General features: G+C 37.6%; 9 protein-coding genes, 1 long non-coding RNA gene and 1 other non-coding gene across 22 annotated transcripts in view; 5 read left to right on the top strand and 6 right to left on the bottom strand.

The window, feature by feature from the left end:
• Window positions 1–30,388: 30,388 nt before the first annotated feature.
• LOC121729773 (protoporphyrinogen oxidase-like) lies at window positions 30,389–31,849 on the bottom strand. The gene has a single exon (XM_042118395.1). The coding sequence runs from the start codon at window positions 31,813–31,815 to the stop codon at window positions 30,394–30,396; it is 1,422 nt and encodes a 473-aa protein (XP_041974329.1). The 5' UTR covers window positions 31,816–31,849; the 3' UTR covers window positions 30,389–30,393.
• A 747-nt stretch (window positions 31,850–32,596) lies between these two features.
• LOC121729290 lies at window positions 32,597–40,394 on the bottom strand. The gene is made up of 3 exons (XR_006035944.1): window positions 39,938–40,394; window positions 36,505–36,510; window positions 32,597–32,607 (listed from the first exon to the last, which is right to left on the bottom strand). It is a non-coding gene; the product is annotated as an uncharacterized LOC121729290 (long non-coding RNA).
• Window positions 40,395–48,235: 7,841 nt separating this feature from the next.
• On the bottom strand, window positions 48,236–174,754 carry LOC121729288 (division abnormally delayed protein). The gene is made up of 9 exons (XM_042117752.1): window positions 174,518–174,754; window positions 98,221–98,364; window positions 86,087–86,421; window positions 84,162–84,373; window positions 78,782–78,950; window positions 55,102–55,343; window positions 54,626–54,752; window positions 52,996–53,155; window positions 48,236–49,126 (listed from the first exon to the last, which is right to left on the bottom strand). Exons 1-9 carry the CDS (start codon window positions 174,717–174,719, stop codon window positions 49,005–49,007), a joined length of 1,713 nt encoding a protein of 570 aa, XP_041973686.1. The 5' UTR covers window positions 174,720–174,754; the 3' UTR covers window positions 48,236–49,004.
• Window positions 128,596–128,668, top strand: Trnar-ucu. Its single transcript has one exon. It is a non-coding gene; the product is annotated as a tRNA-Arg (tRNA).
• LOC121729289 (protein TsetseEP-like) lies at window positions 147,055–148,730 on the top strand. 5 transcript variants are annotated; one of them, XM_042117756.1, is made up of 4 exons: window positions 147,055–147,172; window positions 147,936–148,440; window positions 148,483–148,575; window positions 148,606–148,730. In XM_042117756.1, the coding sequence occupies exons 1-4, from the start codon at window positions 147,122–147,124 to the stop codon at window positions 148,704–148,706; spliced, it is 750 nt and encodes a 249-aa protein (XP_041973690.1). In that variant the 5' UTR covers window positions 147,055–147,121; the 3' UTR covers window positions 148,707–148,730. The 5 variants fall into 5 exon arrangements, with proteins under 5 accessions (XP_041973690.1, XP_041973692.1, XP_041973689.1 ...); XM_042117758.1 differs by having other exon boundaries at window positions 147,936–148,497; XM_042117755.1 differs by having other exon boundaries at window positions 147,936–148,575.
• A 15,085-nt stretch (window positions 174,755–189,839) lies between the features above and the next one.
• On the bottom strand, window positions 189,840–201,843 carry LOC121729649 (DNA replication licensing factor Mcm7). The gene is made up of 16 exons (XM_042118223.1): window positions 201,691–201,843; window positions 201,501–201,604; window positions 201,232–201,372; window positions 200,942–201,069; window positions 200,694–200,785; window positions 200,056–200,282; window positions 197,196–197,378; window positions 196,320–196,504; window positions 195,250–195,418; window positions 194,686–194,838; window positions 194,183–194,349; window positions 192,603–192,775; window positions 192,126–192,237; window positions 191,731–191,829; window positions 190,596–190,716; window positions 189,840–190,013 (listed from the first exon to the last, which is right to left on the bottom strand). The coding sequence occupies exons 1-16, from the start codon at window positions 201,719–201,721 to the stop codon at window positions 189,933–189,935; spliced, it is 2,166 nt and encodes a 721-aa protein (XP_041974157.1). The 5' UTR covers window positions 201,722–201,843; the 3' UTR covers window positions 189,840–189,932.
• A 375-nt stretch (window positions 201,844–202,218) lies between these two features.
• On the top strand, window positions 202,219–208,578 carry LOC121729993 (DNA polymerase alpha catalytic subunit). Of its 2 annotated transcripts, none has more exons than XM_042118783.1 (10): window positions 202,219–202,339; window positions 202,423–202,620; window positions 203,056–203,237; window positions 203,379–203,609; window positions 203,699–204,265; window positions 204,555–204,683; window positions 205,095–205,352; window positions 205,536–205,665; window positions 205,742–208,177; window positions 208,333–208,578. In XM_042118783.1, exons 1-10 carry the CDS (start codon window positions 202,324–202,326, stop codon window positions 208,551–208,553), a joined length of 4,368 nt encoding a protein of 1,455 aa, XP_041974717.1. In that variant the 5' UTR covers window positions 202,219–202,323; the 3' UTR covers window positions 208,554–208,578. The 2 variants fall into 2 exon arrangements, with proteins under 2 accessions (XP_041974717.1, XP_041974716.1); XM_042118782.1 differs by having other exon boundaries at window positions 204,492–204,683.
• Window positions 208,579–209,468: 890 nt separating this feature from the next.
• Window positions 209,469–230,202, bottom strand: LOC121729992 (serine/arginine repetitive matrix protein 2-like). 4 transcript variants are annotated; one of them, XM_042118779.1, is made up of 24 exons: window positions 230,016–230,202; window positions 229,308–229,315; window positions 229,030–229,211; window positions 224,693–224,854; window positions 224,041–224,164; window positions 223,786–223,918; window positions 223,163–223,316; window positions 222,219–222,385; window positions 221,628–221,728; window positions 221,258–221,279; window positions 220,919–220,982; window positions 219,829–219,920; window positions 219,291–219,366; window positions 218,584–218,758; window positions 217,752–217,959; window positions 216,651–217,052; window positions 215,912–215,983; window positions 215,517–215,615; window positions 215,005–215,266; window positions 214,620–214,823; window positions 212,818–212,961; window positions 212,472–212,614; window positions 211,105–211,390; window positions 209,469–210,927 (listed from the first exon to the last, which is right to left on the bottom strand). In XM_042118779.1, the coding sequence occupies exons 3-24, from the start codon at window positions 229,123–229,125 to the stop codon at window positions 209,572–209,574; spliced, it is 4,542 nt and encodes a 1,513-aa protein (XP_041974713.1). In that variant the 5' UTR covers window positions 229,126–229,211; window positions 229,308–229,315; window positions 230,016–230,202; the 3' UTR covers window positions 209,469–209,571. The 4 variants fall into 4 exon arrangements, with proteins under 4 accessions (XP_041974713.1, XP_041974711.1, XP_041974714.1 ...); XM_042118777.1 differs by lacking the exon at window positions 229,308–229,315; XM_042118780.1 differs by lacking the exon at window positions 229,308–229,315 and having other exon boundaries at window positions 215,517–215,612.
• Window positions 230,203–239,278: 9,076 nt separating this feature from the next.
• LOC121729523 (uncharacterized protein DKFZp434B061-like) lies at window positions 239,279–240,517 on the top strand. Its single transcript, XM_042118063.1, has one exon. It carries the CDS (start codon window positions 239,279–239,281, stop codon window positions 240,515–240,517), a length of 1,239 nt encoding a protein of 412 aa, XP_041973997.1.
• A 12,301-nt stretch (window positions 240,518–252,818) lies between these two features.
• LOC121729970 (E3 ubiquitin-protein ligase RNF13) lies at window positions 252,819–281,041 on the top strand. Of its 4 annotated transcripts, none has more exons than XM_042118737.1 (11): window positions 252,819–252,966; window positions 253,882–254,061; window positions 273,856–274,022; window positions 274,810–274,901; window positions 276,592–276,694; window positions 277,075–277,183; window positions 278,306–278,480; window positions 278,829–278,986; window positions 279,240–279,385; window positions 279,736–279,932; window positions 280,156–281,041. In XM_042118737.1, exons 2-11 carry the CDS (start codon window positions 253,966–253,968, stop codon window positions 280,206–280,208), a joined length of 1,296 nt encoding a protein of 431 aa, XP_041974671.1. In that variant the 5' UTR covers window positions 252,819–252,966; window positions 253,882–253,965; the 3' UTR covers window positions 280,209–281,041. The 4 variants fall into 4 exon arrangements, with proteins under 4 accessions (XP_041974671.1, XP_041974672.1, XP_041974673.1 ...); XM_042118738.1 differs by lacking the exon at window positions 252,819–252,966 and adding an exon at window positions 252,980–253,133; XM_042118739.1 differs by lacking the exon at window positions 252,819–252,966 and adding an exon at window positions 253,179–253,332.
• Window positions 281,042–285,053: 4,012 nt separating this feature from the next.
• The window catches only part of LOC121729971 (60S acidic ribosomal protein P0), a 3,689-nt gene continuing 384 nt past the window's right edge, over window positions 285,054–288,358 (bottom strand). Inside the window, exons 3-7 of the mRNA XM_042118741.1 lie at window positions 287,805–288,041; window positions 287,193–287,349; window positions 286,782–286,906; window positions 285,601–285,837; window positions 285,054–285,335 (exon numbers count right to left, since the gene is read on the bottom strand). Coding sequence (XP_041974675.1) covers window positions 285,198–285,335; window positions 285,601–285,837; window positions 286,782–286,906; window positions 287,193–287,349; window positions 287,805–288,041 — 894 coding nt within the window. The 3' untranslated portion in view covers window positions 285,054–285,197. The remainder of the gene's footprint in view (window positions 285,336–285,600; window positions 285,838–286,781; window positions 286,907–287,192; window positions 287,350–287,804; window positions 288,042–288,358) is intronic.

Genomic DNA, 288,358 nt, shown 5'->3' with positions numbered 1-288,358 from the left:
AAAAATTCAAGTACCTACCTGCAGTTGCCATTATTGATATAGAGCATAAAAGGCCCAAAAATCACGTTTGTTGTATAGGAGCCCCCCCTTTTTTTTTTTAGGGCTTTAAATATTTATTTTATTTTGTTTTTAGTTTTTGTTGTTATAGCGGCAACAGATGTACACAATCTGTGAAAATTTCAACTCTCTAGCTATTACCGTTCTTGAGTTACAGCCTGGAGACAGACGGACAGACGGACAGTCAACGAAGTCTTAGTAACAGGGTCCCGTTTTTACCCTTTGGGTATGGAACCCTAAAAATGGAAGGGAAAGGCGCAGTTTTCGAAATTTGAATCTGGTCTCATTGGTGGGACGGATAGCGATCAATCGGTGACACGTTATTGGATGCTATTTTAATATAATTAGTGGATGATGTTCATATGCGCCTCCCAGGTAGCACAAATGCTATGTAAGATTTGGCTTATATCGTTTTTGGTCATATTGCAGTGATGTAGCGGTGATTTACATTAGAAAGAGCCAAATAGCGCCATATTACATAGCCAACTATATTTTTCATTAAAAGTTGTGTAAAATTACGCTGTAGACGCAGCGTTTTTACACAGCTGTCATATGGAAGCTCCCAATACAGTAATTTCTAGCCAAGTAAGTTCCATCTATACAGCTTTTCGCCAATTAGAAGTTATTAATATAGCCTAGTAGCTATTAATATTTGCTGACTGCCATATAATTCACCTTTCATGGCTGTTTTTCTTATGAATGCTCAGTAATTTGTTTCAAAGCAAATTATTCAGCATTCATGAGAAAAACAGTCATGAAAGGTGTATTATGTAGCATTCATAAGAAATATTTTGCTTTGAAGCAAATTACTCAGCATTCATAAGAAAAACAGTCAAGAAAGGTGAATTATATAACTTCTTTTCATATGAAAATAAGTTATTAATATAGCCTAGAAGCCATTAATATTTGCTGACCGCCATATAATTCACGGAAAGGTGAATTATATGCTAGTGTTGGTTTTGATGGAGTGCAATCTGTCAAAATTTTTGCTAATTTTATGAATTATCGATTTTAACGTTTCATTTCGGTTACGCCTAATAATAAGTTGTTTTTAACAGTGGTTTTTGTTAACCGAATAGGTATTTAGACTTTTAGGAAACTTAATTTCAGCTTTTAGTGACAAATAAAAAATAAAATATTTAAAAAATATGTTTTGATTATTAATACAATTTATGAAACCATCGAAAATTAGAAGCGCATTAAAAATTTACTTATAATTCATAGATAAATTAACAGTAAAACTTAATTTGCATATAAAATTAGGCTCATATTATGGCGAGTAACAATTTTCATAAAATATATGTAATACGTCAATGTTTTAAAAATCATTTAATTCTGTAGTCGCCATATTATATTTATAGTCGTGTGATATTTCAGATTTTTATTATCTATGTTTTTTGGTAACGTGAAAGCGACCTAAATGACAAAAACTTCTTAGCAAAGCTATTTACATCGTTTCTATATAGTAATAATTTGCTATATAAAGTGTACTGTTACTTGGTGGGTCCTGAGAGACTTTTTAAAAAAAATAACTTTTATTAAAACTGGAATATTTTATTTAGAAAACTTAATAATTAATCTTAAAGACCTGCACCCGACGAAGGTCCAATTCGATCTGATGAAAAACACCGCAAAATGAAATAATGAAATAGCAAAAGTTTGCAATTGCAATTCTATGAAATGCAAGTGGAAACTAAGCGTTTTTAATATACATCTAGCCCCATTTGACTTTCGATATAACAGTACCCAATTTGGTCATATAGAGCTTGAGTAGAAGCTTATACTTATATCAATTTTTCATAGCAAATGGGGATGTAAAAAACGTGCCCACAGACGCTACTCAGCAATTTTGTGCTACCTGGGCTATTATTTATTGCTCGAATTCCGCCGAGCGACCATAAAGTTGTACTAAGCCAATAAAACATTTGAAAACTGAAACTACGTAGTCAATGGTAATTGGTAACCAATGTAATGGTAACCAGTTACAACAATTTAAGTTTTAAGCTATAAATTGTATTCATAAATACTAGTATATCTACATTGCGCCTATTATTCTTTCTCCGAACGATATTAAAGTTTTGCGTAGCCTAAGTACAACATTTGAAATTTACTACTAACACAGAATAGCTACTAACATGAGTAAAAGTAAGTTTTAAGCTAGATTAGTCTACGTATCTCTTCAGGTCTTAAATCTCAATTCAGTTAGGTGAGTAACTGCAGAGAATAACTTTGAGCTAACACTTCGCTGTAATCGAGTTAGCAGCTTAGTCAATTAATTACCAGTGCATTCTCAGCATATTAAATATATTAAATTTAGTTTGTAATTACCATACGAAAATCTAATTATTAAAATATATTTATAAGTTTGTACAGTTTCTGTGTACATTATTATAATTTAGTTGTTTACAAATTTGAAATCGGTCCAGTAGATTTTTAGATTATCGCGTTCAAACAAACAAGCGAACTCATTAACTTTATAATTATAGTACTGGTATAGAATATAGATAGTTATAAAATACATGTAAACCTTGTAAGCTGTTAGTGAAAGAAATGGTGTAAAGACATTAGCGATTGATTGTTTCGATGTATGGAAATATGGTTATTAGAAATAAAATACCCATTAAAACCATTCTTATGTCCAATATCTTATTTCCATTCCGCTGGATCTAATTGTTGTAATTTAGTTATAGTACCTACTCCTACAATAACTAGCAAGCGATTACGTAGTACTTAAGTGTTTACTAAAATGAAAAACGCAATTGTAAAGTTAATATCGTAAATAAGCCACCGTATTTATGAGTTGATGGCGTTATAAAGTAATTCCATGAGTAGGTGTGGGTGGATGGGTTAAATCATTAAAAATAATGGGTGCATGGGTGAGACAATGGGTCGTGGTGGGTGCATAATCACAGCTGGTGGGTCCGCGATCGCCAACCTTTTGCAAGATTCATATTGCTCGCAATTAGATATGTTGTGTAAAGGTTGGTGACGCCTGCTGTCAATTATTGTAATATCTTGCTATGGGAATTCCTTTTGACGAGCAAAAGATTATAAAGTGCGTAACAAAAATAAGTGATATACTTTAGGGTGTGTACTTGTTCCTTGTAGAGAGTTCACTGTGAAAGTAGCAGCTCTGAAAGACGAACATTTTAAAAGCTTTTATTTAACTTGCTCTGTATATATGTAAGTATGTATGTTACGGTGGAATTTTAGTACTCAATTTTGAAGTAGATATATTTAACCGATTGAGCTGAAATTTTGCATACGCGTTTAGTTTGGATGACCATGCACGCTATGGCATGTGACATCACTCTAAATCCAATATGGCCGACTATCCAAGATGGTGGAATAATTATTTTCTATGCAGTCCTACAATAATATGGATATTAAATGAAAGGGCTTTTTGAGAGATACTCGAAAACGAATGTAAAAAATAAATTATAAACAAAAAACTTTATGAAAAAAAGCTTTTATTTAAATAGTCTAAAAAGAAGAAAATAAATTTCTCCTTCAAAATTTTAAATATTAAGTTATAATCCTCAATATATTATACAATTTGCATGATAATAAAAGCTTGTCGTGAGACTTAACAATCTATCAGTACTTGATAAATTTATTAAAATAAAAATATAATATTAATTTACTCAGTTAAATTGGTACTATGTAGTTTATTTACAAATCGCGCGACAAGCTTTTATTATCATGCAAATTGTATAAAAAGTATATTGAGGATTATAACGGAGAAATTTATTTTCTTCTTTTTAGACTATTTAAATAAAAGCTTTTTTTCAAAAAGTTTTTTGTTTATAATTTATTTCTTTCACTTTTGTATGGGCAAGGGCTCGAGCGTCACGAGTTTCCCCATACATAAGTGAAAACATTTTGGTCTTTCAGCGCTGCTACTTTCACAGTGAACTCTCTATATTAAGGAACACGTATACACCCTAAAGTATTATCACTTATTTTTGTTTCACCCTGTATAGAGCAGGGGTTCCCAAACTTATTTTACTTCTGCCCACTTTGAGAAAAGATTGTTTTAGCGCCCCCCTTGTTTCAATTTAAAATGCATCCAGATGAAATAAATCACCCTCAAAGCCTCTACACTGCTCTACACAAAGCTCCCATTTTTTTCTGGGTCCCACACCGCCCCGCTGTAGACCTTCAGCGCACACAACGGGGCGTTACCGCCCACTTTTTTTTCATCGAATAGGCAACGAAACTACTGGGCCGAATAAGGGTCAATTGTGACGCGTAGATATGCATTTGTAAATTTCTACCTGAATTGACCCTTAAATTGACATAGCCGAGCATAGGCACACAGTGAATTTATAACAATAGGATACTTTTTTTTTATGAAACAAGGGGGCAAACGAGCAAACGGGTCACCTGATGGAAAGCAACTTCCGTCGCCCATGGACACATTTCACACAGACATTTCTCCGGTCGAGCCGGCCCATTCGTGCCGAAGCATGGCTCCCCCACGTAAATGTTAATAATATTATGCTTATCGTGTTCCTATGGTTCTTTATTATTAAGAATATCAACTACATTTATTAAAGTTTTACGTAAATTAATCCAAAATGGCCGATATTTGCGGCGTTGACCTTCGTAAGCCGTGTCAGGCGGAAAACTAATTAGTAATTAGTAATCTAATCGCTCACTAATTAATTTTAGCGTTAGAAATCGGCTTCAATTTAAATATCAATTTAATATCTAGAAGAAATTTTATCATGATTTCCATTTATTCAATAAATTAGACATTTCATTAAAGTCTAATAATTTTAAAGTTACATCTTATCAGAATCTGTGAATTATTCTTTCGCTCTTTACTTTATTAAAGAAAAGGCAGGATATTTTTACAAACATTAACAGGCGTTGGACTTGGAACTGTACCAGCATTTGCTAGAGATTTTTATAGCTGATTACTGATAATTTTTATGAATATTTTCAAATAACCTTTACACATTTTCCGTAAAATCCTGCATTAAATAGAGAATATTAAAGGTCGGAGCAAAGTGCGCTAGTAACACATACAGAAAATAATCCGACATGTTGCACTCGTCATTAAAAAATATTGACAAAAACGTTGTCAAACGTCGAAAAAACCTTTTTGTTTACTGTCTATGCTAGTGCCGCCTCTAGCATGAAAACATTACAGTTGTTTAAACACACTAGGCGGAAAAAACGCGGCCGAAGTTCGGCATGATTACGCCTGCAATGTATTTTCAATTACCGATGACACACCATGCAGAAATTACGCGGCGTTACGGTCAATTCAGTCCGCAATGCGACGCGTAGATTCATTTCTAAATTTGTAGAAAATTGACAGATTTCAATCACGGACGTAAAAAAAGTAATTTCAATTGCGTGAGGCGACATGAGACTCATACGTGGGAGAACCATGCTTCGGCACGAATGGGCCGACTCGACCGGAGAAATACCACGTTCTCACAGAAAACCGGCGTGAAACAGCGCTTGCGCTGTGTTTCGCCGAGTGAGTGAGTTCACCGGAGGCCCAATCCCCTACCCTATTCCCTTCCCTACTCTTCCCTATTCATTTCCCTTCCCATCCCTACCCTCCCCTATTACCCTATTACCCCTTAAAAGGCCGGCAACGCACCTGCAGCTCTGCTGATGCTGCGAGTGTCCATGGGCGACGGAAGTTGCTTTCCATCAGGTGACCCGTTTGCTCGTTTGCCCCCTTATTTCATAAAAAAAAATGCAAATCTGTCAAATCCATACAAATTTAGAACTGCGTCTACGCGTCGCGTTGCGGTCTGAATTGATCCTTATATTGTATAGTTCTTGCAATCTACGAGTGCGCGTAGCCTTTATTTGTAGTTGTAATTGTAATATAGACATTTTCGTTAGTGTGCGTACCTAACGGAGCAGTCAGTAGCGAGCGAGCCATGTACGCGTGTATAGATATGGTCACTCACACAACTAAGGGCGCCGCGCACTGGTAGATTGCAAGAACTATATGCGTTTGACATTGCTGATTATATTGATCAAAGTTAAACCGCAATTCGAAGTTTCCCAAAATGAGCGTCATTGATGCTAGTAGTATATCCTATTAAAGTTAAATCATTATTAAATGTCTCTGAGTCCGTTAGTGTTGTTCAACTGTGCGTATTTTTGCATTAATCCATTTGATAGAATATGCGTTTAACTAGTGAATGCTGACATGTCAGCCTGCTGCCTGCTGCCTGCTCACTCCGACTTGATCCTATTATGCTCCCTTCACCTGTTTCTGTAAGCTTATTACGACAAGGTATGCTTCTTTGTGTGTTACGAAGGTAAACAAACAGATGAATATAAGTACTCCGTTCTGATCCGTTTTGATCTAAATGCAGCTCAGTATGGGTGGCTATTATAATGCTACTAGTTAAAAAGTAACTTTTACACCAAACAATAACTGATTATAGTGCAGTGGAAAATTAATTTTATCATGTTTTCGTTCAGCGGGGCTAAAATGGTCACATTTAGCAATTCCTCTCAATCAATTCAGCAAATGAATTGTCAAAACTGTTAAACTGACAAATGTCAAATTAGTACTAATTACTAAACATGAATTGCAAGCAGACTTGCATTTTGTGGTTTTAACAAAATTAATCATATTATGATTCATAATATGATTCTATAAAGCGACCATTTCAGCCCCACAGCAATGCTTCTTGACCTTGTCGAACTGTACTGTAGCGGGGCTAAAAATATGGTCGCTTTGGAGAATCATGATATGAATCATAATATTATGTTTTTTTTTTTAAATCGCAAATTGCAATTCATGTCTAGTAATTCGTACTGTACTTACAAATAAAAAGCATCTATCAACTGCAGAAAAACTAGAGAAAAAATATTTATATAAAAACATCCATAAGTTGATTAGAAAGGAATATCAAAACTACAGACTATCAAAAATTGAAAAACATCTCATGAAGTCAGGAAGCGTAAAGAAGGGACTGAGATAACTAACAACCACTAAAAAATGGATACCTTCTTTGAGAAACAGTACAAGCAATAGAGAAACAATATCGAGGTCAGGAATAATAGAAGCTGCCACAGATTTTTATAAAAAACTCTTACAAAGAACAGTCAAACAATATAACTGTACCTCTACAAAAAAATGATGCAACATTACAAAGATTTACGATTCAAGAAATTTTAAGCAAGATAAAGTCACTCAAAAAGGATAAAAGTAGCGGTCCAGATAACATATCAAATGAAGTAATTTTAATAGGGAAGGCTTTATTAGCACAACCTCTAACCACACTGTTTAATAAGATCCTAGACGAAAGGCAAATTCCCTCTGAATGGGGAAATTCAGACATAGTACTGCTCTACAAAAAAGGGAATCCTAATGATATCGGTAACTATCGACCAATTAGTTTGCAATCGAATCTCTACAAGTTGTTTGCCTCTTGTCTCGAAGAACGCCTAGCTAAGTATACCGAGGAGTACCAGCCAGTGGAACAAGCAGGATTCAGAAGCACATACTCAACTATAGACCATATCCATTCATTAGAGTTAGTGATAGAGAAATATGTAGAAAGGAATCGCCCACTCTACCTAGCGTTCATCGATTATGCCAAAGCATTTGACTCTATTTCCCACAACAGTATGTGGAGAGCCTTGCAAGAATGTAAAGTACCATCGGAAACCATAGAGCTTATACAATACATATATAAGAAAAGCACAAGTAGAGTAATTCTTGATAAAAAAGGTAGTAAAATAGATATATGTAGAGGCGTTCGTCAAGGGGACCCGCTCTCCCCAAGAATTTTCATAACCGTGCTACAAGATATCATGAAGTCCTTAAAATGGGAAAATAAAGGCATATATATTGATGGCAAATTCTTAAGCAACCTTAGTTCGCAGATGATATTGTGCTATTTGCTGAAAGCCCATCAAAATTAGAGTTAATGATAAATGAAATAAATTTTGTTAGTAACGAAATAGGCCTAGATCTTAACACAACAAAAACCAAAGTTATGACGAATAGCACCGAAACACCCATATATATCAAAGATGTGTGTATAACTCTGGCTGGTTATGTTTAAAAATCTATATTTGACTTTGTAAGATATTTTGATGTTGTCAGAAAAATTGTGAATTATTACGAGAATATATCGGTTTGCATCAAGACGTGGTTTTTATCTTTAGTTTTTTATACATTTAGTTTCCAGTTAAACATTTGGTCGGATTAGAGCCGGATAGAAATATTATCAGTACCTATGGATACATTATTAAGCATTCAGGAAGAACTGAAAGGGCAACTTTTAAAATTGAAAATAAACTTCAAAAAATGTTCCAAGGAAAGGATTACAAAAGCGTATGTAGAAACAAGAGTGCAAGCTCTAGAGACAAAATGGCAAAAATTTAATGATAATCATTTACAAATTATATCAGTACGCGGCAAGGAACAGATATTGGCATATTTTTCGGACGATACTTACTCCGAGATGGAAGAATTTTTTTTGGAATTCAAATCGGAATTACAACACCAATTACAGGAATTTGCGACAGTATATAGCGATAAAACCATGGAAGAAGACTGTGCTGGAAATTCTAAACAGGCCAATTCGTTTGTAAAGTTGCCACAGATTAGTATACCAATTTTTTCAGGTGTCTATACTGAATGGCTCAGCTTCCGGGATTTGTTTATATCACTGATCCACAACAACATGGCAATAGACAAAGTTCAAAAGCTGCAGTACCTGAAGGCCCATCTCATCGGAGAAGCTGCGCAACTTATAGTTCATTTACCTATTACTAATGATAATTACGACCGGTGCTGGACTTTGTTAGAAGGGAGGTATAACAATAAACATTTCTTAGCCAATTGTATACTTAGAGATTTTTTTAATCAACAGGACCTTCCAACAGAGTCAGCTATGGCTGTTAAACAATTATTAGATAATATTACTAACATGTTGCACTGTCTCACAAATTTAGGTATTGATACAAGCACGTGGGACATAATTGTTATATACGTAGTAAGTATGAAACTCGATAGGGAGTCAAGGAAACTGTGGGAGGCACGGGTAAGTGAGTTTACCAAATTTAATAGATTAGCTACTTTAGACCAATTCAAAGATTTTTTGTTACATAGATTCCACGCACTTGAATATCTAGAAACAAATATGCCAAATTATGTACCTAAATTTCAAATAAATAATAGTAAAATTAGGCCTGGTGAAGTAGTACACTCCTTACACTCCTACAAGATTCCTTGTTGCTTTTGTAAACAAAATGATCACAAAATAAGTAGCTGTCAAGAATTCGTAAGGTTGTCAATCGCCCACAAGCGTAACTTTGTCCAAGACAATAAATTGTGCTTTAACTGTTTAGCCAATAATCATATTGCAAAAAGATGTCTGAGTTCAAATCGATGTCGATTTTGCAATAAGCAGCACCATTCACTCTTGCATTTTATTAACGATGATCGTATGAATCTATCAGGTAATAGTAATAGTCCGAACACGAATATTGCATCGCAACTGTTAAATGATAGGGAGGAGCATTCAACAAATAGTTTTTTATCTCAAAATAACGTAGGTTACTATTCATTATTAGCTACGGCGATCGTTAATGTGAAGTCCAAGACAGGAAGGATTTTACAATTACGGGCTCTGATTGATCCAGCATCACATATATCATTTGTGTCAGAGGCAGCTGTTCAATTACTTAGCTTGAAGAGATCAGTGGTTAAAGAAAACATATCAGGAGTAGGAGGCGTTCCATCTGTTATAGTGAAGTCGAAAACCGAGCTTAATCTTTATTCAGCTGATAGTACAGTCAAAGTCGAAGCGTTTGTCTTAGACAAATTAACAGGCTTATTGCCACCTAGGAGAGTAATAATTGAACCATGGCCGGTTCTGAATAATGTCAATATGGCTGATCCGGAATTTTACAAACCTAATAAAGTTGATCTTCTGTTAGGAGCGGATGTTTATGGATTAATTTTAAAGGAAGGTTTATGCAAGGGCCCTTCAGGATCTTTAGTCCTACAAAATACTATATTCGGTTGGATAGTAACTGGGAGCAATAAAAAGCAATCAATAGGAGATTTTTCAACTAGCATGCATGTTTGCGTTGATGAGCTTATTCAATCTTTTTGGGAATTACAAAATGAACCCAATCTTACTAAAGCAATTTTATCCGAAGGGGAGCAACGATGTGAAGATAGATTTACAGCTACTACAAGTCGCGATGAGAACGGTCGGTACATTGTTGAAAAACCCTTTAAGACTGACAATATACAGAATTGCCTTTACAGCCAATCGCGGAATATAGCACTTAAAAGATTTGTTTTATTGGAACGTTGTTTAGAGGAAGATTCATATTTAAATACAGAATTTATTAAGACATTGATGCTATTAGCAACAGACGAAGGTGGTAAATATCTACTAGCGGCCGAAAGAGTAACAATTAATGACCTTTACATGGATGATAATATTTTGAATGATAATATTTTGATGTCAGGTTGTCAAAATATAAATGAAGCTAAGCAAATATACAAGGAAATGAATGGTATAATGAAAGAGGGCGGGTTCGTGCTACAAAAATGGAATAGTAACAGTGAAGAATTAAGAGAGTATATGCAGAAGAATGTAAGGGAAAGGAATGTAGAAAACGTTAAGCTAGAGGAACAATCTGAGATTAATAAAATGCTAGGACTTACCTGGAATCGCCAGCAGGACGAATATGAATACGGAGTAAAGTTGCCATTGAGATCACTGGATGGACAATGTATAACTAAAAGAAATGTTGTCGCGGATATAGCTAGATTATATTATGATCCGTTAGGAGGGATAGCACCAAGTATAATTAGAGCAAAAATGTTTATTCAGAAACTGTGGATATCAGGTATTGGTTGGGATGAGTACTTACCGAAAGAGCTTCTCGAAGAATGGTTTATCTATCGTTATGATCAAGAAAGGCTAGCGGATTTTCGGCTACCACGTTGGACTAATTCAACGACGGACAACAGAAGTCGAGGAACTAAGGGGTATATATTTGTCTTTTTGTATGTATGTCTACCAGGGCTGTCCATCTTGAAGCGGCAAGTGACTTGTCATCTAAAGGTTTGTTTGATGGATTTTAGAAGGTTTGTTGCTAGAAGAGGGCATTGCAGTGACTTGTATAGTGATAATGGGACATCGTTAAGAAACATACCGGGTTGGACAAGGTTACGCGGATGGGAACAGTAAAATGTAAGGATACGTGTGTTTAAAGCGATCGGTATCAAAAATTTGTGTATTATCAACTGTTGAATAATATAAATTATTTCATTGAAATATTATAATAAATTTTGTTCTCACTATATATAAACCTATATATTATAACAAACTCTGCAGAATTATAATATTAGTATAGATATGATAACTAGTAATTGGTTGTACTATGTCTGATTGTGAGTCTAATTGTTTTATTTTTTTGTAATTTCAATATGTTTAAAGTTAATTTTATTTATTGTTATGCTACTGTTATAAGTCTTGTTAATGTATATTATGTTGTTAAACTTATGATAAGAAGTAAGCGACCATATTTTGATTGAGATACAGTCCACTTAATTACTATATTTTAATATTTATGTCATCATTTTCACCTGTGGGAAATGTTATGTTAAGTTAATTGTTACGAGTATATTATCTTTAGTTGCTATTTATCTTAGAGTGCTATCCTTTTCTTATATTATAGTTAAAGACTGTCGGAATTGTTACGAGTATATTATCTTTAGTTGCTATTTATCTTAGAGTGCTATCCTTTTCTTATATTATAGTTAAAGACTGTCGTCTTTGGGGGGGGCTATGTATAACTCTGGCTGGTTATGTTTAAAAATCTATATTTGACTTTGTAAGATATTTTGATGTTGTCAGAAAAATTGTGAATTATTACGAGAATATATCGGTTTGCATCAAGACGTGGTTTTTATCTTTAGTTTTTTATACATTTAGTTTCCAGTTAAACAATGTGGCTTTAGAATATCTCCAGAAGTACACTTATCTAGGCAAATTAGTATCTTTTAAAAAATCAAGACACCATGATGAGTTATTGAGACGCGTTAATATAGCGTGGAATAAATTTTGGAGTTTCAAAGAAATTCTCAAGTCAAACACATCGATGAAATTTAAAAAAATTATAATACATACATGTGTACTTCCATCTCTCACATATGCATCCCAAACGTGGATATTCAATAAACAGACGAGAAACAAAGTAGCAACAACGCAGAGAGCGATGGAAAGAAGCATTTTGAATCTAAGACTTAGGCACAAAAAAAGAAACGCAGACATTAGGAAAGCCACAAAATTTATAGATGCTTCAGAACACTGTAAAAAGCTAAAATGGAAGTGGGCTGGTCATGTTGCACGTATGAAAAATGACAGATGGGCCAAAAATATAACATTGTGGAAAGGACCTGTGGGTAAAAGAAGTAGAGGCAGACCGACAGAAAGATGGCTCGACGAAATTATAAAATCCGCAGGTAAAGACTGGATAGATAAGGCAAATGACAGAATAGTCTGGAGGGACATGGAGGAGGCCTTCACTCTATAGAGAGGTCCTTGATATAGAATAACTTAAAAAGTAATAAATAAATAAAAAAAAAATAATAATAAAAAAAAGAATGAATTACCTTTTTTGGATTTGTTTAGAATTATATTATAATAATATATATTTTGTAAATTTTGATTTATATTAATATTACTATTTTTGCTTATTATGATTGTTTAATATTAATTTTTGTTTTTTTAATTATTGTATTGGAATTTCAATTATGCATATATGACATAGAATAACTTAAAAATAATAATTAATCAAAAATAAAATAATAATAAATAACTAATGAATTATAATGAATTAAATAAAAAACTAATGAATTAAATATTTTTTTTAGATTTGTTTAGAATCATAATATTATATTTGTAAATTTTGATTTATATTATTATTACTATTTTTTGCTTATTTTGATTGTTTAATATTAATTTTGTTTTTTGTATTGGAATTTTAATTATGCATGTGATTATTTATTATTGTTTAGAATAGAAAAATAATGTTTGCTAAAATGATGTTTATCGAGGAAATAAAAGGCTTTATTATTATTATTATTAATTCGTACTGATTTGACATTTGTCAGTTTGACAGTTTTGAGAATTCATTTGCTGAATTGATTGAGAGGAATTGCTAAATGTGACCATTTTAGCCCCGCAGTTTGTTTCATGGAACAGAGTAATTTTACATTTTTTGGCACAGTAGCTAAGATTTTAGCTTCGGCTATTAAGAGGAGTCCACACCGCCCTTTTTCCATACAAACATCACAAACGTTGTCCCCTGTCATCCTTGGATAATGCTAGTAGAGTTATAATTTTTTTCCTGAATATCTACGGCCATTAATACAATGTCCCTATGTTTTCTTTTTTTTCATAATTTAATTATTAAATAAGATATGAACGCTCAAAAACCCAAATAAATGGCCGGATTTTCCGCTGTGTTCAAACATCCAGAAAACAGATTTGGCTAGATTTTACAAAAAAAAAAAAACAAAACATAGGAACACAGTTCAAGCCTTTCTTTCATCTTAAATGAAAAAAATTACTTAAATCGGTTAAGTTTTGGAGAAGGAATCAGGGGACAACGAATCGTTGAATTTCCTTAGTTGTCTCTATCGCGTTCTGCGGTATAGGCTTGAGGTAAGGGAGACAGCTATAGACATTACACCTCTTTTTTCATTTCTCTAGCCCCTGGTGTATCCTCTTAAAATGTTTTACGACAAGGCACGGCAGGACTGCACGGCAGTCCTGCCGTGAATGGGCCTCTTAACTATAGCGTAACCTGCAATAAAGTTAAAAAGTTTTAAATGTGTTCCAATTTAAAAAAAAATGATGCTAGATGGAAAACACGTTGTTTTAATACGAAGATGGGCACAGGCGAGAAAAAGTTTATTATTAAGTAAATTAATATGAAATATGCTTAAACTACTGGACCAATTTTTATTAAAAAAAAACATAGATATTGATTAACCAAAATTTGTTACGTTACTGGCAACACTTACTGTATAATTTGCTATTTAGTAACCATATTAATAAATTATAAATTTAAAAGCTACCAACCTACTGTCTAACTTTAGTTTTTTTTTTTATGAAATAAGGGGGCAAACGAGCAAACGGGTCATATGATGGAAAGCAACTTCCGTCGCCCGTGGACACTCGCAGCATCAGAAGAGCTGCAGGTGCGTTGCCGGACTTTTAAGAGGGAATAGGGTAATAGGGGAGTTTAGGGAAGGGAAGGGAATAGGGGAGGGTAGGGAAGGGAATAGGGTAGGGGATTGGGCCTCCGGTAAACTCACTCACTCGGCGAAACACAGCGCAAGCGCTGTTTCACGCCGGTTTTCTGTGAAAACGTGGTATTTCTCCGGTCGAGCCGGCCCATTCGTGCCGAAGCATGGCTCTCCCACGTATAAATTAATAAAGCAATTGTACATCAATAAAGCATGAGAATAGGTATACCAAGTAATGTGATATAGTACGAGTAACAAATCAATCATCATACATTTTCACACGTATGTAAATGGGCTGATTGTTTCAATAGATTCGTCCTTACTATTTGAATCACAATAGTTAAGGCTTGTACACAGTGTAGTGTTAATTTTACATAACAATAATATATTATTATAAGTGTTAAGTATAATCTATTGCGAAAGGTCTTTTTTTTCAATAATGCGAAAGGCCTTTCACAATATTGAAAAAAATTGGGCCCACATACCCGGGTTTTGATTAATGTTAAATCGGTTATTATTTTAAATAGGATAATATTATTATCTCCCTCGTTCTTCTTATTTATTAAAGAGAATAGGTACTTTACTAGCAGAAACTTGTTATAGCCAATAAATGGAAATAATTATTATAGCCAAGTAATATCTATACTTCTATACTAATATTATAAAGAGGTAAACTTTGTTTGTTTGTTTGTTTAATTGTAATGAATAGGCTCAAAACTACTCGATCGATTTTAAAAATTCTTTCACCGTTCGAAAGCTACATTATTTACGAGTAACATAGGCTACTTTTTATTTTGGAAAATATAGGGTTCCGTAAGATATTTTGGTTTTTCTGACTCAAGGTGAAAAAAATCAACCAGAAAAGTTACTTATTTTGCGTACGCTGCCTAAACTATAAAAGATAGAACCATACAATGTTCTAAGTAAATATAGATGTTATAAATATCTACAAAAATGTCCGCGACACACTATACCTATCTATGTCGATTGAGGCACAACAACCATTTTTTTATTTAAAAATCTTGATTTTTTTTGGACTACATTTAAACGCATTTATTTTACTCATGCTAATAATCCTTATCAAAATAAATTATTTCATCACTAAGTACAGTTTGTGTAGATTATATTTTGTCTATAAATTATTAAAATTGGACGTTTGGTTTAGAAGTTATGGCGAAATTAAAAATTGCGATTTATGCCCGTTTCGAAGTGGGCGCTACCAAGGCGGGGGTGCGCAATAGCGAAGATTATGACCGGCCCTGCAGCTGGTGAATCCTACTATCCTACTTAATTAATATCATAAAGGTGAAAGATTGTTTGGATGTATGGATGTGTGGATGTATGGATGTTTGTTACTCTTTTACGCAAAAACTACTGAACGGATTTTAATGAAACTTTACAATAATATAGCTTATACATCAGAATAACACATAGGCTACAATTTTAACCGACTTTCAAAATGGGGGAGGTGGTATGTTCGTTTTTTTATGTTCAACGATTACTCCGCCGTTTGTTAACAGATTTTCAAAATTTTTCTTTTGGTATATATATACCAAAAGAAAAATTTTGAAAATCAGTATTATCCAAATTTAGTATTACATTCACAAAAGTGGTGATCTGATAAGTAATCGAGAGAACTCCTCAAAATTTATAGGGAAACGTGTGGTGACTTCGGTTTCGTGAGAAGTATTCTAAGCATATGCTACCAACAAGTAAGATTTTGCACCGAGGTATACCTGGTATACCGTGGTTCGGAAGGTGCTGAGAGAACTCCTGATTCTTTATAGATACAAGTTTGGTAGTTTCGGCGTTGTTTTAAGAACGGAAAGCATATTATACTACTATGCAAATTACATTCGTTATCATCATCATCACTTCCATAAACCATAACCAACATAACTATGTGTCGTCCCGTTTTGACCCTATTATTGGTACTTTTCATAATCTTTTATGATATATCACTTAAACCGCGGGTAACACCGCGGGGCACAGCTAGTAACCAATAAAAATATTGCATGAAAATTCACGATAAAATAAAAACGCTTAAATCTACTCACATTAGACCATCTACCGACCAACAACCATATTCATCATAACATGGCAATGCCATAAAAAAGTTCTGGACGAAGAAGAAACTTAAAAAAAAATGTTTCAAACTAAAACACTCAAGCACCTCAGCGCTTTTAAAACAGCAGATTTTTCATACAAGTATCTGTAATTTATTGCAATACAGGGTGTAACAAAACTAAGTGATAATACTTTAGGGTGTGTATGTGTTCCATGTAAAGAGTTCACTGTGAAAATAGCAGCGTTAAAAGCCAAATTTTTTTTCACTTTTGTATTGGCAAGCACTCTAGCGTCTCGAGTTTTTACCATACAAAAGTGAAAAAAAAATTGCGCTGCTACTTTCACAGTGAACTCTCTACAAGGAAGTAGGAACACATACACACCCTAAAGTATTATCACTTAGTTTTATTACACCCTGTTTTAAATGTAAATATTTTCTTTCATTATCTCATATTCTGTTGTGGGAGCATTATGTAGCCGCCCTTAGGTCGATGGCGCCGCGAGTCGCGAGTATCGGGAACAAGTTAATTGGTAGGGCCTATTGTTGTCGATTCAATTATGTATAGTGTGCACAAGGATTTTAATAAGAACCAAGTACCAACTATCTATATATATATATATATATATATATATATATATATATATATATATATATATATATATATATATATATATATATATCAAAGATGACTGACTGATTGACATAGAGATCTATCAACGCACAGCCCAAACCACTGGACGGATTGGGCTGAAATTTGGCATGCAGGTAGATGTTATGACGTAGGCATCCGCTAAGAAAGGATTTTGATAAATTCCAACCCTTTTTATTTTTATAAAAAAAAGCTCGTAGGTCTATATATCTGATGGCTTTGGATGACAGATTAAAAAAAATCCTTGATCATTGGATAAATTTTTATAATTTGCATGTTTCACACAGAAACAGCCGCTATAAGTAAAATAAAGGATCAAAATGTTTTCTTTCAATTATCCCGGTATTGCTAGAGTATTGACTCTAGCAATACCGGGATAATTGAAAGAAAACATTTTGATCCTTTATTACTTTTTGCCATCAGATCCTGGTAGACCTATAACAGCAGATAAATGGATTCACAGGCAGTTGGCGGAACAATAATTTTTTGGCCGCGTTATGTACTATCAGAGAAGTTGATTCCTAGGCAGATGGGGGACTTACGTAGTTTGGCCGCGTTGCTTCAAACTCATCCGACCGATCGCAGCCATTGAATTGACACTTATGTCAGTTCAATGGCTGCGATCGGTCGGACTTATCGACCAAACGAGGTAGGTCCGTCAACTGCTTAGGAATCAATTTCCTCGATGGTACAAATCGACAAATCACATTCATTGAATTGATATTATCTGACCAAATAGCGTAAGTCCGCTTTCTGACTATGAAACGATTTTCCTAATAGTACTGTACTATCAGAGAAGTCGATTCATAGGCAGATGGCGGACCTACGTAGATCGGTCGCGTTATATATGTACCCAGCCTACAGATCAAAACTAAAATTAACTTGACATAGTCCGACCAAACAACGTAAGTCCGCTTTTGGGTATGATTTTTTTTTTCTAATAGTACATCGAAATTGGCGCGTGACCAGGCAGTTAAATTTTTTTAGCCTCACGCGTATGTATTTATAAGAATTCTCTTCCTTTTGAAATTATGTTCATTTGCCTCTGATACGCGGGTGACGTCGATGCCGCGTTTACAGGACCGTCGCTCTTGAATGTGACGGTCCTATAATAGTGTACCAAGCTTTTTCCTAAAATCCTATTTTGTCAACAGAGGAGAGTGATTTAAAGAACAATAACAACGCCTTTGAAAAAAATATAGCATCAAAGTTATTTTTTAAAACGTCTGATAATAGTTTTCGTCATTGAACAGGGTCTTACACTACATGATACTAGTTCAGAACAATAATCTACAATCTATACTAATATTATAAATGCGAAAGTATCTCTGTCTGTCTGTCTGTCTGTCTGTCTGTCTGTCTGTCTGTCTGTCTCGCTTTAACGCCAAAACTACTGAACCGATTGCAATGAAATTTTGTACACAGTTATTCTAGAGTCTGAGAAAGGACATAGGCTACATTTTGATGTGGGAAAATATCTTATTTCCATGAAAATATCGATGAAAATTAATTCGCATTGCGCGTGGCCAGCGCTCATCCCGGGGGTCCTGGGTTCGAGTCCCGCAGGTGGAACAAAAAGTTTTCAATGTTCCTGGGTCTTGGATGTGTATTAAAATAATATTTCAAAAATCTTAAATATATTTTATGTATAATATTATAAAAAATCCAGAAATATATCGATGCACTGAACATTTTAGTTCTAATACGATTCAACAGATGGCGTTTTATTTTTTACTTCAATGTAACATAGAACTAATCATACTTATTAGTTATTATGTTTTTGTTTATAGTTTTTAATACGTTAGAATATTATGTTTAATAATATTATCACTTGGTATAATAATAATCAATCTATCTTATCTTATAGAACTCCTACTGCATTTCTAAGGAGTTCGAGTGTACCGTGTTGGCCTATATTCCATCCAGAAAATATACCAATGCAATTAACATTTTAATTCTGATATATGAAAACAGATGGCGTTTTATTTTTTACTTCATTATTGTAACAGAACTAATCATACCTACTTTATTATACTTATATTATAAATTATCCATACTAATATTATAAATGCGAAAGTATCTCTGTCTGTCTGTCTGTCTGTCTGTCTGTCTGTCTGTCTGTCTGACTGTCTCGCTTTCACGCCAAAACTACTGAACCGATTGCAATGAAATTTTGTACACAGTTATTCTAGAGTCTGAGAAAGGACATAGGCTACATTTTGATGTGGGAAAATATCTTATTTCCATGAAAATATCGATGAAAATTAATTCGCATTGCGCGTGGGCAGCGCTCATCCCGGGGGTCCTGGGTTCGAGTCCCGCAGGCGGAACAAAAAGTTTTCAATGTTCCTGGATCTTGGATGTGTATTAAAATAATATTTCAAAAATCTTTAATGTATTAATTTATGCATAATATTATAAAAAATCCAGAAATATGTCGATGCAATGAACATTTTAGTTCTAATACGATTCAACAGATGGCGTTTTATTTTTTACTTTATTGTAACATAGAACTAATCATACTTATTAGTTAGTATGTTTTTGTTTATAGTTTTTAATACGTTAGAATATTATGTTTAATAATATAATCACTTGGTATAATAATAATAATCAATCTATCTTATCTTATAGAACTCCTACTGCATTTCTAATATATGTGACAAGTTGACAACAGAAGGCGCTCTAAAATAAAGGAGTTCGAGTGTACCGTGTTGGCCTATATTCCATCCAGAAAATATATCAATGCAATCAATATTTTAATTCTAATATATGAAAACAGATGGCGTTTTATTTTTTACTTTATTATTGTAACAGAACAAGTAAATTTGTTCAAAAAATTCATAATAGATGGCGCCGTGCATCTTCTACATCGCGCTGACGCTTGCTCAAAAGTCTTTCTATAAGAGGTGGTATCATCTTACATTTAAGTCTCGATTTTTTTCGATTGTCATATCTATTCTACGGTATTATATAACTCAGTACTTTATCTGTGCAGGCAGTGACGTAACCTTAAGACCAAATTTCACCAACGACTGTTAAAGTTAATGCTCGAATTAGTATCACGTTAGCTGTTTCGTTTTTCATATGAATGAAAGAGAAGACAGGACATTTTAACAAGCTGTTAACACTAACAGACATTGGTGAAATTGGGGCTAACCCTATCAATGATAAATAGTTTATGGGTAAAGTTGTGTAATTGGGGGGCTAAATAAGGTTTAAAATTTGGCATAAAATATAAAGTTTAATATAAAAAATGAAGTACTTATTGTGTGCACACTGCACAGCTGTATTGATTTAAGGGGTACCAGGGTTTTTTTTTATAAAAGCTTTTGACACCAATTTTGTTGACATCACGCGCTATAAACTGAAGTCCACGCGGACGAAGTCGCGGGCAACAGCTAGTTATATATAAATACAAGCTTTTGCCCGCGACTTCGCTCGCGTTAAGAAGTAGATATCAAAGTCTCAGCCCGATCGGTTTAAAATTGACAAAGTTTAATACAAACTTTCATCCCCTTTTTTAACTCCTTGGGGGTGGAATTTATCAAAATCCTTTCTTAGCGGATGCCTACTTCATAACATCTACCTGCATGCCAAATTTCAGCCCGATCTATATAATATTATATTCTATATGATATAGTGGTTTGGGCTGTGCGTTGATAGATCACTATGTCAGACAGTCTTGAGTTTTGAGTCACCTTTGAGTTTTATATACGTAAATTAGAAATTTTACAGAATCCGTAGGTACATTTTCCCATAAAAAATATTTCCCCCGTTTTTCCCACATTTTCCTGAGTTTCTTCTGTCGTATTAGTCTTAGAGTAATAATATAATATAACCTTCTCGATAAATGATGAGTCTTACTCGATAAATGATCTATCTAACACTGAGATAAGTTTTTAAATCGGACCTGTAGTTTCTGAGATTGACGCGTTCAAGCAAACATACTCTTCAGGTTTATAATATTAGGTAGATATAGATTTTTTTTAATTATCGCTTGACAAACTCGAGTCTCGATCTAAAAGACTATGAAATGGTATAATATGGTAGTGATGATGATGATGATGATGATGAAGAATGTAATTTGCATAGTAGCATATGCTTTCTGTTCTTAAAACAACGCCGAAACTCCCAAACTTGTATCTATAAAGAATCAGGAATTCTCTCAGCACCTTCCGAACCACGGTATACCAGGTATATCTCGGTGCAAAATCTTACTTGTTGGTAGCATATGCTTAGAATACTTCTCACGAAACCGAAGTCACCATATGTTTCCCTATAAGTTTTGAGGAGTTCCCTCGATTACTTATGGATCCTTCATCAGATCACCACTTTTCTGAATATAATACCAAATTGGGATGATACCCTATATACCAAAAGAAAAATTTTGAAAATCGGTTAACAAACGGTGGAGTAATCGTTGAATATAAGAAAACGAACACAACACCTCCCCCATTTTGAAAGTCGGTTAAAATTGTAGCCTATGTGTTATTTATTTTATATTTTAATCAGCACATGAATTGAATAACAAATTTTTTTTCAAATTAATCGTAGCACCATCTGTCAGGACAAACTAAAATTGAAATAGAATAATATTGAATGCGATGATAGCGCCGTCCGCCGGATCTAATGTAAAACATTCCAAAATCAACAACTCCTTATGAATAAGAAATTAATTGAAAAAACATTTTCCAGTAGACCAAACTGTAAATCTAAACCATTCTCGAATCTCCACGAACACACACAAAAAATTTCATCAAAATTGGTCCAGTCGTTTAGGAGGAGTTCAGTCACATACACACGCACACAAGAAATATATATATTAAGATTAGCCATTTAAGCCAAATAAGTAAAGTAAGACTCATTTTCAGTCAACTTTGTTACCTGGTACCTGACCAGGTGTCACACGTAGAGCTACACAAATTCGCAGGTATTCTAAGTACACGAGGCACTACCAAGAACCTATGGTTTCATCCATTTGAAAGTAAGTTATGTCTTATCCTTTTGGGATCCAGGTCTATTATAATTACATAATAAAATATTGTACAAAACTCAATTATTTTTTACATTGCCGAAGTAAGAAAATATGATATGTATTTAAACATATTTATATTTTGGTAATATAACCTAACTCTATGATAAACGACATCGAGTGGGCAGTGGGCTAAATTGTTTTAGAGCAATTCAAAGTCATAAGTTTTTTTATTATGTTATAATTAAAATAGATGACTCCCGGCACCATTTTGGGAAATTGATTAGAAACTATTTTGCCATTAAATCATACATTCTTAGACTCCTACGCACAAAATGAGGTAAACGCATCGCAGACTATAGACAACACTTATGCCGAAGTGTTTGTCTGAATGTAGAGACTCAAAAACTTTATTTTAATATTTATTTTGTTTGTTAATTTATTAATAATTAGTAAGCACTTAATAAGAAAAATACGTAGATTGAAACAAATAAACCAAAATTTGATACAGATTAAAACAAATACTTAATTTATAATCTGTATCAAATTTTGGTCCGTTTTATTTTCGTTTATTGGGGTCTCCAAACAGTCTTACTTTTTATAATAAAGTAAAGTATTCATTAAGTTTTAAACAATTTTAATAATAATATTTTTAACCATAATACTAATATTTTTTAAGGTAATATAAAATCATTTCATAGTTTTGATTCTACTTTAAAAGTATTAATATAAAAGTCTAGTTTTAGTTAAGCTGCTAGCCAACATAAATGACAATAAAAATAATTTTTGATTACAATTCAGCAGTAAAGGTACGTTTTTATTTATAATTTTTCGATTATAGTGTGTTGAGGGTTTCAATTATACAAATACAGTTGTGTCGCCTCCAATAAATAATAAACCGAAATACATACCAGGCGTTATTCGATATCTATAAATGTCTGATTTGATTCCAATGAAATGTAATTTTTTAACGCCCAAAAGACGTGTGTTTGTATATCATTATTTTACTCGTTAACTTCGTGTATCATCGTAAGTTTTACGATGCAGCCTACGTTATGATATAGTTTTATGACTTACCACCGTGGTAGCCGGTAGCACCAATATTTTAGTCTGTGACTATTTGAAAATAACAGAGTCTGTGTTTGAAGTACGTTTTGGCGGGCATGTGAAACAGTGTAGATGTATCGAAGATGGTTAAAATATGTTCCGTTAAATTCGTTTGCGCAGAAATTTATTTATCTCGGGAACCAATTTTCAGTGACAAAAACTATATTATGCATTTACGGTAGATTTATAATGAGTCAGTAACTGACACTAGTCCACTGCCGTATCAGTGCACACAATTAATTTCAAGTCAGCACAATACACTGACGACAGCCTATTGTATGATGTAAATCTGCGTTACAGTTCGACAAGGCTTTATTTGAACGTGGGTGATATTGACGGGAGCGCTGCTGGTAAAGTGGAGAACTGTCAAGTTACATGTCAAAAATGACGTTTTTGTATGATAAAAGCGTTAAGGCGAGGATAAAGCCCAATTTGTTATTCCGCGACTTCCGGTTTACCTAGTTCCAATATAATAACGAAGTTTTAAAAAAATATGAGGTATAAAGCACAATATTTAAAATACCTTAAACCATAAACATTTTAATAAAACTTAATACTTTGGCTGTAATTAATTTACAAACTCACCTCCGATAAAAATCTATTTCATCGAAATATAAGTATTAACTAGGATAATTATACATTTTATTTGAATAAATTGTTAGTTTATCTATATTAAAAATTCTTTAACCGAACAATTTTGTTTCTTAATGTTTATTTCCAAAGATATTTAAAAAAAACATGAAAAATAGAGAAAATCCGCTCGAGTGATTTCAGTTTTATGCTAAGCTAAAATGAATCTTATTGCGATGCGTATACGCTTGGTCTTTGGTTGTGTGCAAAGTTATCGTTTTGGATTGAGATTAATCCCCGCCTTAAGTTCTTTTTCTCGCCACGTTCATATAAAGCCTTGTCGAACTACTGACTAACGTACTGACAGATGACAGTACGTTAGTCAGTAGGTAGTACTTCACTTGAAGTACATAATGGGTGGTTCAAAGACTGTTTGTGTCCTCTTTACGCAATTTTATGGATAAAGGTTCCAAAAATACCTGACAAAAATCTTTCTGGAGCTGAGTTTCCTATTTTGAATTACGGGCTGTGTTTGTATTTCTACGGAAAGCTTAGTATTTTCGTGGAAAATACGAAGAAATAAGGAAAATACAAAAAGGTCAGCAGCTGTTGTGTTATTGTAATAACACAAATATGATAATACTTATAATCATGTCTTTAGTCACGGACTTTCACAAAATTATATAAAGCCGACTTTATTTAATTCAATACTTTTTTTAACTGTAACACTTTTTACAAGCCTACAAGGCTGGTATCGCGATCATAACCATGGAGGCGTGGATGCGAAACGGCTGTCAGCCTGTCACTAAATTACACTAGCGATTTATAATAATTATTTTAATAGGACTTAAATTAGGCATTGCAATGTTTTCACACTAGACGGCAGCACCAGACAGTAAACAAAAATTCTAAGGTCTATACCGGTACAGAACCCATCGTGCGCGAGTCCGACTCGCACTTGGCCGGTTATTCATTATTATCCATGTGAAAAAATTATAAATTATCATCGCAAACACTATTAAGTCGCTGAACCTACATTTTTTCCATTTTTTTACCCCACCCCACTACTCCCACACCCACCGCCCACGGCCTGCCAGCACGCAGATTATCAGAAAGGGTTGCTCAGGGAAGTAGCTAACGGAGTTTTAACACAGCTGAAGCCACATGACCGATTTGGGCGCCAGCTCTCCATCGAGTATGCGACTTATGCATATTTCACAGAGAATTTAATCCATCCATTCTCTATGTCTATGATACCTACCGCCATCTTTTGTTTATAGGCAATCTTGTAAAATGCCTATTGGTAGCGTTCACTTTGCGTAGGTACGCAATAAGAACTCGTGGTATACATTTAGTACTCAGCTGTTCCACCTTAATGGCATCCTTTTACATAAAAACAAATGTAGACGGAATGCAAAATGTGTGTATACGAATATACATTGAAAATAAAAAATTGGCATGGATCCTACATGAAAAGGCGTAAGTGCTGTTTTTCTTTTTAACCCCCGACAAAAAAGAGGGGTGTTATAAGTTTGTCGTGTCTGTCTGTCTGTCTGTCTGTTTGTCTGTGTGTGTATCTGTCCGTGGCATCGTAGCATCCAAACGGGTGGACCGAATTTGATCTAGTTTTTTTTTGTTTGAAAGCTGACAAAGGTGTGTCGGGGGACCGCTAATGTAGATGTTTAATTTCACTTAACAAGTTTAAGGATCAATTATTCACAGCGATCTGAATCGAGATAGGTAATCAGCGACTTGGCGGTTGTAGGTTGTAGTTTACTTGGCGGCCCCCGAAACACCTTGACAACAATTATGGACTAAAATAATTATTACTTTACACAAGTTAGGAATCATTTGAACTTAAAGGCAGTAAATATTATTTCATTACTTTTTAAAGTTGTTTTGGCGAGGGTTTTTTAAATTTCCTAATTTAATTAAGTTCTTACCTACGCAATAAAAATGTTATTTACAAATTCAAATCATTTATTTTTGCAATTGTAGGTTACATAAGGTATTACAAAGATGTCCTGGTACTTATCTACAATTAGTCGTTAAGGCGTGCAATAATAATAATACTTAAGTAATTTAATATTTTATCACAATTAGTCTAACAGTTATTTATTTTTTTATAATTAATATACAAAACTATTGTTTTAATAGGACCCCTATCATTAACTTTGTCAAAACCTGAGCTAATCCGTGCAGGTATGTAAACAGTTGTAAAGTGAGTGGTTCTGTTTCGGTATCATTTGCACTTTTACTTCTGAATGGTTTTAACCTGTAATATTTGTCTCTGAACTGGATTAAGAAATGTCAAACACGAACGTCAAATTTGACTAACGGAATTGTTTTTTTTTTAGGAATTGAAATGGCTTAGCCATAACGACTAACGGAAAAATTGTAAATCAAGATGAAAATATAGTTTAAAAAAAGATTGATATTTTTTATTATAAAATATACTATTTTCTAATATATAACGTGGTCAATGTAGGAATAGTTACTTTTGCACCGATTTATTGTATTTAAAGGTAATTATAGAAGAAGAAGAAGAAGAAGAAATCGTTTATTTGCTAAAATAAGGTACAATATTATGTTGTTAGTCGGGTAAACAGTTCTCTTATTTTGCCTTTGAATGGGGCGTGCAAATTTTACAAGTCACTTACAACTAAATAATTAAGAGTTATAATTATACATTCCAATTCATTTTTTTTTGTCTTCAATTATTATTTTCCTAATTTAATATCATACGTCTTAATAATATCATTAGTAACATCGTCAATTTGTCGTTATTCATAAAATAAACAATACAATTTTCAGTCAAGTAATAAAGTGGATTCATTAAATAATTTATTTCAATATGATTGTTATTATTATTAATATTCTTTTTAAGTTCTGACTTCCTATAGATAAATAATGTCAAACTATAATAATTATACCTATATTATAATAATATAATGTTAAATTCACTGTCATTTAAATGTCAATAATAATAGTACCTAATCATAATATTTAATAATAGTAGATGTCAATAGAGGTATACCTAATAATTCATAATTGAACATTAATAATAATTATTGTAAGAAGTAAACTATATTAGTTATATTAATTTATGTCAATGTCGTTTAGATTATAATGCTAATTTCTTGTCGTTTAAATAGTCATTCACGTCATAATACATTTTAGATAGTAGCAATTTAAAAAGTTCAATTTTTAATTTTCTCAAAGATAGGTCCTTTAATATTTTTGGAAGTTTATTATATATTTTAACAGCAAAACAATAAGCATTTTTGCTGCAGATATTTAACCTTTGGTCAGGAATGCAGATTTTGTTATGGTGTCTGCAGCTTTTGGTTGCTGTTTCGGTTTTCTTTGCATAGAAATCGTCACAATATTTATGCACAAATGTACAGATTTCTAGTATGTAGAGACAGGGTAGGGGTAGAATAGAATGTCTTTTAAATAATGGCTTACAACTATCTAAGAAATGAGCTCCGCAGGCAGAACGAATACATTTTTTTTGTGTTCGAAAAGCGCGATCGAAGTCGGTAGAATTACCCCAAATTATTAGACCATAGCGTAAGACTGACGCGACGTAACCATGGTATGCTAAAATTGAAGCCTTTTCGGACACAGTATGTCTTACATTTCTTAGGACGTATACAAATTTCTCTAATTTAAGACATACTTTATCAATGTGATCTCTCCAAGTCAAGTGGCGATCAACAGTTATACCTAGGAATGGAGTGGATCTTACTTCCTCTATATTTTTATTATCGAGTGAAATGTTTAGATTGTTGTTTTTGGTGTTGTGAGATTGAAATTGAATTTGTTGAGTCTCTGAGAATCATTTATACATTTTTTTAATATTCTTGTGTATGTCTTATATTGCTGTTTGTTTATTGTTTTATTAGACTTAGAGAAGCGATATTTTAGGTACAGGATCCTTTTGTTTAGGCAACATCTTTTTAAACCTTTTGTAAGCCATTTATTTTTTATTGGTTTCTTGAGTTTTTTTACTGTGATAATGGGAAAGCAAAGGTTGTAGAACAAAATTAAATCATTGTAGAATACATTAAAAGCCTCATCAGTATTTTGTATTTGTAGGGTCTCTTTAAATGATAAGGAATTTATACAGTCGCAGAATTTTTTTATATTGTCTTTGCTTAGATCTCGAATCTTTTCAAAAAAGTAGGGTGTTTTATTTTTAAACAGAGATTTTGTGGGTACTTCAAAAGATAAGGTTTGGGCCGTTTCGTGGTCTGAAAGCGCGAGATAATGGGTGTTACAGGATATATTATTTTCTTGTGAGAGATTACTGCAAATAAGGTCGATACATGATTCTTTACGGGTTGGATGCGAAATATGATTTTCTACATTGTAATTGGCCAAAACTGCACGTAAGTCTTTAGATTGTGGAGTATTTTTTAGCATATCTATATTCCAATCTCCAGTAAGTATAGTATATTTTGATTTAAGCATAGTAATATTTTTTAAAAGATTATTTAATTTATTAATAAAGATGTTCGCATTCGAGTTTGGGGTACGATATATACAGACTATATTTATATTTAGACTAGGTATGCAGGTGGCACAGTATTCAAATTCATTCTGTAGAGGTGGGATTTTTAAATTAAGCTTATAATGTCCAAGATCTTTATGTACTAAGATACAGGAGCCACCTCGTTTATGATGAGTGCGTGAGTAATGCGAAACAAGTTTGTAATTCTGCAAATTCAGATTTGATTCACATCCGGATTTTATAAAGGTTTCAGTTAAGCAGATTACCTGGATTTCGCCTATTTCGTTACGTAAGTCGTGTAAGGAAGCTTCCAGAATATATGTTTTATTTAAGATACCTGCAATGTTTTGATGTAAAATCTTTATACGTTGATGATTATAATTATTGCTTGCGAAAAAGCTTGTTGTTATGGCTAGATTTTTTTATAAAGTAGTATGGTAATGTACCTTTTTTGGGACTTATATTGTGAGGATTATAGCTGTTGTTCGAAGTATGCTCATTGTTGTCTTTAATTTTTGTTAATTTGGGAAAAAATGACAAGATAGTTTTTTGTTTGAGACATTTGAGGTCGCTTTTTTTAGTATCAGTGACTAACATCTGGTTATTTATAGTGTGAGAGTTATTAGTTTTATGTTTTATGTTTTTGATAAATACATTGTAATAGGCTAGGCTGTCAATTTCAATATTTAGTTTTAAACATAGGGCTTGTAGGTACATATTATTATTAGTTTTAGACATATTATAGCTATTCGGTATCTCAATTGACTTACAGTTAGTATATTTGCTACATAAAAGTTTTATATGATAATTTAAGAAACTTACATTTAGGTTCAAATTGTTTCTTACGCTAATTACAAATATTTTATTATGTCGGAATTGAAACAATGTATTACATAAATTAGTAAAAAGTGTAAAGGGGTTGCTGTCATTCATTCCTAAACCCAATATAATTATATCCTTTTGGTCAATATTTACTTGTGAGTTCGTTAGGCTTCGTAGTATATGAGAAGATGAGGCACCGGTTTTATAATTGATGTCACACAATAGTTGTTATTCCATTCATATTTTCTGGTTTTATATATAATAGATGACAACCCACGAATTTGTTGATCACCAAATATTCTAATAAATTTATGTGAGGTTGTTTCAGCGCCATCTATTTTTTGAGTAAGTAGACTGTAGTCTTCAGGATATTTTTGATTTGTTGGCTTTTTTGGACTCAGGATATTTGTAATTGGAGTTGGTGAGCTGTTGAATGGATTTACGGTGGGTACAGTAACAGTGTTTTGGATTTTTATGCTATTTTCATTAATGTTAGCCTGTGAATTTTCTTTATCATGGTGTATAGTATTCACAGTAGCGTCTTTTTTTGTAGTTGAGGAAAACAGGATTTTGGATGAGTTCTCATGTTGCATATCTCTTAACTTAGACTTCTTATTTATTCTAGGAGTGTTTGTTAGGCACGGGCTGCTGTCAAAGTTTACTTTTTTTAACAAATTAATAAGTTTATCTTTCTCCTGTAAAGTAAGGTTAAACTCTCGGTTTTTGCAGTTTAGGTTGGAAATTTCTTCATGTGCTATTTCTAATTCAGTTTGCAGATCTAATTAATAATAACATTAAAGACAAATATTGAAAAAAGCAGCAATTTCTTAACAATTTTATTATAAATAAACATAAACATTAACATAAAATATCACAATTCACAATGTCAGTCTGCAAAAAACTTAATTGTATAACATATTGCATTGTTATTCCCATTATAGTAACAACTCCCTCTGAATGTAAACTGAATGCAGTGATGATGAAGATAAAATTAATATTATATTTTTATCTTCATCATCACTGCATTCAATTCACTGCAGTCCACATTCAACTGAGTCAAAGCTAAACGAATCAGCAATTTAGAGTATATTATTCGATTTGAATTTTCCTTTAGCTGTAGAATAAGGCTTTGAAAAATCCATACTGTTTTATCTTTGCCTCGTTTGTTCCTGTTATTTATGAAGTATTTAACATTTTTATTCTGCTCTAAGCACTACGGGATAAATGCATATTTATTGTGTTTCAAGACTTTGAAAAATAAATCCACTCTTAAATATTGCAAGCAACTCTTCTTTTCCAGTTTTCACCTTAAAAATCCCAAAATATAGTTCAATGTAGGTTCTAACCCCTAACTTTATTGTTGCCCGCAATCTTGTGCAACCTGAGCTTTTGCAGAGTAAATAACATCATTTATTCCCACACCATCATAACTGCTACCGACCAATGACAGTGGCAGGTTCTTGCTCTGTACATACTCCCTTATTTTGTCGACCCTCGAATAATGTCCTACAACATATTGTGGAATGCATTTATCTAAAATACTAACATTAAAAGCTGCCACTTTCTCCTCTATCTTGAGAATTGATTTTATTTCCTTCATTGCTATATTATAAAGCTCCTCTTTTGTAATGTCGGGGCCAAACTTTTCATTAAACCATCTACCTCCTAACATGACAGTCAGGACTGTGCCATTCTGGTCTGGTATACAGCAGGAATCAAATACGACACCTAGTATTGGGGAGTTCTCTAGTGGAGGTACTAGGAACCCAAATGCAGGAGACACAAGAGGTTTGTCTGTTGCAAAATATAAATTTACAATTCCCACAGTCACAAATGGTATTCCTTTCAGATGTTCAGCAAGTTCGGGGTGCTGTTTATTAACAAGTTTAGCTAAAACATGAGATGGTATTGAGGAGTACACATGACTGGCGTCCAAAACTTGGCCATCAGTCTTTTTCACTTTTACTAAGCTGGAGTCAACAAATTCCAGTTCCTCCACCTTACTATTCAATTGTATATCTATATCTTTATTTTTGAGATAGTTCATCAGAGTTTTTGGGAAAATTTGTAGACCTCCTTTCAAAGAGTAAACATTCCATCTCTCTTCTTTTGCTCTCTTTGCCAATTCACTCATCTCTAAATTGCCATTATTATTTTCTTTGAATATGGACTTGACCATTCCTTTGATAACACTACCGTGGTTTTGCTCATATTCAAAAAGAGTTTTCATTAAAAACTTTACTGAAATTTCTTTAGCATCACCGGCACATATCCCACAAATCATTGGAGATATGGCATAGTCAGCTATTTCTTTCCCAAATCTTCGCTCAACAAAATTGTAAATTGAATCCTCATTCAAAGACTTGTGCGGCTGTGTGAGGTCATTCAATGCGGCGTATATTAGAGGTTTTGAAAATGGTTCGTTTTTTTTGAAAACACTTTTTAAGCTTGATGGCAGAAGGTGTAAACTTTTGTTGACATATATCATTCTATTTTTAGCTGCTGGGTGATCGGGAGTTATAGCGGATACGTGCTCGCTGAGTCCTAAATCCTGCATCATGTTCAGAGTATTTAGTCCTGTTGGGCCTTTTGGTCTGATCGTCCGAGGGCCCTGTTCGAATATGTAATCTTTAGTGCGTATAGACTTGATCCACCCCCCGCAGTAGTCGGTGGCTTCTAGAAGACATACTTTTAAATTGTTGCAGTATAAACCATTCTTCAACAAATAGTAACCTGTTGATAAGCCGCCCAGGCCACCGCCAAGAATTACAGCCATCACTGTAAATTATATTGCCTATGTAAGATCTGAAATGTTCCCTACTTATAAATAATGGTTAACTCTATTATTAATTATTATTAAATAGAAATTTAATGTCTTATTTAACACGAATAGCCAAAATAATGTTTTTTTGCTTACTTGACACAAAGCAAAATTATAAATGTGTAAATGGTTTTATTTATATTTTTTGGTATTTTATAAGCCCTTTATGAAAACACTGAGAAAATAACACTCCTTCATGTTTATATTATCACAAGCATGGCGATCTAGAGGAGAAAGAATTCTCTGACATTGGCAACTAACTGAGTCGGCAATTAAAAAAGAGAAGAAGAAGGAGACAAAAAAAAAGATAATTAGATATTGTTATTAAGTTTATAGAGATTATGTTTTAAGCAAGAAATTGATAAGTTTATTATATCCTATACCTATTTGATACCTACGCTAAATAATCTACCATGAAAAAGTCTTAGAAATGCATCAAACTTGTGGATTACAATTACATGCATTACAACAGAGTTGATGTCATGAGTTGAACATAGTTTGTTGAACTTGAACTCATTCTTGAACACCTACGTTTTTTTGAGCTTTCAAATAGGTATTATTGTAACATAAACAGGCAATTTATAAGTTTAATAATCCCCTTTTCGTGCCTTGTAAGGCATTTTACATTATTAGTACTGTGTACGCTGAACCAAATATTTTTCAGGATAAAGGATGATTGCTAACACTGAGATACTATAAGTACTACATTTTATAATAAAGAATTGCAAGTGTAATGATGACGAAGTCCTAGGAAGATAATATATATTCACTCAAAAGCTTTAATTAAAAGAAATTTAATAAATACTCGTTTTTAAATGTTTTTTCATTTATTTTCTCACTTAAATATACCTACCTTAGATACATATTCATACACAGCTTTCATCAATAGGTACTACATTTGTCTTAAACCTTATTATCAACCTAGTATCAGATAGGCAAGTGTTAAATCCCTTTTATATTATACTTATAAAAATATTTATACAGCGGAAATCTTAAACAAGGTCTTGTCACTTAAAATCAAAGAAGATGAATCAAATATCCCTTGTGTAAATATTAATTTATTATTATTATTAAAGGAGTTCAAATACCAACTTATGATGAAAGATAAAACAATATTATAATTTCAGACTTTTATTTGGCAAACCAATAACAATTAGAAACTGCATTGCAAGTTGCAACTATGGGAAATTGCCTGGGATATCTCAGACAGAGAGCGGTCAAGGGTTTTGTGTTCTTTGTGTTGTATTATGTTGTAGAATGCCTCCCGTGTGAGTATCTCTATATACTCACACAGGAGGAGTTCTGAATGTGTCAGAATTGCTCCTCAGTCACACACTGACTGCTCCAACGCAAATGCTTCAACGCGTGACCACTCTGTCTGATAGGTCCCTAAAACGACCACATCTTTTTAAAATGTATAATACATGAGGACTTACTAAAGTCCTTATTACATTAAAATTTAAAATGTATTTTAAATTTTAATGTAATAATATAAAACTAATATTATTATTATTGAGGTACAAAAGAATTTTTGGTAATAATAATATAAGTTCCAATGAAAATATTATGTTTTATGAACAATAAGTATGTTTGTTTTGCAATTTTTGTTATGTCTTTTTGGAAAAAGTACTATAAGTAATGTAGGATTATATTTTTGAGTTTTAGTGACTATTCCCATTATATATTATATCATATTGTAGTCAAGAGAAGTTATAAATGAAAAAGTGCATATGAGAATTTAGCTAATTTGGATTTTATATTATCAATGATTTAACTTTTCTAGTAGTTTAGGTGTATGTGTGTGTGTCAAGTATAGGTGCAATGATTATTACTGATTACACCTAAGTATACTGGACCCCTATCATTAACTTTGTCAAAACCTGAGCTAATCCGTGCAGGTATGTAAACAGTTGTAAAGTGAGTGGTTCTGTTTCGGTATCATTTGCACTTTTACTTCTGAATGGTTTTAACCTGTAATATTTGTCTCTGAACTTGACTAACGGAATTGTTTTTTTTTTAGGAATTGAAATGGCTTAGCCATAACGACTAACGGAAACATTGTAAATCAAGATGAAAATATAGTTTAAAAAAAGATTGATATTTTTTATTATAAAATATACTATTTTCTAATATACGTACGTAAACAATTTTTTACACACAGTCCACATATTTCGGTTTTGTTTGACAGCTCGAGATTGTTGCGCTATTCCACTAGGTCAAAAGACTCAAAAGTCAAAACCAAACATTTTCTTGTCCGTGTCCGATATCGTATCCGACATATCGTATTGGATGATGTAAAAAGTTCCTAAATCGTATCGATGTTTAGTATCGACTGTCGATAGAACAAGTAGCGGGTAACGAGAGCGGGGCGCAGTCACGACGCGACACATGACCCCCGTCCACCACTAGTTACCACACATGTACCGGTACCGTAATACCACAGTATATTGTACGTACAGTAGATTAATTAATTATCCTTGATTATATTAACGTGTTTTATATGGCTGGAAGTTGCAAAGCATTGTATCTTCGCTCGTGTATCTGTGAAGCTTTGACCATTATTAGACCGACTATGTTAGCGTGTTTGAGATAACGCGAAGTAACTAGCAATACAGTATTTTTTTTATTAATTCGTTCGTAACCGTGAGTTTTTTTATTTATTTATTAGTTACCCACCACAACAATACATTTAAAGACAAAGTTACAGTCAAGATTAATGTTGAATTAATAGCAATTACTAAATTTTTTTTCCGCGATGAGCGAGTTTGATTTCTTGATTTTAAAGTTAATTTTTTATACGAGTTTCTCATGACGGTACATTTTACCGAGCTTATTCATAAAGCGGTGGTCATCAAGGAATATTTTTAAAATATTTGTTTCATTCTGAATTAACACAATGTATTTTATTAAAAGGTTCAGGTCCAGGAACAGCACAGAAATCAAGTACAACTATACTTACTCGGTGAAACATGGCGGTAGCGGTCATTGGCATTTTTAGTCTAGGCGTTAAATGAAAAATGATCGCACTGTATCTAGAATATTTAAGAATAAAACTGACCTCTTATAAAGACACAGATTATTACAGGTTCATCGGAAAACCTCTTGGTAACTCTTATAATTTCAACATTTTATGACTTCGAAGTGATATGCTTCATATTCAGTTCACATCAAGTATGCAAAATACGATATCGCCCGTAGACTAGGAACATCTGACACTTTTTTTTATGAAATAAGGGGGCAAACGAGCAAACGGGTCACCTGATGGAAAGCAACTTCCGTCGCCCATGGACACTCACAGCATCAGAAGAGCTGCAAGTGCGTTGCCGGCCTTTTAAGAGGGAATAGGGTAGGGGATTGGGCCTCCGGTAAACTTAATTGTCAATCGCGATTTTTATAGAAAATGACTACTTTTTTTGACAGGGAGTCAATGACCGCTACTGTCTCGATTCCCCGAGTACACCTTAGTACAAGTTTCGTACTTGAAGCGCTTTCGTTGCGCACGTTTCCTGTAAGGGTCAATTCAGACCGCAACGCGACGTGTATTTGTATGGATTTGACAGATATGCAAGCGTCTCACGCTCATGAAATCTGTCAATTCAGTACTGAAATGCATCTACGCGTCACGTGGCGGTCTGAATAGGCATGATGACTATTTTTTTTTCTTATCGGTAATTGAAGGACACTTAAAAAATAGAAACATCGTTGAAAGAATGACTCTGATAGCTTAAAAATTCACCAAGATATGACAATTCAAATATCTCATAAAAAAGACCTGCCCGAAACTTTCCATACAAAGTGCTACGAAAGACTGACGTCAGTCTTTCGTAGTTTGTACGCATCGGGAGACAACTTTGTTCGACAGGTATATTAAATATTGCGTTTATGAAAGTGGTTTCATAACAAAAGTTGTTTTTAATTGCATAAGTTATCGAATTGTATACAAATATTAAGAAATTTAATTGAAAAAAAAATTCGACTTGAATATCCAACTTATAAGGCGCATAACAAAAAAATACAAATGCTATCAAGCTGAAATTTTGGGAACACTTATTTTTTACCGAGATTTCTTTATTTTATTTACAAAATTCACTAATCTTTGACCTTGTCATAATCCCTATTGTCCCTAAGGATACGGGTTAGCTACTCCGCCTGCTCTACTGTATATTAATCTAATTATACCGTGTTCAGCTCTTGGTGCAAATAAGGAATACAGGTCAAATATAAGACAAGCAATTATAGGCATGCAACCAAATTCGAAGGTAACAGAAATTTAACTAATACAGATAATGGATGTAAAAGGTTTTAGTTTATAGTGTATTGCACATTAATATTTAGTGTAGGCAGCAGTTTAATAGACGATATTTATAATGATTAATTATTATAATAAGGTATGATATATGAGTGGAAGTTCTAAATGAAATATTTCCCACCTTCCGTGTTAGGGTTGATTAAGATCGCAACGCTACGCGTAGATATGCATTTCTAGACATCTTCAAAATTTGTATGGATTTGAATTTTGATAAATTAAGCTGGGAACAAATTGTTCATAATGTCCGCGGATGAAAAACATCAGCTGTTCGGATGTCCGAACGCTATAGGTCGTCAAGGTCACGGACGCGACCTTGAGCATACGGACATCCGAACACTGATCTGGCTGGCTGGATGCAAAAACATCGCATCTCTGAAGACGTTTCGGGCATAGATTAGTGACCGACCGAAATTTCGGTTTCGGCCAGTTTCGGCCAAAAAATCTAGTTTCGGTTTCGGCCTTAGTTTCGGTATCTGCCAAAATATAGCCAAAACTTTCGGCCCTGCCGAAACTCGAGTGTTCGTAAATTTACGTGCGCCGTGCGTAAACTACGCATACTTTAACTCGTGCTTGCTCGTCGGTATTAAGGCCCCGGCTTAGTTCGCCACCGTCCATTTAATCGTGTTTTGAGGTTATGTTTTGCAAATGAGTGCCAAATCACTAAGTATTTATTTTGTATTTATTAGTACTTCGTTTTATTTTCATTACATTTTCTACACTTATTCTTATCGAACATTCGTAGGCCTAGGATCATTTCCATACGTGACACACAGAAAGACAACACAATACCTATCCGAGCGCTAACATGACTAAAGTTAAGGGCCTTCCCTACGGAGATTCCGTAATTTACCGTATTTAGAGCCTTATAAACTGATAATTTTAAAGCTACGAAGTTATAATAAAAATAGCTCCCACACCGGTTTCGGTGACGGTGGCCGATTTCATTGAAACCAGGCCAACTACGCAGGAGTCATTTTATAGTGCCCAAGTGTGTGCGCAGTACACAAGAGCACTCTCTATTCCTGTACTCTCATAACCCAGTGGGACGGTAGACCGGCGGAATAAAAATACAGCATTAATCTTCAGTATATCAACATTACTTTTAACAAGTTGGCTAAGCGTCGTCTAGCTGTACTACTACTACTACTGTACTAGCTAGCTGTAACGTTCAACACTAGTTGAACGTTGCAGTCCACAAGTCGGCTAAACGACGTATAGCCGTGTGATTGAATGGCGTTGTTCAGTCAAAGGGCTAGCTGTTTGATTAAACGGCTATTTTAACCAGTGGACTGCGACATGTACATAATATACCTATTATATTGTTATCATTAATAAAGATTATTATTATTATATTGTTGAATTTTATTTCTAAGCGACAAACGCACGTTTATTTAATATTTTAATATAATAATATTAGGTATGTAACTGTTGGTGAATTACGTGCTATGAGTTATGACTTATGACATATTCTTAAAGTGCGATAAGGCTTTAAAAATGAAAGTGGGCGGGACGGGGCGGGAATATATTTCTGTCGTCTGGTACCTGTAACACAAGTCCATAGATATTATTATTATTGTTATGAGTACTGAATATGAGTACTGAAAAGTTTTTGGCGAACATATTCGAGTCTAAGATTGATAATATTTATTTTAATCCAATTTGGCACTTTTTCTAATGCATTAATAAAATAAAATAAAGTAAATTTCAGTAAATAATTGTAATTTTAAATGTTATCAAATTTTGGTTTCGGTTTCAGTTTCGGCTGAAAATTCAGTTTTGGTCGGACACTATAGTTAATACAATATAGAGTTTTGGGTTCATAATATCAGTACTGTCAACTACTGTCATATTATATTTCTTTGTGGTTCATAAGCTTTCCGAGCGTGCTTTTTTTTTGGCGGACAACACAGCGCAGCGCTAAATAATCATCCTCACTGTCGCTGCTTGACAGTTGACATCTATATTGATAGTACCTCAATGGTTGACATGCTTCCCGCTAACAATTTGAAATGACTTGAATGTGTCATGTGGTGTCATGTGCTAAAATCTGACAGAAATTGATGTTAATTTCTATTACTGCACATGCGGGAAAGCTGCACATGCGCATAAAATGAAACGAATACGACTGAACGTCCGCGTCCCAGCGCCCCTCGTGTCCGCGGATGAAAAAACATCTCGCTAGCCAGATTCTTTTAAGACGTCCGAACGCTCAAGGTCGCGTCCGCGACTTATGTCAGACAATGTGCACAGTTTAGTGTATTTTGTATTAACCAGATAGAAACAAGCCGCATCCGAGAAAAACGTCCGCGGACAACGTCCGATAATTTGTTCCCAGCCTTAGCAATACGTCTCACGCAACTGAAATCTGTCAAATCCATACAAATTTATGCCCCGCCGCGCCTCGCCTCGCCTCGTCGCGTTGCGATCTGAATTGACCCATAGTTGTCACGTCTCGTCAGTATTTATAAGTTTCGGACTCAACGCGATTCAGGTTTTTAAATGTTCAGTATTTTTTTAGTTTTCTGATTTTAGTACTTATATTTTCTAATTTTCATCAAAAAAGAAAATGAAACAAATAAACCACGTGTTAATTGTATTAACCTGAGCCATTGTCTATTACTCTGAGTTATCGGAGCACGAACGAAACTCATCAAGTCTGAACATCGTCCGGAATGCAATTTATTAGCCAGACTGCTAGCGCCTAACTTCAGTGCAAACAAACTATTAACACTAAACAACTTATCACTTACCTATCAGAGCAAGCGTTTAGGAAGGTGTAAATAGGGGTGTAGACAGACGAAATATAATACAAATTATTGTTTTTTGAGAGTTTGTATTATAGAATTACCGAAAATGACATATTTTTACTCATTAACTTTATATTTTTTATTTTATTTAATAAAAAGTAAATATTTAATTCGTAATATCACGTGATCGCAAATAGCCATCACAGGATGTGACGTCACGATCTCCAAAACATTGTATGTGACAGTGACATTTCGATGTCAAACCCATACAAAGATTTTTGTTGTTTGGTTTGGAGGATCGTGAATTCGTGACGTCATAGTGGACGTCACTTTTTTTAAATTCAAATAAGAGTGTAAAAAAAAATTGAGTGTAAAAAGTAAAAAAAAATTAAATAACTTTTTATATATATTTTTAGGTGTAACAAATGCACATCTGTAAAATAAATATATTATTTCCTAAAATAGTCTACACCCACAGAAATAGACACCCCTATTACAACAGAAATAATACCTACTACACTATGTAAGTGGGTGTCACAAAACAAAGTGGTAATTTAGGGTGTGTATAAATAAGTCTTTTGTATAGATTTCACTTTTGTATGGAGACAAAATATAGCTCTTTCAGCGCAGGCCTACCTATATTTTCACAGTGTACTTAATGTTCATTAAATTAAAATAAAGTAATCATTAAATACCTCCGAATGACGGTTAGTCTAGCAAGTCGTAAGCCGCGTAGCTAAAAAATAAAATACACCTTTTCAAAATGCAAGACTTTTATAATCTCTGCAGAATACCTACATTAGAATTACAAATATCGTAATATTTATGAAGCTCCGTGAGCCGTTCGTAACATCTGCGGCACAAATCCTTAAGAACACCAACATAATTCCAAATTTATTATGAAAGTTTTGAGATTACGACAATTAGAAGGAGATACAGCTGTCAAGTTGTTCTTACTTTTCTAAATTCAAACCTTCCTTTGGAAACTACTGCGTAGGAAAATTTTATATCTTATCTTTACATAGTATGTACTACGTACTAGACTCGACAACGCAACGCAATGCTTGGTCACATTCAACGTAATCTATATAGCAGCAGTGCACTTAGTCGCCCGCGAGCTCTTCTGCGCGCCAGACGTACCACAATAAAAAACGAAACCAAAAACAGTCGCAAACATGCCTAGTTGTGGGTTAAGATACTGCAAAAATGATTCCAGTAACACTTCCAAATGCAACGGAATAACATTTCATCGGTATTAGCATTCTTATTTAATTATTTTCAATTAAAATACGAACATTCAATTACTAGGCGAAGACGCGCGCCATTTTGCATTGTCATAGAGTAGTAGATTCAGAGTGTAATGTAGGCAGAATACAGATCTATGATAAGACGACGATGAATGAAATACTTACTCACGTAGACGAGTTTGTATTTTGGTAATATGTATTTAAAATATTACGTACATTATACAATATACATGCGTACATTATAATAATTTTATTATGGTACACATTTGAAAATATTTAAGTAATTTAAATAAGGTAATTAGCTATAGTGGACTATGGATCCATAATTAATTATACATTTTATAAAAAAGTTAATTTTTATTTTTATTTTATCCACTTACTCAAATAGATTCTGCATTCATTCGAGTGTAGGCACAAAACTTGTCACTTCTGCGGTACTGATCCATAGCAATCACCGCCCCGCCTCCCACCCCGCTCATGCCTCAAGTGCGACATGTTTTTTGTTCGCAATAGCTGCTCTAGTACGCATGGGCGTACCCAGGTTCTGGGCCAGGGGGGGGGGGGCAAATTACCCAGGTTCTAATGCCAGGGGGGGGGGGGGGGGGCAAATCACCCAGGTTCTGGGCCAGGGGGGGGCCAATCAGATTTTTCATAAGCTAGGTGTTTATAAAGAATAAAAAATTAATAATTTTTAGTTGTAAAAATATTGTATTGCAAACAAATGGCAAAAATTCGTCCTTAATTTTTAATTTTTATAGATAAAAGTACTAGATATTAAACTTAGTAGGGACGTCAACATGATCCAGGGGGTGGCAGCTGCCCCCGCCTCGGTACGCCCATGCTAGTACGTAGTACTTACTACCTCAGTGTCTTAGATAGAATAATCTGGAACTTGTTAGGGTCGATTCATACAAGCAGTTTCGAAGTGTCGTGTCAATCTGAAACTTATTTTGAGCCAATTCAAGAAGCTTAGCTTGGCTAGGCTAAGGCCTCGATATACGGGGAGGCCGAACGTTCAGATCGAACTAGTCGCAGCAGGCCGATTTTATCGGATACGTTGTGTATTCCGTGGCCGTTCGACCTTCAGCTTGGAACTTAGGTTAATTCCATAGAGAGACTTGCTGCCCAAACAAAGACAAATACAAGACGATTAAACTACCAACTCTCAGAATCTCTCTGTGCACACAAGGGCTTTATTAATTTTTTTGACAGTTTTCTAGTGTGAATCGTCCCTAACAAAGTTGATCGTCTTGAGCCCGCGGCTGAGGAGGTGCGGGGGTACGGAGGAAGCCGGGGAAGCGGGGGGAGGGGGTCAGACAATAGGATGGCGGATGTATTGGCCGTCGCGTACAATTTCACGCACCATTAGCTCGGGCTCGACAAATCTATTTCGTTTGATCTTCCTTTGTGGAGCATGCAGATTTTTAAGTCGATTCTGATAAATAGCTTCGCGATATGGTTTCGATATGGTTTTGATATCGTATAAAGTCTTATACGATATCAAAACCATATTACTACTACTACTCATGACTACTCATGAGTCATGATCAACCTTGGCGGTTACTAAACTTTCATGAACATAAACTTCATATACCTACTTAGGAATAAAGCTTAAAAAGATATAATGTTTAAATTTTAACTTTTAAAATTGTGTTTTAAAAGAGCAAAATAAGTACTTAGAGTGCTTACAGACGAACGGCACGTGTCAGCGGCACGCGTCGACGGCAGTCGACGGCAGACGACAGCACGTGTCGGCGGCAGTCGACGGCAGTCGACGGCACTGCCGTCGACAGTTTATCACGCTTGCAGTTGTGACGTAGCGCGTAAAGGTAAAGGTCCACAGGTCGGTATCGTACGCAACGGACGTCTCGCATCAAAAGTATAATTTTTTTACAGTACGTCCACTGTATCGGCAGCGTACGGATTACCGACTAGACAGTATGTTTATCTTCAAATTAGTCCAAACAATGTTTCTAAGTCAAAATTTCTGCTTTTGACTATTCCACCCACACCCCCCTTTTGAGCATTCATTTACTAGACTATTCGATAATCCATACGCTGCCGATTTCGCGGAACTAATTATCTAAAAAAATTATCCGTTTGATGCGATACGTCCGCTGCGTATGATATTGACCTGTGGCCGCTTACCTTTAGGCGGTACGTCACAACTGGGGGCCTACCACCACTTCTACTAAGCGACACCTTTTGACAGATAAGCAATAATTACTTTAACGTCAAGCTATCGATCTTAAAAAGTTGATATTTCGCAGCGGATTTAACAATATTTTGCATTTTTTACTGTTTTTTAGTAAAATTATATTTGAAAAGGGAGTACGGTAATGTTATTGTAATCTTACAATAAAGCTTTCTGGAAACATGATCGTTTTAGGAAAGGTCGTGGTAGGCCCCCTGCAAGCGTCATAAATTGTCAACGGCTGCCGTCGGCTGCCGTCAACTGCCGCCGACACGTGCCGTCAACTGCCGTCGACTGCCGCCGACACGTGCCGCCGACTGCCGTCGACTATTTTGACAATTAATATTGACTTATGGTTTCATGACGTCAGGGGCACCCCGTGTCTTGGTCAATACTCTGAAAGTCAAAAAGTTTGACGTATTCTGTTCGTTAAGATCCGAACGAATCGAAGCTGTCTTTGATAGCAGAATCGGGGTAGAGATATTATCATCTGGTTCAATGCTGGTTCAGCAATCAAATAAGTTTTTGATGTTTGTCTTTTGTGTTTCTTGCTGAAAATAGTTTCTTATGGCTACGATGATAATAATAATAATTATAGTCGGACTATGTCATCAGTGTATGAGGTATGAAGTCAGTTCCTGTGAGTAATCAGTAATGAGTTCTAGAGACTAGAATAAGTGATATTATCAGCTGTATATTTATCGCTAAGTATACTTTAGAGTTAAAGATTTCAAAGGGTTACATCATCAATTACGTGGGAGAGCCATGCTTTGGCACGAATGGGCCGGCTCGACCAGAGAAATACCACGTTCTCACAGAAAACCGGCGTGAAACAGCGCTTGCGCTGTGTTTCGCCGAATGAGTGAGTTTACCGGAGGCCCAATCCCCTACCCTTTTCCCTTCCCTACCCTCCCCTTCCCATCCCTACCTAATAGGGGAGCTATTACCCTATTCCCTCTTAAAAGGCCGGCAACGCACCTGCAGCTCTTCTGATGCTGCGAGTGTCCATGGGCGACGGAAGTTGCTTTCCATCAGGTGACCCGTTTGCTCGTTTGCCCCCTTATTTCATTAAAAAAAAATTACATACGTAATTATATCAATGCATGATACAAGTACGTTTTAAAAAATGATTTACAAGTACGATGAGAGACACGTGACCCTGACGCGGGTTCAACATTTTGCATTGCATTTTCATTAACGATACTGGATTAAATACATTTCAAATAAAATCCAGCGCATGTCGTCTTACTTAAATATTCGAAAATAATGACATATTCGGCGTTGAATCCCGGAACGGAGCTCAAAGCAATTAAAAAGATTCTATACGTGTATGAAAATCATATTTTACGGCAAAAACTCTTAATTGCAGTGCGCTGGGAGCGGACAATAGGAAGTGTTTGATTTTTTTTTCACAAATAAAACGATTTTAAAATATTCGATATTTTGTGTGTATTTCTATATTATTTATAGTTTTGGAAATTAAAAAGCTGGTTCCCCTTTAGCTTTTTCACTTTTTAGATATCACAATAATTCAAGGGCGTCGCCAGGGGGGGGCAGGGAGGGGCAGCTGCCCCAAAAACGTTGCCAAATATAATGCAAAAGCAACGACCACTATAATATTAAAATCTGGTAATAGATGTAAGGCTCGTAGTACAAGTGAAAAGTTTCATGTGCTGTCGACTTTACCTACAATTCATACCTACTTTTCTCATTTATAGAGAGTGAGTAAAGTATGAATTGTAGACTGTAGTAGGTAAAGTCAACTTGCCCCCCCCTGCGCCATCGGCTGGCGACGCCCTTGCAATAATTTGTATTGTCTCCCTCTTTACTTGAGGAGGCAAACAGGAATACTTAATTAATCAGAAGAAAGATCGCGGAGGCATAGCTCCGATACTCCGGAATTTCAGCGAAGATTGCTTAAGGTTGTCAAAAGGTTTATTATTAAAAAAAAAAACAACAAATATCTATGGTATAGAGTTTATTCTCATAATATAAACACGCTTTCTGTCCATGTATTTACAACGTCGGTACGTTTCGAGTTAGCCCTAAACGCTACACAAGTGTTAGTCGATATGTTGATCACAAGAAGACAAAATGTGCTCACATTCGTTCGTTTCTGTAATTTCAATAAAATTTACAAAGAAAAAAATCATGGTTTCTATTTCATATCGAGACCAATAGATATTTAACTTGAACGGTGGTTGGTACTACTAGCACTACACATAAGACATTGATTAATTTAAAACGAACCATAACATACACGATCATCTCAGTCAGGCTAACTATAAAACGTAATCTTTGCCTGGTCCTCACATCGTCAAGTGTCAACAACTATAAAATATACAACGTCCCACAAAATTGGACCGCCATTACATGGCGTCTACCAATTATAAATTACGTATTCATTATTGCAAAAGTTCTCATATAATTTTCAAAAGCGATTTCTATTTTTAATACTGGTATATTTTAATATTGTTAAATGTTATGCCTCATCCAGACTGTTCGCGGAGTGGGCCGAAGTAGCACTTCACTTCGTTTCGTACAGCTTCACCTCGGTTGGTCAACTTTAATTTTCAAAAAAGCTCGGAATGAAGAAAACTTGATCAGAATGTTAACATTTCTCGGCTTACTTGCAAGTGGTGCACAGTACGGTAGCTAAAACTTGATAGACCATAAGTATACAAAACTTATTATTTTCACTTATAATTTGTAAAATAATAATAAGTAAAAATATTTGATAAGATCGGAAAGTATCCGATCTTATTAAATATTTTCTGTACTGTCAGAAACCGTTTGTATGACAATAGGCCGAAATGCCCGCACTTGTAACTTGTGTAGCTTCGCGAGCGAAGTGAAGCGACGAAGCGAGTCTAGATGAGGCTTTACGGACGAGTGAAACAATCAGTTTTATGTAAAAACGGGCTCGGAAAGCTGCGGATAGGCTGTGTTTAGTATTATGCAAATGCTCAAGAAATAAAAAAGGTTTCTAAAGAAATTGCCTCGGCTGGAGTTTTTTAAAGGCAATTTGTATACGTGTTGTTAGGCATCGGATAATTTTATGTTAAAGTCGTGTGTAACAGCTATTGGGTATAAGATTAAAGGATAAAAGAATGTTTAACCCTTTGTTCGAAGAAAATCAATAGAATTGACATTGTTTTTTTTTTCAATTGTAACAATCCCTACAACTTTTAAAACAAAATTAATTAAATTATGTAAAAAACAGGTTTAGCTATTCCTTCCTTTGAGCTAACTATAAATCTAGCGAGTTCTTGTTTCAGTCGTCCGTATCAAAGAAGCAAAAAAGTCAGGCCGTCGATTGATCTATAGCTAAGAAAATATACAGAACGCAATACAAACTTAAAACTACCCTCTATCACATATTAAATTATGACTTAATAAATAACATTGTATATTTTAATATGGCAACAAATCATTAATCACTAAGCACCTAAAGTAGGAGATAAGGGTATTTACACATCTGTACAGACTTATTATATGTATCACTTTTGTCTAGATATTTATATTCGCGAATATTCGAGACTGTCACAATTTGAGCGGTTTTTTTTCTCAAAGAATTTTAGAGCACACGGCTTTGCGACTGTATGCCGTAAGTCGTAACGTTTCTTTTATCTTTTTGTAAAATGTCGAGAACTTTTCCAAAGTTAATAAAAACTACGTACGTTTCACTGAAAGTAATGTTACTTTGCTACATTATTCGCAAAGACGTGTTTTTACAATAAGTAAAATAAACAGAATCTGTAATTTCTACGTGTTTCTTTCAGAAATTCAAATTGCGTGGACAGTCCTGAACTTCACAAACATAAATAATTGTTTTCTAATAAATTTATTGCCAATCAGCTAATAATATTAACAATAATTAGAGATTCTTTATATATTAGATTCAATTTCTAATTTTCACATCAAACCTAATTTAGAGCAGAACAGTTTATTTTCCATCACTTCAATGCAGAGATTAATTTTACTTTAAGTTTAAAATATTTTTTAATCACAAGTTTTTCTATCATTATTGTTACGATTTGTTGGAAAATACCGAACTCTACAATGTACGTTATAGTAGAATTCTACATAGTAGAGTTCGTTATGTAGGATTGTAGCGGGAAACACTTTTTGGCGTAGAGTAAGTTGTCAAAAACTGACCAATCAAAAATCAAAATAAAATGATGGAAAAGGTTCACTTTCTGTAAAGATGTATCACAAACAATATTTACAAGAACATTTTGGATACGCAAACACCATGATATGTACAGTACATTAAGTGTAAATTCCAATATTCATAAACTACCGACATCAACTCTCTCGAGAGCCGACAATTTATGCCGATTCAATTTCACAATAATTTATTTCAACTAACCTAACACCCAAACTTTTAGCGCGACCGCTCACTTGGAACAGGTCAGCATCAAGATCGCGTTACCAAAAAATATATTTGCAGTAGAGCGTACACATAGTTTATAGAACAGTATAACAACTACGAGCGACGCTACTGTCTTCAAATTCTAGCTCCCTTATTACCAAACATATTTACTCCTCGCTTGCTCTAATCCATATCCATGTCTTTGACACGTTGAAAAAGCTACTCGACAGATAAATACTATCTAATGCTGGCTTCTCACGGCGCGTAATATCACGAGCCGCGCCGCGCTAGCTCGAGCCACGCGCCGTGTGAAGGGGATGGCTCGAGGGGGTGCGGGCTGGCTCGTGCAGGCGCGTCCGATACGATTGAAGTCGGTAACTTCAAAGGCGCGGCTCGATCGATCGATCGATCGTGATATTGCGAGCCGTGAGAACGGGTAGCGCAGACTTGCCTGTTGGCTCGTGCTCGCTCGTACAGTAGCTCTACCATGCAAGAGTATAAAGCTATAGTATTTATCGATACTCGATACCGACTACGTAAATTTTTATTTTTAGTATGGCAAATTTTACAGCGCCTCTAGCGGTTACTTCCGGAACTAAAATCGCCATCTACATATTTACGTAGTCGGTATTGAGTATCGATAAATACTATATATAGCTTTAAACTCATTGATAGAGCGCTACTCATTGGCGCGGCGCGGCGCGGCTCGTGATATTACGCGCCTTGAAGCGCCAGCATTAGATAAGCGGAGTGAATATTTGTAATAATAGAGCTAGACGTTTAGCAGTAAGTAGTAACACAGTCTGAAAGTAGTGTTTGAAAGACCAAATCGTCTTTCGACTTTTATGTCCCAAGTGAGCGCTCTCACGAATATAATCACCGTCTATTTTTAATTTTTTAAATATTTTTTTTTATTTTTAAACATTTTACGCTACATTAATTTTTAAGCTGGCGTCAAGTATTTAGACTAGCTACGCTTTATCTATTTTACGTTAAATATCTTTCTGTCTTTTTTCTAGGACTGACTCTATTTTAGCACATTTGGGTGTTTACTAGTGAGCCCCATAAATAATTACATGTAGGTAACTTACAATCGTTTTTCATAAAATATTGTTACTTATTTTTCTTTTTAACCGACTTCAAAAAAAGGAGGTTATCAGATCGACGCGTTGCATGTATTTAATATTTCCAGAACTGCCCAATTTTCGTATATGTTAGTCAGATATCAGCGTCTAAACAAAATATGTGTCAAATTTTAAAAGTGTATGTATGCATGACGTGTGTATGTATGTTTTTATGTTTGTGCTCGCATACGCATCTCATATCAGTTCCAGAGAACTACCATTCCGATTTCAGTAATTCTTTTTTTGTTGTACTAGATATTGTTCAACTTAGGGAACAGTGCAAGTTTCATCAAAATCGATTCAGTAGTTTTGGAGATAGGGAGTTTTAATTCTCAATTACGTACAATTTTGAAGTCGGTTTTATCTTTTTAAAATACAGTTATTTATTTAAGTTGCAGCCGTGTACAGCTCACTACCAAGCACCCGAGTTCTTATTATTTGACATATTCCAATAAAAATATTACGACAATAATGATATTTAAACATCATACAGTAGACTGTTTTGTTGCTCAAGAGTCAAGTTATCTGAAATCACGTCATTGTGTGCGTGCGCCCGATTCGCGCGGAGTATGAAGATGATCTACTGTGTAATATTTATATTGCTTTACTATTTCGTATAGCCACAAAACAGAATAAAACAGATGCAAAGTCTATAGCACCAAGAACACACATAAATGCAATGAATATTACTTATAATTATGGTTATGATCCTATTGAAGGCGAAGCCCTACGACGGGAAACTTTATACCATGTCATACTGACCCAGTGGTTTTTACTTTTTAATGCTTCGCTTCGCATGACATATTCCTCTAAAATATTGAATTGGTAGATTTATTCCTACATAAACATTTTATAAACAACTGAAATTTGTTTTACAGAAAAAGTTGCTCTAACTAAACATTACAAAGTAAGAATTTTTATTGCTTAGGCAAAATATTATGCTGAAAAAAATTAACACTGGGACTATATTTTCATTTTTCACTGGACTCAAGTCTATATTATATTCTGGCCACTTAATTTTGTATAAAGCATAAAATTACTGCAGTCATGTTTTAGGCGAATTTTCTATTAAAAACATTGCCAGACGAAAATAAATAAATAAATACACAGAACAGTCTTAAGAAGCTCCTACGTGTTGTCACTCACGCTTATGTTAGCCAAATGACGATTGTGATTCCAAATATGAATTGTAGCGGCCTGAAGTTAGCTGCGGATCCGGCAACTGGCGGTGCGGAGTAGGTCGTATCCTCGCCTATCATCGTCCTGGTACCTGTTGAGCAAAATTCAAGGTAATTAATGTGATGTATAACACATTTTCATCTGCGGTTTAATTTAGAATCGTACCGGTACTTGGTGAGCCATTCTCATTCTTATTCACTGCAGCTTAAAACTCATATTTTTTTTAAAGCGGGCTTTGGCCCACCACACATTTCCACCACTGTATCTCCTGTGTCGCCAGGATCGACAGCGGTATCCAACCACGAAAACCCTTTGATATGATCTCAGGGAGCCCGAGGGACATGCTAAAGCTATCTTGGGACCCGCAACGAAATTAATCAGAAGAAGATAGGAGGAGTAGGAAGTATACAGTTTTAACCTCCCCATAAAAAGCGGGAGACAGCACAAAGTTGCAATGACCGAAAGTCAAAGAACTAAAGGGAAAGCACCACGGAAATAATTAATGTTAATTATGACTACTAAGCTAGATCTAAGTTAATGTTGGAATTTGTTGTGTTACACTGTTTCCCGTAATAATTATGACAAAAACGCTTAAAGGCACGGAAGTTCCTTGCGCTGTCTACGAGATCATCGTAATATGGGACTCCAGATTTACAAAGTATGTTATTAACCATTATAGATCTTTCGTTTTGCCAGAGGTTACACTCCCAGAGAACATGATGGGCGGTTTGTTCGAACATGTTGCCTTCGGTCGAGCACTCGCACATGGGTGATTCTACTAATTTAAATCCATAGAGTTTGGCTTTAAAATTACCATGACCGGTCAGGAATTGAGATACGCAACGATCAATATCCATCCAGTGTTTGGATAGCCGTTGACGTATATCTGGAAAAAAGTTATAAAGGTGGCGACCTTTTGTGGAGTTATCCCAAGGCGTTTGCCATTCGGACATTAGGAAACGTACTGAATCATCTAAGGGTTCAAACAATCTAGCAATTTTTGGTTTATCGCGAGTGTTTAAAGTGTGGTCTAGTAATGTTTTTATTGTGGTAGTACATAGTCGCACGACGCTGTAAAACTAATATTTGTATACAAGTATGTAGATTGTAGAGCGTAGGATAAACTACCCACATTTCGAATAAAATCACGACAAAACCATCTGTTAAACTAAATACCATTAGTAGAATATAATAATTACAAAAACATAATTATTATTGTGCGTCAATGTAAGACTCAAAGAAATCTACATTGAATGCAGAGAAAAATATAGAAAATATATCAAATATCTGAAGATTTTACTTTTTTTAAACCCAAATTTACTATTACCAACCAACCCATATTTCTATTTTAATGTCATATCATGGTAATATAAAATGCAGCTTTTTTCTTCGATCCGCAGTCAAAAAGTTTCTTGTTCGATCCAGGCAGTTTACAAAATGGTATTCTCCGTTAGTATTCTCATGTAAATTTTGTGTTTTCCGTTTGCTAAAAAATGGACTAGTAAACGAATGGGGAACGAACTTGCACTAATATGGCGTTTTGACTGCTTTACAATTTTTTAAAGCTTTTAAAATATGACCTATTTAAAACTTGATTATAACGATCTATTAACAATAATTATATTATCTAAAGTATGTACTACGAGTATGTATACAGGTTTTATAAATTCACAGTTTATTCGACGACCATAAACAGTAGAACAAGATTTGTTACGTTTTCCCGGTCGGTGTAATTACATTGAGATTAATTCTTTAATTTGGCGGGAGAGTCAATCAGATAACGTTATTACTTCGTGAGGGAAATCTCAAGCAGCGAGTCAGGAGACAGGAGAGATGGGATTTTGTTGGAAAAATACTGGGATGGCGAGACAAAAGAGACATTATTTTTGCAAGTACCTAACTTTTTATTACAAGTGAGATAATTATTATTATTGCAAGTGGGTTTTGGTTCCACTACTTTAATACAACATTAATTTCTAGTTTAATTCATTCTCTTTCTTATCAAACTACAAAATGTTATTCTCGTGTGTAATGTTACCAATAAGTAACAACGTACAATAAAATCACGTTTGCTTGTCGTGTTTAAGAATTAAGAATTTATTATTATTATTATAATCATCTTTAGTAAAATTCAAACTTTTATACTAAACACCCAAAATAAAGTCCCATATTGCTGACCATTAGATTAGACGTAAGATATAAAAATATCATGTATGTAGCAGGCAATAATCTAAATTAAAACTTAAACGCTCATAATTAGTCACATCCACATAACTTTGATTAAAGCTTTTATATTAAAATGCATGTTATTGCAAAGTAAACTGTTGTGGGGGTGTGGCGGCTGCTAGTGATTTTTAATTAATTTGCGATAACAAGATTAATCATAAGCCGCTGCGGTTTAAGCGTTTAAAATTGAATGTTAATTATTAATTTTAAACCAGTATTAGAAACACGAACTTGATAGAATCAAAACGACAGCTATGCTTAGCACGAACAAGCAGACTAAGCCGCTGGAGTAATATCATAATTCATAATTCATACGTCCTATGCTGCTAACTTTTTTTTTCGAGGATGATAATAAATCTAGTACGGAGGAGCCCTAGAACATTTTTTTTATTACTATCAAGCTAACTTTTTGTGAATAGCTTCATTTTGATAAGACGAACAACATTTTTATTTGTTCCCGTACTAATCCTGATATCATGAAAAATAAAAGTTTATATTATTCAATAAGTACTTCAAAATTTGCATTGTATCTGGTTGCTTGACGTAATAATAATTATTAACACTCAATATAATAGGATTATAATAAAATATATTTTTATTTTACTAATTAACAGTATTTCCACCTCCAAGAGGACTTTCGCACGGGGCCACCTTTTTGGTAAAAGGTGGCCCCGTGCGAGTTTCTTCTCGGCGGGGTAGTTCCCGAACCGGTGGTAGGCCTCATGTAGACACGACGTTATACAGTGTGTAACAAAAATAAGTGATAATACTTTAGGGTGTGTACGTGTTCCTTGTAGAGAGTTCACTGTGAAAGTAGCAGCGCTGAAAGACGAACATTTTTTTCACTTTTCTATGGGCAGGGGCCCGAGCGTTCGAGTTTCTCCATACAAAAGTGAAAAAATTTTTTGATCTTTCAGCGGTGCTACTTTCACAGTGAACTCTCTACAAGGAACATGTACACACCCTAAAGTATTATCACTAATTTTTGTTACACCCTGTATATGTATAAGTGTTAACTTTGTTAACCTACGTAGAAATAAATATTTTTCATTTTTCATTTCATTTCATTTCAAGTTTCTAACCCTTGTGTCGTTAGCATAAAGCTAAATACGAAGGTAAAACGATTCCGAACAGACAGTAATAGATACCTTAATGTTAATTAAATAAATTACTAAAATAAACCGGTAATGCCAAAGCCTCCTTCATTATATTAATTAAAGTTAAATTAATTCTGGCAAGCTGTCGCCATTCCCCACCTTTAAGCATTTCCTCTCTAATTATATTTATACCGTATTTTAGTTATATTATTATTTGAGGGTCCTTTAATTTGTGTAAATTATATTTTGTATAAATTATACAAGAATATTATTATATTATATTTTGACCTTAAGTCGATTTGCTATTTAAGTCTTACATTAGTACACTTTCGATAGGGTTTTAATGTAGTGTTAAAATCATAATTAAGTAATGGTATAATTAACGAAATGTCAAAATGTCAATTTACTCATGTCAAGCGCGTTGTTTTGAAAACAAACTCTAAAAAAATTTGTTGTCTGACATTCGACAAGACCGATGACTTTCGAGTTACGACGACACTAGCTTCAGGGTTACTTAGTACAGTTTACCGTTATCGATGGATAGTCTTCGGTGTAAGCTCCGGCGCTCGCCTCGTCGCCTGCCTCGTCGCCCTGCTTGAACGCATTAAACGACTGATCATAATCCAGGGTTGCTTACCGATATCGACGGCACCGGAGCCCTCCTCGCCGGAACCCTCAGCGTCATAGGCGGCGTCGTCGTCGGTGTAGCTGCGACCGGACCCGGAGCCCTCGTCGCCAGCCTCGTCGCCCAGCATGAAGGAGTCCGCCGACGACTTGTACGAGTGGGATACTAGCAACTGGGGGAGAAAGAATGTGTGTTAAGTAGATTTTTATACCAAAGAGCTACTATTAAGGTGCTTCAGTTATAAAGTTTGGATGGGAGACTAAAATCACGTCCAAGCACTCTGAATTTTAATTGGGAGAATGTCAGTGTTTAATGAATGTTTTTTGTATATTTAATTTTTTTATTAAAATCCAATTTAAGTACCCCATTTCTACATATTAATGCAGCTTAGTTTTTCATTCGATCCTGTTGGTTTTTTATAGAAATGGTAGTAAGTATTAGTTAAAATTCCAAAAGTGAGTCGTCTTGACGTTCGTTTGACGCCGGTACACTATAAAAATAATATTGTTAAAATAATATCGAAAAAATAACGAAGCAGGATTAATGTTACATTAAATTACTGAAAATGAAAACTAATAAATCTGAAATCTAGCGATATGGCAACCCGCGGCCCGACACTGACGGAAACAATAGCAATATATTTCGGCTTAGTTACCTAAGCTCAGTAAGTCCGTCCGTTGTCGGGACTGAACTGTATCTGGGTTAATATCAATTAACTGTCGCCTGCAAATCTCGCATAATAAATCAGAGCTCGAGACATTACTCACTTAAAGAAACCATTCCATAGGAAACTGGATTTGTGCAGGTTACTAAATAACAGGCGTTTCTGTCACTTCCTGCTAGCGCTTGCATTTCAAAGGCCTGATAGACGTACGAACTTAAAGCAGGCGGGTTTTAAGTTCGCGAACTTACTCGGCTCGCGTCGGTGACACACGAGGATCGCTCACACTGGATTACCATGCCCCAGGCTCGCGACTCGCGGCTCTTTGCTGACACACAGGCGATTAAGATCGTCGAGCCATAAGTCCGCGTACTTACTCGCACGTCTGTCACCCCTTATAAAGTGATGTGCATTGTGCATCTGATTCCACCTTTGCGCAATTTTTTGTAGGGCTCTTGACTTGACATTCAGACATAAGTATGGTCTATGGAGACGAATTCCCTATTTAGTACTCTTCAACAAATGGCTGTTAGGAAAATTATATTGAAGAAAATCAGATGGAAAAAAGAAACGTAACAATTAACGAAAGGTGTCAAAGAATTCAGTTGCTTCTCATATTAAGTGTGTGACAGCGCTTGGCACCTTTTTCTTAAGTACCTAGATATCAGGTGGTACAGTAGTGTCAGAATAAACAGTACTAACGAATAATCGAATAGGCCGACTCAGAACGACTCAAAATAGATCTCGAAAATACGTTTGACGTTGTAACATATCTGCCGGCGCCGTACTAAGGGCCGGGACACAAAAACACGATACGACGTCGTGTCGTGTTTTTTTGTCCGGCCCTTACCCAGCATTGTGAAACATGTCGAAAGTGGTACTCGCGCCCAACTCGCGTAGATACGCCCGTTTTTTTGAAGTCGAGGTCCTCCTTAGTTCTGTCTACTCTGGTAGCGCCCGTAGCGGTGCCGCCTAGCTCACCTGTCTGGCCTGTCGCAGCTTGTCGCCCAGCGCGGCCACTCGCGCGTCTTGCGCCGCGGCCGCCGGCACCTCGGGGTTGTACTTCTGGTCACTGACAGACGCTGATGCTACTAGGGCTTTGGTATACCTGAGGAAATGAGATTAAATCAATTATGACATTGGTGTACCTAAATAAATAAGGTTTCATATTTTCACTAACATGCGAAGAAAGCTGGGGTAAAACAATAGGTAGGTGCAGAAGTAGTCTCTTAAATATTTGATAGAAGGTTGGTTAAACATGGTTTTATTTCGCATTTATTAACGCTATCAGTGGTTCAAATAAGTCTGTGGGAATCGGTCAGGTCGAATTCCTCTGGAGTTATTTCAGCCAGTGATGGAGCTTTCGATAGCGTAGTTCAAAATTATGAGTTAATTGGTTCGAAAAATCTCTACGGTCTTGGCCTTATAAGGCTCTGTTTAAAAAAGTTACTACTTACTCTCCAACCGCCTCGCCGTTCCAGCACCTATCGTTGCCGTCATACACGAGCTCGGGGTCGTCGCACACTGTGTCTGCGATGTCGGCGAACAGCGAGCGGCTGCTGGCGAGCGTGGCCGCGAACTGCAGCAGCTCAGCGTCAGGCGGGGGCGCACGGAGCGGGTCCCGGCGCGACCCGGTCGGCCGGGGCGTCGTCAGCATCGCCACTTCCACTGTAGTCGGCGGACCACACTCTTGGCGCACCTGAACAATTAAAAATTTAAATTAAGAACTTCTTCAGTGACGTTGCAAAATATTTTGTTTTTCACAAGGCATTGATCTACCAAGGTAGATCAATGCCTTGTGAAAAACAAAAAACATACATGATTGTTAGCCAGAATCTACTGAGATTTCTACTATGAAAACCCTCGATATGGTCTCCAGGAGCCCGGGTGACAAACTTCCTAGGGACCCTCAAAATAAGCCAGAAAAAGGTAGGAGGGATAGGAAAAAAACCAAAAGAAAATTAAAGCAAAGAGGAGTAAAGGCTATAAGTATGATTAGAAGTAATTTTGTTAAGGTGAATTGAACCGGTAGTAATCCCTCAGTAGTGGTAGCGACCAGCGGTAGATGTCGACGATCAATGTCAATTGTCAATGGAACATGGTGTTGGGGACGATGGTGGCTCAATTAGGACAACGTGAAAGAATAACCAACATTTTATTATCATTTAACATAAAAGTACATTAAAGTTATCTAGCACAGTTATCTAGAACCTTTTGACAGCTCCGGAGAAGTGCAGAGAAAAAAGGCGGCAAGCCAGTGACAGTTGTCAAAATATCCCGCGTTCCGTTCTTCTTCTTCTTCGACACATGGTGTTACCCCAGCTAGTACATGGTTAATGTGGTATTACAGTTACAGCTGTAGAACTGGTACTGGATATAATAATATGGTTAAGTATTAGCATCTGCAATAACTCTACTTCTTTACAATGTAAAACTTGAACTAGAAATAGTTAAACTCGTGAATAACGAGTTTAACTATTTTTATATTATTTATTTAGACAAGTTACATTTAATAATGTTGACAGCGAATTTAGAAATCAAAAAGTTTAGGTTTTGGCTGAACGCAAATTAAGCGCCATGTCACTTGGCGATGCCTGTTGACAGTCCTATACATTTTTGATAATATTATGTAATTAGTTATCGAAATTATCCAATACAATGTTACCAAAGCCCCAGTACAGATGTCTAGAACTTTAATAAATCCCAGACAATCCCGCCATGCAGTTCTAAATAAAATTGATAGAACGCTAGCGTTGTTCGGCAAAGTTTTATTAGAAACCGCCGCGGCTCACGTACAAAACTTCCCCGGGACCAAACTCCTGGGGGAACTCCTAACAAATACCGACCTCGATGAACAAGTGACGAAAGAACTATTTATCCCCATCAAACAGGTATAATACTAATAAATAGATAGGTAACAAACAGACGGACAAATAAGCTAAAAGATGACTGCTTTATGACGATATTAAAAAAGTTGTGTCTAGTGTAGAGTCCGATTATCTTTGTTCTTAGCAACTCATTAGCAACTACAATAATTATTATATTCGTCTGTATAGAAAATAAAGCTTTAAAATTTTGCAGACTGCAGCACGGAAATTAAAGGTATGCATTGACTATACTAAACACTAATGACAGTAGGTATAAAATTGATGGATGTCCCGTTAACGCATACCCTTAAGGTGACGTCTTGATAATAATTTGGCTGCAGCGATATTGATTTTTCTCAACAATGACTAAAGTAAGAAATTAAAGTTCATTGTCAGTATTCATCATGTCTTTATCTTTGAATTACCCATAGCGTAACATGATTGGTCAACTTTTATAACACAGAATAATGAATCAAAAAGACCTCTTCTAATTTTGCCACAGAGGATAGTTTTAGTTCAAGCATACACTATAATTTGCCCATAGCTTATATGAAATATATTTTTGGTTTTAAATTACGCGACAAAAACCATTTTGTCGCATACGCCCTTTCCATTTCTTGCTGTTCCATTTCTTGTTTTCTCTCTAATAGAAAACAAGCGATCTACAACTTATCCGTCACCTTAAAAAGAATCGTGCAAAAAATGTAAAATTACTTTCGCCAAAGGTTTTCAAGTGCGTTGTACTGTAGGCTAATGTTATTTTTGTACCGTCTGTATTAACGTGAAAACTCGTCCGTTTGATTTATATTTTCAATGGAAACTCGATTACATTTTCCTCGAATTAATTCCATTTCCATTTATTGGACTTGATGAATGGTGGTTTGGTTCTCAAAATTTTATTAAACGTACTTGTTGAATTTTTTAAATGAAAGTTTATTAATAACAGAATTTTTCAGAGGAAAATTCATGTTCAAAATATTTAATTATTCCTTCGATCGCGGATTCTTGGAAATCTATTGTTGGGAGTATATCAGGCATAACTATGTTTAAAGAAAACTAGCCTGCCTTACCGCCATGAACATTAAAATTTTGAATTAAGTGGTTAAATCTACGGTTAAATGGTATTATAAAACGTATTTTATAATATAATTAAAAATAAAACTCGTGTTGTGGTGTTTGTTGCTTACACGGAGGGGCCGTGGCCTATTTTCGTGAAATTTTGTGTTTTTAGTTCTTACATATCTTACAGGTCGGGTAGGTCTGAGAAAATATGTCAATAATATGGCGATTTGGCGACCTTATGTAATTTAAATTTTCGAAACTAATAATTCCTACCTGCTTCTACATAGGCAGAGTAGACAGAATTATAGAGTATACCGACTTAGAACTGATGTTGAAATTTTTTAATTTGACGTATTATGACGAAAATCGTCGCTAGGGTTGTTAAATTGTTACCTACGAATTTAAAACTATGGCATATTCGCTGGACGTGTTCCTCTTTGGTCGTGTTGTTTTTTGTGTTTTGGCACATGCGATCAAAATTGACAGAATCCAATTTTGAAATGTTTATTTTAAATATTTAAAAATAAATTGTATCAGCCAGCGTGAGGCACGACGAATTTGACAGATATTGAAACCTGTCCGTTTCTTTGCAGTCGAACTACTGGTAGTTATGTCTATTGTGACATAGGTCCGACCAATCTAATTGGAGTACTAAGTATAGAATTAATGCCTAGGGGCCAGGCACAGCTATTTTAATACCCGTTACCTATAATTGTGATTACTGTGCTGTCTCTCTACTTCAACCTACAACTTTTCCGTATACATTTAAATGACAGTATCATTCATGTCATTTGTCAGGCGATGTGTCATTAGAGGACATCGGTTAACATCGGCTGACATCGCCCGACGTCGGCGCGCGAATATAGCCAAGTGTGAACGCCCTCTATAAATGCCACGGATTCGCATTCTATTTTCAAACTATCAACTATTTCAATTACTTTCATACTTCCAATTCATTAAATTCGAAGTATAATAAGAAGACTTCAAATGAGAGAAAAATTTAAAAATTACGTACCTACCTATTATAACAAGTTTAACTCAATATGACGTATATTTTATAGTTAAGTAGATCAAAATATGCTTCATAATCGTATAAGAAATCCTTTTATTAGGCTACATTTGAACATTTTGACGGCAAATTAACTAATCAAAATGAATGGGATTTTCCACAACCCGTCGCTAAATGTAGGAATTTGACCTAAAATAATATTATGCTCTTACCGTACTAAGTTATAGAAACTACCGAATACATTAGACTAAGGATCTTACTAACGACCAACTAACGACGCATGAATGTTAATCGAATGAAATGAAAAACCAAAACATTCTTTAGTTATTTTATATACTTAGGCACATTTTTTGTAGATTACTGTAACAAACAAAATACATACTCATGCGTTACAAATAAAATCCGTTCAGTTAATGGAAATTTGAATATCTTCATCTACAAATTTCTGAGCAGAGCTAAAGGTCCTAAGTAGTACCAACTCGCTAAAGCGACTTAATTCGCTGAATTTCAGATGAGATTTACGCCTGCCTCATGAGGCGCAGTAAAATCTTGTTTATTTGTCATAAACCATCTTCTACGATTATAATAATATTATAAGCTAAGCCTATGGTACTTGTAAAATCATAATAAGTAAGTATAGTTAATTAAGTTTTATAACAACTATTAGTAGAACTTATGAACTCTAACCAGACGCGGTCGCCGCCTGAAACGTGAGAATGGCAAGGTTTTTTGGGGGGGTGCCGGGTAACACAATTTTTGGAAGGGTGACGAGATTCTTGGGAGGGGTCGTGAATAAAAGGCACTGCACCTATCCATACTAATATTATAAATGCGAAAGTGTGTCGGTCTATTCTGTTAAATCTGTAACCTCTTCACGCCCAAACCGTCGAACCGATTTTGAGAACATTGAGTCCCGGCAAAGAATATCGGATACTTTTTATCCCGTAAAAATTTACGGTTACTGCGCAATAAACTAACTTTGGCGCACCGGAGTTGCGGGCGTTAGCTAGTAATATATTAATCAAGTATAGTTAAAGTTTAACTTAAGATTAATTTAGTTCTATATTAATTAGCGGACGCTGCCTGAAACGTGATAATGCCAAGATTTTTTGTGGGGTTCCGGGTGACACAATTTTTGGAGGGGTAGCCGAATTTTTAGGAGGGTCACGAATATTAGAAAATAGGTAGTCAAGATAAATAGTTGCATAGTTAGGTTATGTTCTCTTTTGACCCCTCTTTTCCCTCTCGAACCGCGCAAGAATCTAACAATGTGCAGTTACGTTATTTTCGTGAATTATACTGTTTAAAAATCGCAATGCCAATTTCGCTTTGTGTATCGATTGCTGAGTCACGATTCGATAAACTTCTCATTGTGATTTGCTCAGGTCAGCTGATGTGTCACATTTTTTTCATGAGTCGACATATGTGTCATAATGATGCATGATTTTCAGATACGTTTTGGTTGAGCAGCATTTATAAAAAGTTGCTTACAATTTATTAAGTCAGTATGATTGCATGATTTTAAACAAAACAAATAAGCGATAGAGCCCGAAGATGCCGTAAAAACACTCCGGAAGTGCCGGCAGAAGTAAAAATAGAACAACAGGCATACATTTTCAGCGCGCTGTACAATGATTGGTGGGTATTAGATACTCTCCTACCATTCTCCCTCCCTGACGCAAGTTTAAATTTTTTTGCTCATTCTAAAAAAAATAAAGGATTATTCGCTACAAAAAGAATTAGTATGGAACCGACTGACGTGGTCGGATATCGAATAGGCATACCAGGAACATAATATGGGCATAAAACAGAGTTACTGAAAGAGCGAATTTTATGGTCAGCTATGCAACGAAATTCCAAACCAGAAACAATATTTGATTTGAATACATTGTTAGCCAACATAGCGAAATTCTTTCAAGCGCGTTTTTGTACTCGAAATTCAAATGCGTGTACACTGTATAGACGTGAAAAAGTTTTTTTTAATGGTTAACTTCTATATTATTTCCTACGACTTTTTTAGGTCGTAACTGGAACCCTCTCATTATGAGTAAGAAAAGGTGCTACCTACTTATTAGTTAGAACCTTCTGTAATAAGAATTGTTTTGCAATAAGTTATTCACATGCAATCATTTTTTGACGTGGGAGAGCCATGCTTCGGCACGAATGGGCCGGCTCAACCGGAGAAATACCACGTCCTCACAGAAAACCGGTGTGAAACAGCGCTTCCGCTGTGTTTTGCCGAGTGAGTGAGTTTACCGGAGGCCCAATCCCCTACCCTTTTCCTTTCCCTACCCTCCCCTATTTCTTTCCGTACCCTCCCCTATTCCCTTCCGTACCCTCCCCTATTCCCTTCCCTACCCTCCCCCATTACCCCTTAAAGGGCCGGCAACGCACCTGCAGCTCTTCTGATGCTGCGAGTGTCCATGGGCGACGGAAGTTGCTTTCCATCAGGTGACCCGTTTGCTCGTTTGCCCCCTTATTTCATTAAAAAAAATCAGAAAATATAACCCTTACTTATACGGTGTTACACCATCCAAAACAAACCCTTACTTATGTAGAACTTTTTAGAAAAAGCAAATAATATTACTTAATTTATATCCTAAATTGTAAATGTCTAGAAATAATTATTATTTTGTCTGAATGTCGCAATCAGAAAAAAAACAATCTATCAAATAGTAACAAATTGGCACACCGCCCACTTTAAATTTAAATTTTAATACACAGAATTGATTAAATATAGCAAGCATATAATGTCAAACAATGTAACAATGTACAGTTTTTAATATTAAAATTATTATTTACGAGCAGTCAAAGCCGATGAACCACAGACCCGGTCCAAGTGCCGACCCCTGTGGGACACCGCAGTCGACCTCCACCAACACCAGGACCCGTCCCGGTTCTCCCACACGACTTCTCTGTCGGAGAGCCAATCTCCCACCAGCCTTCTGATATACAAGGGGACCTACGTAATTTAGGCTCTATTTCACCAACGTCTGTTAGTGTTAAAAGCTAGTTAAAATGTCATATATCTTCTCTTTCAGTCATACGAAAAACGACAGAGGTTAAATGATGTTCATTCGATCGTTAACTTTAACAGTCCTTGGTGAAATTGGGTCTTAATCTTTTCTATTATCATATTTTTAACGATTTGATTTTATGAAAAGCTAATCCCACCAAAACATTTTCATGTAAAAATGTTGCCAAGATGAGAACATATAGTTCGTGGTGTCAAAAAGTATCTAGTGACACTAGTCCACAGTTGTTGATTATTATTATTTTCAAGGATTTTAGTGACATTTCTAATAATATTTATGTTTTTGTTACGGGAGGCAAAAATAACATAAATTGTGCTTAAAAATATGCAGCCAAACGTGTTTTATTCAGTTTTTGTCTAGACAAGAGTGTAGGAGTCGGTTACATTATTATTTTTATCGTTTTTATGCGTGACAAAAGAATATAAATTTATCATTTTAATAAGATTAGATAAAATGGTGTAAGTCAATTAAAAAACCACGATTGTATCTGCTTCGCCCACACATAAACGTAATTTAATATAAAAATAATAGCACTAATTTGACTTCTAGGTTAATTGTAATAAAATATTCATAGAATAAGAATTATACTTCTAATTTGGAAACGCTCAGTAACTTTGATCTTTTCTTTTTTAATAAATTTGATAATGTTTATAAATATATTTTATATAAATTATAAATAGGTTAATTTGTGTTGTTTTTGGTTTATTCTTGTTGTGAGCCATAAGAGTATAGTCCAAGTTAAGTTAAAATTAATTAAATATACTCCTCTTACTCCTTTCAAACACTTTACCTCTAATATACCTAGTAGGTAGACAGCTTTTGTATGAAAAAGTGGTAAATACTGAACATAATTTGATGAAAATAACAAAAAGCACTGGCAATAAATGCAAGAAAAATAATATAATTTTGGCAATAAACAAAAATAATGATCTTTATATCATACAAAAGCTTACGGGTTACAGCGTTCGGAGGTTTCACCTTATTAACCCTCGTCAAGGTATTTGGCATGTGGTACACAATAAAATACATGGTTAATGTGACCAAAAGTTTACCTTTATTATCCGATTTGAAATAGAGGTGTTACAGTTACAAAAAAATAATTATTTGTATGAGACACAAATTATTGAAAGTAACATAGGTGCACGAAAGTGCAAAAAAATGACAAACAAAAAATGACTTAAAAAATTACCAATTTTGTAAAGTAACCAAATTTTGGAGATCGAAAAGGACTCGCTCACGAGCAGCAATGAAATGAAAAGATTTTGATACGTTAGCAGAAAAATCTGCAATAGTTCCTTCGCTAGTTGGAAAACGAACACACTCTGGTGATAAAAAGTCTTTTATAAAAAATAAAAAATATATAATCCACAGCCGAAACATAACCTCCTCCTTTTTAGAAGTCAGTTAAAACACGTGTCAGGTGTAGTAATAAAAGTACATAAGAAGTCGCCTCTTATATTGCTCGTTAGATGGATGACCCGTTTAATAGCGTCCCACACATACAACTGACGTAATCTCATTTGATAATTGATTTTTATCTGTTTGTTACTTAACTTATTAATTTAGTACACCTACGGGTGACCGTTTATGGAAGTAATGACTTATCATAATACTTTCTTGTGTAATTAGGCAGATATATTACCGTGACAGCAACTTAATCTGATGTTGATGGCAATACACGTTATCCGTATCAAATTCCATGGAACATGTTTACAAACAATTGTTTTATCTCTGCATTTAGGCAATTAGGCAATTTCTTCAATCATCGAGAAGGCGTTTTTTTTAATTATAAGTAGTTCCAAAAAACAAAAAAAAAACGAGTGTTTCGAAAGCGAAGACAACTTGGGTCATTTTGACATTATGAGGTTTTTTGCATGAGCTTTTCTTCACTTCGAAAACTTTGCTGTAAGGCGTAAGCTGTAAATAGTGATTATTGAACTAAAGCAATAAAGCCGTATAACGACGACGACGATATCTAATGCATACAATAATTAATTATATATACGTATTTTAAGTTACTCTGGAATGGAGAACTTACTCTGGAATGGAGACCAAGGCTGGGAAATCGGGGGTAGGTCGACCTCCAACTAGGTGGGACGACGATCTCCGCTTAGTTGCAGGCCCATGTTGGATGCGAGTAGCAGGAGATCGGTCATCTTGGCGTTCATTGAGAGAGGCCTATGTCCAGCAGTGGACGACTATAGGCTGATATGATATGACGTATTTTAAGTATCAAAATAGCATGTAAATACCGTTATAAGTCGGTACCTTTGTGATTCCGAATCCATGCGTGTGAAATAAATATAATTAAGTACTTACATAGTTTCATGTAGGTGCGGTTACTCGGTAATAACATTAAAATATTTTAGAAATATTTCCATACAAACTGCTCATACTAATGTAAGTATAATGAGGATTAGATTACAGTGTCAATATGCGTAAAAACCATCGTTAGAAACGGTAGCTGGTATCTGCGAGAGTTATGAGATCCCGGCGCCTACGCAGTGCTGCCAACCTCATAATGTTAATCAAGATTTTCTAAAAGTAGGTTGATAGGGTTGGCTACACTTGCTTTTAAAGCTACAATTTAAAATCTTGTTTGAAATGCAAGCCACATTCAAAGTTGGTATATGATGGACAAGCGGCTACGAACAAGAAGAGTAGCGGTAGAGAAAGGTTTTCATTCGTCTATGATTTCCCATGATCGAAGTCGATTGTCCATGCTTTATAAAATACGATTTTTAGCCCCAATTTCACCAACGACTGTTAAAGTTAACGCTCGAATTAGTATCACGTTACCTCTTTCATTTTTCTTATGAATGAAAGAGAAGACATGACATTATAACAAGCTGTTAACACTACAAGCTTTAACATACGTTGGTGAAATTGGGGCTAAAGGGCTAGAATTTCCATAATAATAATTAATTAATGATCACACACTGAAAGTTGGCTTCGATTAGCTTGTTGGCACGGCGAAATTATGATTATAACGCGGCACGGGCAGCTCGGGCTAAATAATTGAAATTTTGTTATGTGATGAAGCCATTTATCAATTTAACAGTTGTTTATATCACGTCATTAGGTTTTGTATTGCTTATAGAGTGAGATTAGTGAGATTATGTGAGATTGATGCCGATAATCTCGCGGTAACGATCGGGGTCAGCGCGTAGGCGACATGACAAACAAATGGACACTTATAATAAAAGTGCTAGTGTTAAAAGTACGATAAGGGTAGCAGTTAAAGTTATTAACATGAATCTTGAAGAGTATTTTATGCATTTCGAAATGGCTAAATGTTCGGAATCGTCGTTTTTCGTGCGTAGCGTAAGTACACAAAGTAGCTTCTGTACTCGGCGAAACATGGCGGTAGCGGTCATTGAGTCCCTGTCAAAAACTTGTCATTTTCTATACAAAGCCGCGATTGACAACATCTGACAATTCATTGTCAATGGCGGTTTATATAGCCCGAGCTGCCCGTGCCGTATTACGTCCCGCTTAGGGCGGGACAGTCCCGCTTTCAGGCAGTCTGTCCCGCTGTCCCCCACGAGCCCAAAATTTTTCCCGCTTTTGCAAACAGATCAAGCGACAATTTAAAAGGTTATTTTTTAATGTTTGAAATAAGTACTGGAAGTAACGCACTCCCATTCAACAAAATAATGTGTTTATTCTGCCATATTTCGCCTAAATACAGATAGGCACTAGACATTCACCAAATACTCAATAAATTGTATGTATACTTTCATAATGAATAATAAATTTATTTGGAGGGTGGATCCGTAGATGTCCCGCTCTGAGAAAAAATAAATGGTCACGTTACGTATTGTACAAGAAACTGTGGTAAGCTTTCGTGGAATTTTCCAGAATTTTGTTTGGACTCAACCGAAGTGGGCGAAGAATTGAAAGAAAACAAATTGGACTTTATTTTCGAACGTCACGTCTTGATTTTTAGGACCTTAGGTCCCTCCACATTGCTATATTTAGGTGAATAACCATTTATGCGATCCGAGCATTAAACTTGACAATAAACTCGAGAAAATGGAAGGCCAGCGGTAGATCATAAAAATGTAGTAAAGTGTTGAAGAAATGACCGCTCCAGCGCGAGAGATAAATCCAAGTAACGAGTCCCCGAGCTCTTGGCCTATAACGCCGGCCTCCTCGACTATAATGTCGACTAACTGTTATATGATTTAAAACGATTGCTCCCGACTTTATTGTTACTATTAAAATGAAATCGGCTGTTATTGCACCGTTATGTTAAACAACACTAGTTTAGAGCCTCTTGCTAGTTACAGAAATGCTACTCTACAATTTAAATTCAAGTCGTCCTTTTCCTTAAGAGGATACACCAGGGGCTAGAGAAATGAAAAAAAAGTACGTGTAATATCTATAGCTGTCTGTCTCCCTTACCTCAAGCCTATACCGCAAAACGCGATAGAGACAACTGCAGAAAATCCAGAAAATAAACGATTCGTTGTCCCCTGATTCCTTCTCCAAAACTTAACCGATTTAAGTAGTTTTTTCATTAAAGATTAAAAAAAGGATTGAGCTGTGTTCCTGTGTTTTGCTTTTTTTTGTATAATCTAGCCAAATCTGTTTTCTGGACGTTTGAACACAGCGGAAAATCTGTCAATTTTTTTGGGTTATTGAACGTTCATATCTTATTTAATAATTAAATTATGAAAAAAAAAAGAAAACATAGGGACATTGTATTAGTGGCCGTAGATATTCAGGAAAAAAATTATAACTCTACTAGCATTATCCAGGGAGGAAACAGGGGACAACGTTTGTATGGAAAAAAGGGCGGTGTCGACTTCTCTTAATGCAACTGGAAAAAGAAAGCATTTTCTTGCTTATTATACAACTAGCTGTTGCCCGCGACTTCGTCCGCGTGGACTTCAGTTTATAGCGCGCGATGTCAACAAAATTGGTGTCAAAAGCTTTTATAAAAAAAACCCTGGTACCCCTTAAATCAATACAGCTGTGCAGTGTGCAAACAATAAGTACTTCATTTTTGTATGTTAAACTTTATATATTATGCCAAATTTTAAAGCTTATTTAGCCCCCCAATTACACAACTTTACCCATAAACTATTTATCATTGATAGGTTTAGCCCCAATTTCACCAACGTCTGTTAGTGTTAACAGCTTGTTAAAATATCCTGTCTTCTCTTTCATTCATATGAAAAACGAAACAGCTAACGTGATACTAATTCGAGCATTAACTTTAACAGTCGTTGGTGAAATTTGGTCTTAAGGTTACGTCACTGCCTGCACAGATAAAGTACTGAGTTATTTAATACCGTAGAATAGATATAACAATCGAAAAAAATCGAGACTTAAATGTAAGATGATACCACCTCTTATAGAAAGACTTTTGAGCAAGCGTCAGCGCCATGTAGAAGACGCACGGCGCCATATGAACGCCATTATGAATTTTTTGAACAAATTTACGACCCTTACAACCCTTTTTTCCAGTAAAAAAGTAGCCTGTGTCCTTTCTCAGGCTTTAGACTATCAGTATACAAAATTTCATTACAATCGGTTCGGTAGTTTTGGCGTTTGGCGTGAAAGCGAGACTGACAGACAGACAGACAGACAGAGATACTTTCGCATTCATAATATTAGTACAGATTATGTGCACACTGCACAGCTGTTTTTGGGTATTTTGATTAATTAAGGGCCGCGCTACACCGGAATGGCAGCGGCGAGGCGAGCACTTTCAGCGCTGCCATTCCGGTGTAGCGCGCTGCGCGGCCCTAAGAGGGGTACCACTTACCAGGGTTTTAAAAAGTTTTTAAATTTGACACAAATTTTGTTGACACCGCGCACTATAAACTAAAGTCCACGCGGACGAAGTCGCGGGCAACAGCTAGTTATGAATAAAAACAATAATATATAATAAAGTAGGTATGATTAGTTCTGTTATAATAATGAAGTAAAAAATAAAGCGCCATCTGTTTTCATATATTAGAATTAAAATGTAAAAATATTTTCTGGATGGAATATAGGCCAACACAACACACTCGAACTCCTTAGAAATGCAGTAGGAGTTCTATAAGATCAGGTAGATTGATTATTATTATAGCAAGTGATAATATTATTAAACATAATATTCTAACGTATTAAAAACTATAAACAAAAACATAATAACTAATAAGTATGATTAGTTCTATGTTACAACGAAGTAAAAAAAAGCGCCATCTGTTGAATCGTATTAGAACTAAAATGTTCATTGCATCGCGTCGATATATTTCTGGATTTTTTATAATATTATACATAAAATATATTTAAGATTTTTGAAATATTATTTTAATACACATCCAAGACCCAGGAACATTGAAAACTTTTTGTTCCGCCTGCGGGACTCGAACCCAGGACCCCCGGGATGAGCGCTGGCCACGCGCAATGCGAAGTAATTTTCATCGATATTTTCATGGAAATAAGATATTTTCCCACATCAAAATGTAGCCTATGTCCTTTCTCAGACTCTAGAATAACTGTGTACAAAATTTCATTGCAATCGGTTCAGTAGTTTTGGCGTGAAAGCGAGACAGACAGACAGACAGACAGACAGACAGACAGACAGACAGAGATACTTTCGCATTTATAATATTAGTATAGATAAATAAGACGTTTAAAATTAGTAGTAATATCAGCCTTTCTTGTTCTAATTCTGGCTTGTGTATTTTCATTTTGATGACCGTATAAAGAACGAAAAACATTTTATAGCAAAGAAATTGACTTTTTTTTACAAGAACGAGTTTTGGCGTCTTTGTCGAAATTGTACCACAAGCGTGACCTCTGAGGCTCTGCTTCTGTCGGTGAAAGCAACCGTGGGCGGGCGCCGACGCAGCGATTGTTGCTTTTTTAAATTCACTAAGCACAACATGTCAATGACCTGGCAATTAATTAGAGAATTTATATTTTTTTATTTATTTATTGTTATTGCGGTTAGGAGGTGAAATGGTACGACGCGGCGGCGCCATTTTACAATGATTCTCATTGGACGCAGCGTCGTCCATTATACGACTTGTCATCGCCACAATAAATTATTATGATGATTACCGAGAAATTTCCATTAGCTGAGCACAGAATATTGTAGAATATGCGATTTAAATAGCGGATCACATTTTTCTAGAATATAAATTTAGTGTAGGTAAAGTAAGATTTCATGGGTATTATAATTTATTTGATTTGTAAAATAAAATATTCCATTATTTTCTAAATTTAATTCTGGAGACGTGCTTACCTACTTTGATTGGACCACGGTATAAAATGCAAACGTTTAAATTTATATCAGGAATGACGGAAAATTGTGGACGTTATACCTAATTATTATTATTAAATCTCTATGTAATAGAAAATGTAATAAGAATAAAATAAGTTTATACTTAATTATAATCTGAATAACCAATAAAAATACTTACTAAGTAAGTATATAAATTAATTCAGAAGATAGTATACAAGTGTAAGCAGGTGTAAGTAACAAACTAAGTGATAAATGATAATATTTTAGAGTGTGTATCGTGTGTATCGTAGAGAGTTCACTCTGAAAGTAGCAGCGTTGAAAGAACAATATTTTTTTTCATTTTTGTATAGAGAAGCTCGTGACGCTTGCCCATATATTAAAAAGTGACAAAAAATTGGCCTTTCAGCGCTGCTACTTTCACAGTGAACTCTCTACGAGGAACACGTACACACCCTAAAGTATTATCACTTAGTTTTGTTACACCCTGTATAAATATCACGTATGTCGCGAAAGAATTCAGGATATGTAACAAAAATGCTGCATGTCAACTGTTGCTCGCGAGTCGCGTGGATGAGTCCCAGGACATCTTGCCATATACGGCGCGGAGCCAGTGGGCATATGATATTGAGATATGACATGTCACATGTTGCTTATCTCGCCATCGCATACCGACATTTTAATCGATGAATTTCTATACCTATAAAATGTCTGCAAAAATATTTCTTCATATGAATATAATTTGTGTATCTTCGAAATTGGCATTGCTACAGCCGTTGCCACAAACAACATACTCCAGACCGGATCCTATCAATATACAGCAAATCATCTTAAATAAAAAACATCTTAAACAAAGCAATATAATATTTTTTTTGTAGTTTTGTCTAATCAAAACTTGCTTTAACTAACATAGAAAGTTTAATGTAATAGAGTGGATTTCAACAACTTGCATTTTATATACTTAAGTATAATTTTGGTGGAAATTTTTGTTTCCACTAAAATTGGGGATTAGGTGTTTACGGGAAACTGGTACGACAAGCACCACTTAGACGAGTTAGGTTGTGACAGAATGAAGTGAATGGCGTATTTTGTATGCTTCAAGAATCAATGGTATTTTGTAAAAATAATGTTTTAGGTACACACCCTCTTACCCACCAAAATTGGAATTTGCGAGTAAAATAATCTTTAAAAAAACTACGTGCACTAAAGTTCACGCCACAAACAAACCGAAACTCTACCGATATTCAAAATAACAACATGATGTTATTGCCACAAGTAGGATAATTTAAGTACCTACACCAAAATTGCATAAAATTGGGGGTTTCGTGATAAAATGGTTTTCTTTCATTTCTGGCTGGAAACTGGTACGACTCAGCCCACAGCCACCTCCTAAACTGGTTAGCGTGTGGCTGAATGAAGTAAATGGCGCACAAGGCACTAAGTTTGTAGTTACATTAAATTTGTTTGTATACTTTTTTTGCAAGTAAAGAATTTGAATTTGAATTTGAAATTAAATACCGAGACTGAATCTAATATAGTACAACACTCCTTAAGTATTTTTTTATGAAATAAGGGGGCAAACGAGCAAACGGGTCACCTGATGGAAAAGACCTTTCGTCGCCCATGGACACTCACAGCATCAGAGGAGCTGCAGGTGCGTTGCCGGCCTTTTAAGATGGAATAGGGTAATAGGGAAGGGAAGGAAAGGGAATAGGGGAGGGTAGGGAAGGGAAGGGAATAGGGTAGGGGATTGGGCCTCCGGTAAACTCAAGCACTCGGCGAAACACAACGCAAGCGCTGTTTCACGCCGGTTTTCTATGAGAACGTGGTATTTCCTCGGTCGAGCCGGCCCATTCGTGCCGAAGCATGGTTCTCCCACGTTTAAATAGTATTCAAATAAGTGTAAATACACAGTACGGTATGTCCACTTTAAAATGAGCTATCTATATGCAATTTTCTAGACACATAAATAATGTTTCCGTGAAGATTGCGTCCGCCTCGAGGTGAGAACGTACAAATATAAAATTATGGTCTCCATAATAGCAGCAGAAGACACGTAGTAAATTATTGATTTTCCTAGGAACAGTTGATAATAACAGGTTATGCCGCGGTATTAACAAATGACAGAGATAAGTACCGCAGTATTTTCTGCTTTGCAAGACAGGTGGGACTTGGGTTTGCAGAAATAAATAACGATTTACGTTGAAAGGATAATATTTAACAGTTTTTTTTTTTGTATCGGTAGCTATATAGAAAAGGCAACTATTATAGACAAGGTTTATTTCTAAGGAAGAAAAGACAAAGCGGCAACGAACATCGGAGATCTGTTTTTTTGTCGCAAGTATTTGTAAGTATTATTTATCAAAGTTTTCATAAGCGAGTCGGTATAATTTGTTGTCGTTTAAAGTTTTACAAAAGTAGTTTAGATATACACACTACAGGTACTGTATGATGTCTCCATCCATAACATCCTTTGGCTCTTTGCAAAGAAATTAAAATGCAAGCATGAAAAGACTGACGTTGGTGTGACCTAGTAAGTGTTGGAAAATCGGGACTGGAAAGAGCTATTTCAGCTATATGCAGAGCTGTTATACCTCTTTCCAGTTCAATTTGAGATTTTCTAGAACTTAGCTGGAAAAATAAAAGGAATCCTACGGGCGAGATAGTAGACAATGCTATTACCGGCAAAATTGAAAGTCAACATCCAACGTCGAGCCTCGTAAATTGTGATAAAAGCTTACGAGAAATACGCCTCGGTGAGCTCATATATTCATTGTATTTATAAGTAGATGTTGTGATTACAAACAGGAACAAGCAACGCACCTGTTAGGCCGGCAACGCACCTGCAGCTCTTCTAATGTTGCGAGTGTCCATGGGCGATGGTAGTTGCTTTCCATCAGGTGACCCGTATGCTCGTTTGCCCCCTTATTTTATAAAAAAAAGAACAATACGCGACATGGTTGGCGAGCTAGCCTAGTTGTAATGGATCGTGGGCCGTGGCTCATCTTAAGTATGTCTAGACACTTAACATGGTTGGCGAACTGGAAAGCCTGGTTGAGGAACACGTGGCTCATCTTAAGTACGTCTAGAGACACCTTATCCCGGAAAATGTACGGTACCCGCGAGATAAACGAATTCTGGCATAACGGAGTTGCTGGCTCTATCTATTCTAGTACTTACTTAAAAAAGTTCCATTCATCTACTAGACTCAAAATTGTACAGTAGGTAAATAAAAGTTCTAATGCAAACTACAGCCACAGATATATTATCTGCCAGGAGTTTAGACTGTAGACTATAAGGTCTAAGGTTGAGAACGGTCTATGACCTTGAACTTACGCCCTTGGGGTGTGCTTATGTAATAAATACATTTCAGACTCTACACTCTACAGCTACCTTTATTTTAAGCTGTAGGCAATGTCATATCTGCTCGGTTTCTAATGCTATATTACGGGACGTGTGCCACATTCTTTGTGCTAAATTAAAAGCTAACTTTAGCTAACTTAAATTTAGGCTGTAAGCTACCTGAATATCTATATTTCAGCGATAATTGTTTGTACACCTAGTAGATATGGTTTGTCATATCTGCTAGGTTTAGATGTTTTTGTCTATCGGGGTCTGCGGTCTTGGCTGACGTGACATATATAAGTAAGTCAACAGCTATGTCCACACTATGCGCTTTCGTCTTCAATTTTCGTCATCTTCTTTCATTCAACTTTCGTTTTGGTGGATTCAATAATTGAATGCGTCAACGAAGTTCAATGAATGCAACGCCAACTGTCATTTTTAATAACAAAGCGAAATGCCATGCGTCGCGGGCATGCCTCACGTTCGCTGTTGACTGCTCTATAACGCATGCCCTTGACGAACAGAAAAAGGCACGGTGTGGACAAAGCTAATTGCCACATTCAATGCTATTAAATGAATAACTATACAGCTAGCTGTAGCTCATTTCCAGCTTCTTTTGCCATTTCTAGTAGATTTAGAAGTCTATGTACCCGGTGTGCGGATCTGACGCCCTTGGGTGACATAACACATGAGTCAACGGGATGTCTGCCACATTGTCTGACCATTGTCTTCCTGATTTACATCATGAAGTTTATGAGTCGTGCCACATTTTAATGAGCCATGATTTGAATTTATTTCAAGGACTTCGGTTAGATTAAAAGTAGCTTCATACGGCTTTGACTGCACGGCTCCTGTCTTGAATGGTAAAGTGATAAGCTGTTATTGCTGTATGTATGTCTTTTATACAGCTAAAAATTCATACTGATACTTTTAGTCTCGGTAAAGAGCATAGGATAGTTTTTATCCTGGCAAAATGTGCAGTTCTGTCGCAAAAGTATAATATTATCTTTTCATTATTATTATTATTACTATCTATTATTTTATTAGTTTTATTGTAAGTACATATTGATATAATATTACATTCATGATTGTGCACGTCCTATCTGCTATCCGTATCCGTAGGTCTGCTGGAAGAGATTTCTATTAGAAATAAGCAGATTCTTTGTATCGTCTTACTGTGTAAATTATTATTATTTTGTTAATATTTCTTGTGTGGAATAAATTATTAAATAAATAAAAGTTTCGAGCTGTATCTTATACTTAACATTTTAAAAGTAAATGTTAAAAAAAAAAAATCCACTACCTTGAATGAAATGGGTTAAGAGGATACAACAGCGGCTAGAGAAATGAAAAAAAAGTACGTGTAATATCTATAGCTGTCTCCCTTACCTCAAGCCTATACCGCAGAACGCGATAGAGACAACTGCAGAAAATCCAGAAAATCAACGATTCGTTGTCCCCTGATTCCTTCTCCAAAACTTAACCGATTTAAGTACTTTTTTCATTAAAGATTAAAAAAAGGCTTGAGCTGTGTTCCTATGTTTTGCTTTTTTTGTATAATCTAGCCAAATCTGTTTTCTAGACGTTTGAACACAGTGGAATATCTGGCCATTTTTTTGGGTTTTTGAACGTTCATATCTTATTTAATAATTAAATTATGAAAAAAAAGAAAACATAGGGACATTGTATTAGTGGCCGTAGATATTCAGGAAAAAAATTATAACTCTACTAGCATTATCCAGGGAGGAAACAGGGGACAACGTTTGTATGGAAAAAATGGCGGTGTGGAATCCTCTTAATAAGCTGAAAGGTCTGCAAACAGTGCAAGTGGCTGCACCGCGTCGTCTTCGTTGACGCTTCTCATTTCCTTACGTTTTTCAAGAGATAAAAAACCCCGCACATTTTAGAAGACGAAGAAAAAGTTTAACACTAACATAAGTAGACATTGAGAGTACTCTCTTAAAAGTAAATCTTGGAATGTTATTCTTATTAATAAAACTTTTGGCTACCATCTTTACTAGTTCGCACTCTCGTAGAAAGGTTCTGTAATTTGTTGTCTGTAACTTAACCAGACAAGAAGAATTCATATTTTTCTTTATGAATAAGTACATCTTAGTATGATTAAGTAGATTATGGTATCGCTAAAATATCTTAATAAAGACGATAGAGTCTCTAGTGAATTGATAAATAAAGATGGCTGCCAACCGCCACCGCCGCCACCAAGGTGGGGTGGTGAAGAATATGGTCGCCAGACGTGAGAGCTGTCGTCCACTTCTCCACCAGCCGCCGTTGAGAGTAGAGTATGTTCAGTGATACAGATTGAGAGTTTAATTTACTCCTCCTACAAGAATGTACAAATTGTACACCTCTTTCTAACTCTACCCGAAAGAAAGGCTATCTCCATTCATTTTGGTCTAAAACTGTAGATAGTAGGTATTAAGAAAGTGGAAAGCACGTAAGCGTTAATGTTGAGGTCATTAGGAGCATAGTGCAGCGCCCACGCCGCGCCCACCTCTTTTATAACCCACTGATACTGCACAAGCATAGGACTAGCGCTCACCTAAGACAAAACAGTCATTAGTCAGCCTGCGTGTGTGAGTGGCTCTTGTCTAAAAAAACAGTCAAAGATCACTTACTTGAGACACGACACAATATAGCGTATCGTGTCTCAAAACAGCTGACGATTTATACTGTCTATTATAAGTTTTGGTCACCACCATTGTTACAGGGCAGTAAGCAGTTTTTATGTATTGAGACAGTTTCGTTCGTGACAAACAGACAGTTTTTCTTTCTAATATGCGCATTGCGCAGCTCTTAAAATATTGTGATAGTCTAAGGGTCAATTCAGACCGCAACGCGACGCGTAGATGCGTTTCTTTTGTATGGATTTGACAGACTTCAATTGCGTGAGACGTCATGCAAAATTTAGAAATGCATCTACGTACGTCGCGTTGCGCTCTGAGCTCTGACTGTCTTGTCGTAGGTGAACCCCGTGAGCGGTAAGCCTAAACAAACTTAATCCAACATTTTCAACTTTACGAGCTTTACGACGATAAACTGTGCAGAATCCAACTTTTATTGTTCGAGAACAATTGAATGCGCAAGTGTCAAAATCGTTGATGGCTTTCGAAATTCAAATGGCAGCGCGCCAACAGATACGAGTTTATGACGTTGTTAAATGTAACTTTTTAAATTGTGCAATTCTTGCGACACAAGGGATGCTCAAGATTAGTTGGACAGTGAGAATACTTGATGAGATACGAATGAAAATGATAATTTAAGTACGTTTTCTAGGTAAAAGTTACACTGGGTAAAATAAAACATAAGTTTAAATTTTAAAATAAAAAAATGGCGTCGTGAACATTGTTCAATTTTTTTTATTCGAACTTCGGCTATTTACGATACTTATTTGGTTAAAATTTAAATATTTACGGTACGGTTTACTTATTTTTTAAAATACAAAATTCAAAACTAATTCGTCAACATATAATACTTATTACTGAACTTAAATTCTATTCTCATTCTACCTCTATTAAAATGTTGAATGCAGTGCTAAATAACACGGATTAATCAGAAATTCACGAGTTACGAAGACTGGCCGATAATAATTTCACGGTAAAGTACGGTATCAAAATGGCCGTTCAATATCAGGCAGAATTATACGGAACATTGTTAACAATACTAGTAAAGTTGGCGTATAAGCCGGCACATTTATTTAATTACCACAGTGATTTATAGTGAGAAGTTAGCTTGTTACTAAACTACTTTTAATTAAGTTTGCTTAACTAAATGTTAGTTTTTCACGTCGGTGCGTGGGACTCGTGAATGGTAATATGGGAATTAAGTTATTGGTATTGCCTTAAAGTTGGTAAGTTGGTAACTATTGTCTGTCAAGAAAGTCATGACAGGCGGGAAAATTTTGAAATGAAATAAAAAATAAGAGAACTTTATTAATTCGAGGTAAAAATGTGCAAGGTGAATTTTATTTCAAATGTAATGAGCGTTCTCTGTGAAAATACAAAGAAAAAATACACCTTAGCGAGATTACGTTTAGAAAATTTTCCCGCCTGTCATGACTTTCTTGACGCACTATATACTACATTACATTTGTAGGTGTAAATATAGTACCCACCTAAGAACAAGTATAAAAAACTTTGTGAGATACATTGTTTTTAATAAGAAAACTAGCTGACCTAGCAAAGTTGTTTTGCCGTATAATTTATTTGTAGTTTCAATATATAAGAAGTAGATAAAAACCTATTCTCAGGCCTAACGAATATACATACAAAATTCCATTAAAATGGGTCGAGCCGTTTTGGAGAAATTTTATATAATATTAGATAACCTTCTTAGGGTAAGGCAAGTGTTCAAATTGACATTTGAATTCCTGATTCATTCGACCACTTTTTGCCTCGTACCGTGGCTAAAGAGCCACACCACTTCAACTTAATTCATGCATAGTCGTTGTTATCATGTAACTGTAAGCGCATTTGCATAGAAGCAATGTTGAATACACAAGCCTATCTAGAGCTTCGAGCCCATCGCTCGTCGCAAGATATATTGGAGGAGGGTGCATACATTAGCCGAGCCCGTATCGGTACGAAATCGGCTAAATCTACTTTGTCTGTAGATTTATATTAAATGTTAATTAGTGTATAACTTGCATTACAATTGAAAAAATAAAATCGGCCAAGTGCGAGTCGGAGTCGCGTACGAACGGTTCCGTACCGTTATAAAGGAAAAATAGGCCAAAATAGTGTTTTTGTATGGGAGCCCCCTTTAATTTTTATTTTATTTTAATATTATAATTAAATATTATAGTTGTTACACATATAATAAAGGACTTTGTAAAAAATTCAAGTACCCTACCTATTGCCATTATTGATATAGAGCAAAAAGGGCCGAAAAAATCAGGTTTGTTGTATGGGAGCCCCCTTTAAATATTTATTTTATTTTATTTTCAGTATTTGTTATTAGAGCGGCAACAGATATACATAATCTGTTAAAATTTGAGAAGTCTAGCTATAGCGGTTCTTGAGTTACAGAATGGAGACAGACAGACGGACGGACGGACAGACGGACAGACATAGAAGTTTTAGTAATAGGGTTCCGTTTTCACCCTTTGGGTACGGAACCCTAAAAAAGTGGAGGGTTCACACTTCATACATAATACGTCCTAAGTAAGACTAGAAGAGGAAGAGTCTTAGAGATTCTAGAGAATCGTCTTTATCTATACTAATATTATAATCTATATTAATATTATTATTATTATAATTCTGCAAAGTTTGTTAGTTCGTTTGTTTGTTTGTTTGTTTGAACGCGCTAATCTCAGGAACCACTGGTCCGATTTGAAAAATTCTTTCAGTATCAGATAGCCCATTTATTGAGGAAGGCTATAGGCTAAATTTTATCACGCTAAGACTAATAGGAGCGAAGAAGTAGAGGAAAATGTGGAAAAAACGGGGGAAATTATATGAAAGGGCTTATTTTAACGCGCTAATCTCGGGAACTACTGGTTTTATTTAAAAAAATCTTTCAGTGTTAGATAGCCCATTTGTTGAGGAAGGTTAAAGGCTATATCCTATCACGCTAAGACTAATAAGAGCGAAGAAATAGAGGAAGGTGTGGAAAAAACGGAGGGAAATTATTTGAATGGGCTTATTTATTATTCTAAGACTAATAAGAGCGAAGAAATAGAGGAAAATGTGGTAAAAACGGGGGAAATTATATGAAATTGTTTATTATCTTTATATTCTTAAGAACTACTGGAGCAATTTTTATGTTATTTGGCAAACATGAAGAATAGACCACGTTAAGGGACATAGGCTATTTTTTGCGGAAAAATGCACGGTCGCGTGAAATTCCTAAATTACGCAAGCGAAACCGCGCAAACACTGACTATTTTTGTACAATAAATAATATTTGGGACGTGACCTATTATACTAACGCGGACGAAGTCGCGGGCAACAGCTAGTCTATTATATTCAGTTTGACGGCCTATCGACTATATTAAAATCGGTAGCGGCCTACTTAGTCTTGTTAGACCAAAAAAAGGATTTAGGAAAAAAATAGTATAAAATTGATGATAATGATTATGATTGACAATTACAACAAAGGAAAGAAGTTAGGTAATAATTAGACTTTGTTATAACTTTGATCCTCTCACAAAGAACAATAAAATTGGATTTATAAAAGTTCCAACTCCGATCGATTTATCAACCAATAGACTGAAAATATCCATTATATTTCAGTGGGTTAGTCAGGAAAAGAGCTATACTTACTTATAGTAATTAGTACGGGACGAGTTACGACTACGAGCTTTTAAAAGTAATTGGATAAGTTAGAACTTTGAACGTTTTTAAAATGTCTTATGGCTATAACCATACAAGAAAATATTCAGTCCCATTGCAAAAAAATTTATATACTGTCAAAGAAATTGTTTCATAGGCGAATGGCGGACCTACGTGAGTCGCGTTACGTCAAGTCCAGCCAATGACCCGTCCAAATAATATAGATCCGCCCACTCACAACTCCCTACAAATTTTTCCATAGTACAAAGAGCCAATCACCAACCTTTTTCTCCAGGATCACGTGGTTCTCGAGCGCGTGCATGATGGCCTCCGACACCCTGGAGTCCAGGGTTCGGAGTGCAGCATCAGCGTCGGCGCGGGCCACCCGCTCTACACCTTCCACGTAGCCAGCCCACGGCGCGTCTAGCTCCGACAGCAGGGAGCCTATGCACCTGAAATACAATGGAGAAATTAGAACAGTAGTGGCACTATTCAAATGTAACGGTCACGGTCACGGTCTCGTGGTAATTTATTTATTAGAAAACAAACAGCATTTTAACACATAACAACAATAAATAGTAAAGTAGAACATAGGAGCCAATAAAGATTTCACAAATAAATATTACAGTAGGTAACATGGAACAATCTGGACATGGACAATTGAGATGGACGATCTGCATTTCAAGTAAGTAGTAAATAAAGTTTAGTTTACACATAAAAGTGCATCGCATCGCCTCGTCAGGTTGCCCGGTTGCTATGTAAGTCGATGAATTATTATTGTGTACTATGTAAGTCATGCCAGAATAATACATGATGAACATACATCTACTGTACGCACAGTAGTGACACACTATTGAAATGTCACGGTCATGGTCACGGTCACGGTCACGGACCATTGTGTTATCACTTATCACAGTAATATGGACTCGAACAGATAATAGAGGTAATTTACAATGGAACATTAAGGACCAAGAGCCTGCGACGGCCAGACTTTCCTCAGTTTAGGAAAGCTGAAAATTTACCTGTTTGTGACCTTTACGGAGGTATAGGAACAACCGGTAAACATTCAACTTTCCTAAGGAAGCTCTGGCCGTCGCAGGCTTTTACTCTATTAGATAAATCTGCAATGAAGTGTATCATTCACTCTCATCTCTTTATGAAATTACGGTCTTACTACAAAAGATTTAAACACTTGTTGAACAGTTGATTCGAAAAAATTCAGTACAAAATGGTCTCAAAACAACTGTTCAATAGATGTTTAAATCCTTTGTGGTAAGACCGTTAGAGTTTAAAATAGAGTTATGACAGTGTAAATAAATATCATAGAAGTTCTACAAGAGTTATAATAGGTTTAGTTATTATTAAAATATCTTCATTATAACATGCTACTAGCAATCTGACGAAACATTCATAATATTATATCGATTATATTTTTTAACTTATTAATATGTCAGTTTTGCCTCAGGTCATAACAGTGCTCTATGGAAATGTAAGCTTCAATTAAGAATAACACATTTACGAAGAATAACACTAAATTTATAGAGACGAAAAATGCTCGTATCTACTATCATTAATATTCAACAAAAACTCTTATAAAAAGCTATTAAGTATTAATCTTTTTTGTTTCGCCTTTATTAATAACTTAATAATAAACATTGATAGATCAATTCTTAGAAAAAAATATAAGCTGTTCAAGCGTAAGTTGACAATTAAGAATGGGTTCTCTGAAAATCATAAAATTTAGTTTCCTTTGTAGGTTTTTTTTTAATTATTAAATAAGGGGGCAAACGAGCAAACGGGTCACCTGATGGTAAGCAACTGCTGTCGCCCATGAACACTCGCAACATCAGAAGAGCTGCAGGTGCGTTGCCGGCCTTTTAAGAGGGAATACACTCTTTTCTTGAAGGTTTGCAGGTCGTATAGGTCCGGAAATACTGCTGGTGACAGTATGGAAACGCACTGTGGAAGACTGCCACTCATCAAGGTGATGAGGATGGTATGTTTTTCGCGTGGTACGATGGCGAAAAGTTGCAGGTGGTATGATCCCGAACAATTCCTCAGAGCACTCCCCGTGATACAACCGATAGAGGTTGCAGAGTGAAGCAACATCTCGGCGTAATTCCAGGGGGTCCAAGCTGTTTGAAACACTATGGCAGTCAACAATTCGAGCGGCCCTTCGTTGGAATAATTGGATAGGTTCAACAAACAGTAGTAATTATTATACTATTTGTTGATTTCAGCAGCTTTTGTAAGGATGTAGCAATTTTCTTATTTCTTTCCTAGTTTTTGAACAAGAAAAACCAAAGACAAGAAAGGTTTAAAGAAATATTTGATCATCAACTTTTTGGGACCATTAGATCTTTGCCAGTTAAATTTTAGGTATTTTAGGCACAACCAAAGAAATTTCTTCATAGTAACATGGCAGACCTAATTAAGTCAGGTCAGTAATCATGACCAACTTACTGGACCTAAAACAAACAAAATAACGTCTACCAAATCACCTATGAAAGAACCCTAAAAATTATAAGTAAAAAATATGCATAATAGAGAACGCTCGAGGCGATATTGATCTCTGGATCCGCGCCTGATGTGTTATTTAAAGCTTTAAATACTAATACGGCTCGACTTCATCAATCGGGAGGAAAAAGCTACTAAAATCTTATACTATATAGCATGTGTAGTTAAGGTCCGCAGTCTGCCTTTAATCTTAACTTAAATCTATCAATTATGTCTCTGATACCAGTTAATAATGTTATATAGACTGTATCTCGATACTCTTCCATTCACCTTCTGTTCTCTTCTATTTAGTTTCGTCATTCATGCTACCACGCTACTATATTGTTCGACATGTTTTCGATGTTCTAAGTTATAATGTATAGTAACGGATCGAACAAGAACAACTGCATTAATTACATTTAAACAATTCAATCATGGTACTGAAATCTCACAACAACGGAAGAAAATCGTGCCGAAGCTTTCAGAATCTACATACGCTATTCATTCCCACAAAGCACATTCCCAACAATAACGTCCTTGTTGCGTTACTGAATGGAGTTCATGTGCGGGCGTTACAGCTCGTAATGAAAATTGGATACTCTATCTTCCGAGAACAGGCGAGAAGTAGAGCTTCATTTGTTTTACGGGAAACTTTCCCGTTGGTCGGTTTACACGTATTAAGTAGATAAGAAGTAATTAATTCTAATCATCATCTAGTTTAGTACTTACTAAATTTGAACTTGCTACTTGCTACTAAATTTTGTGTTTACATGCAATTAACAGCTTAAAATTAAGTTTTAATTTAGTTAACTACTTATCAACTACGTGTAAACCAGCCATTACGTTCAAAGGGACTTGACTCATTAAAATTGTGTTAAGGTTGCTACGAATGTTGTGTTCTTTTAATAAATATTTAGAGAATTCTTGTAGATGCCGGTAGTACAGTAAATAGACTTTTTATCTAATATGTTACGCTCAGAGAAGCTTTCAGCAATATAATTATACTTATAGACTTTTTTTGCTGTGCGTACGCATTAAGTGTTTTCTGAATAGGGTCTTAAAGTAGCATGTCCCAAATAAAAATGATCAGAGATGTATATTTTGTGAAAAAATGGTTGAGGACTTTTATCTATACAACCTGAAAAATTATACTAACAGTCAAAGATCTTTTTATCTTACAAAAGAAACGGTAATAACATTCATCGGAATAACAATGAAGCTAATTCAATTTGAATCGTAGAATTGATCTCCTTATCTCAATAGAAATGTACGGGGGAGCTCGTTGCATACATATTAACCAATTACATATTCTCAAACTACATCGGGAGAGTGGCGAATGCATACTGCACAATGCACATATTACTGAGTAACTGCTAAGGGTGGGTTGCACCAAAGGCGTTGTTATAGTTAAGGTTAAGGTTATCGTCAAATATGGCATCCATTATTGACTTTTGTTAGGGAGTTGACAGATCATTTGACATTTTGTTATAGTTAAAGTAAGTTGTGCAACCCAGCCTAACTAGATGTTCCTTGCGCCTTTCTTGCACCGAATTTTGTTAATCACGCGGTAACCGTATACTTTGCTGAGAAACTATCCTAGGCCCTGTCCTGAGAGACGGCATCTCCATGCTAAATTTCATCAAAATCGGTTCAGCGGTTATTTGATTTCCAAAAAACCAGTTCTTGACCCTTTTTGAGTGTATCAAATTGATCGATCGCAATTCGCAAATGAACAGCTAGAGCGGTTAAATCGTGGCGAAGGCACAGAGCTCTTTTCTAATTATATTTACTATAATATAATATTACGGATAGAGCGTCCGTGGCCTAATGGGTAGACCTTTGGTTTGCACTCTTAGAGGGTGCAGGTTCGAACCCGGGTGGAGGCGTGTACCTATGAGACATTTTCTGACCTCAAGTACATAATACGGACGCTCGTACGGTGAAGGAAAACATCGTGAGGAATCCCGCACATAGTTGGTCCCAGACGTATTGACTAGTTCTTTCCTCTGGACTAGGCCGACTAAGATGCGAGAATGTCGTATGCGCTTGGGCAACCATACGGACATTTAAAAATCTTGTCCCAGGCACTACAGTATTTGAGGAGTGGTTACTTCGCTCTGAAAAGAACCGTATAAATCATCCATTACGGATATAAAGGCCTAGTTTTTTTACTATAGTAATAAAAATGGAGACTAAAGCCTATATGTTGATTCTTTCTGGTAGGTAGCTTTATAAAAAACATTTTCTATTAGTTTTTGTTCCAGTTCTTTAGCCGACTTCTATGAAAGTTAATAACAGAGCGAAGTTCGAACAAAGAAATTAGTATGAATACCTATTCATAGCGAGCTAAGTACTTTGTTCTGTAAACTTAATAACCTGCGAAGTCTTGAAAGTACCTACGGATACTGTTCCAAGTTATTAGAGTAATGAAAAGCGTTTAACGTCTGAAATCATCATCGTTCACCATGCACTAGCAACTAGATACCTATAACTACTACTACACGCCTCCGTGGTCCAGTGGTCTAGAGCGCGGCTCTTAACTCGGATGTCGTGGGTTCGATTCCCACGTTGGAAACATGCTACATATTTCCAAGTTTAGTTAGGACAATGCAGGGTAATCTCCTGATTGTCAGACAAGTAAGATGATCCATGCGTCGGATGGGCATGCAAAAATTGGTCCTGCGCCTCATCGTGTCGGTCTTCCGTCCCCCTGGGTTATGACAGTAAAGGGATAGAGAGTCAGAGTGCTCTTGTGTACTGCGCACACACTTGAACAATATAAAATTACTCCTGATTAACTGGCCTGGTTTAAATGAAACCGGCCATCGTCCCCGAAACCGGTGTGGGGGGTATTATTATAACCTAACCTATGTTCCGAAGCCGATAACAGACGGCTATTTGTTTGGTTTAGAGCACAGACTCTGGGCTGACTTTTTACATATCCATCCGCGCACTTGCGTGTCAGAAAATCAGGTAACAGGTGCTTACGCAAACATAACCAAAATAAAAAAAAAATTGCAATAAAATTTTGATAATTTCATTTCCAATTTTCGTTAGTCCATGATTCCAACGCTAGAATGTACCCACACAACCTCTGAAACGAGAGCTAAAGGTTGGAAACAAATAGGACACGAATCCATTTAATTATTTAAATAAAAAAAACTTACCCTCTAGCGACGTTTAGGCAGTAATTCCTGCAGGGACTGGCTTGGTGGTTCCGACAGCGAGCACAGCCCCCCACTTGGAGCAGGCGGCTGGCGCACTCCGAGCTCATGCTGGACAGGATCTGCTGGCTATCCAGCAACGCTCCAGCACCCACGGCCAACACCTGGAGCAGCGCTCGCGCGGATTCCAGCGAACGGGAGAGGGAGCTGCCCAGCTGTAAGTAAAGTTAATGTCATTGCCTGAGTAACTTGGACTTAAAAGGTGACTAATTGGGAGCATTGAACATGTTTTGCATGTTTTTAACTGTAGATATGCTAAACTCTTTAGGGTGAGTTGCACCAGAGGCGTAGTTTTAGTTAAAGTTAAGGTTATCATCAAATATGGCGTCCATTATGGACTTTTACTAGGAATTTGAAGGAATCAGTTCATTTGACATTTTATTATAATTAAAGTTATAGTTAAAGTAAGTTGGTGCAACCCACCCTAAGGTGAGTTGTTGCATACTACACTGTACTCGGTGAAACATAGCGGTAGCGGTCATTGACTCCCTGTCAAAAACTTGTCATTTTCTATACAAAACCGCGATTGACAACATCTGACACTTCATGATTTTCATGTTGATATCATAAAGTTAATATACCTAGCGGAAAGGTATATTCACTTTATGGTTGATATAGAAAATTACAAGTTTTTGACAAGGAGTTAATGACTGCTACCGCCATGTTTCGCTGAGTACAGTATAGTAGTTTTTATAAAAGCGCGCTTTTAGAAAAATGGATCCGTATACACATGGCGTACCTACGTAACTATAGGACGGGTTACGTCAAGCCCAGCGGACGAAACATGCCTATCATTTACTTGAACTAATCCGAACAAATAACGCAGGATTGCCATCTGCATAGTCAGTTTCTCTCATGGTACATAAAGCACCTAATAACTTTAATCAATTGGCAACTCAATACAAAGGCCCAATTTACGCTTGCACTGTGAATCTCGGTTTGATGCGGAGGATAGCGGGACCGTCTGAGAATTAACGCCAGGATTACGAATGAGAATTGGGCCCCAGTGTTCCAAGCTAGTTGTAATATAGACGAAACGGTTTTTATGGTAGATAAAAACCTATACGTCGAAAACTTGAGACCACTAATAGTTTTTAAATCCAGGTATATCCAATATTTCCTTACAAGTATACCTGGGGGTACATTTACCGTTATTTTTATCCCACTAATCCGGTGTAAAACGTGCCAGGTATATCCGGGCCAGCACCCGAGGGTAAGCCCTGGTCGCAGGTGTAATATCTCGGAATTGAACGTTCGATTTTCCAGCTTTTACATTGATTTATGATGAGCTTATCGAGCTAGCTAATTCCTTTTTGTTTTACTAGGTAATATTAGCAAGAAAAGAGGTAAGTATACGGCTTAAGGGAAGGCCTGTCGCGATCGAGGAAGGCTATAGGCTATATTTTATCACGCTAAGACTAATAGGAGCGAAGAAATAGAGGAAAATGTGGAAAAAACGGGGAAAATTATTTGAAAGGGCTTATCTCACGAACTACTGGAGCAATTTTTCTGTTATTTGGCACAGATAAGAAGTAGACCACGTGAAGGATCACAGGCTATTTTTGTGGACTAATTTGTCTGTGAAATATCTAATTTACGCGGGCGAAGCCGCGCGGAACGTCTAGCGTAGCATAAATTATTTATTTATATTTCGAAATGTTACATTTTACATTTTCAGATATTAAAAAAACTGTTGTACGACCTAATGTAGTTCAGTCAATCCTGCCTTTGACCGAATATTATCCTATTTGATTAAGCGATTTAAGCCGTAACAGGTAACAGACGGACACACTTTCCCAAAATTTATATTAATATTTGACCAGAACAGTATCGGATTATAACATTATAACACAACGGACGATTCTCACCTGTTCGGGCACATCTCCGAAAGGCTGGACACCGTTATAGGCATCCTTCAAACACGCCTCATACTCCTGCGTGAACTGCTTCGACTCCAACTTGAGGATATTCTGGTAGGCCACCGGGAATATGTCCTTGAAGAACTTTTTGGCGCTGGTCGCCATGTCCTTCGGAGGAGGGGATCCCAGGTCGTGGTCTTCTCCAGTAGACCGGAGGAGTATTCTGATGTCGTCGTATAGGGAACCGAGAGGCGCGTGTGCACGGATCGCATGGTTCTTGTATATGTGTGTGAAGAGTACTGCTGTCTTGTTCTGCGACTGATGAGACAGCGCTGTCAGGTGCTCTGGAAATAATTAGGTTCGTTAGTAATGAATAATGATTAATTGAAAAATATATTGCAATAGAGCTAAGTATACAGACTTTTGTAAAAGCCACTCGCACTTACAGATCTCGAATTTAAATTATTTTGCGCGGAAGTTCGTTCCTTAGGGTGGGTTGCATCAACTTACTTTAACTGCAACTGTAACTTTAACTACAATGCAAAATGTCAAATCTTTGGTTATAGTCAAAAATGGACAACATATTTAACCATAACCATAGAGCTCGACAAGGCTTTAAATGCACGTGGCGAAAAAAGGAACTAACGCTGTCATCATACAAAAACGCCATTTTTGACAGTTCTCCTCATGTTCTCCTTTACCAGCAGCGCCCCGCCCACGTTCTTATAAAGCCTTGTCGGACCAGCAACGTCTTCTGTCAAATTCTGTGGTCAAAGTTAAGGTAAAGTTTAATTAGCCTTAACTATAATCGTAACTTTGACCATAACTTTAACTTTAACCCATCAAGCCCCGTAAGGACACTGCACCGGTGACCGCGATAACAAAAATCCCCGATCGAAGGATTAACCACGCCTCTGGTGCAAACCACCCTTATTAATAAAAACTATGGTAAGTCCTTTTTCGAGACTTAAATTATCCACTAGCCGATATAAATTGATTCATTAGTAGAAGCTTCAGGAGGTAATAGTAATATAGACACTTTCTTAGTGTGTAATAACTTAACACCTTAACATTACTTAGCACTTAACACCTCCATGAAGAAATTCATTAAACAACCAAAGCTAGACACACTCGAGTAATCTATCCCAAACACGTCAGTTCCACGTTATCATAACCCAGTATTTACATGGGGTTTTATTTGCCGGGGCTTGCCGGGTACGTTCCCTGAGGCAGAGTAAATAGAAAAGATAACGCCCCGCACCGGGCGTTTTAGAATTTGTGTTTTATTCGCACTGGGAGAGCTAGGAGAGAATAAAATAACAATAAATATAAGACGATTTTGTTGTCTTCATTGGGTATTGTATGCAGAGTTATATTCCACATATTCTAAACTATTTATATGCGAAAGTGTGCTTGTCTTTCTGTCTTTAACTTTATTGCATTAAAACTCGCACCCGCCCCGCGCGGGAGCATAATAATATGCACACTAAAAGTTAACAATTAATTTTCCTTCCTCCGGACTCAAAGCGTCTCCATACCAAACATCTCATTAAAACAAACGCATTTATTAGGGTTCCGTAGCCAAATGGCAAAAACGGAACCCTTATAGATTCGTCATGTCTGTCTGTCCGTCCGTATGTCACAGCCACTTTTCTCCGAAACTATAAGAGCTATACTATTGAAACTTGGTAAGTAGATGTAGTCTGTGAACCGCATTAAGATTTTGATGCAAAAATGCAAAAAATACTAAAAATTTAGGGGTCCCCCTAGGTACAACTGAAACAAAAAAAAAAATTTCATCCAAACTATGCGTGTGGGGTATTTATGGATAGGTCTTCCAAAAACATTTTGAGGTTTCTAATATCATTTTTAATAACCTGAATAGTTTGCGAGAGACACTCTTCCAAAGTGGTCAAATGTGTGTCCCCCCCCCTTCCTCGCTAACTTCTACAGTAGGGGCATGATTATTCTAAAAAAAATATATGATGTACACTACTATAAAAACTACCAACGAAAATTGGTTTGAACGAGATCTAGCAAGTAGTCTTTTTTCTACGTCATAAATGGTAAACTTTAATTTAATTTAACTTTCACTAGCTATTTGACCGAGCATTGCTCGGTATTCGATAAAACACGAATAAAATGACATTTACTAAAAATGATTCCTAGCTAAATCGATTTATCGCCCCCGAAACCCCCTATATACTAAATTTTGAGCCGATTCCGAGATTCCAATTATATATATGGATGCTGTTAAGCATTGGTGTGTCATCCCACATCGGACTAGTTTTGAGTAATCGGTGTTTTAAGTTTTTTTGGAATAATCTTTATTGTCTGCTTATTTTAAGCAAAAAAATGTTATTGTGCGGTATCTTTTTTTTGTTGAAATGCGTAGATTATGATTATGAAAAAACATTTTAATTTTACATTCAGTTTTAAGAGAAAACGTATAAAATGGTTAATGCAATATTACTATAGGGCTTATTACATAGCATTAATGTCCTTTGTGCTATTTCACATAAATGCAAAATTCTGATTTGTTCTTTCAATACAAATTTAAGTGCTTTAATTTTAACAAAATGTTATAAAATTACCTTGTCACGCCCGCCCAAACCGCTGAACCGATTCTTCTGAAATTTGGTATGGAGATACTTTGAGTCCCGGGAAAGGACATAGGGTCCTTTTTATTAAAAAAAATGTACGGTTCCCAGGCATTAAATAAAAATGATTTCAGCTAATACCGCTACCGTCTACGTGGATTTCGATGATATTCGGTATGCAGATACGTTATGTATCGGAAAAGGACAGAGAGTTCCCGGTTCTTCTTCCCTTCCCGCGCTTCCCGCAGAGTGCTCTTATGTATCGCGCACACATTTGGGCACTATAAAATTACTCCTGCGTAACTGGCCTGGTTTCATTGAAACCAGAGTGCTCTTGTGTATTGCGCATACACTTGTGCACTATAAAAATTACTCCTGCGTAACTGGCCTAGTTTCATTGAAACCAGAGTGCTCTTGTGTATTGCGCACACACTTGGGCACTATAAAATTGCTCCTGCGTAACTGGTCTGGTTTCATTGAAACCAGAGTGCTCTTGTGTATTGCGCATACACTTGGGCACTATAAAGATTACTCCTGCGTAACTGGTTTTATTGAAACCGGCCACCGCGCGGCCCCGAAATCGGTGTGGTAGTTATTTTATTTATTATAAATACCAATAATTATTGAAATACTCGTTAGTCTAATTAAATTATTATTCTAATTGCGAACTAAAATAATTAGAATACATATTATTATTAATCAACTTACGGGTAATTTCAGATGCACAATTACTTCATCAATCTGATTAATTTGTAATCTGATTAAAATTACTAATTACTTTTTGCCCAACTCTGCACGTGATAAACTAATTATTAACATTAACTAAATTTAATCAAACTCGGTTCAGCAGCTTAAACGCAAATTAATAAAGTTTATTGCGTGAAAACCGAACATTTTCCATGATAAAAAATATTATCCTATGTCCTTCTCCAAAACCTTACGTAATATCTACATGTACTCAATAACGATATCTTATGCCAAATTCATTGTTGTTGACTGCGCGGGAACCGTACATTTTCCGGGACAAAAAGTATCTAATGTCATTTTAATCCATTTAAAGTATCCGCATACAAAATTTTATCAAAATCGGTTCAGCGGTTTAAGCGCAAATCATTTTAGAAACATAGTACATAAATGCTGTATACAAAACCTCACTAAGAGGAATAAGCATTAAGTAACCATTTTTGTACTCTAGATTATGCTACAGTGGGTTTTCAAAAAAATTGATTTCACTGTCGTAAACCTTATATTATAAAGAACAAAACTGCATTATTAACTCACAACCCGATTTTATGTGGGATGAAACACCAATGCTTAACAGCAGCCATATATAAGTATACAAGAATTGCTCGTTTAAAAGATATAAGATTAAATCAACTGAAATATAAAAAAATAAATAAAAAAACTTTTAATTTCATAGAAATAAACTTTATTGCTGCTTCGGAACCCTTCATGGGCGAGTCCAACTCGCACTTGGCCGGTTTTATATTTAAATTCACAATGGATGATTCAACAACATGACTTGTATTTCCTACGGCAAAAAGTATAAGAAATAGCTCAACAACACCCCTTAGAATAAATAATATTATTATTCGTCAAATGTGCGTTAAGGCTCATTTTCTGAATATAATTAAGAATAATATGTACCTGAATATTCTAACAAGGAGTAATCCAGGGTGTACAATTTATTTGACTTTCGCCGTTATCTGCAGTGGAATGTCGGCGCTCGAGGCGTCAAGCTGTTTCAACTATTTAGTCGCGACTTAATTCACCTGTCTGTCTGTTTAATTAAATATTTCTATACCTTTCCAGGCAAATAGCAGTATAACGAAATGAGCCAGGCTTCATTATTCAGATAAGAACGAAATAGACGGAAACTCGTACACGTAGGTAATAAAATATTTTACGTAAGCAGTGTTAAATGCTATTTTGATACTTGTGTGTCTTTGCAGTGCAGTAAATAATTACTATTCAATTGTTTACTGCATCCACACTATGTAATTATTCTAAGATCCACACATTACACTCATATTATCAATTATAATATAGGCCAAAATTTAGAAATATGTGCGTATGTCTGTTGTTTACTTTCTCACGAGAAATATTGCATAGATTTTGATGAAATTATGTATGGCCTCCTATAATTACATGGGCTACTTTTTATACCTAAAAAATACGATGTGCCCTAGAATACTGTGTAGAACTGTAAAACTCGTGGCCTACTTAACAATTCTTCCCTCGTATAGAAAATGGAAAACTAAAAATGTTTTGTCGGGTGCCAAAGACATAACAAGTATCGTCAGTCTTGGCCGAGACCTCCAGACGCCCTTCGCTCAAAGGGCGACCAAATCGTGCAGATCGATTCATCTCAAATTTAAAATTTACTGCTTTTTTAACGTGAAGAGTGGTTAGATGTGCCGTTAACGTTTTCGTTATTAAAATTGTGGATCGCGATCGTTTCAGATGTGATAAAGCTAGAACCAGATGTCTAAAGTGTCAAAAACCGTTGAAATCGAAAATCGAAATCGATATCAGTTTCGGGAATAAGGCCCCAAATTTTATGAAAAGATTGTAGAAAGTAGAAACAACCGTGATCGAGAAGAAAAACATTGCAGAATTGCACTTATATCTTAAGTGCATATGTAGTTAGGTAGGGTAAAGGGTTATTTTAGATTGTAAGCTATGACTTCGACTGTTTTAATATATTATCTCGCGCTCTGAAATTAATAATATTTGGTATGGCAATACTTTGAGTCCCAGGATAGCACATACATATTTTTAGCCCCGTAGCTCTACCATTAGTTTAAAGCTATAGTATTTATCGATACTCGATACCGACTTTACTATTTAATATGGTGATTTTAGTTCCGCAAGTGACCGCTAGAGGCGCTGTAAAATTTGCCCTACTAAAAATTACATAGTTTGTATCGAGATCGATAAATACTATAGCTTTAAACTCATTATAGAGCTACTGCACTTTCTTTCGTTTCCCTGCAAATGTACGGTTTCCGTGTGATAATGATGTTTCTACACAAAGCTACGTACATAATCTAGTATTCAATGTTTCCAATTGCAACACTCTAGATTACTTTAGTAGAGGTTTTGTATGCAGCGCACAATCTGTGGCGCACATATTTGTATGCTACAGACTTGTTGACAAAAACACTGCCAATAAATCCCAGTGTAATCCCAATACAGCGATGCTATTTCAATTTACCTTGTACAGGATGGCTGTTTAATCTGTACATGCGAATTGATTCATTTTATATATAATAATATATAGGATTAGGTACCATCGAGGAAATTGATTCCTAGGCAGTTGACAGATCTACGTCATTTAGTCGGCTTATGTCAATATAATTCAATGTTAGCTGTGGCCTGTTGTGCTGTGATTTGTGCTTGATCGGATGGTTGGATGGGCTTGACCAAATTACATAGGTCCGCTATCAGCCTAGTTCATTGAGGTATTTTTAGTTCTATAAAGTACGTTTTTTGTGGATGTAACAAAACAAAGTGGTAAATACTTAAGGGTGTGTTATTGGCTAACGTCAAATTTACCAAAACACCTCAGAAACCGAGCACCCGCGATGCGATTAAATCCCATACATTTGCATTTTATAACTTCTAAGCTGTTGAAATTATTATTGATTGGAAATCTAAGTACCCAGTTTATACATTTAATTAAAGTCCAATTTAGGTTTACTGCTTGCGATGCCGTTTATAATATCGTCATAATTTTATGCAGCAGTCGCAAATAAAGTTATCAATAACTAGCTGTGCCCCGCGGTGTTACCCGCGGTTTAAGTGATATATCATAAAATACTATGAAAAGTACCAATAATAGGGTCAAAACCGGATGACACATGGTTCTATAACGGTTTATGTTAGTGATGATGATTAAAATGAAGGTAATTTGCATAGTAGCATATGCTTTCCGCTCTTAAAACAACGTCAAAACTCCCAAACTTGTATATATAAAGAATCAGGAGTTCTCTCAGCACCTTCTGAACCATGGTATACCTTGATACAAAATCTTACTATTTGGTAGCATATGCTTAGAATACTGCTCACGAAACCGAAGTCACCACATATTTCCATATAAATTTTGAGGACTTCCCTCGATTACTTATGGATCTCTTCATCAGGTCACCACTTTTATGAATATAGTACCAAATTAGAATGATAACCTATACACCAAAAGAAAAATTTTGATAATCAACCGATTTTCACTCCGCCACGCAGTAATCGTTGAAGATAAAAAACAAACATAACACCTCCTCCATTTCGAAAGTCGGTTTAAATTGTAGCCTATGTGTTATTCTAATGTATAAGCTATATTATTGTAAACTTTCATTGAAATCTGTACAGTAGTTTTTGCGTGAAAGAGTAACAAAAATCCATACATCCAAACAAACTTTCGCCTTTATAATATTAGTAGGAATTATTGTAAAGTTTCATTAAAATCCGTACAGTAGTTTTTGCGTGAAAGAGTAACAAACATCCATACATCCAAACAAACTTTCGCCTTTATAATATTAGTAGGAATTATTGTAAAGTTTCATTAAAATCCGTACAGTAGTTTTTGCGTGAAAGAGTAACAAACATCCATACATCCACACATCCATACATCCAAACAAACTTTCGCGTTTATAATATTAGTAGGACTATAGGCCTCGCTGGATTTATCGCCACTAAAATTTAAACAGCAAATATCAATAAGGAAGCTTTAAAGTTTTAATAGGGTCGCGATATCGACTTTATAAAGCAGACTAAGTCAGAACTTTATGTTTTTGATTGTATGTTTCTTTGACACGTTATAGAGCCTAAACGGGTAATCGAATTTGAGCTAAAAAGGTAACTTAACAAAGGATTCGTCTTACGTCTTAGTACATTGCAATGTACTAAGACGATGTACGAAGATTTCATACGTGGGAGAGCCGGCTCGACCGGTGAAATACCACGTTCTCACTGAAAACCGGCGTGAAACAGCGCTTGCGCTGTGTTTCGCCGAGTGAGTGAGTTTACCGGAGGCCCAATCCCCTACCTTATTCCCTTTCCTACTCTCCCTATTCCCTTCCCTTACCTACCCTATTACCCTATTCCCTCTTAAAAGGCCGGCAACGCACTTGCAGCTCTTCTGATGCTGCGAGTGTCCACGGGCGATGGAAGTTGCTTTCCATCAGGTGACCCGTTTGCTCGTTTGCCCCTTTATTTCATAAAAAAAATGGGTTTTTTCATAAAATGGTGCAGTGATCGATGTATGGATGTTTGTTAGGATCACTTTCTTCAGTCACAATCTCTAAACGGATTTATTTAACATTCGAAATAACATTTAAGCTAATTTTGCTCTATAAAATTTCAACATACGTTACGTTTGTAGCCAGCTTTTGATTTCGGGGATAAATTCTTCTGTTGGATCAATGTATCATATCCGTAAATAAATCGCAATTAGGGCATAAGTATTTTTATGAAATAAGTGGGCAAACGAGCAAACGGGTCCTGATGGAAAGCAACCTCCGTCGCCCATGGACACTCGCAGCATCAGAAGAGCTGCAGGTGCGTTGCCGGCCTTTTAAGAGGGAATAGGGTAATAGGGGAGGGTAGGGATGGGAAGGAAAGGGAATAGGGGATGGTAGGGAAGGGAATAGGTTATTGGGCCTCCGGTAAACTCACTCACTCGGCGAAACACAGCGCGAGTGCTGTTTCACGCCGTTTTTCTGTGAGAACGTGGTATTTCCCCGGTCGAGCCGGCCCATTCATGTCAAAGCATGGCTCTCCCACGTATTTTATAATTTTTAACGTTTTTTTGTGGTTTGAACCCCTCCTACGCCCATTCTCAACCTTAATGTGCATGTAAAATATCGCAAGATTCACAAACAAGGCAGGCGCTCATTAGCCTCCGTGCGAAGCGGAATATCTCGACTGTATAATAGACCAGTAATAGTGTAACGTTTAGCTAACTGCCTGAATTACTACTTTATATGATAGCGGTGAGGCTGAAACATACTCGAGGTTGAGTAAGAGTGAGGTTTTATTGCGTTTATTTATATAAAACATGTTTTACTTCCAGATTGGTTAGCAACTAATTAGTAATCCATACTAATATTATAAATGCGAAAGTATGTCTGTCTGTCCGTCTGTCTGTCTGTATGTTACCTCTTCACGCTCAAACCGCTGAACTGATTTTGCTGAAATTTGGCATGGAGATACTCAGAATCCCGGGAAAGGACATAGGATAGTTTTCATCCAGGAAAAATGTACGATTCCCGCACGATATCGAATTTTGGCGCAACGGAGTTGCGGGCATCAACTAGTAATACCTACTATAAATGCGAAAGTGTGTTTGTCTGTTACCTCTTCACGTCCAAACCGATGAACCGATTTTGCTGAAATTAGGTATGGAGATACTTTGAGTCCCGGGAAAGGCCATAGGATTTTGTACCTGGAAGAATGTACGTGCGCGATACATGAATTTTGGCGTAACGGAGTTGCAGGCGTTATTTAGTTTAAAAACTAAGCCTTTACATCCGTTGTGGATGATCTATACAGTATTTTTAGAGCGAAGTAACCACTCCTCAAATACTGTAGTGCCTGGGACAAGATTTTTTAAATGTCCGTATGGTTGCCCAAGCGCATACGGCATTCTCGCATCATAGTCGGCCTAGTCCAGAGGAAAGAACTAGTCAATACGTCCGAGACCAACTATGTGCGGGTTTCCTCACGATGTTTTCCTTCACCGTACGAGCGTCCGTATTATGTACTTGAGATCAGAAAATGTCTCATTGGTACACGCCTCCACCCGGGTTCGAACCTGCACCCTCTAGGAGTGCGAACGGAAGGTCTACCCATTAGGCTACGGACGCTCTTCATTTAGTTTAAGCTACATTAATTACTGCCTATTATATACTCGAAACTTCACCTACTTGTAGTTTTCGATCAACCACGTTTAAACCACCATGTGTCAAGTACTAATATACTCGTAGTGCTATTGTAGTAATCAATGAGTACGCTATAGAGCTATACAATGACCTGGCTGTAAGCTGAGTCCACAATGGCTCAATCGATAATATTTATTGTAATCGTCAGGTCCTTAGTCGCGAGGGTTGCGGCGAGGGTCAACGACCGAGTAAGGGTTAAGCCTTTGTTTAGTTTAATAGATTGTTGGGATAATTTTTAACTAAATCTAGTGACTTATAAAAATTAATAAACTCAACCCTGTGGCGGTACCCACAATTCGCCTAACATTCCTGCATCGCGCTATCGAAGTTTCGGAGAACGGCAAGATATATACAACTACAATAATACACTCCCCCCCGAAGACCGGAGGTCGAATCTTGAAGTCTTGTCGCTTGAGTTGCCAGTGCCAGTGAATTCCAGTGAGTCGGAACTGTTGCAGTGAGTCCCAGTGAGTCGGAACTGTAAGCTGCTGCACGGGATCCAGTGAGTCGGATAGCTGCCGTGCGGGGCCGATGCTACGTGCTGACCGAGAGATGTGCTCTGCTTGCTGACCGGTCGTGTAGTGAGAAAGCCCGATGATGCCGATGCGGAGTCCGCCCAGGCCGCGGTATATTGCGGCAAGTGGACGATGTACCCGATGAGGCGATGCTGGCGGGCGCGGTGCGGAGGGGCGGGGAGTGATGATGATGAAGGAGGCGTGTTCTGTCGAGGGTCACCAATGTGGGTATAATGCGTGGTGGCTGCAAAGGAAGATCTTCCGACCGAGCGAGGTGTTATGCTCGGTCAGGCCGAAGCCCACTGACGTCATTTCAGACGTTGTATATATCTTGCCGTTCTCCGAAACTTCGATAGCGCGATGCAGGAATGTTAGGCGAATTGTGGGTACCGCCACAACCCAAATTGTTCCTAGACATTTAAGTTGTGATTATCATTGAATTGTAGTTGAATTGTCATATCGTGTTAATTTGGATTGATTTCTAAACTAATTTTGCGACAATGAAAACTTTACAGAATATCTCCGCGGTCAATATTATATCTTTCACCTCAATCCTAACATCAAATCGGTTCAGTAATATTTAGCAAGCCAACAAATGCTTTATATTTTAGGAACATTTTTTTTATGAAATAAGAAGGCAAACGAGCAAACGGGTCACCTGATGGAAAGCAACTTCCGTCCCCCATGGACACTCGCAGCATCAGAACAGCTGCAGGTGCGTTGCCGGCCTTTTAAGAGGGAATAGAGTAGGGTAGGGATGAGAAGGGAAGGGAATAGGGGAGAGTAGGGAAGGGAATACGGTAGGAGATTGGGCCTCCGGTAAACTCACTCACTCGGCGAAACACAGCGCAACCGCTGTTTCACGCCGGTTTTCTGTGAGAACGAGGTATTTCTCTGGTCGAGCTGGCCCATTCGTGCGAAGCACGGCTCTCCCACGTGCTTGACACACTATATTTATTATGTTATTTGAAATTTTAAAACAATTCATCATCAAAAATAATTAATATCAACAACGAAACCAATATTTACTGATTGCTTTTTAAAAATTCGACCCCAACGCTAGTATACTTGTAACAACAAACATTAGTTTATTGAATATTGTTGTTACTCAAAATAACTGATGTAGTAATACAAACTTTATTGCAAGGGAAGAAGGGTTAGTATGGCGTAGCAGCTTTCGGGTACACTTCGTATGTTTGATATTATACATCTGCTCAAAGAATAATGTTTACAGTATCTACTTTTTAAATAAACTTCAGTTTTCAATAAAGTAAATATAAGCTGGAGAGTGCGTGTATATAAAATAAGTAAAAGCCTATTTTGTCCTAGTACCTATTTAACTTTTTCGCTACCTTTTTCGATTCGTAAAAGATTTATATTATTGAGAAATGAGTCTTTTTACTACTCTAAGTTTATGGTGCATACTGGAGCTTAAAAAGTTCTTTACAATTTTCCGATAAAATAAAATGAATTGAATTTTTTTCAGAAAGTTAGAAGAATTTAGAACGTTCTGAATTTGACTATCTAATAACCCCCAACCTACCCCCCAACTTATTATAAAGAATGTATGAAATATGCCCAACTTTCGAACAGCGCGGCGTGAGAATTTTAAATTTTTGAGTTTCGAACTTCCTAGAATTTAATAAAAAGATTTATAACACACTAGATGACTCCGTTGCGCCAAATTCGCATATCGCACGGGACCGTATAGTCCGTACATTTTTCGTAACAAAAACAAGCCTATCTTCTTGACCGCCTCTCAAAATATTTCCCTACCTATCTAAATCGGGTCAGCGGTTTTAACGTGAATATGTAACAGACAGAGAGACAGATAGACACACTTTCGTATCTATACATATGTATATATATATATATATATATATATATATATATATATATATATATATATATATATATATATATATATATATATATATATATATATATATATATATATGGATTTTCAAATGTGTTAGTCGCGCTAAAACTCGAAAACGGCTGGATTGGCGGATTGGGCTGATTTTAGTCTTAAATTTTTTAAATTTCGAACTTTCTAGAATTTAATAAAGAGGTTTTATATGACACGTTACCTTGCAGCGTCCGTTTGGTGGCGAGCAGCAGTTCCGCTACGGGACGCGAGGCGGCGCAGACACGGTCTTCCGCACTCTTCCGCACGTAGTTCCGCAGATGCGCCTCCCGCCCCCGCCCGCAACACTGCCCGCCGCATATCGGCCCTGGGGAAGAAAATATATTTTTAGTTACAAAAACACAACAAAAATAAAATTTCATACAATTTTGAAGAAAAGACGCTTACTGCCACATTCAGAGAGACTTTTATTATTTACTTTTAATTAAGAATTAGACATAAACTACATACAATTTCTGTTAAAGTCCGCATTAAATTAGAGATTTAAATTATGGGCTGTACCTACATAGATACATTTAAGAATTAAATTATTAAATGTATCTATGTTAGTACAGCCCTTAGTAATACAATACAAAATTAATCATTGTGCAGTTTATTTACTTATATGATTCGAGCAAACATTTTGTAATATAGACGAATTGCTCGTTTCTTTGTTAGCTTTCAATTTAAGTAGCTATTACATTATTCTGCTATCTGACTTATAGATAAAATACCCACTGGATAAGCTATCCATAACGATTTCTTCTTGCTCGATCAGGGATTCAAGTTTCAACGTATTATCTCAGGTATTATACAAATTTTTTTTTTTTTATGAAATAAGGGGTTAAACGAGCAAACGGGTCACCTGATGGAAAGCAACTTCCGTCGCCCATGGACACTCGCAGCATCAGAAGAGCTGCAATTGCGTTGCCGGCCTTTTAAGAGGAAATAGGGTAATAGGGGAGGATAGGGAAGGGAAGGGAATAGTTGAGGGTAGGGAAGGGAATAGGGTAGGGGTTAGAGGATTGGGCCTCCGGTAAACTCACTCACTCGGCGAAACACAGCGCAAGCGCTGTTTCACGCCGGTTTCCTGTGAGAACGTGGTATTTATCCGGTCGAGCCGGCACATTCCGAAGCATGGCTCTCCCACGTATGAATTTATTACAAAACTATGTTTAGCTTATTCATTGTGTAAAAATACGGTGGCAAACGCTATAAAATATTTTACCCGACTTACAAAAAGAAGGTTATATTATGTTCGTCTATATTTTTACTTCTATTGGAATAGTGTCAATAAGATGGTGTGATAAATTCCAATCGAATAGTTCGATCACGAGTATTCGGGAAGTATTCTATTGAGCAGTTTCCTGGCACAAAGGGCTCCAATAAGGTTTGATGATATCCGTAATGTGGTTAAGCGAGGACCTTGCAGACCTAGGACAAGGACAGAAGGGTCAGAAACTACCTCCTGCATTTAATTAGGCGAATTTATGGAGAAACGTAAGTTTAATATCGAATTTGCACGTAGCTAAATAATACAGTTTAAGTATTGGGAATCAGAAGTTTACTGTTTGTTGCGGGCATAGATATATTTTAGACATAGTATAAAAGTAGACCTAGTACAAAATATTATAATTCTCTCTCTCCCAGCAACGTATCTCACCTTCTTATATCTGTAATGAATGAATGGTGCTAAATATACTGATGGAGCTCAGGGTAAGCGACTGAGTATTATGTCCACACCATAAATAGTTATTGGATAGGTTTCCACTTTCGAAGATCAGTGAACTTGAATCATACTAATATTATAAATGTGAAAGTGTGTTTGTCTGTCCGTCTGTCTGTCTGTCTGTTACCTCTTCACGCTCAAACCGCTGAACCGATTTTGCTCAAATTTGGCATGGAGATACTTTGAGTCCCGGAAAAGGATATAGGATACTTTTTATCCCGGTAAAATGTACGGTTCCCACACGATAAACGAATTTTGGCGCAACGGAGTTGCGGGCGTCATCTAGTATTAAATATTCTAGACTAGACACAAAAGAACCCTCAATGAAATATACATGTATCTATAAGTTTTTCTTGGCTTTTTTAATAAAACTAGGGAGCAAACGAGCAAACGGGTCACTTGATGAAATCAACTACCGTCACCCAGGGACACTCACAACATCAGAAGATTTGCAGGTACGTTGCCGACCTTTTTAGAGGGAATATGCTCTCCTCTTCAAGGTTTGCTTGGTTTTGAAATTCTCAATAAAAAACGCGTCACGTTGCAATGTGAGATGCAAACATGCTGCTTCTCCGTCTTCAGAAATCAAATTCTTCCCCGTGATAAAATAAGTTAGTTAACATAATTATTAAACTGTTTTTTTTGTTGACTAAACTTAGTCAATATAGTAACTACTATAAAACAGTTTATTAACAGTAGCATGCTTGAAAAATGCAAAGCATATTGTACTAACGTACTAATAAGTATTAATTATAGACTAGTTCCCGGTTTCGTCTGTAGTGAGCTGCGGTTGTGGGCCACAGTATAATCCAGCACAGTAGACTGACCGGCCATCATTTTCGCTGTTGGCGCACATCCAAAAGTAATCAGGCCTGAATGGAAAGTGATTTTTCTACGGAACGTTGAGATTTCACAAGTATTTTTTTAAAGAACCTACGCTACCGAACAAACCGCATTTATTTTAGCGAAACGATTTTGGAGAAATTAAAAGGCTGTTCTTTCTGGAAAAGTTTCAATTTTTCGAGCGTACGTGGTGCAGTTTTCAGCTTTAAAATGTTAAATTCTGATGCAAGCGAAAAAAAAACTGAGTCAAGAAGTAAATTAATGGGTCCATAATCCACTAAAATGTCACCGTTCACCTACATTGTTTTTAATATGAGACGCGAAAAACAAAATATCACCGCAAAGTTCTAATAAAATCTCACTCAGTAATTTCCACATTTCTGATGGATATTCGTGCCAGCAATAAACATTAAAATAAATAAACGGTTACATAATTTTGTGCGCTAGCAACGTTTCATGGCGGCCATCCAAATTCCATCCAAATCCGATAAACCCCTTAGCGTGATTAAAATGATAAAACACTCGGCATATTTATTGAATTGTCCCACAATTTTCGTTATTATCTAAATTTACAAATTATGTATTATTGTTTAAATAATATCATTCAACAAGGAACCTTTTTATCTTTTTTTGCTTCCAAAATATGTAAGTTTCATGGTTTGGGTAGTCAATCGTGTGAAGTGTAGGTACAAGAAAAACGACTAAAACCAAGCAACGACATAATATTTTGAAAGAGATTTGTATAATAAACTGCTACGCCTACGGCGCGTGCTACGAACTTCGTAGCATACCTACTACGAAATAGTAGAAAAGTAATTTTTTTACTTTTCTACTATTTAATAGCTAAAAATTTCAACAAAAATCGACGCCTAATTTCACGCATCGCTACTTGTCTAATATCACGTTAGCAACAAAATGTGTTAATATGTAATAGTGATTAGAGATAAATATAGTGTAGCAGCAAGGCCGAGCGCGCGCAGACCGAGCGGTGCCAGCCGCCACAACACTACCACGTGCTTTACTCATTAGTCATTACGCATTACAATAATATGCGAAAACTTGTTATCTAGTTTCATACACAAAAAAAATATTTAAATTATTATTGCATAGGTTTATGATGCTGGGGCATTTCTCATAGAAACAGAATTGAAAACTCTGCATACCAGAGACACACATGTGCACATTACACGCTCTAAACTTCTCTAAAAATCATTTCTTACTATTACATTTCGAATAATATCAAAATTTTACGAGATACATAAAATGGAAACTAAAAAAGAAAACTAATTACATGTATTTAGATTACTTATTTTAAGTCAAAAGCACTTGGTTTAGTTATCTCAGTACCTGGATGACCGAGCTTTGCTCGGTATAGCAAACACTCATTGACTTCATGTTACTTATTAATGCCATCTGCTGGTCGTTAAAACAATTAGTTGCTAACAAAATAGTATTATTATTTGCCAATAGATGTCAGGAAGAGTCATATTTATATTATGTCTATGCATTTTTCAGTTTATCGATTATCGATAAAACACGAATAAAAAGATATTTTCTGAAAATGATTCCTAGCTAGATCGATTTATCGCCCCCGAAACCTCCTATATACTAAATTTCATGAAAATCGTTGGAGCCGATTCCGAGATTCCAATTATATAAAACACAAAAGGTTGCTTATGTTAATAAAAACTGTACAAATATAAAACGCCAGCCAAATTCTCTCAAACAGACCGGCATAATTGAATTATATGAAAAAATTATGAGCATATTCTGCCAGCAGTGCGGACAGAGCAAATATGTTCCAGGAGAAAGGTCTGATTTTAAGTTTTTATATTATTTACCTTTTGAAATAGGAAGGATAATAGTTTTAGTAGTCTATCTGCCGCAACTAACTGCCATAACTATCTAATATCTTTAGTCTATGGTCAACTGAGTATTTGAGTAGGTAGGCTTCGACAACAATAATCTGTTTGTTGTGATTTATTTGTTGTGACGAGAAGACAAATCCACTCCTTGTTCATTTACACCAACGCGAACAGTGAAATATACCGATCTGACACCGTGAAACACTCTTACTTATTGCACTCTATGTCTTGTTTCACAATAAACAGGGGCCTGATTCTCTAACTTCGAATGTTACTTCGATAACAGGCTGTGTCATTTGCACGTGCGACAGGAGTTTGTTATCCAATGTACATTAAAAATCGGCCAAGTGCGAGTCGGACTCGTGCACGAAGGGTTCCGTACCGGTATAGAGCGAAAGTAGGCAAAAAATTGTGTTTCTTGTATGGGAGCCGGCTTCAAATAAAATAAAAAATAAAATAAAAAATGTTTTATTTCTGAGTAGATTTTAAGAAAATACTTTCAGAATGTTAATATTAGCTACGGTGCCTACCACCGGTTCGGGAACTATCCCGACGTAAGAAACTCGCACGGTGCCCACTTTTTTTACCAAAAAAAAGTGAGGTAAAAAAATTAATCTTTTAAAATAAAATTTACAATGCTGTAACTTAAAATATTTACTTATCACTCATAATTAAGGATTTTGTGAAAATTTCAAGTGCCTAGCTGTTACCATTATTGATTACGAGCGAAAAACCTAAAAAAATCACGTTTGTTGCATGGGATTCCCTTAAATTTTAATTTTATTGCGTTTTTAGTATTCGTTGTTATAGCGGCAACAGAAATACACGATATATGAAAATTTTAGAAGTCTAGCTATAGCGGTTCTTGAGTTACAGCCTGGATACATACGGACAGACATCGAAGTCTCAGTAATAGGGTCCCGTTTTTACCCTTTAGGTACGGAACCCTATAAATGAGTTTTACATTTTGTTAGTCTCGCTAAAACACGAGGACGGCTGAACCGATTTTGCTTATTTTGGTCTTGAAAAGTTCGTGGAAGTTAAGGGAAGGAAGGAGGAGGAAAGTGAAACGAAGTTCACCGGTTCACATAATATTTACTAGCTCGAATTTAGAACCTCGTCCTATTTGGCAAGTTCTTTATAATATCACAATATTTTCTTCTATAAACTTATAAAGAAAGATAATTTTATCATCAAAGTATATAAAATATGCAGCCATATCTTTCGAAATATTGAATAGAACCCTTTTCAGAAGTCTTTTATGTGGTCGTTTCTACCTTTTACCGGTTATATCTTCATTCCAAATTCAAATGTATGTCATGCAAAAAAGTGTACACACTTTCGCCATTTTGCAGCCAAAACTACACCCCTGGGGTACACAACAGTTCCATAAAGAATCGAGGGAATGAGTGGATGATCCCGATAAGTAACGTTTTACAACAAAAGAGCATTTACTTATATTTTCACTTATAATTTGGACAAACCTTGTAGCCATCTGCAGGCTCTACTTCGTCATCTGGCTGAAATGAAAAAAGATTGATAGAATCCACATTTTAAGCTATTGCATAGCTTTTATGGCGGGTTTTGAGCGCGGCGATCGAATCAAGAATTTTCGTAACGAAAATAAACCTAACCGGTCGAAGTGGGGTCCCCCACTCCGACCGGCATAGTGGTGCGGCGTTGAAAGCCGTGCATCGTCATTTCAGATCGACAGACTTCAGCACGGTGTTTGTGTTCGTGCGACTATATGTATGATTGTAGACTAGATGCTATGCAATAGCTTTACCACGGCAGACCCCGAGTGGCACTCGTATTTTTTTATTTCAAGTAATTTTCCCCGTTTTGCCTCCATTTATGCAAAAAAATGACAGTTTTCAAATTATTATTTCCCCGCTTCATCCACTCATGTCTTCAATTATTTGTCTCCGGATGCCGATGCCGGATTTAATCCGGGGATTAGCCAACTATTCCAGTCGCTCGGCTTCCATCCGCTTTCACGGTGGATTTGTTTCAATAAAACAGCACGGTGGTTTGCAAAAAGCTTCGCGGATTATATTGAGCCTTCCAGTACATAGCAGGGTAATTGGTAGATATATTCGAATATGCTTTCCACGTTTGACGACCTCTATGGCTCAATGGTTAAGAGTGTGTGGCAGCTCAAGTGCGGGTTCGGATCTCGCCGATGGAAAAAAAGTTTTTAAAGTTCCTGGGTCATGGATGTGTATTAAATATATTGTGTATGACAAAATAAAAATCTTGTAAATCTATACTAATCTATACTAATATTATAATTCTGCAGAGTCTGTTAGTTAGTTATTTATATATTTCCGTTGTCTGGTACCCGTAACACAAGTCCTTTAGGTACTTAGCACGAGCAAGACTGGATGGCGTGGTGTGAAGCGTCCATAGATATTTTTATTATTATTGTTACATTGGCCAATGATGGACCAATACTGGCGATTACGGACACATGTCATTAGGTTCGTAATCGCCAGTATTGGTCTAACAAATAATAATATCTGTATAGTATCATAGACTAAAGAAAATATCCTTAGTCTATGACAGTATGCATACATAATATTTAGACGTGGGAGAGCCGTGCTTCGGCACGAATGGGCCGGCTCGACCGGAGAAATACCACGTTCTCACAGAAACCTGGCGTTTTCCTTATTACCCTATTCCCTCTTAAAAGGCCAGCAACGCACCTGCAGCTCTTTTGATGCTGCCAGTGTCCATGGGCGACGGAAGTTACTTTCCATCAGGTGACCCGTTTGCTCGTTTGCCTCCTTATTTCTTTAAAAAAATACTATACAGGTTTGCAATCATAACAGTAGAAAACATGGTGATCAAAGCTCATCGTGGCCTAAACTGTGAAGTGGAAATAGGCCATTCAAGTTCACAACTGTTATGTAATTAGATGTGCAAATTTTAAAATTGAGCAAGATTCCGATATAAAGTAAATGTTGCACGCAAAATATTACCAGAATTTTCGCAAAGTGTTCCCTTTATTTGACCCTTTACCTCAGTATTGGATTTTCGGCAATATTGCCGAAAGAGTTAAGGTTAGCGCTGATCAAATTCCCCATTAAACGGTTTCCGTTCGCAATTACTGACCCGGCGGCGTAATTGGAGTGAATTTTAACCCACTAGCGACACAATAACACGTTCATTAGCGCTCACATACAGTAGCTATAAGCAGGGGCGTAGATACCGCCGTATCTGCCGTATCATTACGGGGGCCCTCAACGTGCGTCAGCAAAAATAATAAAAACTTCCCTCCCTCCCAAATCGGTCCCAAAAAAAAAACGGGTCCCCGCCGAGGCAAGCTACGCATCTGACTAAAAGTAAAATAATATTATAGCACGATACATCTCAACACATATTTTCATAGAAGTTATCTACACACGAAATTTATAGTATTACTAGCTATCCCGGCAAACGTTGCTTTGCCATAATATAAATCAAGTATTTCACCCTAATTTCACCCCTATTATTTTATTGAAGTGACTAAATAAGTTTGTTACCATGACAACGTCCATCGCTATCCCGTCGCACAAACAATGGTCGCCGTCAGTCTCGAGTTGTAATAATTTAAGTACTATAATTAATCTGCCGTCCTTATCATAAACAACGCATCTGCAGGGCACAATGCCGCCCCCCCTACCTACTTATAAACATAAGTAGGTAGGGGGGGCGGCATTTTTCAGTTTTTCCCCGCCTGAAAAAAATTGAAGATCCGGGGCTGCTTAGCAAAGATAAGGGAATTACTTACATTTAAGTTGCACATACGTTCAATATGACTAGCGAAGAATAATAAGATCAGCTCACATGCATTTTTTTTTTTGTAACCGAACAAAAAAGAAAACAACTTCTGCTTGGATTGCTATGCATCTATTTAAAGTTGTTTTCTTTTATGTTCGGTTACAAAAAAAAATGCATGTGAGCTGATCTTATCATTCTTTTGCTAGTCATATTGAACGTACAGTTCGACAAGGCTTTAAATGAATATGTCAATGATGTCAATGGGCGCTGCTGGTAAAGGAGAACTGTCAAAAATGATGTTTTTGTATGATAGCAGCGTTAGTTCCTTTTTTCGCCACGTTCGTTTAAAGCCTTGTCGAACTGTATGTGCAACTTAAATGTAAGTAATTCCCTTATCTTTGCTTAACATAAGCATCACAATTGTGTATTTCCTAGACATAAACAACGCAACTGTCACACATGCGTTGATTATGCTTAGTATTTCATACATCTAAATTCTAAGGGCGGATTCGACCAAACTGGAGTAAAATTTTACTCGAGTATAACTGTCTCCTAATCTAAGAGTAAGCTGGTTTTGCGTTTTTCCAACTTCTAATCCAAGAATGAGGTAATTACACGGGAGTAAATATTTACACGGGCTATTTTGGTAAATATTAAACTGAGAATAGTTGCACAACAGGGTTCAACTGTCACGGTCGGTATCATTGTGAACTATTAATTGTCATTTTATTTCATACTCTTTGAGTAACTTGGTAAAATGCAAACGATAATACCCTAGAGTAAATTAAAGGAGTAAAATTATTCTCATGATAGTTATACTCGTGTAACTTCAAGTTTGGTCGAATCGGGCCTAAAGTAAAATAGTCATAAAAAACGCATGTTTGCTTATGATGTATATTACTAGTAATAAGTTTGGAAAATATCACATACGCTGTTTATGACTATCAATAAAATGAAAACTATAGAAGATATTTAAAAACGAGTGATTGATCCTGGTAGATCTTGTTTCAGCGATTCCGAATATACTAATAACTCAATTTCGTAAAAAATGTCGATTGCGTTGTTTATGCTTAGAACGGCAGTATTATTTATTCAACAAATGCACTTATCAATATAATAAGTACCCAGTAGCCGATTCTCAGACCCACTAAATATACATATAAAATTTGGTTAAAATCAGTAAAGCCGTTTCGCAGGAGTACGCGGCCTAACATTGTGACACGAGAATTTTATATAATATAAGATAATATTATGTGCTTTGTATACGTTTTCACAGAGTGTAGGTACTATACATTCAGCGAATTTCAATAACGACCTATGTTATTTGCCCAGCTTTGATCTCTATTAACGTTGCATTAACTAAGCTTAACCAAATTACGTAGGTCCGCCATCTGCATATAGTATGCAATATGCATGTTTTTTTTTGATGTAGGTACCATCGAAGAAATTAGTTCATAGGCAGTTGACCTATGTCATTTGGTTGGTTTATGTCAATTCAATGTTGGTAATAATATTATGTCGGCTGGGTTTGTCATAACACGACCGAATTACGTATGTCCGCCATCTGCCTATGAATCAACTCTCTCAGTATATTATAGTCAAACGGGCTACCGTCGACCAAGACAAAACGCCGCTACAGGTAAAGGCGAATTCATGTTGGAACATGATTTATAACCATGATTGTGACCATGAAATAAGAATTATGTATATCTTGCTTTTGTGTTTGTCCACAAATGGTAGTTCGTCTGCGCAGATCCTTGAGAGTGTTTTTACTCGGCGAATGCAAATGGCGCTATTTCCCTCGACTTTGATTTATGTGTGTTTTCCGAAAGTCTCATCCGCTGTAGAGAAACGTAATTAATTGCTCCGAACATTTTCGCAGCACGACAGTTCTTTGTCGATATTTCCTGGTTATTTGGACATAAATTGTTAATATTTCGGCTAAATTACAATGAATTTTCAAAGTTTATGACAAAAGAGATCGTCTATAATTACAAGTAGTTTTTATTATTAGTAGAGCACTTTTTAAAACAATGACTTCAAATTGTTGTTTTTAATTTGTTTCTTTATTTGAAATTCCTTTTTTTTGTTGTCTTTACTATGAACTATCCGAACTAAATATGGCGCCCAAAATCATAATAAATGGATTTTGATGAAATCGGTATTCTAGTATTTTAGGCCCTAGATTTTATTTTATTTGTTTGGGCACTAGATGAAAACATAACTTGTTTTTTTTAAGTACCACGTTCCCCTTGGATACTGTATAATAGCTTTTACCAGGACTTACTAGACATCATAATTCATATAATGTACGATGTATGTGACTCAAAGAGTCTCGTATAACGTAGGTTACTTTTACCTATATACCCAATACCCACATAACACTCTTGTCATTGTTCAGTATTCATCTCGCCGTGTTAAGTCCGGATTACTCGCCGTATTGAGGTAATCCGCCATCATATCCCCGGCACACGATCGACGTTAAATACTTTATTAAAATCGTATTTAGCAGGAAGACATTTTTAATCGTAATAAATTACTTACTACTCTATTTTTTGTTTTTATGATTTCGATGTTGTCTCATTTGTTGTCTAGAATCTGGAAGTTTAGCTCTCTAAAAATGTAACAACTGAAAACTGAAAGTATTCTTTTTTTTATGAAATAAGGGGCAACCGAGCAAACGGATCACCTGATGGAAAGCAACTTCCGTCGCCCATGGACACTCGCAGCATCAGAAGAGCTGCAGGTGCGTTGCCGGCCTTTTAAGAGGGAATGGGGTAATAGGGGAGGATAGGGATGGGAAGGGAAGGGAATAGGGGAGGGTAGGGAAGGGAATAGGATAGGGGATCGGGCCTCCGGTAAACTCACTCACTCGACGAAACACAGCGCAAGCGCTGTTTCACGCCGGTTTTGTGTGAGAACGTGGTATTTCTCCGGTCGAGCCGGCCCATTCGTACCGAAGCATGGCTCTCCCACCTCCAATTTCTTAGGTATTTTCAGTTCTTGGGTATCCTATATTATTATTTATAATTTTAATACAAATACTTGCAACTGCTGTTCAGTTTCAGCTAATGATATAATAATATATTTTATACTAAATAGTCTCATTGAAATTAGAAGATTACATTTTTCTCGCAAACACTGAACTTTTCACAGATTTCAAAGACGTGCGAAAAGTAAAGTTAGATTGTTGATTGTTGCCACTTTTTAAGAATTTAAACAGTCATTTATTGTTCATATTAAAAAAAACAGCTAGTTGGCCTGCTGTATGGAGAACGCTCGGTGAGTCACAGTTGGACATATTTTTATATAAGTATCAACTTATTCACATTTATGGCCCCACACACGTCGGAGATATATATCTTAATATAATACACAATATATTATCTGCCGGGGACATTATTTATAGTTAAAATTAGAGAAAACTATTGAATATTTGTTTAACAAGTGTTAACGAAATTCGGTGTTGAATTACATATATTTCATTAACATAATTATTCAGGAAATACAATCCGTTAAGAAGTCTGGAGGTGGAATTAGTAATGGTAAAAATTGGTTCCACAAAAGACGTCAGAACTTAGGATAGTGTACATATTGTGTATATACAGGGTGTAACAAAAATAAGTGATAATACTTTAGGGTGTGTACGTGTTCCTTGGAGAGAGTTCACTGTGAAAGTAGCAGCGCTGAAAGACCAAAAAATTTTTTCACTTTTGTATGGGGAAACTCGTGACGCTCGGACCCTTGCCCATACAAAAGTGAAAAAAATTTTTGGTCTTTCAGCGCTGCTACTTTCACAGTGAACTCTCTACAAGGAACACGTACACACCCTAAAGTATTATCACTTATTTTTGTTACACCCTGTATATTATGTATGTCACATAATATATACATATTTAAATTTATTAAATACTAGATCTAGATGACCCAGTGAACTTCGTATAACTTTCTCTCCTTTTTTAAATCTGCCCTGGACTATTTCAAGACCGGCCAAATCTCAGAATGTGCCAAATAACAGAAAAATTCCTCCAGTAGTTCGTGAGATAAGCCCTTTCAAATAATTTCCCCCGTTTTTCCACATTTCCCTCTATTTCTTCGCTCCTATTAGTCGTAGCGTGATTAAATATAGCTTATAGCCTTTGTCAATAAATGGACTATCTAACACTGAAAGAATTTTTCAAATCGGACCAGTAGTTCCTGAGATTAGCGCGTTCAAATAAACACTTTCAATTAATTTCCTCCCGTTTTTCAACATTTTCCTCTCTTTCTTCGCTTCTATTAGTAGTACCGTGATAAAATATAGCCTGTAGCCTTTCTCGATAAATGTACTATCGGACCATTAGTTCCTGAGATTAGCGCGTTCAACAACTAACAAACTCTTCCGCTTTATAATACTATATGTTCCGCGCGGCTTCGCCCGCGTAATATAGGAATGTCATCGAAACTGTACATTTTTTCGCAAAAAAGAAACCTATGTCCTTTCACGTGGTCTATTCTTCATGTGTGCCAAATAACATAAAAATTGCTCCAGTACGTTCAAATAAGCCCTTTCAAATAATTTCCCCCGTTTTCTTCACACTTTCCTCTTTTTCTTCGCTCTTATTAGTCTCAGCGTGATAAAATATAGTTTATAGCCTTTCTGGATACGTAGACTATCTAACACTGAAAGAATTCTTCAAACCATTTCAAATAATTTCTCCCGTTTTTTCCACACTTTCCTCTATTTCTTCGCTCCTATTAATCTTAGCGTGATAAAATATAGCTTTAACCTTCCTAGATAAGTAGGCTATCTAAAACTGAAAGAATTTTTCAAATCAGACCAGTAGTTCCTGAGATTAGCGCGTTCCAATTCAAATTGTATTGTCTAAGAAAAAATGTAAATTTATTTTGGATACTTAAATAAAAAAAAGCCTTTTAAATAATTTCCCCCCGTTTTTTCCACACTTTTCTCTATTTCTTCACTCCAATTAGTATTAGCGTGATAAAAATAGCCTATAGCCTTCCTCGATAGATGGGCTATCTAACACTGAAAGAATTTTTGAAATCGGACCAGTAGTTTCTGAGATTAGCGCGTTCAAACAAACAAACAAACTCTTCCCAATTTATTTTTTTTGGAATAAGGGGCCAAACAAGCAAACGGGTCACCTGATGGAAAGCAACTTCCGTCGCCCATATACACTCGCAGCATCAGAAGAGCTGCAGGTGCGTTGCCGGCCTTTTAAGAGGGAATAGGGTAATAGGGAAGGGTAGGGATGGAAAGGGAAGGGAAGAGAATAGGGGAGGGTAGGGAAGGGAATAGGGGAGGGTAGGGAATAGGGGAGGGTAGGGAAGGGAATAGGGTAGGGGATTGGGCCTCCGGTAAACTCACTCACTCGGCGAAACACAGCGTAAGCGCTGTTTCACGCCGGTTTTCTGTGAGAACGTGGTGTTTCTCCGGTCGAGCCGGCCCATTCGTGCCGAAGCATGGCTCTCCCACGTATAAACTTTCCTCTATTTCTTCACTCCTATTAGTATAAGCGTGATAAAAATAGAATATAGCCTTCCTCGATAGATGGGCTATCTAACACTGAAAGAATTTTTCAAATCGGACCAGTAGTTTCTGAGATTAGCGCGTTCAAACAAACAAACAAACTCTTCACAATTATAATATTAAGTAAATAGATCATTATAATATTAGTATAGATTAGTATTGATATACCTACATCACTATAGAAAACAGTTTCTTCTTAAAATGGCAATTAGTTGAGTAATTAGGTAGGGCCCCTAAGCAGTATTAGCCCAGGGCCCCACAAATCTAAGATCCGCCCCTGAATAGCCTATATTATATTTTATACCCGAGAGAAGCCGGGGACCCGCCCCGGCTTCGCTAGTTAATTAATGCAAGTCAAATTAATACTTAGTTATTTACTTATATTCAAGCTGATAATGAATTGCGATACATAGTTTTACATAAAACACTAAAATTGCATTTAAACACTAAGCTTGGGGGATTTCGGAATCTGCGAATTGACTACGAAAAGGATTACTCTGTAGTTTATGGTTCGTTATGAACACCACAGAGTAAATCTACCGCGCACAGTTTGAATTTCGAACACAAAATATACGCAAGCGTAAAATTGACAAAGGCCATATCGCTCAAAAGGCTCGACGAACAATAAGTGATTGAAAATTTCCAACTGCATTGTCCAAATTTTTGAAACACAGTTCTTGACTGTACAACTTTTCCAGTCAACGTTTTATTTCAAGTTATTTGTTAGCACTGCACTGTAGGAAGTTATTAATGATATTTTTAATAATAACTAGCTGTCCCGGTGTCACTTTAAAACCTTCCCTGGACTTCTACGAATATTTTAAGACTAAAATTAGCCCAACCCCTTCAGCCGTTTTTTAGTTTTAGCGTTACTAACATAATTGAAAATCCATTTTTATATATTTGACTTTTAAGTATTATCACAAATCTTTTGTATGGGAGTATAGAAAAGTGTTGTTTTTAGACTTTTTCAGGAAATTTAATTTTTTTTAGGAATTTTTCTCTCCGTAAGAACCATCCTCGTACTTCAAGGAATATTTTTAAAAAAGAATTAGCGAAATCGGTCCAACCGTTCTCGAGTTTTGCGCTTAGCAACACATTCAGCGACTCATTTTTATATTATAGATAATTAAGTAAGTACTTATAATAATTAATGTAGTTGAATGAAAGAAGTTATGATTATAATATGTCTTAAGTACTGAATAAGCACTGATGTACAACTAGATGAAGGATAATACAATTATTTCTTAAAAACAGATAGAGTGCTCTACGATGTCGCAAAACTACGTTTTTGAATTAAACACAAACGTCGGGTCGACTCAATAAGGACTTATAAAAAATCTTTCCATATTTTAAGATAATTGGAATCTTTCCATTCCAACCTAGGCTTAGAACGATTATAATGATCATAGATAGTAATTGTTACGAAGATGTCATAAATTAACGATAATAATTTTTCTTCTGATTCTAAATTTCCAAATAAGTCTGCATGTTTTCACCTATATAGTGCGAAAAGGGCTGATTTGTTTACCAATAACAAATTACCAGCATTTTTCACATATTGTAAAGGCTTTCTCAATAATTCTGTGAGAATATAGTATTACACAAACAAAAGGTATGCGGGCATAGTACAGTACAATATCAGATTACCCTTTGACGCATTCGCGGCGGTGTCGTTGCACTCAATGCAATTTTTTGTCTTGAAAACGCGCTCGAATTATGTATGCGGTATGCCGTCTTTTGTCTCGAATAAATTACTTTAAATGCATACTCTGCTTTATTATAAAGCTGTAGAGTTTTTGTAACCTAGCGAGCTAATGTTACCAGCTACAGGACCAACTTTAGTAGAATAGTAGACCACGGGGAAGGATGCATAGACAACTTTTTTGCAATTCTACTTGATACTATTTAAAAATGCCTAGTTGTTACTTAATCATCACTAACAAGCATCACTAAATTAACATTAGTGATGGTTTCCTAAAAATTTTGTATGGGCTCTTCTAGACTGTAAAAGAAATATAAGAAACGGCGTATCGAGCTATAAACTCTATATAAAACGTCAAAATATGTATTGTGTATGCAATTCTGTGCCTCGTTATTTAAACACGTAACCACGTACTGTAACAACATCTCAACTATTGGCGGCAACGCAGCCATGTAGACATTTTGTCGGTACCACAACGCAACTGCAAAAAAAACTGCAGCGACACCATTCACACGTAATCATTGCTTGACGGCATTTTGTCGTTGCGACGTGGTGTGGTTGTGTGTGTGTTGGCCCTAAGTTGTTTAGTAGTAAGACTTTTACCATAAATTTGACTAATTATTAATTATACACTGTTTTTATATACGTATTAGAATGGGTCGTGAAATCTATAATGCAGTACGTGGGCTTCTGTAAGCATCAATTAACGTTATCTAATGTCCGCCCACCATACTTCCCAGCCATTTGTGTGGGAAATTAGGCAACCGTGACATAAAAATGTTATATTTTGATACTGTTTGATTTAAAATATGATTTTGTGTATGTGATCGACTAATGGGATGTACACTACCGTGACAGCGAAAAGAAGGAACGGCTATTTGACTTGTTCTCTCCTTACATACGATTTGACGATTAATTGTAGATGCAAACATTCGCACTTGACATTCGCGCGCATGTAGAGTTATCTTAACGAACAAACCAGATTTGGAGTCAGTTATTAAAGGTTTATTGTGATTTAGTGTGTACGCTATCATAAAAATAGTTCATCGTCTACTAAAATCTTATTTCCACGGATTCGGACCGAACGAAGTGCGAAATCACACAATATTGGCAGTCGCATATTATTTATCGCGCTTCGTATAATTTGCTATGGCGCGGGCGTCATTAGAAAATATAAATTCTAAAATCTCTCTTGGTACTCTTCTGAGTTTCGAAGGAGCGCCAGATTAACGAACAGTTCTTCTATCGGTCACCAGTTCAAAGGTTAATTGAATGGAGGGACTCATGTTATTATTACTAACAATTATACCTAAAGGAATGGCAGACGGTTGCGAAAGCGTGGTGTCGCGTTACGCTGACGCGGCCGCCACGGTGTCAGTGAACTAACAAGTATTTATGTTTACTTTGTATTACTCATTGTAGGTTGTAAGTAAGTATACTAATGTTAAAAAAGTGTGAAAATATACCTGTCTACCTGTCTACCTCTATCTCATTACAAGGATGATTCGGGCTCCAAGTAAAGACATAAGATAGTTTTTATTGTACCGTTACCAAAAGATTTTACGTTGCCAATAGAATTTCTGCGGAATTTCAACATTGCGGTCTGCGGACAACATCGTACAATAATGAATAAAAAATTATACTATCTGAGCTATTCTTCTAAGAATGGCTGCGCTATTAGGCTGAGTTTGATAAAATTTAGCGCATTTTGTATTGTTTTACCAGTACGAACGTTGACTACTGTATCTGCTAAAACGTTGAAGTTGGTTTATTAATAGCATGTTTATAAACTTCAGACATAGCGAATATGACGTACGTGTCCTAGAAAGCCTTGAGATGCAGCCTATAGATAGAGCATTCTCTCGAGAGAGGACCTCGTGTCATTCCAACTTAGACATGTTGGTATGTGAGTATCTGTCACCTAAGGTTCCATTTACAGAACATTTACAGAAAGTTTCTGCATTCTATACATTATTTTATTATTTGACGTAGTGTGACAAATAGAAATAATTTTATATTGTGAATGTTTTAATACATGTTTTAAATAATAATTTTAGCGTGAATTCAAACCCAAACTAGACGAAACGGGGCGGGACACGGTTTCTTTGTATAGTTTATAATATGGTTTTATTATTTTTCAGACTACACGAGGGGTGAGAGGCGACGCAATACGACGTAAAGCTATACGAAATGGAAATGAGTTTTGACGTGGGAGAGCCATGTTTCGGCACGAATGGGCCGGCTCGACCGGAGAAATACCACGTCCTCACAGAAAACCGGCTTGAAACAGCGCTTCCGCTGTGTTTCGCCGAGTAAGTGAGTTTACCGGAGGCCCAATCCCCTACCCTTTTCCTTTCCCTACCCTCCTCTATTTCCTTCCGTACCCTCCCCTATTCCCTTCCGTACCCGCCCCTATTCCCTTCCCTACCCTCCCCTATTACCCCTTAGAAGGCCGGCAACGCACCTGCAGCTCTTCTGATGCTGCGAGTGTCCATGGGCGACGGAAGTTGCTTTCCATCAGGTGACCCATTTGCTCGTTTGCCCCCTTATTTCATAAAAAAAAAAATGTCAAGCGGTGCGTTACACCGACATTATTATCAGTTATCACATTTTAATTTTGTATTACTTTAACGCATCGCCAACACCTACCTTCAGCTCGATTTGATCCGTCCCAGACTCTACATAGTTAACTACATTGGGCAGTGAGAAAATCTTACTCCCACTTTTTCATATTAATTTTACAATGTTTGAAAAAAAATTACAAAGTACCTAATGTATGCGTGGAGACGCGCGAAGCTAATACCGATATGCTAATAGACCAATAAACAAAACAACAATATGGAAATACAACAGAGGTGAAGGAACCACTTATGTATTAAGAACGGCGTAAAACTAAATTATTGTTATGTTCCAGCACAAACTCATATTTTATTAGTCTTTGTTAAGTTCATCATCATCATCGACTTACAACATTAGAAAATAAATTAATTATACTTACTACATGACGCCCGCAACTCCGTCGTGCCAAAATTCGTATTGCGCACGGGAACCGTACATTTTCCGGGACAAAAACTATTATTTCTCTTCACGCTTTAGAGAAAATAGATCTTTCGACTTGACCATATTTTATAACTTAAGGAACTCAGATTTAATTAATAAAAACATTAAATTCTTTCTTTTAAGATCCAATAAAAACCGGTAGGCACGTGGTGCTGTGCCCGGAATAAAATCACCATAAATACATGAATTTTACTACAACAGCCATAAGTTTGGGAGGCGCCATGGAAACCCGTTGTAGATATGATGCCGGCGCCGCCCACAGGCATCTAATGTATTAATTTGTTTAAACAGGTAGCGCTACAGACTTTGATTAAAAAATATTGTTAGTCGTGAGAAATTAATGACTTTTAGAAGAAAGTTTAGAACACATAATTACCAAAAGAATAAACCTTTATCGGCGAAAGTCGCATTAGAGTCGAGATAGAGCAGCCAATGATTGTAATGCACTCCGGAGTGGCGGAAGAGCTGCAAATGTTCTGATAGTGTAGCTAATGAAGATACGCCTTTGGATGGAATACTCCAATGAGGCGTCGAAACAACAAGCAGAATAAACATCGTACTCCGCCAGAGTTGTGTCGGCCTTACTCAAACACATTGCAGATTTATACGTGGGAGAGCCATGCTTCGGCACGAATGGGCCGGCGCGACCGGATAAATACCACGTTCTCACAGAAAACCGACGTGAAACAGCGCTTGCGCTGTGTTTCGCCGAGTGAGTGAGTTTACCGGAGGCCCAATCCCCTAACCCCTACCCTATTCCCTTCCCTACCCTCAACTATTCCCTTCCCTTCCCTTCCCTACCCTCCCCTAATACCCTATTCCCTCTTAAAAGGCCGGCAACGCACTTGCAGCTCTTCTGATGCTGCGAGTGTCCATGGGCGACGGAAGTTGCTTTCCATCAGGTGACCCGTTTGTTCGTTTGCCCCCTTATTTCATAAAAAAAAAGAGTAGAGTTACTCTACAATTAAGGTTAGGAAACTGATGACTGATGAGTGATGAACTAAGAAAGTCTATTTAAATTCAAGTCTTTATACGATTATAGAGTTTACTCTGAAAACAAGTAGATATTTTATAAGGTGTAGATATTTCATATCATAATTTAATCTATTAGGTAAACCCTTATCCCTTCCTTATGCTAAGTACTCACATACGGTTTTGCTCAATCGAGCAATTACATCGAAAAAAACCCGCGGCTTGGGCTTTCGTCCACACATTTAGCATTGCTCGATAGTTTTATTCTAAATCGATATATTTCATTCCATCAATCCGGCTCGATCCGGTTCCATCAATCCTTCGAGCGGCTCGATGCGAGCCTTCGAGCTGTCAGTTTTGCGGTCCACACAGTAATTATTACTCGATTTGGAGTAAAATTATCGATCAAAACCGTATGTGGGTACTTAGCATTATACGTAGTTAATTATTAATTTATCTTGTGCAAAAAACTCAAGATATCCGTCAGTTTACCAAGAAAATGTCGGAAATAATTCAAATCGGAAACATTTTCTAACTCTTACTTTCTAAAGTTGATTTATCTTTTTTTAAGTTTTTCTGGTCAATCGTAAGATTTGCACTGGTTCAATCTTTTACAGCAACATTTACAACTTATAGTTTACAATCAGCGTAGAGAAGCAATCTAAAATTTCTACGTCGTGTAAATATTTACATTGGAGCCGTACAGGAGCGTTTTGTAGCTCTTAGCAAGTTAATTAGAGGTATTCAACGATCAATAAAAACTAGATAAATATTTAAAGTGCGTATCCATACTGGCCGTATAAGAGGACACTCGCGGCGCTGGCTTGCGCTGGCATGCAAGTAAAAACAATGTACATACTATAATGAGTGGATGAATTATTGAAATTAACGGACCGACAGCAAAAAAAATGTATTTTTTGTGCAGTGTTAATAAAATTAACCTGTATGGTTGTAACGTCAAACTGCCTTTGAGCGTATTTCGTCGCCAAACACCAACAATTACCTGAAATAAAAAATATATCGTTAGTCATGATGATTATTGTAAGACAGAGTAGTTTTCGTCTGTTTTTGTGTTTCTGTGGGCAAACGAGCAAACGGGTCACCTGATGGAAAGCAACTTCCGTCGCCCATGGACACTCGCAGCATCAGAAGAGCTGCAGGTGCGTTGCCGGCCTTTTAGAGGGAATAGGGTAATAGGGGAGGGTAGGAATTGGAAGGGAAGGGAATAGGGGAGGATAGGGAAGGGAATCGGGCCTCCGGTAAACTCACTCACTCGGCGAAACAAAGCGCAAGCGCTGTTTCACGCCGGTTTCTCCCTGTATATCATTACAACTACTCTATCTACTGATTTCGATACGGTTTTCTTTAATAGATGAGAGATTTTGGAGTGATTCAAGCGAAAGGTTTAGATGGTATAATATTTAAATAATATATTATAAAATGATAATTTTAGAGGTTGTAGAGAGTATGTCAATTGTCAATGTTCACGAGGGAAGCCACACTAGTAGCGGAATAAACTTCATTTTATGTGGTTTATAAAACTGGAACAGACATTTGTGGGCGCATCGCAGTTGGTTAATAGTTTATTATTTTTATGATACAACCGTAAAACTCGATACTGTATTCTTTTATGTTAATTGTTTAAGTTATTGTTTGTTCATATATATTTTATTAGATACTGAATGCTGTAATTTTTGTGTGGTAATTCGGTAGGCTTAAAACTTTTATAGCTTTGGAAATCTTAACTTGATAACTTAACCCTAGATTACTAACCTTCGTCGATTCGACGACGCGGTTTAAAAAAAATATTTCTATCTTTTGCTCGCGCGATCGCACTTCTTCCATATTTTAGCAGCTAGCTAATCTCTGTCGACCCGTTGCCCTTGCGATGGACGGTAGCATTTTGTACGTGGGGGGGGGGGCTATAAGCGCCATACCAGCAACCATGGCTCGTCCTTCCTAGCCACTTCCCCCCGTCCGCCAATAATAAAAAAGGCCGGGGATGGAAGTACTCCCCCTAAATTATTTCCCAGGTCGCTTTGGTCCGCAGGCGTGGTAGTAGTGGTGTGTGCGGGAGTGGACCCATACACGTTCCCTTGGTCCTGGCCGGGGCCCGCACGCACCACCTGGTTAACCTGCTGCGTCTGATGATAGATTGGGGCCTGGTCAGGCGTGTAATCGGTCTTTTCATGGTTTTCCCCGCGTTTTGTCGCGGGGGTTTTCCCTTAAAACGGTATCTACAAAATAGTATTTTCCCATGCAGAGGGGTATAGCCCCTGGACATGGTTTCCCACCCGGGGCCCCTTCGCGGGACTCGGCGTGTGGGAAGTTACGAGCCATGGCTCGTCGAAACGACGAGGGTTAGTATTAACGCGACATTTTGTGTCTCATCAACTCAACACCGAGTGTTGCCGACTGTACGAGTGTTGCCGACAGTCCGCTAAGTACATAATCTGTGCGCGAGGTGTGAGTGTATTACTGTGTGAGTGGTGCGAGTGAGACTGTTTGGCGGTGTTCTGCTAACTCTAAATCCGTCCGGTGTCGTTACCCGACGCCGCTATTTCTGAACGCAGTTTCGCACAGTATTATGACCGTATTATGTATTTTAATTTTCAAGTGTACACGTTTGAAGTGATCTGTGTATTTGAATCATTGAGGGTGAAAACTTCTTTAGCGACGCAGCGTTTTTAGACATGGACAAAAATTGTTAAGCTCGCTTCAGGACATGTGCTGATGGAAAATTCATGAGAAGGGTGAGTACTGAGTAGACCACCGGCATGGCGTAAGAGAGATGGTTGTATATTTGTCGCCTACTCCTGCTGCTTCGCTTTCATTTATTACGGCCGATGAACTTCCGAAGTGCAACCCGTTATTAAAATATATAGAACAATTCTTATCTTTCTGTATGTCCTGAATAAGAAGCATCATCATGTAGAATCTAGCCCAAAAGTAATCCTCTTAGCAGCGTCCGTGTCTGAATTTCAGCCATCGAATTCCTCTATTCCTTTGTCTCGGCATATTATATTCTACGCAATCGTGTCCGGCCAATCGAAATTCTTAATTGATTGGTTTTGCGGAGTTTAATTTTGTCGGCTAGTATCAACATCACCTGGAATTTAATCCGCCATACTCTCAGCGAGACGAGGCGGCCCTTTTTTCCATAATCAAAGGGCAAAAAGACCTCGGGCGGTATTAGAACCGGCCGGCGCGAATGCCTGAGAACAATGCGCCAGGACTCTCCTCACATGTCAATACTGTAATTTACAAGCCGACTATTTGTATAGGTCTCGTGAATTTTTGTCACCTGAGAAAAGAAGGACCTGCTGCTGCAAGTAGCCTGCTGGCTTAACATTACCATAACGATAAAAAAGGATCAAAATACGAACAGATTTTTAGGATTTTCTCCTAAAAATCTGTTAGTATTTCGATCCTTTTATCAATCAGAAACAGATTTATCAATCCGTCGTTTGGGTCTACTTAAGTATTTTTCTGTACGTGGGAGAGCCATGCTTCGGCACGAATGGGCCGGCTCGACCGGAGAAATACCACGTTCTCACAGAAAACCGGCGTGAAACAGCGCTTGCGCTGTGTTTCGCCGAGTGAGTGAGTTTACCGGAGGCCCAATTCCCTACCCTATTCCTTTCCCTACCCTCCCCTATTCCCTTCCCTTCCCATCCCTACCCTCCCCTATTACCCTATTCCCCCTTTAAAAGGCCGGCAACGCACCTGCAGCTCTTCTGAAGCTGCGAGTGTCCATGGGCGATGGAAGTTGCTTTCCATCAGGTGACCCGTTTGCTCGTTTGCCCCCTTATTTTATAAAAAAAAATAATAAAAAAAAAACTCTTTCGGTAGTTTTTCATAGTAGGTAGAAAAGTAGACATGCAGTTCTGTCTTCGAGAATAGGAGTTAGAAAGACATGTTGTAATAAATCTATTGTTATTACTGGGGTGTAGCCAAAGTCCCTTTCGTTAAAAAAGGATGACGAAATTCGTTATCAAAACGTATGGGATTTGACATTAGTCTTCGAAAGCTAAATGTCATTTAGCGATGACTTATGTCAAACCGCATACATTTTGATAACGAATTTCGTCATCGTTTTTAACGAAAGATAATTTGTCTAAGGGGCTCTTTCTCTTTACTATCTATCTAAACTACTCGACGTTATATTATTTTTCCCTCATAAAATCATTGCTTTAAAATTAAGCTAAATTACCTATTATGAATGAAATAACTATTAAGTGGGCATAATATTAATTATTATTGGAAGTTACCGAACATTCATTAATTGGTAATATTCGGAGATGCGGGCTTCAAAATTTTTGAAATAGTATATAATAATGGTCACTCTCAATTAATTCACAATACTAATCAATTAGTATATAATATACATATATATTTTACATATAAGTATTTTTTTTATTCAAGTTTCGGTGATTTATATTAAAAGGATTTGAAAATTGAATCCACAAAGGAAAATGATAGGAATGAAAGGAAAGTTACTGACTAAACAATATTGTCATAAAGGTTCATCTTTCGCTTCCAATTTAAAAGACTTCATCAATTTAAAACAAATTACGAATCATTATACCAAATAATATGAAACACAATGCTCCGTCGGTTTCGCAGTCGCACGGCCGCGGCGCATGTAACAAGATCGCTTCGTTAGGGCCGCAGATTTAAAATAAAACTGTTCGCAGTCAAAACAAAAAGAGAACTGCACAGACGGCTGACCTGTAAACTGCATCAGCGCTCGACCGATCCGCCTGAACTGAACCCTTAAATCCTCGTGGTAGAAGCCACTTTAGCGTGCCCGGGCGGCGTCATCCGATCTTTTTCGCCGCGCGATTCTGAAGCGTTTTATTTCAATTGTCTCCGCGGGTGAATTGCCCTATTTTGAGTGCAAATTTCGATCCCAGGCCCTGATCGACCGTCCTACATACTGCAGCATAAAGCGTCATTATGACACACTCAAAGCGCCAACAGCCTGTAGCTCGATGTACCCGAACAATTAACATCACGAGAGCTCGTTTGTATTATTCAAATGTATTTCAGCATTTCAAACTTTAATGTCCGCGTTTTAACCCGGAGCAAAATAATATATTTTTTCTTTTTGCAAAGCTTCGTGTATTGTTCGAACCAATCAGCGTATTTGCTGTATGAATATTGACTCGATTCAATGGTCATTTAAAACTGCATACAAATGAGTGAATTTCTAGTTTGCAAATTCATAATAATAGAATGTTGTTTTAATTTGCTAATTACCTATGCTTTTGTTTATTTCGATAATAATAATAGGCAATTGAAACAGCCTTTTAAAACATAATATGTGATTAAAACAGCATAAACAAAGATATTATTTAAAACATTCCTTGGTTATTCGTAAACTAATATAATATCTACGGACACGGTTGATAACGCTTTAAAGAAAGAAACGCAAAATATGAATGAACATCGTCAAAAAAGGATCTAAACTCAAATTAGCCTTAATGCCTTAATTGGCAATAAAATCAGCCCGTATCAAGTGGAGACTGAGCGGGCATGGATGGTGTTGACAGACGCATGACTCAGATTAGCGCTCAGATTACCTTTGTGCCAGACAAAATGGCGGCATTTCACATTTGTCTGCCGATTAAATTATGACACGTCACACGAGCTAGGGACGAAAATCGAGAATCTGTCCCTGATTCTAGATTTTGACTCAACAGGTTTAGAATATAAAAAATACTTTAAATAGAGTACAGAGAATCCAAAGTATTTGGCATATATCTGCACTTAGAGATGAATTTTAATTAAATAATTACATACTTAACTGAAATGAACTGAAGATTTTGACATAAACCCCATACATTATTTGTCAAACTCGTCATTAAATTGAAGTTAATTCATCATTAAATAGTGCGGCCCTAATCATAAAATTAAGCGGTCTTGAAAGTTACATATGTGATATGGTTACATCTTTAAGGCCCAATTTTACCAACGTCTGTTAATATTAACAGCTTGTTAAAATGTCATGTCTTCTCTTTCGTTCATATGAAACACGAGAGAAGTAACGTGATTCTAATTCGAGCATTAACTTTAACAGTCCTTGGTGAAATTGGGGCTAAATCTTAAGAATATAATACGAGTACGTAGCGCATTTTCGCAATTTCGATTTTTTGTCCCACAACCAACCGACAAACTAAAAAATTTTTTTAAGCAAGCAAATTGCTGTTCCAAAAAAAAATACCCAAAACTATTACCAACTGAAACACTTTTAGATTGGGTCTTATGACCCAACTGATCTAATGTTGGTCGTAACTCGTAATGTTGGCCATCCCGAAACCTCAAGAATAGCTGATGGTGTGCATTATGTATTGAGTTTAAGTGGGTCGGAAATCAGGATTACGCGGATCGGCCATTTTGTTTAACGACGTAGCGTTTCATGACTCTGCGTTACTTTCTTCTTTTTTATAAAGTAAGGGGACAAACGAGCGAACGGGTCACATGATGGAAAGCAACTATCGTCGCCCATGGACACTCGCAACACCAGAATTTGCTATTTCGGAATACACTCTCTTCTTGAAAGTTTATTATCTACCCTAATTTTAGTCTTCGAAATTTTAGTCTTCTATTGTAAAAAATGATTCCTCCTGTTACATCTTCACGTTTAAACCGCTGGTAACATCCAGAGCTAGTTTTTATCCTGGTAAAATGTACGGTCCCGTTTTATAAGCAAAATTATAGCGCTACAAAAAGTCGAGTTCTTAAGGCGACGCCTTGATAATTTGGCAGGCAGCGATATCGATTTTTCTCAGCAGTGACTAAAGCTAAGAAATTAAAGTTCAGTGTCAGTATTCATCATGTCTTTATCTTTGAATTACCCATAGCATAACACGATTGGTCAACTTTTATGACACAGAATAATCAATCAAAAAGACCTCTATAAGAAAAGGGATTCTAATTTTACCAACAGAGGATAGTATTTTAAGCTTCCAAAATTTGTACATAGATTGGTTCAAGCATACACTTTATTTAATATGCCCATAGCTTATATGAAATATATTTATGGTTTTTAAATTACGCGACAAAAACCATTTTGTCGCTTACGCCCTTTCCATTTCTTGCTGTTCCATTTCTTGTTTTGCAAACAAGCCATCTAAAACATATCCAACACGATTTTTTACTTTAACGCGGCGTCACCTTAATATTCGAACTCAACGTCGTTCATAACAGGAAAAGAGGTATTATAACGATAACGGAACGAACAATCGTGAAAATCGTGAATAATTTAGTCAATTTCTCACTGATTCTAGAGCATGTCAAGCGAGCGACATGACATGAGCTGGATTCTGAATAAATTATCATGCTTGAGAGAATTTATTTTTATACATATAAAAGTCGAAATGTCGAGTTGTAAGTAAGTGTCCTCTTTAGCATACAGAAAACTCAGTATAATTTAATACATAATTATATTTCTGATTTTATTTACAAATAAAGTGTACTTCATAATAATTTATGAAGTAAATTTTATTCATAAAATAAATTCAAGGAATTATGCTCGTAGACATTCACGTCGTTTCAACTTTCAACCACAGGGACTTCAAAAAGTTTCTGAAAGGAAAACTTTCAGAAACTTTTCGGAAATAAATTATGTTTGACATTTATGTGAGCAGTCAATAAATCCGTGGAAGACGACAGGTGCTGAAAATCGATTCGTAATTAAGGGCGGGCGTACATTGAACCGGCTTTTTCCCCGTGAATGGGAGACATTATACAGGCTTATAATACTCTGTAACATAAAAGACGACATACTCAGGTGCTTTCCGACTTTTTCTGAACGCAATTTTGTGTAACGTGTTTTTAAACGCGCTGTAAAAAATTATACACTCATCGAAACGAGACAAGACGAGATGAGACGTTAAAACGTCAAACAGCCTCATGTTACTTATTTGACATATTTTAATTTGTCAAATCGCGCCCCGATTCTTCTCGTTTCCTGTTACCCCTACTACAAAATAAGGGCTATGAATATATGAATTTTAACTGCGTGGATTTTTTTTCGCAATTTTGTATCTAACAGATTCAATCTTATGCGAGTATCCGCACATGCGGTAAAAATTTCGCGATATAAATTAGCGAGAGTCAAATCCTTGCGGTTAAAATTCGCAGTGCCCATAGTCCCTAAGTATTTTAGCTAAAATATATTTAATATTAAGCTCTAAAGCTCTCCTTTCTATGTAGAGCTATAACCGGATACGCCAGGGTATAAAATTCCCAAGAAGTGCACTGTCATGTCATGAAATATTAATATAAAAGATATTTTCACAGAGTATAATAATATTATGACGCTCACTTAACTCGTAAAGAAGAGGGTGGCTAGATTTGCAAGAAAATGCTCTAATCTTTGCTCTAACTTTATACTCAATCAACCCTGTATTCATACTTATTACTTACTAATATTATAAACGCAAAAGTGTGACTGTCAGTCTGTGTGTTACCTCTTCACACTCAAACCGCTGAACCGATTTTGCTGTAATTTGGCATGGAGATACTTTGTGTCCCGGGAAAGGACATAGGATACTTTTTATCCCGGAAAAATGTACGGTTCCCGCGCAATTAACGAATTTTTGCGCAACGGAGTTGCGATCGTCATCTAGTTACATATTATATTTATGTAATTTAAGTATAAGGTTCATGGTTCATTAATGTATTCACTTGTTACTCGAGTCATTTCCAGCGTCCGTATTCGCGCTGGCGCTAATTAAATATGAGAATTTGCAGTCATATGCAACTGTTAGAACTAGTTTATTACTGTATTATGGCAAGCAATTACGTTCAAATATGGAACTTTCGAGAACATTAGCATTTCTATAGCGGGCTGGGTCATTGTAAAGGTCCAGATTGTAGTGCTTCGATTCTGCCATCCAACATTACTACTGCTTCGGTGTCATTATACAAAATGGCGACTCATGAAATGTCAAACTAACTTCAAACGTGTTCTGATTGGTCAGAACTTTGTAAATCAGGTATTTCATGTTTGGTTTGAGGTGTTTTTTTAACACGCATTAGCACACACATTCCCGGAGCACCATTGCCTAGTAAACCAAGTATCGACAGCGCTTGTTTGACGGATACCTATGAGAACTATTTTGCTGTCAGCCGTATGCACTATGCAGTATGACTGAGCCTGGAGAAAATTGTATTGATACAACAATACAGTTTCGATCCGAGATAGTAGAATCGGGGCATTAGTACCGCTACAGGTTTATTAAATATTAACGACCTTTCAGTTTATATCTCCGCAAATGGTCCGGCCTGCATGCAGCGAAAATTATGAACTTTCCGTAGCAAAATCATTATTTATGTCGACTTTTATCAAATTTACTTATAAATAATTCATTGTGTAAAATAAAAGCCGTTAATGATTTTTTAACCAGATGACGCCAGCAACTCCGTTGCGCCAAATTTCGTTTTTCATGCGGGACCGTACATATTGCCAGAATAAAAAGTATTCTACGTCCTTTCCCGCGACTTAAAGTTGGGGAATGGAGATACTTTAGCAAACATCAAAATCGGTTCAGCGGTTTGGGCGTGAAGAGGTAACAGACACACAATTATTATAGTAAATACTAGATGACGCCGGCAACTCCGTTGAGCTAAAACTCCGTGCATTTTTCTGGAATGGAAAGTATTCTATGTTCTTTCCCGGGACTCAAAGTATCTCAACGCCTAATTTCATCCAAATTGGTTTAGCGGTTTGGACGTAAAGAGGTGACAGACAGACACACATTCGCAATATTAGTATAGCTGGATTACTATCGAGTCAGACCGGTTAAAGCTAAAACGAAATTAATGTACTAAACGTTCATTGTTTGTTAAACAGGAATTATAAGATGGCCGCGGCGCACGCGCAGAAAAAGCGCATATCGTTGTAAATAATTGTAATGCAGGCCGTGTGATGCCAGCGAGGCCCCATGCAGGCCATGCCAAGGAAACCGTACGTCAGATACAACACTCATATTAAACAATACAATGCATTAATCTTACTGCTTACAGAACGACTTATTTTGTCTGGAAGTTTTATCAGAATGTAAAATTTTTCCACGGTTTTTATAAAACTATAATGCAGCTTGCCTAACTTATAGCTCTAAAACATGGTCCCTTTCCAAAGTGCATAGAGAAAAACTAGCAAAAAGCAAGAGAACAAATATAGAGCGCAGCATGATGGCGTGCAAACTGCAAGAGCGACAGCTTAGCCTAACAATTAGGATGAATAGTTAATAGCATGAGGCGTCACTTGACGCAAGTTGTTCGTAGAGTCAATATCCTGAGGATGCTCCGGTGTTGGGGCGAAACGCGCGTCGAGGTTTTCCACTTGCATGGTGGTGAGGGGCCTTGCACGAATTTGCTAACATTATTGCTTGTGGGGTGGCGCTGTTTGCAAGTTCTTGCATGTGAGTGTACGCATAGGCAGTGTGGGAGAGGAGGGAGGTGCTGTACGCATGTCTATGCGTACACACACTCATTTACTTACGACCCTTCCCAATATTTGATCTATCTCTGGTTTTGCCCTACTAGAGATAGGAATAGCTCACATTAGACATTAGAGATATATATTTTATGTCAATTTTGAGCTATTCCTATCTCTAGTAGGGCAAAACCAGAGATAGATCAAATATTGGGAACGGCCGTTACAGGTTGAGGTTTTAACTACAATGTTATGGTGTATATTGTTAAGTCCTTGGTACGCCCAAAGTGGTGAAACGATTTAGCTTAAATTTGGTATAGGGATATTTTGAGTCCCGGGAAAGGACATAGGATACTAGATACTATTTATCCCGGAAAAATGTACGGTTGCCTTAGTGAAAACCATTTTGGCGCGACGGAGTTGCGTGCGTCAACTTGTATAGAAGTAAGAACTGCTTATCGCTTGAGATAAACAAGGATAAAACATTCTACATAAAACTAGTAATAACAGCTGGGTAAGAATATTTAAAGGTGTAAAAGCTACATAAATACATTAAAATTATTAATGATCTATTATTTAATTTGTTAATTTAAATATTCTAAATAGGCTCATTAAACAAAATCGTATTTTGGCACATATGTTCATCGTCCCTGTGGCGCAGAGGATAGCGCGTTGGACTTCTAATCCAAAGGTCGTGGGTTCGATCCCCACCAGGGATGCTCGATCTATTTTGGTGTTAACAAATTTACTGTTGAATAATAATATTATAATTATTATGTCACAGTAATAAAAACCGACATCAATGACTCTACTTCTTCTACTAATGAAATAATTCTGCTTTATAATTTTAGTATCAACAACGAATACAATCAATAAAATATTACATCGAAGCATATTTAAAGTAAGAATCGTGAAAATGGGATTCGTGACTTTTAAATAAAAGTTCAGTTGCAAACGGAAAACATTTCAGAACCCTCGTTAGGGACTGTCACAAGTGAAATATGTCAAGGGCTAAGTCAAAGGGTGTACTGTAAAAACCGTAGATGTTTACATAGTAGATACGAGTATGGCATTCGAGGCAACAAAATGCGCTATTTTGGAGATTGGGGCCATTTTAAGTTTTGACGTTTGCGGTTTGAGGTAGGTACGAATTTACTTTATTCATTATTTCAGTTTTTCACTAGTGCTAACCAGTAGGTACACAATACCTAGTCTAGGTACTGTGTACCTTGTGTAATCTAGGTAACCTAGAATAAAATAATTATAAAAGTCACTATTCAACAATATGATAATAATGGGTGTGGTCCGTATCAGTATAATGTGCAATATGCCTAAATTAAACTAACGAAACATCAACACATCTACATGATTATATTATATTTTGTATTCGTTTTTTACCTGTCAAATATACATAGTGCCGTATCTGGAGTTTTGATATCTTTGGTATAAACCGCATTCAGAGAGTTCCCTCACAGGTGTTTCATAAAGTTATGAATAACAAAGTAAAGGTCGCAGAGTTATGTTACTTCGTCTCTTCTTTATAAAAGTATTTATTCAGAAAAAAGCCTTATCTTTATTTTAATTTTATACGTTGTAGAGGCGTAAATCGTAATATTATAATGCGTCTATAATGTCTTACTTGAGTAAAAAGTATTTTAAATAGAAAATGTTAGTTCATTGCAGAAGAGGAGACTATAGAGTTTAAAACATAAAAACATGGAGCAGAAATTATTAGCCAAATGTATACTTACCTTCATCCATACTAATATTATAAGTGCGAAAGTGTGTCTGTCTGTCTGTCTGTACCACTTCACGCCTAGACGGCTGAACCGATTGGGCTGAAATTTTGTAAAGAGATACTTTGAGTCCCGGGAAAGGACATAGGTTTTATCCCGAAAAAATGTACCGTTCTCACGTGATAAACTAATTTAGCGCAACGGAGTTGCGTTCGTCATCTAGTATTTAATAATAAACCTTGAAAATATTCCGTAGTCCAAGCCGTAACCCTTAGGGCCTGATCACACTTACCGAGTAGACCAACTCTACTCGGAAGGTGTAAAAGTCTACTGCGGGGCTAAAATGGTCGCCTTGAAGAATCATGATATGAACCATAACATGATTCATTTTTCTAAAATCGCAAAATGCAACTCTGCTTGCAATTCATTTCTTTTTTTGTACTGTTTTGACATTTGTCAGTTTGACAGTTTTGACAATTCATTTGCTGAATTGATTGAGAGGAATTGCTAAATGTGACCATTTTAGCCCCGCTGATAGGATTAGGTTATTTTGAATATGAAATCTGAAGGTCAAAACGCCAACATGGTAAACAAAATAACTCTGTTACACAATCCCATTGTCCTACAGTTATCAATATTAATGTGAACCCAACCGATGTGCCAAGTTCTAATTGAATGATAATCGAACTCCATACTCAATAGGTGACACATGATTGATCATATCCTACCGCCCTTACGTCACCGTGCCAGCTACTGGCAAGCCCCGCTTATCTTGCTACTTACTTTGTAGGTTAATGTCAAAGTTCAAATTGATATCAAGCCAGAAAAGCGGTTCGGAATATTGGAATACAGGTAGTCTAGAATTTTTAAAACACCTTAGTAGTTTTTGAAATGTGTTGTCTTTCTTTTAAAACTGTGATAATTCTTGTGCGCAATTAATTGTTGAAGATATAAAAAATTTATCCAATTTTGACATAATAAATCTGACATGAGACATCAGTACCAAGACAAATTGATTCAAAATCGTTTTGAAAGAAACCCTAGAAAATGTTCCAAGTACTGGCAAGCCACACCTGGTCTTTGTATTAGCATTTAGCATGTTAATCACAAACATCTACATCTCCCGATACGATCGAATTATGCAAATCATAACGACGGCAAAAATGGCGTCCATTGTTGTCCGACTTGACAGATGTCACGCGCCGCCGACTTCGCGCCATATTTTTTGCAATTTGTAATACATCCTTGATATGTGCAGCAGATAGCATTGATGCTAGCATATTATTACGTAATGTATTACAGCTTATGTCATAGTCCAAACGCGGCCTAACGTTTTTGGGGTTGCGCCTTAACTTGTAGAGATGAGGTCATCCGTACTTTGCAGGACAATAAAACAATCGAGTAATCAGTAATCATACATTTTACGCCGTATGGTAGAGTCTACTAATTTTCGATCAGTTCACAAATGTATCCAACTTAACTAAGTTTTCTCTTAAAACAGTAAAATTAGTATCGGTGTGTCACAAGCACAACACAAAGAAGAGAGAGAGAGAGAGCTCAGAGAGTCTGTCTCTTTGTCTGACTCTCTGAGCTCTCTCTCTCTCTCTTCATGTCCAAGCTTCTGAGCCGATTTTCTTAAAACTCTGTATGGGATAGGATACTTTTCACCCTGGAAAAATGTACGGTGCCCATGCGATAAACGAATTTTGGCGCAGCAGATTTACAAGTGTCATCTATTATTATTATAAAATAGAGATTAAGTTGTACATTATAACTAAGTAAAATAACAAATTACTGGCACGTGATTAGTTATGTATAGCAATATGCTATTAATCACAAACATGACGGCAAAAACTACGGTATCGACGTTAAGTATAGCCTGACATGATACTCTCGATATAATACTGTATTAATGATGGGCTAATGGTTGATTCAATTTAGAAACCTTTTATGATTTTGCGATAGAGGGCAAAATGTTAACATTTGAAATGTTCAATAAATACGTCCGATTTCTAAAGAATCAGGAAAAAGTTTGACTGAAAAAGTTAACACTAAGGCTGGTATAAATAGTCAGTAAGTACTCAAGATGCATCTCGGTCTCAAGACATGGTTCAGGCTCTGTGATTGGTTGGCTGTCAAAATTTGGACCAATCACAGAGCCGACCCGCGTCTTGAGACCGGGTCGCATCTTAAGTACTGACTATTTATACCAGCCTAAAACTACTTAACCCTACCTACCTATTAGTTAGTAGGTACCTAAAAAAATCAAAGTTAGTCGCTTTAATATTCAACTAGAACCGAAAATGATTGGAGATAGAAACCTGCAACAATAAATTTAAGTTGCCATTTTGACTTCAGCCTTCCTCGACAATACGTCATAATATTATAGAGTTCCTAAACTAAGGCCATATTTCAACGGGAATCTAGGTTTAGCATCAAATTTGCTGCAACGCAGTAAAATTCATACTGTATTGAGTTATTGACAGTTTACTGCTTACTGCAGGCAAACCATAGAAATGACACATCGACTGTCGAGGCATAAAGTACGTCAAACGGTGGGGCCGTTTGACGTGCCCTTTATAGTTATTTGCACAGGTTATTTGGAACTATTTTGTTGATATGGATGGATTGAGAAACGTATTGATGATGTTGCAATTACCTAACCTAACCTTTAATAAGAGTGCGTATTTCCTCTTAAGGCGGGGATCAATCTCAATCCAAAACGATAACCTTACACACAACCAAAGACCAATCGTATACACATCGCAATAAGATTCATTTTAGCTTAGCATAAAACTGTAGTTACTAGGGGCGGATCTTCTCTATTTTTCATGTTTTCTTTTAAATATCTTTGGAAATAAATATTAAGAAACAAAATTGTTCGGTTCAGAAGATTTTAATATAGATTTACTAACAATTTATTCAGATAAAATGTATAATTTTCCTAGTTAGTACTTATACTTCGATATTTCGAGGTGAGTTTGTAAATTAATTACAGCCAAAGTATTACGTTTTATTAAAATGTTTATGGTTTAAGGTATTTTAAATATTGTACTTTATATCTCATATTTTTTACATTTTTGTTATTATATTGGAACTAGGTAAACCGGGAGTCACGGAATAACAAATTGAGGTTTATCCTCGCCTTAAAGGCCGGCAAAGCACTTGCTTCTGATGTTGCGAGTGTCCATGGACGACGCCACGGTAGTTGCTTTCTAATGTTATAAAAAATACATTATATCATAGAACTCTCCTAACATGTATTTTTCAAGAAAAATCAAGAGCATATCTTTGAATCAAGGCATTGACTCACGATCGTGCGTGCTTTTACTTCGCATATTAAACGCATGCTTCTCCGAAACCACCTCATTATTTGAACACATCTCATACGCGGGTTGGCATGTTTACAGTACTCACACATCCTCTGCTAAACGTGATTATTATATCAAATATTAATAATAAATACCCGCTGCTATGAAATGGAAATACAGTATAAATACCATCGTTCTAGAAAAAGCCTTATTCATCGCACTTATTATCCTCATAATTTTACACTAAAATTATGTAGAGTTGGTAAATGTGTGGGCAGAGCCGCAACCAATAATTATATTTAAACATTTTAATTTTAAATAAATAGTTGCACACTTGACTCTCCGTCCTCATTTTCGCAGCTATATAATATAAAAAGTGAGACAAAGACGCATCGCAATAAAACATGCAATAACTAAATATATAAGGGTACTTCATACTTCCCAGTTCCCACCCACCAGCACGCCTGAGGCCACAACTGCACCTTTGCGTTATGCCGCGGCCGCACATGCGTCTATCGTACGAAGCTTTGTGCTATGAGACGATATATCATTGGACGATACACGCAGATCGTCCAATGGTATCGTTTTACACTACTCAGGTGCGGCCCGGGCATTACAATTCGCCGCAGCTGCGGTCAACTTGAAATATGCGTGTGCGCAGATAATTATAATATTACAGTCAGCTCAAATTTAAGTGCATATTTCTTAGCTCTAGAATACCCCGGATTTTTGCGCTAAGAAATATTAAGCAGTTAATAAAATTAAATATACATATTCGCATAGGAAATATTACGCAAAAGACGGACATACAGTAAATAATCCGACTAAACTCCGACATGATGCACATAATATGTCATTTCTATACATATTATAAAACAAAGTCGCTTTTTTTCCCTCATGTCCCTTTGTTTCCTTTAATCTTTAAAACTACGCAACGGATTTTGATGCGGTTTTCAAGAGTGATTCAAGAGGAAGGTTACAATAACAGTAACTAAATAGTGGAAAAATACTGCTATTGTTGGGGTTTCTAATGTCATAATGTGATAACGTAATAATGAATACAAGTCAAAATTGCTGAATCGATTTTAATCATTTTTTCAGTGACTATATATTTTATATCCGATGCGAGTCCGGGGCAGGTCGCTAGTATCAAATAAAACTTTCGTTTGTCAAATATCGAATAATTTTTTTTGTTTACTGTCTATGCTGGTGCTGATGCTAGCGTGAAAGTATTGCAGTTAAATTTACTATTAGAATAAATTGGCACTTAATAATATTATTTCACAAACGGAAACAAAACGATCTAAATAGATTTTGATGTGTTCCAAATATAAATGCTAAAACAGTATGTTTTATAGGTCACATTATTTATCGGTCCCTTCCCGAGCTCAACGAGTTTATTATTTATTATTATATCATCCGCTCTAATTCATATTCAGAAATATAACGCAACCTTAAAATATTTACCTCCTTAAGAGGATACAACAGGGGCTAGAGAAATGAAAAAAAAGTACGTGTAATATCTATAGCTGTCTCCCTTACCTCAAGCCTATACCGCAGAACGCGATAGAGACAACTGCAGAAAATCCAGAAAATCAACGATTCGTTGTCCCCTGATTCCTTCTCCAAAACTTAACCGATTTAAGTACTTTTTTCATTAAAGTTTAAAAAAAGGCTTGAGCTGTGTTCCTATGTTTTGCTTTTTTTGTATAATCTAGCCAAATCTGTTTTCTGGACGTTTGAACACACTGGAAAATCTGGCTATTTTTTTGGGTTTTTGAACGTTCATATCTTATTTAATAATTAAATTATGAAAAAAAAGAAAACATAGGGACATTGTATTAGTGGCCGTAGATATTCAGGAAAAAAATTATAACTCTACTTGCATTATCCAGGGAGGAAACAGGGGACAACGTTTGTATGGAAAAAAGGGCGGTGTGGAATCCTCTTAATGGCCCAAGGAGCAGCGACAGTCAGACTTTCGTCATTTTATAAAAGTGCCTGATAGACGTACGAATTTAAAGAACGTGGGATTTAAGTTCGTGAACTTACTCGGCTCGCGTCGGTGACACACGAGAATCGCTCACTCTGGATTACCATGCCTCCAGGCTCGCGGCTCGCGGCTCTTTGCTGACACACAGGCGATTAAGATCGTCGAGCCATAAGTCCGCGTACTTACTCGCACGTCTGTCACCCCTTTCAAAGTTTTCTTTTTGTCTTTTTGGGATAAAAAGTATTCTATGTCCTTTTCTGGGCCTCAAAGTATCTCCATAACCAGCAAAATCGGTTCAGTGGTTTTGGCATGAAGAGGTAAAACACAAACACACTTTCACATATTATTGTATAATATTACTAGTATGAATAGTAAAAGCCAAAGGGGATCGTATTCTGTAACAAGTCGGTATTCTGCTGAGTTCTCAGAACGCGACAGTGTTTCCTGCCGAAGCAATTACAGGATGAAGAGACTTTTTGTCGCCGGGAGGGCTCCGGCTATTAAGTGGGAATAGCGATCGATCGCTAATCGTGTCAGTATGCCACTGGTTTTCATCAGTAAAGTATACTATAAACAGTAGAATTAAAGGGGAGCAAAAAAAATTCAGTCAAAAATGTGATCGCTACGAAGTAACTGTTTTATCTACTCTTTTTATTATATATTTTGTATAACAAAAAAAAGCCGGCAACGCACTTTTCTGACATTGCTAAATGCTAGCAGAGTAAACAGAACGAACTTAGTTCTGTCTACTCTGTTGCTAGTGTCCATGGGCGACAGTAGCTGCTTTCCATCAGGTGAATTTATTTAAATTTTTAATATTTAAAATATTCTTACTTTATTCACATGAATAATATCACATGATAAGATGATTATAGCTGTTCATCGAGTGTGAAGAGCGATCATAGTCCGGGAGCCCGGGGCCGGATCGATTGGCGAAGTTAATTCGGGTCATTGGGTCGTTTTTGTCCATATCGGGTCCTTTAATTGCCTTTAATTGAAAACGCTTTTTCTCGCTCCCGTTTATTGAATCTTAAAGGTATTTTAAGAGTTCATTTTGTAATTTGTTAAGCGCGAGTGAAACGTGATTTATTAAAATATGATTGTTTATTATTATTATTAAAATATGTCATGAAAATTATAAAGAAGAAGCATAAAAAGCAGTTTATTTCGATGCTTATCATAAATCCAAAATAATAACAAAAAATGAAAGTAGTTATTTATAAATTAGGTTAAAATTAATAAAAAAGTAGAGGATCATTGTTCATTAAAATAAGTTAAAAAATTCTAACCACAATAGTCAGTGCCATAGCAAACGTGACGGTCAACACCGATTTATACTTTAAGAATGGCAAGAACACGTAACAAAAAGCGATAAGAGAAAAGTAGAAAAGAGTTGCATTTGAAAACACCTTTATCTTACAACAGAAACTAATTATCGATTTTATTAGTCGCGGAGCCGGCGCCGTCAAACGGAACGCAAAACGACCACAAAACCACGCGATTTACATACCGTCCGTTCACAAATATTTTACCTGCTAAAAGACCTTTATGTACAGGACATAAATATCACTTTCCAGCCAAGGACTCGGGACAGACATTCCTCACGAGGAACGCGGCGATGGGCCACGATAAAGGTGTAGACTGGCCACACCGGCTAAATATAGGAGCTGTCCTTGAGTTGCACTTGACAAATACTACGTGAAATTCTGCAGGCTGTTGAACTTTATAAAATACTCTACTGCATCGAAGACGTAAAATAAGCTGAAAAATTGTGGTTACGATTTAGTTATTAGCTGTTTGGATATAAAGCGAGTAGTAGAGTCCTACCTCTTTTATCGACATTGAATTAGTGTCTCTTTTATCAAAATCGGTACAGCGTTCAGAGCGTGAAGCGGCTACGAACAAACACATTTTCACATGTATAATATTGGAATAGCATTCCCTGAGAACACAGAATCGTGGAGTCTCTAGCGGTATGAAATATGTGAACAGGGTCGTTTTAATTCAAAGGGTGAGCCGCAAGAAATAAATCGCCAGCAGATAATACCTCGCGATAATTCTCGCCTGCAGCCTGCACCGACAACGACCACTCAGAAGCAACCAACAAATAAATATTGTTAACGGCTTAGAAACAAACAAATAATTAAAGTTATACTCATCTTAAAAATAACTTTTTTGAGCTACTTTTGAGATAATTTTATTAGTTTGAGTTTCTAGAACTTTTAGTCAAATTTCATTATTAACTAGTATAAATACCTATTTGTTTCTAAAAAGCACGGAAAACATCACCATCAATGTGTCATAATCATAATAATTAAATAACCGAATTTAAAATTAAACAATATCGTTATGCATTTTGCGCCACAAAACGACTATGAGCTCTTAGACATTTTTTTTTTTTAATGAAATAAGGGGGCAAACGAGCAAACGGGTCACCTGATGGAAAGCAACTTCCGTCGCCCATGGACACTCGCAGCATCAGAAGAGCTGCAGGTGCGTTGCCGGCCTTTTAAGGGGTAACAGGGGAGGGTAGGGAAGGGAATTATAGGGGAGGGTAGGGAAGGAAATAGGGGAGGGTAGGGAAGGGAAAAGGGAAGGGGATTGGGCCTCCGGTAAACTCACTCACTCGGCGAAACACAGCGCAATCGCTGTTTCACGCCGGTTTTCTGTGAGGACGTGGTATTTCTCCGGTCGAGCCGGCCCATTCGTGCCGAACCATGGCTCTCCCACGTCGATGGGACTAGGTCTCACTTCGTTCCCAGACATCTTATTATTCTGAAAATTACACTCCAAAGTACTTTAAATACAAGCCACTTACTAATGTATTCATTATACTCAAGGGTCACTTTGGAATCAAATTAAAACTGCATTCATACGTCCTTTTAAATGTGGAAGTGTTTTCTTTGAGCGTCGCCATTAGAAAGATTGAAAGAAGGCTGTATAAAGGTAAGGAGTCAGGACTCAAAAGGTTGACCCCACAAACGGCTAGTTGACTGCAATTCTAGCTTTAGCCAAGTTCTAAGCAAAACGAAAAATCAGAGAGTCTGAAAAGAGAGACAGACAGTACTTTTAGTATCGCTTTGGTTTTATTTTGTTTATCGTTTGAGAGGTATATTAAGCAGATAACAAGGTACCTACTCAGTCAAATTGTAGTTTCGACAGCGGATAGTGTAGCAGAAATGTATGTGATTTGACGTAAAGCGAGGCTAAGTGACATTAGACATGGCGCTTGCAATGATCCAAATCCTATAGGGTTAGGGTCAATTCAGACAGCAACGCGACGACGCGTGGCGAGCCGCGGTGCGGCATCAATTTGTATGGATTTGACAAATTTCAATTGCACGAGACGTATAAATTAAGTCCATATAAATTAAGAAATGCATCTACGCGTCGCGTTGTGGTCTGAATCAACCCCAAATTCAACCCGATATTAACTTTACCCTGGATCTGTGCAAGTGGATGCGTTCGCCCTAACGCGCGGTTTGGCGGCTAGACCGCGAGATCACCAGCAATTGTACATAAATTACAGCGCGAAAGCGCCGCTTTTTAAATGAATCGTTACATACTTGTGATCTCGCGGTGTAGCGGCCAAAACGCGCGTTCGCGCAGACGCATAATAATCCATTATCCAGCCTAAGTACCTTTCTAAAGTTTAGAGTAATGAAATTGTCACATTCAATTTAACCAATTACGCAAATGAATGTTCTGAAACGAAGAAACTGATTAAAGAGTGTATATTAGCAAAACGCGACTTGGATTGATTCCATCTGCGGGGTCTTTGCACCGCGTGGGCGCCGTCGCCCGTCGGAGCAGCATTCAGCCCGCACTGTCTTCAACAATGCAATTATTTTCTGTACATCTTGTACGGTACCTTACGTAACGTACTACTTACTAGCCTATGAATCAGTGTGTTTTTAATGCCTTATTCAAATATTTATTAAATTAAAGTCATTCGATTATCACTTATAATACCACAAGAGCTTCAAAATTATCGGATATTTCCCGATAGGTTCGTTGCAAACAAATGAAGGATTCAAGTTTTTCAGGTTAAAAAATCAAGAGCGCGAAGCGCGAGTGATTTTTCCTGAAAAACTTGACGACTTTATTTGTTTGCAGGGAACCTTGAGGGAAATGCCAGATAATTTTGAAGCTCGTGTGGTATTCGGGGGATTATTTTTCCGTCCCAAATGTCGGCCAATATAATTGCACCATGAGACACAATTTAATTCAACCTGTCAGTTTGACGTGTTTGTCTTTTATATATAGCAACTACCAGAGAAAATTTTCAAAAAATTATCAGTATAATACCATGTAGGTTGTACCACGTGACGTCGAATGGTGCATTTCTATTGGTCGATATTTGGGTCGGAAAAATAATCAACAATATGCGCTTCATTAGTTCATACTTCATACAGAGCTTTCATACAAAGCTTTTGTTAAGGATGTGTTCCTAAACTCTAAGCAGTATACTTGCTAATCGAATCTTTTTATATCAAACTGCTTATCCTGTAACAGTTTTGGAACACACCTTCACTGCGCAATAGACCCTTAAAATGGCTAAATATAGAAACCCAATTCCTTAAAATCCGATATGACGGTGTAAATTCGCACGTACGGCCCTATATGAAGTTAATACGGTCTTTTATATGCAAGTATTAGGCGGACATAATCTGCAAATCCGAATATCGACGAGCCGCAGCCGAAAATGTAAATATTCTTAAAATATATTTACCCGTCTGCGCAGCCAAAAAAATGGTAATAATTTTGGAAGAATATACGTATGTGTTTGTGCCATAGTAGCTCTAAACAAGTAGTCTGATTTTAACAACTGAAGTGTCAATAAATTGTATGCAAACAATTTTTACACACATTTTTTTTGTACTTTTACGTATATCCTCCTAAGCCTCTATAAACCCTAAAGTTCTTTATTAATATTTACCACTTGGCTACTCCTCCAGCTCTGAACATACCTGAAACAATGATTTTATTATTAGAGCAATAATAATTTTTACATTATATTTAGTTAGTCCAAAAACTTTTAAAAAGGTATCCCCCTGGCAGTAAAAAGAGGAAAATAATAATTAAAAGTCTTTTATCTAAGAACTTATTAACCGATTTCTATAAAGGAGTAGGACCTATGTTCGGCTGTTTAAGTTAAAATCTTGAAGTCGACCATAACATGAGATGCTTTCACATCATATGATCAACATAATGTGAAATGTTTACGATATAAAACCCACGCAAACAGAGCATCACGAAAGTGGACAATTTAGTAACACAAGTGACAATATGGGCGACAATATGTAAAGTAAATTGTCTACAATCTACATGTATTGAACTCTGACCCACAGAGCTGTGAAAACGATCACCATCAAGTTATAAGAGGCAGATAGAGCAGAATAGAGCGTACAAATTCTGTAATAGTGATATAACATTTTCACGAATAATAAGCATTCCAGCTGTGTCGATTACCGATTTTAAAAAAGAATATAATATTATGTGCTTTACGATCTTGATACAAAAGAGTGTATGCTATGGCTTAATTTAAAATTTGAGTCACTGGCTGTTTAGCCAAGATGCTTTCTGAAATTTGACTGTCCTTACAGGATTTCATCTTTGATTATATACTACACCCAAATCGCCATTTTCAATCACTTTTTTAACAACTTTTATCAAGCGCGTGGCGTGCGTATTCAGTGATGTCACAAATAGCACTGACGGGCGAATCGCGGCGTTGTGTCCAACAGTTGGGCACTATTTTTTTCGACGGAAAGTATATAATCAAAGGATTTCATAAGACACATTTTATTGAAGATATTAAAAAAAATGAAGGACTGGTAAATGGTTCAACCATGCGCTAGTATGAATTGCCCCTAAGAGCTAGTTAATATACGAGCTGGTTAAAGTATCACAAGTCCATTAGAAGATATAATATGAGCAGTTTTTGTGGCTATCATCGTTAGTTTAAGCACGCAATAAGCCATAATAAACTCATTTATGTCGCTTACATCAACTTAACCGGCGCCTAGATTCCGTTTTAAAGCTTTATACATAATATTTTATTCTCGATTTTAAGTATGTAAGCGCAATTTGATTTAAATAATGAAGGTAAAGCAGAGGTAAATAATTAAGCGAGGGTGGAATGTTACGTATAAAACAGCGTGACATGAGTTTACTATATAGCTGATTCGTTTTTCTATGATTTTTTAAATAAATTTTGCCACTGTTATCTCCTGGATCAACCGCGATAACCAAAGAGATGATCTTAAAGGTACCCAAGGGATTGTTGAGGTGTATTCGCAACATAATTAATCAGAAGAAAAATAAGATCAAAACTCAACTACTTACCAACGTTATTTGTTGTTTGAAATCTTAACGAAGCTTTATGTCAGATCAAAATATAGCAGAATCTGAATGCACGAGTGCTATTAATTTTAATGGATAGGAGTACTTCCTATCTTCTCTGATTAATTTCGTCGGAGTATATGCGTTTCCCTAGTAAGTAGATCTCCGTAGCATATGTCGAGTTCAGAGTCCACACGACATAGTTTCGTCGAGACGAACACTACATCTGGCCTGTTATGTAGAAATCATAATGTAATTTATATTCAGCCATGAGCATCCATAACAACGAAATATATAACCCTATGTGGTATTCTGATGTATAAGCTGCTATATTATTGTAAAGTTTCATTAAAATCCGTTCAGCAGTTTTTGCGTGAAAGAGTAACAAACATCCATACATCCAAACACACTTTCGCCTTTATAATATTAGTAGGATTTTACTCTCCATTAGTTACAAAATCATGTAAAGGACATAATATTAGATTAACAATTTTCATACACATAATAGCTCCTTGCTGCACAATGCTGAAACGCAATATATTTCCTTTTCACACACTAGAGTCAGGAAACTGTAAAGGCATGAAGTGTAGAGCTCTCGTGCAATTCATACACGTAAATTTAACAAATAATTGCACATAAACGCGTATTTAGGTTAGCTCGTTTTGTGTGTGCATGTGTCAACTTGTATGTGTGTTTGTGAGTATGTGTATGTGCGGTCTCATTAGTTTAGTGTTGCGAAGTCCACAGCTCGCTGAAATAAATTTACGTGTCTAAACGTTTCATTCAAACGCACGTGTTCGGTGCTTTACATACATTGTATCATGTATGTGAAGCTGTTAGAGATGTATGGAGTCTAATAATAATAATAATACTAAGTTCCATAGACTGTAATACTACGTTCATACCATGTCCTATGAACCTATTCATAACTCCTACTAGAAACTTATACAAAACATTATTAATTTACTAACTATATTCCCACTTAGTTAGGGGCTCAAGATTTTTTGCAATAAAAACTGTGCTCAAGGGCGGATCCAGGGGGGGGGCATATAGGGGTCATGACCCCCCCTGGACTGGGTCCAGGTCCTAGGTGAACCATTAAGTAAAATTGTTAAGCATACTGATTTTATATATTTTTTATAGATTTTATTTAAGACGTAAAAGAAAAATTGATTTTGTTATTTAAATATACTGGTGTCTATTATATTCAAAATTAAATGATTTAAAGTTCTTGTGTCTTGACGACTATGTGACCCCTGTGACTATGTAAGTATAAAAATTGTTTATCTCCTAATAATTGTGTTAATGTATAACTTCGTATTTAATGACTTACTAATTACCATTATTTTCCCTTTCAAACTGCGAGGTACATTTTCAAACTTTTAGCGGTCCCCAAACTTGTAGTAAATAAATTATGAAGTTTTGAATACTTTAGGCCCCTTGTTTTCTCTCTCTGGGGCCCGTTTGTACAGCCTTTGATCTGCTTAATTACTTCGCCATTATAATGCCAGTAATGTCTTTATTATTGACACAACTTTAACTGCCGCACTTGGAGACGTTCAATGATTACAACTTTAATTTGATGAAGATTTTCCGCTCCGTACATTTTCTATCAAACTCTTCATTAGATTAAAGACTTGATGAATACTTCATTAAAGATGTTTGTTAAAGTTACATCAGAAATTTAAAGTCCCAAATTATGACTAGTACTTTATGCGAACGAAACCACCGGCAGAAACTAGTTTTTTCTAAACGGCTATATGAAAATAGTTTTATAATAAAAAATCTAAGGGATTTATAGCTAGTATACCGATTAATTTATCATAAAAACCGTCATCAGTTCCTTCGTGCATATTTTATGTCACATAAAACGATTAAAAACAATAATATATCCGCTACAAATTATATCAAGGGCTTATAAAAACTATGTCGGCGTGGTCGCATATAATTTAAGTGCCGGTCAAGCGGTGTATTTAGGCCGGGCGAATTCAAAAACTGCTATTTCATTTGAGCGTTTCCCCAAAAGCAAATGGTAGTAAAAGCCGAAATGAACCGGAAAATTGCCTGTCGATCGCTGCGCTTGTCAACTGCAGTCGCCTAGCTTAGGGTATTAATAATTATTGTAATAAATTAATAGCCATCAAGTATAATACTTTATATAACTACTGATATTTTAAATAAAAAAAATTATTATGCTGAGCGAGGATTTATAAGAATTACTGTGAAAATTATAGAGAAAAGTCAGACTTTACACTCTGTCTTTGAGACTTTGTGGGAGGTAGATACTTTTTTACTTAGATTTACTTAGTGCGATTTTTTTATCTGTAATTACACGTATAACCTTATTAATAAAAACAGTTACACAATGGCAATACACAGGTGTATTGCATTCTTTTAATGGGAATAGGTATAATATCTTTCTAGAAACAAAATTTTTCGTAAAACTTATAATTTCATTAAATCCAGGATTTTTAATTTCTTATACAACACCAATTATAATTTTCTACCAAGATTTTCCGATTGCAATCCTTATGTATCATGGAAGTTTAAGAAATCGGGAACTACTTTATTCCAATTTTTTACTAATGTTGCCAAATACAAATATTTGGCAACATTAGTAAAAAATTGGAATAAAGTAGTTCCCGATTTCTTAAACTTCCATGATACATAAGGATTGCAATCGGAAAATCTTGGTAGAAAATTATAATTGGTGTTGTATAAGAAATTAAAAATCCTGGATTTAATGAAATTATAAGTTTTACGCTTTAGCTCTTCACAAAAATTATAAATTTTAATAAAAAGTGACTTTTGATTGTGCATATTTTGTGCATATTTCGGCCATTTATCGTGCATACTTGCATGCATATTTCGGCACTTTGATCATGCATATAATCCGATGTCTACTTATTAGTAAAAAAGTAAGTTCAACGAATCTTTAGTTTCAACAGTCAACTCCAACAAAAGCAACTCCACAGAAACCACTCTATTATGTGATCAATTAAAACACTCTTCACGTGCGCTGGCACGGCTGGCAGCCTCCGGAAAGGTCAGGCTGGAGTGTCAATAGTGAAGTGATAGTTATTTCATAGGGAAATTCAGGTCGAGAGAATTATTTCTATTTGCAGTCGACGGCTCTCGGCCGTATTGTTGGAGTTGTGTTCAGTGTTGGAGTTTCAAACTGTGCCTTTTACACTTATTAGTCAAGTACCCTCATTGGATATACGTTCTTTTGGTTTTATCTTTGTAATACAAGTATATTAGAATGCATAAATAGAAATTGCACGTCGAATCAAATCGACCAGATGTTTTTTTTTTAATTGCAACATAATTAATATTTTATGTAACTTCATTAATATGTTTAAGTCGTAAAAATCAAATCTACTGGCAATAAAATACATTAACATTTCCATTTATTTTATTGACATACCATAAAAGTAACAAGCTATAAAATTAACATTTTTGACATTTGTCTGGTAATATAAAAAGTAATTAATAAATCAATAGGAAAGTCTACTACAACGTTCCCACTATTCCCTGCGAGTGGAAAAGAAAAATTAATTAATTAAAAAACAATCCAGCCAAGTGGTCGATTACGGCGCTCGGCACCAAACCAGAATGGGCTTGTTTGGTTGTCACTCCCGATGGTCCCACGGTACCTGACAATTAGACGCCGGGTAACGTGGCCATTTACGGGCAACGTGGGCGTCGACGTGGGCGCGGCGTGGTCACTCGCATCTGCACGTCTCAATCTACGCTCCACATAAGACCAGGTGGTCTATTATACTTTAAAATGATCACGATAAAATATCAATTTGGGCTTCATAGATGATGTATGCCCCGGTGAAATGGGTCCGCGTTACAAAACGACTTATCAGCTAAACAAAACATTGCTCCATGCATGTTTTGAGTTGCACAAAAGATAAAAATATCTACAATGAGGGTCACCGCGAAGATAAGATATAAATGGACCAGTATATTACATGAGCCACGATTTAGGTATTATATAAGGCCCCCGGGAATATAATTTGAAGGTGTAAAATGTCCAAGCTCGCCAGCTGACCGAAACGTGTTAGGAATGCGATACCAGGGTCACTGCAGAGGGAGGGCCGCTAGGGTTGACACGCTCGGAAAATTGAAAACTAAACATCCATTAAAGTACTAAAAAATTAAAATCCCATAACATTAAGCTTACAATTTCTCAAGTGACATTTTCACGTTTACGGTTTAGGTCCACCTTGCATTCATTTTGTTATTTATTTTGTTCTTATATCGCCAGCCCTACGTACATCAGGGAGGCCGCAACCTCCCAACCTCTATTATTTATGCACACACACCTATACGTGTAATGGCATACCCATTTTATTTAGTATTTGAAATCTGGCACCGTATTTATTTTTGCATTGAAAGCATTGAAAATGATTTTCGTCCATTAGATGATTAATGAGATCTGTGGCCTAGTTACAAATTTCAAATGATCACGGAATGTAATTTTCTCAATAGGCAGCCATCAGCGAGGAAGCACAATTTGTTACAATGCGGCATCAGAAAAATTGATTCATAGGCATTTGTCAGGCACCTTTATTTGGTCGAACTATGCTAGTCGTGAAGATCTTTTAGTAAGTATACCCATGACTTATGCCTTCTGAGATAATTTTTTCTCAATATACGAACGAAATGCTAACAACTTCTTGTTACTATCTTGTGAAAGTTACCCATAAACTAACCGCATATAATATATCATAGGCTGAACAAGACTTTATATGATTAAAGTTATGAATTGAACCTACGTCTTACAACTTATGGCCAAGCGCCTAATATGCCGGCACCTCCAATATGAACAAAAGGCTGAACTTGTGAACGAAGCAGCAGTCTAATGTATCACCGGAGATTGATATTGATAGCAGGAAGCTCGCGGGGCCGGAGCTGCACCCAAACTTCTGGTGCCCGATTCTCGTATCTTCGAATTTCGATCGATTCTTATGCGGCCACGTTAGATCATTATGGACAAGCGCTTGCGAATGCGTAGCATATTCATTTATGATTTTCCATTATCGTAGTGTGCACATGCTATAGATAGCTTTGCAATCCGAATACTAACAATGCTTGCTCATGGTGCAACATGAAGTTTGGGATGTCCCACTCGCGCTATTCATCCGAAATTCGATGTGTGAGAATTGAACCCCGAAGCATTAATCTTCATTCCTAGTGCCGTGTCACGTTGTGAACAGATTTGGGTGTTGATGTACTGTTGAGTATTGATGTAGGTATCTATTATGCATCATGGCCGCGTATCAACGTGTGTTTTCCCAAATTTTTAGGTGTCAAGTATACATATTAGGCATTTAACATTTCACAAACTGTGCCTTACTAGTTACTTCTTCACTTAACACTAACTATAATACTCGTAGCCCCTACTATAAATTACGAAGAGTTCCTCTAATAACTAGAGTCTAGTTACAACACTGCGAAAAAAAAGAAAAATTACATGTTACACTCCGTAACTTCGGAAAATATAAAAATGACTGATAAAATATTATACAATTAGGTCAATATTTTTTATAGTATTCGCCTGTTTATACACGGCATAATATTATTAAGTAACATATCAGTAAAAATGCGGTCATTTTATGTACTATCACTGGGAATGAGACGAAATACGTGCTCACGGACGGTTCGATAAAAAATATGAAATAATTTGAATTATATTTATGACAAATGCCTTTGTTTCGTTAAGTTATCTCAATGTATATAAGCCTTGTGTAACTTTTGTGGAATTAAGAGCAAAAAATGTGCAGACGTCTAGTAGTAGCGTTCAGCGTCTTAGCATTGGCATTGCTGGTAAGTGTTTACATGTTCCTCTTTATTTTTTAATTATTAATTGGTATTTGGTGTTATACTAGGTCCTAAAAATGCTAATCGATATTTGACTCCCATGATAACCCACGCCTGCATCTAACCTTTTCGCATAGTTCAACCCAAAAAATCGAATCAAAGATCAGTGACGGAGACCTTAAAGTCGCTGCCAACCTGCTTTTCTCTAATTCGACAAATCCAACCCCAGAGGGCCTAGACAAGCGGCAACCGATTATCGTAAACGCTAACGCCAACAACGCCACAAAATGTATGGGATTTGACATTACTATTCGCTAGCGAAGCGATGACTTATGTCAAATCGCATACATTTTGTTAGCGATTACGATAATCGCTTGCCACAATATGTCTACTAGGGCAGGGTTGGCGTTTACCTCGGCCAACGAATTAGTTTGGCCATACAGCGAGGTAATCCTGCCAGGATATTGGTACTATTCCCGCAGTCCCCGATTGAGATTTAATTTTATACTTATAGTGTTTATTTGTTCATTTATTTATTAAGTAGTTGTATTTTTATAGTAATTGTATTTTATGTATACAATTAAGTTTGTACAAATTAACAATTCTCGCCATAGAATATGTTAGAACCTTTTAACCATGTTATCACTTTGTGATTATTACATTATTATTATTACTTACATTATTTTTAAAAATCTAAATTATTTTCATTACCTTTTCTTATATGGTGCAAGTTTTGAGTGAATAGCAATAAAGAGTCCTCTTTTTCCAGGCTCGCGAGAGTCACGCAAGGGCCTGCAATAGGCGGAGCACCGTCATTCAGACCAAGATCCCCAATAAGACCAAGGTCACCATGAACTGCCCCAACAAGGTCCAGCCGCCCTTCTTCCCCTTCCCGTATGCTATAGCTAGCATTTCACCAGTTTACTACTCCTGCCAAAATCGCGCCTGTCAGAAAAACGGCAGACCAACTTCAACGTCAAAATATAATCCCCAACCTTCACCAGCATTGAGAACGAACACCATAATAATTGTCTCCGATTCGGATAGCACATCAAAATCTACCGCACCAGAGAAACCAGCTCCCGCTCCAGAACCCGCTCTAGAACTAGCACCAGAACCAGCACCAGAACCAGCACCGGAACAACCAGAACCCGCTTCAGAACTTGTTCCAGAACCAGCTCCAAAACCAGAACCGGAACAGCCAGAACCCGCTCCAGAACTTGCTCCAGAACCAGCTCCAGAACCAGAACCGGAACAACCAGAACCCGCTCCAGAAGTTGCTCCAGAACCAGCTCCAGAACCAGAACCGGATCAACCAGAACCCGCTCCAGAACCAGAACCGGAACAACCAGAACCCGCTCAAGAACCCGTTCCAGAACCAGAACCGGAACAACCAGAACCCGCTCCAGAACCAGCTCCAGAACCAGAACCGTAACAACCAGAACCCGCTCCAGAACCAGCCCCAGAACCAGAACCCGCTCCAGAATACCAACTCCAGTACCGGTACCGCAGAAACTATAGTTTGTGCATTCTAAGATGATATGGATGACAGTTTTCATGTTCCTTGCTACGGGTTTTTTTTACAAGAAAACAAAAAAAAAACAAAATGTAATAAATTATATTCCATCTACTTGGTTGTTTGGCATTAACACTATAAACGCCATAATCTTAAATCTCTACTAGTTTACAATGTAAATAATTGTGCAATAAAGTATTGTTTATGTTGGTATGGAATATTCCGGTTTGTGACTATTGTAGTATTAGTTACACGGCCCTCCCGGGGACTCATTTCCTTCCAAGTAAAGTCATACTTATACAAAGGCAAAAGTATGTGAATGTGTGATGTGCATTATTTCTTCACTAGAAAATTTTAAATGTTGGCAATTGGCATGATAGTTAAATTTGGCTTGGGATTAACACATTTTTTTACCAATAAGTGTTTCTGTGGAAAACGTAAGTAATTATGTAATGTCAAAGTTATCGGTTACAGTCTTGTTGTTAAAATATAAATCTGAGGCAAAAGTGGGATTTTAGGGTATTTGTAATACGGGAAGCTGCTAATTGCTTTAAAGTTTTCCTAAATAATTAAGTACAATTAAAAGCCACATGCTCACGCAAATGAAGTACAAACCACAAAACGGATTACCTAATTAATTATTTAATTTTTAATGGAGCACTATAACTGCATACTACCACAAAGTATTTCTAACGCTGGAATTACACACGCCGAAAAGCCAGAGTTCTGGAAAAACTTACAGCTGAAATAAGAACTCTGCGCTAATACAGTAGAGCTACAATCTTATATCCGATTTTCTATACTCTACATTAAATACATTTAAGTTGGTTGTTCTAACTTATTATTTCTGTTTGTATAAAAAGTTAAAACACACAGTTATTGTCACTTAACTACTTTATTCTACAGTAAATTCTATTATTGGCTTTCATGGGGTAATCTTATATTATATAAAATTCTAGTGTCACAATGTTAGTTACCGTACTCTTCTGAAACGCCTTTACTAATTTTTACCAAATTTTATATGCATATTCAGTAGCTCTGAGAGTCGGCTACTGTCTACATTTTATATTGATAAGTGCATTTATTGATTAAATAATAGTAAATTATTACAACTCGAGACTGACGGCGACCATTGTTTGTGCGACGGGATAGCGATGGACGTTGCTATAGTGCCATACTTATTTAGTCACTTCAATACGGGCGAAATACTTAATATGGCAAAACAACATTTGCCGGGTCAGCTAGTATCCTCTATATTCTTTGGCGCTAGGCGTCTTAATTCAGTGCTGTGAAATGTGAATTTCCCCGCAACTCCGGAATTCCGGCGCATACAGTCCGAGTTTAAAAGTGCTATGTCCGACAGAATCGGACTTTTAAACCGTTCCGAAGTCGGCACGAATCGTAATTAAAAGTTCCGGCATGTTCTTTCAGCTGACATCTCGGTATCGGCGTCAGATTTTTATTTCCGATTCCCAAAAGTGCCGCCTGACATTTTCACAGACCAACGGCTCCATTAATTTGTTTTTCGCACGTTCGACAATATTTTTATATTTTTTGTGCCTGCTAGTGGCAGCTAAAAATAATGTTCTTTTTAGCACAACGACAACTTAATAAAGTCGAGGTGAAATGATAATTTATCGAAAATAATAATTATTGTAGAACGCTTAGCACGCAGGCCACCATATTATTACTATAGAAATAGTTTCTTTACGAAAGAATAGACAAAATGAGTTAAATGAACTATACTCCACTCGGGCTAACTTGTCGCTAGCGGTCGTTGACTCCCTGTCAGAAACTTGTCATTTTCAATATAAAACCACAGTAAACAATATCTGACACTTCATTGTCAATCGCGGTTTATATGGAAAATGACAAGTTTTTGACAGGGAGTCAATGACCGCTAGCGACAAGCTAGCCCGAGTGGAGTATAATTGACTTGTTTTCATCCCTTTAATTTTCTGTACATAACTATTCTGTTTGTTTTTTAATACTAACTAAAACAATATACGTGGGAGAGCCATGCTTCGGCACGAATGGGCCGACTCGACCGGCCACGTTCTCACAGAAAACCGGCGTGAAACAGCGCTTGCGGTGTGTTTCGCCGAGTGAGTTAGTTTACCGGATGCCCAATCCCCTACCCTATTTCCTTCCCTACCCTCCCCTATTCTCTTCCCTTCCCATCCCTACCCTCCCCTATTCCCTCTTAAAAGGCCGGCAACGCACCTGTAGCTCTTCTGATGCTGCGAGTGTCCATGGGCGACGGAAGTTGCTTTCCATCAGGTGACCCGTTTGCTCGTTTGCCCCCTTATTTCATAAAAAAAACATTTCTTTCAAATAATCAAACACTGTTCACAGTAAAAACACGTAACTCAAAGGCAATAGATATAAAACAGGGTGCGAACAGCGCTATATAGATAGCATAAGAAACGGTAGAACACCGGGGAATTCGCCCTCGTTCACCGCGAGGGGGTCGCGGGTAGGTCATGGGTCACCCGGGTCACGGGTCAAGGTCACCGTGACCCAAGTAATTGCCCGGGGAACAATGTTCGAAGTAATTTATGCCGTATGCGTGTACCCGATGCGGTCGTAAGAAAATATAAAGTTTTCGCACATTTGTTATCCGATGGCGGTGTCATTCATCACGTCGGGATTTTGGTAGTACGAAGGCAATCCATACTATAATATTATAAATGCGAAAGTATCTCTGTCTGTCTGTCTGTCTGTCTGTCTCGCTTTCACGCCAAAACTACTGAACCGATTGCAATGAAATTTTGTACACAGTTATTCTAGAGTCTGAGAAAGGACATAGGCTACATTTTGATGTGGGAAAATATCTTATTTCCATGAAAATATCGATGAAAATCACAGGTCAACAAAATCGAAAAAAAATTGTATCCTGTGCAAACTAATAGCAGTTCCTATAAGAGTTTTGTGTGCACGATATATGTTTCTATGAAGCTTTCTTTCTATCAGCTCAAATTTTTAAGATATTTCATTCCAAAGTTTCAAAAATCTCGCATTTTAGACCATTTCAGAATCACATTGCTGTTGAAAGTATTCATTTTTATTAGTTTTGTAATATGTATGCCAGAGGGAGACACTTCTTATTGAGAATGTAACTTGTTTCAATGAGTTATGACTAATTTCCCCAATATTATGACGGTTTTCAAAATGCTTTACCTAGCTCATACTACGTGGAGTAACAATTTTTGTATGAAAAAAGAAAGTTTAGTTTACAACTCTCTTTTAATAAAAAAATATAATATGCAATTTAAATTGAGATCTAAATAATAGATATTGTGTATATTTACTAAACATATTTTATCAAAATTCATGAAAATAAATTATTTCAATAGTTGTAAAGCGATTCTGAAATATACTAAAATTCTAGATTCTTGAAACTTTGGAATGAAATATCTTAAAAACCTGAGCTGATAGAAAGAAAATTTCTTAGAAACATGTGATCGGGGCACAAAGTTCTTACAGAAACAGCTTTTGGTTTTCAGGCACCAAATTTATTGTTGACCTGTGAAATTAATTCGCATTGCGCGTGGCCAGCGCTCATCCCGGGGGTCCTGGGTTCGAGTCCCGCAGGCGGAACAAAAAGTTTTCAATGTTCCTGGGACTTTGATGTGTATTAAAATAATACTTATTTCAAAAATCTTAAATATATTTTATGTATAATATTATAAAAAATCCAGAAATATATCGACGCAATGAACATTTTAGTTCTAATACGATTCAAGAGATGGCATTTTATTTTTTACTTCATTGTAACATAGAACTAACCATACTTATTAGTTACTAGCTGTTGCCCGCGACTTCGTCCGCGTGGACTTTAGTTTATAGCGCGCGGTGTCAACAAAATTTGTGTCAAATTTAAAAACTTTTTAAAACCCTGGTAAGTGGTACTCCTCTTAGGGCCGCGCTACACCGGAATGGCAGCGCTGAAAGTGCTCGCCTCGCCGCAGCCATTCCGGTGTAGCGCGGCCCTTAATTAATCAAAATACCCAAAAACAGCTGTGCAGTGTGCACATAATCTATACTAATATTATAAATGCGAAAGTATCTCCAAACGCCAAACGCCAAAACTACCGAACCGATTGTAATGAAATTTTGTATACAGATAGTCTAAAGCCTGAGAAAGGACATAGGCTACTTTTTTACTGGAAAAAAGGGTTGTCAGGGGGTGAAAATGCGTAAATTTGTTCAAATTAAGTTAGTTCCAAAAATTCATAATAGATGGCGCCGTGCGTCTTCTACATCGCGCTGACGCTTGCTCAAAAGTCTTTCTATAAGAGGTGGTATCACCGTACATTTAAGTTTCTATTTTTTTCGATTGTTATATCTATTCTACGGTATTATAATATAACTCAGTACTTTATCTGTGCAGTGACGTAACCTTAAACCTATCAATGATAAATAGTTTATGGGTAAAGTTGTGTAATTGGGGGGCTAAATAAGCTTTAAAATTTGGCATAAAATATAAAGTTTAATATAAAAATATGAAATACTTATTGTGTGCACACTGCACAGCTGTATTGATTTAAGGGGTACCAGGGTTTTTTTATAAAAGCTTTTGATACCAATTTTGTTAACATCGCGCTTTATAAACTGAAGTCCACGCGGACGAAGTCGCGGGCAACAGCTAGTTTTGAAATAAAATCTGTAATAGCGACCAAATTTCAGTATATTGTCACTAGGGTTCCGTACGTAAAGAAAAACGGAACACTATTATAGCGACTTCGAAGAAAGCCCATCTTTCTCTGACGTAATATAATCAATTCTTTTGTTGCTTTATAATTTTTTTATAATACAACAAAATAAATATTTAAAAGGGACTCTCATACAGCAAACATGATTCTAGCATGATTGTAGGGAACCTGACTCGCACTAGCTTTTTATTTTTCCTAGCACGGGACCAATGACGTCCAAAGCGACGATTTTCTTCGTAAAAGTCAGCGCAGAATACTAAATTTGTTTCCTAGCGAGTAGCGCCTACTGGCGGCGGCGTAAAATAAATATTAACATTAAGAACGTGTAGAGAGGCTTATTTTTATGACTTAAGTTTTACAATATAATATTTTTTTGCAAAAGACTATGGATCTCATCCATACTATGTCTGTCTGTTACCTCTCCATGCCCTAACCACTGAACCGATTTTGCTGAAAATTAGTATGGAGATATCAAATACCTTAGAGTCCCGGGTACGGGGCAAGAACTTAGGATATAGGATATACTTTTTGTCCCGGAAAAATGTAGTGTTTCCGCAATAAACGAATTTTGGCGCAGCGGAGTTGTGGGCGTTATATAATATGTAAATTCTAGTAGACCCATAAAGTTAATATACTTAGCGGAATAGAGCAACAATCTCGAGCTGTCAAACGTAACCGAATTTGGTTTCATCTGTGTGTAAAAATATGTGTACGTATACACTTACACAAGCATGATTGAACATGATTTCTATGAGATTAAATTGTCAACGTGCGGCACGTGCCGACTGGACGTCAAAAAAAGAGTGCTGCTGTCATGTATGACACGTCTCTTTTACCACGCAGTGTTACTGATAGTGACATCTCTCTTGCTCAGGCATTTGTTTCTCTATTCCGCTAGGTATATTAACTTTATGAGTAGACCATATTTGTACGTGCCGTCGATCATACATGCTATTGAATATTATAGCTCCGTAGGCTGCGTTTCCACCGGAGCTGCGTTGCTAGGAATGTGTTTGTGAGAACCAATAGAATCGCTTCGTTTGCCTAACCTCGTTAAGCGCAGCGACTCTATTGGTTCTCAAAAACACGTTCCTCGCAACGCAGCTCCGGTGGAAACGCATCCTAATTATCAATGCCCGACGCGACGTGGAGAGGGGTCTTAAGGGGGCGACTAACCCAAAATTGTCGATTTTATAATTCATTTTTATACTTGAAAATAAGCCCCGAATTGTTTCATTTTCTTAAATTAGATACTACATTATATGTATTTTTAAGAATTTGATCTGAACAAAAACACGATATCTTAAAATTTTCTCGATAGAAAAAAATCACAAAGATGCATCTAATTTTCACGAATTTTTCATTTATTGCCATTAACGTGCATTGAACTAAGTTAAAATTTTAACACATTGTAAAAAATTCTATCATTGAGAGGTCGACCTAGCGGATTTTTAAAATGTTGTATATTTATCGAGTTATTGAGAAAAAAATAATTTGGCGATGAATCCGCGTCGTCCTTTTTCACCTGGCATAATATGATAGACCGGCGTGAGTGTGAAGAGAGAAGGGCGATGTTTGATTTTTTGGGTTAGTCGCCCTCTTAATAGAATTAGCTACTGCTAAAGAGACATCCTCGCATTATACGTGACACATGTCCCATTGAGTCACACAATATAGGAATCTAGCGGCAGGAAAAGACCTATTTCATTGTCAAGGATAAATTGATATGATCTAATCACGCGATAAATTGTTAAGCACATCTGCATTGTTATATTATACTGATCACGAACACGGGGTACTTAGACAACTTGCATTCGATAATATCGACAGCAAAGGGTTTGACATATTAATTTTTTTACGTACCGCAAGCGACATACCAACTACGCTACTGTCGTGCTTGTCATCGCCCGCGCGCGGATTTGGTCCGCGTGGAAGTGATCCGCATCCTTTCATAGATTGCTATTCATGCCATGCGGGCAACACGAGCTTTGGCATGAGCATGTTGTCACCCGCATGCGGATGATAACATGCCAGGTCCGCGTGCGGGTGACAACACGTATGACAGGAAAAGGGCCATAACTCATTTAGCTGTTGTAACGTGTAACTAATGATTCTAATGAATGCAATTTGACTAAGGGCGTTGTTAGTTGTTAATAATAGGTATTATACAGATCACGAACATGACAAAGATCCTTAAATTATGTAAGTATAATTTATATTACAATGGCAAAACGTTAATAAATTTAAATTCACAGAAGAGATATCGAAACTATAGAACAAACGATGAATTTTTGTCATAAATAAAGTAGAACACGGGGAGGACGGACGTTACTATTAGCGTGAAGCCAAACGACAGTAATTTGTGAGTTGTGAGTCGCAGAATTTCGGTTGGCAGAAATTCTGCTGCATTCAGTTTCATACAAAAGTCCTGTTTGATCACACGAGCGTAATTTTGTGGGTCATGATTTGTTTGAAAAGATATTTACGCGACCGAAATTCTGCGACTCACGACTCACAAAATTACGCTCGTTTGGCTTCACCCTAAATTGTATCAAAATGGTCGGTTCCCGTGGAAAGTAACTGGCTATATCATTATGGCTTATATGTAGATGATAGGCTGGCTTTATAGGTATATTTAGCCAGTTAGGGCCAGGCCACAACGCTAAGTTGTGGCCTGGCCCTAACTGCCAGGCCATATAGCAAAAACAACATCGCACAGACAGAAATGCCATGGTTTAAATTTAGTTGTTATTTTTAGCAATATTCCGCGAAAACAACTTCCACCTTTAAGTAAATGAGTGAGTGTACGCATAGACATGCGTACAGCACCTCCCTCCTCCCACACTGCCTATGCGTACACTCGCATGCAAGAACTTGCAAACACCACCACCACACAAGCAATAATGTTGGCAAATCCGTGCAAGGCCCCTCACCACCATGCAGGTTGAAAACCTCGACGCGCGTTTCGCCCCAACACCGGAGCATCCTCAGGATGTGGACTCTACGAACATATTAATAAGCGGTGACGTAGTCAAGCAAGTTTGGTCATTCAACAATGCAAATCTGTTATTTTTCTTTTCTTTTATGATCTCTAATTGTTCCAACACGCTCAGCCGAAAGCCTTTATCGCATTTATGTAAAACTTTATAGGAATGGCCATCGGGCACAGTATGATTACTATCTAAAAGATGTTTAGCAAAATGTGACTTATCAGGATGACCATTTCTATAAGCCGCGATATGTTCTTTATACCGAGTCTCGAAGCTGCGTCCAGTTTGACCCACGTATACACTATCACATTCAGGACAATCGATCTTATAGACACCGGATTGATATTTTTTATCAATCTGGTCTTTATTATGACACAAATGATGTTTTAAAGTATTATTTGTCCTGAATGCGACATGCATATCGTTGCTTTTCATTATTTTGGATAAGCGCGCAGATACCTCTCCCATGTAGGTCAAACTGGACTTATATCTAACTATCGCTTTATCAATAATTTATCAAAATAATGAAAAGCAACGATATGCATGTCGCATTCAGGACAAATAATACTTTAAAACATCATTTGTGTCATAATAAAGACCAGATTGATAAAAAATATCAATCCGGTGTCTATAAGATCGATTGTCCTGAATGTGATAGTGTATACGTGGGTCAAACTGGACGCAGCTTTGAGACTCGGTATAAAGAACATATCGCGGCTTATAGAAATGGTCATCCTGATAAGTCACATTTTGCTAAACATCTTTTAGATAGTAATCATACTGTGCCCGATGGCCATTCCTATAAAGTTTTACATAAATGCGATAAAGGCTTTCGGCTGAGCGTGTTGGAACAATTAGAGATCATAAAAGAAAAGAAAAATAACAGATTTGCATTGTTGAATGACCAAACTTGCTTGACTACGTCACCGCTTATTAATATGTTCGGGGGTACTAGTGAGAGTAGTGGGGGTAGTGGGGATAGTAGCGGGGCTCGATAGTGTATAAAAGGCGGTGTTTTGGCCGTTGGCGGCACTTAACGGACGTTGTTCGTAGAGTCCACATCCTGAGGATGCTCCGGTGTTGGGGCGAAACGCGCGTCGAGGTTTTCAACCTGCATGGTGGTGAGGGGCCTTGCACGGATTTGCCAACATTATTGCTTGTGTGGTGGTGGTGTTTGCAAGTTCTTGCATGCGAGTGTACGCATAGGCAGTGTGGGAGGAGGGAGGTGCTGTACGCATGTCTATGCGTACACTCACTCATTTACTTAAAGGTGGAAGTTGTTTTCGCGGAATATTGCTAAAAATAACAACTAAATTTAAACTATGGATTTCCGCAAAGTAACGCCTGATTCCATTAACTAGAAATGCCATGCGTTGTTACAACGCAAAAATTTCTTTGGAAATGTCTGACGCATCGCAAGTTTCCACGATGCGTTCTGCGACGTCGTAGATTTTTACGATGCGATTGTTGTGACCTGGCTCTTACTTACACACAGGCAAAACCTACGGCAATAATATTATCATAGAGCTAGAAAAATAATAGAGCTATATCGACAAATTCGATATTTGGCAGGTTCTATAACAAATAGCCTCACAAATAGCTCTATTGTCCAGGGTTGCGTTAATTACTACTATCAGTCTCTACCAACTATACCCAATCTATCCTTTTCGGTAGAAGCACATATTATATATTATAGGTTATATACATAATATGTGCTTCTACCGAATAGGTTGATAATAACTATCCGGAACTACCCTGCGGCGGAGACTAGCTGCTACTCGGCTAATAGGATATTACCACCATGTCCAATAATTCGGCTAATACCGCGGCTAATTCCGTGTCTCGCCGGCTAAATCGATGTCTAGCCAATATTCCGGTAATTCTGTGGACAATGGCATCCGTTCCGGGCCGGTTAGCTGTCAGTTGGGACCGGCTCAGACCACACGAGCGGATGAAACCCATTTTATGATTATATGAGGTGATGAGATGATGCGCAATCTTATACACTTTTCTTGATGCTGGCAAATACAAACATAACGGGTTTGCAAAAGTGCTGGAATGAAAACATTAACGTTAAACACTTTTAAATATTTTCGGAGCGAGCCTTTTGTGTTTTCAAAAAGTGATATAATTTCCTCTACTACGCAGTAATATAGTAACTAAAGTAATATAGCATGTACGCAGTATTTGCTTCACTGCCCTAGTAGACAAGTGGCAAGCGATTGTCGTAAACGCTAACAAAATGAATGCGATTTGACATAAGTCATCGCTTCGCTAGCGAATACCAATGTGAAATCCCATACATGTGTTGGCGTTAGCGTTTACGATAATAATCGCTTGCCGCTTGTCTAGGCCCTCTGTAATGCCAAATTGAATTTAACAGACAGCGCTAAAGAACTTTTTACTCAAGATATCTTCCTGTAATATTAGATATCATATTATATACCATACATATCACACCTTTACATTATGATGTGAAGTATTTTCCGCAGCTTAATTTTCCTATATCGAGAGGGCTTAAGGTTTCTTGAGGCCTCTTTCGAGAGGAGGTGCTTCGTATCTATTTTCTATATCGCTAGCTTTATGAGAGCTTTTGTTGTAGAGGAAAGTCGCACAAATATGAAGTACTATCGGACAAATTCGTTCATTGGCAGATGGCGAACACAATTTCATGTGCATAATGCACCCAATAATTTCAAACCCAGCCAGACAGACAGATAATTATTACTAACATTAACTTGACATAACGCGATTAAATAGCGTAGTAATTAGTTATATCTGGTTATAAATGTGTAGAGTACGACACATTGTTCATGTAACTAGGTCATATTATTTTTATATGAATGTATGAAAAACGATATAATTCTAAAGACTTATATTTAAGCATAGTTTGCCTTAAAGTAATATAGTATGTACCCACTTAAAGAAGTCATAATTTTTAACTTTTAAGCTTTTAATTCCCTTATTAATATAGAATTTGATCGCATTACCATAAATTTCGTTATAATTACAATCATTTGTTGCCGCATGCCTTACGCATACCGTCGAGTTCTCATATTAATAACGTTAAGTTTTGTTAACAAAAAATGTCTATGAACAACGACCTTAGCCTTGGTAAAAATCTTGTCAGAAAATATTTTGTAGCGCAGTCCACAGATAATAAAGACTCCTGCACTCAGAGAGATATATATTGAGTATTAACTTACATTTAATAAAAAGTTTGACAGAAAATCTATAGAGATTATGTAAAAATCTTAATTCAATTAATGTTAAGTAATCATAAAACCTCTCCGGATATGGCCGTAAGGACTCTAACTAATGTGTATGCACAGCATAGCATTTAAAATTACTTTTTACAGATTTACAATGTTACAAATTCATTCACAGCCCAGATGACTTGATCGCAACAGCTTTTTACTTTATTTCAAACTATATCCTTTGAACGTCATATGAATAGTATAACAGTTTCAAACTAACAGAAACGGGGTGAAACTTGCAGTATTACATAGGAAATCAGGATGTTTTTCAGCGCAAACACTCGCCGTGCCAAGAAACCCGTCTAGACCGAGCTAATTGACAGAAGTTTTCTCCGTACGTTTGTTTGATGTTCCTGAATATTTTACACGTCTAACGTCTGTCTGGAAATATTTTGTGACATAAGAGATTTTGAACGTCGCGCGTTTGTCTTTGAAATATTTTTTTAATGAAATAAGGTGGCAAACGAGCAAACGGGTCACCTGATGGAAAGCAACTTCCGTTGCCCATGGACACTCGCAGCATCAGAAGAGTTGCAAGTGCGTTGCCGGCTTTTTAAGAGGGAATAGGGTAATAGGAGAGGGTAGGGATGGGAATGGAAGGGAATAGAGGAGGACAGGGAAGGAAATAGGGTAGGGGATTGGGCCTCCGGTAAACTCACTCACTCGGCGACACACAGCACAAGCGCTGTTTCACGCCGGTTTTCTGTGAGAACGTGGTATTTCTCCGGTCGAGCCAGTCCATTCGTGCCGAAGCATGGCTCTCCCACGTATAATTTGTTACATAAAATATTTACTTTTATTAGCTATTTACCCGGCGAGGTTTTACGCATAGAGCGTTTTTAATTTTAATCTCACTAAATCAAAAAGTCGCTAGGTACTCAAAAGTGGGGACAACGCGACGTGATAATGCTCGATAAAAATCCACTTCCAATTAAATGTCGTTGGTTTAACATTTCATAAGAATACCTTTTTAGTTTTGTACTTCGATAGGACTGGCTTGAATAAATAAATATACTACTTTAATATTATAGCGAGTTCAATAATTACTTTAAAAAATGAAACTTCCGTGGCATCCTATAATCACGAGTCTTTAATTAGGTGAGTCATGTCAACCGATCCGGGAAGCCGGCGCGGCGGGGGTAGGATGTGAAACCGATACTACAACACCTGTCACGACCCCCTATCCACGTGACCCCCTGTTCACGTGACCAGGGAGTATTTCTGGTGAGTGACCTCCTGCTCCTTTTCGTCTAGTTTGTAGTAACTATGTAATCTTCGATAATTTAATAACGAAAACACTTTTAAGACAAAAACTATAAATTTCCTGAAGGTTTTTTCAGGCTAAATATATACTACAACGCCGATCAAAATCCGTTCTGCAGTATTTGCATTAAGAATGAACAAACACTCACAAAATTTCTTCTTTACAATATCGAATGGAAGTATAAAATATGTCCCCTGGTCACATGACCCCCTGTGCGATGCGCCAACGAGAAAATTTTGTCTACATGTTTTCTCGATGTTTAATGGTTTTGGTCTCTTCATCTCTATAGACCCTAACATGACATACATTTTTTCTCGTGTAGATCTGTCATCAAAATTAGCGAATCCTAACATGACAACACATTTTTATCGAGTTTTGTCGAGATTTTGACATTATGAGAAGAGGAGTTTTTAGCTACACTGAGAGTGAGATATCTCGTTGGACGCATGCTAGGCGCACAGATGTCTCCCTGTCCACGTGACTGTCCCCTGGCTCACGTGTACCCTGGTCCCTCTGGAACCGATTAACCGCTATTGACAGCTGCGGTCGCCGGTAGGAAGTGGAACTGAAGGACCGATAATGGTTACATCCTCTAGGGTTATAGGATGTCAAAATGCTTTTAGTTGTAAAAGAAAATTATAGCAGTGAATATTATATCTTTAAACGAGCAATTCTTGTATATATATATATATATATAATTGGAATCTCGGAATCGGCTCCAACGATTTTCATGAAATTTAGTATATTGGGGGTTTCGGGGGCGATAAATCGATCTAGGTAGGAATCATTTTTAGAAAATGGATTTTTATTCGTGTTTTATCGATAATCGATAAACTGAAAAATATGACTCTTCCTGACATCTATTGACGAATAATAAAACTATTTCGTGAGCAACTAATTGCTTTAACGACACAACAACAGCTAAAGCTATTCCAGCAGATGGCGTTGTTAAGTAACACGAAGTCAATGAGTGTTTGCTATACCGAGCAAAGCTCGGTCATCCAGGTACTTAATATTTAAGCAATATGATATTATAATATGTGGGAATAATCATAAGTCTCAAAGGAAGATCTTCGGGCCGAGCTAGGTAGTAAGTTCGGTTCGGTTGTGGAAAACTTTGATAGGGCGGTGCGGAATTATGGCGCAGAATCATATTATATATTTTAAGCTTTATTATTAAATAAAGTTTAAAAAGTACCTTACGATATTATTTTAATAATAAAACTGTATTATAATAATCCGGCGTTTTATATAATATTTACATCCTAATAAAACTTAATTAAATAATTTGAAAGCAATTAGAGCCACAATACAGATGCTAAACAGAAGTTCAACTCGATTAATTTATTTCGGGAGTAAATATTGACTTCCCGCCTGTTGCTCGTAAAATCTATTTATCTATTACAAACCCGCAACCTCAAATTAAAGGAAGTAAACTCGTGTAGTAAATATTGTCAGTTAAACACTACAAGTATTAATTAATTTGTCTTAATTAAATCTTAATTGTTTGTTTACTTATTAATTTAGTGAAACAGATGCTAGTCGTGGCTCCGCCCACATAGCTAAACATCAACTATCTATGTATGTCAAACATGAACATCCGTGCCGACCATAAACCTATAACAGTATAATATATTATAAGTCTATGGTGCCGACTTCATTCATGGTCTATGGCTTTATGATATGAGGCTAGTCACAAAATTGTGCAAAAATTTTGTCATTTGAAATTATTAGTTCTTATATTATATATTTTAGAAAAATGCTTTCCATTCGTGTTTTTTAGTCCTTCATGTACTAATAATATTAATAATATTAGTAAAGAAGCCGTTTTATATCATAATAATAAAAAGTAATAATATTGTTTTTCCCCACTAAACTAAATAAGGCTTTTATTGTGTAAGATGGATCTATGTATCAGCAAGTAGCATCTTCAGATTGTGATGTCATAATGAATGAAGTAAACATTAAACTTATTAGTTATTAAGCTTATACAATATAGTAGGTACACTGATATGCGGGCTCCACACTCGCGGCGCGAATTGCGGCCGCGATTCACGGGCGCTACGCGCCTTGAACACGACGCGGGTAAATACGGCCCTCTACACTCGCAATCTTCACATTTACATTCGCGCATTTGAGTAAAATAGACGTTGAAGTCATTGTTGCTGCTGCTCTTACATAGTGGGAGAGCCATGCTTCTGCGAGAATGGGCCGGCTCGATCGGAGAAATACCACGTTCTCACAGAGAACCGGCGTGAAACAGCGCTTGCGCTGTGTTTCGCCGAGTGAGTGAGTTTACCGGAGGCCCAATCCCCTAATCTATTCCCTTCCCTACCCTCCCCTATTCCCTTCCCTTCCCAATCTTACCCTCCCCTATTACCCTATTCCCTCTTAAAAGGCCGGCAACGCACCTGCAGCTTTTCTGATGCTGCGAGTGCCCATGGGCGACGGAAGTTGCTTTCCATCAGGTGACCCGTTTGCTCGTTTACCCCCTTATTTCATTTAAAAAAAAATTGTGTGCTCAAAATGTCCCGGGCGAAAAAACCGATACCGGACGGGGAAAGCCGCAAAGCGCGAACGCGAAGCCGCGAAACCCTCCACACTCGCGGCTCGCGGCCTTCGCGGGCCTTCGCGTCGTAAGTGTGGAGCCCGCAATAATATAATAATAGGCAGTGTGAAGACAGCACTCAGCCAATATTTCCGATAACCCGAGACACTTCGTCTGCGCGAGGGAGAATTGTGATGTGCGAGCGAGAGAGGATGAACAGGAATAATTAGCCCGTCTTATCTGTAATTAATTGTACCGGCCGCGCGATAGTGCATTCCTGGACATACCAGAGGTGCTGCCTCGTTTATTATTAGAAGAGGGATGGTTTAATATTATATTGTAGAGAATTGACGTGTCACTTGGCAATGCTATGCGATGCATTTTTTTATTCAAATCTGAACTTTATGAAATTTGCAAGAAGATACTCGTTTCAAAAACTGGCAGACGTGCCGCCTGCGGGGTAGGGCGGCCTGTCCCTTTGTCCCTTTGCATTGTGAACTGGCCTTAATTTTTTTTATCTTAGGACAAAGCATTAGATTAAACTTTTAAAATATGATCCATTTATCATAATTTAATACCAAATTAATGTACATTCAAAATTACATCATTAAGATCACATTACCAATCATGTTATTGAAAATGAAAGTTGAAAACGGAAAAGCAATACTACGGATTACGGTTTTTCTGCAAAAATTCCTTCGAACAACATTTCTAGCTGCTAACTAGATAATAACTTAAAAGCTCTTGAGAGTAAAAAGTAAAAACAGAAGGCTAAAAGCTATCATCAACTGCAAGTATCCAATTAGTGCGTTTGATATAAAACGCGGTATTTATAGAGAAAATGGTAGAAATGCTTAGAAAAAGTAGTGTTCTTTGAAGACAAGGTGCAATTTGGCAATAGTCTGGCTATTAAGGAGCTTTCAAACTACCAAGGTGAAAAGGATTCACTGCAATATTTTCACGCTAGGCCGTAGACGGCAGAACCGTAGACCGTAGTCCGTGACACATTACTAAATAGTTACTACGTAGGCAGAACCAGCTCAGACAGTGAACAAAAAGTTTTGTTCGATGTTTGACAACATTTCTATCAATATGCTGATAATATGATGTTTGCAACATGTCAGATTTTGGACGGATCATTTACCGTAATACATATGTGCTAGTAGCGGCCTCTGTTCCGAACTTTTCTTAATATTCTCTAATATATTGTTATATAACGTGTTATGTAACTATATTTTCAACGGTTTTAAAACAAACTGAACCGTAACAAATCTGTGGGCTATAAAAAGCAATTGCGAAACCCGCAGAGAGAATCAAAAAGTCCTTTAATGCCCCGCCATTGAACAATCAAAACACGTCGCCATTTCATACAGAAATAAAAACCTCGGTCCCCGCTTATTCCCCGCTCGCTTAAGCCATAGTATAAATAGTATACAGTAGATTACATTCATGCCTAACCGGCAACCGCCCGAATCGGCCCCACGCACACATAATAGCATTTTCAGGGCAGTGTTCACACCAAAGTGGCTATATCAGCAAGCTGAGCTTAATAGAATAATGTGAGTTGAGAACTTATGATTCAATAGAATAACGTGTATATGTGTCTAAATACCATGACCTGCGTAACGCTCACCCACTTTTGGGGCGTTGACAGTCAGTTTTGTGTAATTGGTGCCTAAAATTTGTCCGAGTGACTTTACTGTTTGATATTCATATTGTGGTGAAACTCCGTTTAATGTCGACAGAGTGCTTTAATAAAAACGTGTTTTGTTTCATGAAAAATTATAAGCCCGTGGATTGGAGGATGAAAAGACGTCTTTGGGGTGGGGGCTGGAGAGATCCGTAGACCGTATGGTGAATATTTTGCGACAGTGCTTATCTGTTTGACAAACGTTTGACAGCATGCAGATTTTGCAGAATCTGTTATCTGTCTATCTGTATACGAAATTTCTAACAGATAGATAGAATCTAGTACCTACACATGCAACTTCACGATATTCAGAAGAAAATTGTTTAACATCAGAAATCTAGTATTTAACTAAGACTTAACTCTTAAGATAAATTATTGTTCTTAAAGTTTGAATTAACAGTATCGATAGCATAAGCTGATGTTTACTGTTTTGAGCACTAGGAACGTGCTTGACGATGGTTTAGTATTTTATGAGAATATCTTTTTACAGTTTCATTATATCGAGACTACATAGAAACTATAAGAAAACTCTATTATTATTAGGTTTTTAACAGAAATCTACGAATGATAGACTTGCTTGTTTAATCAAATTACTGAAAAACTTAAACACTGGAATGTTCTTAATAAAAACATTCAACGGATGGCATTGGCTTTGTTTGAAAAATATCGGAACCATTCAATATTTAACTGTTTTAGTTAAATATTGAATGGTTCCGATATTTTTCAATTCGTATTGAAAAACGATAATAAAATGCTTGAAACCTATTAACACTACCTGATCACAGATTATTCCTAAACATACAGAGGGTTAACTCTTTTCGACTCATTTTATTTACTTACTTATTTATTTTATTTTATTCGGAAAACTTACAGCTTGCAGAAAATACAGTAAGAGTACAATTATAATAGAAAACATAAAGCTAATTATAAAGTTTTCGCAAGTAAACTTAAGACGTAAAGTATAACATAAGCTATGAGTCAAGTGACTCGACATGAAAAGTATAGGTAAACAAATTAAGAAACAACAGTCAATATCATTAAAAATATTACAAAACTTAAGAAATAACCTAACCAACTATATAAGTGACTATAATATTTATCACAAACACACGACCTAATCAATACTTTATGTGACTATAATTATAATATCTCGATTTCATTCATGCAGAGATAGCCTTCTGTATAATCTGTAGTCTGTGATAACGAGCGAGGGTCGGTGGAAGCATTTGTCAAAACTTATAAACAGGCCGATACCTGCGCTGCGCCGGCGGCGTACCTGCACGCCTCACACAATGGCATACCGAAATGAATCAAAATTTACTTGTTTCCTTTTCTTATTAACTAATATTATGAATCATGGTATGCTCCTTTGTGTTAACTGTCGCTTTGGCCGTTTAAATGCTTAAAAAATATGGTTGAATTGCCTATATTAGGTTGGTTATTGGTAGAAGTATTTTAATCCATTGAGTTACAAAAAATGTTTTTATGTAAATGCGAGCTTTACATATAAAACAAAATTTCATTTCAATTTTAAACTCAACTCTACAAATAAAGCAGTAATACATTTACATAAAAACATCCCCAAAGCTGTAGTTTTATACAGCTAAGCTAATATTTTTAAAGCAAGGTGAATTCGACTACATGATACATCCATAGTCCGTACTCACGAACTATTAATATAAATACGAAAGAATGTCTGTTTATCTGTTATTCTGTCTTACCTCCTCTAGCTTAAATTGCTGAAATGAATTCCATTTTTGGTATGGAGGTAATTTAAATGCCAGATAGATTACATTGGTCAGTTTTTATCCAGGAAAAATAACGGTTCCCGTACGATAAACCAATTTATAATATACGAACATGAGGGCAAGTCAACACGCTAGTAGTTAAAAAAAACATTTTCATAGCTCATGTTTTAAAGAATTCTGTAAACTTTTTAGTTAAAGCAAGATATACAACTTCCTACTTGATATTTTTTTTTTTATTATAAAATTGTGGCCATCTATGGACTGTTCGTCCATATCCTTTTTTTGTTATTTTATTATTTAGATTTTTCGCACCAAGGATAATTGAAATTCCTACTTGATACTCGTATTATAATACCGACAAAAAATGTTTTGCACTCCACGTGACAGTCATACCGACACCACATGCGCTATTATTGGGATTATTGTCGCTAATACGTTTTTTATTCGAGACAATTGTGATTCATGGCTTAAAATAATTCCTAGTACTATATTAGGTACTAACTTAAATACATATTTTGTAGGCGTGACCATGAGTAAGGGTCGGCCACACAGATATTTTAAAGGGTATAGGCGACATTGGTGTAAACTTACCATAATAATAAATTATAACAGGTGAGGAATGTAGAAAACAACAAAACTTAAGACACGAAAAGATCAATCGATCGATGGATTTATCCATCGATCGATCGATCTTTTCGATCAAAAGAATAGATTATAGAATTAAAACAAAGACTTCTATTTAAACTGATGAATTAAAATAAATATATCAAGTGTATAATAGGATAATAATGAACCATAAGACTTAAAGTAGGTTGTATGCGTTTTACCAAAAATGACAGAAAAAACGAAAGTAACCAAAACAAAGGAATGACGTGTTCTCTACCGTAGTACCTTGAAGGTGTCATAACAGCCATGAAACTGCCCTAAAAAATCACAAAGGAAACTTGATCTTATTGTTTCTGAATTCTTCTTAAAGCTTCACTTAAACAATGAAGCGAAGAATGCTGTTATAGATTTTTACATTACAAAACGTTATGGATGCAAAAAAAAACTGCGCTGCGAAAATTCTTGTATCGATACGATGGCTTAAAATATGACGCAGTGTCTTGCTTTTAATCTACAATTATTAATATTTGCTTAAACTTGGGTATTTTTAACCGATTCCTTCCCATTTAGTGTTTGAAATTTTATCTGAGAACACACACCATACACGGTACATAATTTTAGGTGCCGGGGAGATCGAGCTTTGCCTAGTCCGAGTTCAAAGAATTGAAAAACTAAAAATTTAAAAATCTCTAGAATAATATCTAGGTAGATCGGTTTTCTTCCTTACAAGTTACAACCTCCTAAACACTTTAATTTATGAACATACAAGATGTCGTCCACAATTCCGTTGTGCCAAATTTCGTTTATCACACGGGAACCGACCATTTCCGGGATAAAAAGTATCCTACGTCCTTTACGTGAAGAGGGTATAGAAAGACAGACTCACTTTCCGATTCATATAATATTAGTAGGGACTTGCAGACATTGTCGACAATCAGCTGAATATATAACAAGACTGTCTCATTTAAAGTTCTTGCTCAAATAATCCTCCAACAACCTACTCAACTGTTTAGTTTAAACTATCAACTAATAGCCCGGCGTTGCATGTACAAAAGTGTGGGCAAATATTGCTAATTGTATAGCCGGGTGCAGGCAACTGGTTCCATTATACGACCTCCCGTGATGCCGGGAACAATGAAAGTGAGGGCTGGAATGCCGGCGGGTTCCCAGGCCTGGAATGCACCAACAAAGCCTCCCGACCAGGGCTGGCGATTCCCCTACATTCCCAGATACATTCCCGGGAGGAATCGCCCCGTTTGCGACAACCCTAGGCTCTCCCCCCGCTGTTGTCGAGCAGGTTCCCCGGGAACGAGCCCAGTGTAAATATTTACAGTAGCGTAACCCGTTGAAATCGGCTAGTACAGCACTGATGTCTTTATTTTTATTCCCGTTCAGTTCTTTGACTTTGTTGAAGCTTTTTTTGTAATAGCAACATTGTGTTGTTTCCCGCAATGCTTGGAGGGAAACAGGAATACTTCCTACTCCTATCTTTCTTCTGATTAATTTCGTTCAGCAAGACAGTTTAGCATGTCTCTCGAGCACCCCTATCGTGTGTTTGTTGCTGTGATCGTATCGAAGGGCTTAATTTTTGTGATTAGTTACCGTTGCTGATCCAGATTTACAGAAACAGCAGTGGTGGGAATGTATGGCCAATGTTCATAAAAAAAACTAATTTCACGTGTGGGGTCGAAACCATATTAATATCATCAAGCTATCAAAAATCTCGGTTGTGTGTACGTGCGCAGGATTGAGAGGTGCATTGTGAAGACGAACTACTGTATACAATATATACTGTAGTGCACCCATTCAACGCAGGATTTTGCATGTTCACCGGCGAGTGTGAGGCAGGTACACGCGTTTTATAGCTCTCAAACTGTTTTTATGCTCGTTGTTTTAACATGACGTTACAAAATACAAAAACTTTGATATTTTTCTACTTTTCAACTGTTTATTTTTGAAAATGAATAGCTAGTTCTTTATTTTGTTTTCGTTGTTTTCTAACTATTTTCTAATAACTGATTAATTTGCAATAACGCTGCTTTTTTTTCATGTAAATTGCCTAATTTTTTATGTAGGTTCAGTTTTAAAATTATTTTTGTTAAAGAGCTCGTAAAAAACCTTTAAAATTGTTTCTTTGTTTAGTTTGTAATTAACAGGCACTTGTTAGAAATCTGTGTTTATGAACTCGAAATAAATTTTCACCAATTTCTCGATGGAGGGTAGCTGTTTCAATGCCTGTATAATTTTTCAGGATTTTGTATGAACATTGAACACAAAATTCTTATTACGACTGTCATGAGACTATTTTAATAAAACCTAAAATATTATATTTAAAAGGCTTGATAACCCTTGAAATTCGTATCACTATTCACTTCCCTCCTTGTATAAATAAACCTTTCCTAGATTTCCACATATATTTCGGAAAATATGCCGTTCTCAAGGCTTAGCGAGACCAACAAAATTTTAAATTAATTTTTATTTATGATAATATAAAATAGGAAGATTTATAACAAGGTAAGTCAACTAAGAATCTCAACCCGAGAGGCGAGAGGCTACGTCAACCTTTCTCCGATAAGATAGTAACATCTTCATAACTCATTACTTATGTCGACGAAAAAGATTCATTTTACTTCCAGAAAAGGAGGAGCTATTTTTAGCTCTGGGAGAGAGGTTTTTTGTCTTTGTGCATGAGGTTGTCCGACTCTGGAGTTTTTTGGAATTAATTAATATTACTTGCTAATATTATAAAAGCGAAGCTTTGTCTGTCTGTTACCTCTTCACGCTCAAACCGCTGAACCTATTTTTCTGGAATTTGGTATGGAGATACTTTGAGTCCCGGGCTCCCGGGAAAGGACATAGGATACTATTTATCCAGAGTACAGACCACAGATAGTTCCCTCGCGATTCACGATTTTTTGCGCAACTAAGTTGCGGCTATAATTTTTTTCGATGAAAATTGATCTAGTAGAGTGTAGACTATAATAATAATTGTTGTTAAAAAAATCTTACAAAAGTGTTAAGGACCTTACAATGTGAGGGTCAAATGCTTTGTCTGACCCATCACTCACCCACAACCTCATCATAATGATATCATTCACAAACGTTGTTATCCGTAAACGTTAACACCAATGACTCAATTGAACATTCAAATTGTACCGATTATTGTAATTAGCACAACACTTCATTGATGTGAGTTCACGGCCGGCTATCAAGACCGTACAGTCCACAGAATACTGAACTTTATTATACTAGATGACGCCCGCAACTCCGTCGCGCCAAAATTCGTTTATCGCGCGAAACCGTACATTTTTCCGGGATAAAAAGTATTTCCATACCAAATATCAGCAAAATCGGTTTAGCTGTTTGGGCTTTAAGATCAGAAAGAGTAACAGTGTGTCTATCTAGACTTAGGGCCTGTTTCACCACTTCCTGATAAGGCTATCCACCAATTAACTTGACAGATCAAGTATGGAGAATCTGTCAAAAAAGTTGTGAATAGCCTATTAGGCACTTTATCAGAAAGTTGTGAAACAGGCCCTTAGAAGATTAATGGCACAATGTTGCACTTTTAGGTAACTTTGGTGGGGTGTCAGACATGAGTCAAAATGTCAGACAACGCACATGGAGACGCTATTGGTAGATAATTGATCAGACAGATTGTTATCGGTAGATCGCGACAAAACGCTGATACGTTATTGGTAGTTGTTGTTTCACTTGTATATTGTTGGTAGATATTAATCCAATTTCGCCTAGCAATCTTAAAGTTTTGCGCGGCCTATAAGGTCAACATGTATGTTTATCTGTACAATGACACTATAATATATAACTGTATAGGTCGTTCTCGTTACGCCTATGACCTTTACTTAGCATTTAAATCCTTATTTAGACGACCTGGCTTTTCAAAACTAGGGCTTGGTCTTTAGGTGTAAGAACTGATAAGAACATATTGCCATTTGTGGCTACAAGACGTGCTTTTCTGCCTAACTAAACTCGAAGGCAAAAGGTAAGGAATTTCATATTATATGTAATGTTATTACACTTATCTATATTATATAACAGCGCCAAAACTACTACTGTAATTTTAATGCTGAGGAAGTGAGGGCTACATAATTATTTTGCACAGCATGGTTGTAGATTATAAATGCTAACCAACTCTTATGGCCGCCTCTTACAATCATATCTCTTTTAATATAAGGAAGAGTGTGCGATGGTAGAGAGAGAAAATAAAATTAAGTAACCTTCTATGTTAAGAAATCTCTATCAGTGCGTCCGATACGAATTCAGGTAGTTTTCAACAGTTTTCAACTTATTTATTCAAATAACAGTAAGTTCTAATTCTATAACATCGTAATGGTCGGTATGGTTTCAATGACATCAGTCATCACATGCATATATTCGCGATGACGTTGCAATGCTCTGCTCCGATGGTGTATGACTGCATGTAATACAATTTCACATGGACAAGGACATTAAAGACATGGCATACTGTTTACGAAAAAACTACTATTAGTCTTTAATATACCGTGATAGCTGACCCGACAAGCGTTGTTTTGCTATATGAGTTATTTCGGGTTTGAAAAATAGTTTGAGCGATAAGATCGTACACAAAATATCATCAAAATCGGTCCATCATCAATCGGTCGGCTATTTCAGAGTGGTTTGGCTAATATTACCACAACAGGAGATATTATGAGAATAAGAGACAAAAAATTTTCATGCATAAAAAAGTTAAGTATATACATTTAAAAACACTCAAAGCCGTTAACATAATATTCTGTTAAGATATTGGTCGCCTTTAAATGTTCGTTTTGCAATTGCAACCTAATTAGGTGTAAACTATGTTTGGTCCAATGCTGCTGTAGTTATCTCCTTATGATAATACACCGGTATACCTTGTACCAGAGTTCGGGAACTAAACTTTTAACACAACAATAAAAACCTTTAACACTGACGTTACACAATTAGCGCTAGTCAATTTATCGGCGACTCATCTTCGTTTCAAAGTGTTAATTAACACGCCATCAAGCGCCGACACATTAGGGTGTAGTTACTAGCGTTTGACATGGGCGTATCCAGGTAGGGGCAGGGGGAGGCAGCTGCCCCCCCCCCCCCCCTAGAAGATAAAATAAACGTAAATTTTCATGATTTTTGTTTCAATATCCGGCCGGCCATCTTCTCGAAACAGGCATGCTCCCCCCCCCCCCAGCATTTACGTAGAGGTGCTTTACTCGCCCGCGAGAAAGTATTCCTCGGGCACCGTACACTTTTCCCGAGAACTGTGCCGTCCCGAACCGTAATATTTTTATGTCCTTCTCCGTGATAATATCCGTTCAAAATTTTAATTGTCCCGTAGTTATTACCTATTCGACGCAAAAAAACTTAAAATCTAATTATTATAACCAATACTTATATAGTAAGTAGATTATATAGATAAATAAAATATTGGAAAACACAAAACAAAATAATACCAGTCCACTAAGAAACATGAATTAAAACATTGCTCTACACTTTCCTAATCTCGGGAGTCGGGACTCTACACTTGCAATTCGTGATAAGTGATAACAAACACAACAAAACGTCTGGAATTAAGTATTATTAACTTTTTTTTTAAGTTGATGTAAAATAATACTTCCTATATCAATTAAAATAGATATAATCTTATCATTAAAGAATAAATATTATCTTAATTATTTTTTTCATTTTCCCAGTAAGATAATAAATGTCTGATTTTTAACTAAGCTTTTAGTTTGAGATAAGACGTGAGTAATCTTTAAACACGTTTGCAAAAAATCAACGCAAAAACCGCACATAGAGTCAATACACTTTAATTACAGCCATCGTGGCTATTAATATTTTGGAGACTGTCGAAAAATATGAAGATGTATTTTTAAGTGATGTAGAGATGTAAGATATAGTTTTTTAAGAGTTTACCGGAGGCCCAATCCCCTACCCTATTCCCTTTCCTACCCCCTATTACCCTATACCCTCTTAAGAGGCCGGCAACGCACCTGCAGCTCTTCTGATGCTGCGAGTGTCCATGGGCGACGGAAGGTGCTTTCCATCAGGTGACCCGTTTGCTTCATATTTCATTTGATAAAAATGGTTAGTATACTAACTGCCGCTTTCAGATACGAATGTTAATTACTTAATTGTATTTAAGTGAAGATTTTGACATAAGCCCCATGTATCATCTGTCAAACTCTTCATTAAATTAAAGTTTAATCATACATAATTTTTTTTATAATAAAATCGTCATCATTAAATGTCAAAAAATATCCACAGCCGAACATATTATAATCTTCTCCTATTTGGAAATCGGTTAAAAAAACTCAGTGCACATGGTAAAATGTGGAGTCATTTGTTTTGCCATTAATTTTTAATAACCAGATTACGGTCTTAATCACTATAATAAAATACAAGAATGATTATTTAATTATGAGAATTCTTTTCAAGGTTGAATTTGTTATTTTATGGGAGTTTTTAACAATCAACGTTGCCAACTCTACCTACCTCAGCTTAAGCTAATATCTTATCGAAATGGTTTTTTAACTCAGTGTTTTATGAGATATCAAATATTTTGACATAATAGACCTACCATAAACTGCCTAATAACTTAATATGGAATGCCTTTTCGGGTCTAAAATATCAAATGCAATATGCACCTGCCTCGTTAGTCGTTGCACAGTACAGGTGTTACTGTAGACAGCCGTATAAATTCTATTTAGTTCTGAATAATTATTTACACAAACGGTTTCATAAAGCAAAGCATAAAGTAATATTCCGTTTACAAAACACCTTAAATTATAATTAATAATTATGCACCAGTTAATATGTGAAGGATTGAAATTGTTTTTATTTAAGTTTATTTTTAAACCTGCACTTTCATAAAATAAAACCTGCAGTTTAATTACACAGAAGTATGCAACTATATCACGATAAACTAACATGTAAATAAACACATCTAAACTCTACACTTTAAGTGCAACGTTTTTCACGTACTATGTTTACGATTCGCACCTGGTTCGTTGCTATCGTCAGCTGATATGTTGTGTCTTGTAAAGAAGTCCTCGGCGAGGGTGCACGAGGTGGAGGCGGAGGAGGCTAGCCTGAGGCAGGCCAGCATCAGAACCACCACAGAACACTTCATGGTCACTGTATCACTCACTCGCGTAGTATACCCGGGAGCGGCGCGCGTGCACCTACATCGGTGCGCGCTCATGGACTGGCCACAGTATGCGACCGCCGACCGGCGAACATCGCTCGGCAAATTAGGTACAGAAATAATATAGTCTGGCTGTGCTAAATAGTAGCTGCGAATTCCTTTCGACTAAATATTACTCGCCCCAGCTAAACAGTTTCAAACATACAAAATGCACGTTCAAAATACATCATACGAAATACACGTTCAAAGTGCTGATGTTCATCAAAATATTTAGGTATTAGGATATATTCATAACAAAATTTAATTGAATATTTTAATTTAATTAAATTTTGTTACACTTTTGCGAAAAAAGTAATCAATATGCTACAAAGATTTTTTCTTATTTAATTACAGAGACCTTTTAGCCTTTTATATATTTAATATTTATCTTCTGTGTCTATATAAAACCTTTAACCCTCCGCAGCCTATAAACAATTTTTGATTTGCAATTCGTGTCATTTGATTCTATTTGCGTCGTGCATGGTACCGGGTACGCGCTAGCTCTAGCAAGTGTAGAGTATGCGGTAGCGGTGCGCGCGCATCATATCGAACCGCCCCAACGCCAGACTTCACTCAACTTCCGTGGAACTCTACCGCTAAGCTCCGACTGACTGACACGCTGACTCTAAGCTTCGACTGACATGACTGACGACACTCTCGACGCAAGAGCGTTAAGTCAGTCAGTCGAAGTACGAGACCTAAAATAACATCGCCAATAAACTTTGTAGGTACATCGAATACGTAAATTCGATGTTTGCAAATGTAACAGTGTCGTAATACGAAAATTAATCCGGCATTATCGTACATCAGAAATCGTAATTGCGAGATAAATTTTCATCGCCGTAAATCGTAATTAAACATGTATTTTCGTTTCTGCTCAATTTATACCGACTTTACGGCAAAAACGCAGTCGTAATTCTCTATATTTAGATCGCGGCTGCTCACTTTCAATAAATTGAAACATAAAACTGAGTTGTAAAAATAAATTTATCACGAAACGACGTTAAACGTCGCAATCTTTCTAATTAAAACTGAAATTTTGGCGCAGAGCCTAATACGGCGGAGAAATCATTACGCGATCGGGCTGCATTTCCGTCCGCGACATATACGGGCACGGCTCGCAAAAACTCTCTGATACAGTGTTGTCGGCTCGCGCCGAATATTTAACGAACCTGTCAATTCGCACTCGAAAGCGATATTTAACCTGAATTTTGTCGTTCAAAGTGCGGCGTAAAATATTTAGGAGCAGCGTTAATGGTCGCTGGGATGATGAAACGGCGTTCAAACGGCATATTTTTAATTTATCACCGATAGATAATCCAGGTAGAGCCCATTGAGTCCGCCGCCCGCCGCGCCGCTATTGTTATTCACAGAATGCCGGATAGGTACGACGCAAGGTACACGCTGACGCGACACCAATGTTTGTCTAAGAGCTTGTTATGAAAAGGCTAAGAAGTTATTCTCATCTGACTGGCACGATGCTAAAAGCTAAAACATGATGTGTTACAATACAAATACTATCTAGTATTTGTACTAACTTCTTAGAAAATATTTTCCACAGAATATTCAGAATCATTGCAACCTAGGAGATGAAAAACTCAATTAAAGTCATGTATGATGTAAGGAATTATAAATGGAAATAATATAAGAAGACACTAAAATAAGGGTAAGGATGATATAATATGACGTAATCAATAGGTAACTTATGGCAGCTCCTAGAAAAGTCTACACATTTCCAAGCGTTCTCAAAATTTTCTCGTAAATCGCTGCGCTCAACTGCACTCCCCGCTCGCCGCTTGTACCCCGGTCCAGCGGCTATATTTATGTGGTCCAAACAACAATTCCCCGGCTGAATGCAAGTGGTAATAAAAGGGACATCTCATTTATTATTGACAAATATTTCGCGCGAAGCTAACGGAAGGCGCCAGTTTATTACGTACAATAAGGCTTTGGCGGTGTCTATACATTGTGCTGCCGTTTTGAGGAATTTTCTAGTTTCCTGTAGAAAAAAATATCATTTAAGACTTTTCAGCTGCGAAATTCCATGTCCATTGATATGCCATTTTGTGGGGATATACAGACGATGAATTGTATCATTGTAACTTTTTAATGCGCTTTTTGTATGGTAATCGGTGACTAAAATGATTGTTTTGTTTGTCAGATCTAATCGTCTATGAAATTGTCTGAGTGTTTTATTTTTATATTCAGCGAAATCAAAAAGCAATGGAAGATATTTTATTTTTTAATAACTTAGAATAATGGCATGACATATTTTATGATGAAAAAAAATTTTCAGAACGGAAAAGATATAATGCCATCATGCAACATTCTTCAAAATATACGGCAAAACTTGTCCCAATCCCAATCAACCCCAAAGTGGGATGATTCATAATATTATGACCAGTGTTTACGCCTCGACTTACCATGATTATGAGAACATAATATAAAACCGGCAATGAGGCAAAAAGGAACATAACAGATTTTATTTAGGTAATCAATCATTAATACTTTTGTTTATATTCAAGATCAAATTATATCATAATCAAATACGTATAGCTTTAATATCTTAATAAAATCACAAACAAGTCAGCCTTTCACAATATAATTATCTAAGTTTTATCATCAGCGTCGTCCCGTATCTCAGTAATTATTGTATTGAAAAGCCCCCGTATAATAGAAAATGACTTTTCATTAAATTTCACATCTCTCAATACAAACTTCAACCTTAAACCATAGAAAATGAGGTTCTAAATCCAGCTCATGTGCGTACCTTTAATTAACTATGTAGTCTTATAATCTCTTAATTAATTTATGATACACATTCATCATAAGTTGCGTACGCTTTCGTGATTTGACGTGTCATGTCAAACACTGGCCTCAAACTTCTTTACGTTCAAAGTTCTTCTTAGAAGATTTTCTAAATAATAAAAATAATCCCTTATTTAATATCTCCCCTCATTCCATGCATAAAAGACTATTTTACAACTAGATTTTGCCCACAACTTCCTAATATCCTTTACCACGCTGGAAGAGTAAATTCCCGCATGAATGCTATTATTCAAAGCAACCCAAAAGTACCTCATACAAATTTTCATTATGTAGTTTTAGTGGCTTATGGAAGAGGTAACAGACAGAAAAGCATACAGAAATACATATACACTTTTCCATTTTTATAATAATACTAGCTGTCCCGGTGAACCTCGTGTCACAGGTCACTTTAAAACCTTCCCTGGACTTCTACGAATATTTCAAGACTAAAATCAGCCCAATGCGTTCAGCCGTTCTCGAGTTTTCCGCTTAGCAACACATTCAGCGACTCATTTTTATATTATAGATGTATAGATGTATTTTATGTCCATGGAACTTTGAAGTACTTAAAAATATATTAAGACGATTTTCGGATATGACGTCATGTTGCATCGCGAATCGCGAGGAAGGCGGGCAGGGCCGCGCGCGTTCAACTCTTTTGTGGGCGAATGCGCTTACGCAACTACACAAATATTTTTATGTTTCTTTTTGCATTTCAAACCCTTGTAAGGATATAACTATCATAAAACTTGTTACAGAAATAGGTACCGAATAATAAGGAATTTTATTAGATATTAAAAAATATTTAATATTAATTGAACAGAAAAAATATGGTTGTCATTAATACTTAAAACACATTTCGCATATAAAATAATATTATCTACGTACCAAAGATACCAAACAGTTACTTTGTAAACCAAAGTAAAAACTAAACAGTTACTTTGTAAACCAAAGTAAACTTATGAACTATAACATTAATACTACCATGTCCATAATTTAGGACCTAGGCTAGGTTACCCTAGCAATTAAGCGATGCGGCCTGCAGTAATTTTGTAAAGATATATTATGACTACGAATAATTCTACTGTAATTTTTATGTACCTACGTAATTTCTGTGGTCATTGTCCTGTTTTTTGTGTGTCAGTCTGCGCAGGCGTGGACAAGACACGACACGTCTCGGTTTTTGCACATTATTCACGGTCCGACTGGAGCTATATTAGCTAAATCCACAATAGCCAGTAGGTACCATACCAATTGTAACTTGAATGGTACCAGTTTTTGTGGTTTAGGTGCTAAAAATTGGCGTAGAAGTTAATATACCTAGCGCCTAGCGGAATAGAGAAACAAAGGCCTGAGCAAGAGAGATGTCACTATCAGTAACACTGCGTGGTAAAAAGAGATGTGTGATACATGACAGCAGCACTCTTTTTTTGACGTCCAGTCGGCACGTGCCGCACGTTGACAATTTAATCTCATAGAAATCATGTTCAATCATGCTTGTGTAAGTACATATTTACTGTACATATTTTTACACACAGATGAAACCAATCGGTTTCGTTTGACAGCTCGAGATTGTTGCTCTATTCCGCTAGGTATATTAACTTTATGCGTAGCATACGGATAATTTTTCTTCATAATTATTTGCATTAAAACTATAGATGACGCCCGCAACTCCGTTGAGCCAAAATTCGTTTATTACTTTTTAGTTTTTTAGTTAATATCCGAGATAAAAAGTATTCTATGTCCTTTCCCGGGACTCAAAGTGTCTCTATACCAAATTTCAGCAAAACCTGTTCAGCGGTTTGGGCGTAAAGAAGTAACAGACGGACAGACAGACACATTTTCGCTTTTTATAATAGTAGTATAGAGTTAATTGTGAAAATTGGTCTATCTTTCTGTCTATCTTTTCTGCTTTATCATAATATTTTAAATACAAACTGTAAGTACACAGTACAATCTTTGTACTCCCCTAAGTCCTACCTACTATTATTCTATTTACTTAGTGACTCAAGATTGTAGACAACTTTTTTGCTGATACAAGTCTGTTGACTGATCTTAAATCCTTTTGAGTTATGACTCATGAGTCATGCTTCATGCATAAGCTTAACTCAATGTCTCAAAGTGTAGCAACAGGTGGATTTTTATCGATATCCAAAATAGACAATGACGTCAAAACAATCAGAATCTTTAAAAAGTCAAAATTACTTGTTGTTTTCTGCGCGTAGGTGTATCATTACCGAATAAGCAATTTTATTGAACCAAAGTCCAAACATTTGGACTTAAGCTATTATAAATATACTTTATTATTATTGCGTAGCTAGATTAAAAGCCTAATGATGTTAGTGAAGAGGCAGAATAAAAAAATGCTTAACAAGGTTGGTCGTAGGATAAGATGGAAATAAATTCCATACAATAAACATTAAACATTGCTCTCCTAAACTAAATAAACATTGCTCTAATATTATGAAATTGATACCTAGAGTTGATACATTTAACTATTTACTTAAATTGTATGTACATACATAAACTAAAGTTGAAACATATAATGGGTCCGTGACGTGTTAAATATTAGATTGTTATGTAGTTAAGATTGTGTAACGTACATAAAGAAATTAAATCTAAATCTAAAAATAAATGACATTTTATGTTTAAAAATAAATAAAATACGTATCCTATATTTTGCAAGCTCAAGTAAAAAGTAATGACTGACTAAGACTGTTGAAAAATGAGCCAAAAAAACAGCCTCTATCTCAAAGACGAGCAAAGACCATTGTTAGCCAGTTAACAGTAATAACAGCATTGTGAACGATTCCCTAATCATTAATATCGGCGAACAAAGGAAATGCTTTGGAAATGGGCGGAAAATCTCCCGGAATTTGCGGGAAATACGTGTCTTTGTACACGCACCTTTATTTTCCTGCAAATTCACGCAACAGCTGCGCACATTCACGCGATAATCTGGGGCCGTACCACGAAACCGTTTTGAGATTATTATTAACTATTATTAACCTTCATATGAAGGTTAATAATAATTAAATGTCTCTGAGTATGACGGTTAGATTCTAAAAACATTTTATTTGATTTTTTGTGTTTATCGATTATGGTTGAAAACATAATATAAGTATTTTTGGTTATCTTTGCTTTGTTGTAACAGGATAACGAGATAAATAGATGCTGTTAATTATTTGTGTAATAATATGCGATTAGAAAACTTAAGAAATATAAATGTATAAGTACTAAAATATTACGGTTTGAAGTTTATTATATAATTTAGTTTTAGAGATATAGATTAGTTTTGTGTATTGAAAAATTAACAGCGCGTACCTGCCAATAAACTTTTTAGTTTGGCGGGAAACTATTTTAAGCCACTTTTGTATTTTTGATTTGGAATAAACGTTAAAAAAAAGACTCAAACAATCGTACGAGAATGCCGCGTCCTGCTCTAACAGCGTCATTTCATGTTAGTAGGATGCAACATTCTCGTACGGTTGTTAATTGAGTCTCAATCGGTTTCGTAGTAGGCCTCCTGAGCAGCTGCTATGAATTATAGACATCGGTAGCTCAAAACCTTTGGTAGCCTAAAAATGGTTCGGTAGGAGCTGAAGCTTGATTTAATAAAACTAAGTTGACTGCCTTGGCGGTTTTACAAGATACAGAGGATTTGAAGGGACAAGCACATCACTAAGGTTAGTGATAGAAGCATAGGCTTGTCTGGAAAATCTCTTCTTTGGAGCTGCTTGTGAAGACGTCTTCTAGTCTAATATTACTTTCAGATTTGGCACAAACAAAAAAACAATACTTACTTAAGTTTATATAAATAGAGATCATGTTTGCTTATACGAAATACAAAAGTAATATTAAAGTTATACTGCTATAAGAGGTCATGACTCATGGTAGGGGTATTGTAGTTCCAGCTGACTTTACGGTGGCCAATTATAATTCGCCACCGTAAAGTCAGCTAGTTTTACTAGCTGACTTTACGGCGTACACCTAGTTTTACTACTCCTGTATACAGGAGTAGTAAAACTAGGTGATCATGTACGTCTCTAGGGTGTTCCTTGTAGAAAGTTCACTGTGAAAGTAGCAGCACTGAAAGACCATTTTTTTCACTTTTATTTATTTATTTATTTATTTATACTTTTGTAATGGGCAAGCGCCCCAGCGTATGCGCTTAATATAAAACTGAAAAAAAATTGGTCTTTCAGCGCTGCTACTTTCACAGAAGACTCTACGAGAAACTCGTACACACCCTAAAGTATTATCACAGTTTTCTTACACACTGTAATAATAATAATAATAATACTCCCCACACCGGTTTCGGTGACGGTGGCCGGTTTCATTGAAACCAGAGGTACGCAGGAGTGATTTTTATAGTGCCCAAGTGTGTGCGCAGTACACAAGAGCACTCTCTATTCCTTTACTCTCATAACCCAGTGGGAAGGAAGACCGACACGACCGGCGAGAGATCAGGCGCAGGACCAACTTATTACATGCCCATCCGACGCATGGATCATCTTACTTGTCAGACAATCAGGTGATCAGCCTGCATTATCCTAACCAAACTTGGAAATAACATGCTTCCAACGCGGGATTCGAACCCACGACCTCCGGAGTCGAGAGCGACGCTCTAACCACTAGACCACGGAGGCATTATACACTGTATATAACTATAGAAAAGATACATACAGCCGAACGTATTACCTCCTCCTTTTTGGAAGTCGGTTAAAGAAACATCTTAAGAATACATTTTGATTGTTAAGAAAAGAGACAGTCAACAACTGCAATTGTCCATTTATATAAATAGCAATTAAAGGACTTACTCAAGGACTATCAAAACAAAAAAAAACCTTCTCCTAATAAAAAATTCCCGCTAAGAGTAATTGTCACGTTTATAAAGAGTCTTCGAAGCGTGAGGCACTTCTTTGAAATTAATTAAAACTACACCTTAAAAAGTTTTATAAAAAGTATTACACAAACAGTTCTTGTGATATACTTTAATAAAAAATATAAAATGTACCGAACAGTTGTCGCAGACGTGCAAAAAATAAACCAGGTTTTCAATTTTGACGGGGATTAAATGGTTTATGTTTAAAATAAAAATGTACCGACAAATATCAACTTAGTATTATTCAATTAGCTATAAGCATTTGTATCAGATTCCTCATTGGCCATTGATTTAGCTACTATGCTGTATAGGTAGAAAACATTAGAAAAATGTACAAGTACATTTAGTTTTTTAACCCCCGACAAAAAAGAGGGGTGTTATAAGTTTGACGTGTCTGTCTGTCGGTCTGTCTGTCTGTCTGTCTGTCTGTCTGTCTGTCTGTCTGTCTGTCTGTGGCATCGTAGCATCCAAACGGGTGGACCGATTTTGATCTAGTTTTTTTTGTTTGAAAGCTGACTTAATTAAGAGTGTTCTTAGCTATAGTTCATCATCATCAGCCTGCTCCGTGCTGAAAAATCGCGGTTTATCTGGTTCGTGAAGGGCCGATTAGCAACTTGCAGTAATTTGGTGGGCTTTATAATTTATATTGCATTCTAGTGACATTTATGAATATTTACACATTAATGGAATGTTGACCTGGTGCTGCAGCATCACGTGGTAATCAATAGGATACCCAACTCCTCACCAACTTAGAGCAATGGTTTCGTGTTTGGGCTCATTTTAATTGCGACAACTAGTAAGACGTAAATCCTACTAATATTATAAAGGCGAAAGTTTGTTTGGATGTATGGATGTATGGATGTGTGGATGTATGGATGTTTGTTACTCTTTCACGCAAAAACTACTGAACGGATTTTAATGAAACTTTACAATAATATAGCTTATACATCAGAATAACACATAGGCTACAATTTTAACCGACTTTCAAAATGGGGGAGGTGTTATTTTCGTTTTCTTATGTTCAACGATTACTCTGCCGTTTGTTAACCGATTTTCAAAATTTTTCTTTTGGTATATAGGGTATCATCCCAATTTGGTATTATATTCACAAAAGTGGTGATCTGATGAAGGATGCATAAGTAATCGAGGGAACTCCTCAAAATTTATATGGAAACATGTGGTGACTTCGGTTTCGTGAGAAGTATTCTAAGCATATGCTACCAACAAGTAAGATTTTGCACCGAGGTATACCTGGTATACCGTGGTTCGGAAGGTGCTGAGAGAACTCCTGATTCTTTATAGATACACTAGATGTCCCGCGCGGCTTCGCCTGCGTAAATTAGGAATTTTACGGGAACCGTACATTTTCCAATAAAAATAGCTTATGTCCCTACTCTCTTCACGTGGTCTACTGTGTGCCAAATATTGCCAAAAAAATTGCTCCAATAGTTTGTGAGATAAACCCTATCTAATATTTCCCCCGTTTTCCCCACATTTTCCTGAGTTTCTTTGGTCGTATTAGTCTTATCGTGAATTATCACGCTAATGATATGATATAGCCTATAGCCTTACTCGATAAATAAGCTTTCTAACACTGAAATAAGTTTTTAAATCGGACCTATAGTTCCTGAGGTTAGCGCGTTCAAGCAAACATACTCTTCAGGTTTATAATTAGATTTTTTTAAATTATCGCTTGACAAACTCGAGTCTCGACCTAAAAGACTATGAAAAGTACCATTAACACATAATAGGCTCATAATCGACGACGCATAGTGTAATATGGTAGTGATGATGATGACGATGAATGTAATTTGCATAGTAGCATAATATGCTTTCCGTTCTTAAAACAACGCCGAAACTCCCAAACTTCCTACTAATATTATAAAGGCGAAAGTTTGTTTGGATGTGTGGATGTATGGATGTTTGTTACTCTTTCACGCAAAAACTACTTTTTACTACTAAAAAACGATTTAAAAACTTATTTCAGTGTTAGATAGCTAATTTATCGAGTAAGACTATAGACTATATATTATCACGCTAAGACTAATACCAAACCAAGTGAAGGGAGTAGGGACATAAGAGCTATTTTATGGGAAAATGTACGGTTTCCGTAAAATTCCTAAATTACGCGGGCGAAGCCGCGCGGGACATCTAGTAACCAATAAATTTTTGCATGCTGCTGCTGCAGCATCACCTGGATTCTATAAAAGCCGAGCTCCGTCTGAACCCAAAGTGGAGGTTTCATGTTTGGACTCATATTGACGGCCTCATCCAAAAATAACATTCCTAGATGGTTCATTGGGATATAATATTATGATCCTGTTGATAGGAATTACTCTGCATTATAACCAACACAAGTTTAAAAAACATGAAATAAAATTAAATTAAGAAATTTAAAAAAACCCCCGCCAAACAACTTTAAAATGTAATGAAATAACATATTTTACTGACTTTAAGTTTAAATAATTCCTAAGTGTAAAGTGATATTTTAGTCCATAATTGTTGTCAAGGTGTGTCGGGGGACCGCTAATGTAGATGTTTGATTTCACATAACATTATAGTTTAAGGGTCAGTTCACAGCGAACCGAATCGAGACAATCAGTGACACGGCGATACAAAATGCAAAAGACACTGTTGGCGGTCCCCCGACACACCGTGACAACAATTATGGACTAAAATATCACTTTACACTTAGGAATTATTTAAACTTAAAGTCAGTAAAATATGTTATTTCATTACTTTTTTCTTTCAAGTAATCTTTTCAATATTATCTCGTTTCAAATTGAAAACAACATACAATAATTGAATACGATTCACCACTCAACATTAATATTAAGGAGCTTGTAATATATCATCGACGCAAAAACACGTCGTAGATAAGGATAGCTCATTCATAACACTATCTTGGCTCGTCGAGCTGTCTATGTGGACAGCTTCCCACCCTGGATATGGCTCGATTTATAATAGCTTTACATAAGATAACGAGAGGTGGGAACGGTTTTTATGACGCTTGTTGTTACTCATATTATATCACTCTCGCTGTCGGCAAGAACAAAGACTTTTGGCTACACTAACATATTTGGCTATTGATATCATCGAGGCTTTAAACCTCTTGCACTGTTGTTTAGTGTCGGTTATATGCTACGAATAATAAAAACTAAGGAAACTTAACTCCCACTTGATACTATTACCGTTTTAAATACTATTTTGGTTCCTTTCGAACTGTCATATTATAACGTCAAAATACCATATTGCAAATGTATTGGAATGTGTACGGTACACTGTAAACATTTTTGGCAAGTATTGTAGAGCATGTTTTTTGACGGAGTTACTTTTTAACCCCCGACAAAAAAGAGGGGTGTTATAAGTTTGACGTTTCTGTCTGTGTGTGTGTGTCTGTCTGTGGCATCGTAGCATCCAAACGGGTGGGCCGATTTTGATCTAGTTTTTCCTTAGTTTTTATTATTCGTAGGTTATATGTCTAATTTTCGCGGTTTGTTATATTAAAAGGGAGGAGGACGACCTACGGACCTCTAAAAAACTTTTCATGTTATAGAATATAAACATTATTTTATAGAGCCCCACGCATAGATATACTATTGTTTTACAATATTATCATACTTGGCGATAGTGATTTCGTTCTCAGGAATCAGGATTCCCAAACCCACAGGTATATTTAAAAACATATTTATGCTGTAAGTTCGACACCATGGTAACATTTCATAAAAAAACTAATAAAGTCATTTAAATGCGCGCCCGAATAAATTCGAAAGAAAGAATTTCACGGAAGGTCAAAATATATCATCCTGGATCTAATTACGAGTCCCGATATTACGGGCAGATAATATCGGTGGGAGGGAGACGGGGCGAGGGTGGGAGAGGGATAGACGATACCTACTACCCCTGTCGGTGAGTAACCCGATAGGAATGCGCGGCGCGAGCGCAGTCGAGGTGTCGCGAGGAACCTGCTCCTACCGAAAAACATCAAAAAGGACTCTGCCAACTAAAAATATACTTTAAGATTAAAGGTGCAAGGTTTTAATTTACAACAATCGTTTAAGGATATCCTGCAACTCAGCAATGGTATCGCTAAAGTGCGCTCTACGTCCACAGCGCAAGGTTCAAATTTAAAAATACGGTACCGGTTCTTTGGGCTTCCTTACCATAAGCACGAAATAAGCGCCGGCGACTGGCAATCGCGGTAGAGATTTCAAAGCTGATGATGCTAACAAGAACGAGGACTTGACTGCTGTTATCACGTCCGCGCCCGTCACTAATAAAAGTTGAAACGTTACGTTTATATCATAACTAGCGACCCGCCCCGGCTTCGCACGGGTACAAAATATTATGTATTCCTATGTCACTCACTGAAAAAATGTTTAAAATCTATTCAGTACTTTTTAACCGACTTCCAAAAAACGAGGAGGTTATACATATATTCGGCTGTGGATATTTTTTTTTGTATGTTCAACGATTGTTCCGTCGATTATGATTTGTCCCGACTCCCGTGACCGTGGCCCGCATTGGTCAGTACTCAGTACCGCCGCAAAAGCTACGTGTCCCGCAATTTTTAAAATGTAATATCTTTGAAAATATTCATTTAAATCATATGCTGTAAAGGGCCATATAGATCTATATTAAATCAGTAATGTAATTTAAAGTATTTAAATTTTAATTGAATAATAAAGATTAATGCCGTATTGGTTAAAAATTGAAATCGCTTCGAAAATTAGCCATTATTTGAAGTTAAATAGCGAAAGTAACATCTTTTGAGAATCTCCTTTTCATATAAAACAAAGAAACAACGAAGAATGAGCTGAAGCTGTCATGTCCATGTGATGTGCAGTTCTAACTCCTTACAGGCCATTTAGTTACGTTTCACTACATAACAGTATGTATTATTTTACAAAAACTAAGCTGTTCGGTGTTCCGACCTACATAAAGGTGTACGCGCCCATGTTGTACAAGGTGTCAGCAGTTGCAGGCAATTTCTCCGTCGCCGCAAGCGAGTGCGGCCTATCTCTACATAAAGGACTTCCGACCGACTGCATATCATACACCTTTGAGACCTAACCGACTACGTTATTAATAGTGCAACCAACACCTTGTAAACTTAAGCTAGAATAGAATTTTCTCTATTTCTACGACAAACTAAAAATAAAATGAAAAAAACACAATACAATGAAAAATATGCATACAATATCAAATAGGCGGTCTTATATACCTTTTTTTTTAGTCGGGAAATGCTATTATACATCCCCGGCAGTGCTGGGGAGACGACCGGGGTATGTGGGACTCGCTGCGGCCGATGAGATGGTAATTGGCCGCAGCTCTACCCACTAAAACCCGACCGTGTTCCTTTCTGCGCCGCTACTGACAGATCCACGGGAATGTGGGGCCACCGCAGTCCTTTCAGCGGGCGTCTGCCTGGTCATCGGCAGACACGTCTGAGTGAGGGTGTTCAGACACCCCCCAAGCCTAACAGAGGGCCTACTAGGGCTTGTTTAGGCCATTCCTCTGCGTTCACGTCGCGATGCACTGGAAACACATGGCGCATCGCGAATTCGCGACCCGCTCGGGGGCGGTCTTATATTACCTACTGCAACAGCAATTTCTTGTAGAGAAATACCTACGAAATAACATGCGTGGATATAAAATGCTGACTCAATTTTTGCGTAAAATTGCTTTCTGCTTATTTACTATGCTACAACATAGTATATTATGTGTAATAATTGCTATGTTAGCTGGATACAGCTGATTAAGTCAATCAACAGCTGTTACTAAGTATTAACTATAAAAATCTACGATTTCAGCACTAAATTAACGGAATGATCATTGATCATACCGTAGAGTCTACGGCGTAGACTCTACAATCATACTTGAGTAGGTATAATATATTTATTGCATTTACCATAAAAACTTTTAAGTTACAAATGTAGTACTCAGTAGGTAAGTGTAACTGTAATACGGCTAATACCGCGGTAAAATATAGAGTACATACTACCTACTACAAGCTTTCAGGACACAAAAGTAAGATATTTTAAAAAAGTACTGAAATAATAATAAATATCGCTCAATTGCGGATGGTACGTGCAAGATAAACCAATACGTGTCATCTCAAATTTTGTGTTCGCCTCAGCGATCGATGCTGTCCTTGAAATGAAAAATGTGCCACATTTTCTCATACATCACTTAACGATCTTGAAAACAGGTATGTGCGGGAAAAAAGTTTTCCCTCGAAACATTAATCATTGCCCAAACTTGAGCGTGGAAATATGGCCGCCGCCGAGGAATTCATTTATCCATAGCACTGGGCTCGCTAGAGACGTTGCGAGTGTACCTTATTAATATCGAGCAGAATAAAACAGAATCTAGACAGTTTTTCTAAATGGTTCCGAAATGGTTCCGAAGCTCGTCCTATTCCTGTAAATTTATTGATTCGGTCGCTACTCGCTACGCTCTAAAAGTATAGCATGGCTTAGGCCATGCACAGCAACGCGCGATAAAAGCTATGCAATAGTTGAACAAACTAATAATACTTTTGGCCTAGGATGTGTACTGTACACTGGACACATCCTAGGCCTAAAGTATTATCGATTACGTTGGATTCACACCCTCATTAGGTAATTCCTAAAAAAAGATCTGGTGTAAATATATTGTATAACTATAATGTTTGTGAAAAGAATGGATCTTTTGTTAGTAATACTGTTTGTTATATTCACAGTGATTTGTACCCTACTTAAGTCATGTGTAAACAGCCAGAGCGGCGCAGTAAAAGTCGGTTCAAGTTCAAGATATTGATTGTTACCTTGACTGTTCGTTACCGGCCGTTGTGGCCTGTGAGCCGCATTAAACGCTTCACCGAACATGGCGCAATATTATGTAACAGCTACTAGAAAAGAATGTATGTCTGTCCCTGTTACCGTAGCTTCTTAACACCTCGCATCGTGGGAATCGCAGACAAAAGATTTTCAATTGTTATGCGACAGCCGGCTGCCGCTTAAGGATTGATGGGTTAACTAACCAATTTTGACGTAATTTGTTATTTTTATGTAGAGCGAGCGAGAATATTACAAGTTTAAAATATATAACCCGTAGATAATTTATAAATAAACCGTATTTTTTTCCGTGATGAAAAGTATCTTATGTCATTTCCCGGGACTCAAATTAACTGCATATTAAATTTCAACCAAATCTGTTCAGCGGTTTGGGCTTGAAGAAGTAACAGACAGACAGACAGGTACACTTTCGCTATTATAATATTAGTAAGAGTATTAGTATGGATTGTTCTTTACACAATCTTTAAAAAAACACTAGATAAGTAAACAACTTTGATTAAATCAATCCCTTCGTTTAGGAGCTACATAGCCGAGGCCACACACAAAATTTACTTATGCATGGGGATTGGGGACTGCTTTAATTTTTGTCACAATAAAACCAATTCATATCATTCAAACGAGGAAATGTGAAAAACGTTTTATTGAGGAAGTCATCTTAAGTCTAAGGCGGAACTGGTTGGCACTTGTGATGCTGGTGGTCTACATGAAGGTGATCTTGGTGCGCACCTGGTTCACCTGCCACACGTTCAGGTTCTCGTACTCCTCGATACACGCGTCCACCTGGAGAAGTAATTGTAGCCTAAGTACCATCGAGGAAATTGATTGCTAGGCAGTTGACAGACCTATGTCACGTGGTCGGCTTATGTCGATTCAATGTTAGCCGTGATCAGTCGGATGGGTTTGACTTAAGGGGGAGACTAACCCAAAATTTTCGATTTTATAATTCATTTTTATGCTTGAAAATAAGCCCTGATTTGTTTCATTTTCTAAAATTATATAGTACATTATATTTCCAAGAATTCAATCTGAGCAAAAACACGATATAAGATTGTTTATAAGTATGTGTTAATCTTCAAATGAGTTATTTTGGCCAGCAACTGCCTTCGTCTAGAAATTCGGGTCTGTAATTTTTTCTCGATCAAAACAATCCATTGTCTTTTCCTGGGATACAATTTTTAAACCTAGTGCACGTTGTAAAGAAGAAACGCTTTCGAATTGATAACTTTTGCATAATATATCTATGTCTGATACGTTACAAAAGGGGCTTGAAACTTTTGTAACGTAAAAAAAACACAAGCGTAACAAAAGACAAATTAAAAACTATCGTATGTAAACACTACAACCTTTAATCAATATATTTACCTGGTCGGGCTTGAACCCCTTGTCAACGCAGCGCTCGATGACGTCTGCCACCTTCACGGTCTTGCTGGAGCCGGCCAGCTCGCGGATCACAGCGAATATGCGGTCCGTCGCGCTGATGCCCCTGCACACAAAATTACGCATTATATTAAACATGATTAGATATGGACAATAATATAACCATAGATATTGTTACGTGGGAGAGCCATGCTTCGGCACGAATGGGCAGGATAGACTGGGAAATACCACGGGCCCACAGAAAACCGGCGTGAAACAGCGCTTGCGCTGTTTCGCCGAGTGAGTGAGTTTACCGGAGGCCCAATCCCCTACCATTTTCCCTTCCCTAGTATCCCCTTTTCCCTTTCCCTACCCTGCCCTACCCTATTCCCTCCGGCCGGCAACTCGCAGCATCAGAAGAGCTGCAAGTGAGCTCTCCTGATGATGCGTGTGTCCATGGCGGCGGAAGTTGCTTTTCATCAGGTGACCCGTTTGCATGTCATTGGCATCGCCCCATTATTTCATAAAAAAAATCCATCCAAATATCCATAATATGGTAACAATATTTAAAGATCTTAGCAATGAGGTTTTTAAGTGACATGCGACAGACGTTGGAACAAGAACAACATAGTTGTTTATACAGAACTTGTCCTAGTGAGTGGGCGGTTAGAAAGTGTCGGAAAATTCTTGATAACAGTTTTTTTAACCAAGAAGCGGCACTTGGTGTAAGGCTTCTCACAGACGAACTGCCGTCGACGCGTGCTGTCGGCGAGTACCGTTCGTCTGTAAGAAGCCCAAGCGGGGTTTTTGTTGGAATTGTAACAACCATGTCACTCTTAGCTACCCGCTTAGAAATCATAAATTGTATAAGATTTGACATCAAATCCTATACAAATTATGATTTCTAAGTCCACTCTCAAAATCATCGAATGACTGTGAGCCCTGTGCATTGATTCGCGATTCCGAATTATCGAAGAAATTGATTCCTAGGCAATTGACGGACCTACGTCATGTGTTCAGTTTATGTCAATTCAATGTTAGCCGTGATTGGTCGGATGGGTTTGACTTAACGCGACCAAATTACTTAGGTCGGCCATCTGCCTAGGAATCAACTTCTTTAATAGTACATATGAATGTGTACCTCTGCACGTTGTCGTCAACTGGCTGCAGCGACTGCTTCGACATCTCCACCAGCCGGATCGCCTCCGACACGTCCTCCTTCTCCACCACGTCAGATAACCTGACAATTAATAAATTAAAAACTCTTTATTCAAACTAACAAAACAGTTAACAAAGGCAACTAAAAAAATAAACAGTTTGAACTGGCGGTCTTATACTGTCTTACTACTTAATTAATAACTTACACAACAAATAAAGTTGTGTAAACTAATTTTATCACAATTAATAAAGTAAAAGAGTTCGATGGAGACCAATCGAAATTGGTCCTACTCAAATCATAAATTATTATTTTTCGGAACAAACGTCAACGTCATTAATCTCTTCTTCATGAAGAAGAGATTAAGTTTTATTTCTCACCTAAGTCTCGCGAGCGCCGTGGACAGTCGCAGTATGGCGAGCAGGTTCCGCGCCGACGTGAACGTCACGTCTCGGGCGTTACGCGCCTCACGACGCAGTTCCACGTACGATGCTGAAATATTACATATTAATTGTTATTTATTCTCTAATAGCGGTAATAAGTGACCATGTTTATAACCTCAAATTAGTAACACTTTACACACGATACATAAGTCCTTTTTTTTATTACACCAGGGGAATGCCTTAAGCATGCCCCGGGTCAGAGATGTGCCTCAGTAGAGCTCCCGGCGAGTATGCGGGACTGGCCGGCGAGAAGCGCCTAACCTACCCGTACACACGTATAAGGAAGGTATGTTGATATGAAAAGCGCGCAACGTGCGTTCTGACTATAACTGACTTCTGATGACGCGCGATTACAATGACATAAATTGTATTAGCGTAAACGCAGGCCGTACACGCTGTATACTGTACACTCACACACGATGTAGTCGGCGAGCGCGCGCGGCACGACGGGCTCCTTGCGCCTCGCGAGCGCCACGTAGCGCCGCACGAGCCGCATGGACAGCGCGCGCCCGCCCCCGGTCGCCGCCGGCTGCGCGCAGTGCTGATGCACGTACGCTATGTGCTTCGCTAGTTCGAGATCCTTCTCCCTTGAAATTGACAAATTCATTTAGGTTACAGAGTATTTATGTTTCCGCACACATATCAACTCGAAAAGGGATCGTTACCATATCGTCTTGTCGTCAACCGTGTCAACTCGGCTACCGGTAGGCGACAACGCACTTACGGCTCACCAACTTCTGAATCCGAACGTCATCGTGACAGGGGCAAAGGTGAAATGACGAGCCATAAGCGCGGGGACGTCGAGCCAAAGGGCGAAGAGGCTTAAATCAGGCTGATTCAAGCTTGTTCCGACTACGTTCATTTCCGATTAGTGTATGTTGCAGTAAGGAGTTTCATATTGTAGTTAGTTACATCATAATCTATACTTAATATTATAATTCTGCAGAGTTTGTTTGTTTGTTTGTTTGAATGCGCTAATCTCAGGAACTACTGGTCCGATTTGAAAAATTCTTTTACTGTTGGATAGCCCATTTATCGAGGAAGGCTATAAGCTATATTTTATCACGCTAAGACTAATGGGAGCGAAGAAATAGAGGAAAATGTGGAAAAAATGGGGGAAATTGTTTGAAAGGGCTTATTTGAACGCGCTAATCTCAGAAACTACTGGTTCGATTTGAAAAATTCTTTCAGTGTTAGATAGTCCATTTATCGAGAAAGCCTATAGGCTATATTTTATTACACTAAGACTAATAGGAGCGAAGAAGTAGAGGAAAATGTGGAAAAAACGAGGGAAATTATTTGAAAGGGCTTATATCGAACTACTGGAGCAATCTTTCTGTTATTTGGCACAGATAAGTAGACCACGTGAAGGATCATAGGCTATTTTTTGTGGACTAATTTGTCTGTGAAACATCAAATTTACGTGGGCGAAGCTGCACGGAACGTTATATTTCGCGTGGTCACGACATCACGCGTAAACGGCTGGACCCATTTGCTGAAATTTGGTATAAAGATACTTTGAGTCCCGAAAAAGAACATAAGGTACATTTTGTCCCGGAAAAATAGTTAAATAGTTTATTTAATAGTTTTATGTGCAGTTACTGCACAATATACTTTTATGATTTGCGCGTAAATTATTCAATATATTTTGCTGGAATTTGGTATGGAAATACTTTGAGTCTCGGGAAAGGACAAGGAATACTAATTTTGTCCCGGAAAATGTACGGTTCCCGCACAATAAACTTTTATGATTATCGCCTAAACTATTCAATCTATTTTGATGAAATTTGGCATGGAGATTGGAGATACTAATTTGAATCTGGGACAAGGAATGTTTTTTGTCCCGGAAAAATGTGCGGTTCCCACACAATATACTTTTCTGGTTGGCGCGTAAACGACTCAATCGATGTACGGGAACAACTATAAACTAAAGTCCACGCGGACGAAGTCGCGGGCAACAGCTAGTTATATCATAAAGGATAAAATAACAGTACCTGTTCGGTCTATCCTGTATGAGCCACAGCAGGTCGAATCGCGACAGCAACGCGGCAGGCAGCTGTATGTTCTGCTCGATGGTGCGGCGCGGGTTGTAGCGGCCGTACGCCGGGTTCGCCGCCGCCAGGATCGACACGCGCGCGTTCAGGCACGTCATTATACCCGCCTGTGTTAATGTTCCAATTAAATAAGAAAAAGTAGAAGATAGTAGGTAGTTATTTTATATAGATATAAATACACGTTTGCAAGTGTATCCGTACGCGTTTACAAGCGTATGCATTTGCGTTTTCGGACATTAACATACGCGAATACTTGCGTATATTATGTATGCGACTTTTTTTCATAATTAAAAAATTTACAAATGGCTGGATTTGGCTGGACCTACTTGTATCTTATTTGTACTTATAATTACATCAAAAATAATAATTATTGGTATAGGTAAGTGACTACGAGAGTATGTGCACGCTTTTGTACGTACGGATTCGCAAAGTTGCGTACTTACCTTTGCGATGCTAATAGTCTGCTGCTCCATGACCTCGTGTATGGCGGTGCGGTCGGCCTCCGCCATCTTGTCGAACTCGTCGATGCAGCACACGCCGCGGTCCGCTAGCACTAGCGCCCCGCCCTCTAACATCATCTCACCAGTGAACGGGTCCTAGACGCGACAAATTATTGTATTATTAACTGCAAGCTACATAAATAATTAACAGAAGTAAACAACTTTTAAATATTAACATTCCCTCAATGTACAGTCCTATCTATACACATTGATGGGAAATATTTTTGCCAAAATATCCCGCTAGGTGTCGCGATTACGATCCGCTTTGCTTATCCATGCATAATTTTTTTGACGTGTGACGTAACACCGATGCGGCAATACTAACATTTGATTAACTGTTTATAGATCATAGGATTTTATGATTCCAATGCGTGGTCTGTAATGGACATGTCATGATGAGAATTCGACAGAATCTAATTTCGACAAGTTTCAAATTTTTACTAGGATTCAGCATGTCGTTTCTTTTTTATTCTGGTGGATATAGTTTAGTAACCAAGACTCAGTCACCTTGAGCACGGCGGCGGTAAGACCGACGCCGGAGGAACCGCGGCCCGTGGTATACTGGCTGCGGGGCGCGAGCCTCGTGATGTAATTGAGCAGCTGGGACTTCGCCACACCGGGGTCGCCCATCAGGCACACGTTGATGTTACCACGGATCTTCATGCCGTTGGGACGTCTGGAAGAAAGAAAGTGTCATACACGGAGTATAATAAAATAATCGAGAAGTTTTGGTTATTGTTGTATTATGTAAAGTGTGTCTAAAATTGGCTTAAAATTGGTAGCAAATAGTATCATAAAATAATATTTGTTCTATTAAGGTATGTGTACTGTGTAGGGCCAAGTGTGTCAGATACAATGACTAAAATTGGCTAAAAATTGGTAGCTAATATTTTTAAACTACCTATTTGACCGAGCTTTGCTCGGTATTCGATGAAACACGAAGTAAATGACATTTTTTAAAATGATTCCTAGCTAGATCGATTTATCGCCCCCGAAACCCCCTATATACTAAATTTCATGAAAATTGTTGGAGCCGATTCCGAGATTCCAATTATATATATACAAGAATTGCTCGTTTAAAGATATAAGATAAGATTATGTTCTACTAGATGATGCCCGCAACACCGTTGCGGCAAAATTTGTTTATCGTGCGGGAATTGTACTTTTTTTGAAATTAGGGGGCAAACGAGCAAACGGGTCACCTGATGGTAAGCAACTTCCGTCGCCCATGGACACTCGCAGCATCAGAAGAGCTGCAGGTGCGTTGCCGGCCTTTTAAGAGGGAATAGGGTAATAGGGGAGGTTAGGGATGAGAAGGAATTAGGGTAGGGAAGGGAATAAAGTAGGGGATTGGGCCTCCGATAAACTCACTCACTCGGCGAAACACAGCGCTAGCGCTGTTTCACGCCGGTTTTCTGTGAGAACGTGGTATTTCTCCGGTCGAGCCGGCCCATTCGTGCCGAAGCATGGCTCTCCCACGTACATTTTTGCGGGATAAAAAGTATCCTTTATCCTTTTCCGGGACTCAAAGTATCTCCTATAATTGATTGAGGGATTGTATTGAGGAATAAACTTACTTGTCAACTCCACCAACAAGGAGCAACAGCAGGGCTTTCTTAACATCTTCATGTCCGTATATCTCTGGGGCCAGACTCCGTGCCATCCTGGAGTACAGGTCCTCATCAGCCAGTTCCGATAGTTCCTCCTCCGTGAGGGCTTCAGACATCTCGTTCTCGTCACTTTGATTGATGCAAGTTACGCCCTAAAAGATTACATTTTCAGATTATAAACAGATGAAACTCTATTGTTAATATAAGGTCTTTAGCAAATATTTTGTAGTGGGTGACCATGAGGTTAGTTTTCTGTTCAGAAGTTTTTTTTTTTTTTTTATGAAATAAGGGGGCAATCGAGTTAACGAGTCACCTGATGGAAAGCAACTTCCATCGCCCATGGACACTCGCAGCATCAGAAGAGCTGCAAGTGCGTTGCCGACCTTTTAAGAGGGAATAGGGTAATAGGGGAGGGTAGGGAAGGGAAGGGAAGGGAATAGTTGAGGGTAGGGAAGAGAATAGTTGAGGGTCCAGAGAAGGGAATAGTTGAGGGTAGGGAAGGGAATAGGTTAGGGGTTATGGGATTGGGCCTCCGGTAAACTCACTCACTCGGCGAAACACAGCGCAAGCGCTGTTTCACGCCGGTTTTCTGTGAGAACGTGGTATTTATCCGGTCGAGCCGGCCCATTCGTGCCGAAGCATGGCTCTCCCACGTATAGCTATTTGGCAGTGTTATCTGCTAACCTCAGTTCAGTCTGCAGTCAATGTGATTGGTTGGGTTAGTCATTGACCTAAGTAAAGCCTTTTGCCATGTTAGGTTAGCTACCAAGTACCAACTAAACCTAAAAGGAACCTCTCGTCACAATGAGGCTGGTTAATCCAACAGCAAATGGTAGTACTTACATGAGCTTCAAGGTATGTATCAGACAGGAGTCCCTGCACGATCTGCTTGAAGCCAGCGTTGAGGAGTGGTAGGAATATTCCGGTGATTGCGACGTGGTCTCCGGGCTGCGCGCGCCGTGTTGTCTCCCCGCGACAGTACACAGACAGCTGGCGAGGAATATGACCCACTGGCACTTGGTCTGACTGTAAAAAAATATATTAAAAACTCGATAATATAGTGCCTTCAAGACATACAACATTAAAAGGCATGGTATTAGGTACAGGTCTTTTGATTTTGTCCAAGCCATCAGAAATGTTGCTATTGTTGTTCAAAATGCTGCAAAATGCCTTATCACTTATATATTGTATAGGAAACATATTCCCTTCTGAAGACTTATATGAACCAGGTTTGTTGCGGATCCCGATTTTTTCACATCCGCGGATGTGAATGCGGATGCGATTTTTGATGGACTCACATCCGCGGATGCGGATGCGGATGTTTCGGATCCTATATAAATATATACTATACTAGCGGGCCCGACGGACGACATCACGTCATAATCATAACTCTTCTTCTTCTTCTTTACAAATGGCCATATCTATGAAGTTTAAATTGTCAAATTCGTAATGACATAATTAGTGTTCCGTACCCAAAGGGTAAAAACGGGACCCTATTATAAGACTTCGTTGTCTGTCCGTCTGTCTGTCTGTCTCCAGGCTGTAACTCAAAAATGGCTATATCTAGACTTCTGAAATTCTCACAAATTATGTATATCTGTTGCCGCTATAACAACAAAATACTAAACTCTTACATCGCGCTAACGCTTGCCCAACATCTTTCTATAAGACGTGGTATCAAGTGTCAATTTTTTTAGATTGTAATTTCTTTTTTACGTTATTTAATAAGTCAGTACTTTATATTATATACAGTGACGTAACCTTAAACCTATCAATGATAAATAGTTTATGGGTAAAGTTGTGTAATTGGGGGGCTAAATAAGCTTTAAAATTTGGCATAATATATAAAGTTTAATTTTAAAAAATGAAATATTATGTGCACACTGTAAGAGACGCACGGCGCCATCTAGTATGAATTTTTGGAACTAACTCAATTTGAACAAATTTTCGTATTTTCACCCCCTTACAACCCTTTTTTCTAGTAAAAAAGTAGCCTATGTCCTTTCTCAAGCTTTAGACTATCTGTATACAAAATTTCATTACAATCGGTTCGGTAGTTTTGGCGTGAAAGCGAGACAGACAGACAGACAGAGATACTTTCGCATTTATAATATTAGTATAGATAATGCTCCTATTTTTAACTTCGAGTATTAATAAAAAAGTTCGAGTATTAATAAAAAAGTAACACATATAAATAAAAATTATATACATACTTTTTCATTGTATTAATTCTTCATTTATCTTCACTACTTAATATTTAAAACAAAGTCGCTTTTTTCCCTTATGTCCCTTTGTTCCCTTTAATCTTTAAAACTATGCAACGGATTTTGATGCGGTTTTCTAGTGATTAAAGAGGAAAGTTTATAAGTAAGTATAATAACATTAATTAAATAGTGGAGAAATACTGTTGATTTTGGGGTTTCTAATGTGATAATTACATTTTTTCCGCTTACATTGGAAACGCAGGCTGAACCTAATATTTTCGAAGCGATTTTAACTAGTACGGCAGTAATCCTTGTTCAATAAAATACTTTAAATACATTATTGATTTAATATAGATCTATAACTACTGAATCGATTTTAATCATGTTTTGTGAGTTATATAGGTTATAATATATTTTATACCCGTACAAATCCGGGGCAAATAATTATAAAAATCTTCTGTATGTGTGTTTGTAATTGAACTCTTCCTATACAGCTGGACCGATTCTGATGAATTTTTTTGTGTTTTATTGAACCCGTTGATCGTGGAAAAACGAGACACAATAGAATTTCTATTGTGTCTCGGTCACCGGTGACCGTACTTGATGCGTAGGCTTGATGAATAGGTTCGAAAGTGTTTTAGATTCATAATATGGTTTAAAAAAATCGTGGCTACTTAGGAAAATTAAGAATTCCTTATTTTAGAAATTGTAGAAATTATAGAACAATCGGCCAAGTGCTAGTCGGACTCGCGCACGAAGGGTTCCGTACCGATATATAGTAAAAGTAGACAAATTGTGTTTTTTGTATGGAAGCCTCCCTTAAATATTTACCTACTTTATTTTAATTTTATTATTTATTATTAAAGTACAAATATAATTAAGAATTTTGTGATTCAACTGGCTAGCTATTACCATTATTGATTACTAGCTAAAAAGGCCAAAAAATCACGTTTCCTGTATGGGAGCCCCCCTTAAATATTAATTTTATTTTATTTGTAGTATTTGTTGTTATAGCGGCAACAGATATACATAATTTGTGAAAATTTCAGAAGTCTAGATATAGCCATTCTTGAGTTACAGCCTGGAAACAGACAGACAGACGGACAGACAACAAAGTCTTAGTAATAGGGTCCCGTTTTTACCCTTTGGGTACGGAACACTAATTATGTAATTACGAATTTGACAATTAAAACTTCATATATATGAGTTATGATTATGACGTGATGTCGTCCGTCGGGCCCGCTAGTATAGTATATATTTATATAGGATCCGAAACATCCGCATCCGCGGATGTGAGTCCATCAAAATCCGCATCTGCATTCACATCCGCGGATGTGAAAAAAATCGGGATCCGCAACAACCCTGCTCCGCATTTGCGGATGCGGATGCGAATATTCGCAACATCCCTGCTATGAACTACAGGAATATGTAGTATGTTAGAGAGCAATTTTGCTTCCCACTTTTTCCAGCAAAGGAAACATAATTTTCAAGAGACATACATGCTCCTGTATTTTGAGTTCTTGGAATTTTTGGAACCTAGATCCTCTAGTCTGCAGATACAGCTGTCCCGCTGTCTTATTGATCCGACATTCATTGGCAGTGCAGGCGGGAGGTGGTGTGAACTGTAGAGACTTGACGGGCTGGTAGGTCTCGGCTCCACAGGCACTGCAGGAGTATGTGGCTACTACGAGTAGGGGCTTTACATCTGTACACCGGGTGACTATACCTGAAATAAATATGATTGAAGCCTTAGCTTAAAAGAAAAGATCTATTTTTTTTAAGCCACCTCTATGCAGCCAAAAGAAATGCAAAAAAACTTGTTTACAATGTGTGCAACCTCTATAGCAGCTAAAGGTGCGTCCACATTTGTATCATTGCGCAATCAGATCTCGGTCGCGATCATTGCGCCGTATCAAGTATGTGTATCATAGTGTGGACGCCTATTAGATCATTCTGGCGATCATGCGCGTATTTGATACGACACATATCAGATACGCGGTTAATAGTGATCGGGGTGTATCATGATACGCGTATCATTTTGACATGCTTCGATGATACGCGACGGAGATCTGATCGCGCAAATGAAACAAATGTGGATGAAGCCTTACATAGCAGTAACTATATTAGTCTGAATTACCTCTAACAGTGACTAGTTTGCCAATGTGTTCAGCCTTCACTTCTCTGATGGGCACACATTTTGAGGTAGATAAATCCTTGAAGTATACTTCACTGAAAAAGAAATACATACATAACTTTAGCTGTTCACAAAAAAAATCTTATAATCTTTAGAAATTATAAAAAATGTTAGTGTAATAAAGTTATTATAATAGGACAAGCTAATAACAAGAAAAATTTTGTATACAGAAATCTAGTAAAATATATTACTATCGTCTGATCAACTCTGGTGGATATCTATTTCTGGGATCCCGCATTTCTCCGGGAATTCTGTGGTTCCTGGCCTCCAACATTATTCTGTGCTCAATGTACACATCCAGAGAATCTTTGGCAACCACCTGAAAGAAGGAAGAAAATTTGAGATGTCCCTAGGTCCTGTATGTGATTATTATGCAAGAGGCAAACTTGTCTTTTGATTTGGTCTAAATACCATTTTATATTAATATTCTTCTGCAAATTAAAAATGTTGTCTTAATGTTTTAGTAATAGATAAACCTTACCTCTCTATGTTTGTACTCGGGTAACATTTCATAGACAATGTCAGACACCATGGAGGTGTAGCGTCTCGTGTTGTTCATCACAGCTTCTGCTAACTCTTCATTTGCATTGTGCAGATCATCAAGTTCCACAATAAACTCCAGCTGTGAACAATTTTATGGGTTAATATTGTAAATTTTAGAGGAGTTGAAGTCCAAGGTTTTTATAAACTTGGCTGGATATATATCCTTGTGCCTGATGTAAGAGAACATGAAAATTAAAAAAATTATACCTTCTCTCTGTGTGCAACCTGGGTAAGTTGTTCTGCATACTTGAAAAGCTTGTGACCTTCGTCGTCAGTTTGGCAAAAATCCACGAAAAAGTTCTTGAAGGCCTCTAAAAGACGGAAAAGTTGTTTGTTGATCATTCATCATACATTACAACAAAGTAAGAATCAACAGTCAACAGGCCAAAGTACCTACCTTTATCAGCAGCATAATCACGCATCGCCATATTCACTTATATATTTGTATTGATCATGTAATAAGTAAAAACAATGTACAATTAAACATTAATTCACAATAAATAGATTGGAAATAAAAGTTGAGTTTCAAAACACAGGTGTCCGCACGTTATTTTTGTTTGACTTTGACATAAAAATTGGCGCGCTTTTGTTATTTTTTTTTTTTTCACGTCTATTTTAATTTTTTTCGTAGACACATTGAACACGGACAACAAATTTTTTTATGTTCTGTGTTTGTATTTAATTTGTACTTTGTAGTACCTATTTATATTGTATTATTTGTAAAGTATTCTATATGTGTTGTAACTTCGTAAGTTATTATATCGTATATTGATTTCGGCTTCTTCAAGCTATGATTGACGACAAATAATATTTTTTTAGCAGTCAATGCACCATAGCCAAAGCTTTTATTTTTTTCCCTCAAAAAAAGTTTTATATTCGCGCCAAAATTTTAATTGTCAAAAGTCAAAAATTAATGAAATTGAAAACATTGCAAAACAAAGCATAAAAATCACGATTTTTGCAAAATAATTGATGAATCTGCACTCAAAATTTTTGTATAATTATTAAATGTTGTTTTAGTGTTTAAATCATGGCCGATTCTATAGGTGATGACAAAAAGAAATATTGTGTAAACTTTGTTTCAAATTAGTTGGAATTGTGTGAATCTAATCGTGTGGTACTTTTGCAGCTAATCACAGGGCCAAACGGCAGAAAACGGACAAGCATGGACGTATGTCAGCTTTCGAGAAGTTAAAACAGCTAAAAGGCAAGGGATCTAAACACAAATACGACGTGGATGAGCTTGAGAATGTGTACGACACGGTCGACGAGAGCGAGTATACCGAGCGGGTATTGCAGCGGCAGGAGGATGACTGGATAGAAGACGGTGAGCTACACTTCATGCCTATAAAATATAAATATAGTCATAACCTCAGTGTCATATTGTCATCTCTAAATTAACCTGTGGGGCGATAGTGCTCTGGCCAAGAAGACTTAGGTCATAGATGCGGATGTTACCTTTCCTTGGAATTTTATAAGATGAGATAATTTTATTTAATCTAGTAATATTATTTAATAAACCCAGTATTAGTTATTCATAGTTTGTTGTATGTAGAAATGGAATGACCTTGTTCTTGCTAGTAACACCTTATCGTGGGTATCGCAGGACACAATAGATCGGCAGCCGGCGGCTGCTTGGGGATTGATGGGTTAAATGAATTTGGTTCAATGAAATATTTTTGTTATTGAGATTAATTGGATTTTATATTTGTAAACATTTGTCACCAGCAATATACCTATTTAAACTTGATCACCTTTTCAGATGGCACTGGCTATGTTGAGGATGGGAGAGAAATATTTGATGATGATGAAATTGATGATTCTTATGTTGCCTCTGACAATAAGGAATCAGGGAGAGGGCAGAAAAGAAAAGCAAAAGTGGCACCACCTTCTAAGGGCAACATTAGAAATTTTCTTGGAGCAAAGTCTTCTAAAAAAAAAGATGTAGGTCATATTTTGACTTACTTCAATATTGTTTATTTTTAAAGTTTTTAACAACTTGCAAATGCAAGCCACAGGAAACTAAAACATACTTAGTTTTAGGTGTTATCTAGTTGTTAAACTTTCTTATCCAAACATTTACAGGATACCAAAATCTCTGATGATAATATCTTATCGGATATCATGGGTGACTTGGATGGTAATGCTGACAAACCTGTGGTTAAGCCTAAGCCAGTTGCACAAACCAAAACCAACATAGCTGACCAGAGGAAAAGGGATGCTCAGAATTACTTCAAGACTTTATCTTCCTCTGTTAAAAAACCAACGCCTGTAATCCAGCTAGATGAACCCAAAGTTATTACTAAGCAGGAGCCAGTAAGTATTACTTTTATCAATAAAACTGTCTTTTTTTCAATAAAATTTGAAAATATAAAGGTTGAGATCAAAATATTATGTTTATTTAGGAACCAGTTCAAGCAGAATCTGTCCAGAGCAAACCTAAAAAGCCAGAGTGGAAAATAGACAAGGAGATAAAGAAAGAAGTTGAGGATACCCCCACACAGAATATTGAGGAATTTGAGAGCCAGGACATTGATTTCAATGACGACTTCAGTAATGATGCAACTGAGGTCAAAGTTGAGGAGAAAGTCAAAGAGGAAACGCCATCCATATCTAACACTATCTCAGACGTAGCTGATGAGTTTCTTAAGGAGGACTTTGACATATTCCCATCTAAAAAGGCCAAAGTTGAACTTAATCCGCTGAACAGCAACTGGTCTGGAGAAAACAATCAAGTGACCACTGCAATTCAAACTGACGGCCAAATCCCACTGCAGACCAACAAAAATGGTGACAAAGTGTTGAAATTCTACTGGTTAGATGCATGGGAGGACAGATTTGTGAAACCTGGGGTGGTGTATTTGTTTGGCAAAGTGTTTGTCAAGCCAAACAACAAAAGAGAAGGCTGTGCCTCCTGTTGTTTGGTTGTAAAAAATATTAACCGACAGCTGTTCTTATTACCTAGGGAATATGTAAGTCTTTATTTACTTGCATATCAGCAGAGATTTTCATAATTGTTGCATTCAAAGTTTTTGCACATTCAATACTTACAATGCTTAATCACATGTCATTTACTTAAAAACCCGCTTGGTGTGTTTTCAAATCCCAAGTAAAACGGGAACTTTGCTATGCCTGTAATAATTTATTTTAAAATATAGTGTCATAGATGGGCTTATTATATATTTTCTTGTGTAACAGAAACTGGACCCAATCACGATGGAGCCGACAGATGAGGAGGTAACGATGATGGATGTATATCAGGAGTTCAACTCTGTGGTCGCCAGCGAGCTCGGGTTGAAGGAGTTCAAGTCAAGAAAGGTCACAAAAAATTACTGTTTCAACCTCCCTGACATACCAGCTAAATGCGACTATTTGGAAGTCAAATATTCGGTATGCTAATTTTTTTTTGATAATAATACATATATAAATAAACTGTATTATCCAATGGTAGCCATAAATTCACCTGCAATAAAACAGTAACATCTCATAGTTTACTCCATATCTGAACAAAACCAAAATTGCTTCATGTTTGCACCTAGCAAAGCATATTTAAAACAAATACATCTTTTTAATCTTTGTAAATAAAAATAATTGTTGCTTTCTTGATCAAATATTACTAAGGCTGTTTGAACACACGCCGCGGTGCCGATCCATTACTCCTCCTTGTGTTTCTATTTGCCCTCACACGGCGCCGCCGATTCTTTACCGCGGCGGCGAAAAACGCTGCCGCTGCGGCGCCGTGTGCAAACACGGTAACACAATAAAAATCAAGATGATAACTTACTCAAATACTTATTTCAGGCCTCATTCCCACCACCACCAACAGGGAAGAAGTATCTAACATTCTCCCATATATTTGGTTCGAACACGTCATCCTTAGAGACATTCTTACTGGAGAGGAAAATCAAAGGACCCTGCTGGTTGGAAGTGAAAGATCCTGAGAATGTCCAAGCCAAAGTGTCGTGGTGTAAGATGGAGGCGGTCTGTGACAAGATGGAACACATTGAAGTGATACGAGATGGACCAGACTTGGAACCACCACCAATAACAGTTGCTACTGTATGTCCTATCATTATATTAATTCTTGTTTTTTATAGGTTTTTCCTATAAGTGTTTCCTATAATGTTGATGCTAAAATGCGAAACAAAGCCAATACAAAACATGCTTCAAATTTTGTTTCAAACACAAAAAAACATGTCTATCATAATATATTGTTAAAGCATAATATTATGTGTTTTTTAGATAAACATGAGGACATTTACAGATGAGAAATCAAACAAAACTAAAATATTGATGCTAAGTTGTCTTGCGCACAATTCATTCCCGATACATAAGCCTCCACCGAACCCACCTTTCAACCAGCATTTTTGTGGTAAGTTCATATCAAACCAGTTTACCAATATGCTGAAAAATTGTATTTAATTAACAACTGTTTAACATTTTTTCAGTAATGACAAAATGTATCGACCTTTGGCCACTCGATTTGAAACAACACTTACCAAATTACAAAGCAACCAAGCTAACAAAATGCGACACGGAAAGAGAACTTCTTAATTACTTCATGGTCCAGTTCTGGAAGTTGGATCCGGATTTGGTAGTAGGCCATGACTTGCAAGGCTTTCAACAGGATCTGCTCATAGGAAATATCTTGGACCTCCACATACCCAATTGGTCTCGGTTAGGAAGGCTAAAAAGGTCGGTTGCGCCGCAAAGAAAGTTCGCCGCCAAGGATGCATTTCTAGGAAGATTAGTCTGTGATATTAAACTCTCCACCATGGAACTGATAAGAGCGCGAAGCTTCGATCTGGACACTCTCTGCGTAAATGTTCTCAAGATGAAAGAGGGCGAAAGAGTGGAAGTAGCACTAGAAGATTTACCTCGGTACTACGAGAGTTCGAACGACCTCCTTCAACTAGTCAACTTGAGCATGCAGGACGCATCATACATCATCAAAATGATGTGCGAGCTGAATGTTATTCCTCTAGCTCTGCAAATTACACAAATTGCAGGAAATGTCATGTCTCGCACGTTGATGGGCGGAAGATCGGAGAGAAATGAGTTCCTTCTGCTGCACGCCTTCACTGAGAAGGCCTACATAGTGCCGGATAAAGTGTACGGCAAAAAAGTAGCAGACGAGTCGAACGACGACCCCGAGGAAGCGGGAGCCGCCGTCAGTAAAACACAAGCGAAGAAGAAAGCCGCCTACTCCGGTGGTCTCGTCCTCGACCCCAAGAAGGGCTTCTACGACAAACTGATCCTCCTCATGGATTTCAACTCCCTGTACCCAAGTATCATCCAAGAGTATAACATATGTTTCACCACGATCAAAAGGAAAAACGGCGCCTTCTCCGACGACGATATCAACAATTTGGTCCTGCCTGAGTCGAAAGCTGAATTTGGCGTTCTGCCGACGCAGATTCGTAAGCTAGTAGAGAGTAGACGCGAAGTTAAGAAGCTAATGAAGTCTCCGGATTTGGCTCCTGAACAGTACATGCAGTACAACATCCGACAGATGGCGCTGAAGCTCACCGCAAACTCCATGTATGGGTGTTTGGGATTCACGCACTCGAGATTCTACGCCAAACCCCTCGCCGCCCTTGTCACTATGAAAGGTCGGGAGATTCTCATGGACACGAAGGAGATAGTGCAGAAACTGAACTACGACGTGGTGTACGGCGACACCGACAGTCTCATGATTAACACCAACTGCCTCGACTACGACTACGTTTTCAAAATCGGCAACGACCTCAAGCGGGAAATCAACAAGAAGTACAAGCAGATCGAACTAGATATCGACGGGGTGTTCAAGTATTTGCTGCTGTTGAAGAAAAAGAAGTACGCAGCGGTGGTGGTGAGCAAAAATAAAAATGGAGAGTTTGTATATATTCAGGAGCACAAGGGCCTCGACATCGTGCGTCGAGATTGGTCGCAGCTGGCCGCCGAGGCCGGGAAGTTTATTCTGAGTCAGATCTTATCGGAACAGAGCGCGGACGAACGAGTTGAGAGCATCCAGAATCATCTGAACAAACTAAAAGATGATTTGGTAAACAACAAAATCCCGCTGTCCCTTTTGACGATTACAAAACAGCTCACCAAGAACCCCAACGAGTACGCCGACAAGCACACGCAGCCGCACGTGCAGGTCGCTCTTCGGCTCAACAGCAAAAACAGCAGGCGCTTCAAGAAGGGCGACATAGTACCGTATATCATATGCGAGGACGGCACCGCGAACACGGCGATGCAGAGAGCGTACCACATAGAGGAGCTGAAGAGCTCCGAGAGCATAAAAGTCGACTACAAGTACTATCTGGCGCACCAGCTGCACCCCGTTATATCCAGGATCTGCGAGCCCATCGACGGCATGGATCCCGCGCGCGTAGCAGACTGCCTCGGCCTCGACCCCTCCGGCTACCGACAGACAATCAAGCGGGAGGCGGCGACCGACACGTACGAGGTCGAAAACGAGCAGGAGAAGTACAGGTACTGCAAGGAGTTCATGTTCGTCTGCATAAGCGAGGGCTGCAAAACGGAGAATAGAATACGAGAAACGTTCACGCTTCACGGCAAAGAGAACGTGACGTTTCTGGAGAAATGCCAGAACGATAAATGTAGTATAAAGCCGATGGACTATCTGCCGTCGGTCCAGAATCAGTTGAGTTTGCAGATTAGGGGCTACCACGGGCAGTACTACGCGGGCTGGCTGTCGTGCGAGGACCCGGCGTGCGCGTATCGGACGACTAAGATGCCGCAGATGTTCGCGGGCGGATACCCCGTATGCCGCCAGTGCGAGAAGGGAGTCATGTTCAGAGATTACACGGAAAAGGATCTGTACCTGCAAATCAATTTCTTCCTATTCTTATTTGATCTCAGCAAAAATACTACAAGTGAGTGAACTTTTAGTAACTTTATTTCTAAGAAACTAGATGTTTTTAATATTATGTTATTTAATTTTTATAACCACATTGTTATAACTGTGCTTATATACTGTACCTACATGTTATATTGTGGATCATCATTCTGATAAAATATACGTTTTCAGAGACCAAAGTGCAACCGCAAGTGTCAGCGGCGTTTCAAACACTAAAGGAAATGGTGGAGGACAGTTTGACCCACTCTGCTTACTCAATAATAAATCTATCGAAGCTATTCCGGTTCTTCGCTTTAGACAAGACTGGCAGCAACACGAAGGAGTCTCTGGAAGTAGACATACTCCCCGAAACCGAACACATAGATGCCTTGATGGAGATGGGAACATATTGAACAAAATATATTTATGTATTTTACTAATGTCGTGTTTTTATTGTTTTAAATATTTTGTAGTAAATTTACTATTTTTTTTGTATGTTCAACGATTACTCCGCCGTTTGTGAACCGATTTTCAAATTTTTTGTTTTGTAATAATATTAGGTTTCACTCCAATTTGGTACCATGTTCACGAAAGTGGTGATCTGATGATCCATGAGTAATCGAAAGAACTCCTCAAAATTTATATGGAAACCTATGGTGATTTTGGTTTTATGAGAAGCATCCTAAGCATATGCTACCGCAACGCAAGATTTTGCACCAAGGTATACTATGGTTCCGAAGATGCTAAGAGAACTCCGGATTCCTTATAGATACAAGTTTGGGGGTTTAGGCGCTGTTTTAAGAACTGAAAGCATATGCTACTATGCAAATTACATTCATCATCATCATCATTACCACGTCAGGGTCACCAATGTCACAACTCACATGGTTGTATATGGATACAATATGCCAGTTCCAAAAGTTTCAAATATTCTGTCAGAGAACTAAAGATTCAGCTATCTGGTACCGACTTAAAAATAATGAAGATTGAGTACAGAAACAGTTAAGGTTTAGCCAAATTCGGAAAAAGGCACTATTAGATAGGAAAAATTATTTAATACTTTTTAGTTCATATTATAAGGATGTAATTATTGTTTTTACCTTGGAAGTCAGTTTTAATTCTTTGTTAAAAATAATAATTTGAATTATTATCGTTTGATTCACAAGGAGAGAGATGGGGCGATTTTTTTGCAAGCAAGTTTATTAATTTACTTAAACAGGTTTTTCCAAAAAATACTTTTACATCCATATAATATTCTATAAAGAACACTGTATTGTGTAATACGTATGTATTAGAAAAAAGTCAGGAAATAAAAATAAATATTTTTTTATAAAATGTATATTACTTTAAATATCCTTTTAATATGGATACAAAAGAGTCTACTCGTAATACAATTCATCGTACGTTTAATAAACTAATAATAACATTTCATCAGAAGTGTCCACGGCCACGCCCACGTCCCCTGCCCCTCTGCCCTCTGAAGTTGTCGTTGTTGGGCTTATTAAACCTCTGCTTGTTCCCAAACTGCTGCTGTTTTTGCTGATTCCCGAAATTTTGCTGGTTGTTCGGCTTGCCGTAGCGTTGCTGGTTGCTTTGGCCGCCAAATTGCTGAGGATTAAATTGCCTCGGGTTATTCATGTGATCCTGATTACCAAACTGAGCTTGGTTTTGATCTCGACCTTGGTTGTCGTAAGACTCCTGCGTTCTATTCCCAAAGTTTCCGCGTGGACCCTGATTTTGGAAGTTATTGTTTCCCATTCCCTGATAACTGCCTTGTGTGCTCTGATTGTCTTGAAAACCACCAATTCTTGAAATCTGTTGAAAATTATCGGATCCTCCCATTTGTCCCTGGTTAAAATTGCTGGGTTCCCTCGGCCCCTGATTAAAATTGTTGGGTCCTCTCTGTCCATGGTTAAAATTATCTGGGCCCCTAGGTCCCTGGTTAAAATTATTAGCTGGGCCGCTAGGTCCCTGGTTAAAATTATTATCTTGGCCCCTAAGTCCCTGGTTCAAATTATCAGCTGGGCCGCTATGTCCCTGGTTAAAATTATTATCTTGGCCCCTAAGTCCCTGGTTCAAATTATTATCTGGGACCCTAAGTCCCTGGTTAAAATTATCTTGGCTTCTAGGCCCCTGATTGAAATTATCTTGGCTTCTAGGCCCCTGATTGAAATTATCTTGGCTTCTAGGCCCCTGATTAAAAATATCTGGGCCTCGAGGTCCCTGATTAAAATTATCTGGGCCTCGAGGTCCCTGGTTAAAACTATCTGGGCCTCTAGGCCCCTGGTTAAAATTATTTGGACCTGTAGGTCCCTCATTGAATTTATCGTCGTAGCCTCGTGCATTTACTGGTGGTCTATTATCATCTGAGCCGGTTTCCCACACGGCCGGTCTAGAGGTTTCGTTCCAGTTGTTTTCTAGGGGAATGTTTAGCGATCGACCGAGCCCAGGGGCGGGGTTTAAAGTTTGTGGGTTGATGAGCGGAGTTATCGGCTTGGGATCTGAGGTGTTTTCTGGCAAATCGCCGAAAGATCGCGGTTGCGAGTTGCTGGATACGACTTCGGATTGTTGCGCTTGAGAATTAGCCGAAGCGGATTTGAGAGACGCTTGCACCAATGCAAACAAGTCTGTCGCGGAGCTCATGTTCTTAACGGGCTCGGGATTTATCTCTTTCGGTGCTTCCTCTTGGACAGGCGCAGTCTTAATTTCCTCCAAGGATTTCTTTACAATCTCCATTTCTTGTCGCATCTGATCTTCTTTCACTTTTTGTGTAGCAGACTTGAAAACCTGCAAATTGAAAATTTTAGTTTAGTGATAGTAGTTGTCTTAATAACTCTCAGCTTTATAGTGTTGCTTTATAACCGTCGGTGTGCGAACACATCGCTATTTGATTGTATTATTTTTTTCAAATTACATATAAGTCAAACAACATTTATGACCGTCCAATCAACACGAATCCTATACCTCTTCAACGGTGTAATCATCATCATCGCTCTCGATGGCGACGGTTTGTATGTCTGGTGCGGGCGCGGGCGCGGGCGTGGCGGGCGCGGCGGGTGTGGCTGGGGCGGCGCTAACATACTGCCGCAGTCTCTCCACCCGCTGGGGCTCACGAGCCTCGAGCTTCTTGAGGTAAGCGATGAGGCTGTGCTGCTCCTCCGCTGATAACTCGTTGAAGTTCTTCAGTAAGGTCTCCAAGTCGGAGTCGGAGAGGCCGTCCATAGCGTCCGGCGCGTCTTGGTTTTCACCTCTGAAAGTAATTAGTGATATGTTTTGAAAGGAGCTTGTGGCAATGTTTATCATGTGTATGCTATTACAAATAAAAAAGATTTACAATGTTTTGTTTTAGTCTGATATTTTTTTATGAAATAAGGGGGCAAACGAGCAAACGGGTCACCTGATGGAAAGCAACTTCCGTCGCCCATCGCCACTCGCAGCATCAGAAGAGCTGCAGGTGCGTTGCCGGCCTTTTAAGAGGGAATAGGGTAATAGGGAAGGGTAGGGAAGGGAATAGGGTAGGGGATTGGGCCTCCGGTAAACTCACTCACTCGGCGAAACACAGCGCAAGCGCTGTTTCCCGCCGGTTTTCTGTGAGAACGTGGTATTTCTCCGGTCGAGCCGGCCCATTCGTGCCGAAGCATTTCTCTCCCACGTCTAGATTTGAAAAGTCGCACAAAAGACACAGACAAAACTTTGTATATTAACTAATTCATTATGCACCTTTTTTATTTTATTAGTAAGTGAGACTTAGAGAGAGTAGAATATTATGTAAATAGTTAAACTTTTAAACTACAATATACATATCTTTTTTTAAGGATTCCGTATTGAAACTTGGTAAGTAGATGTAGTCTGTAAACTGCATTAGGATTTTGATATAAAAATGAAAAAAAATATCCCCTCCCCATAGGTACAACTGAAACAATTTTTTTTTTCATCTAACCTTTTATGTGTGTGGGGTATCTATGGATAGGTCTTCAAAAATCATATTGAGGTTTCTAATATCATTTTTTTCTAACCTGAATAGATTGCGAGAGAGACTCTTCCAAAGTGGTAAAATGTGTGGCTCCCCCCCCCCTCTAACTTCTAAAATACATGATGTAAATTACTATAAAAACTAGCAACGAAAATTGGTTTGAGCGAGATCTAGCAAGTAGTTTTTTTATAAGTACATCATAAATGGTAAACCTTAATTTAACTTTCATTAAATCAACTGATATATAAAAATAAATCAAAACCCTTTTAATTTCATAGAAATAAACCTTATTGCTGCTGCGGAACCCTGCATGGGCGAGTCCAACTCGCACTTGGCCGGTTTTTTTATTTACACTTACTTTTTGTCATCGTATGCGGTCTGCAGCAACTGTAATGCGCTGGCGTGGCCCGCCATGTTGGAAGTGTTCGTCTTCGGTTTGGGTGTGTCTACCGCCGCTGCCTTCTCTTGAGTTTCGCGTCTTTTCGCCTCAGCCATGCCAACCTGAAGATGTATGATTCAGTAAAAAACTAACTTGTATAGAGACCTTGTGATTAAACCAATATTTGGGTTTTGGACAGCCCCAGACTAGATACTATTATTGTTTAGCAATAAACAAAAAATTGGTAAAAATTAATCAGAACGGATGTGGAGTTGAGTATTATAATATAAAAATTGGTGTTCCTCATCTAAAACAAGCAGCTCACCACAGCGTCCACCAGCTGCGCCAACTCCTCAGAGGAGACGTCTGTCTTGCCCTGCGCGATGAGCGCCGCCGCCATCTGCTGCGCGATCTGTTCCCGGTTCACCTCCCCCACGCCCGCAACTGGCAGCTGGTCTGTTGACTTCGGCTGCGGGCGAATAAGGATCGTATTATTATGCTGTTTAAATTTACATATCCTTAACAGCTGCATTAGAAGAATATAGGATTAGGCTTAGGTTCATTTGCCAACTGTGCTAACACGATCTTCTCTATTGTAAAAAAGTACAACAACAAGTAAGTACAACAAATAAAAGTTTTTTTTTTTTTTTAAGTTTGCGGACTGTAATGTGGGTACAAAATTTTTATTAACTAGAAAAGACTCATCCCAATAATTTAACAGTAGACATTGGCCATTATTGGCTGTTTCTTTTAATTTTTACTTTGGTATATTATTATTTTAAGTTTATACTAATAAAGTTGTTCAGCGAATGAGCTATGTTACTTTTGTCTTGTCCGTCAAGCGCCTTTTTCAAGGACAAAACATTGCTTATCCGTAATCTAACTTTTTAACAAGGTAACAGTTAGCAAGCAACATCATCTATGTTTATTAACCTTGGACAGTTAGCAAGGAATATAATTTATTCACCTTAATAGCGGGTGTCTGTTTAGCGGGTCCGTCCGCCTCGTGCGGGTGACGGCGGCGCGCACGACCACGGCGCGTACGGCAGCGGCGGCGCTGCCCGTAGTGATGAGCAAAATCGGTCTTGGTCTTGCAGTCTTGGCCTTGATCTTGCAAAAAATCAAGACCAAGACTATCCTAAGACTAGCAAGACCAAGACCAAGACCAAGACTAGGTGTGCAAGAACAAGACCAAGACCGACTATGCAAGACCAAGACTCCATGCAAGACTCTTGCTGAAAATGTTTACTTAGTCACAGTGACTATAATATTATGAGATAAAATATTTATACCAACATCAATATACTTAAATTGTGTAGTTATTTGGGATTGTAATTGGGTGGATCAACTTTTTATTGCCAAAACTTGTCTTTCACAATAAGAATGCACTGGTCACAAAACAATTGACAAAAACAATACTTAACTGCTTTTATATTATATCTATACTATTGCCGTCATAATATTAACGTACGGATTACTAGACATTTTCTTTTGAAAAATATAATTAATAACATATAAGTGGGAGTTATATGGATCAGTTTTTTGAAAATAGATCAAGAAACCATAGAACTAAAGGTAGAAACCCCTAAAATGTCTGATTCTGGCCGCATGCAAAATAATAATTATGAACTCACTTCCGGTTGTGATTCCGGAGTCCGGACATTATTATAACCCATAAGTATCATGGAAAAAATTAACGAGAAAAGAAAATAAAGTATTCGATGAGCAGAATTGAGTTTCAAAGGTCGAGTTTTGAAAAAATCAGAAAATCCGGATTTTTTTTTAAATTCGTTTTTTTTCGCAATCCCTAATCTAGAAGAAATCGGAGAGAAAGTTCATGTAGCTAGTCTATTAATTTAGGATTGAAAATGTTTGTTTGCGAAAATTAAAACGTTTACAAAAAAAATGTTTACAAGACCAAGACTAGGTGTGCAAGACCAAGACCAGACAGATTTGAGCAAGACCGAAACTGCACAAGCAAGACCAAGACTGTCTTGGTCTTGCTTTGCTCATCACTAGCTGCCCGCCACGAGCCCCGCCTGCGCCACGCCCTTCACCGTCTCGATGAGGACCACCGCCGAGTCCCGCCCTAGCAGCACGTAGCAACATCATATTTATATAATTCACCTTGGTAGTGGGTTTCTGTTTAGCGCGTCGGTCCGCCTCGTGCAGCGTGGCGGCGGCGCGCACGACGGCGGAGCGCACGGCGGCGGCCGCACTGCCCGCCACGAGCCCCGCCTGCGCCGCGCCCTTCAGACGCTCCTTCGCCGTCTCGATGAGGACCACCGCCGACTCCCGCACTAGCAGCTCCTCGGAGGAGTTCGGCTTCTCCTGAACATGATAAATTGATAATGTTAAGGACGCCGTGACTTTGTGGAGGGACTCATAATTATTTCTGTTGGACCACGTCAATGCTTTCCAACAATATTATCAGTTTTGCTTAGTCTAACTCAAGTCGTCTTGATTATACTACATTATATTTATATGTATATTATTGGCCGACAAAACTGACCTTCTCCATTTTGATGGCCTCCGCGAGCAGATCGACGACCTTCGGCCCCAAGCTGCCGAGGTAGTCCTCTAGCGCGACGAGTAACCGCAGCGTGGCCACCACGTTGTCCGCGCTGGCGTTGTCGGTCACGCGCGAGCCACGTGACGCGCGCGTGGCGTGTGACGTCACGCTGTCGGCGCGCGCTCGGCCCACCAGCGGCGAGCGCGCGTCCGGCAGCGAGCCCAGCGACGAGTCAGAGTTCCACGGAGAGAGCCCGTCGTCGCTAATACATCAAATGTGTTTATTGCCGTTTATATAGAAATTCGAGTAGCAGTTTTAAACTTTAAAGAAGCTCTTTTTAATATAGATCTCTTTATCAGCACGCTATTATGACTCGAGACAGAAAGAGACGCTGCTTACGAGCGGTACCGCGTTCTGCTTGCCGCATACACTATACAAGTATTAAACTATAAATTGTATACTAGTAACCGAAGTTATCGTAAATAGTACTATAATCCTCAAATATAACTTACGGCTTTAGCTCGTCGTCAGATATGAGCACGGTGTTTGGCTCGCGAGCTGGACTGCGGTTGCGGGGCAGCGCGCGCCGCGACAGCGGACTGCATGACCTACTAAATATATTCATTTATACATACCGGTAAACTGGGCGATTGTTTTTTATTTAAATAAGATCGGACCTATCGCATTCCACACAAGTTTGTTCTACAATATCAAGTAGGTGGCCAAAACGACAAAGTAAAAAGAGTATACAAATGTCAAACTGAATATTTACTATTGTATCTAAATTCACGCAACATTTTTAACGAAAAGTGCCAAGAGAGTGATTAATATTTTGACTTTAGAAGACATAATATTATATAATACAAATGCACACACAAACAAATTAATTAATATTTAGTCAACTTACCGCACTGGACTGCGCGAGCGCGTGCGACTTTTGAGCGGGCTGCGGCGGCGCGGCGATCGACGCTCGGAGGACCTGACAATATTATACATTTAAATAAAAAAACTTGAGAGGTGTCAAGGGATCTTCTCCAAACTTCGTTCCACCCGGGTGGATGGAACGAAGTTTTAAATTCCCCGCCATGTGACGTCGTCGCCACATCAACTCCCTCTGCCCCTACTTCGCAGGTACTAAAATAAGTGTCGGTCGAAAAGTGTCGTTACAACTTTTTCCGTCTAACCCCCTTTCGCAACGCGCGATTAGGATCTTCGTTCCAAAAATGAAGACCGTGAATAAGCCATATAATGTTTTGTCCAACGGCCTTTGTTTTTTCTACCAGTAGGCTTAGCATAATCAGTAATCAACATAGAAACGGTTTCTTTCTACTGAAGAATAGACAGATTGACAAAGGTAATCCGCCATTTTGTCACAAAAATCTGTCAGTATGACCATTCTCTCCCGTTTCTAATGTTGTTATGCTAGGTCTGCCGGTGTCTTTTCTAAAGCAACAGACAAAGACGAGTCCTTTGTATAAATACTAATAAATTGTGTAACTATTTTTGAGTAAAGGGGTAGTATAAAATGCAGAATGAATATAGTCAAATCCGTGTGACAATGACATTTAAAGAGATTTTGTGTGTCAATGAAGTTTTAAAAATATTTATATCTCACAAATTGAACTACAAACATTAATCGAACATACCTGCGCGGATTATAATCCACAAGCGGACGACCCGTCCTCGGCGGTGAGCGAAGGCGATTGGGGGAGTAACGGCGCCCTGGAGACGGGCGCCGCCCCGGGGATAAGCGACGTCCTGGGGACAAACGATGTCCTGGGGACAAGCGACGTCCTGGGGACGGGCGTCGCCCTGGGGACACGCGACGCCCTGGTGACAAGCGACGCCCTGGCGACAAGCGACGCCCTGGGGATACACGACGCCCTGGAGATATGCGACGCCCTGGGGATACGCGACGCCCTGGGGATACGCGACGCCCTGGAGAAATGCGACGCCCTGGGGATGGACGACGCCCTGGGGACGGACGACGTCCAGGAGACAAACGGCGTCCCGGTGACCTTCTTCCGGGTGACCTTCGACCAGATGACCTAAAGTAAAAGGGAATAAGCTTAAATACTTTCTCTTTAGGGTTCTGTACCCAAACGAGTTCCCGCAAATAGCTAATTTAGAGCCAGTCCACACGGCGCGTTGCGTCAGCGTTGCGTCGACGCAGCGCTGCCGTTGCGCTGTTTTACATACAAATAACCAAGATGTTCACACGGCGCGCTCGCGCACTGCGTCGTCGCAACGCACACATGACGGACAGCAGCCCCGGAGACGAAGCGGCAGGGGGTGTCGAAGTTAAGACTGCTTCGTAATAAAGCTGCGATGATGCAGCGCCCGTGTCATGACCGGCTATGCGTCAAACGGCAGCGCTGCGTAGACGCAACGCCCATGTGGAGAGGCTCTTACGTGGGCGAAGCCGCGCGCAACATCTAGTGCCGAAATGAAAATGTTTATAAAACAAGTATTATAAATTAAAATAAAGGTATGTAGTGTAAATAGCTTTACACTACATACCTTTATTCTAATTTGTTGCATGTCGTGCACAAGTTTTACACGACGTATTTTTGCGCGCTGACGACGCGTGTTTCTGATGCACTCGTCATCTGCGCGTTTTCATCGCGTTTTGGCAGATATACAGTTTAAAACTTTAGGCTTCCTTGCGTTTGCTGAGCATTCAACTTGCGTTTGTATCTATACAAACGAGTGTAAAAAAACGTCGTGTGGAAGGGCCCTTATCTTACCTTCCCGGCGACCTGCGGCCGGGCGTGGGTCGTCTAGGGCGCGTGGGTCGGTCGGGCGTGGCGCGCTCTGACGGCGGCGTGAGGCACATCTTGCGGTACAGCTCGGCGATGTTGACGCGCAGCTCCTGCTCGTGCAGCTCCTTCATGCGCGCCATCCAGTAACTTATCCACTCTGGCTTGAAGTCGTGCTTCGACGGGTCCTTGCCCTCTGCGTTAAACGATATTATAATAAAAATGCTGTTAACCCATCGACTCCCAAGCGGCACCCGGGTGCCGCATAACAATTGAATATATACTAGAGATCGCCCAATGGTCGAAATTCGACCTTAGTTTCAAACTTTCAACGACATTAGGACTAGTACCTATATTTTGTAAAAAAATATTGACTTTATTATATTTTTTTTCAACTCTTGTCTCTGGGACTCAGCTGATCTCAGGCTGGCCGTATAAGCATTGTATAATAGTATCTAAGATTCAATAAAAAAAACTATAATCCATTTTCAATTTGTCAACTTGTCAACAGACTTCAACCATAAATAAAAGAGTATAATTCGTATGTATAGGTTTGTCACTCAAAAATCTGTCATCTTCTTGAGTGTGCGTATTGTAGTGTGTGTAACGTTTTATTTGTTAAAAAAATGTATGATAAAAGCATAATTTCAAAATAATATTAGATCCATGCACTCCTTCACCATTTTTTAACCTACGTTTCTCCATTTTTCGTCAAAAGGGATACAAAGTTTTTCGCTTGCGTATTAATAATATATAGATTGTGTCTGCTTTTACCTTTTTTCTATGTTATAAATAGTAAAATATAAAAACTAATGTATACCCGCTTGTATCTCCTTGTATCGTCTGTTCCAGAACTTCTTCCATTCCTCGGGGTACATGGGGTGTTTCTCGGGGTTCTTCTGGTGGTAGGCGAGGGTCTTCTCCGCCGCCTCCTCGATCTGTCTCTGTCTGTCCGTCGTTATTTTCATCTTGTACTGCCGCTTGTGAAGTGAAGCCTGAGTATACGTTTTTTTGTATTTGAAAAACTTACAGCACACAAATAATAAATTTAATTACTTAAATAAGAATTTTAAACGCAAATAACAAGTTTCAACTCATGAATAATGATTTAAAAAAGCTAGAAGTGAATACAATAATTATAACATTCTATTAACATCCAAGAGATTATCATTGCTCGAAAGTCGAAAGTGACATAATAAGCCGCCTGTAATTTTAAATTCGACGAAACTGGAGAGAACTGAAATATCTAAACAAAGTGAGAAAAAGCATATATATTTTTTTTTAAATTAGGGCCCAACCAGTCTTGTCTTCAACATGAATTTTTGCGGGGCAATTTAGACCTAACCAAATCATCTATAAACGAGTAATAGGTTTATTAAATCTACGTAAAAAAAATATAAAAAATCACACCTTAAACTTGTTAAAATCGGACCAATATTTAAGCCGCTACGCGGGTACATTCATGCATACATGGACTGCCAAACTCGCTGTAGTCGAACAAAAACAAAACCACAGGAAAGGAAATACCTTAGTGTCAGTAGCGGCCAAGCTCTTATCATCGCGTCGACGATCCTCGTATGGTTCGTAGCGGTTTTTGCGATCCCTGAGAACAAAAAGATAAGGTTATTACAAATAGGGGATATACCGTATAATATATATTTTTTTGTGTAGTATCATATTATTCGTTGCCCAAATGGCACACAATTCTTCAACTCAAGACATGAGAGGTCAAGTCCATACTAAAGTTCGTCAGCGATCTGAAATGCATCGTATCTCTCACTATTTTAAACGCTATTTACTGTTAAGTGTTATTTTAAATAATGTTATAATGTTATACAGGGTGTGTCAAAACTAAGTGATAATACTATCAGGTGTGTATATATAGACTTCACTGTAAAAGTGGCGGCGCTGAAAGAGTATCTTTTTTTTCACCTTTGTATGGAAAAACTCATGACGCACTCGCTCATACAAATCACAAAAAATCTATTTCAGCGCTGCCACTTTCACAGTGAACTCTATACAAGGAACACATACACACTAAAGTATTATTATATATGTCAATTACCTGTGGTCGGGTCGCACGGGCCTCGTGTCGTCGTCGCTAACGTCGGACAGACCCGACGACCGCCGCCGGCCAGAGAACCCGGCGCGGCGGCCCTGTACAATAATAATATTATCTTATCTTATATCTTTAAACGAGCAATTCTTGTATATATATATATATAATTGGAATCTCGGAATCGGCTCCAACGATTTTCATGAAATAAATAGTATATAGGGGATTTCGGGGGCGGTAAATCGATCTAGCTAGGAATCATTTTTAGAAAATGTCATTATATTCGTGTTTTATCGAATATCGAGCGAAGCTCGGTCAAATAGCTAGTGATACTTTATGTCGTACAATAAGCCTATACAGTTTATTTGTAGGTTATTAATAGTAAGTAAATTTAAAATTAATACTGAACAAAATAATTATGTATTAAGGTGCCGGTTGGCAACAGACGACATGAAGCAACCGCATACGACGTGTCGTCGCGACTCTACCAGTTTCTATGTATTTATATGAAATATCCTGCGCAGCAAGCGACGACACGTCGTCTGCGGTTGCTTTATGTCGTCCGCTGCCAACCGGCACCTTTACACAATAACTTAAAAGTGATTTACGATGCACAGAATTTCCGTAGTCAATTTACCCCTTGCTTCGGTCGCACAACAGAGAGAATTTTTTCCTATAAATCTCCTTCACTAGCAAACGAAAATATGTATAGGTATTTCTATAAATATAGGTTTGTTTCCACGCACACGTAATGTGAAGCTGTAGGCCTGCTACGAAACTGTTTTGAGACTCGAACAATCGGACGAGAATCCCGCGTCCTGCTCTAACGACGTCATTTCACGTGTGTTAGAGTAGGACGCGGCATTCTCGTCCGATTGTTTGAGTCTCAAAACAGTTTCATGGTACAAGGCCTGAAACGAATTATGCGCGTGTGAAAATGACAAGCTGCAACAGGATTATGAATATATTCTTCTAGTTGGAGAAATTGCTTGAGAGGCAAAGAAAATTATAACATTCTATTATGTTAATACAGTAGAGGGATATTTTATTCCGTAAGAGGAATAGTTTAAAGATGGCAAGTAAATATTTCGATTAATACCTGACTCTTAAATTGCGGTCTTATGGGCGCATTGACGATAGGTGGCGATGGGTCTTTGTTGAACCTGGCAAAAGCAAAAAAATCGATAATTTGGTCCGATGTGAATACATCCAGAGAAAAATAGTATTTAAAAGTTTTACTATACCGAGACATAAACCATATCGTAACTATATTATTGTAAGTTCAATTGGTAGATTTGCACTATTGATCTCATTCTCGATCATGTTGGCTTTCAAACATAATAAAACGCAATGAAATCGGACTTTTAGTTACAAAAATAATTATTTTACAATATTATATTATATTATATAAGTTAAATACGACTAAAGGAACACTCACCTATTCGCTTTCTCGCTAGGCTCTGGAAAGGAAAAAAATATCATTTTAATTTTATTTCAATGTTAAACTCAAAATGGTTAAATTAATCCAATCATATAAAAATAGATTTTACGTTTCATTGCTAGTTCACATATTTGTTGTTAAAAAAATATGTAATAAGAAGAGTAGAATGTACTATCAGAGAAGTTGATTCATAGGCAAATGGCGGACCGTAATTTGGTCGCTTTTATGTCAGACCCAGTCGACAGATCACGACTTACATGATACATCGAATTGACATAACTCGACCAAGTGACGCGGGTCAGTCATCTGCCTACGAATCCATTTCTTCGATGGTACAAGTTCTAAAACTCATTAAAAAATGTCTTACGTAGAGAGTGTATGAGGTCGATGTCGACAACCTCCTCGAAGGTGCAGTCGTCGGTCTGCGCGAAGTGCGGCCCCTTGTATATCCACTTGTGGATGCGCTCCCTGAAAATACACTTCGGTATACAGGGTGTAACAAATCAAAGCGATAAACTATTTTAAGATTTACACGAACAAAGTGTACGAAATTGACATAAATGTTCGATAAAATAAAGTTGATACACTCTCAGAAAGGAAAGTCACAAAAGATTGTCTCGACATAGCCCGGCCAAAAACGTAATCCCTAACCCCTATAATAAATATACAAGGTGTAACAAAACTAAGTGATAATACTTTAGGTTGTGTATGTTTCCCTTATATAGAGTTCACTGTAAAAGTAGCAGCGCTGAGAAAGCAATTTTTTTTTTGTGATTTGTATGGGCAAGCGCCCCAGCGTCACGAGTTTTCCCACACAAAAGTGAAAAAATATGCTCTTTCAGCGCTGCTACTTTCACATCGAACTCTATATAGAGGACCCATACACATCTAAGTGATAAATACTTGATTATCACTTAGTTTTGTAACACCCTGTAACATTTAGATCAAATATACTAACTTCTCCTTCTCGTACATGTCCTTATCGAAGTTGACGGGCAGCATGCGGCCGTACTTGTCCTGTATGCGCTGCACCAGCCGGTTCATGACCGACGACACGCCCTCGCGGTACCGCGACTGGCCGCGGAAAGGCCCCAGCAGTTGCGCTGCCTTACTGAAATGGCGCGTCTGCAACACAATAAACAATTTTAATTAAAAAAACACTTCAAACAGCGTTTTCTTATCATGGGACCACCTTTGGAATATCCTCTTTTGTACAAAAAAAGAACCATCAAATTCGGTTTATAAACGACGAAGTTATCTTTGAACAAACAAAAATATATGTAGGGTCGAATTGAGAAACCTCCTTTTTTGTAGGTTAAAAATTAGGAGAAGGTGCGCCAGCTACTCACTCAACTACGGTTCATTATATTCACAATATAATAATCTCAACATATTGTATTCGCTAGTTTAAACAGCGAAGAGATCGGCCAAGTGTGAGTTAGACTCGCGCACGAAGATTTACGTACCATTAATTATAAAATAAGTATACCCAGCAAAAATAGAGAAAACAATTGATCATTACGCTACATTTTTCGTTATCAAGCCGTCAATTTCTATTTTCTACTCAATAAATTTCGCAAACTGTCAGAGTGACAGTAGTGACAATACTTTGTTGGAGTGTTTGGAACCAATCAGAGGCTCACAATTCATGTGTGCGTGTAGTGCGTGTGCATAATTAATGGTACGTAAATCTTTGTGCGCGAGTCTAACTCACACTTGGCCGATCTCTTCGCTGTTTAAACTAGCGAATGCAATATGAGGCCATTTGTCCACTGTCGCCGTCACCGAGACGTTTACTATTTTTGCTCAATTTTAACGAAAGGTTCCGTACCATTATTAAATGGTACGGAACCCTTCGTGCGCGAGTCCAACACGCACTTGGCCGATTTTTTTTATACTTACAATATAAGTGAAGCGGTGGTTGAAGCAAGTCAGATGCGAGATGATGGTGCGCGGGTGGCCCTGCTTGTAGCACAGCGTGCAGATGTACGACGGCTCGTAGTGCGCCTGCTCCGGCGGATGCTCCACCAGGTACTCCACGCCCAGCAGCGGAGTCCTGAAAAAGGGGGGTTTGCGTACATTGTGGACGATACGCGCGAACCTTTTGGCATTTGATGGTCAATCTACTATTGAGTTACTAATTAGCAAACTACGAATAATAAAACCTAAGGAAGAGTAACTATATAATAAAAAATGTACACGAGTCTACAAAATGTGACCCGATACATGCACACTTTATGCATGTATTTGGTACCTACACAATTTTGTGTAAATATAGAAGTGACAATGTCAACGGCTTTGTTTCGTTAATTTGAGTGTTAGTGTTTTGTTGCTATTGCCATATTTATGTGTGCGAAAAGGAATCAAATTAAAAACGGTTGAAGTATGGGAGTTGCGTTTCCTTAGTTTTTATTATTTGTAGTTAGCAAAGTAGGTTCTCAATACCAAGTTGTCCGACTTTTGCAAGCTGGAGCTGCTTTGTCCGGCTTTCGTTTGGACCTGGCAACCCTACACATAGTACTCACTTGACTTTGTCCAGCTCGTCTTGGATGTGACAGCGGATGTTCCTGAACTTCCCATACAGGACCTCGAGCTCTGACCTCTCCTGATTGTGCAGGCCTACCTCTTGGGCCATTTTTTGTAAAACCTCTTCAGATGCTAGAAAATTTGTAAAATAGCTTAAATGTATGTATGTAAGACCAGGTAAGATAAATTGATTCATAGTAGATCCTATTTCTCGTAGTCTAAAGATATGAATTAGCTAGATGAACAAAACGTACCAGCACTCTTTGTAGTTTTCAAGCCCTTTTCGTTCAAGACATAGGGATGTTCTGAGAAAATTGAGAGGGGCCAAAAGTTCTTTGATGACAGCTTGGCCTTGTGTTTCTTTCCCGATATATGAGTCTAAAAAGTAATGTTAACAATTTTTACTAGTCCCACACAACATATAAACAAAACTTCCAGTATTAACTATAATATTTAATTATTATTTATGTAAGTAATTGTAAATATAATTAATAATAGTAAGTAGTTCGGACTTAGATTCTTCACCTTTACTTTACGCCTTTTTTTACATGAGAAAATGCTATTTGACAGTAACATTTTTTTGTGATTAGTTGCTTTAAATGCATAAAATTATGGTTCTTTATGTGATTTACATAAGTTTTAATAAAAATAATAACAATTAATACATCTAAAAACACAAAAATATGTTTGGCATTTTGTTTCTCGCGCCACTTATTCGAAAACGATCCGGATTGGCTAATGTCATGATGACGTCATAGGCGCGTGATGTGTGAACGATCTACCGCAATAATCGCGCCCAACGTTAGCCAATAAAGGCGCGGCATGATTTCGAATCCGAGTCGAACGGGAATTGTATATAGGCAGATACCTTATAAGTTTAAAACATTATACTTTAAAGTAGTTTACCTGCAGCACAGACTCCCCGCTGCAGACCGCGGCGCAGGGGAAGCACAGGTAGATCCACTTCCCCGATATATCCCGGCCTCGCCGCTCCACCATACACCGGTAGCCGCCATCCTCGGTCTTGATCTTCAAGCTGTTTAGATGCTCTTGGAACTCTCTCTCGGCCTGAAAATCAATTAAACACAATTGAAGTCCCATTCATATTTGAAATGTCTCCGAGTTGACACACACTGTGTCCATATTATGAAGGTCCGCATTAAATAAAACATACAACGGTCTTACCACTTTTATTTTATTTTAACAAACTTAATATAAAACGTCGTGTGTTCTGAAATTACACTTACCGTAGTCACGACCTAATCAGCAAGGCACAAATAAAACTTATCACTAAAATATTTTTAACCGAGTAAGTAAAACTCATCAATCTTGTACATTCTTGGTGGTAATGTACGCATAAACTATTAATGTAAACAAGTTATAAATTCTGAATGAGTACCCAACTATAATACTCATAACCCCCTCCTTTTTGGAAGTCGGTAACATTTAGTTTCAGATTTGTGACGCCAGATGGCATCTTTCTTTGTATAATATAATATAAGAACGTGAAGGTACTATTAGGTGGCAAGATATTTCAAGTAAATAACCAACTTTAATTATAATCATTGTGCACTTTTTCTAAGAGACTTTGGAATATTAGCCTTCATAATGTTTAATCATTGTCTTTGTGAAGCATAGAGTATTTGCTGCTCATCTCATATTTTTCAGGCACCAAACAGGTTTGGATGTATGTAATTCATAAAATAGATATCTAAATAAAGAAATATCACTATTATAATTAATAAAATTATTGTTCGCAGGCCACCAGTACAGTACCAATAAAATAATTAAAATCACTTACATGGAGCTTTAAATAATGAACATCTCTATAATTATTAATAATTATTTTCAACTATATTTTATTTTCATTTGTTAGCTTATTAAGGCGCTGTGGTTGTTGCAACTACGTAAAATGGGTTTTTTTAAACACGTTTTTAGTAAAGGAAATGTCATTATTTAAGTATAAAATAAGTACCGTTTTAAAATTAAGAAAATTTCCAATACGCAAAGGTATATCAGTACACAATTTGAAAAATTCTGCTCGATAGAAAAAAAATCTCAAAGATGACTGTTATAACGCTGTTTTTCATAATTAAATCATTTTGTGGCTAAATTACACACTTTCTAGAAAAAACAAAAAATGTAGTATATCATATATGTGTCGTAACCTGTTACCTGACGTAAACGATTTGATATATTTGATTTGTGTAATACTAAAAACAAAAGGTTTTTACTCCTATTTTCTATTATCAAGGCACGCGGCGAGCGCGTAACAGCCACTGTACAAGGCGCGCTGATATGAATGTTATTTTAATGTCCTTAACTTCGATATTCGTACTGACAGACATCGACCTGCTTATTTTAGGGACTACTGGGCCTTAACAGGTCCATACTGCATACTTATGTTCAGATATTATAAAAGACTTTTTCTTCGTCTGGTATGTTAGAAAGTCTATTGACAATAAGTATACAGAATATCTTTAAATAGTAAAACGTTTAGTACATTTCTCAATAGTGAAAACTGAATATTTAAGACATAAAGAGCTACGAGGGCTATATAATTTTACTGCAGTTTAACCTAAATGTACGGAAAAATTGTAAAGCTGTAGATTTAAACTCCTTAGCCACGCGACAAGCGCGAAACTTGAGAATGATCGAGAAGATTAGCAAAAAAATTCACAAACTCACTAGACACTTCCGTATAATGAAATGACCTTTGTAAATTGTAACATTGTCAACTATGACATCTATTATCTGCCTAAAAACCTTACAAGGCAGCTGCAAGTCAACATTTGTTATAGAAGTGACTATCCCATACAATGAGTTTCTAAAATACTAGAGTAGCAATGTCTTACAAAAGATTCTCAGAAATGCGTAACCACTTTTTTGTTCAAAAGACAATGTCAAGTCATATATTCGTTATGTCATTATGTATGTGAGATATGCCTGCAGGCATCTTCGAAGTGGCAACGCGTTGCTACCGTAAACTTCCAATCTAGTTACATTAGTAACATAGAATATCATTGATCCCATATATTAAAAAAAAACTAACACATCTTGGCTGCGTTCCAGATGACGTTAATTTTGACCAAAACGCTCAAAACGTCCCCTTCTGCCGTTCCCTTTGGCGACCGGGGTCGTTTTGATAGCGGCTATGACGTCACTCATGACGTCATCATTTTCGCTCAAAACGACCCTTGACGAAGATGGGTCAAAGTGGGCGTTCTAGTTTTTTTTTAATTTTAACGTAACTATATCGCGAAAGCCATGTTTGGAAAGTTTTCAGGAGAGAGTAGAGACAAAAAACTTTATATTATTTCATTACAAATAATATTTTAATTAAATAAATTAAATAACATCTCATCTCTCCTATACCTGTTGACTTACTCGTACTTGACTAAGCATTAAGCGGTATTGTTACCTAACGTTTATATGTATATTGTGACAATAGTCAATATTCAAAATATGTGGTTTTGTTATTAAAATATGATTCAATGTGAAAACTCAAATATAATAAAAGTTTAACTATATTAAAATATGATTACTTAAGTAAAAAAATGTAATACTAAAAACGAAACAAATATAATATTATGTACCTACATATTTTATTAAAATAAATGTAACTATAAACAATAAAATTACTTTTATTTACGACTTGAAGAAAAGGATCGTTATATCCAAGTTCGGTTCAATGTACCTATGTATAAAAATATTATATAGTTCTTTTTTTAAACTTTTCTCAAAACTCTCAAAACGATCCATAATCCGTTCCACTTGGGTTTGTATCACTGACGCTCACAAGCTAGTGGAACGGGAAAAACTACGGTCTTGAGCGTGAGCGTTTCTAACGTCATCTGGAACGCGGGGCTTGTTATTTAAAGTGTAAATAATAATATACTGTCAACTGTCCTTTATATACATAACCACCAGCATCGTTTGGACGCGTCACGCGCACAATTTTGACAGCAAAGCAATGCAGGAGCATGCCAAATAATCTGTCAACAATACGGCTAACTTACACTGCTCCATATATTTTTGTTGTGTCAACAAATTCTAACAATAAATTATTTCTTATTCTTTAAAATCCAATTCAAACCTTTTCTGTTTGTTTGTTGAACTTGTTTAAATATTAATTTATTCACGTTATCTTCGATCTGTTTATTTCATAAAAAAGTAAATTGAAAAAAAAAAAAAATCTCTCTTTTCCAAAAAAATTAAAAAACCAGGGTTTGACAAAAAAGCCTTCCTATTTCGTATTTTATACTTTTATTTCTTATATTTTTTTGTTGAATTTAGAAAGCTAATGCTCAACTTCAAACCTAATTTAGGCATATTTTAATGAGTTTTAAATACTGAATAAAGTTTTTTAGGGTTCCGTACCCAAAGGGTAAAAACGGGACCCTATTACTAAGACTGTGTTGTCTGTCCGTCTGTCTGTCTCCAGGCTGTATCTCAAGAACCACTATAGCTAGGCTTCTGAAATTTTCACAGATTGTGTATATCTGTTCTGCCGCCATAACAACAAAATATACTAAATACAAAATAAAATTTACATTTAAAGGGGGGGCTCCCATACAAAAAACATAATTTTTTTGCCTTTTTTACTCAGTAACAATAATGGCAACAGGTAGGCACTAGGCACTTTAAATTTTCACTAAGGCCTTAATTATATGTTCCCTTTAATAAATAATAATAATTTTTAAATAAAATAAAAAATTAAGGGGGGTACCCATACAAAAAACACAATTTTTGGCCTATTTTTGCTCTAAAACGGTACGGAACCCTTAGGGCCTTCTCTCACTGGCGATTAGCGAGCGATTTGAAAGCGACGCGACTGCGCAGCGCACACGCTGCGCTGTCGCGACGTGCACGCCGCGCAATCGCGGCATGTGCGCTGCGCAGTCGCGTCGCTTTCAAATCGCTTGCTAATCGCCAGTGTGATAAGGCACTTAGTGTGCGAGTCCAACTCGCACTTGGCCGATTATTATTTTATATTCAATAAGGTAGTTTTGTTGATTTTATATTTCATACTTAGGTGTAAAAAAAATAATATCACTGAATTTTTAAGATAACATAAATACCATGTCATGCAGTATGCAAGTTGTCTGAAATTATCTTGTCTATATTTTTGCACTTGTTTACTAACAAAATATAATTTAATATTAAAATAGGTGCTAAAAGCATATTTGAATTTTATAACATGTAAAATATTTATGAAAAGTAATATATAAATGTGTATTTACCTTGGTGCAAGTATTTTCAGCTTCTGGCTTCTTGGGTACTTCCACGACTGAGTCTTCATAGCCCTCGGCTCCGGGAGGACAATCCGGGAGATCCATGACACACTACACTATGGTCTATGACCTTACGACGGTCATAAACCTTTTTCACTTAATTCTTCTTAGACGACTTTTTACTAACACAGCTGTAAAACAAATTATAAAAGGTAATGAAATTATACTTTTAGAATGAGATATCAAATACAAACAATTGATACTTACTAATATTAGATCATACTTACGTGCAACTCTGGAAGGTATCACCGAAAGCATTATTTTAATTATTCAAAGTAATGTCAGACACTATAATTTTGGGCAATTTTGTCCATATGTAAAAGTGCTTCGAGCAGCACTTTTGCTATACAAATCATAATAACAGCTATATCACAGTGGTTAATTTGTAATTAAATATATTTAAAAAATATGGCGATTTTGTGTTCACATAACACAATGAATTATAAGCAATCTAACATATAATATTAAGTAGTCAAAAAGGAATATGAGTTTCTACTTTAACCCGTCGATTGTGGAAAAAAAGAGACACAATAGAATTTCTATTGTGTCTCGGTCACCGGTGACCATATGGGGCTTGATGAATTAATGATCAAAGTAAATTCTCATTTATTGAAAGTCAATTACATAAAGATGTAATCAATAAAAAAGCACTGATTTAAGCATAGATGCTTAGTCAAAGAATTAATCACTAATGATTTCCATGAAACGTTAACATTTCATTTAGAATTGTTTATTGTAATTGTTACATAGAAACCTGGTAAAATGATCATACTTACCCAATACCCATGTCCTACACAAACACTAAACACTTAAGTATAAATTTTATTTATTTATATACAGATAGCAAAACAGTAACCATTTCATTTACAAACTGTAAACAATATTTCTCATACTGTAAATTGCTGTAACTTGCAGGTGACAAATGAAATACTGACCTTTCTGTAATATACGCCGAAAGTAGGAAAACACTCAACACACTAGTGGCAATACCATTTTGTATAAAGAAAAGATTATTCTGCTTCCAAATAATGATAATTTGCTTTCTTTCTTTTCACAGTAAAAATCGATAGTCAGGCAAATAACAATGAAAATTGAGAGAGAAAGAAACGAAGCGACCATTGACCAAAGCCGTGATCACACAGACCACAGATTACTAGTATCACAGATTACTAGTATATATTTGTCACAGACTTTGACACTTGACATTAAGCAGATTTTTTTTTTTTTTTTTTGTTTGTTTTTGGCACTGACACTGGCGGTGTACTTTGCCATATACAAAGGTAGGGAATAGGCGGTGGAAAAGCAAAATTAGTACGGAATTCAGGATTTCGGATCTAGTTAGGAAGTTTCACTACAAGGTATAATATACTAAAGGTTAATGGAGTTGCTACGTAAATATTGAGATAAACACGAATAAACTAATTTGTTACATGAATTTAATAAAGTTGGTACGGAGGTAGGAAAGGGTATAGACATAGAGGAGAGACTATCATAAAGGTAGGAGTGGTCATACAGAGGACAGGAAAGAATAATATGATTCAAATCACCCACTTCCAAACCGCAATCGCAAGCATCATTGTTGCGAATTCGTATCCTTTTTAGGTGGGCCGGAGTCAGGACATGTCCTAACCTCATTCTTATTAAAGAAGAAGTTGTGCTTTTTGATAAATTAATTTTGAAAAACCAAGGTCTGAATTGAATCTCAGGTTGTATTAGCCTATATTGTACACCTTTTTTATGACTCGTTCGTGCCCAGTCCTTACTCCAATCCTGTTGGAGAAAGTTCTTAGCAAGGGAAGGCAAGTCATGACAGTAATTCATATACGGAAAAACATCTCCACTAAAAGCAGCTTCTTTGGCCAAAGCATCCGCTTTTTCATTTCCAAGAATGCCGCAATGACTTGGTATCCAGACAAACGTAACAGATAAGTTAGCAACAATACATTTCTGCAAAAGGTTTCTAATTTGAATTATTATGGGAAAACATTTTGACTTAAACGTAAATCCATTTAATGCTTGAAGGGCACTTAAAGAATCGGTAAAAATGACAGTTTTATTAAGTTTCGCTAGTAAAATGTAGTCGACCGCTTTAAATAGGCCATAACATTCTCCAGTGAATACGGAAGTTTGCGGCGGAAATTTGACTTTTTGGACTATGTTGTATTGGAGATGGTATATACCAACTCCAACACAATTATTATTAACGATTGATATTTTAGAGGCATCAGTGTAAATGTGATGCCAGCCTTCCCAATTATTGGTTGTTAAATAATTGAAAAATGGTTTTGCATAATACTTATCTGATTTTTTTATACCTATGTCGTAACGGATATCCGGATCCAAAATAAGGGATTCAAAAGAAGATTGAAACAGAGGATACACCGGTAATCTAAGTGTAGGGGCGTCAAGGAATGAGTATCGCACATAACTATTTACTAAGCAAGGGCGAGATTTATGTAGCCAAAAATTATCCTTGTTTACTAAATCTAACAGTTTTTTCAGTTTCGGAATAAGAGGATGGTTTGAAAATTGCAAACAGCGAATGAAAAACTTGTCAGCCAGATATTGTCGCCTGAGGTAGAGCGGTGGTTCACCACATTCTACCTGTAATGCATTTATTGGGGAGGAAGGCATGGCTCCACAAATGATTCTCATAGCTTTTGCTTGAATCTTATCTAACTGTTTCAAACCAGCTACATTACAGGGTTCAAGAAGGAATGTTCCATAATCTAACACACTTCTAATCAATGCGTTATACAGTAATTTTAAGTTAAACGGATGAGAACCCCACCACACTCCTGATAGGCACCTTATTATGTTTAAAGTGCGTTCACACTTAGACGCAACATACTCATTATGAGCATTACCATTGAGTTTTGAGTCTAAAATTACCCCTAAAAACTTTGCCTCCTTGTCTACTGGAATTTGCATTCCATTATATTTTACCACCACAGGCGGAGGTAAGCGCATACGGGTAAATAGAACAGCGGTACTTTTATTAACTGAAAGATCTAATCCATTTGCATCTAACCATATTTTTAGTCTTGCTAGACAGCGCGATAATCGAATAGAGGCTCTTTCAATGGATTGGTCTATGATATAAATTGCTAAGTCATCGGCGTATTGCGAAAGATATAATTCATCATCTACATACTCTATATCTGTTAACGTAAATGATTCCAAATCTGAAGTCTCGCCAATAACTGCTTCCTCTAAATCTGATGTATAAATATTGTACAAAGGTGGACTTATTACTGCGCCTTGGGGAAGCCCTTTATCTACAACCCGCAATTCCGTTGACGTTTCATTTTGCAAAGGCAGAGCAATAAATCTTTCAAGTAATATGTTTATGATAAAATTACTTAATGTTATGGGAACACCTAATAAATGTAGCTTTCGTCGGAGTATATCTATTCTTACGTTATCATATGCTGCATTTACATCTAAAAAAACAGCTAAAACAGATTTGTTTTCTGTAAAAGCGATACGAATATCTGTGGTAAGAAGTGCGATATTATCTATAGTACCTTTTCCTTTGCGGAATCCATATTGACTTTTCGATATGAGGTTATATTTTTCAACATACCATTCTAAACGATTCTTTACAAGATGTTCTGAAATTTTTAGTAACACTGACGATAGAACTATGGGACGGTAGGAGGAAGCAGAAGAGGGAGATTTACCGGGTTTTAAAATGGGAATAACCTTCTGGGTTTTCCATGAATCTGGGATATTGCCTGTCAACAACATAGAATTAACTAAATCCAAATAATAACATAAAACTTCGTCGGAAGCGTTTTTAATAAAGGAATATGGAATTCCGTCCATGCCAGGAGCCGAATCATTTAAGTTGGAGACAACACCTTTTAGCTCTTGAAGTGAAAAGAGCGCATTAAGGTCTCTAAGGTTAACTTCGCCTAAAGGTGATGGACGGAGAAGTGACACAGAGGGAGGTGCTAATCTCTTTAAAAAATCATTGGCTAAAGAGTCTGGCATAGGGTGAAAAGGGGGCTTGTATGCAGACCTATACCTTCTAATATTGTTCCAAACTATGGAAGCATGTGTGTCCGGGCTAATAGATTCGCAAAACTTTTTCCAGCTTGCGGACTTCTTTTTCTTAAATAATTTTTTCGCGTCGTTAACAGATTTACAATATATAGTGTAGTTTTCATATGTAGAATTATTGTTATAATTTCTTTCAGCCTGTTTTCTTTTATTTATAGCGGCTGAACAGTCAATGTCCCACCAAGGAGGTGATGGTATGTATTGCTTAGATGTTTTCTTAATAGGAAGAGTTTCATCTGCAGATTTGATTAAAGCAGATGCTAAAGCATCAGCACAAACAGACTCATTTCCTGGTGATATACTAGGAAGAAGAGACAGTTTATTTTCTAGTGCATGATGAAACTTTTCCCATTCTGCATTTTTTAAATTATATTTTAATGATGAAGAATTAGTAGGATGATTCTGATTTTTATTTTTACAGGGGAGAGAAATGAGAATGGGAAAGTGATCACTACCGTAACTATATGATAAAAGTGACCAATGTAAAAGAGACGATAGATTTGAAGTACAAATAGATAAATCGGGAGCACTATAACCCTCATTGGGTGCAGTATGCCTCGTTGGAAACCCTGTATTGAGAATGCATAACTTGTGGAAATCTAATAAATCTAATATTTCGAAACCCCATTGATTATTATTACTGCTACCCCAAGATAAGTGTTGAGCATTAAAATCACCAAGAATTATAAAAGGTTTTGGTAAATTGCTTATTAAATTTCTAATTTCTAAAAATATAGAATAGGATGGATGAGGAATATACAATGACACAAAACAGATGTTATTTACAGATGCAGCAATTATAGAGACATTGGGATTATGTAATGGAAGTGAAATATGTACATATGAATGATGATGGTTGATGAGTAAAGCGGTACCGCCAAACCCATCGGATCTGTCCTCTCTTATACAGGTATAGCCAGGAATCTTAAAAAGAGAATCTGGCTTGAGCCATGTTTCTTGAAGAGCAAAGACAATTGGTTTATATTTGTTTATTAAATGAGTAATTTCACTTTTTTTGCTCGCTGCACTGCGACAGTTCCATTGGATCAGATAATCCATAATGGGAGATGGTTTTAGGCTTGGTACTATTAATAGAGGCTACGTTGGACGGTGTGACTGATGTAGATATAATATTTGATTGAGTTAAGTAACTTAATATAGCTGATATCAATTCCGGTACTGAAATATTATTGTCGCTGTTTGCTATTAATGCTGAACCGTTTGAACCCATTGGTGGATTATAGTCTTTAATTAAATTAAAATGGGCTGTTTTATCATATCCACTTATTGTCTTAGGTGGTGTCTTAGGTTGTCTGAACACAGTTTTCTTGTATGATTCTGTGGTTGTTTTATTTACAGAGATATTTCTGGGTAAATTTTGTTTTTGTTGGTTTATAAAAGCTGGTGGAGAACTAGGAGAAGATAAAACAGTTGAATACAGTTTTGAGATAGGAGGGTGGAGTTTTGAAGCTTCAGCATATGATAAATTTTTGTGAGCCATGGATTCTTTAATTGATTTTTGTCTGTGAAACTCAGGGCAATTCTTACTAGTCGCTATATGGGAAGCTTGGCATAAACAACAAAACACAGAATCCTCATCTACTGAACATTTGTCACCCGAGTGACTCTGACCACAACGAAAACATCTGGGAGTCGATCTGCACTGTGACTTAACATGCCCATACCTACAGCAATTGTAACACTGTATGGTAGGGTAAATGTATAAGTCAACAGGCAAAGAGTTATAGCATATAAAAATTCTTTTAGGTAATGTTTGGCCATCAAATGTAAAAACTACTGACTCAGTATTAACAAACTGTGCAGTATTATTTACAACGCTTTTTTTCTTTAAACGTCTTAATTTTAAAATTTCCCCACAACCATAAGGCAGAGTAACGTTAGCCAGAATGTCATCCTCAGTCCAATCTGCTGGTATACCTCGAACCAAGCCTACTCGACAAACTTGGAAAGAAGGGAGGAAAACCTTGTAATTATTCTGCTTTAAATTTTCATTATTAATAAAATTATTGGCATCAGAAAACACTGAGAAGGATAATGATAATCTATTTCTGCCAATCCTTTTAAGGCTGCCGTTCTCCACATTTTTTATATTATTATTTTTAAGAAAACGACCAAATTCTACAGGATGTAAGGAGCAATTTCCGTTAGAAGTTGAAATCTCCTTTTGAATATGTACTATGTAGGGTGTAGAGTCAGTGTCTGTGTACAATAAACGACTAACACGGAGATTAGTCAAGCCCTGATGTTTCTCTGTAATACCAACTCCTTGTGTTTCTTGGATATTATTTAAGCTTTCTTTGTTTTCTGTATCACTTAAACACAGGCAGTTGATATCTGGTTTAGTTTTATTAGGATTTTTCTTAATTTTCTTATTACATTTTCTGCAAATTCGTCTGGATGTTGCCGGGCGTTTGCGGTTTGAAGATGAATTATTATTAATCGAAGAGTCAGTGTCCATAGAAGAATCATTAATTTCTGTTGTCTGAACAGTTATAAATTGGCCAGCAGGGGGGCACTCCGGCCCCCCCGGGTCCACATCCATATTTACAAAATACTATATACAAGAGACTTACCAAAATGCGCAGAAAACAATAAAAACTAAAAGAAACTAAATAAATATAAAAAGAAAACTAACTAACTAAGATATTTACAATGAATAATTCGAAAAATTAAATTTTTCCAGAAAAAACACGACCGCCCTTTTTGGAGATTCCCGCGCTTTTTTTGATTAAGCAGATTGCAGTGATGCTTGTTCAAAACCACAGATTATGAATGTTCAAACATTTTTTTTTTTTTTAAACCCACTAGGGTAAATAACTAGTGATTGGACAGTAAGTACTAGTCATTGGACAAAGCATAAAAACACGATATTTAATATTTATTATGGTTCAATGATAAAAAACTCAAAGCAGTTATGTTACTACCGCGCGCGTTGTGAAGATTCAAATACGGCCCAATCGGGTCGTCTGTTGTTTAGCATTTCTGCATCGAGCGCAGTCACGAACCGAACGTGCTGACGTCGTGCTCGTGCGTGTATCGCAAATGTACCAATTATGACTCAAAAGTAAACACAACACATGGAATCTCTTACCACATGTCTTGCTTGCAATAAATACCTCAATTATTTACATTTTCAATGATTTTTTCAAACAATCTGGAAAAAACCGAATTTTCGTTATAGCTCAGGCGAAGAGACAGCGATGCGATTCGACGTTTAAAAATAGAATTGTCTCTTAAAGGCTGCGTTCCAGAAGACGTTAATTTTGACCAAAACGCTCAAAACGTCCCCTTCTGCCGTTCCATTTGACGACCGCGGTCGTTTTGATCGCAGCTATGACGTCACTCATGACGTCATCATTTTCGCTCAAAACGACCCTCGACGAAGATGGGTCAAAGTGGACGTTCTAGTAATTTTTTTAAATTTTAATGTAATATATCGCGAAAGCCATGTTCGGAAAGTTTTGAAGAGAGAGTAGAGTCAAAAAAGCTTCATATTATTTCATTACAAATAATATTTTAATTGAAATACATATTATATTAAATAACATTTAATAAAATATTTTGATTGGAAAAGAAATTGTTTTAAATGAAAGGTCAAATGATTTCTTATAAAATTTATTACTAATTTTCATTTCTCCTGTACCTGTTGACTTACTCGTACTTGACTTAGCATTACGCGGTATTGTTACCTAACGTTTATGTGACAATAGTCAATATTCAAAGTATTTGGTTTTTTTATTAAAATATGATTCAATGTGGAAACTGAAATAAAATAAAAGTTTAACTATATAAAAAAAATATGATTACTTCAGTAAAAAAAATGTAATACTAAAAACGAAACAAATATTATATTATTTATTTTATTTATAAAATAAATGTAACTAAGTATAAACAATTACTTTTATTTACGATTTGAAGAAAAGGATGAATATCCAAGTTCTGTTCAATGTAAGTACTTATGTATAAAAAAAATTATAGTTCTTTTTTTAAACTTTTCTCAAAACGCTCCATAATCCGTTCCACTTGGGTTTGTATCACTGACGCTCACATGCTAGTGGAACGGGAAAAACTACGGTCTTGAGCGTGAGCGTTTTTAACGTCATCTGGAACGCGGGGAAATATGTAAATGTATCTTACGTAACGTACACATATCTTTTGTTTCACTTATCGGTCAATGTTTGCAATGTTGAATTTGAAAATTGTTCGGAAGAGATTTAAGCAGGAAAATAGTATGGACGTAACATATCTGTATAAGTTAATAGTTTGATGACCTCTGTGGCTAATTGGTTGAGATTGTTTTAGCTCCGTGGTTGAGCGCGTGGTCAGCGCTCAAGCCGGGGATTCGAGCTTTCGAATCCTGACGAAGGAACAAAAAGTTTTCAATATTCCTGGGGCATGGATGGATGTGTAATGTGTGTATAATGGCCCCTCTTCAAGATGGGCCAGCGCTGGGCGATCGAATGGCGCATGCTATGCTTTCCGTTCTTAAAACAACGCCGAAACTCCCAAAATTGTATCTTTAAGGAGTCAGGAGTTATGTACATATATAATGTAAAAGCTATAATAATTATTGTAAAGTTTCATTAAAATCCGTTCAGTAGTTTTAAGTAAAAGAGTAACAAAAGTAACAAACATCCATACAAAATTTCGGATTTATCATATTAATATAGTTTCATTCATTATGAGACCACGTACTCGTCATTTTGAATGACATTCGTAAATTGTAATACGAATTACGACGTCCTCACTTGACCGCGGTCAGGCACCGACTGTCGTATCATCGACGTGTAGAGGCGTACTGCCATCGCTGGGCCATCATCCTTTGATGTGCGGCCGAAAAACCGACACCGCCGCCATTCCACGGCCAACGCTGGCGCCATCGGCCATCCTACGCCACTACGTCCTCCACACGCTGGCCCATCGTTAAGAGCCGCAATTATACATTGACGAAGCCATATATGTTGCGCAGGCCCCGCCGCGTGACCCCCGCCCCGCGCAGGTTTCTCAACCGCGTGACCCACGCTCATCGCAGGCTCAGCAGCCGCGTGAGCAACGCCCCGCGCAAGCTCCGCAAAAGCGTGAGCAGCGCGCCTCACCAGCCTCACCCCCGAGGCACACCCGCCCCGCGCCGGCCTCGCCCCCGCGTGATCTTGGTCCCGTGCGTGGCTCGCCCCCGCGCAATAGTTTCGCCGCTGAGACGCGAGCGGCGCCACCATCACAGTCGTGTGGCAACAGTCACATGACTGCACCCCCCGCACCGCAGGCCCCCTCCCCCGCGATGGCCCATACACCGCGCGCACTGAGTGGGACCTACGTAGCCGGTGCAACCGGCTTCCTGCCGGCCTCACCGCCGCCGGATGTCCACATTGTGGCCCCCGCACCCCTCGGGCACCCTGCCCCCTCACCTCTGCCCACCGTAGAGCCGTACCCCATGGTGCAAGGCACGAGCCAAGGCGCTATGGGGCAAGACATGCGGCAGGGCACAACCCCGATGACCTCACCGGCGGGGGACATGCCCCCCCCCCCCCCCCCCCCCTTTCCCCGTACTCGCCGCTAAGAGGCCCCGCCCGGAGGCCGCATCGAGCGTCTCTCCCCCCGCGAAACGCACCGATCGCCAGGTGTCGTACGCGGAGGTGATTGCGAGACCCGCTGCCCCCCGCACCACCCCGATGGAAACCGACCCCAGTGCTCCAGCGCGTGCGTCACCGCCGCCGCCCCCGCCTCCCCGCTACCCCCCACTCGTCGTCCAGAAACTTGACGGCTGGGTAGAGCATTTTAAAAAGCTAAAAGACATCCTGGGGCACATGCCCAACGCCAAGCCGTACGGAGCAGGTGTCCGCTTTTCGCCCCGCAGCGAGGAGGAATACCGCTCCGTACAGCGCTACCTGAGCCAGCTGGAAAATATCAGCTGGTTCTCGTACTCTCTCCCAGAGGAAAGAGCCCTAAAGGTCGGCATCATCGGCCTGCCCACCAATACAACACCGGAGGACGTGACAGCCGGGCTAGCGGAGCTCGGATATACGGCGGAACATGTCACCAAGGTGTCCGCGAAGGCGGACAGACCAGGGTGGACCTCACTCCCGGCATCTATGAGGTAACTGAGTTACTCTACATGCCGGGAATTAAGATTACCGCCTGGCGGGGTAGAGGCAACCCTGCCCAATGCCATAGGTGTCAGCAGTTCAGACACTCCAGCAAGAACTGCCACCGCCCATTGACCTGCGTGAGATGCGCTGAAGAGCACCTCGCGCGCGACTGCCCTGTCCCCCGCACCGAGAGGCCGCAGTGTGCCAACTGCAGAGGGCAACACGCGGCCAATAGCAAAAAATGCCCGGTATACATTGCCGAGGCACGAAACAAGCAGGCTGGCACGATTTCCCGAACCGGTGCCGCCCGCCCTACCCGCCCTATCCGCCCTGACATGACACCTTCCCTCCCGGAGCAGGAGATGCCCCCGCCCCCGCCTTCCGCCACCTCACTCATGGCGGAGGCCAACGACCCCATCCCCCGCCGCACCCCCTCGACGGCCTATGAGCAGCGACCGAAGAAGAAGAGGGTGCGCACCAGGAGGGTGAGGCGTACCACTTCTTCGGCGGCGCCGACTGACTCCGAGCTGGAGACGTCGACGCCCCCCGCTTCGGACCGCGAAGACATTGCCGCGGCCCCTCCGCGGCCGCAGCGCCCCCCGCGCACTCCACGCACCCCGCGCGCCCCCCGTGGCCCTCGGGCGCGCGAAGAGGACGCCACCGCAACTAGGGCCGTCAGCGGCGCTGCCCCAGCAGCCCTCGCTGCCACCCTAGCCTCGGCAGCCACTACCGCACCTGCACACCGCCCGGTCTCACGAGGGCGTGCTGCAGGGACCTCTGACAGGGACAATCAGGCGACAATCAGGGCAGCGCCCGTGGCCATTCCACCGCCGCCGCCGCGCCCTGCCCGCGACTGGGAGGTGTTCTCCCAGCGCCTCCATAACTCCACCCCCAATTTTCCGGTGGTCTCTGCTGAAGATGTAGAAAATCTGACGCAGCAGATCACCGCCTCCATCACTTCGGCCATGGAAGCGGCCTCACAGACGGCCACAAGCCACAGCCGTAAAAGGGACGCACTGCCGAGCCACATCGCCGACCTCATTAAGGAGAAGAAGAAGTTGCGCAGGCGATGGCAGGCGACCCGTTGCCCTCAACTCAAGACCGAGCTTAACCGCCTCACAGACCGGGTTAAGACGGCGATGCGGGAGAAAAATGCTGCCGACTGGACCCGGTGCATTTTGGAAGCCGGTGAGGACTGGCAGTCCTTGCACCGCCTCTGCCGCAACCTCACCCACGCCACAGCCCCGACCAGACGATGGCGATGACGACTGGACGATGACGGAAACCCACGATACCGAGCCGAAGACCGAGCGGAGATCCACGCAGCCCATTTGGAGCGGCAATTCTCCCCCTTGCCCACCTGACGGACCACGCTGCAGCAATTTCCGAGGAGGTAAAGCAATTCCTTCTTTCCCCTCCTTCCCCCTCCAATACCCCGAACTTCTCATTTTCACCTCGAGAAGTTCGTAAGGTAATATCCCGCCTTAAGCCTCGCAAGGCCCCCGGAACGGGCGGAATTCTCAACTCCGCCCTCCGGCACCTTCCCTTCTGCACAGTGGCCGCCCTCACCCCACACCACACTCAGCCCCATCTTCCAGGATTTTGGAATCATCCTGACAATCCCGTTATAGCGACCTATAACGGGATTGTCAGGACCGGCCACTTTCCAAAATCCTGGAAGATGGGGCTCATCATCACAATACCAAAGCCGCACAAAAACCTCAGGCGCCCTGAAGGCTACCGCCCCATCACCCTCCTGTCCACCCTCTCGAAGACATTCGAGATCCTGCTCCTGAAACACCTCAATCCCTACCTTCCTCCTCGGAAGGAACAATTTGGAATCCGCTCCCAGCTGACCACGACCCTTCAGCTGGTTAGAGTGGTCCACCACCTCACCGCCGCTGCCAACAAGAGGAACTCCAGCGTGGCCGTCTTCTTAGACATGGAGAAGGCCTTCGACTCGGTCTGGCACGGCGGGCTAATCTACAAGCTGAAAAAAGCGGGAGTACCGGTCTTCGTCATCCGGATCCTGGCCTCCTTCCTGACTGGCAGGACCTTCCGGGTCAGGGTCGATGGTGCTCTATCGGAGGAGCACCCCATCACTGCTGGCGTCCCCCAGGGGGGGGGGTCCTCTCCCCTGGGCTCTACAACTTTTACGGGAGCGATATCCCCACACACCCTACAACAATGGCGGCGCTGTACGCCGACGACACGGCCTCCTCACTCACCCTGGATCACGCTGCCATCAAGGTGCAGAGGACGCTGGATCTCCTTCCTGAGTGGCTGAGCAATTGGCGACTCTCGGTCAACGCGAGTAAGTCACAAGCGCTCGCCGTTACCAGGAAGTTGAGGTTACCAGCGCCCCTCAAAATCGAGGATTGTGAGATCTCGTGGCGCAGGACGGCCAAGTACCTGGGCGTCACCATTGACCGCCGCTTGAACATGAACGCCCAGTGCGACCAAGTCGTCGCTGGCGCTCGTGCCGCCGCGGCCTGTCTCCGCAGCCTCTTCGCTGCCCCTCAGATCCCCATCAACATGCGGTTGGCGCTGTACAAGACGTACGTGCGATCCCGCCTGACATAAGCGGCCCCTGCCTGGTACCAGCTGCTGTCTGTGACGCGACGAGAGTTGCTCCAGCGGCAGCAGAACAGGGTGCTGCGCCGCGTTTTCGGCGCGCCGCGCTACGTCCGCAACGCCACCATCGCCCGGGACCTCAGGATGGAGAGCGTAGAGCAATTCATCTCTAGGCTCTCCTCCAACCTCTTCAGGCGTGCTGATGCCTCGAGCCTGGTAGAGCTGGAAGACCTGGCGCCATGGCACGCTCGCCCACCCGACCGCCTGCTGCTCCCCCGTGATACCATCCCCACGGAGGAGGGAGAACTGCGCCGCCCACTGCAGCGCCCCCGAAGAGGAGGAGCCGTGCGGACGAGCGCCACTGCGCCCCGCACCACTCCGGCAGCCGCATCCACTGATGCAGCCCCCCCCCCCACACTGGGCCCTCAAACCCCAGCGAGTCTTCCGACCCTTAATTTTTGTGTGACACCAGGGGCCTGACGAGTGGCAGCCCTATTGCCATTACCGTCGACCCCTCGGTGTCCTTTCGTCGCGGGGCTTTATCCCTAAAAAATTGTTAAAATTTACGTACCGTGGTACCCGTACCAGGTGCTTATTAAACAGGAACATCACATGTAGAGGGGCTTAGCCCCTGGGCATGTTCCCCCACCCAGGCCCACCAACCAGGGCCAGGTGTGAGAAGACATAGCGAGCAGACGAAGCCATATTTATATTAAATTATTATCTTTATTATTTTGTGGGAAATCCACATAGTTGGCAGCACTGGGTGGCGAAACGAGCGCTTTGTTAATGTTCCCGGTGGTTGATCTGTATAAAGGTTTAGGGATAGATAAATGACGATTTAGGACTTGTTTGTGTACTAGACAAACTTTAATATCAACCCTAGACCGTAGATATGGGCATATGGGTTAAGTGTACGCAGCGTCTAAGTGTGCGCATTCGAAATATCTCGAAAAAAATATATTATGGCGCTATTAAGGAACGGCAACCCCCCTCTTCGGTAACCGGCGGGACGTCCTCGCTCGTGTCACAGCGGCTGCTCGCGCGCAATTTTTGAATTTACAAGTAAATAAAGATTTTTGCTCAAATATTTACAATATTTTGTAATTTTTTTGAAGTCATGTATTGTTTTTTTAAATAAGCTTTTTGCTATCGAGTGCACCATAATATCATGTTTGTTATTTGCCAGTGTTTAGGATAATAAGATGATGCAATAATTAATTATATTCGTTTAACCCTATTGCTATGCTTTGGGTTAAGCGTACGCAGAAGCTCGTCGTGTAAGTGTGCGCATGTTTTTATATACATTCCCTTATGTAGTCCCTTATGTGGCGAACAGTATTCTGATCCACCAACTGAAGATTGGATTGAATGTTGCCTTTGTGGATCCTGGTGGCACGAACAGAGCACCAGCTCCGGACATGACACTTTTATTTGTGATACATGTCTCACGAAGTAAGTAAATATTTCTAAGTAAAAGTTGATCTCATATTTCGATTTAAGACGATTTTGTTGTTTAATTTAAGTATGTATGATTAGTTTAAAATTAAAATAATACAAGAATATCGCTTATGTTCTAAAATATATATATTTTGTTGTTGCGTACTCTTACCCAAAGTGCAGCGTACGTACATAGCCCGATACTGGGATAAGAGTGCGCAAATGGAAGGGTTATTGTTTTCTAAAGTTTCTTAGAATGTTTAAATTAGTTACAAATAAACAGTCTCACAAATTAACACACTTTTGTTTCATTGTACTAATTATATTTGAGTTTTTTAAAGCATCAAAGTTTAAATGCGCACACTTGACCCACAAGACTCGGTAATTTTACACAATACGTGATATTGCACAATAAAATTGCTCGTCTAGGGGCCCTCGTCTATAGGTTGTTTTGTTCTGAAAAATTTTTACGGAATTTCGCCCGTTCTACACATTGGGCCAAGCGTCGGCCAAGACGTTCGCCTATAAAGTATTTAAATCTACTAGAGATCGCCCAATGGTCGAAATTCGACCTTAATTTCAACAACATTAGGACTACTACCTACCTATATTTTGTAAAAAAATATTAACTTTATAATATTTTTTTCAACTTCGTCTCTGGGACTCAGCTGATCTCAGACTGGCCGTGTAAGCATTGTCTAATAGTATCTAAGATTCAATAAAAAAAAACTATAATCCATTTTCAATTTGTCACCTGGCCTTGTTGTCAACAGACATCAACCATAAATAAAAGAGTATAATTCGTATGCATAGGCTTGTCAATCAAAAATCTGTCATTTTTCCTTGTGTGTGTGTTGTAGTGTGTGTAATGTTTTATTTGTAAAAAAAATGTATGATAAAAGCATAATTTCAAAATAATATTAGCTCGATGCACTCCTTCACCATTTAAACTATAACTATGCAAAATTTCGTTCACCTACGTTTCCCCATTTTTCGTCAAAAGGGATACAAAGTTTTTGGCTCACGTATTAATATATATATATATATATATATATATATATATATATATATATATATATATATATATATATATATATATATATATATATACAGTGTGTAACAAAAACTAGTGATAATACTTTAGGGTGTGTACATGTTCCTTGTAGAGAGTTCACTGTGAAAGTAGCAGCTCTGAAAGACGAACATTTTTTTTCACTTTTGTATGGGCAAGGGCCCGAGCGTCACGAGTTTCCCCATACAAAAGTGAAAAAAAATTTTGGTCTTTCAGCGCTGCTACTTTCACAGTGAACTCTCTACAAGGAACACGTACACACCCTAAAGTATTATCACTTGTTTTTGTTACACCCTGTATATATATATATATATATATATATATATATATATATATATATATATATATATATATATATATAGATATAGATAGATATAGTCTGTCAAGAAAGTCATGACAGGCGGGAAAATTTTTAAATGAACTAAAAAATAAGAGAACTTTATTAATTCGAGATAAAAATGTGCAAGGTGACAATAGTGTTAGATAGCCCATTTATTGAGGAAGGCTATAGGCTATATTTTATCACGCTTAGACTAATAGGAGCAAATAAATAGAGGAACATGTGGAAAAAACGGAGGGAAATTATTTGAAATTGTTTATTATCTTAAGAACTACTGGAGAAATTTTTATGTTATTTGACAAACATGAAGAATAGACCACGTGAAGGTACAGAGGCTATTTTTTGCGGAAAAATGTACGGTTGCGTTAAATTCCTAAATTACGCGAGCAAAGCCACGCGGAACATCTGTATATAATAAAATCGTAGGAAAGTCAATTCTGTACATTGAATATTTTTGTACCATAAATAATACTTGGGATGTGATCTACTATGCTAATGCGGACGAAGTCGCGGGCAACAGCTAGTATTATATAAAATAGGGTTACAGTAGGTTTGGAGGTAAAAGAACATCAGGAACTATTGTAACTCCGAATGCTGATATCCGAACAGTGGATGTTTTGTAACCATAGCGCTAGACGTAAGTTTGTATTTCCATTTCCTAGACACCTACCCATCAAAATAGGCATTCTTCCGAACCGGTCAGCCAGCGAGCCGAATAGGATGTTGCCGCACATGGAGCCCATGAGGCTGATGGTCTGAGACCACGGCACCAAGTTCGCCTTGTCGCATACCCAATCGCGCTGCAAAAGGAAATTTCACCTTTGTTTACCTATCCCAAATACTTACCAAAATTTTTTTTTCGTCAAGTTTATCACTTTCTTTACTAATAATACCTTTTTTGTAGACCAGCTAGTACTGAAGGGTTTTGAGGAAATAGTCGATACAGCTTGATATAATAAAGGCTTTCACCTGAACTCTGACGACAGCAAACTCCCAACTCGTGAAAAATGGCCATCGAGTGCGCATAACGTTAAATTTCGGCATGCTCAACAATCACCTTAGGGCTAAGGTATAAATTTTAATCAAAATAGCGAGACCCATGCAGTATTTCATACAAATTTTAACGTCTTCTGTTAAGAAGTTTCGTGCCTCGATTCGCCACGCTATTCAAACTTTTGCATACCTTACTAACAACAGTGTCATAGGGGATATCATCGAAGAGGAACTCCCAGCCGTTCTGGCAGGGGATGGTGGGTGTGGTGGGATCCGGGGAGAGCAGCTCCTGGAGCACCACCGTCCAGTTCGCGTCGAACATCCTGCAGCGGTCGTACTCCGAGTCACTCGTCATGGGCGTCGAGAGATTTAGCCTGAAGGGACAGATTTGCTAAAGCCTCTATCTTGGCACTTGAGCTTATGTGGGCGATTGCTTATTGGGTATCAAATATCAACATAGTAATTATTTTTCATAAACTTTAACCCGGACTGGCGCTATTGGGCATTCGGCATTAGCACAGGAATTAGCATATATTTTAAAACTAATGGGACGGGTATTTTAGGAGAAGTACCTTTAGGAAACACTTCTTAGCACGAGCTACATAAAGCAAACAATTGGGATTGATGTTCCATATTTTGTGTGGAACTTTTATGGCCAGCTGAACGCAGGCCTAAGAAATTATGTGCCTTGTTTGTTTCCACTTAACTTACCTGAGTTCCGGAGGAAGGGTGTAAGGTCGGCCAGCTCGGGCACCTAGCACCAGTGCTCCTGCAGTGTCGCCGTGATGAACATCTGGGTCGAAATACACGAACGACCAGAATATGCCTCATCGGTGACAGTAAACCCCACTAGACAAACAGCAGCGTAAACCTGAGTTCCGGAGTAAGGTCAGCCAGCTCGGGCACCCAGCACCAGTACTCCTGCGGCGTCGCTGTGATGAACATCTGGCCGAAGTACACGAACGACCACGTGATGCCCAGCGGCAGCATCCCAACGAACAGCAGCTTCTGGTACAGGCCCATCTCGCCCGCGTGACGCAGCACCTCCTCCAGCGCCGAGTTAACAACTTCTTGTGGATTCTCCTCATCTTCTTTTATGTTGAGCTGTGCTGTATCTTCTTTTTGTTAGTTTATAGTTTATAATATAATAGTTATGCGACAGACGGGTGCCGCTTCATTGATGGGATAATATTATAGTGCTTCATTAATTCATTACGTTTTGAATGACTATTATTTTTGATTGCTATTATAATTAATTTCTATAACTATAAATCTCCAATAGCGGCAGCCGGCTGCCAGCATAACAATTGTTGAAGATCTATTGTGTCTGCGATACCCACGATGTCTGCGATACCCACGATGCCGATGGAAGTATAATTAGGTCAGACTTCCAAATTAGTAGGTATCGATCTACGAAACGAATGTTTTACTCATGGTCAACTATACGTTGGCCTATCCCGAGTTGGAGCTGCTGATAATCAATTTATTTTGCTGCCACAAAATAAAACAACATCAAATATCGTTTACAGGAATCTTTTACGCGTGTATGATGTAGGTAAGCATAAAATAATAAAGCATACAACTACAAAGAAAAAACATAAAATACTTTAAACAAAAAAATACATTTAGAAATTGCAAAATAGTATAAATAATAGTATCTTCTGTAGGTGAGGATAAAATAATCAAACATAACACTTAAAATATAAAAAAAATACAATAAAACACATTTTTATTGTATTTTTTTTATAATAATTATAATATAGTAGTTACAGGCTAAATAGTGTAAACCATTTTTATGTTCTGCTTAACATAAAGATTGACTAAGAAATAAAGATTGAAAAAAAAAATTTATTTAAAAATCAATATCCACCCGTGCGAAGCCGGGGCGGGCCGCTAGTAATATTATAAATGCGAAAGTATCTCTGTCTGTCTGTCTGGCTGTCTCGCTTTCACGCCAAAACTACCGAACCGATTGTAATGAAATTTTGTACACAGATAGTCTAAAGCCTGAGAAAGGACATAGGCTACTTTTTAACTGGAAAAGAGGATTGTAAGGGGGTGAAAATGCGTAAATTTGTTTAAATTAAGTTAGTTCTAAAAATTTATAATAGATGGCGCCGTGCCGTCTCCTACATCGCACAAGCGCTTACTCAAACGTGTTTCTATAAGAGGTGGTAAGGATGAAGATTCCTTTCGAGGTTTTTTTTGAAGCATTAAGAAGTTGATGTACGTCTTCGACCCCACTCGGCACTCCCCAGTTTTTAACCCCCTTCGCCAAAATAGGGCCTAGGGGCGTTTTATGTGTGACGTGTCTGTAAAGTGTAAACATTGAAGTTTGAAGTAAGCGTACCGAGGAAGCACCTCTGTCAGAGTAGACAGAATGATAGAGTATGCCGACTTAGAACTGATGTTGAAATTTTTAAATTTGACGTATTATGACGAAAATCGTCGCTAGGGTTGTTAACTGTTACCTACGAAATTTAAAAATATGACATATTCGATGGACGTGTTAATCTTTGGTCGTATTGTTGTTTGTGTTTTGGCACATACATGCGATTAAAATTGTCAGAATCCAATTTTGAAATCTTTATTTTAAATATTTAAAAATAAATTATATCAGCCAGCGCGAGGCACATTCCGTTCATAATCCTAGTGAAACCCGACGAATTTGACAGATATTGAAACCTGTCCGTTTCTTTGCAGTCGAAGTACTGGTAGTTATGTCTATTGTGCCTCTGTCGTGGTAGCCTACATTTTTCAACGGGAACTACCTACACTATAATATAAGTTAATCCATAGAGTTAGAACGTTTTTGTAGTATTTTGATATCGTTGAGTTACTCTATGACGAGAGTCGAGAACTACCGCGCGCTATATTATGCTGAAGTCCTCGCGGACGGAGTCGTGGGCAACAGCTAGTATAGAATAAATTAAAAATCTGTCAACCCTGTTACATACTAATTAGTACCTACCTAGCTAGGTACACACACCAAGTGTAACATTTTGTCCTTTGGACCGCCCTTACCGCGCACGTAATAAGAGTTTTGAAGTGCTTCTGTTACACCTGACGTGTGATTAATTATTGGATATTTTATATATTATGTATTCGAAATTTCGAATGCGTCTTCATTATTTTAATCCTTCGATCGTGATTCGTGGATCCTTGGAAATCTATTGTTATTCTATTGTGTCTCGCTCACCGGTGAGCTTATGAGGCTTGATGGGTTAGTTAAATTTTTAAATAGAGAACTAAAATCATCTAAAAATAAAGGTTCACATAAATATCTGGCAGTACGATATAATATGTACTTAAATAAAACACTCTGAATATACAGATTAAATGATAACATTTGCATTACAAGCACAATATTTTATTTTTATTTTATTTCCCGTTTCGTGGCAACCCTGGCATATCTGCTCGGTACCTGTCATCGATGGCGGCATCGTGCGACATCAAAGGCGTTTCGTTACTGTAGGGACCAATATTGCTATACTGTGCTAGAGCATCTTCTGCATCACAAGACATGTACTCGACAGCGCGTATCGAATGAAACTGCGCAGTGTCGTTTGACAAACCATTCAAACCGACATCAAACGGTTGCATCAAACACGTAAGGTTTGAATCAAACCGTTTGATCGTCTCGGGGGCCCTTTACACTTGAGTTAGGCCCCATCCCCACTCGCGCGCGAACCGCGCGCGACGCCGCGGAATTTTCGCGAAACGTGAGTGTGGATCCGGTTCGCATATTTTTCGCACTTCGCGTCTGGTTCCCCGACCGCATCCCCACTCGCGCGCGAACCGTGCGCGACGCCGCGGCGCCGCGAAATTCCTGCGAAGCATGAGTGAGAGATCCGATTCGCATATGTTTCGCACTTCGCAGCCCGTTCCCCGATTGTTGTCGGTTTTCTGTCCCGCGACAAAGAGATTGTTTTTAATATTTATTTTAATAAGGGCTTTTGCCATACAAGACATGCCAGCATTGTTTAGTGAACAGAATATAATCAATCCTACTTTATACTTTATATAATTTACTACTTTATTACTTTATTTACTTTATCTTATATCTTTAAACGAGCAATTCTTGTGTATATATATATATATATATATATATATATATATATATATATATATATATATATATATATCCATACTAATATTATAAATGCGAAAGTATCTCTGTCTGTCTGTCTGTCTGTCTGTCTGTCTTGCTTTCACGCCAAAACTACTGAACCGATTGCAATGAAATTTTGTATACAGTTATTCTAGAGTCTGAGAAAGGACATAGGCTACATTTTGATGTGGGAAAATATCTTATTCCATGAAAATATCGATGAAAATGAATTCGCATTGCACGTGGCCAGCGCTCATCCCGGGGGTCCTGGGTTCGAGTCCCGCAGGCGGAACAAAAAGTTTTCAATGTTCCTGGGTCTTGGATGTGTATTAAAATAAAATTTCAAAAATCTTAAACATATTTTATGTATAATATTATAAAAAATCCAGAAATATATCGATGGAATGAACATTTTAGTTCTAATACGATTCAACAGATGGCGTTTTATTTTTTACTTTATTGTAACATAGAACTAATCATACTTATTAGTTAGTATGTTTTTGTTTATAGTTTTAAATACGTTAGAATATTATGTTTAATAATATTATCACTTGGTATAATAATAATCAATCTATCTTATCTTATGTAGAACTCCTACTGCATTTCTAATCCATACTATCCATACTAATATTATAAATGCGAAAGTATCTCTGTCTGTCTGTCTGTCTGTCTGTCTGTCTGTCTTGCTTTCACGCCAAAACTACTGAACCGATTGCAATGAAATTTTGTATACAGTTATTCTAGAGTCTGAGAAAGGACATAGGCTACATTTTGATGTGGGAAAATATCTTATTTCCATGAAAATATCGATGAAAATGAATTCGCATTGCGCGTGGCCAGCGCTCATCCCGGGGGTCCTGGGTTCGAGTCCCGCAGGCGGAACAAAAAGTTTTCAATGTTCCTGGGTCTTGGATGTGTATTAAAATAAAATTTCAAAAATCTTAAACATATTTTATGTATAATATTATAAAAAATCCAGAAATATATCGATGCAATGAACATTTTAGTTCTAATACGATTCAACAGATGGCGTTTTATTTTTTACTTTATTGTAACACTAGCTGTTGCCCGCGACTTCGTCCGTTCGTTATGTGCACACTGCACTGCTGTTTTTGGGTATTTTGATTTATTAAGGGCCGCGCTACACCGGAATGGCAGCGGCGAGGCGAGCACTTTCAGTGCTGCCATTCCGGTGTAGCGCGGCCCTAAGAGGGGTACCACTTACCAGGGTTTTAAAAAGTTTTTAAATTTGACACACATTTTGTTGACACCGCGCGCTACAAACTGAAGTCCACGCGGACGAAGTCGCGGGCAACAGCTAGTATATATATATATATATATATATATATATATATATATTGGAATCTCGGAATCGGCTCCAACGATTTTCATGAAATTTAGTATATAGGGGGTTTCGGGGGCGATAAATCGATCTAGATAAGAATCATTTTTAGAAAATGTCATTGTCATCGAATACCGAGCAAAGCTCGGTCAAATAGCTAGTAATATTATAAAGGCGAAAGTTTGTTTGGATGTATGGATGTATGGATGTTTGTTACTCTTTCACGCAAAAACTACTGAATGTATCTTAATGAAACTTTACAATAATATAGCTTATACATCAGCATAACACATAGGCTACAATTTTAACTGACTTTCAAAATGGGGGAGGTGTTATGTTCGTTTTTTTATATTCAACGATTACTCCGCCATTTGTGAACCGATTTTCAAAATTTTTCTTTTGGCGTACAGAGTGTCATCCCAATTTGGTACTATACTCACAAAAGTGGTGATTTGATGCTGGGAGCCATGACTAATCGAGGGAACTCCTTAAAATTTATATGGAAACATGTGGTGACTTCGGTTTCGTGGGAAGTAGTCTAAGCATATTATGCAATCAACAAGTAAGATTTTGCACCAAGGTATATTGGAAAGATGCTGAGAGAACTCCTTTGCATTGCTTTAAGAACGGAAAGCATATGCTACTATGAAAATTACATAGAGAACTCCTTTGCATTGCTTTAAGAACGGAAAGCATATGCTACTATGAAAATTACATTCATCATCACTACCATATTATACCTTATAAAGTTATATTCATCCCATGATTATGAGCCTATTATGACCCATTGGTACTTTTCATAGTCATTTAGATCAAGATTCGATTTTGTCAAGCGATTTAAAAAATAATTATTTGTTTGATTGAACACGTTAATCACAGGAACTATCGGTCCGATAAAAAAATATTTTACTACTTTATCACGCAAACTAATAGGACCGAAGAAACAGAGGAAATGTGGTTAAAACGGAAAATTATTAGCAAGGGTTTATCTCACGAACTACTAAAGCAATTTTGTATGTTATTTGGCACAGATATAGAGTAGACTACGTAAAGAGAGATAAGCTATTTTGTTGCGAAAAAATATACGATTTCCGTAAAATTCCTAATAATTTACGCGAGCGAAGCCGCGCGGGACATCTAGTTTATAATATAAAGTAAGATAAATACGGCTCAAGAGCGCAAACTATAGTGCGTCAAGAAAGTGAAGAAATAAAAAAGTGACAACATTGCGAACATGTCGCGAACTTTGCGAGTGTGGATCAGTAAATTTGGCAGAATGCGCGAACCGCGGCGTGATGCGCGCCGCGATCCGCGCCACGGCCCGCGGCGCGCTGTCGCGCGCGAGTGTGGATCGGCAGATACTATCATTAAATAACTTGCGCTACTACTGTTTTTTAACCGACTTCCAAAAAGGAGAAGGTTACTCAATTCGACCGTATATATGTTATTTTTTTTTATTAAAGTAATAGAACGCCTGCTTTTTAAGAAAAACGCCTGTTTTTGTGCTCTGTTCAATGACTAGTACTGTCCAATCACTAGTCATGTTCACCCTATATTATATTATGTCAATGCTTTAAAGCATTTTCTTTTTGTGTCCTAAGTGTACTAAAATAAAAAAAATCATACATCAATTCTGACATTGACATTAACGATTTGACATCGCTAATCGCTTTGTCTTCTGTGACAACTGACAGCTGATGATTTTTCTAAACTCGAATTCGTCGTAAATCGTAATAATTGTTAAATAATCATACCAATTGTTATATTTTTTCAAAAGAAACAGTGTTATTGCTATGTTTATGTTTTTACAAAAAGCATAAAAACAATCTATCCTGCAAATAAGTGAGTGAAGCTAATTTTGCTAACTAGTTTAGTGCGTCAGAGTCGTCTCCAATGTGCTAACATTTTTAAAAATAAGTGTTTATTATTGTTGAGACGTGATTCAAGGCCGTCAATGTGTCTCTACGATTAATCAAATTACATGAGCAGAGCATGAGGATCATGAGCAAGTACATAGTATGATTGTTCCACAGCTGCCTTTGTTATAACAGCTTATGAAACAATTGCTTTAATTCCCTTTACGCTCAGTTAGTCACGAGTGTGCCAATATTATACTATGTGTGGTACTCGACAATTGATTATACAAAAGGGACAAAAAATCTATCTTGTTACCCAGCCTTATGAGTCACTCAAAAAATGCCACTGGCTGTAAGTTATTAAATGCGCACAAAGTGACTATAATAACAATGTGATTAGATTTATGTAGAATGACTAAAGATTTAAAAACTGGATAAAATATTATAATAACATGTTATTGGCAACAGTTTGCATTGCTAACTTATGTAGGTACAGAACTAATCAAACAGTAATGCAGCACAATGTGCATTTTAAAATAACATTTACAGATCCATTCATGTATATGGCTGATATTTACTGAAAGGTTTTTATGGTCATGAAAAATCATACTTAATATGATTGAATTTGTAACATAGTAATAGTTATTGCAAACAGAATATTGTAGAGTCTGTAAACTATTTAGAATGACATCATAAATTCTAGAAACAATTAATTTTAACATTATCAAATACCAATTGTAAATGCATAGTAAGTTTTATACTTAAATAGTAGATGTGTGACGTGTGTGGTGCCTCATGGTGACCCCTCTTTGGCTTGTGTTCTTCAGCACATGCAAAGTATGTTAGAATATCAATAATTTTTAATTGAACTGTAATAAAAAACATTAACATTGAATTTCAGGTACAATGCAAACTACTCAACAGGATATAATATTAATATGTAAAGAGGACCATGTCTAGGGGGTGCGTGATGAGCTAAGAAATAATGTTCCACACACTTCTCCCCTGCCTGTTGGGCACTTGCCTGCTGACCTCCGCATTGGCCACCCTGGTGATCTATGACAGAAATGTTCCACATACGGTAAGTACCAAAATATTTATTTATCATTGTTGAAGTTCTATCACCTGGTAAGTCCCTTTTCGCTATTTTGACATTTTGGTGCAATTTGCTACAAAATCCAAAGAGGCAAGTTTAAGCCAATCACAACACATATCGACAAACAAAAACTCATGAAATAGTTAAATATGTATTAGAATGCTGTCCATACAAAATTATACAGTTTTTTCTTCCTCCTCTCCTCTCTTCAATTTAGACATCCATGGTATTAGAACTTCAACAACGTCCAATGATATCTTTTATAGATTCCCATGACAGTCATACTACATTATTTTATGTTAAATATGAAACGCAGAAGAATTTTGTTTACTAATGTGTTTTGAGAATATTTTTATACCATGTTCGTTTTTTTTTAATTAAAAATTACTGTTGTAAGCTATAACCAATGTTAAAAAATCTGTTGATATACCCTTTTGCCACATTATAAGCCTTGGTCTGAAAATCTTATAATATTTATAAGATCATACTAACCTATTTTGTTTGCTTTTTTTGCCTTGACCTAGATTGTAGTAATATAATTTCTTATTCTTCTAGACCTGGTATTTCTGGGCTATTCATTTAGTAATAATACTGCACAACTTGTAACCACATTGCATTATTATATTGTATTAAATGGTGATGAATTTTAGGGTTCCATTCTTCAAAAGAGAAAAAAACTTTTAATAACATCACTTTTGTCTCTGGCTGTTTTCCCTCCGTGTGCTATCTTATTTGCATTTGGCCTATTTTTAACTTGAACACAGACCACAGTGACTGTATTTATTGTAACCTATCTTTATTATAATATATAATATTGAAAATATGTATATTGAATCCAATTTCTTATTTCTTCAATATAAATGGCAGAAATAGAAGACGGCATAGAAGTAAAAAAAAAATACGATAGAGCCTAGAGAAGCATAAACAGTATTCACTAATGAACTATTCCCATTCCAGCCTCATATCGCTTAATAAATATTAAAAACAAAATAAATCAGAGCTGACCTCCATTCTACCGATACGATAAACTATAATCTGCTTTTTATTTATAATATGATAAGGAATGTGTTTCAGTTCACATTTATAAAAATAATCGTCTAAAAGGTAACTGCAGGAGATAACTACTACGCTCTAGTGATCTTATCACTTTTAATGTTTAACTGAAAGTTAATCCATACTAATATTATAAATGCGAAAGTATCTCTGTCTGTCTGTCTGTCTGTCTGTCTTGCTTTCACGCCAAAACTACTGAACCGATTGCAATGAAATTTTGTATACAGTTATTCTAGAGTCTGAGAAAGGACATAGGCTACATTTTGATGTGGGAAAATATCTTATTTCCATGAAAATATCGATGAAAATGAATTCGCATTGCGCGTGGCCAGCGCTCATCCCGGGGGTCCTGGGTTCGAGTCCCGCAGGCGGAACAAAAAGTTTTCAATGTTCCTGGGTCTTGGATGTGTATTAAAATAAAATTTCAAAAATCTTAAACATATTTTATGTATAATATTATAAAAAATCCAGAAATATATCGATGCAATGAACATTTTAGTTCTAATACGATTCAACAGATGGCGTTTTATTTTTTACTTTATTGTAACATAGAACTAATCATACTTATTAGTTAGTATGTTTTTGTTTATAGTTTTTAATACGTTAGAATATTATGTTTAATAATATAATCACTTGGTATAATAATAATCAATCTATCTTATCTTATAGAACTCCTACTGCATTTCTAATATATGTGACAAGTTGACAACAGAAGGCGCTCTAAAATAAAGGAGTTCGAGTGTAGCGTGTTGGCCTATATTCCATCCAGAAAATATATCAATGCAATCAACATTTTAATTCTAATATATGAAAACAGATGGCGTTTTAATTTTTACTTTATTATTGTAACAGAACTAATCATACCTACTTTACTATATAATATTGTTTTTATTCATAACTAGCTGTTGCCCGCGACATCGTCTGCGTGGACTTTAGTTTATAGCGCGCGGTGTCAACAAAATTTGTGTCAAATTTAAAAACTTTTTAAAACCCTGGTAAGTGCTTCCGGTGTAGCGCGGCCCTTAATTAATCAAAATACCCAAAAACAGCTATGCAGTGTGCACATAATCTATACTAATATTATAAATGCGAAAGTATCTCTGTCTGTCTGTCTGTCTGTCAGTCTCGCTTTCACGCCAAACGCCAAAAGTATCTCTGTCTGTCTGTCTGTCTGTCTGTCTGTCAGTCTCGCTTTCACGCCAAACGCCAAAACTTCCGAACCGATTGTAATGAAATTTTGTATACAGATAGTCTAAAGCCTGAGAAAGGACATAGGCTACTTTTTTACTGGAAAAAAGGGTTGTAAGGGGGTGAAAATGCGTAAATTTGTTCAAATTAAGTTAGTTCCAACAATTCATAATAGATGGCGCCGTGCGTCTTCTAAATCGCGCTGACGCTTGCTCAAAAGTCTTTCTATAAGACGTGGTATCATCTTACATTTAAGTTTCGATTTTTTTCGATTGTTATAATATCTATTCTACGGTATTAAATAACTCAGTACTTTATCTGTGCAGTGACGTAACCTTAAATCTATCAATGATAAATAGTTTATGGGTAAAGTTGTGTAATTGGAGGGCTAAATAAGCTTTAAAATTTGGCATAAAATATAAAGTCTAATATAAAAAAATGAAATACTTATTGTGTGCACACTGCACAGCTGTATTGATTTAAGGGGTACCAGGGTTTTTTTATAAAAGCTTTTGACACCAATTTTGTTGACATCGCGCGCTATAAACTGAAGTCCACGCGGACGAAGTCGCGGGCAACAGCTAGTTATATATAACACTAGGAAACACATCAATTTCCTTGGAATAGTTAATTATAAAGTTGTCGTTTAACTTGTAAAAACTGTAATAGAAAAAAGTTCAATCATATTAATAAAAAAAATCATAGGTAATGAAAAAAAAATCGACTCCATCAAGTAAGAACAAAGTCGTTTGCACATTGAGTGTTTTCGACTCGGTAGTGCCTATTAAGTGTAATAACGTGCGAGTGTGTGCAATCAACATAACTGTAAGTAGTGGATCTATAGTCATGTTTAGCGTCTACATGCCCACGAACTCGATTGACAATCTTCCGGAGTTTACGTCATGTCTCAGTGATATTCGATCGATTATACTCAGTAATAATAAGTACACCGAAACAACAGCCCAGGCGTGTGCCTCCAGTGTATCTTAATGGGGTGGCTCTTAAAGTCGTCGATAGCTTTAAGTATCTCGGTCACATTGTAACCAGTGACTTACGAGATGACAGCGACATAGAGAGGGAGCGCAGAGCGTTGGCGGTGAGGAGTAACATGCTCGCCCGCAGGTTTGCTCGCTCCACTGCAGACGTCAAAATAACTCTATTTAAGGCGTTCTGTCAGTCTTTTTATACGAGCGGCCTGTGGGTGTCATACACGAGTCGAGCCTACAACGTCCTGCGCGTGCAGTATAACAACGCTTTTAGGATGCTGTTGCGATTGCCGTGGCGCTGTAGCGCATCAGGGATGTTTGCGGAGGCCCGTACTGGTGGCTTTCACGCTATCATGCGCAAAAAAGCCGTCTCCCTGCTGCAACGTGTTCGCAACCCTCGGAACAGCATCCTAAAAATGATTGCAAGTAAACCAGATTGCCCTATTCAAAGGCACTGGGTGGAGGTAGCACTGGGCCTAAAATAAACATTATAATATTGTTACTAAAAATACTAACATAGATTAAGTCATGCATTGTTACTAACACATCTACTAATATTTTTATGGGTTGATGAAGCCTGAAATAAACATAATTTATTTATAACACGACTAAATTATAGGGAGACCGATAAGCATCGTTCTTACAATGACAATGCGGTGATTGAAATTTGCCGTATCATGACGTCCGGTGAGTGAAGTTTTGAAACAAATTAAATCAAAACCACTTATTACGACGTGTTTTAAGTTATAAGAACTAACAAAAATAAATAAATAAATACTTTAACATACCGAAAATACGATATCCCTATATAAAAAAGGATTTTTTTAACGTTCTTGTCGTAATATTTTACAGTTTCGCATAGAACACTTCGGCATTTTTGACGACGTTGCAATGACGCGGGCGACGCGAGACTATTTGAAATAAGCGCAGTGTTGCCAACTATTCAAAACGTTTTCCCCCTAAAGCAACTTCAAAACCCACTAAATTTCAACAAAAACTCCCCAAAAAATCAAAATATTTAAAATTTCTTGCGGTGTGTTCTACTGAGCGCTCAAAACGCTGAAATACACATTCAACAGGCCAAACAAACAAACAGGCCGGCGGTTTTTAAATACTTCAATCTTTCTTTTTTTCATTACATACAATGACAACAAATATAATAATCTGTCATCCTACTGTCAGCAGGTACGACTCAAAAGACTTATAGCGACATGTGCTTTGTGCGGCAGTTCCATCCAATCCAAGGTGGCTTTCGGATCTATGTAACGAGCGACCGCGACCGGTAAAAAATCAAATAAAATGCTACTTTATGACATAGAATATAGGTATCATTTTCTACTGACATTTACGTGGCGACCCATGCTGCCGCCGGCGCGGCGGCGGCGTAAAAGCTAGTGGTTGAGTAAAATGAAACCTATAGCCTATGTCATAAAGTGGTATTTCGTTTGAATTTTCGTCCGTCGCGGTTGCTAGCGGCAAAGTTCCGAGCCACTTTAAGGTTGTTATTAAAAAAATATTCCATTCTTCAAAATTTTTATCCCCAAAAATATCCCCAAAATATTTTACCCCCTAAAAAACCCACTAAATTTATTTTTTCCCACTAAATTTAGTGGGAAATCCCCATAGTTGGCAACACTGAATAAGCGCATAATTTTAGATTGTGCGCTTATATTTTTATGCGGACGGTTTTGCGACGTTGACTGTTGGGTTTTTTGTATATCAATGTCGCTGGGTCCCTTTGATGTGCGGCCGAAAAACCGACACCGCCGCCATCCCACAACCATCGCTGGCGCCATAAGCCATCCTACGCCACTACGTCCTCCCCACGCTGGGCCATCGTGATGGCCAACTACGCTGGCCCATCTTGTAGAGGCGATACACTGCCGCCACCCCACAACCATCGCTGGCGCCATAAGCCATCCTGCGCCACTACGTCCTCCCCACGCTGGGCCATCGCGATGGCCAACTACGATGGCCCATCTTGAAGAGGAGCCATAATAATTGATTTTATTATTTTGTTTAAAAAATTAGTCTAACATGCTTCATGGTTCATGCATACATATTAATTAGTCAATAGTCATACAAGCTTTCAGGGCGGTTTAGTTTACTTTACCGGCCGGTTTTTCCGGTAAGAAAAAAAGGAAAAAATCTCGAAAAAAAGAAAAGATTTATTCGGCGCCCAGGGTGCTGGTAGTGCTAAAAAAAGGCGGTGCCCCTTTTTATCCGGCGCGGCGCCCTGGGCGGTCGCCTAGCGCCCCCCGCCTAACGCCGCTACTGCAAGCTTTAATATGTATTTAGAATATTGTAGGATTACTCAATATATTATATAATATTATTGAGTTTTATTATTCACTAGATGACCCAGTAAACTTTATTCCCTCTGAAGTCTTAATATAAACTTCCCTAGATCTTCACAAATATTTCAAGACAAAAATTAGGCAAACTTCGAAGCATCAAAGGCGAGTTTTAGCGAGACTAACAAACTTTTAAATTCATTTTTATTTTTATAGACTACTAGCTGTTGCCCGCGACTTCGTCCGCGTGGACTTCAGTTTATAGCGCGCGATGTCAACAAAATTGGTGTCAAAAGCTTTTATAAAAAAACCCTGGTACCCCTTAAATCAATACAGCTGTGCAGTGTGCACACAATAAGTATTTCATTTTTTTATATTAGACTTTATATTTTATGCCAAATTTTAAAGCTTATTTAGCCCTCCAATTACACAACTTTACCCATAAACTATTTATCATTGATAGATTTAAGGTTACGTCACTGCACAGATAAAGTACTGAGTTATTTAATACCGTAGAATAGATATTATAACAATCGAAAAAAATCGAAACTTAAATGTAAGATGATACCACGTCTTATAGAAAGACTTTTGAGCAAGCGTCAGCGCGATGTAGAAGACGCACGGCGCCATCTATTATGAATTGTTGGAACTAACTTAATTTGAACAAATTTACGCATTTTCACCCCCTTACAACCCTTTTTTCCAGTAAAAAAGTAGCCTATGTCCTTTCTCAGGCTTTAGACTATCTGTATACAAAATTTCATTACAATCGGTTCGGAAGTTTTGGCGTTTGGCGTGAAAGCGAGACTGACAGACAGACAGACAGACAGACAGACAGAGATACTTTTGGCGTTTGGCGTGAAAGCGAGACTGACAGACAGACAGACAGACAGAGATACTTTCGCATTTATAATATTAGTATAGATTATGTGCACACTGCATAGCTGTTTTTGGGTATTTTGATTAATTAAGGGCCGCGCTACACCGGAAGCACTTACCAGGGTTTTAAAAAGTTTTTAAATTTGACACAAATTTTGTTGACACCGCGCGCTATAAACTAAAGTCCACGCAGACGATGTCGCGGGCAACAGCTAGTTATGAATAAAAACAATATTATATAGTAAAGTAGGTATGATTAGTTCTGTTACAATAATAAAGTAAAAATTAAAACGCCATCTGTTTTCATATATTAGAATTAAAATGTTGATTGCATTGATATATTTTCTGGATGGAATATAGGCCAACACGCTACACTCGAACTCCTTTATTTTAGAGCGCCTTCTGTTGTCAACTTGTCACATATATTAGAAATGCAGTAGGAGTTCTATAAGATAAGATAGATTGATTATTATTATACCAAGTGATTATATTATTAAACATAATATTCTAACGTATTAAAAACTATAAACAAAAACATACTAACTAATAAGTATGATTAGTTCTATGTTACAATAAAGTAAAAAATAAAACGCCATCTGTTGAATCGTATTAGAACTAAAATGTTCATTGCATCGATATATTTCTGGATTTTTTATAATATTATACATAAAATATGTTTAAGATTTTTGAAATTTTATTTTAATACACATCCAAGACCCAGGAACATTGAAAACTTTTTGTTCCGCCTGCGGGACTCGAACCCAGGACCCCCGGGATGAGCGCTGGCCACGCGCAATGCGAATTCATTTTCATCGATATTTTCATGGAAATAAGATATTTTCCCACATCAAAATGTAGCCTATGTCCTTTCTCAGACTCTAGAATAACTGTATACAAAATTTCATTGCAATCGGTTCAGTAGTTTTGGCGTGAAAGCAAGACAGACAGAAAGACAGACAGACAGAGATACTTTCGCATTTATAATATTAGTATGGATTATGACCATGACTGTTAAAAAACAATTATAGATTTAAGTTTTAAGTTGAATTGTAATATTTGAAAAAATTAACAGTTTATCTAATAAATATTTGTTTCGTTCATTTATACATATTTATATCATACGCAAAACATAAATAATTTATTTATTTAACATAAACTCTTAGATGAAAGTTGTGAAATCTAAGTATCTTTGTATTGTGAATTGTGATTTGTGTTAGAACACAATTTAATTAACTCTCACAACCTAATTATTTCATTGAATTAAAAAATATATAGGTATATGAAAAATACGTCTCACCACCATGCCTTGTCCTACCGGCGTAGTTCGGTCATAAAATTTTATTGCTTTTTGTGGACTCCTTTGTAAAAAAACCGTTTATAGTTTGATTACAAGTACCTATTTTAGTAAAGACCAGTATTTGGCGACAGTTTTGAGTCTTACTTTTGTTCGCAACTGTGTATCTTGGGTTTGTATATCAATGCCCAGCGAGCGGTCGAGGAAGGTGAGTGAGGACGTCGTATGTCAATTTACGAATTTCAAAATGACGAGTACGTCGTCTCATAATAATCTTTTAACGTTGTTAGTGGCGGCCGAAAAGGAAGATCTTCCGACCGAGCGAGATAGCATGCTCGGTCAGGCCGAAGCCCACTGACGTCATTTCAGACGTTGTATATATCTTGCCGTTCTCCGAAACTTCGATAGCGCGATGCAGGAATGTTAGGCGAATTGTGGGTACCGCCACATCACTCCCCCCCGAAGACATGTGGTATTCTTCGATGCGCTTGTGTTGTCAGGTGTGGGCCGAAGCTACGCGTGCAATGACCAGGAGAGGGACCCCCTGCTCTGCTTGCTGACCGGTCGTTGTAGCCTATGGCTGCCCCGTTCAAGCCAGACGCGGGTTCGACCGGCGCGGACCTCCACCACCACGGCGACCCGGTTATGCTTGATGTCTGCTGACGTGGTGCGGAGGGGCGGGGAGTGTTGATGATGATTGATGTCCAGAAGGATGCGTGTTCTTGTCGGTGGTCACCAATTTAACGTTGTTAGTGGCGGCCGAAAAGGAAGATCTTCCGACCGAGCGAGATAGCATGCTAGGTCAGGCCGAAGCCCACGTGATACATTTCAGATGTCGTATATATACTGACGCGCTCAGAAAACTTTGATAGCGCGATGCAGGAATGTTAGGCGAATTGTGGGTACCGCCACAATCTTATAAATAAAATCTCGTGTCACAGTATTTGTGCACGAACTCCTCCAAAACGGCTCAACTAAATTTTGTATGTACATTCGTTAGAATCCTGAGAATGGGTTTCTATCTCATTTTTATATTATTTCTATTGCCTATTAGAAATAATTTATGTGGTAAACCAACGTTTGCCGGGTCAGCTAGTGAAGTTACAAAATTGAAAATTGTACGTGCTGTATAAATATATTGACCATAGATATTATTATACTAGCTGTTGCCCGCGACTCCGTCTGCGACAGTATAGTATGTATAATAACAAACATAGATACACACACACATTGTGCAGTGTGCACATTAATGAAATGATGGTATGTGCTGTATAGATATTGCCGCAGCGGCTAATGCTTCCACGTCCATCTTGAACGACGCTTAGATCACAAGTCACAACTGAACACGGCCATCATGTAGAGACGTTGCGACCATTGTATAGCTATAGCTAGGGAATGCAATACCGGGATCCCGACATACCGGGATCCCGCATGTATTTTGCGGGACTAATCCCGGTCGAAAATTTAGCGGGATCCCGCGGGACTGGCGGGATTACAAAGAAGCGTGATTCATACGTGCTCTGCGCGCGGGGGTGCGTGAACTGGCTACAGGCAGCCCACTAAACAATTTACATTCAGTTCACCTATAATAATTCATTTTAAATGACAATGATTGCATAAACCAGCGAGGAGGCTGAGCCAACTTTTTCAGCTGCTGGCTAGTAGCTACCTTGTGTCGAATGTCGTCTTGTGTCGTTGTGCCGTTTGGCAGACACAACTAATACCTTAACTTTTTTAACATAATTTTATAAGCTTGGGCTGTACCTATAAATGTAACGTAATCTTTTAGCACAACTTTCTCTATATTTCGAAAAAAAAAAAAGGTATGAATTAGGTATTAATAAGCCCTTGTAAAAAAAAGTGACCGAGTTTATTTGAGTTTCTAAGAATAAAACGGTTTCTATCAATTAGTATCAGCATTGCCAGATTTTTTTTGTGCCAAGTCGGGACTTTGAAACTTTTTGAGAAAAAAAGCGGGATTCTTCAGTCTAAAGCGGGACAATGTAAAAAAAGTATAAAATCAATTTTTTTTTAATTTTTATCTTTTTATTTGCGTTAGAATAACGTTTACGTGACAAAAGATAGCTAAAGTAGCCAAAGAAAATCCACCCCTCTACCTCCCGTACTTTTATCTTCATTACGCACCTTTCTTTCTCAGCACGCTGCACGTACCTACGTTCGGGCTTTTCGCGAAAAGCGGGACTGTGCCTGTCCCGCACGGGACATTTAATTTTGATGAAAAAGTGGGGACGTCCCGCCAATATCGGGACGTCTGGCAACGCTGATTAGTATAGTCTTTATAACGATTTTTTTTTAAAGTTTAAGTCCACCCTGCGGGATCCCGCAAATACCGGGATCCAGCGGGATTTTTTTATTAAACATTCTTACAACTATCATTACAGACTAATATCCAATTGTTGATTGATTGTGATCGTTCAATCCCACAAATACTGGAATTGAAATTATCTTGCAGGATTGCATTCCCTAGCTATAGCCACTGCATGCGCCATTTGATGGGCCAGCGCTGGGCCATCTTATAGAGGCGCCACACCGCCATTTGATGAGCCAGCGCTGGGCCATCTTTTAGAGGCGCCATTAGAAGCAGTTTTGGAATCTGAATCCATAACCTGTGGATTTGTTTTTTTATAAAAGAAAAGATAAAATCAAATTTTGTTAGTTGTATTTACATTGTGTATTGGGTTTCCTTCATTTCTATAAATATCAATAACCACGTAGCAGTAAATAGAACCCATCATTGCGACATTGTACGTTAAACACATAAGATACGCTTATCGAAAGGAATTTTACCAGAACGATAAGTGTTTGAGCCCGAGCAGCAACTGCAGTGCTGTCGAGTTTGTGACGAGTGTCAATTGTTTTGTGCGCGCTTAAATTTAAAGTTTCGCATTTTTAAAACGTAATCGCGCCGTGAATCGTGTACAATAAGTGTACTGTGTAGCGGAAGTTTTTTTTTTTTTACTTTTTTCTTAGTGGCGAAAAGTGCATATTCAAATTCTTAATGGCCAGAGCTGGATGCAGTTGCTTGTAATCTCTTAATTATTGGGTCATCATTATCGGTCTATATTAAGCGTGTTTAAAAATAGATTTGTTGTGACTATCTAATGTAGTCGGTACGAAGAAGATTGACCGATAAAAGTGTATATAAATACGAACGCGTTTCAGAGGCTTAGAAAACCCAGTACCCACACTTTTTAGATGCGTGTAGCAAAAGAAGATAATAGATTAGCAGTCTTATGCCTGTTTTCACCAACGGTCTCCTAACGCTAAGTGTTCCCTAGCGATCTTTGCGGGTCAAATATCTCTTAAAACAAACACATTTAAAAAAAAAGACGTAATGTTTTGCAAAAGTTCTTACGCCCTAAGGACGAACGTGACACACAAAAATTCGTGAAATCTTGAATTGATAATATGTACCCTTAATGGCCGCTAGGGGACCACTTAGCGTTAGGAGGCGGTTGGTGAAAACAGGCATTAGAAATCGCGTTGTCCCTTAACTCCAATACAAAATTTCACCCACATATTCCCACCCCTGAGGGTTGAGTTTCGGAAAACTCTTAGATAATACAAAGTACAAATTGTTCAAGAAACTATAACTATATTCTACTGTCAGCAGTTTAGACTAGGAGTTCATTGTTCATCACTCATCAGTCAGTTATCGAGGACTGAGCAGTCAGGAGTTAGAAGAAATCAATACCTAATCTTTATGTTTACTCATCATCATATTATGGATTTTATCATTTATGTCGACGCTTTCTCAGTTTCTTGAGATTACCAAAATCATTAAGTAATATCTTCTACATAAATCTATAAACTTGCCTTATTATCACTTAGTTTTGTACGTGTGTACGTGTTCCTTGTAAAGAGTTCACTGTGAAAGTAGCAGCGCTTAAAGACCAAAATTTTTTTTCACTTTTGTATGGGCAAGCGCTCCAGCGTCACGAGTTTCCCCATACAAAAGTGAAAAAAAAATTTGGTCTTTCAGCGCTGCTACTTTCACAGTGAACTCTCTACAATCTACAAGGAACTCATACACACCATAAAGTATTATCACATAGTTTTGTTACACCTTGTATACGCCATTGGTTTGGGACTTAACCTTTATTTAGAAATTGAGGCCGTCTAATGTCTATAGGGCTGGGCTATTCGCCCATATCCTTTTTATTAGGGTTCCATACCCAAAAGGTAAAAACGGGACCCTATTACTAAGACGTCGTTGTCTGTCCGTCTGTCTGTCTCCAAGCTGTATCTCAAGAATCGCTATTCGGAACGTGCACGTCAGTAGTGAGATAGTGACATATTTCAAACGAAGTTTTAGTGGCATATAACATTTTAAACTTTCGCGTTGCATTATAATTTAAAAAATTTTAATCGGGACTTAACGCGACTTATTTAAGTAGTAATGCTACTACGAGTACATACTTTTTCTCGACGTTTCGGCCGTGTTGCAACGGCCGTGGTCACGAGGGGACTCAGGGGACACTTGAGTCCCCTCGTGACCACGGCCGTTTTTAGGGGCATGTGTCAAAAATATTTTAGTCCATAATTGTTGTCAAGGTATGTCGGGGGACCGCCAAGTAAACTACAACCTACAACCGCCAAGTCGCTGATTACCTATCTCGATTCAGATCGCTGTGAATTGATCCTTAAACTTGTTATGTGAAATCAAACATCTACATTAGCGGTCCCATGACACACCAAACATGAAACCTCCACTTTGGGTTCATACGAAGCTCGGTTCCTATAGAATCCAGGTGATGCTGCAGCAGCAGCATGTAAATATTTACTGTTTATACTTTATCTACTTCTTACTGGTTGTCGCAATTAAAATGAGCCCAAACACGAAACCTCTGCTCTAAGTTGGCGAGGAATTGGATATCCTATTGATTACCAGGTGATGCTGCAGCACTAGGTCAACTTTCCATTATTATGTGTATACGTATATTGTATATTCACAAATGTCACGAACTAGAATGAAATATAAAACCCATCAAACGACTTCAAGTTGCTAACGGCCTTTCATGAACCAGATAAACCCTGATTGTCCAGCACTGAGCAGGCTGATGATGATGAATTATAGCTAAGAACACTCTCGATCATGTCAGCTTTCAAACAAAAAAACTAGATCAAAATCGGTCCACCCGTTTGGATGCTACGATGCCACGGACAGATACACACACAGACAGACAGACACGTCAAACTTATAACACCCCTCTTTTTTGTCGGGGGTTAAAAACTGGTTTTGAAAGTGTAAAACACTCAATAAGTTTCAAGGCCCAATCTATGCTAAAAGGAAATAAATTGGTGTTAGCAGGGCATGTAAGGGATGTAGAAGAGCTAAGAACTAATGGCAATCTTATTTAATACGAGCCAATATAATTGGTTGAACATCGGTGACTTTAGCACCCTATAAAACAAGTTCAAACGTAAGTAATGAACCAACAAAAAAACGTAACTAAGCATTTAGATAAAGCAAGTTTAAACATTTTTATTCATTCTTACAGATAGATAATAATGATCGAGTTGTTGCTGGAGTAAAATGCAGCTGCGTTTATATCCAGAACGGCAAGTGCAAACATATTGCTGCTTTAATCATTAAAAAAAATTCAAGCAATACTTTATACTTAAAAAAAATAAATGCAAAGTTTTTTAAAATCTTGTTTTTATTTATTTTTTACAACATTAATACTTTGGAAGAAAATTGGAGTCTATAAATTTATTAAAACACTGCAAACATTCTTCATGTTTCTGAGTCTTTGCATTAATACACTTTCAATCAATGAGTTTCTAAAATAGTAACAAAGAATATCATTGCTTTCAATCACTTCAATATGAATTCTTACTTGAGCAATATCAGCGAGCAAGTCCTTTCGGTTTCCTCTTGAGAGTACTCGTTTTGTTTTGCTCAAAATGGGGGCATAATAATTTTAACTTTTTTACCCAACGATATCAAAATACTAACGTTCGTAACGTTCTAATTCTATGTTTTTACCCCTTTCATCTACTACTTACTTGAAAAACCTTTTTCATTCAAACTCTATCTCCAGCTTCTAAAAGATCAGTTAATCCAGATGTAGTATCTGGTTTATTGTCATTTGTGAGTCACTGTTTCTGCCACCTGATACTTTGGATTTAAATGAAATAGGTATTCTATGAAACTATCACTGCAAGTTTTGTCGTCGGATTTTGGAGAACATGGTGATCCATCATTCATCAATACTAAAACAATAGTTAGGTACTCAATTAATATCTTTATGAAATGCAACTCAAATAAAATTGACTTGACTGATTTATATCGAAGGTTATATCGAATCACATACTTTTTCATTTTTACAGCAGTTATCTGATCTAATTTCCTAGTGGATTTAGGAAAAATATTAAATTTGTATACTGACTACCTATTTTTGCTGTTATTTTTGCAGTCTACGATACAAAAACCATTAAGACCAATTTCTAAAAATTTCAAAATAAGATTGACAAGTTTGTTTGACTACTAACTGAGCCCCTTTGGTTGCATATTTTTGCCACGGCAAGCGCGACAATCGCTTTCTTTACCCCCTCCACCCACTTCGCACGCTCCGAATAGCTAGACTTCTAAAATTTTCACAGATTGTGTTGCCGCTATAACAACAAATATTAAAAACTAAATAAAATTAATATTTAAGAAGGGCTCCCATTCAAAAAACACAATTTTTAGCCTATTTTTGCTCTGTATCGGTACGGAACCCTTCGTGCGCGTGTCCGACTCGCACTTGGCCGATTTTTAATTAGTTCTTACTTAATATCAGGTTGTCGCACCAATATGATTTTTCAAATTTTAAAACATTCTAATAATAATTGTAGTCCATCAAGCCTTGGATATTTTTTTAAGTTTCAGGCAGTATGGTCCTATCCTTTAGAACTCTCTAGTATAAATTATAATATTATAATTTATACCTCGATCATCGATTATAGTATTCTCTACAATCTACATTATTGCATTCGTATCATCAATGAGTGGTGCAATTATTAGCGATTTACTTTGTACAGTGTACTATAATATATCTATTACTAGCTGTTGCCCGCGACTTCGTCCGCGTGGACTTCAGTTTATAAAGCGCGATGTCAACAAAATTGGTATCAAAAGCTTTTATAAAAAACCCTGGTACCCCTTAAATCAATACAGCTGTCCAGTGTGCACACAATAAGTATTTCATTTTTTTATATTAAACTTTATATTTTATGCCAAATTTTAAAGCTTATTTAGCCCCCCAATTACACAACTTTACCCATAAACTATTTATCATTGATAGGTTTAAGGTTACGTCACTGCACAGATAAAGTACTGAGTTATTTAATACCGCAGAATAGATATAACAATCGAAAAAAATAGAAACTTAAATGCAAGATGATACCACCTCTTATAGAAAGACTTTTGAGCAAGCTTCAGCGCGATGTAGAAGACGCACGGCGCCATCTATTATGAATTTTTGGAACTAACTTAATTTGAACAAATTTACGCATTTTCACCCCCTGACAACCCTTTTTTCCAGTAAAAAAGTAGCCTATGTCCTTTCTCAGGCTTTAGACTATCTGTATACAAAATTTCATTACAATCGGTTCGGTAGTTTTGGCGTTTGGCGTGAAAGCGAGACTGACAGACAGACAGACAGACAGACAGAGATACTTTCGAATTTATAATATTAGTATAGATTATGTGCACACTGTACAGCTGTTTTTGGGTATTTTGATTAATTAAGGGCCGCGCTACACCGGAATGGCAGCGGCGAGGCGAGCACTTTCAGCGCTGCCATTCCGGTGTAGCGCGGCCCTAAGAGGAGTACCACTTACCAGGGTTTTAAAAAGTTTTTAAATTTGACACAAATTTTGTTGACACCGCGCGCTATAAACTAAAATCCACGCGGACGAAGTCGCGGGCAACAGCTAGTAACTAATAAGTATGATTAGTTCCATGTTACAATGAAGTAAAAAATAAAATGCCATCTGTTGAATCGTATTACAACTAAAATGTTCATTGCATCGATATATTTCTGGATTTTTTATAATATTATACATCTAATCTATCTTATAAGATAAGATAGATTGATTATTATTATACCAAGTGATAATATTATTAAACATAATATTCTAACATATTAAAAACTATAAACAAAAACATAATAACTAATGGGTATCATTTAAGCTATCACCAATTTAATTAGTTTTGTGTTTCTTAAATAATAGGGTTTGTCCTCAAAATAGTAGATCTGTCACCAAAATGTAGTCACCAAACAATGCAAAATCAGTTCCACAATAAATCACCTAAAATCCTGAGATATAAGGTCTAGTACCAAATAAATGTTTTTGTATGTATTATAATAGGTGTGTCCTAATAAGTATTTAAGCAAACCAATTTAAAGAGATCACCAATAAATCATATTATGTTACTAGAAAATTGCATTAAGTTCAAATAAAAAATTAGGGTTGTCATCATCGTTTCAACCAAAAGATTCTGCTACTTAACTAGACTCCCAAGGTTCTAAATTTCCACTGGTAGTATAAATTATATTTAAATAAAATTTTTAGCAGAGTAGTAAATAAAACAATTAAAGTCAAAATAATCAATATTTATTGTTTAAAATAATTACCACTGAACAATCAGCGCTGGTTTAAAATAGCTGGCTTATGGCTAGCAGAATAGTAGATAAAACACTTAATTAAAATTAAAATAATAAAAAAAAAATCGAACCTAGTTACCTACTACCCATCGTTGAGGCCGGATTGGTCAATTTTTAAAGCGCGCCAATTTGTCTCCGCCCCTTTGATCATTTTTTCATTAAAATTATAAATTGATGTATTAAATTGGTAACGAATACTATTAATTTAATATCTGAACGAAATAAAATGTTACTACTGTATTGGTGACAAAATATCAAATAAAAAGGAGTCGCAGTCAGGGATCGATAATCGATTTATTTGGTGACAGATCTACCATTCTGAGCACAGAGCTATTATTTAAGTAACAAAACTGTTATTATAAGAACGAAGTTTATATTTATGTAATGCAATATAATTTTATTGGTTATCGATCTCTTATTTTACACATATATTAACATTAATTTGATAATTCATACCTGGGAACAATTTTTGTTTATCTGAGAACGAAAATATTTCGTGGCGATAGATCTATTTATTAGGTGATACAACTTGATGACAAATATAAATTTTGGTGATAGAAAATATAGTTCCCATAACTAATAAGTATGATTAGTTCTATGTTAGTAAAAAATAAAACGCCATCTGTTGAATCGTATTAGAACTAAAATGTTTATTGCATCGATATATTTCTGGATTTTTTATAATATTATACATAAAATACATTTAAGATTTTTGAAATATTATTTTAATACACATCCAAGACCCAGGAACATTGAAAACTTTTTGTTCCGCCTGCGAAACTCGAACCCAGGACCCCCGGGATGAGCGCTGGCCACGCGCAGTGCGAATTAATTTTCATCGATATTTTCATGGAAATAAGATATTTTCCCACATCAAAATGTAGCCTATGTCCTTTCTCAGACTCTAGAATAACTGTGTACAAAATTTCATTGCAATCGGTTCAGTAGTTTTGGCGTGAAAGCGAGACAGACAGACAGACAGACAGAGATACTTTCGCATTTATAATATTAGTATAGATCTAGTAAGGTAACCTCTTACCCGACTTCCAAGAGGTTAAGTGTCAGCTGTGTACAAATTAAAGCCGTGTAATAGCTCATTAGTAAAGTTAAACTGCGCCAGAATAGCAGTCATAGAGTAAACTTTAAAGTTTGTAGTGAAGATAATAATTTCATAAACGGTGTTTCTTAATTTTTTTTTATTTTTTTTTTAATACTGTGATCGAGGGCGGAGGGGTTTGGTTTTGGTCCCACGCCTCATAAAAAAAACTTGTGTTTTAGAGGTCTGGGAGACACTCACAAATACTTCTTGGTAAAATTTTAATAAGTCTTGCGGGTTTAAATATAATGGATAGTTTGCTTATATCTAACTTTAGAAGTTCAAAGTTTTGTAATCCTCAGATGGAGTCTTTAGAATTTACATTAAAGTGTAAAGCACTCTTATCGTTATCTATTTCTACTAAACAAGCTAGACACTTTACGATAAAACTGCACAGTTTGGTCACAGGAGAGATATATTAATAAAGGGCGCTTGTTAAAGTTGCTCGAATTTTGATGCTTTAGAGTTTAGACTTTAGTATGAATTTTCGTAACTCTAAATCAAAGATGTAGAGTTGATCTTTGATAGTATGGTTCCGTAATTTTATTCCACATATTCTATAGTAGGGATTTTTTATTATCACTCTTGTATTACTTATATTACTGTCTATAGTATAGACAGTAAGTATAGTCTAGACTCTATACCTTTACTGTGAGTTGTGACTTGTGACCGAACAGTTCGGTCACAGTAGAGGTATAGACAGTAAGGTAATACATGATGTGATAATTTAAAAAAATCCCTACCGAACTGTGCAGTTAAATCGTTGGCGTGTATAACGGGCATAAGCACTGCATCCGTAACTCAATACTATAAGATACAAGCTGGGAAGGTCGCATAGACGATACATGAGCACCACAAGTGGGGAGGCGGCGCGGTGCGGGGTTGGATGACAGTCTACTGCCAATCACAACACTTACTGCCATTATACTGCCATCGCACTGGATACTACCATCATACTGAGTACCATCGTACTGACTGCCATCACACTGGATACTGCCAACGTGCTGGATATTGCCAACGTGCTGAATACTGCCATCGTACTGGATACTGGCAACGATCTGAATACTGCCATCGCACTGGATACTGCCAACGTACTGGATACTGCTAACGTACTGGATACACCCAACGTACGGGATACAGCCAACGTACTGACTACTGCCATCGTGCGTACTGCTATCTTACTGAATACTGCCATTCTGCCGTGATACTGCCATGTGGCATGCTGTCAGTATGTCGCCCGTGACGAGTGTGATCGTGATGCACATGGTCGGGTTGCAGAATTTTGTGAGTAACGTCTGTTCACAGTTTTTATTTCTGAGTTCGGTGCTCTCAGTTCCTTATGTCATTGGTCAACCATTGCTAAAGTTCTTTTGACCATTTCAAGATCCTTTTGAAGATGCCAAGGAAATTCACGAGTCAGTGCTGCCATAATCTTTGTATGGTACATTCGGATGGTACATACACACAGAAAAATCGATAGACACCTCTCCAAGAGGTGTCTCTCGATTTTTCTTTTCAATAAACGAAAACAATTATCTAAATTCTAAGGCCTTTGTTTAACATACATAATTCTAGTATTGTATGTTCTGATTATACTATAATTAGTTTCCACAATCAACTTCTATTATAGGACAGATTTTTAATCAGTGTCGACGTTAATATACGACCTACACTTTGCAAATAAATGTTTGCATGTAGTCAATATGCAAATCAGGCCTAAGCAATTTTTTCCAGTTGCCGGTGTCACAAACTTGATAACTTGAAGAAACTTTAAAGAACCTTAACTTACATAACTTCTACAAACTTTACTCTTGACTAAAATTAAGCCTCTACTCATTTCCGTACCTATCTCAGTTTGTATTTCTAGACTACTACGCTCGCACGCTTCATAAAATCATAACGAGATTGTAAGTGGCTATCTGAGAACCCAGAGACCCCACCGTGCCCGGATATTTCCGAACCGATATTGTTGAAGTACTAGATCCCCTGCATCTATCTTGGTTATATCTTTAAACCCATAGCTCTATAATCAAATCGATATAGTTCCTCTGGTTGTTCGTTATTTCTTTAAATAATCTTTAATGTTCTTCCCACACTATATAAAATCAAACCGAGACTGCAAGTATGAGCTGTCTACAAGCACCCAGATAGCCTACCGTGCCCACGTAGTAGTGAGACTACATTGGAACACTATTTCCGAACCGATATTGATACTACATAATATAGATCCCCTGCATCTATCTTTAATCAAACCGATATTGGTTCCCCTCGTTCTAGATTACTTTAAAAATTAAATTTAACCCTTCGTCCACAGATAGCGGAGGAGTTCCGCGACATGCCGGCGTCGTTCGGCCCTGACATCCCCGTGGACGGCCTGCGCGGGCTGCTGGTGGCCGGCGAGCCGCAGGACGGCTGCGCCCCGCTCGCCAAACCACCGGCCGTCGACAACGAGACTGGGAAGTGGATGGTGCTCGTCGCCAGGTATATACTTAACAATAATAATCTGTTTTAGCATCACCGAACCTAATAAAACATCTGATATAGGGAGAAAGATTATTAAAAAATTAATACATACATACAAAAAGTATCCTATGTCCTTTCCAGGGACTCAAAGTATCTCTATACCAAATTTCAGCAAAATCGCTTCAGCGGTTTGGGGGTGAAGACAGACAGGTAACAGACAGACAGGCAGATAAACTTTCACATTTTTGATATAATTATGGATGTTATTACAAAATATTTAGTAAGTGGGCTTCGGCCTGACCTCATAAGGGCCTGACTCAGCATACCACGTGACAAGCGAGGGGGTTTAATTGCCCTGCTAATTGCTAGTAGCTCTGAGACTCAATTGTTTGTACTACCTGTATAATAAATTTAGGGTGGGTTGCACCAGAGGCGTGGTTAAAGTTAAAGTTAAGGTTATAGTTAAGGCTAAATTTAGCTTTAACTTTAACCTTAACTTTGACCAGAGAAATTGACAGATGACAGCTGGTCCAACAAGGATATAAATAAACGTGGGCGGGGTAAAGGAGAACTTAAAGTAAAGGAGACAGCGTTAGTTCCTTTTTTCGCCACGTGCATTTAAAACCGATGTCGAGCTCTATGGTTATGGTTAAATATGGCGTCTTGATGGCGTCCATTTTTAACTTTAACCAAAGATTTGACATTTTGCATTGAAGTTAAAGTTAAAATTACAGTTATAGTTAAAGTTGGTTGGTGCAACCCAACCTTAGGAATCCCTAAATAATGACATGACACGATATTTCAGATACAACTGTAGCTTCGAGGTGAAGGTGCGCAACGCGCAGCTCGCCGGCTACGACCTGGCCATCGTACACAATGTCAACTCCAGCGATCTCGGTGAGACTACCTATGTTAGACGAGTTTCAATTCTAGTTCCGTTCCGTTCTTAAAGTTCATATCTGTCTGCGTTAAACTAGTCGGGCAAACAACTTTTTTTTTATAACACGCTTTTGTGTGTAAGGTAAAGCTTTATCCTTACTTGAGGTAAAAAAAGGATTAAGCAGGGCCCCGGCTACCATATGTGCAATGTGTGCAATGCACACGGGCGCCATCCTCTAAGGGCGCCAAATCGTCATCGTCGGCGCCAAAACAAAGGACCCAAAAAATTTGCCTAAAGAGGCGCCAAAATCCTTTTTTTGCACACAGGCGCCAGTAGACCTTACATGGTCCCTGGGATTAAGCTTTACACACAAAAGAAGTAAAGTAAGGAACTTATTGAAGTAGGTGACAAGTTAATTTCTGTTCTTTGGAAAATTGATGCTTTGCGAAGAAATAGATGTCTGTAGCGTAAAGTAATTAAAAAAAAAATATTTTTCCGTCGTGTGCTTCGCCTTTATATTAATTAAGAAAATATATCAATAGTAAAGGGCCATCCATAAAGTATGTCACACCTAAAGACGGGGAGAGGGTCAACAAAGTGTGACAAGGAGGGGGAGGGGTCCTAAGTTTTGTAATATTAGGTAATTTTAATTTTTAAATGATTTAAATTTGTTTTTCGATGTCACACCAGGGAAAGGACCTCCTCCTCACAAGTGTGTGTGTATAACCTGTGACGAGGAGGGAAAGGGGATCTAAAAATCATGAAAGTTTAGTTATTGTGACAGACAACAATGACAAATGTATTTGTATACGTAAGCATACTGTAATTATGAGTAATTATGTAGTGTAAATGACCAGATAACGCGCTCATCCCAATCCACAGACTGTTCCTAGTAGCTATTTATAGTAGTAAGCTTAGGCGTTAAGTTGTTTAACGCTGTATAAATGCAAAATGTCACATTGAAATTGGAAATCGGTTTGACTTTTTGAATTTCGAATACTTTTTTTTATTACAACAAACTTATTTGCCACAAAATAATGTATATAGTGTTTTGTGAGTAACCCTATATTGGACTGTGAGTGTGATAACGAAGAATTTCTAAATAAATCAACTTTACAATGACATGCAAGAAAATACTGCTCATATACACGCTTGTAAGTATGTGCTGTTTGTAGGTACCTAATAAATAGTACCAAATACTAATACTCACGTGTCGATGATATAATTGAAACTAGATGTGACATTTTACCCGTGAGTCAGCTATTTGCGATTTCAGGAAGTAATTCAAGTCTTGTTACAATAATTGATACACAAATGTCAATGAGGTGACCCCAGCTTGCAGCTGATTTACGCCCACAGATTATATTCGTGAGGTAACAAAAAACGGCAAATTTTCAAGAAACATGCCTAGTTATTGTTTACTTATTCATTTAATATAGCAATTAGTTTCTTTTAAATTACCAGCCTTACTTATTTACTTTGTCGTCATAAAAAGAAATTAAAAATACATTATATACAAAGATTTTAAATTATCTATTTCGAAATTAGGGAGATTTAGCCTGGTGAAAGGCGGTCGAACATACAGAAAGTCAAAATAAGAGAGACAGGTGGACTTACAGCGAATTCTCACTAATATCCGATTTTCCTATCTTGGTAAAAACATTAAAAAGAAGTAGAAGGAAGATGATTTATTGTTTTTTTTTACAGAGACGATGTCGGCGAACGACGCGGACGACATCGTGATACCGTCCGTGTTCGTGAGCGACCTCGCCGGGTACATACTCGCCGAGAACTACCAGTACACTAACAGGTGAGTACCACAGAGTGAGACAGAACAGTCATTTTATCACAGATCCTTAGGCACTTTCCATAAAGTACTTCAACGACTTTTATGATTGAACCCCCCCCCCCCCCCCCCCCTCCCTTTCCCCTTGTCACAGGTGATCACGTTTGTGAGACCCCCTCGTCAGTTTGTTGAAAAACCAGACACAATAGCTTATCTATTGTTATCGCAGCCGCATGTGGCCGCTTGGGAGTTGAAGCATCAATAAGCTTTTACCACACTAGACATGCTAGCCCCATCGTGACTTTATACTTTATACTAATTTTGTGTGGTGGTTGTTGTGGTGTCAGAAGTAGTTTTAGTTGAAACACCTTGTCATATCTCACACTACAATGTTTCTGTTGCAGCTACTACATAATGGTGAACTGCGACCTGCCGTTCAACATCAACACACACCTGCTGCTGCCCTTCGCCGTCGTGTCCGCGCTCTGTCTCCTCGTCATGCTCATATTCATGGTGAGTGCTGTACACGGACCATACCACATATCAAAGGTGATTCATAAGCAGATGGCGGACCCACTTATTTTGGTCGCGTTTTGTCAAACCCAAGCGACAGATCACGACTATTAATAATATTATGACGACTATTAATACCTATGAATCAATTTCTTCGATGGTAGCATTGACTATAGAGTGGAATAAAGACAAAGCACAAGTTGCTTATCATATCATTCGATAATATAAATGTCCGTAATAATCATAGACTATGGAGCTCAGAACAATTGGAGTAAATAATGGAAGTAACGCTGGAGTTTTTTTTTTATGAAATAAGGGGGCAAACGAGCAAACGTGTCACCTGATGGAAAGCAACTTCCGTCGCCCATGGACACTCGCAGCATCAGAAGAGCTGCAGGTGCGTTGCCGGCCTTTTAAGAGGGAATAGGGTAATAGGGGAGGGTAGGGATGGGAAGGGAAGGGAATAGGGGAGGGTAGGGAAGGGAATAGGGTAGGGGATTGGGCCTCCGGTAAACTCACTCACTCGGCGAAACACAGCGTAAGCGCTGTTTCACGCCGGTTTTCTGTGAGAACGTGGTATTTCTCCGGTCGAGCCGGCCCATTCGTGCCGAAGCATGGCTCTCCCACGTATGCATTGTATGTATGTTATATGGATAGCTTATTAAAGTAGCTAATTTTTATGAGTCTTTCAAGAGCCTATGTTGTCCCATTGCTGGGCAATAGTAAACACTTTTTTCATGTTCTATGTGTGACCTCCCCAAACAGCGCATGACTCTGACCCATAATTATATTCCATCCCGCTCCGGCGTCACTCGCTCTCTATCGTCTATCTCAGTCTGACCCATGTTTTATCTCACTCTCACCCGTGTATTCTATCTCGCTCTACAGATAGTGAAGCACTATCAGAGAAGTTCATTCATAAGCAGATAGCGGACCTACGTAATTTGGTCGCGATACGTCAAGCCAGCCGACGTTTACGAATTACATTGAATTTACATAATTCGACCAAATGACGTAGGTCTGACAACTGCCTACGAATCAATTTCTTCGTATGGTACATGCTGCCGCGGTTGGTTCTATATCTATCTCGCTCTCACTCGTATACTCAATCTCACTCTACAGATAGTGAAGTGCATCAAGGACCGCCGGCGCGCGCGCCGGCACCGCCTGCCGCGGCGGTCGCTCCGCAAGATCCCCACGTGCAAGTTCAGCAAGGGCGACCCCTACGACACCTGCGCCATCTGCCTCGACGACTACCAGGAGGGCGAGCGCCTGAGGGTGCTGCCGTGCGCGCACGGTAAGACAGAGAGTACTAAGTAGAGTGAAAGCGACAGATTGATGTTGCTAAAATTCTATGCCTTTTATTATTAAATTAATTAATTTAATTATTTTTTAAATAGTAAAATCACTACTTTCTTAATATCTTTTACTAAAAAGTTTAATGTCTCCGATCATGAATGGCCAGTCGCTATACTGCACTACTGGCTGTAAACTATGACAACTATGGTGTCGGTTTAGTACTTATTTTAAAGAAAACTTACATGGATAACAACAAGTTCCAGTTAATTTAAAAAAGAACCTAAAGGAGCTTTCCCTTTAAACTTTTTTTCCTCTGGATCTTAATGTGCCAAAATTGTGATTTCAGCGTATCACATGAAGTGCATCGACCCGTGGCTGACGCAGAACCGGCGCGTGTGCCCCGTGTGCAAGCGGCGCGTGTTCGCGGCCGGCGAGCGGCGCCGCGCCAACACCGACTCCGACACTGATACCGAGCCGCTCGTCGCCGACGCGCCCGCCACGCAGGTACTGGCGCCACTATCTTATGTCGCGCCGAGGCCGATCGGCCGTAGGCTCTGACACTGACGTCATGCCCTAATATCACAGATGCCAACAGTCATCGCAGACACCAATCTCAATGACATGCTTACCAACAATTCTTAAAATAATGTCCACCTAGTCAACCCTCAATATGGACCCTCTTGTTGCTGGCTACCCCCATTTATTATTAAAAAAATATTCTAAACTCGCGTGTATTTATCAGTTAATATTTATACAGGGCGGTACGTTCGACGAGCAGACGGTGAACCCGTTCGTGCGTGCGGCGTGGTTCATAGCGCGGCTGCGGTCCGGCGACGCGCCGCAAGACGCGGAAGCCCCGCCCCCGCCCCCAACGGTACAGGAGGAGCCAGAGAATGTGGATGAGTGAGTGCTATTTTTTTTATTGTTATTGCCCGCCCGGTCACAGGAAACGATTCAAAGTCTCGATATATAGATAAATAAATAGATATAAATAAGAGATAAATAAATTATGTGGTCGGGTTATGTCAAAATCCATCAATAAATTTCACACACCAAATTACATAGGTCCGCCATCTCGCTATTAATTTTCTATGATAATACTGCGCGTGATATGCTTACTACCAGCCGGACCGTCAGCAGCTCTTACTTTTCCAGTGTAATGACCTAAAGAATATTGGAACCTAGTTGGATAATATTGTATTTGAGTGTAAATTAGTAATGCAAACCTATAAACGAGCTTGTAAATGTTCCAGGGATGATTCGGAGCGGCGGCCGCTGCTCGCTCGGGCGGAGCGGCGGCGGCGGCGGCGACGGTCGCGGTCGGCGACCTGCCCGCGCCCCGCCCGTTCGCCCGCCTCCGTCGCTTCCTCCGCCCCCCGCGTCGGGCCCGACCCCGCGCCCGCCCCCGCTGATAACTCCATCAACGGCTCGCCCTCGCAGGGAGAAATTGGTAAGTTATACACGAGATAAAAATAATGTCATAGTTATCGTAATGAGACCTCAGTTAATGCAAATAATTTTGCAAGATTAATATTAAAGTTCGGCTAGATTTTGAGTATTTATATCGGCTAAATGGCGATGGTCATACAACTGCCTGCTTAATTGCGAATAGGTCCTCAGTAAAAAAACAAAACGGATTATTTCTTATACAACTATTGTGTGTTTATTTACAGGTGTGGCTGCACTTCCGGCGCCTCAGGACGATTCACATCATATTAACTTATAATCTCTGTACATACAATACTAACACTTTGACTGTACAACGCTCGTCGTACTACAGATTGGAGTTAAGTTAGCTGCAAAGCGTCGCAATACAAATGTCACATCTAAACGCGTACCGATGCAGCGTATCTCAATGCAGTTGCCTTTGACTGATGTTTAGTTCTTCAAATATTATATTGTAAACTTGGACGTTCGTAATGCAACTTAATAAAAATGAAGTTAGCCGCAAAGGGTAACAAAAACTTATCTACTAAATGCGTGAATTAACATATTTTTAGTAACGAAAAAATAATTGCGGTTTTGTTTTCCATTTCGACAATAAATATATTAAATAACAGTCAATTAACTAGAAACGTTTTAAAAATCTGGCTGCTAGTTTTTTTCTTTCGTGTTCTATAACAGAAAAAATTATAGTTTCTTTTAACAATTTGTTTACCTGTAATATAATTATATTAGGCAAGTAGCAAGTCTTAAATTAACGTGTCGTTTAGGAAACTTATGCGCACATCATCATAACCTCCGAATTTTTAGTTGCTTAGCTCAAATATTTAATAGAACTATTTTAAACCTACCTTCGAGTACACCATTAATATCAAAATAAGGTGCTTTAAATCATTATGCGGGCTCTACACTCGCGGCGCGAATTGCGGCCGTGATTCGCGCCGTGAACACGATTCGAACAAATACGAAGCCGCGAAACCCTCCACACTCGCGGTTCGCGGCCTTCGCGGGCTTTCGCGCCGCGAGTATGGAGCCGGCTTTACATTATTTGGAAGTCTGCCTAAATGGCTCAATTTACGTGCGATTTTAAAAGGCATGTATACCTATACATATAAAGCTAAAGTTTAGCGCGTATACTGTTAGCTGTATCATCTTGACTGGATTAACTTGGGCGCGATGCTTTACCCGTCCATAACACTGGGCCACATTAATAGAAAACGTCGAAAATAATCGCAATTTGTACAGAAAATTGAAAGGCATTACGATAAATTTTCACAGCTACAAAAGTTTCTGTTAGTGGCTGGTGTGTAAGATATTCATTTTGGACCATAGACTGTAGCCACAATTTCACTCCGATCCGAGAGCCAATGCTGTTTACACGAAAGCTATTATAACTAAAGTTTAATTAATTATTGGGTCCGTGGGAAAATTGTGCGTCCACGTACGCAAATTTGCGTACGTGTACGCATTTTAAAAGTAAGATTATTGTCAGGTGTTTCTATTCTGATTGTGTTTGAGGTGTGATTTATTGATGGTTCAACAATGTGAATAAGACTTAGAGAATGTTTCACTCATTAGGCGATTCTAATGAGTGACTAATAACTTATCTAGAGGTTTTGTCTCCGTCGCTCAGAATCAACAGCAACAAAACATAAAGATAAGCTATTGTGAAACAGTCCTTGTGACTTGAAATTAACGGCGTAAGAATTAATAGTGTACGGTCTCAGATATGCACAGTGTACTACATTAAGGGCCTGTTTCACCACTTTCTGATAAAGTGCCTAATAGGCTATTCATAACTTTTTTGACAGATTCTCCATACTTGATCTGTTAAGTTAATTGATGGATAACCTTATCAGGAAGTGGTGAAACAGGACCTTCGAATATCGTTATTGCTACATTTTTCATATCTGCGACTATACATCATATTTTTATTACTAGCGATAAGACACAACGCAAAATCATACATTACTTAGTCATAAAATTAATTAGTTTTAAATTTACAATGATTACATGTAGCTTGTATATATTTGACAATAGTATATTCGACCTATTTTATTGTTGTTTAAACGCGTATTTTATTTACTTAAAAATTGTGGCTTTATCGAAATTGTATCATGGAGTCGAAAAAGTACTGAGGCCAATATTACTGTGTTTGAGGACGATTCTATAATAGTAGGGTTTGATAAGATTGATTGATGATTCAAGAGACAGCAGTAGCAGTGCAATATAAACGTAATCTTGTCCTCAATAATTCAAGCTTCGTGTCATATTATGCCTAGTCTGTTCAGCATGCTTAGCATGCCCACCATAGAAAGGGTTTATTTCTACGAAGAACAGACGGTGATAGAAGGAAATCCACCATTTTGTACCTTAAATCTGTCAGTATTTCTATTCTTTCGCGTTTCTACTGTATTTACGCTTTGACTGTCTATATTACGTAGAAAAAAACGTCTCCATGGCGGCCATGCTGAGCGTGCTGCAGGGACCAATTCTGGCACACCCCCAGAGTTATATTACCTTTGACTTTTCTATTAGATCAGTCTTCGTCAATGGTATAAAAGCTCTTAACATACTTCGTACTATAATGCCTAATGTTTAATTACAAATTATAATCCCTAAGTTATTTTATTTGTAAAAAGTCAACATATTAAGTGCGGGCTGCCAAATTTTGCTGTGTTTTCTAATAAGTACTACGATCCTGGAAGACGATTGACTTAAATGAAATTGAGATTTATTTAATCATTTTATAAATCTAATATTTGCCTAACGAAAAACACGATTCACTTATTTTGACTCGATAGTTATATTTTTCGAAATTATGAATCTTTCTGGGCTTTTCAACAAATAAAATAGTAGTACAAGTTATTTAATTATAGTAACACATTGAGTGTCATATGTCATATCATTAAATAACTCTCACTACTACCATCACACACTTTATAAAATAATGGCTAAAGGAAATATTAGTACCTATTGTATTTAATTTTTAAGTAATCATCAAAAATAGTTTTGGGACTTAAGACCTTTACTTTCGTGCTATAATGCGGGAACCGTTGTTATGCGATATTGTTCACTATCAGCTGCAGCGCAAAGTACAATGCTTGCGGGCACGATTCATGGAATCATTAGGCGCTTTGCAGACGACGGGGCGGGGTGGGCCGGTCAATTTCGCCGGCACAGCACAAAGGGAATCCTATATTACCAACGCACACGGCGGGCAAAAAGACCCCGCCGCAGGCGCCCGGCGGGCCGGCGGTCTATTTCGCTGCGTACGCCCGTCGATGTCTGCGGCTGCCCGCGCCGCGTACACAAAGCACACGCTGTCTGCGTTACTGCATGTAAACTGGTTTGTGTGATCCACGGACATGCGCCGCCAGTGCCCGCCGGGCACCTGCGGCGCGGTCTTTTTGCCCACCTTGTGCGTTGATAATATATAAGGATTCCCTAGTTTGTGCTAACGTTCGCGGCGAAACTGACCGGCCCGCCCCGCCCCTTCGTCTGCAGAGCGCCTTATATCACGATTGGAGGATAGCGGGGTGTGTAGGCGGGGCTATACACCACTCGGGCTAACTTGTCGCTAGCGGTCATTGGCTCCGTCAAAAACTTGTCATTTTATATATAAATTCGCCTCGCCATATAAAAACACGATTGACAATATCCGACACTTCATTGTCAATCGCGGTTTATATGGAAAATGACAAATTTTTGTCGGAGTCAACGACCGCTACCTACAAGTTAGCCCGAGTGGAGTATAGCGTGCTTTGATATTTTTGGCAGCAGGCTCTTAATAATACTTTGAAAAACTATTTCTATTTTGTTGGATTACTAAATCATTTTAACATATTTACTATTTTCTTAAATTTTGACCACTGTTAAAATAAAGCCAAAGAATAAAGTCGTTTCATGCGAAAACTGTTTCATTCCCGAATTCCAATATAATAATAATAAATTAGCTCCCACACCGGTTTCGGTGACGGTGACCGGTTTCACTGAAACGAGGCCAGCTACGCAGGAGTAATTTATAGTGCCCAAGTGTGTGCGCAGTACACAAGAGCACTCTCTATTCCTTTACTCTCATAACCCAGTGGGACGGAAAACCGACACGACCGGCAAGAGATCAGGCGCAGGACCGACTTTTTACATGCCCATCGACGCATGGATCATCTTACTTGTCAGACAATCAGGTGATCAGCCTGCATCGTCCTAACTCCTAACCAAACTTGGAAATAACATGTATCCAACGCGGGAATCGAATCCACGACCTCAAGTCAAGAGCCGCGCTCTATACCACTAGACCACGGAGGCGTATTCCAATAACGTGTTATAATACAATACAAGGTGTAACAAAGCTAAGTGATAATACTTTAGTGCATGTGTTCCTTGTGTGTAGAGTTCGCTGTGAAAGTAGCAAAATTTTTTTCACTTTTGTATGCGGAAATCAAATTCGTGACGCTGGAGCGCTTGCCCATACAAAAGTGAAAAAAAATTTGGTCTTTCAGCGCTGCTACTTTCACAGTGAACTCTTTACAAGGAACACGTACACACCCTAAAGTATTATCACTAGAGATGTGCCGACTATCCCGGCCACTTTTGTAGTCGGCAAAAAGCGCCGACTAATCGGCTATTTACCTTTTTGCTATTATTGAAATTATATTAAAGAAAAACCTTGATTATTGTTTATGTGTTCAGATTACACTCAATAAGTGTTTCTGAAAGTAGTAAAGAAATTATTTTTGTAAATATAATTTTAATAACAAATTAAGTTACTGTATCATACCTAAACAAAATAAAGTAACGTACGCAAAGTAAAAATACTTCACACGATTCGATACGTTTGCAGGCGGCGTGTGCGACGCGAAACAGCAGTAAAAAAGCGTTACGGAAACTTCCGAAACCATGATCGGCTTGGCCGACTAGTCGGCTACTTTGCAGCCGACTAATCGGCTAGTCGGCCAAAGTCATGATCGGCACATCTCTAATTATCACTTAGTTTTGTTACACCTGTATATAACATAATATACCTTAAGTTTGGCAATATATTTTGCTATTGTTACATTACTAATTTATTAGATACAGAGGTTATAATTATGTATAGTAAAAAGGATTATACAGTAAAAAAGAAAAATATTATTAGTGTGTTTATTTGTAAACTATACAAAAACCGCCACATGGGTTGTCCAGCCCGACGGTACAAGATGCAAGCGTAACAAACACCCACACCAATTGGAATTTGAGCCTAATCCCGTAAAGGATTAGGTCGTTAATGGATCTAGTCGAAGAGACCGAAGCCCATGTCGTCATCGCTCTCCTCTTCCTCCTTCTCGGCTTCCTTCTTCTCCTCCTTCTTCTCAGCGGCCGGGGCGGCGGCGGCGGGAGCGGCAGCGACCGCGGCGAACTTGCTCGGGTCCTAGAGGGAAAACACTCTTGTAATATTGCAACATTAACTATAATACAATAAAACCTTGCTAACGGTCATGACAACCTTCATTTATAGTAGAAACTATATAACTAAATAATATTAAAGTTACATCATATACATGTAGATTTATAATTCTTGTTATAGCATGTTAGATAATTAAGTAGATCACGAAAGTTAAAATAATCTAAATAGGTTGACCGAATCTTTAAAATTTACTCAACTGAATGTAGTAATGCTAAAAAACCACATCTACCTTGATGAACTCCTTGATGGTCTCTGCCTCTTTGAATTCAACCTCGGTGACGGCGGCGATGGCCAGAAGGTTCTTGAAACCGTTGGCGATGGAGTGGGGCGCGGACGCCAGCGTAGGGTAGCCCATGGCCAGCGAAAGCGCCGCCACGTTGGCCACTCCCAGCTGGAACTTGGCGCGGAGGTCCTCCGGCTTGATGTCCAAGATGGCGGGAGCGAAGATGGTGCCCGAGTCGTACACCTTAAATATTATTACAGAACTATTATCAAAGGCTTGACACAAATTGTTCATCAATTTTTTCGATAATATATATAATTAATTTGCCACCAGAGGGACATCAGGGTCTTTGGTGTCTAATGTCGTGTCAGACAGACATGACAGCCATATTGTGTGACATGTGCCCCAAGTTCCACTTGACGTTAAAAACGCTTAAAATAAGAGGCATTTCGAGCGTTTTGATCGTTTTTAATGCCGGCCGTTTACACATATTAAGTTGATAAGTAGTCAACTAAATTTTAATTTGAAGTGCCTGTCCAAATGTGTCAATTGACAAGCCCAGGCTGCCAACTTAACAGAAAATAGACAAAATTCTAATTATTTTGTTTAGTACTTAACTAATTTATACTTGCTACTAAATTTTGTTTATATTGTGCAATTAATAACTTAAAAAATTAAGTTGAAATTTAGTAACTACTTATCAACTGAATGAAAAAACAGCCATAATGTCAAGTGGAACGCATGGTTGAAGTTATTTCGTGACATGACAGCTGTTTGACACAACAATAAATGATACAATAGAAACTACTTTGCTACACAGTGCCATTTGTCCCTGTTATCTTTGCAGTAATTTTCGAAAACTAGAAAAATGAAAGACAGCTAATTTACAGAATAAACATTGTTTCCTAAAGCACTACAGACCATTTAGAAACAACATGAAAGATTAGATTTGTGTGCTTGTGTATCAATAAAAACAATATTTAACTGCAATTAAATAATAATAACACAAGCATTTGCTATTCCAAAGGTAAATTATCAGTGTGAACACAAACAACACACTGTACTCAACACTTTGGGTGACATTCTTTTTATGGTCCACAGATGGCAAAGATTTATTTTGAGATGCATGGCTTTTAGCCATCTGTGATTATTTTAATAAAATAGCATTTCTGAAGGCTGATACATACCTGCTTGACAACTAGACCATACGAGAAGGGAGAGATATTCAACATGTTGAGGAGAGTAGCTTCAGAGGCACCCACTTTGTCTCCGGGCTTCAGGATGTGGACGTCATTGATGATTTCAATAGTACCTGAAAATCATTGGGAAAATAAGAAAATAGCAACAAAACAATCATACTTCCAGCACTATTGTACTGCTTATAGTTCTGTTTCTGAATAGATGGCAAATTATAATTATTGTATCAATATTTGCACAAGACATTATAATACAGTTTATTATAATATTATTACAAGTCATAGTATTATAATATAATAAACTTATTATTATTATTATTATTATAGTATTCCATCAGTAAAACAATTTGTTTTTAGGTTTACATTTAAATTGACATACAGAGAGAGTTAAAATAAACTCACCCTTGGAAATCTTAGTGGGGATGGAGAGGGCCTGGAAGAAGGCGGTCTTCTCGGGACCCAGACCGGTGTTGTGGGCCGGGATGACTACAGCCAGAGGGGCAATGGCACCAGGCCTGGCCGGGGCACGCACCTTGTTCTCCAGCAGTTTGTCACGCACCTATAAATAAGTATTCATAAGCAGAAAGCAAAGAACAGTACTAATAATAAATAATAAAAAAAAAAACAAAATACTGAAACAGTTACTTTAAAAACTTGTACTTCTACTACTAATAACTTTTGTATCTTCAAAATGCCAGTGCAACTAGCATTCAGCTATAGGTCACACTAGGATAAATTTGAAGAGTTCATGTAGTCTGAAAGCGAAGCCAGAAGATCTATAAATAACCTCCTGGTATTAAAACAGACAATGAGATAAGAAAATATTTAAATGCTTTGCTTTTTATAATATTACAGTATGATTATTGTAGCATAGTAATATCATATTATGGCTAATGCCTCTTTGTGATAATAAGTGACATTCTAAGGAGATGAGAGTTGTATGAAAAGGAATTCCTAAAAGAATAGTTATAGTGTAATTTCTTGTTATCAGTGCTTTTGCAACATTGATCTTACCTCTACAAGGTCTCCGCGAGTGAACACAAAGCCAACGTTTCCCTTGATGTGAGGGAGCAGCTTCTCCAGAGCCGGGTTGGTCTCCAGATGGTCCTTGATGGCCTTACGCATCATGGTGTTTTTGCCCATGAGGATGATGCTGGTGCCGCGGAGAGCGATACGGATCTGCTGCATCTGCTGTGAGCCCACGTTGTCGGCACCCACGATGAAACATTTTGGGTACTCGTCCAACAGTTGCTGTGGACAGAGGTATTTATCTGGTGTGAATTGTGATCCTTATTACTTGTCAAAGAGAGATGTAATGTTTAGATATTATTTAAGTATACTCAATTTTTATGATCTGCTCGTAATATATCAGTTTAATAGTATACTGTAGTTGAAAGTCTGTTTCCTCAAAATGCCAGTGCAAAAAGCATCTTGCTGGATATCACACTAGGATAAATTTGAAGAGTTTATGTAGTCTGAAAGCGAAGCCAGAAGATTTAGGCATAATCAGCTGGTATTATAACAGACAATAGTTAAGATTACCTAAAATATATGAGCTGAGAATGCTT

The sequence above is a fragment of the Aricia agestis genome, chromosome 8 (genome assembly GCF_905147365.1).
Source record: "Aricia agestis chromosome 8, ilAriAges1.1, whole genome shotgun sequence".
NCBI lineage: Eukaryota > Metazoa > Arthropoda > Insecta > Lepidoptera > Lycaenidae > Aricia > Aricia agestis.
This window is presented reverse-complemented; position numbering and strand designations above follow the sequence as displayed.

Bases quoted from the DNA above. Each gene is read 5' to 3' on its own strand.
- LOC121729288 (XM_042117752.1), bottom strand. From the start codon at position 174,719: ATGAGCGCGCACCGATGTAGGTGCACGCGCGCCGCTCCCGGGTATACT. The intron at 78,951-84,161 runs GTAAGTTTTTTT...ATTGTATTTCAG, and splicing joins TGCCTAAACGTCGCTAGAGG to GTGCATAGGCTCCCTGCTGT. The intron at 53,156-54,625 runs GTGAGCTAGGCG...TTTCTCCCCCAG, and splicing joins AGCTGCGACAGGCCAGACAG to TTGCTAGTATCCCACTCGTA.
- LOC121729970 (XM_042118737.1), top strand. From the start codon at position 253,966: ATGTTCCACACACTTCTCCCCTGCCTGTTGGGCACTTGCCTGCTGACC. The intron at 277,184-278,305 runs GTGAGTGCTGTA...CTCACTCTACAG, and splicing joins TCGTCATGCTCATATTCATG to ATAGTGAAGTGCATCAAGGA. The intron at 279,933-280,155 runs GTAAGTTATACA...GTTTATTTACAG, and splicing joins GCCCTCGCAGGGAGAAATTG to GTGTGGCTGCACTTCCGGCG.
- LOC121729992 (XM_042118779.1), bottom strand. From the start codon at position 229,125: ATGGATCTCCCGGATTGTCCTCCCGGAGCCGAGGGCTATGAAGACTCA. The intron at 223,919-224,040 runs GTACGTTTTGTT...CAAATTTTCTAG, and splicing joins GAAAACTACAAAGAGTGCTG to CATCTGAAGAGGTTTTACAA. The intron at 215,984-216,650 runs GTATGTTCGATT...TAATATTGTCAG, and splicing joins GTGGATTATAATCCGCGCAG to GTCCTCCGAGCGTCGATCGC.
- LOC121729289 (XM_042117755.1), top strand. From the start codon at position 147,122: ATGTGCAGACGTCTAGTAGTAGCGTTCAGCGTCTTAGCATTGGCATTG. The intron at 147,173-147,935 runs GTAAGTGTTTAC...CTCTTTTTCCAG, and splicing joins TCTTAGCATTGGCATTGCTG to GCTCGCGAGAGTCACGCAAG. The intron at 148,576-148,605 runs AACCAGCTCCAG...AACCGTAACAAC, and splicing joins ACAACCAGAACCCGCTCCAG to CAGAACCCGCTCCAGAACCA.
- LOC121729773 (XM_042118395.1), bottom strand. From the start codon at position 31,815: ATGGCTGTAATTCTTGGCGGTGGCCTGGGCGGCTTATCAACAGGTTAC.
- LOC121729523 (XM_042118063.1), top strand. From the start codon at position 239,279: ATGCCGGGAATTAAGATTACCGCCTGGCGGGGTAGAGGCAACCCTGCC.
- LOC121729993 (XM_042118782.1), top strand. The intron at 202,621-203,055 runs GTGAGCTACACT...TCACCTTTTCAG, and splicing joins GGATGACTGGATAGAAGACG to ATGGCACTGGCTATGTTGAG. The intron at 205,666-205,741 runs GTAAGTTCATAT...ACATTTTTTCAG, and splicing joins TTTCAACCAGCATTTTTGTG to TAATGACAAAATGTATCGAC.
- LOC121729649 (XM_042118223.1), bottom strand. From the start codon at position 201,721: ATGGCGATGCGTGATTATGCTGCTGATAAAG. The intron at 195,419-196,319 runs GTAAGTTTATTC...TCTTTCTTCCAG, and splicing joins CTTGTTGGTGGAGTTGACAA to ACGTCCCAACGGCATGAAGA. The intron at 192,776-194,182 runs GTACTGTTATTT...GTCAATTTCAAG, and splicing joins ATACAGGATAGACCGAACAG to GGAGAAGGATCTCGAACTAG.